General features: G+C 52.8%; 7 protein-coding genes, 8 long non-coding RNA genes and 2 other non-coding genes across 81 annotated transcripts; 7 read left to right on the top strand and 10 right to left on the bottom strand.

The window, feature by feature from the left end:
• Positions 1 to 21,862: 21,862 nt before the first annotated feature.
• Positions 21,863 to 26,149, top strand: LOC144336674 (uncharacterized). The gene is made up of 2 exons (XR_013408932.1): positions 21,863 to 21,941; positions 25,680 to 26,149. It is a non-coding gene; the product is annotated as an uncharacterized LOC144336674 (long non-coding RNA).
• Positions 25,988 to 27,230, bottom strand: TIMM29 (translocase of inner mitochondrial membrane 29). Its single transcript, NM_001194256.3, is given in 2 exon segments — positions 25,988 to 26,981; positions 27,058 to 27,230. Coding segments are annotated over 2 exon segments (783 nt in total). The 5' UTR covers positions 27,152 to 27,230; the 3' UTR covers positions 25,988 to 26,292.
• A 117-nt stretch (positions 27,231 to 27,347) lies between these two features.
• On the top strand, positions 27,348 to 32,564 carry YIPF2 (Yip1 domain family member 2). 4 transcript variants are annotated; one of them, XM_077977431.1, is made up of 10 exons: positions 27,348 to 27,389; positions 27,533 to 27,593; positions 28,016 to 28,176; positions 28,259 to 28,342; positions 30,049 to 30,136; positions 30,547 to 30,663; positions 30,737 to 30,903; positions 31,059 to 31,241; positions 31,342 to 31,477; positions 31,575 to 32,564. In XM_077977431.1, the coding sequence occupies exons 2-9, from the start codon at positions 27,563 to 27,565 to the stop codon at positions 31,456 to 31,458; spliced, it is 948 nt and encodes a 315-aa protein (XP_077833557.1). In that variant the 5' UTR covers positions 27,348 to 27,389; positions 27,533 to 27,562; the 3' UTR covers positions 31,459 to 31,477; positions 31,575 to 32,564. The 4 variants fall into 4 exon arrangements, with proteins under 4 accessions (XP_077833557.1, XP_014978382.3, XP_077833558.1 ...); XM_015122896.3 differs by having other exon boundaries at positions 27,348 to 27,462; XM_077977432.1 differs by lacking the exon at positions 30,547 to 30,663 and having other exon boundaries at positions 27,348 to 27,462.
• On the bottom strand, positions 31,985 to 84,703 carry CARM1 (coactivator associated arginine methyltransferase 1). 2 transcript variants are annotated; one of them, XM_028839834.2, is made up of 16 exons: positions 84,352 to 84,703; positions 50,300 to 50,425; positions 46,675 to 46,781; positions 45,611 to 45,715; positions 43,096 to 43,206; positions 41,716 to 41,893; positions 39,320 to 39,410; positions 39,042 to 39,123; positions 35,032 to 35,117; positions 34,759 to 34,848; positions 34,179 to 34,316; positions 34,004 to 34,093; positions 33,803 to 33,915; positions 33,621 to 33,698; positions 33,305 to 33,373; positions 31,985 to 33,137 (listed from the first exon to the last, which is right to left on the bottom strand). In XM_028839834.2, the coding sequence occupies exons 1-16, from the start codon at positions 84,569 to 84,571 to the stop codon at positions 32,995 to 32,997; spliced, it is 1,827 nt and encodes a 608-aa protein (XP_028695667.1). In that variant the 5' UTR covers positions 84,572 to 84,703; the 3' UTR covers positions 31,985 to 32,994. The 2 variants fall into 2 exon arrangements, with proteins under 2 accessions (XP_028695667.1, XP_028695668.1); XM_028839835.2 differs by lacking the exon at positions 33,305 to 33,373.
• LOC144336667 (uncharacterized) lies at positions 58,333 to 68,369 on the bottom strand. Its single transcript, XR_013408925.1, has 3 exons — positions 67,118 to 68,369; positions 63,567 to 63,843; positions 58,333 to 58,398 (listed from the first exon to the last, which is right to left on the bottom strand). It is a non-coding gene; the product is annotated as an uncharacterized LOC144336667 (long non-coding RNA).
• A 2,262-nt stretch (positions 84,704 to 86,965) lies between the features above and the next one.
• On the bottom strand, positions 86,966 to 122,881 carry C19H19orf38 (chromosome 19 C19orf38 homolog). Of its 10 annotated transcripts, XM_077977436.1 has the most exons (9): positions 122,769 to 122,877; positions 110,240 to 110,364; positions 109,710 to 109,977; positions 107,387 to 107,695; positions 100,648 to 100,740; positions 98,178 to 98,205; positions 96,697 to 96,740; positions 93,736 to 93,773; positions 86,966 to 87,521 (listed from the first exon to the last, which is right to left on the bottom strand). In XM_077977436.1, the coding sequence occupies exons 3-9, from the start codon at positions 109,942 to 109,944 to the stop codon at positions 87,372 to 87,374; spliced, it is 897 nt and encodes a 298-aa protein (XP_077833562.1). In that variant the 5' UTR covers positions 109,945 to 109,977; positions 110,240 to 110,364; positions 122,769 to 122,877; the 3' UTR covers positions 86,966 to 87,371. The 10 variants fall into 10 exon arrangements, with proteins under 10 accessions (XP_077833562.1, XP_077833563.1, XP_014978378.2 ...); XM_077977437.1 differs by lacking the exon at positions 110,240 to 110,364 and having other exon boundaries at positions 109,710 to 109,809; positions 122,769 to 122,881; XM_015122892.3 differs by lacking the exon at positions 110,240 to 110,364 and having other exon boundaries at positions 122,769 to 122,870.
• A 355-nt stretch (positions 122,882 to 123,236) lies between these two features.
• On the top strand, positions 123,237 to 127,077 carry TMED1 (transmembrane p24 trafficking protein 1). 3 transcript variants are annotated; one of them, XR_013408658.1, is made up of 5 exons: positions 123,332 to 123,535; positions 124,189 to 124,286; positions 124,423 to 124,674; positions 125,554 to 125,721; positions 126,302 to 127,074. XR_013408658.1 is itself a non-coding variant. In NM_001194250.2 (4 exon segments), coding segments are annotated over 4 exon segments (684 nt in total). In that variant the 5' UTR covers positions 123,237 to 123,352; the 3' UTR covers positions 126,521 to 127,077.
• Positions 127,078 to 127,617: 540 nt separating this feature from the next.
• On the bottom strand, positions 127,618 to 238,208 carry DNM2 (dynamin 2). 50 transcript variants are annotated; one of them, XM_077976443.1, is made up of 22 exons: positions 237,871 to 238,194; positions 192,692 to 192,765; positions 179,854 to 180,003; positions 176,657 to 176,860; positions 175,356 to 175,454; positions 171,503 to 171,663; positions 167,751 to 167,893; positions 160,960 to 161,095; positions 159,439 to 159,506; positions 158,679 to 158,817; positions 156,319 to 156,405; positions 152,690 to 152,760; positions 148,743 to 148,794; positions 147,259 to 147,270; positions 143,488 to 143,601; positions 136,143 to 136,252; positions 132,648 to 132,759; positions 131,808 to 131,831; positions 131,329 to 131,481; positions 130,290 to 130,522; positions 129,120 to 129,395; positions 127,618 to 128,539 (listed from the first exon to the last, which is right to left on the bottom strand). In XM_077976443.1, exons 1-22 carry the CDS (start codon positions 238,029 to 238,031, stop codon positions 128,473 to 128,475), a joined length of 2,646 nt encoding a protein of 881 aa, XP_077832569.1. In that variant the 5' UTR covers positions 238,032 to 238,194; the 3' UTR covers positions 127,618 to 128,472.
• Positions 138,708 to 138,778, top strand: MIR199A-2 (microRNA mir-199a-2). Its single transcript, NR_032443.1, has one exon. It is a non-coding gene; the product is annotated as a microRNA mir-199a-2 (primary transcript).
• On the top strand, positions 175,072 to 192,465 carry LOC144336654 (uncharacterized). Its single transcript, XR_013408911.1, has 2 exons — positions 175,072 to 177,257; positions 191,614 to 192,465. It is a non-coding gene; the product is annotated as an uncharacterized LOC144336654 (long non-coding RNA).
• LOC144336664 (uncharacterized) lies at positions 185,108 to 191,837 on the bottom strand. The gene is made up of 4 exons (XR_013408922.1): positions 191,778 to 191,837; positions 187,828 to 189,257; positions 185,869 to 187,761; positions 185,108 to 185,525 (listed from the first exon to the last, which is right to left on the bottom strand). It is a non-coding gene; the product is annotated as an uncharacterized LOC144336664 (long non-coding RNA).
• LOC144336677 (uncharacterized) lies at positions 202,502 to 206,141 on the bottom strand. The gene is made up of 2 exons (XR_013408935.1): positions 205,805 to 206,141; positions 202,502 to 205,193 (listed from the first exon to the last, which is right to left on the bottom strand). It is a non-coding gene; the product is annotated as an uncharacterized LOC144336677 (long non-coding RNA).
• Positions 209,023 to 211,011, top strand: LOC144336678 (uncharacterized). Its single transcript, XR_013408936.1, has 2 exons — positions 209,023 to 209,144; positions 209,856 to 211,011. It is a non-coding gene; the product is annotated as an uncharacterized LOC144336678 (long non-coding RNA).
• On the bottom strand, positions 222,769 to 226,114 carry LOC144336670 (uncharacterized). The gene is made up of 3 exons (XR_013408928.1): positions 226,052 to 226,114; positions 225,360 to 225,737; positions 222,769 to 224,870 (listed from the first exon to the last, which is right to left on the bottom strand). It is a non-coding gene; the product is annotated as an uncharacterized LOC144336670 (long non-coding RNA).
• Positions 226,344 to 229,230, top strand: LOC144336652 (uncharacterized). Its single transcript, XR_013408909.1, has 2 exons — positions 226,344 to 227,858; positions 228,510 to 229,230. It is a non-coding gene; the product is annotated as an uncharacterized LOC144336652 (long non-coding RNA).
• On the bottom strand, positions 237,771 to 237,870 carry MIR638 (microRNA mir-638). Its single transcript, NR_032660.1, is given in 1 exon segment — positions 237,771 to 237,870. It is a non-coding gene; the product is annotated as a microRNA mir-638 (primary transcript).
• Positions 238,209 to 243,413: 5,205 nt separating the features above from the next.
• On the bottom strand, positions 243,414 to 255,392 carry QTRT1 (queuine tRNA-ribosyltransferase catalytic subunit 1). Its single transcript, XM_028839809.2, has 10 exons — positions 255,131 to 255,392; positions 254,823 to 254,891; positions 254,586 to 254,724; positions 249,206 to 249,284; positions 248,971 to 249,086; positions 244,489 to 244,627; positions 244,153 to 244,228; positions 243,914 to 244,023; positions 243,741 to 243,828; positions 243,414 to 243,663 (listed from the first exon to the last, which is right to left on the bottom strand). The coding sequence occupies exons 1-10, from the start codon at positions 255,371 to 255,373 to the stop codon at positions 243,511 to 243,513; spliced, it is 1,212 nt and encodes a 403-aa protein (XP_028695642.2). The 5' UTR covers positions 255,374 to 255,392; the 3' UTR covers positions 243,414 to 243,510.
• Positions 255,393 to 258,390: the final 2,998 nt, after the last annotated feature.

The following is a 258,390-nucleotide window of genomic DNA, read 5'->3' as shown; positions in this document are numbered from 1 at the left end:
TATGAGAATTGCTTGAACCCAGGAGGCAGAAGCTACAGTGAGCTGAGATCGTGCCGCTGAACTCCATCCAGCCTGGGCAACAGAACGAGACTCTGTCTCAAAAAAAAAAAAAAAAAAAAAAAAAAAAGCCAGGCGCGGTGGCTCAAGCCTGTAATCCCAGCACTTTGGGAGGCCGAGATGGGCGGATCACGAGGTCAGGAGATTGGGACCATCCTGGCTAACACGGTGAAACCCCGTCTCTACTAAAAAATACAAAAAACTAGCCGGGCGAGGTGGCGGGCGCCTGTTGTCCCAGCTACTCGGGAAGCTGAGGCAGGAGAATGGCGTAAACCCAGGAGGCAGAGCTTGCAGTGAGGGGCTATTATTAAAAATAAAATAAGGCCAGGCATGGTGGCTCACATCTGTAATCTCAGCACTTTGGGAGGCCCAGGTAGGGGGATCACTTGAGCCTAGGAGTTCAAGACCAGCCTGGGCAACAGAGCAAGACCTCGTGTCAACTAAAAATAAAAAATTGGTCTGGGCACAATGGCTCACCCCTGTAATCCCAGCAGTTTGGGAGGCTGAGGTGAGCAGATCACTTGAGGCCAGGCTGGCCAACATAGTGAAACCCCGTCTCTACCAAAAATACCCCATCTCAACAACAACAACAACAACAAAAATCAAAAAGTTAGCCAGGTGTGGTTGTGCATGCCGGTAGTCCCAACTACTCAGGAAGCTGAGGCACCAAAATCGATTGAACATGGGTGGCAGAGGTTGCAGAGAGCCAAGGTCATGCCACTGCCCTCCAGCCTGGATAATGGAGTGTCACCCTGTCTCAAAGAAAAGGGAAACTTTATGTAATGTGTATTTTACCACAATTTTTTTCTCTCTTTTTTTTTTTTTTTTTGGCATAGGTTCTCACTCTGTTGCCCAAGCTGGAGTGTTGTGGTGTCATCATGGCTTACTGAAGCCTCAACCTCCCAGGGGTCAGGTGATCCTCCTACTTCAGCCTCCCACTACAGGTTGGTGCCAGCACACCCAGCTAATTTTTGTAATTTTTTTTGGAGAGATAGGGTCTCGCTCTGTTGCCCAGGCTGGTCTCAAACTCCTTGGCTCAAGTTGTCCTCCTGCTTTGGCCTCCCAAAGTGCTAGGATTACAGACATGAGCCACCACACCCAGCCATTTTTTTCTCTTTTTTGAGACGGAGTCTCGCTCTGTCCCCCAGGCTGAAGTGCAGTGGTGCGATCTCAGATCACTGCAAGCTCTACCTCCTGGGTTCACGCCATTCTCCTGCCTCAGCCTCCCAAGTAGCTGGGACTACAGGCGCCCGCCACCACGCCCAGCTAACTTTTTTTTGTATTTTTAGTAGAGACAGGGTTTCACTGTGTTAGCCAGGATGGTCTCAATCTCATAACCTCATGATCCGCCCACCTCGGCCTCCCAAAGTGCTGGGATTACAGGCGTGAACCAGCGTGCCTGGCCTTTTTTTTTTTTTTTTTTTTTTTTTTGAGATGGAGTCTCACTCTGTTGCCCAGGCTCGAGTGCAGTGGTACGAGCTCGGCTCACTGCAACCTCCATCTCCTGGGTTCAAGCGATTCTTCTGCCTCAGCCTCCTGAGTAGCTGGGATTACAGGTGCATGCCACGGTGCCAGAGCTTTTTCTTTTCTTTTCTTTTTTTTTTTTTTTGAGATGGAGTCTCGCTCTTTCCCAGGCTGGAGTGCAGTGGCGTGATCTCGGCTCACTGCAAGCTCCGCCTCCTGGGTTTACGCCATTCTCCTGCCTCAGCCTCTGGAGTAGCTGGGACTACAGGCACCCGCCACCTCGCCTGGCTAGTTTTTTGTATTTTTTAGTAGAGACGGGGTTTCACCGTGTTAGCCAGGATGGTCTCAATCTCCTGACCTCGTGATCCGCCCGTCTCGGCCTCCCAAAATGCTGGGATTACAGGCTTGAGCCACCCTGCCTGGCCTTTTTTTTTTTTTTTTTTTTTTTTTTTAGAAGAGACAAGGTTTCACCATGTTGGCCAGGCTGATCTCCAACTCCTGACCTCAGGTGATCCGCCTGCCTCAGCCTCCCAAAGTGCTGGGATTATAGGCATGAGCCACCATGTCCGACTTTACCACAATATTGTTGTTGTTTTTTGAGACAGAGTCTCGCTCTGTCGCCCAGGCTGCAGTGCAGTGTCGAGATCTTGGCTCACTGCAACCTCCATCTCTCAGGTTCAAGCGATTCTCCTGCCTCAGCCTCCTGAGTAGCTGGGATTATAGGCACATGCCACCACACCAAGATAATTTTTGTATTTTTATTAGAGATGGGGTTTCACCATGTTGGTCAGGCTGGTCTGAAACTCCTGACCTCAGGTGATCCACCTGCCTCACCCTCCCAAAGTACTGGGATTTCAGGTGTGAGCCACCGCACCCGGCCTGCACAATTTTTAAAAAGTCATAAACAGCGGCCGGGCACGGTGGCTCAAGCCTGTAATCCCAGCACTTTGGGAGGCCGAGACGGGCGGATCACTAGGTCAGGAGATCGAGACCATCCTGGCTAACACGGTGAAACCCCGTCTCTACTAAAAAATACAAAAAACTAGCCGGGCGAGGTGGCGGGCGCCTGTAGTCCCAGCTACTCAGGAGGCTGAGACAGGAGAATGGCCTGAACCCGGGAGGCGGAGCTTGCAGTGAGCTGAGATCCGGCCACTGCACTCCAGCCTGGGCGACAGAGCGAGACTCCGTCTCAAAAAAAAAAAAAAAAAAAAAAAAAGTCATAAACAGCAATACTCCAGGCTACCCAACTATCCACCGCTGAGCCCTGCCTAGGTCCTTGTGATCAGTTTCAGGTGCAGGCTGAGAGATGTGAGAAATCTTCAAATGAAAAGAATCAGCCCCAGGTAACTGAGAATTGACTGCTGATCCAGTCGCCCTGGGAAATTCAAGAGACTGATTTCATCTGATTAAGAGCATGGCTTCTGGGCCAGGTGTGGGGGTTCAAGCCTATAATCCCAGAACTTTGGGAGGCTGAGGCGGGCAGATCACTGGAGGTTAGGAGTGTGAGACCAGCCTGGCCAACATGGTGAAATCTGGTCTCTGCTAAAAATACAGAAATTAGCCAGGCGTGGTGTTAGGGTGCCTGTATTCCCTGCTACTGAGGAGGCTGAGGCACAAGAATCGCTTGAACCCAGGAGGTGGAGGTTGCAGTGAGCCGAGATCACACCATGGCACTCCAGCCTGGGCAAGAGTGAGATTGTGTCTCAAAAAGAAAAAGAAAAAAAAAAAAAATTATGGCTTCTGTATTCCTGGGCTATTTCCAAAGCGAGGGGATGCGGAGGTGCTTGCCATGTACTCACATCATCAGACCTTCTGAGATTAGTTTTGTGTTCCATGTGACAGAATGGAATTAGGAAGGCACCAGGCGGCAGTGAGTCAGCCAGCAGGCAGGGGAATTACTGCCAAGAGGCCTCACTTGGAAGAAAAGCTGTTCTTTTGGCGGCGCCAAAGCTGGTTTTCCTTTTTTTTTTTTTGAGACAGTTTTTTGCTCTTGTTGCCCAGGCCGCAATGCAATGGCGCCATCTCGGCTCACCACAACCTCTGCCTCCTGGGTTCAAATGATTCTCCTGTCTCAGCCTCCCAAGTAGCTGGGATTACAGGCGTATGCCACCATGCCTGGCTAATTATTATTATTATTATTAATTTTTTTTTTTTCTGAGACAGAGTCTCCCTCTGTCGCCCAGCCTGGAGTGCAGTGGCGCGATCTCAGCTCACTACAAGCTCTGCCTCCCAGGTTCACTGCATTCTCCTGCCTCAGCCTCCTGAGTAGCTGGGACTACAGGCGCCTGCCACCTCGCCTGGCTAATTTGTTGTATTTTTAGTAGAGACGGGGTTTCACTGAGTTAGCCAGGATGGTCTCCATCTCCTGACTGCGTGATCCGCCCGCCTTGACCTCCCAAAGTGCTGGGATTGAGTTACCGCGCCTAGCCAACGCCCGGCTAAATTCTTGTATTTTGGATAGAGATGGGGGGTTCATCATATTGGTCAAGGCTGGTTTCGAACTCCTGACTTCAGGTGATTCACCCACCTTGGCCTTCCAAAGTGCTGGGATTACAGGTGTGAGCCACCACGCCTGGCCTAAATTTTTTTTTATTTTTTGAGACAGAGTCTTGCTCTTGTAGCCCAGGCTGGAGTACAATGGCACAATCTTGGATCACTGAAACATTTGCTTCCCAGGTTCAAGCAATTCTCCTGCCTTAGCCTCCTAAGTAGCTGGGGTTACAGGTGCGCGCCACCGTGCCTGGCTAATTTTTGTATTTTAGTAGAGATTGGGTTTCACAATGTTGGCCAGGCTGGTCTCAAACTCCTGGCCTCAACTGAGCCACCTCAGCCTCCCAAAGTGCTGGGATTACAGGCGTAAGCCACTGCGCCTGGCCAAAAAACTAAAATAAAAATTTTTGAAAAGGCCGGGCACAGTAGCTCACTCCTGTAATTCCAGCACTTTGGGAGGCCAAGGCAGGCGGATCACCTGAGGACAAGAGTTCGAGACCAGATTGGCCGATATGGTGAAACCCTGTCTCTACTAATACAAAAATTAGCTGAGCATGATGACATGTCCTTGTAGTTCTAGCTACTCAGAAGGCTGAGGCAGGAGAATTGCTTCAGCCTGGAGGTGGAGGTTGCAGTGAACCGAGATCGCATCCATGAACTTTTGCCTGCGCAACAGAGCAAGACTCTGTCTCAAAAAAAAAAAAAGAAAGCCAGGTGTGGTGGCTCATATCTGTAATTACAACAATTTGGAAAGCCAAGGCAGGAGGACTGCTTGAGTACAGGAGTTCCAGACCAGCCTAGAAAACATGGCAATATCCTATCGCTATAAAACAATAAAAAAAATTGTCGCCAGGCACAGTGGCTCATGCCTGTAATCCCAGCACTTTGGGAGGCCGAGGCAGGTGGATCACTTGAGGTCGGGAGTTTGTGACCAGCATGACCAACATGGAGAAACCCCATCTCTACTAAAAATACAAAATTAGCTGGTCGTGGTGGTGCATGCCTGTAATCCCAGCTACTCAGCAGGCTGAGGCAAGAGAATCGCTTGAATCCGGGAAGTGGAGGTTGCGGTGAGCCGAGATCGCGCCATTGCACTGCAGCCTGGGCAACAAGAGTGAAACTCTGTCTCAAAACAAAAAACAAAAAACAAAAAAACCAAATTTGCTAGGCATGGTGGCACATGCCTGTAATCCTAAATACTGGGGAGGCCGAGGTGGGAGGCTCACTTAGGTCCAGGAGGTCAAAGCTGCAGTGAGCTATGATTGCTCTACTGCACTCCAGCCTGGGTGACAGAGGAAGACCCTGTCTCAAAAAATTTAAAAAAAAAAAGGAAAATCACTGATAAATAATCTTCTACTGCTAAAGGCTTTATTTGAATTGCAATGGAAAATACTGAGAACACAGAGAGTGTTAAGTAACTATCTGTCAATGTTGATAATCTTGATCTCAACACAATTTTCCAGTTTATTTGCTCCAGAATTTGGAGGAAAAGAAGGCTTTATATTTGAAAGACAGTCATGTGGAATCAAGTTTCATAACCAAGGAGCTGCTACCAAAAATATTTCGTTTCTAGGCCAGGTGCAGTGGCTCACACCTGTAATCCCAGCACTTTGGGAGGCTGAGGCAAGTGGATCACTAGATCAAGAGAGCAAGACTATCCTGGCCAGCATGATGAAATGCTGTCTCTACTAAAAATATGTAAAAAATTAGCCGGGCGTGCCGGGCGCGGTGGCTCACGCCTATAATTCCAGCACTTTGGGAGTCCGAGGCAGGTGGATCACGAGGTCAGAAGATTGAGACCACCCTGGCTAACACGGTGAAAGCCTGTCTCTATAAAAATACAAAAAATTAGCTGGGCGTGGTGGCGGGTGCCTGTAGTCCCAGCTACTCGGGAGGCTGAGGCAGAAGAATCACTTGAACCCGGGAGGCGGAGCTTGCAGTGAGCCGAGATCACGCCACTGCACTCCAGCCTGGCAACAGAGTGAGACTCCGTCTCAGAAAAATAAAATAAAATAAAATAATGTGGTTTCTATCTGAAAGTAGCTCTGCAGCCCTGTGACTCTAATGTAGTACTGACTGTGTCTGATCTGGTGGATCCATGTCCCTGGGCACTTCCTGCTGTTGAGTTTGAGTCCCTCCCTCCCTCCCTCCCTTCCTTCCTTCCTTCCTTCTTTTTCTTTCTCTCTCTCTCTTTCTTTTTTTTTTTTTTTTTGATGGAGTCTCGCTCTGTTGCCAGGCTGGAGTGCAGTGGCATGATCTTGGCTCACTGCAACCTCTGCCTCCTGGGTGCAAGCGATTCTCCTGCCTCAGCCTCCCGAGTAGCTGGGATTACAGGTGCCGCCACCACACCCGGCTAATTTTGTATTTTTAGTAGATTCAGGGTTTCTCCATGTTGGTGAGGCTGGTCTTGAACTCCTGACCTCAAGTGATCTGCAAGCCTCGGCCTCCAAAAGTGCTGGGATTACAGGCATGAGTCACCCTGCCCCACCTTTTTTTCTTGTTCTTTTTTTTTTTTTTTTTTTTTTTTAGATAGAGTCTGGCTCTGTCACCCAGGCTAGAGTGCATTGGTGCAATTTCGGCTCACTGCAATCTCCATCTCCGAGGTCCAAGCGATTCTCCTGCCTAAACCTCCTGAGTAGCTGGAATTACAGGCGCCTGCCATTAAGCCTGGCTAATTTTTTCTATTTTTATTTTTATTTTTTTCTTTTGAGACAGAGTTTCGCTCTTATTGCCCAGGCTGGAGTTCAATGGCACGATCTTGGCTCACCACAACCTCTGCCTCCCAGGATCAAGCAATTCTCCTACCTCAGCCTCCCAAGTAACGGGGATTTCAGGCATGCGCCACCATGCCTGGCTAAAATTGTTTGTATTTTTGGTAGAGATGGGGCTTCTCCATGTTGGTCAGGCTATTCTCAAACTCCCAACCTCAGGTAATCCTCCTACCTCGACCTCCTAAAGTGCTAAGATTACAGGCGTCAGCCACCCCACCTGGCCTAATTTTTTGTATTTTTAGTAGAGACAGGTTTTCACTATGTTGACCAGGCTGGTCTCGAACTCCTGACCTCGTGATCTGCCCACCTTGGCCTCCCAAAGTCCTGGGATTACAGGCATGAGCCACTGCGTCCGGCTTTTTTTTTTTTTTTTTTTTTTTTGAGACTGAGTCTGGCTCTGTCGCCCAGGCTGGAGTGCAGTGGCGCCATCTCGGCTCACTGCAAGCTCTGCTTCCCGGGTTCATGCCATTCTCCTGCCTCAGTCTCCCCAGCAGCTGGGACTATAGGCGTCCACCACCACGCCTGGCTAACTTTTTGTATTTTTAGTAGAGATGGTGTTTCACCATGTTAGCCAGGATGGTCTTGATCTCCTGACCTCATGATCTGCCCACCTCGGCCTCCCAAAGTGCTGGGATTACAGGCGTGAGCCACTGTGCCTGGCCTTTTTTTTTTTTTTTTTTTTTTTTTTTATGTAGGGTCTCACTCTTTCACCCACACTGGAGTGCAGTGGTGTGATCTCATCTCACTGCAACCTCTGCCTCACAGGCTCCAGCGATTCTCGTGCCTCAGCCTCCAGAGTAGCTGGGATTACAGTTGCCAGTCACCCCGCCTGACTAATTTTTTTTTATTTTTTTAGACGGAGTCTCTCTCTCTTGCCAGACTGGAGTGCAGTGGTGTGATCTTGGCTCACTGCAACCTCCATCTCCCAGGTTCAAGCAATTCTCCTGCCTCAGCCTCCTGAGTAGCTGGGACTACAGGTGCGTGCCACTATGCCTGGCTAATTTTTTGTATTTTTAGTAGAGATGGGGTTTCACCGTGTTAGCCAGGATGGTCTCAATCTCCTGACCTTATGACCCGCCTGCCTCGGCCTCCCGAAGTGCTGGGATTACAGGCGTGAGCCACCATGCTTGGCCTAATTTTTGTAATTTTAGTAGAGACAAGGTGTCACCATGTTGGCCAGGCTGGTCTCGAACTGCTGACCTCAGGTGATCCTTATATCTATACCTTGGCCTTCCAAAGTGGTAGGATTACAGGTGTGAGTCACCAGGCCTGGCCAGTACTGGAATGTTAATGACAATTTTTTTTTTTAAATTTTCTTTTTCTCTTTTTCATGACGGAGTCTCATTCTGTCACCCAGGCTGGAGTGCAGTGGCTCATTGCAACTTCTGTGTCTCAGGTTCAAGTGGTTCTCCTGCCTCAGCCTCCCAAGTAGGGGGGTTTATTCGGCGGTCCCCCCCACACCATACCTGGCTAATTTTTGTATTTTTAGTAGAGACGGGGTTTTGCCATGTTGGCCAGGTTGGTGTCAAATTCCTGACCTCAGGTAATCTGCCTGCCTCAGCCTCCCAAAGTACTGGGATTAGAGGCGTGAGTCATTGTGTCCAGCCTTTTTTCTTAATTTTCTTGTAGAGCGGGGTCTCAGTATGCTGTCCAGGCTGGTCTCAAATTCCTCAGCTTAAGTGATCCTCCTGCCTCAGACTCTCAAAGTGCTGAGATGACAGGCCTGAGCCACCATGGCTGGCCAAATATTTTAATTTCGAATGATGAAGATTTTTGTTTGTTTGATTGAATATCTGATAGCAAACCAGGTTGTGTAGTCTGCCCTCCTCCTGAGAACTAAAAGAGCTATTCCAGGAAGTTTAATTTTGGCATTATAGGCATTTTGGCTTAGTTGCTTCTTGGTTGAGGGGGATTTCCAGTACATGGTAGAATGTTTAGCAGCTCATTAGATCCCAGTAACACCCTTCCTCCAGTTCTGACAACTAGAAATGTCTCCAGGTATTGTGAAATATTTCCAGGGAGGTCAAAATTTCCCCTGCTTGGGAACCAGTGGAGAAAACAAAACATTTAATTAATTAATTAATTTATTTATTTATTTATTGAGACAGAGTCTCGCTCTATTGCCCAGGCTGGAGTGCAGTGGCGCCATCTTGGCTCACTGCAAGCTCTGCCTCCCAGGTTCACGCCATTCTCTTGCCTCAGCCTCCTGAGTAGCTGGGACTACAGGCGTCCACCACCGTGCCCGGCTAATTTTTTGTATTTTTAGTAGAGACGGGGTTTCACAGTGTTGGCCAGGATGGTCTCGATCTCCTGACCTTGTGATCCGCCCACCTCGGCCTCCCAAAGTGCTGGGATTACAGGCGTGAGCCACCGTGCCAGGCCAAAACATTTAATTTAATATATATTTAATATATTTTTCTTTTTTTGTGGCTTTTTTTTTTTTTTGAGACGGAGTCTTGTTCTGTTGCCCAGGCTGGAGTGCAATGGCGGATCTGCAGTCCATCCTAGGTGACAGAGCAAATCTCAGAGAAATGCTTTCTCTTTTTTTGTTTGAGACAGAGTTTCACTCTGTTGCCCAGGCTGGAGTGCAGTGGCGTGATCTTGGTTCACTGCAAGCTCTGCCTCCCGAGTTCACCCCATTCTCCTGCCTCAGCCTCCCGAGTAGCTGGGACTACAGGCGCCGACCACCACACCCAGCTAATTTTTTGTTGTATTTTTAGTAGAGGCAGGGTTTCACTGTGTTAGGCAGGATGGTCTCGATCTCCTGACCTTGTGATCCACCTGCCTCGGCCTCCCAAAGTGCTGGGATTACAGGCGTGAACCACTGTGCCTGGCCTCTACCTCTTCTTTTTGTTTTTTTTTTTTTTTGAGACAAAGTCTTGCTCTGTCGCACAGGATGGTGTCAAAATCCTGGGCCCAAGTGATCCTCCTGCCTTGGCCTCCAAAAGTGCTGGGATTACAGGAATGAGCCACAGCATCTAGCCTTGCTGTTCTCATGGGTGTGACATGTTATCTCTCCCTCTTTTTTTCTCTTTTCTTTTTTTGAGATAGGGTCTCACCCTGTCACCCAGGCTGGAGTGCAGTGGCGCGGTCTCAGCTCACTGCAACCTCCGCCTCCTGGGTTCATGCCATTCTCCTGCCTCAGCCTCCCAAGTAGCTGGGATTACAGGCATGTGCCACCATGCCCAGCTAATTTTTGTATTTTTGGTAGAGATGGGGTTTCACCATGTTCGCCAGACTGGTTGCAAACTCTTTATATCAATTTGAAGTTCAAGGATCCCCAAGACCCTATTTAGGGTTGATAATTTGCTAGAAAGACTCACAGAATTCATTGGAAGCTCTTGGTGCTCACAGTTATGGTTTACTACAGGGAAAGCTACAGATGGGAATCGGCCACGGGAAGAGGCTCACAAGGTAGCAACTAGGATGATTCCAGATGCAGTTTCCAGTAGTCCCCTCTATGGAGCTGTGGAAGCATGAACTCTTCTTGGCAATGATGTGTGATAACATACATGACTCCATACTCACACTCATTGCCAGCCACAGATGCTCACCTTAGCCTTGGTGTTCAGAGTTATATGGGGCTCATCATGTGTACAAATAATGGATTGATTGACTGGCTATAGGTTGATCTCAATCTCCATGTCAACCGATACCACATGACCTAATTTCCCTATCCTAAACACATTGTCTTCCTCCCTCCCTCTTTCCGTCTCTCTCTCTCTCTCTCTCTCTCTCTCTTTCTTTTTGACAGGGTCTCATTCTGTTACTCTCAGGCTGGAGTGCAGTGTCATGATCTCATCTCACTGCAACCTCTGCTTCCCAGGTTCAAGCCGTTCTCATGCCTTAGCCTCCCAAGTAGCTGGGATTACAGGCATGAACCACCACACCCAGCTAAATGTTTGTGTGTGTTTTTTAAGTAGAGATGGGATTTTGTCACGTTGGCCAGGCTGGTCTCAAACTCCTGACCTCAGGTAATCTACCACCTTGGCTTCCCAAAGTGCTGGGATTACAGGTGTGAGCCACTGCGCCCAGCTCCTGCATTTTATTTCTTTATTCTTTTTTTTTTTTTTTTTTTTTTGAGACAGAGTCTCGCTTTGTCGCCCAGGCTGGAGTGCAGTGGCCGGATCTCAGCTCACTGCAAGCTCCGCCTCCCGGGTTTACGCCATTCTCCCGCCTCAGCCTCCGGAGTAGCTGGGACTACAGGCGCCCGCCACCTCGCCCGGCTAGTTTTTTGTATTTTTAGTAGAGACGGGATTTCGCCGTGTTAGCCAGGATGATCTCTATCTCCTGACCTCGAGATCCGCCCGTCTCGGCCTCCCAAAGTGCTGGGATTACAGGCTTGAGCCACCGCGCCCGGCATTCCTTTTTTTTTGAGACGAAGTCTGGCTCTGTCACCTAGGCTGGGATGTGTAGCGGTGCAATCTCGGCTCACTGCAACCTCTGCCTTTTGAATTCAACTGATTCTCCTGCCTCAGCCTCCCAAGTAACTGGGATTACAGGCGTGTGCCACCATACCCCGCTAATTTTTTTGTTTTTGTTTTTGTTTTCTGAGATGGAGCTGGAGTGCAGTGGCACGATCTCGGCTCACTGCAAGCTCCGCCTCCCAGGTTCACGCCTTTCTCCTGCCTCAGCCTCCTGAGTAGCTGGGACTACAGGCACCTGCCACCATGGCCGGCTCATTTTTGCTATTTTTTTTTTTTTTTTTTTTTTTTAGTAGAGACGGGGTTTTACTGTGTTAGGCAGGATGGTCTCGATCTCCTGACCTCATTATCCTCCCGCCTTGGCCTCCCAAAGTGCTGGGATTACAGGCATGAGCCACCGCACCCAACCAACTTTTTTGTATTTTTTTTTTTTTTTTTGAGACAGAGTCTTGCTCTGTCACCCAGGCTGGAGTGCAGTTCCCGGATCTCGGCTCACTGCAAGCTCCGCCTCCTGGGTTCACGCCATTCTCCTGCCTCAGCCTCCCGAGTAGCTGGGACTACAGGCACCCGCCACCTCGCCCGGCTAGTTTTTTGTAATTTTTAGTAGAGACGGGGTTTCACCGTGTTAGCCAGGATGGTCTCGATCTCCTGACCTCGTGATCCGCCCGTCTCAGCCTCCCAAAGTGCTGGGATTACAGGCTTGAGCCACCGTGCCCGGCCAACTTTTTTGTATTTTTAGTAGAGACGAGGTTTTGCTGTGTTGGCCAGGCTGGTCTCAAACTCCTGACCTTAGGTGATCAGCCCGCCCCGGCCTCCCAAAGTGCTGGGATTACAGGCATGAGCCACTGTGCCCGGCCCCTGCATTTTATTTCAATGGAAGAATGTCTAACTTAATTTTCCCACAAATGGTTTCGAGATCAACTCTCACTCAGGGCAACCACCAGATCAGGCCTCTGCAAGGAACCACAGATTAGTGCAGCTGGGAAATGGGTAACGCCCACCTGATAGAGAAAGGCGGTTCTTGCTCCCTCTAGTGTTCACCACACACTACAGATGTCCTGCTGTTCCCCTGTAAGGCGACCAGTAATACCTACCACGTCAGCTTTGAAATGACCAAGATGTCACTAAGTAGGTGGGTGAATAAACTAACTGGGGTCCATGCAGACAATGGAATATATTCCATGAGATAATATATTACACTAGAAAAGAACTAGCTGCTCAGAAGGCTGAGGTTGGAGGATCACTTGAGCCCAGGGGTTTGAGACAAGTCTGAGACTACATCTCTATGGGGAAAAAAAAAATTAGCTGGGAGTGGTGGCACATGCCTGTAGTCCCAGCTATTCAGAAGGCTGAGGCAGGAGAATTGCTTGAACCCGGCAGGCGGAGGTTGCGTGAGCCGAGATTGCGCCACTGCACTCCAGTCTGGTGACAGAGAGAGACTCCATGTCAAAAAAAAAAAAAAAAAATAGTCCAGGCGCGGTGGCTCACGCCTGTAATTTCAGCACTTTGGGAGGCTGAGGCGGGCGGATCACGAGGTCAGGAGATATAGACCATCCTGGCTAACACGGTGAAACTCCGTCTCTACTAAAAACACAAAATATTAGCCGAGCGTGGTGGCAGGCGCCTGTAGTCCCAGATACTAGGGAGGCTGAGGCAGGAGAATGGCCTGAATCCAGGAGGCAGAGCTTGCAATGAGCGGAGATCGCACCCCTGCACTCCAGCCTGGGCAACAGAGCAAGACTCCGTATCACAAAAAAAAAAAAAAAAAAAAAAGCTCCACAGGTAGCTACCCTGTGTTCACTTTATCTTATGGAAAGTGACAATTTACTGGGCGCCAGATGAATACATAATTGACTATCCCCCTACCTGCTCCTTTTCTGTAGGAATAGGTGAATTACATGTGGATACATTGGGGATACATTACATATATGGATTATGTTACATGTGGATACACTAGTCTCCCATTTGCCCTCCAGCCCACTTTTCCCCTTTAAATACCGAAGCCTTCAAAATAAGTTGTGAAGAAAGACAGATTATGGCCGGGCGCGGTGGCCACTGCACTCCAGCCTGGGCTGGGCGACAGAGCGAGACTCCGTCTCAAAAAAAAAAAAAAAAAAGAAAGACAGATTATGAACTATTTCTGTGATTCTGTGTTTTTTCTCTTTCTTTTATTTTCTTTCCTTCCTTTCCCTCCTTCCCTGCCCCACTTCTTCCTCCCTCCCTCCCTCTCTCTCTGTTGATCTCTTTCTTTCTCTCCCTCTGTTGCCCAGGCTGGAGTGCAGTGGTGCGCAGCAATTCTCCTGCCTAAGCCTCCTTAGTAGCTGGGATTACAGGCACCCGCCACCACGACTGGCTAATTTTTGTATTTTTAGTAGAGATGGGGTTTCACCATGTTGGCCAGGCTGGTCTCAAACTCCTGACCTCGGGTTATCTGCTTGCCTTGGCCTCCCAATATGCTGGGATTACAGGCATAAACTACTGCACCTGGCCCTGTGTTTATTTCTTCCAGGCATGTCCTAAACCTTGGCAAAATGAATTTCTTTTTTTTTTTTTTTTGAGACGGAGTCACCACACCCAGCCATTTTTTTCTCTTTTTTGAGACGGAGTCTCGCTCTGTCGCCCAGGCTGGAGTGCAGTGGCTGATCTCAGCTCACTGCAAGCTCCGCCTCCCGGGTTCACGCCATTCTCCTGCCTCAGCCTCCCGAGTAGCTGGGACTACAGGCGCCCGCCACCTCGCCCGGCTAATTTTTTTTGCATTTTTTAGTAGAGATGGGGTTAGCCAGGATGGTCTCGATCTCCTGACCTCGTGATCCGCCCATCTCGGCCTCCCAAAGTGCTGGGATTACAGGCTTGAGCCACCGCACCCGGCCGGCAAAATGAATTTCTAATTTGATGGAGACCTGTCTCAGATACTTCAGATACTATTCATTTTCAAATAATGAATAGCTATTCATAATCATTGCTTTGGGACAGGCGCGGTGGCTCACACCTGTAATTGGCCGGGCTCAGGCCTGTAATCCCAGCACCTTGGGAGGCCGAGGCAGGCAGATCACGAGGTCAAGAGATCGAGGCCATCCTCCTGGCCAACATGCTGAAACTCTGTCTCTGCTAAAAATACAAAAATTAGCTGGGTGTGGTGGCATGCACCTCTAGTCCCAGCTACTTGGGAGGCTGAGGCAGGAGAATCGCTTGAACCTGGGAGGTGGAGTTTGCAGTGAGCCAAGATTGTGCCACTGCACTCCATCCTGGCAACAGAGCGAGGGTCCATCTCAAAAAGAAAAGAAAAGAAACAGAAAAAAAATTGTCGCTGTGGCCTGCCACAACATGGAAAAGGAACACAGCATCCTTGTGGCTGCCCTGAGGGAAACCTCAAAAGGCAAGTCCAGGATGTCTTCTATGGATGGCTGTGAATTCCCCAGAAAATCCTTCTGGTAGGACATGGTTGTGAACCAATGTTCTCTGAAAAGGAATTTGGAGGGAATAGATTGTATTCTAGTCAACAGTTTGTAAACTGAAGAGACACAGCGTTTAGTGTAAAATGAAGGTGCATTCCAGAGAACAAAGGGAGGGTTCAGGTTTTTTGTGTGTGTGTGTGAGACGGAGTCTGCTCTGCCACCCAGGCTGGAGTGCAGTGGTGCAATCTGAGCTCACTGCAACCTCTGCCTCCTGGGTTCAAGCAATTCTCCTGCCTTAGCCTCCGGAGGGTTCAGATTTTATAGCAAAAATTCCAGTCCAGGTTCCCAATCAAGTCTGTTTATGTAAATGAGGGAGTCAAACTTGCCTACTTCTGATTGGTCGACACATCTGAGTTCTGACTGATTGGTCCAGGAGACCTCTGAATGTCCAAAAGTTAAAACAGAGTTGTGAGTTTTGGGGCAACTCAGAATACATGTGTGACCTCTATTCAGCAAATGGTTGCTTGCGTCTATTTAAAATTGAGCCCACTCTGCCACTCCAGATCCATCTTGAAGGACTGGCTTTTTCAGGTTTATATTTGTTCACCTGGTGAATCAGTAACAGCATCTGTGAGATGCCTGTGGCTCACCAGCTACAAATAAGATTGCAAGAACAAAAGAACTAGCTTCTTTGCACAACCATTAATGAAACGATTGACCTGGGCACCCATCAAAAGTGAAAATCAGGCCAGGCACAGTGGCTCACGCCTGTAATCCCAGCACTTTGGGAGGATGAGGCGGGTGGATTACTTGAGGTCAGGAGTTCGAGACCAGCCTGGCCAACATGGTGAAACCCTGTCTCTACTAAAAATACAAAAATTAGGCCGGGCGCGGTGGCTCAAGCCTGTAATCCCAGCACTTTGGGAGGCCGAGGCGGGCGGATCACAAGGTCAGGAGATCGAGACCACAGTGAAACCCCGTCTCTACTAAAAATACAAAAAATTAGCCGGGCGCGGTGGCGGGCGCCTGTAGTCCTAGCTACTCAGGAGGCTGAGGCAGGAGAATGGCGTGAACCCAGGAGGCGGAGCTTGCAGTGAGCCGAGATCGCGCCACTGCACTCCAGCCTGGGCAACAGCGTGAGACTCCGTCTCAAAAAAAAAAAAAAAAAAAAAAAAAAAAAAAAAAAATTAGCCGGGTGTGGTGGCAGGTGTCTGTAATGTAATCCCTGCTACTCAGGAGGCTGAGGCAAGAGAATCACTTGAACTCAGGATGGAGAGATTGTACTGAGCTGAGATCATGCCACCGTACTCCAGCCTGGGTGACAGAGTGAGACTCTGTCTCAAAAAAAAAAAAAAAGTGGTTTTCTGCAACACATCAAAAGTGTATGCATAGGGGGCACTCTTCTGGGTTAAAAGAGACTTAAGAGGCAGGGAGCAGTGTCTCACGCCTGTAATCCCAGTACTTTGGGAGGCCAATGCGGGTGGATCACGAGGTCAGGAGATCGAAACCATCCTGCCTAACATGGTGAAACTCCATCTCTACTAAAAATACAAAAAAAAAAATTAGCCCGGCGTGGTAGCGGGCGCCTGGAGTCCCAGCTACTCGGGAGGCTGAGGCAGGAGAATGGCGTGAACCCGGGAGGCGGGCGGCGCATGCAGTGAGCCGAGATCACACCACTGCACTCCAGCATAGGCGACAGAGCCAGACTCCGTCTTTTTTTTCTTTTTTTTTGAGATAGAGTCTCTGTCTCCCAGGCTGGAGTGCAGTGGCCCGATCTCGGCTCACTACAACCTCCGCCTCCCAGGTTCAAGCGATTCTCCTGCCTCAGCCTCCCGAGTAGCTGGGACAACAGGCATCTGCCACCACTCCTGGCTAATTTTTGTATTTTTAGTAGAGATGGGGTTTCACCATATTGGCCAGGCTGGTCTCGAACTCCTGACCTTGTGATCCGCCCGCCTTGGCCTCCCAAAGTGCTGGGATTATAGGTGTGAGCCACTGCGCCCAGCCCAGACTCCGTCTTAAAAAAAAAAAAAAAAAAAAAAAAAGAGACCTCAGGTTGGGCGCAGTGGCTCACACCTGCAATCCCAGCACTTTGGGAGGCCAAGGAGGGAGGATCACCTGAGGTCAGGAGTTCGAGACCAGCCTGGCCAACCTGACAAAACCCCGTCTCTACTGCAAATACAAAAATTAGCCGGGTGTGGTGGTGGGCGCCTGTAATCTCAGCTACTCAAAAGGTTGAGGCAGGGAGAATCACTTGAACCCAGGAGGCGCAGGATGCAATGAGCTGAGATTGTGCCACTGTACTCCAGTCTGCACGACAGAGTGAGACTCCATCTTAAAAAAAAGGAGATACTGAAAAGTCACAACAACCAAATACAATATGTAGACTTTGTTTGGATCATGAATGAAACAAACCAAGTGTAAAAGGACACTTGAGATCCGCAGGGAAATGCAATATCAGATGATACCGCATACTAATTGTGGACTTTGAGAGGTGTGACAATGCTAGTGTCATATAAGAAAATGAAATTATAGGACGGATGTGGTGGCTCACGCCTGTAATCCCAGCACTTTGAGAGGCCAAAGGTGGCAGATAACCTGAGGTCAGGAGTTCGAGACCAGCCTGACCAATATGGTGAAACCCCCGTCTCTACTAAAAATACAAAAATTAGCTGGGCGTGGTGGCGGGCACCTGTAGTCCCAACTACTCAGGAGGCTGAGACAGGAGAATTGCTTGAACCCGGGAGGCGGAGGTTGCAGTGAGCCGAGATCACACCACTGCACTCCAGCCTGGGCGACAGAACAAGAATCTGTATCAAAAACAAAATAAAATAAAAGAAAATAAAAGAAAGGAAAATAAAGAAAATGAAATTATAGGGGTAAGATGACAGGATGTCTGAGATTTTCTTTAAACTACTTTGGTGGTCAACGGTCATGTTTGGGACCAAAAAAAAAAAAGAACTTCTATTGGCTGGGTGTGGTGGTTCACGTTTATAATCCCACCACTTTGCGAACATTGCTTGAGGCCAGGAGTTCAAGATCAGCGTAGTCAACTGCAGCCTCAACTTTTCCAGCTCAGGTGATCCTCCCACCTCAGCCTCCCAAGTAGCTGGGACTACGGGCACCACCACATCTGGCTAGTTTTTATATTTTTTCGTAGAGACAGAGTCTCACTATGTTGTCCAGACTGGTCTCGAACTTCTAGGCTCAAGTAATCTGCCCCTCTCAGCCTCATGAAGTGCTGGGATTACAGGTGTAAGCCCAGCTTATCTTACACATATTGTCTCATGTCTCATGTCTCCCTAAAATGTATAAAAGTGAACTATGCCCCAACCACCTTGGGCACATGTTCTCAGGATCTCCTGAGGGCTGTGTCACAGGCCATTGGTTACTCATATTTGGTTCAGAATAAGTATCTCCAAATATTTTCAGAGTCTGGGCCGGGTGCAGTGGCTCACGCCTGTAATCCCAGCACTTTGGGAGGCCGAGGTGGGTGGATCAGCTGAGGTTGGAAGTTTGAGAGCAGCCTCACCAACATGGAGAAACCCCATCTCTACTAAAAATACAAAACATTAGCCAGGTACAATGGCACATGCCTGTAATCCTAGCTACTTGGGAGGCTGAGGCAGGGGAATCGTTTGAACAACAAGAGCAAAACTTCGTCTCAAAAAACAAAACAAAACAAAAATTTAGAGTCTGAATCTTTTTGTGAACATAACTAGGTAAAGGTGCAGGTTCCAGAGATGAAGGGGGCCCCTCCCTGGGGCCTTGACTTCTGCCATCATCTATCCAATTCCAAGGCGCAGTAAACAGGTGCAAGTAGAAGCTGCAAGACCTCCACTTGCTGCTGAACCTGCGGTGAGCCATTCCCACGGGACTAAGTAAGGCAGGGCGGAGCCAGCCACGTTCTGTCTCCGAACTAAGTCTCTGATGCCCTCTGCTGGTCTTTCTAATCACAACCGTGGGAAACATTTTTTTTTTTTTTTTTAAGAGGGAGTCTTGCTCTGTCTCCCAGGCTGGTATGCAATGGCACCGTCTTGGCTCACTGCAACCTCCACCTCCCAGGTTCAAGTGATTATCCTGCCTCAGCCTCCTGAATAGCAGGGATTACAGGCACCCACCACCATGCCCAGCTATTTTTTTATATTTTCATTTTTTTTATTTTTTTTATTTTTTATTTTATTTTTTTTTTGAGACGGAGTCTCGCTCTGTGGCCCAGGCTGGAGTGCAGTGGCGCGATCTCAGCTCACTGCAAGCTCCGCCTCCCAGGTTCACGCCATTCTCCTGCCTCAGCCTCCCGAGTAGCTGGGACTACAGGCGCCCGCCAACTCGCCCGGCTAGTTTTTTTGTATTTTTTAGTAGAGACGGGGTTTCACTGTGTTAGCCAGGATGGTCTCGATCTCCTGACCTCGTGATCCGCCCGTCTCGGCCTCCCAAAGTGCTGGGATTACAGGCTTGAGCCACCGCGCCCGGCCTATTTTTTTATATTTTTAGTAAAGACAGGGTTTTGTCATGTTGGTCAGGCTGGTCTTGAACTCCTGACCTCACGTGATCCTCCAGCCTCGGCCTCCCAAAGTGCTGGGATTACAGGCATGAGTCACCATGCTTGGCCAAAAGATACTTTTCAAAGGACATGCTGGAGGACAACTCCTGGGCTAGGCTGGAAAGCAGAAATAATTAAAGCTAACCAAGAATATTTTATTTCTTTGGGAGGCTGAGGCAGGATAATCACTTGAGCCCAGGAGTTTGAGATCAGCCTTGGCAACATAGTGAGATCTCATCTCTACAAATAACTTAAAAAATTAGCCGGTGTGGTGGTGAGTGTCTGTGGCCCCAGCAGCTTGGGAGGCTGAGGTGGGAGGATTGCTTGAATGCAAGAGGTCGATGCTGCCATGAGCCGTTACTGCACTCCAGCCTGCGTGACACAGCGAAACCCTATCTCCAGATCATGCCCCCCCAGCCCCCACCTTTTTTCAGGGGAGAACTTGGGTCAGGTGCAGTGATGCCCACCTGTAATCCAGCACTCTGGGAGGCCAAGGTGGGATCATTTGAGCTCAGGAGTTTGAGAACAGCCTGGGCGACAAAGAGAAACCCCATCTCTACAAAAACATACACAAAAGTTAGCTGGGCATGGTGGCTCCCACCTGTAGTCTCCGCTACTTGGGAGCCTGAGGTGGGTGGACAGCTTGAATCTAAGGAGGTCGAGGTTGCAGTGAGCCGAGATTGCACCACCGCACTCCACCCTGGGCAAGAGAGTGAGACCGTCTCAGAAAACAAGGTGTGGGCCGGGTGCGGTGGCTCAAGCCTGTAATCCCAGCACTTTGGGAGGCCGAGACGGGCGGATCACGAGGTCAGGAGATCGAGACCATCCTGGCTAACACGGTGAAACCCCGTCTCTACTAAAAAATACAAAAATCTAGCCGGGCGAGGTGGCAGGCGCCTGTAGTCCCAGCTACTCGGGAGGCTGAGGCAGGAGAATGGCGTGAACCTGGGAGGCAGAGTTTGCAGTGAGCTGAGATCCGGACACTGTACTCCAGCCTGGGCGACAGAGCGAGACTCTGTCTCAAAACAAAAAAAAGAGACAAGGAGCTCCAAAGCAAGGAAGTATAAAAGCTGAGTTCCAAACCCTGGCTTTAAAGCCCACTTATCCCTCCTGTCCTCTGCCTTACACCAGAGCATGAGCTGAAGTACAGTAAGACTCTCCTCTGGGAAAGGCTGACCCTGGGACCAAAGCCAAGACACAAAGCCTTCAGGCTGCCCAAGCTCCACAATTCCTACCAACAGAGCCGACCACTGCCCTCAGCTTCACAGCTCCCAGCAGCTTCAGATGATCTTCCTGGAACACACCCTGGCGAGAAGTGGAAAGTAGCATTTAATAACTGACTCAAGCAATGATGGTGTGGACCGTTTCCGATACTTCTGATCAGTGAGAAACAAGTGTCTTTGATGACAATACATTTTAAAACCCTTCCCTGAAGTTGGCTAATGTCTAACAGAGGGCAGATTTGGGGCCAGAGATTTTTGGAATGTAATGGTGTAGGGATAGCATTTAGTTAGTATCATTTCAATGTCTTTTGTTTCCTTTCTTTTTTGGGGGCTAGAGGGGAGACAGGGTCTCACTCTGTGGCCCAGGATGAAGTGCAGCGGCATGACCAAGCTCATTGCAGCCTCAAACTCCTGGGCTTAAGGGATCCTCTCACCTCAGCATCATAAGTAGCTGGGACCACAGGCACGCGCCGTCTCACCTGGCTTTTTAAATTATTATTTATTTATTTATTGAGACGGAGTTTTGATCTTGTTGCCCAGGCTGGAGTGCAATGGCATGATCTCAGCTCACTCCCGAGTAGCTGGGATTACAGGCGCCTGCCACCATGCCAATTTTTTGTATTTTTAATAGACACAGGGTTTCACCATGTTGGCCAGACTGGTCTTGAACTCTTAACTTCAGGTGATCCATCCGCCTCGGCCTCCCAAAGTGCTGGGATTACAGATATGAGCCACAGCACCTGGCCTATTTTTAGTACAGATGAGGTCTTGCTATGTTATCCAGGCCATGTCTTTTGCTTTCATTGCATTTCTTTTTTATATATTTTTCTTTTTTCTTTTTTTTTTGAGACGGAGTTTTGTTCTTGTTCCCCTGGCTGGAGTGCAATGGCGTGAGCTCAGCTCACTGCAACCTCCCGGGTTCAAGCAATTCTCCTGCCTCAGCCTCCTGAGTGGCTAGAATTACAGGCATGTGCCACCACGCCCGGCTAATTTTGTGCTTTTAGTAGAGACGGGGTTTCTCCACGTTGCTCAGGCTGGTCTCGAACTCCCGACCTCAGGTGATCTGCCCACCTCGGCCTCCCAAAGTGCTGGGCATGAGCCACTGCACCCAGCCTACATATGTATTTCTATATCCAATTATTATTTATGGCAAGTGATAGCAGTATTTAACAATTTCTGAGAAGAATTATCAGGATCAAAGATAGTCCACAAGTTTGAGGATTAAGTCACAGTTGGGAGTTACAGTTTGAATCTTGGTTCTGCCACAGCCTTGGAAAAATAAATTTTCTGAACCTCAGCTTTTCCTCTGTAATGCAAAGTGAGATGCTGACTTAAATTAATACCTGTTGGACCCACTCATTATGAATGCAAGGGTCAAATGCCAAAACTTGAAAGTAGCAAACACACAAAAACAAGTATCACAACAAAGATAATTGTTTTATCACCTGGCTTTATTAACTTGCCACAGGCCACTGAAGTAGCATCACTCCCTTAATACTTCAGTTTTATGTTATTTCTTTTTTTTTTTTTTTTTTTGTGAAGGAGTCACATTCGGTTGCCTAGACTGGAATGCAGTGGCGTGATCTTGGCTCACTGTAACCTCCGCCTCCCAGGTTCAAGTTTCTCCTGCCTCAGCCTCCCGAGTAGCTGGGATTACAGGCACGCACCACCATGCCCAGCTAATTTTTGTTAGACGGGGTTTCACCATGTTGGCCAGGATGGTCTCGAGTTCTTGACCTTGTGATCCACCTGTCTCGGCCTCCCAAAGTGTTGGGATCATAGGCGTGGGCCACCGAACCCAGCCTTATTTTTTCTTTATTAATTTTTTTTGAGACAGGGGCTTGCTCTGTTACCCAGGCTGGAGTGCAGTGGTGCAATCTCAGCTCACTGCGGCCTGAAACTCCCGGGCTCAAGCAATTCTTCCACCTCAGCCTCCTGAGTAGTTGTTAGTACAGGTGTGTACCACCATACCCAGCTAATTTGTGTGTATTTTGTAGAGACAGGGTTTCACCATGTCGCCTAGGCTGGTCTCAAAATTTCTGGACTCAAGCGATCATCCCACTTCAGCCTCCCAAAGTGTTGGAGTTACAGGCATGAGCCATGCGCCAGCCATAAATTACACTTAAAAAAGAAAAGAAAAGTATTGGCTCAGTGCAGTGGCTCACGCCTGTAATCCCAGCACTTTGGGAGGCCGAGCTGGGAGGATCACTTGAGGTCAGGAGTTTGAGACCAGCCTGGCCAACATGGTGAAACCCCATCTCTACTAAAAATACAAAAATTAGCTGGGCATCATGGCACATGCCTGTAATCCGAGCTACCCAGGAGGCTGAGGCAAGAGAATAGCTTGAACCCAGGAGGCAGAGGTTGCAGTGAGCCGAAATCGTGCCACTGCACTCTAGCCTGGGTGTCAGAGTGAGACTCTGTCTCAACAACAAAAAAAATACAATTTACCATAACCTAGCTAAGTACCAGCTGTGTACACTAACTTATTTCTTTTCACAGAATCCTGTGTTTCAGGGTTACTGAAGTACAACATAACCGGAATCTATGATTCCATATAGATTTCCAGACCAGAAAATGCTTTATCCTTCCAAGCCACCTCCAGTAACTTATAATACTCATCTGGTAAAACCAGGTTGTTTTTGCAAGAAACTTCCCTGTAACATCCCAATAGTCACGACACTGTCAATTCCCCGGTTTTGTATTTTTTTATTTTTTATTTTTATTTATTTATTTTTTTTGAGACGGAGTCTCGCTCTGTCACCCAGGCTGGAGTGCAGTGGCCGGATCTCAGCTCACTGCAAGCTCCGCCTCCCGGGTTCACGCCATTCTCCTGCCTCAGCCTCCCCAGTAGCTGGGACTACAGGCGCCTGCCACCTTGCCCAGCTAAGTTTTTGTATTTTTAGTAGAGACGGGGTTTCACTGTGTTAGCCAGGATGGTCTCAATCTCCTGACCTCGTGATCCGCCCGTCTCGGCCTCTCAAAGTGCTAGGATTACAGGCTTGAGCCACTGCGCCCGGCCGGTTTTGTATTTTTAATAGGGATGAGGGTCGGGCGTGGTGGCTCACGTCTGTAATCCCAGCACTTTGGGAGGCTGAGGTGGGCAGATCACCTGAGGTCAGGAGTTTGAGACCAGCCTGACCATTGTGATGAAATCCCATCTCTACTAAAAAATACGAAAATTAGCCAGGCATGGTGGCATGAGCCTGTAATCCCAGCTACTCAGGAGGCTGAGACAGGAGAATTGCTTGAACCCAGGAAGCGGTGGTTGGGGTGAGCCGAGATCGTGCCATTGCACTCCAGCCTGGGCAACAAGAGCAAAACTCTGTCTCCAAAAAACCAGTCTCTATTATTTTTCCAATTTTCTTTAAGACTATATTTAGGCCGGGCGCGGTGGCTCAAGCCTGTAATCCCAGCACTTTGGGAGGCCGAGACGGGCGGATCACGAGGTCGGGAGATCGAGACCATCCTGGCTAACACGGTGAAACCCCGTCTCTACTAAAAAAACACAAAAAACTAGCCGGGCGAGGTGGTGAGCGCCTGTAGTCCCAGCTACTCGGGAGGCTGAGGCAGGAGAATGGCGTGAACCCGGGAGGCGGAGCTTGCAGTGAGCTGAGATCCGGCCACTGCACTCCAGCCTGGGCGACAGAGCGAGACTCCGTCTCAAAAAAAAAAAAAAAAAAAAAAAGACTATATTTAAAAATAAAAACTTTAAAAAAATGAAAATGTTATTTTATTTATTTTTTTGAGACGGAGTCTCACTCTTGTCACCCAGGCTGGAGTGCAGTGGTGCAATCTCGGCTCACTGCAAGCTCTACCTCCCAGATTCACGCCATTCTCCTGCCTCAGCCTCCTGAGTAGCTGGGACTACAGGCGCCCACCACCATGCCCGGCTAATTTTTTGAATTTTTAGTAGAGATGGGGTTTCACCATGCTAGCCAGGATGGTCTCGATCTCCTGATGTCGTGATTCACCTGCCTAGGCCTCCCAAAGTGCTGGGATTACAGGCTTGAGCCACCGTGCCCAGCCACTTATTTTACTTTTTGAGACAAAGAGTTTCACTCTGTTGTCCAGGCTGGAGTGCAGTGGCACCATCATGGCTCAATGCAGCATTGAACTCCCAGGCTCAGGTGATCCTCCCACCTCAGCCTTCCAACTAGCTGGGACTACAGACGTGGTCCACTATGTCTGGCTAATTTTTCTATGTATATATATTTTCAATTCTCATTCAACACCTTTGGTAAATTTTTGTATTTTTTGTAGAGACGGGGTTTCACCATATTGCCCAGGCTGGTCCTAGGCTCAAGTGATTCGCCTGCTTTACCCTTCCAAATATTTTAGTTTTTGAGAAAGGTCTCACTATGTTGCCTAAACTGGTCTTGAACTCCTGATCTCAAGCAATCCTCCTACCTCAGCCTCCCAAAGAGCTGGGAATGGCAAAAATGTTACTTATCAAAATGAAAGGCCGGGTGTGGTGGTTCACTCCTATAATCTCAGCACTTTGGGAGTGCGAGGCAGGCGGATCACCTGAGGTCAGGAGTTCAAGACCAGCCTGGCCAACACAGTGAAACCCCATCTCTACTAAAAATACAATTTGCCGGGCATGTGAGCACATGCCTGTAATCCCAGTTACTCCAGAGGCTGAGGCAGGAGAATCGCTTGAACCTGGGAGGCAGAGGTTGCAGTGAGCCGAGATGGCGCCACTGCACTCCAGCCGGGGAGACAGAGCAAGACCCTGTCTCAAAAAAACAAAAACAGGCCGGGCGCGGTGGCTCAAGCCTGTAATCCCAGCACTTTGGGAGGCCGAGACGGGCGGATCACGAGGTCAGGAGATCGAGACCATCTTGGCTAACACGGTGAAACCCTGTCTCTACTAAAAAATACAAAAAACTAGCCGGGCGAGGTGGCGGGCGCCTGTAGTCCCAGCTACTCGGGAGGCTGAGGCAGGAGAATGGTGTAAACCCGGGAGGCGGAGCTTGCAGTGAGCCGAGATCGGGCCACTGCACTCCAGCCTGGGTGACAGAGCCAGACTCCGTCTCAAAAAAAAAAAAAAAAAGGCCGGGCGCGGTGGCTCACGCCTGTAATCCCAGCACTTTGGAAGGCCGAGGCGGGCGGATCACAAGGTCAGGAGATCGAGACCATGGTGAAACCCCGTCTCTACTAAAAATAGAAAAAAAAATTAGCCGGGCGCAGTGGCGGGCGCCTGTAGTCCCAGCTACTCGGGAGGCTGAGGCCGGAGAATGGCGGGAACCCGGGAGGCGGAGCTTGCAGTGAGCCGAGATGGCGCCACTGCACTCCAGCCTGGGCGACAGGGTGAGACTCCGTCTCAAAAAAAAAAAAAAAAAAAAAAAAAAAAGGAAAACAAAACAAAACGAAAGAGAACAGATCACAGAATAAAAACATTTCAGCTCAAATTTTATTTAGTTAATTATTATTCTTTTTTTGTAGCGTCGGAGTCTTGCTATGTTACTCGGGCTGGCCTCAAGCGATCCTCTTGCCTCAATTTGGAAAATGCTGGGATTACAGACGTGCATCACCACGCCAGGCCACAACCCAAACTTTAAAAAGAGAATCTAAGTGGTCTTAGAAGAGTTTGCAAGTCACCTGACCACTGTGGTACCTCCTTAAGGAGGGCCTCTGAGGCCCAATGAAAAAGGCTTATATAAAAGGCTCATGACCAGCTCTGCCAGTGATGAACATGTGTCAAGTCGTTCTGCTGTCCCAACTCCTGGACCAAGGTGGCTCGGAATTAGCTTCAGCTAATAAAGAACAAAGACGGGGGGCAGAAAGGCTCCCCAAACTTGCGCAAATCCAGTGAGAAAACACTTTGCACATCATCTGTCTCAGTTGTTCTGCAGGTGAGGCACACTCACAGCTGCACTACCCCAGGCAAGCAGTTTGCCAGGACTCGGGGGCCTCCGGGTTTCATCTCGGGGCCTCCGCCTGCACCAGCGAGTGGGCCTGGCTCAGGGCGAGCCTGTCCTTTTTTTCCTTCTGCAAGACCTGCTCCTCCCACAGCGCCTGGTCCACCTGATCGTCGGTGAGCACGACAGGCTTGTACTTCTCATCGAAGAGCCGCTCGTTGGTCTCGGAATGCAGCTGCTGGGGCCCGACCACCCGCAAATGCGCCGGCAGGTGCAGGAATTCGTCGTCGTTGATGTCGCAGTCGCGCATCCGGGCCCCCAGCACCCACCAGCGACCCACGAAGCCCACGTCCAGGACCCGGCCGGGGAAGTCGGTCCAGCGGGGCTGCAGGTAGCGGCAGCGCGCCTGGTAGAGGCTGGCCTGGGCGTCGAAGGGCGCCTCGTACACCAGGGAGCAGAGCCCTAGGTTGACGTGGCGCAGGCGGCCACGGCCCCGCAGCCAGAGCAGCCGCTGCACGAAGGCTTCGGACTCGCGGTTGCGGGTGGCCGGCGCCAGCAGCAGGAGGGTCCCCGACGCCTCCAGCAGCGCCTCCTCGAAAGCACCCTCGCTAGGCGCCAGCGTGAAGCAGGCCGCCGCGCCGCCCAGCAGCCCCACATACACGGCCGCGCGCCCCGGCCGGGCACTAGCCTCCGCCGCCGCGTCCCTGCAGGCCTCGGCGTAGTCCCGGAACAGCGCGCGGGCCCAGGACCCTGAGGGGAGAGGAGCGCGGTAAGAGTGATCTGGCAGCGGCGGCCACTCACCCTGCCGCCTTCCGCCGCTACTCACCCAGCCGCGCCCACACTCCCGGCTTCGCCGCTGCAGCGTCGCCCGCCTCTGCGCGGCGCCGGGACCAAAATCTCCTCAGAGCCGCCGCGGCCATCCTCTTCCGTCTTGGGGGTCCTTGCTCCGGAAAGAAACTCTTGATACCCGAAGTTAAAAGCCCGGGAGGCGCTTCTGCGCAAGCGCCAACTTTACCGGAAGTGGCTTCCCAGCGGGAAAGGATAGAAAGAGGACCGGCGCCGGATGTTGCTGTCCGGTCCGAGTCGGGTAGATTCTGACGGGTAGGCCAGCTGCGCAGTCGCAGAGAGCCCCAGCCACGCCGGCCCAGGTGGCCTCCGGTGAGGAGGGCGGAGCGCACCTGTGGCGACGGGGCGACGAGTTCAAGCTTCCGTGGGTGCAGCTGGCCGCCAGGTAGGGCTGGGGGCCGAGGGACCGGCGTGCGGGCGTGGGGGGAGCGTGCCTGACCGGTCTCTGTCCTCAGCGAGGGATGCGGAGACGCCCCTGAACGACCATGGCATCGGCTGACGAGCTGACCTTCCACGGTGAGTGCGGCCCCGACGAGGCCGGATCTCCTACTCCCGCCCCTTGCCAGAACCTACCCCCCATGCGGCTTCCAACTTCTCTACCCCGAACCCTAGGCGGCTGTGAACCCTGACCCAGGAGGGAGACCCATCCCTGACCCGAACCCCGCCCCCACCCTGAACTCAGACCTCAAACCCGAGCCTCATGTCTCCAGACCCTGACCCCATCCCAGGGCCAACCCTAAGTTGCAGTTCCACTTTAGGAGGAAGGGAACAGACGCCCTCCGGATGCCTCCAAACTGAGGAAGTTGGGCCCCCCACCTTGGGGGAGATCAGTGGCTTAGCAGAGCCTCCGCTCCCAGATGAGCATTGACTTGGCTGGAGCCCAGTCGAATTCTTTCCACCCCTCAAGCGTGCGTGTGTCCCATGTCCCTGCTCCACAGAATTCGAGGAGGCCACTAATCTTCTGGCTGAGACCCCAGATGCAGCCACAACCAGCAGAAGTGATCAGCTGACCCCACAAGGGCACGTGGCTGTGGCCGTGGGCTCAGGTGGCAGCTATGGAGCCGAGGATGAGGTGGAGGAGGAGAGTGACAAGGCCGCGGTGAGTCCCTGTGTCCTGCCTCTGTGCAGCTCCCAGCTGATCCACGCTGTCGGGGCAGGCGCTGAATGCCCGCAATGTGCAGCTCCTGCAGGAGAAGCAGCAGCAGCAGCCCGGATTCTGGACCTTCAGCTACTATCAGAGCTTCTTTGACGTGGACACCTCACAGGTCAGGCCTGGGGAGGCAGGTGAGGTGGGGCTCAGAGTTATGCTCAGGGTTCAGCCACACTTTCCCTGGGCAGGGTGCTGGTGATGGCGAGTGCGGGTGAAGGAACTGTGGTGCTCTCAAAGGGTTATGGTGGGACTGGTTATGGATCGGGACTGTAGGAACACAGGGGACACACACAATCTCGTGGGTTAGAGGAAGACCTCGTGGAGGACGTGAGGAATTGGCTGAAACCTAAAGGAGAAGGAACGCTTCCTGGGGAATGGGGGAGGGGAGCTGAAGTATGTTCCAGGCAAAGGGAACAGCATATGCAGAAGATCAAAGATGGGCTGGGGGCAGTAGCTCCCCGCCTGTAATTCCAGCACTTCGGGGGACTGAGGTGGGCAGATCACCTGAGCTCAGGAGTTCAAGACCAGCCTGGCTAACATGGTGAAACCCCATCTCTACTAAAAATACAACAAAATCAGCCAGGCTTGGTGTTGAGGCCCTGTAATCTCAGCTACTCTGGAGGCTGAGGCAGGAGAATCGCTTGAACCTGCGAGGCAGAGGTTGCAGTGAGCCGAGATCACGCCAGTGCACTCCAGCCTGGGCAAAAAGAGTGAGACTCTGTCTCAAAATAAATAAATAAATAAAATAAAAATACAAAAATTAGACCGGGCGTGGTGGCTCATACCTGTAATCCCAGCACTTTGAGAGGCCAAGGCAGGCAGATCACGAGGTCAAGAGATCGAGACCATCCTGGCTAACACGGTGAAACCCCGTCTCTACTAAAAATACAAACAAATTAGGGTGTGGGTGCAGGCGCCTGTAGTCCCAGCTACTTGGGAGGCTGAGGCAGGAGAATGGCGTGAACTCGGGAGGCGGAGCTTGCAGTGAGCCAAGATGGCGCCACTGCACTCCAGCCTGGGCGACAGAGTGAGACTCTGTCTCAAAAAACCAAACCAAAACAAAACAAAACAAAAATACTAAAATTAGCCAGGTGCAGTGGTTGGGCACCTGTAATCCTAGCACTTTGGGAGGCCGAAGTGGTGGATCACTTGAGGTCAGGAGTTGGAGACCAGCCTGGCCAACATGGTGAAACCCCATCTCTACTAAAAATACAAAAATTAGCCAGGCATGGTGGCGCATGGCCTGTAGTCCCAGCTACTCAGGAGGCTGAGGCATGAGAATCGCTTGAATCTGGGAGGCGGAGGTGGCAGTGAGCCAAGATCATGCCACCGCATTCCAGCTGGGAGGACAGAGTGACACTCCATCTCAAAAAGAAAAAGGGGGCTGGGGCTGGGCGCAGTGGCTCACGCCTGTAATCCCAGCACTTTGGGAGGCTGAGGTGGGCATATTACCTGAGGTCAGGAGTTTGAGACCAGCCTGGTCAACATGGCAAAACCCTGTCTCTACTAAAAATACAAAAATTAGTCGGGCGTGGTGGCACACGCCTGTAATTCCAGCTACCCAGGTGGCTGAGCCAGGAGAGTTGCTTGAGCCCAGGAGGCAGAGGTTGCAGTGAGCAGAGATCGTGTCACTGCACTCTATCCAGCCTGGCCGACAGAGTGAGACTCTGTCTAAAAAAAGAAAAAAAAAAGAGGGAAAGGCTGAGTTCTTTCAGGTGGGGCATGGAGACAGGAGGGTGGAGGTCAGCAGGGAAGGAGCCTCTCAGGACAAGGGAGAAGCTCCTGGCAGGCCTCCATCCTTGACCTCGGCCTTGCCCCCAGGTCCTGAACCGGATCAAAGGCTCACTGCTGCCCCGGCCTGGCCACAACTTTGTGCGGCACCATCTGCGGAATCGGCCAGATCTGTATGGTGAGTGAGGTACATTTGGTTCCTTGATGGATCACTCAACAAATGTGGCCTGAGTTGCAGACACCAGTGTACAGCTGAGGACAAATCAGTCACTCAGAGAGTGTGACTTACCTGCTGTTCAGGGAGACAGACATGAAGGACTGCAGAGGGTGGCGGGTAGAGAGCATATAGGAGGAGCGGCCTTGCTGTTTTGCAGGGTGCAGCAGGGCAGGCCTCCCTGAGCAGGGTGAGGGAATGAGCCTTGTTGGCAACGGGAGGGGTAGGGGAGACCTAGGAAAAGAGGGTTCCAGAAACAGCATAAGCTTCATGGCAGGAACTTGCATGAACTGCAGGGCGGCATTACCACTGGAGTAAATGAGCTGCAGGGAGATCACAGGTGGGGGGACTCTGACTGTGCCCCCCATCCTCAGGCCCCTTCTGGATCTGTGCCACGTTGGCCTTCGTCTTGGCTGTCACTGGCAACCTGACGCTAGTGCTGGCCCAGAGGAGAGACCCCTCCATCCACTACAGCCCCCAGTTCCACAAGGGTAAGCAGGCGGGCAGGACCGATGCCTGGCAGGGCCCCGGGGGGCAGGGGGTGACTGCTCACCTTGCCCCCAGTGACCGTGGCAGGCATCAGCATCTACTGCTACGCGTGGCTGGTGCCCCTGGCCCTGTGGGGTTTTCTGCGGTGGCGCAAGGGTGTCCGGGAGCGCATGGGGCCCTACACCTTCCTGGAGACCGTGTGCGTCTACGGCTACTCCCTCTTTGTCTTCATCCCCATGGTGGTGAGTGTGGCCTGGCGCGGAGTGGGTGGCGGCTGTGTGGGGACACTGGCATGGTCACCTGCTGCCTCACTCCCATGGTGGTGAGGGTGGCCTGGTGCGGAGTGGGTGGTGGCTGTGGGGACTGGCATGGTCACCTGCCGCCGTGTTGCTCCCAGGTCCTGTGGCTCATCCCTGTGCCTTGGCTGCAGTGGCTTTTTGGGGCACTGGCCCTGGGCCTGTCGGCCACCGGGCTGGTATTCACCCTCTGGCCTGTGGTCCGTGAGGACACTAGGCTGGTGGCCATGGTGCTGCTGTCTGCGGTTGTGCTGCTCCATGCACTCCTGGCCGTGGGCTGTAAGGTACAGGTCTGGGGTGGCCACAGGTGTACCTCAGGTGGGGCTGAGGGGCTGGGGGGGGGTGTGCGCTGGCCCTGCCTCTGACCCCAGGGGTCTTGTGCAGTTGTACTTCTTCCAGTCGCTGCCTCCGGAGAAGGTGGCTCCTCCACCCCAAATCACATCTCTGCCCTCAAACATCCCGCTGCCCCCTACCCTGCCTCAGTCCATGGCCCCCTCCTAGAAAGGCCCGGGTCCCACAGGTAAGGACTGTTTCCAGCTGGGCTAAGGGGGCTGCCCTCCCACCCCCAGTCAAGGTAAGAGGTTCTGGGGACACTCCCAGACAATTCTTTCTTTCAGGCAACACCTAAGTGGACCAACCCCTCTGCCTGTCCTGCCCCCCAGATGATGACTGAAGGCTCCCTTGACACCTTGAGATGACTCTGCTACTTTCCAGACTTTTCTTACAAAGCAAACACTTTTATTTTCTATGCAAAGGTGATTCAGAGAATTTATATAAAGGCGGGAGAGGGGCAGCCGAGCAGGGAGCTTTGGGACAGGGCTGGGGCTCCCATATCCCCCTGGGCCACCTGCTTTCCCTCCCATGGCTCCCCTGGAACAGGAGAGCGAGCCAAGGGGGCGCCCCAGCCTGGACAGCACCCGCTCCTGCCTGGGTGCACATATGGCGGGCCTGGGTCCGGGCCTGAGCTCCAGCATCTGAGTTTGGGGGTGTCAGAAACAGGGGAGCAGAAGGAGAAGAAAACTGCCTGTGCTGTAACACGTTTCCTTGTTTATTTTTTCTTTTTCTTTTTTTTTTTTCTGGAGGGAGAGGTCCCTGCAAGGTCCCTTCCCAGGCAGGGGAGGGACGGAAATGCCGTCACAGTAGTAGGGACTGGAGCGTCTACAAGGATGGAGGGGAGCTACTCAGGCCTAACATTAGCTACAAGGAAAAAGGACGCCTTCCGTGACAGATCTTTGAGGTGTCTGTGTCTGCCCCAAGTGGCCGGCAGTGGCCTTTCCTCCGGGCCCAAGGCCTGCAGCCACCTGCTCTAACTCTGGGTGGGGGGAGCTGGGGGGACTGCAGGGGCTCGGGGACAGGACAGCAGCAAGAGGCAGGGGCCGAGGACGGAGGCCTTCCCGACAGTGGGGTGGGTTGTACATTCAAGTGTGAGGTGAACCCTTTGGTGGGGAGGGGGCCCCTGAAGCCTCAGCGGGGCCACCCCTCCCTGCGGCGCCTCTTGAGTCTAGGGGGAGGGGCTGCTGGCTCGGCCCGGCCGGCCTGGCTTCACAGAGGGTCTGCGGATTGACACTGGTTCTTTTCGTAAAAAAATAAAATTAAAAAAAGCAGCATGTCACGTCCGTTGTGACCAAGGCCTGGTCGTCGAAGGGGAGGCCCCGCCTGGCCAGGCTACCTTCCCACTGGAGACAGGCAGGGGAACAGGTGCTAAGGGACCTGGCAGGCAGGGCTGGCAGGCCCCATGGCGCCTGTTCCAACAGATGACAATCCCAGGTCAGGGTGGAGCGGGCAGGAGGGGGACGAGGGCTCCCACGACATGATTTTGTGTAAAATATGGCAGCGACACACGCTCAGGGCTAGGAGGTGGGGGTTAGGGTGGGGATGGCGGCAACATCGTGTAAAAAAGTGTCCCAGTTCCCATAGCAAAGAGGGCTGTGACCGGGTGTTCGGGCTTCTCCAGTACAAGGGGGAAAGCCGCCCGGCGGGGGGGCGGGCGGGGACATCATTTGGTTTCCTGGTGCTGTCAGTCCGCGGGGCAGGCCCCTAGCTCCCGTAGTGCATGGTGTTGGTCGGGATGGACATGGGCGACGCCATGGAGATGGCAGGGCCGCCCATGGTGAACTGGCTGTTGACTGCATAGTGGGCACTGGTGCCGCCACCACCGCTGCCCTGGGCGCCGGAGGACCCTGTGGGGCAGGCGATGGCAGTGAGGGGCTGCCCTGGCCCACCCAGCCCCCAGGCAGAGTCACAGAGAGGAAGGGCAGGCAAGAGGGCAGGCGGGCGGCCGGACAGAGGATGGCGACTCACACGCTAGCTCGGCCCCCACGGGCCCTGCCCCCGCCACCCTCATTACCTTGGACAATCCCCGTGCTCATTATGGAGCCCATCCGGGAGTGGGTGTGATTGACAATCCCCGTGTTGGCTGCGCAGCAAGAGGGAGGAAAGAAGGAAGGGAGACGGCGTCACCGCCCCCAGCCACCCAGCCCATGCGCAGCAGCAGGCTGCAGAGCGAGGCAGAGAGGACGGAGGGCCTCGGCCGAGAGCCCCCTGGAAGAGGAAAAGGCGAAAGGACCAAGCACAGGCCGACCCTGGTTGCCACAGGCCCTTCCCGGCCTCTGGGCAGTCCTGGGCATGGCTCTCTGCTGACCCTGGCCCTGGGGGACACTCACCTAAAGGAATCAGGTTGTTGTGGCCCACGCTGGAGCCACTGGCAATAACACTGCTCAGGTCGTAGGCGGTCGGCATCCCTGTGCCCAGAGAGGGGAGACGTCAGGGCTGGAGGCAGAGGGGCCAGGCCTGCAGTGAGGGCGGCCTCCCGGGTTGGCTGGGCATTGGGGCGTGCCCTGCTCACCTGCCACGGCCATCCCGCTGCTGAGGTTGTAGGTGCTGCCTGTGTTCCACATGTTTTCCGAGGGAGATGTGTAGTGGGAGCCGGGTGGGGGTGAGGGTGTCGTGCCCGTGTATCTGTGGCAGAGACAGAGCCATGGGCAGGGGCAAGGGGGCTGCAGGGCCGGGGCGCCCCCACCCCGTGCAGGTAGGGTGCCCCTCCTACCTGAAGAAGGGGTTTTTTAGATCCAGGAGGTTACTGGACTTAGAGCCGGTCTGGTCCACCTGGGCCACAATACTGATGTCGTAGCTCTGTCTGTGGAGAGGGTGCAGGCCGCGGCGTGAGTGGCTGGGAAGATGGACCCCTGCCCCCCACCACCAGCCCCAGGGAGCAGTCACACCTCTTGTTGGCAATAAGCAGACATGTCCCTGAGAGCGTGTCCCCTGCCTTGGCGAACAGTGGTGACTGGAACAGGCACCGCACCTGGTACCAGTGAGTCAGGGGCTCTGTCGGGGCTGTGGACAGCCACACGGTCATTCTGTGGAGCAGGGACAGGCACACACTTGACTGGGCCAGCGCCATCACTGGAGCCACCACCTTGTATGCCTTGAGTCCTCCCCAAGCACCTGCCCCCTCTGCCAGGGACCCCCGGGACGGGCTGGCCCCCAGGCATTCCCAGACACATACATGAGCAGGCATACATGTACACACGAGGGACCTGCAGCCACGAGATCCCTGCTCACCCTGACATGTGCCAAGAGACAGACACAGGCCCATGAGGGACAGACACTGGGAACACAGGACACACAGGACACACACACACCCCACCCACAACAGTCTCTTGCTCTGAGACAGGCTCTCACTCCCATTGGAAGGGATGGTGGAACCTGGAGCCACGTTCCACCCTCCCAGTCAGGTTGCAGCTGCAGGAAGCCCTGGGAGTGGGGAGGAGGCAGCACAGGCTGCTCTGCGGCACTCACATGGAGCCGATGAAAGCAACGTCAAACCAGAAAGCCAGGCCATGGACCAGCCCTGAATGCAGCATGTGGAATTTGAATGGGATTTCTATCCTGGAAGGCAAAGGGCAGTGGCTGCTGGGGAAGCCAGACAGGCGCTGCCAAGAGAGAAGAGGGGGTGCCAGGTGCAGAGGCCCGGGGCCCCCGCCCACCACCTGCCCTGGGACGGCAGGATGTCAGTGGCCCTGACCTTCGGCCTGAGGCAGGCCTGGGAGGATGGAGTGTGGGTGCCGGTACCTGTGCAAATCTCCTTCTTTGGCTTCTAAGAAGTTCACCGTGTACTTGACAGACTTGGCCATCAGGATCCGGATGTCAAATGTGTCCTGGGAGAGACAACAGGTGTGACCTGGCATCTGGTGCCAAGGCCGACATGGAAGGGGAGAGCCCTGCCCCTCCCCCTAGGTCTGGCCACGGCTTCTAGGCTGTGCAGCTAAAACTAGCTTGCTCTTCTCAGACACGCTGCAAGAAGGGTGAACTGGCACAACGCCACCAAGGGCAATTAGGTGATAGCTCTCAAAATGACAAGTGTTTATCCACATAAAAGATTTGGCACTACAGGAATTTAACCTCTAGATACATGAATACATCAACAAACTTACATGTATAATTACAGATTGTCCGTGGTAGCGACACACTGGAAACCATCTAATTAAACCAATGATGGCTCACCCATCAAAGACCATGCAGACGTGAGAATGAAGAGGCTCTTTATGAACAGATGGGGAAAGATCTCCAAGCTAAATCATTAAGCAAGTTAACCGAAAAAAGCAAGTTAAAGAACTAAGTGCTAGGCGGATGTGGAATTGCATGCCTGTAACTCCAGCTACTCAGGAGGCTGAGGCAGGAGGATTGCTTAAGCCCAAGACTGAATCAAGCCTGGGAAACACAGGGAGACCCTGTCTCTTAAAAACATCATCAACAACACTGTTGCTGCTGTCCACTCCCAGCGATGTTTATATCTGACTAACACACCTGCCATGAACTATGTCAACCGGATAAAATATAAAAAAAGAATAAACCAGTTGTTGGAAGCACTGGTGACCAACCAGAGCAGCCAGGACTTTGGGGATCAAGCTCCTGGAAAGGAGGGAAGTGCCGTTTCTGGAGGGAGCCCTTTCTGGCCTCTGCCTTTCTCCATGGGGAGGGCAGAAAACGGCCACCTCGACCTTTCAGCAGCTTCCCTGGGTGGGGAAAGCAAAATGGGAGCTCTAGGTTACCAAGGCAGCTTGGACTCAAGGGGCTGTGATGTCAAAGCAAAGGGAAATAAGTGCAGGAGGGCAGGGTGGGTGGTGCACACTCAGTGCACTTGTGAAATTGGCCAACTCCTGAGCTTCAAGTGGGGCAGGGCATCAGAGGCTAAGACACCAAGCAGAAAGCTGCTAATAAGAGGCTTAAGGCCAGGTGCAGTGGCTTACGCCTATAATCCGAGCACTTTGGGAGGCCGAGGTGGGCGGATCACCTGAGGTCAGGAGTTCAAGACTAGCCTGGGTAACACAGTAAGGCCCCACATCTACAAAAAAATAAATTGGCTGGGCATGGTGGCACACTCCTATAGTCCCAGCTACTTGGGAGGCTGAGGCAGGAGGATCACTTGTATCTGGGAGGTCGAGGATGAAATAAGCCATGAAGTGATTGAGCCACTGTACTCCAGCCTGGGGAACGGAGTGAGACCCTGTTTCAAAAAACAACAATAAAACCTAACGGGTGGTTCAGCAGCATATTGGTAATGAGGCTAACCACTGGGCTTGCATTAAGAGTACTGAGGGCTGTACCCTGAAGCAGCCACTTCTCAAACTGTGGTCCCTTCCAAGGCACCCTCATAATAATACAAAATTTTCATAATACCACCAAAATATTTCCTGCTTTTTTCACTCATTCACTCCCCAGTGATATCACAAAAGACTGAACACACTGGGCATGGTGGCTCATGCCTGTGATCCCAGCACTTTGGGAGGCTGAGGTGGGTGGATCACCTGAGGTTAGGAATTCAAGACCAGCCTGGCCAACATGGTCCAAACCCCATCTCTACTAAAATTACAAAAATTAGGCGGGTGTGGTGGTGCATGCCTGTAGTCCCAGCTACTCATGAGGCTTAAGCGAGAGAATTGCTTGAACCCTGGAGGCGGAGGTTGCAGTGAGCCAAGATTGCGCCACTGCACGCACCAGCCTGGGTGAAAGAGCTAGACTCTGTCTCAAAAAAAAAAAAAAAAATATGGGGGGCAGGGCTGGGTGTGGTGGCTCACGTCTATAATCCCAGCATTTTGGGAGGCCAAGGCAGGCGGATCACCTAAGGTCAGGAGTTTCAGACCAGCCTGGCCAACATAGCAAAACCCCATCTCTACTAAAATTACAAAAAATTAGCTGGGAGTGGTGGCAAGTGCCTGTAATCCCAGCTACTCAAGAGGCTGAGAATTGCTTGAGCCCGGGAAGTGGAGGTTGCAGTGAGCTGAGATCATGCCACAGCACTCCAGCCTGGGCAACAGAGCAAGATTCCGTCTCAAAAAAAAAAAAAAAAAAAAAAAGGATGGAAAAGACAGAAAAGAGTATAAGAATCATCTGAGATATGGTGAAAAGTTCCACTGTACATATAATCGGAATCCCAGAAGGAGAAAGAGAATGGGGCAGAGGTAGTGTTTAAAGAGATATTATCCAAGATTGTCCAAGAGTTTCCCAAAACAAATGAAAAACATCAAAAGCAGGGGGAAAACAGAATAAACGGAACTTTTTTTTTTTATTTTGAGACAGAGTCTCACTCTGTTACCCAGGCTGGAGTGCAGTGGCCCGATCTTGGCTCACTGCAAGCTCTACCTCCCGGGTTCACACCATTCTCCTGCTTCAGCCTCCCAAATAGCTGGGACTACAGGCGTCCCCACCACGCCTGACTAATTTGTTTTGTTATTTTTAGTAGAGACGGGGTTTCACCCTGTTAGCCAGAATGGTCTCGATCTCCTGACCTCATGATCCACCTGCCTCGGCCTCCCAAAATGTTGGGATTACAGGCATGAGCCATCACGCCCGGCCCAGAACTTATTTTTTTAAAGGAAGGCAAAAAAGTAAAGAAACAGGTCAGATTAATAGAAAAATAAAAGATCATAGATTTATACCCACACAAGTTTATTAAATGTAAATGGTCTAAATATTCTAAAAGACAAAAATGTTCAATCTTGTTTAAAAAAAAAAACTCAAGACCCAATTGTAGGCCGGGCGCGGTGGCTCAAGCCTGTAATCCCAGCACTTTGGGAGGCCGAGACGGGCGGATCACGAGGTCGGGAGATCGAGACCATCCTGGCTAACATGGTGAAACCCCGTCTCTACTAAAAAAATACAAAAAACTAGCCGGGCGAGGTGGCGGGCGCCTGTAGTCCCAGCTACTCGGGAGGCTGAGGCAGGAGAATGGCGTGAACCCGGGAGGCGGAGCTTGCAGTGAGCTGAGATCCGGCCACTGCACTCCAGCCTGGGCGACAGAGTAAGACTCTGTCTCAAAAAAAAAAAAAAAAAAAAAAAAAAAACCCAATTGTATGCTACTTACAAAAAATAAATCTTTTTTTTTTTTCTTTTTTTGAGACGGAGTCTCGTTCTGTCGCCCAGGCTGGAGTGCAGTGGCGTGATATCGGCTCACTGCAACCTCTGCCTCGCGGGTTCATGCCATTCTCCTGCCTCAGCCTCCCTAGTAGCTGGGACTACAGGCGCCCGCCACCACGCCCGGCTAATTTTTTGTATTTTTAGTAGAGACGGGGTTTCACCGTGGTCTCGATCTCCTAACCTTGTGATCTGCCCACCTCGGCCTCCCAAAGTGCTGGGATTACAGGCGTGAGCCACCATGCCCAGCTTTTTTTTCCTTTTGATTTGTGAATCATGGATGTATCAAAAATCTCAAGTAAAATCAATCAATAAATCACATCAGCTCACCAAGGATAAATTCATCTAGTAACGGTTCTTTTTTGTTTTTACTATTTTAATGTTAAAACTAGTGATGGTGTCTGTGTGTTGCCCAGGCTGATCTTGAACTCCTGAGCCTAAATGCCCCTCCTGCCTTAGCCTCATCTAATAATGGTCCGCATGTATTGCATGTTTGCTGTATGCTAAGTGTCTACATGCATTGACATTTTTGGCCCAAATCTTTGTGAGAGAGCTCTGTGCAGGGCAGAGGAGAGGGCTCAGAGAGGGGTCGTAGCTTCCTGAGGGCTGCACAGCTGCAGAGCAATGGCAAGTGATCACTGCAGCAGTGCCCTGGAGGCCCTACTCACCACCACAGGCTGCCGGAAATACTCATCCACCGCGGCGCCTCGGAGGGCCGACAGGTCCACTCCATGGAACGATGGCTGGTACCTGTGGACAGGCCCCAGCCCCACAGCAAAGTCAAGGCTGCAGAAGAGGCAGGTGGGGTAGCCCTGCCTTCTCTCCCAGTCAGCCCTCATCTAGCCTAAGTCTTTCAGAAAAAGAGGAGTGGGGGCCCCCGGGGGAGCTGGGCTGTCCCTGACAAGGCAGGCTGTGGGGCCCAGGCGGGACACCAGGGCACACTCACCAGAAGTTGGCCTTGGTGAACTGCTCCATGTAGAGCTGCTCATCCGTGAAGGGTGCAAGGTGGACGTCACCAATGGTAGGAAACATGTTTCCTGGGAGTGGGGCAGGGAGGGGTGCCGGTGTCAGGTGACGCATCCCACAGTGCCTGGCAGAGCTATCAAAGGACATCAAGACCCCCAACCCTGGGTGCTCCCAGCCTGTCATCCATTCGTTCCTGCATTCCTGTGACAGCAGCACCGAGCGCCTATTCTGATGAGTGTTTCATCACCACCACGGGCACTTGACCTGCACTAGCTTATGGATTCCACCTGAGACTGGGAGGCCGGTGGCTCATCTTTATGTCCCATTACTAGGCCTGGGAGCTGTGAGGGACCTGCTAGAGCCTCACAGGGAAGCGGGCAGTGCCCAGGATGCGGCCAGGCGCTGCCTCTCAGGCCCTGCCGCCTGTGCACGTATGCAGCTGGGAAAGCAAAGCAAAGTTGCTCTGGACAGAGGGAGGGTGGGCCCCGGGCTACCCCAGCACCACTGGGGACCTCAGTTGAGGCCAAGAGCCGGTGGGGGAAGCTGAATCCACACCATCAGGGCTGCCTAGGTTCTGGCACAGGCACCCAGCCGGCAGGGTGGGCCACTTGGCCTGCCTGGTCTGGGCACACAGACTGAGAGGGAAGGGCAGGGCCTCCCTCTGTGACTCAAGGGCAGACGCATGAGTCAGGGCCAGCAGCAGGGAGGGCCAGGGCCCCACAGCCCCGCCTGCCCAAAGGAGCACCTGGCCTCCAGATGTGGGCCCCCCAGCCTGGCAAGCCGGGGGAGGAGGTCCTGAGGTATCAGTGGGACTCTGCTTCCTCCTTACGCCTCCAGGCTGTACCCGAGGCGAGAGCTTCGGGGCTGCAGCTGCTGGAATGGGGAGGGAGATGCACATGCTGCGGCTTCTGCCCTGGGGGACCTGGGGGCACCATGGGAAGTGAGCCAGCCTGGAAGGAACCTCTGGCTCCTGCTGACCAGGAGCATGTGACTGGGAGAGGGGAGGACTGCCTTTAACCCCTGGAGCACCCCCCCAACAGGCTCGGCCTCCCCCGTCCCCACAAGCTGGCTGCTGGGCCGTGGGGGGTGCATGCAGCTGCCCACAGAGCCTGACTCCCGTCTGGCCTCACATCCCGTCAGAAGGGGCCCCCTCTGCTGGGGCTGTCTCCACCCCCACCCCCACTATCAGGGCAGAAGGGGAGGAGAGTGGGGCCCACAGCCCCTGGAGCAGCCTTGCCTCCCATACTCACACCGGAGACATGGGACATAGCTGTGGGACACCACTTCCCACCTCCAGGAGCACAGCCAGCCAGGACCCTAGGGCCTGGATCCAGGGAGGGCCAGATGGAAGCTTTCCCCCGCCCCTGCCTGCACAGGCCCTACCAGCCTGCTGCTGCCCACGCTCCATCCCACGGCTGCTACCCTGGCTGGGGACCTGTCCCCTGCCACACACACACACAGCTGCTTGCCTGTACAGAAATGCTCAGACACGCATGTACCTAGCATGAGAAGAGCCACAGACACATGCCTCAGGCGTCAGGGCTGCAGAGACCCCAAGACAGATGGGCAGAGAGAAACAGTCACGTAGGCCAGGCACAGTGGCTCACACCTGTAATCCCAGCAGTCTGGGAGGCTGAGGCAGGCGGATCACCTGAGGTCAGGAGTTTGTGACCAGCCTGACCAACATGGTGAAACCCCGTCTCTCCTAAAAATCCAAAACTTAGCCAGGCATGGTGGTACATGCCTGTAATCCCAGCTACTCAGGAGGCTGAAGCATGAAAATCGCTTGAACTGGGGAGGTGGAGGTTGCAGTGCACCACTGCACTCCAGCCTGGGCAACAAAAGTGAAACTCTGTCTCAAAAAAAAGAAACAGTCACCCAGTGACCAGAGGCCATACCCAGAGGCATGGATGGGAAGTGACAGATGGGCTTGCCAGACAGCTACCTCACCTCCTCACACATGTACACCCGCAGCCACACCCCTGCATTTGTACACATGCTCGACCCCCCAACGCCTGGACTGTGAGGAGAACAGGGCTTGGTGGGGAACTGCTGATCACAGAACCTGTCCCAATCCCCACTCGCAGCCACAGGCTGTCCTGCAGGAGCAGGACATGGGATGGCAGAGGTGCCAGGAGCTCCTCCGTACCCTGTGCGGGCGGGTGGGCAGCTGGGTGTCTGGCCATGTTTGGGGCCCGGGACTCCAGAAGCCACAGCTGGCTGGAGTGGGGCTGGGGTGGGAGTGTGGGGAAAACCCAGGCTTCCCTGAACCCTGGGCCACCGACAGCAAGCAGGGAGCTGAAGCACTGACGGCCTGGCTCTGCGGCAGCCAGGAGCTCCACCGAGGGGCCCGGCCTGTGTACCCGCAATGCTCACCGCTGGGCTTCAGGTACTTCTTGGCGTGGAGGTAGCTCTCCAGCATGCGCTCGTTGAAGAGCATGTAGCCCATGGGCTCCGAGATGATGATGTCCACCTGCTCGGGGAGCGACACCTCCTCCACCTTGCCCGGGATGACCACGATGCGGTCTGTCAGGTTGTTACTCTTCACCAAGACCTGCAGGCAGGCAGCGCCATGTGGGCTTCCCTGCGTCTTCCTGCCGTGGGGCCCTCCCTAGACCACCTCTCAAAGGACAGCCTCCACCTGCACATGGCCATCGGGCCCCCCTCTGCCTCCTTCGCTGGTGCCCCAACCATGGCTGCGATTGGCCATAGCCTGTTAAGAGCTCACTGTGGGCCAGGCACGGCGCCTCACGCCTGCAATCCCAGCAGTTTGGGAGGCCGAGGCAGGCAGATTGCTTGAGCTCATAAGTTGGGAGACTAGTCTGGCCAACATGGCAAAACCCTGTCTCTACTAAAAATACCAAAAAAAAAAAAAAAAATTGAGACAGATTCTCACTCTGTTGTCCAGGCTGGAGGTAGTGGCGCCATCTCGGCTCACTGCAACCTCTGCCTCCCAGATTCTAGCGATTCTCCCACCTCAGCCTCCCGAGTGGCTGGGACTACAGGCACCCACCGCCATGCCCGGCTAATTCTTTGTATTTTTAGTAGAGACGGGGTTTCGCCATGTTGGTCAGGCTGGTCTCAAACTCCTGACCTCAGATGATCCGCCCGCCTAAGCCTCCCAAAGTGGTAGGATTAGAGGACAGCAGCGTCGGCCATGTGAAGACCTGGAAGGAGTCTGAATGTCACTACGGACACAATGCAGCTAAAGCAACAGCGGCACGGCTGGGCATGGGGGTGCTCTGCAGCTGCAAGACAGAGCAAGGATGGCCCCTCCATGACCCAGGTGACCCCAGATCCATGGGAGAGGTAGAGCAGGGTCAGGAAGGTGCAGCCTCTGCTGGTGTGAGAGGACGCTCACGTCTACAGCCACGGAACAGCTTTGCTCAGACTTTATGGCCGTAGCTCCTCTCTCGTGATGGGGCTAGGGGGTGGGAGCAGGGGTCGGTGAGGACAGCACGCTGTTTGCTCTTTTTTAGCTTTTACATTTTGAACTTTGTGAATGAAGGTTTCAGTGCAAAAAAAAAAAAAAGAAAACAGGGAAATGACCTGTGCCCCTGACTGCCGGTCATGAGGGGAAATCATCCCAGGCCCTGAAGCCCCTCCCTGCAATGACTGTTTTGGGGACAACAAAGAGATCAAAGCACAGAAGTAACGTCCCTAGCCTCCTGGGGGTTCCCAGGCTTCTCTAGGCTGGGGCGGGAATGGCACTCATGGGTGAGGATGAGGCTGGGTGGGCACCAGCGGGCCACTGACCTCGGCGTGCTGGGCCATGGTGCTGGCCTCCACCGCGTAGATTTTCCGTGCTCCAGCTTGGGCGGCAAAAAACGACAGGATCCCGGAGCCACAGCCAACGTCAAGAACGATCTAAGGGAGGAGTGGGAGGTGAGAGCAAGACACAGGAGGTGATGGTGATCGGGAGGTGACAGTGATCATAAGGGATGTGCAAGTTATGAGGCGTCAACACCTGGGTCGGTCTTCACTCTCAGTGTTTGCCCTTTATGGACTGTTGGTCAAAATGAAGCGAGAACTCAAGATGAGCCATGGGCCAGTCCTCTGGCAGAAGCCCTGGGGAAGCTCCCGCTCGGCCCCAACCTGGGGCCTGCAGGCCTCCGGATCGTCTGGGGCGAGAGGCATGGGCCTCCCCTGGAAGCTCACTGCCAGTTGAAGAGCATTTTTCCAGGGCCTGCATCTGCAGTTTTAGCATGGAGGAAAGGGCCCGAGGCATCGGCGGCAGCGTCTCCCAGTTCCATGCTGACTCGTGGTGCCTGGAGAAGCAGCCTGTCTTGGCTGGGGTAGGTGAGCCGCCCAAGCCCCGGGGCCAGCTGGGTTCCCCGCAGGGCTACTGGCCCCTGTTATGGTCACTCATGGCAGAGTCCAGGCCAGGGTCTGGGAGAACACACCACCTGTTCTGGATTTGTGGGATTGCTTCCACACAAGCAGACCAAGGGCAGACATTCCTGGTGGTGACAGGCATGAGCTTTTGAAGGACAAATGTTCTGGGCACGGTGAGTGCCTGTAAGGGAAGCTGGTGTCAGGTGGGAAGGCCTCAGGGTACCGCTCAGAGCTCCAGATGAATCAGAAAATGAATCTCCATCCTCAGGGAGCGGGAAGGGACTTCACCAATAGAGGATGCCCTTCCCAGACCTCAGCGGCCAGGAGGAGGCTCGGGATGACCCAGCCGGGGCCGACACTCCTCCTGTGTCAGGACAACCCCTCCCTGGGGCCCAGGGCCTGCCATCCTCTGGGATGGTAAGCGATGCTAGGGGGGCATGACCCAGATGCTGGATGAGGAAGATCCACGTGGAGAGATCCCCAAAATACTCGGAGGAAAAAAACAGGCTCCCATTTGATTCAAAAGAGAAAACAGGCTGGATGCGGCGGCTCACGCCCGTAATCTCAGCACTTTGGGAGGCTGAGGTGGACGAACTGCTTGAGGCCAGAAGTTTGAGACCAGCCTGGGCAACATGGCAGAACCCCATCTCAACTAAAAATACAAAAATCAGCCAGGCATGGTGGCATATGACTGTAATCCCAGCTACTTGGGTGGCTGAGGCACAAGAACTGCTTGAACCCAGGAGGTGGAGGCTGCAGTGAGCTGAGATTGTGCCACTGCACTACAGCCTGGGGGACAGAGTGATAATCTGTCTCAAAAAAACCCCAAAAAACAGAAAGAGAAAACGAAAACTGAGTAAGCCGGGTGCGGTGGCTCATGCCTGTAATCCAAGCATTTTGGGAGGATGAGGTGGGCGGATCACGAGGTCAAGAGATCGAGACCATCCTGGCCACCATGGTGAAACCCCGTCTCTACCAAAAACTCAAAAATTAGCTGGGCATGGTGGTAGGCGCCTGTAGTCCCAGCTACTCAGGTGGCTGAGGCAGGAGAATCGCTTGAACCTGGGAGGCAGAGATTGCAGTGAGCCAAAATTATACCACTGCACTCCAGCCTGGGCAACAGAGCAAGACTCCATCTCAAAAAAAAAATAGACACTAAAAACTCTGGTAAATGGGATGAGAAGGGATTACATTTCTACCTCAAGTGATCCATCTGCCTCAGCCTCCCAAAGTGCTGGGATTTACAGGCATGAACCACCGTGCCTGGCCGATTTCTACTTTTGAATACAGATGCTCTGTTCTGCTCTCTCTCTTTAATCATGAGTGCACGTTATTTGGTGATATTAAAAAGCTTATTTATTAATTTTGTTCTTGAGGCAGGGTCTCATGCTGGGGCTTAGCCTGGAGAGCAGTGCCCCAATCACAGCTCACTGCAGTTTCAACCTCGTGGGCTCAAATGATCCTCCTGCCTTGGCCTCCCAAAGTGCTAGGATCACAGACAGGTGTGAGCTACTCTGCCCAGCTCAATAAAATAATTGTAAAATATACGCTGATGTCTGCATAGGGAAAAATCTGGAAGAAGAGACCTCATACTGAGGGGCAGCAGCTGTCTCGGAGAGAACTGATAGAGGCCTCTCAAGTCTATAATGTACATGCTGTGTTGAGTTTATATATTAAATGCATTTGTTTTTCTTTTTTGTTTTTTTTTAAGAGACAAGAGTCTCGCTCTGTGGCCCAGGCTGGAGCGCAGTGGTGCAATCATAGCTTACTGAAGCCTCAAACTCCTGGGCTGAAGCGATCCTCCTGCCTCAGCCTCCACAGTAGCTGGGATAAATGCATTTCTAATCTGAGATTTTTGAAGATAAAATCAATGAGCAAAGAAAAAAAAAAAAAAAAGGCAGAAGCAGAGAGGTGGGCACGTGCATGGGCCGCTCACCTTGTCCTTGAAGTCAGTGTGGTTTTGCAGGATGGCGCGCTGGTAGGTGCCTGTCCGCACGTAGTCCTGCATCATGTTCTGCTGCTGGGACAGGTAGCCATAAAACTGGAACAGAGACACACCAATGGCACGGGGCACATGGTGGCACGAGGCAGTCAAGGCCCTGGCCAGCCCTGTGATAGAGGAAGGGGCCATCTTAGGCACGAACCTCCCTCAGGAGGCCATGCACCCTCTGCCTGGGCCCCACTAGCAGCTCCAGGAGAGGGAGCAGGAGGCCGGAGGGCAGCCCCCAGGAGGACACCACCACTATCACTGCAGCCGACGGCAACAGCTGGATGCTGCCTGGACCTGGAAGCCACCCAGGGGAACTCAATATTTGCCACAGGCAGGCTTCTGGCATCGGGGGCCACCTGCCCCATCTTGAGGGCCCCAAAGGAGAAGAGAAGCGGATCGAACAGAGCCCTAGAACTCAGAGCGCCAGGCAGGTGAGGTGTGGTGTCTCTCTGTAAGACAACGGGCGATCGGGAGGCAGCGTGGCACCTGGGCAGGGGCACAGGCTTTGGCATCAGGCAGACCTGGCTTCCCATCTCGGCTCTGTTGCATAATAGCTGTGTGACTTGGAGCAAGTCACTTAACCTCTCTGAGCCTCAGTTTTCTCATCTGTAAAATGGGGACAATAATAGCACTTACCTCCTAGCGTTGTTGGGAGGGTCCAAGTGCTTCTGTGCACGTGACAGCGCTTAGACCAGGGCCTGGCATGCAGGGAGCGCTCAGGGCATTGCAACTGCTCTACCGTTATTCACAACGCCTGTGGCCCTGAGCTCCACCTGTGCTCAGATCCTTCCAGCAACCCTCTCAGGCAGGCACCTGCATCTCCGCTTCACAGATGAGGAAACTGAGGCCCAGCCAGCGGAGGAAACCTGCCCAAGGCTACATGGCCAGTAAGGGACAGAGCCAGGACGGGAACTTGGGTGGGCCTTCCCTGTGCTGCGTGGCCTCCTGCGGGCGGGTGGCAGGGGGGCTGCCGGGGGGAGGCGGCCTGGCTGAGGGCAAGTGTAACCCACCTGGAAGTACTGCACAGCGGAAGACTCCTCCGTCCGCTCGCTGAACACGGACCGCTCCAGGGTGTGGCCCCGGCAGGTTTTCAGGATGTTGTAGAAGGAACAGAAATCTGGAACAGGGAAGCCAAGTCACTGGGGGGCGGTCAGCAACCTGGCATATGGCCATCTGGGAGGGAAGGTTCTGGATGGCCACATGTCCTGATGTTTCTCCCTTGAACATATAGGGCTGGTGATTTCTCTTCCCCGAAAAACAATTTTCCAAGTTTAAAGAAAAGATGAAGGGGCCGGGCGCGGTGGCTCAAGCCTGTAATCCCAGCACTTTGGGAGGCCGAGACGGGTGGATCACGAGGTCAGGAGATCGAGACCATCCTGGTGAACACAGTGAAACCCCGTCTCTACTAAAACTACAAAAAAACTAGCCGGGCGAGGTGGCGGGCGCCTGTGGTCCCAGCTACTCGGGAGGCTGAGGCAGGAGAATGGCGTGAACCCGGGAGGCGGAGCTTGCAGTGAGCTGAGATCAGGCCACTGCACTCCAGCCTGGGCGACAGAGCGAGACTCCGTCTCAAAAAAAAAAAAAAAAAAAAAAAAAAAAGAAAAGATGAAGGGCAGCCATGCCTGCACCCTGGTGACTGACATGAGAAGAGGACAGGTATCCTGCACGTGGGGCTGGTGTCTGGTGGGAGTGGGCCTGGGGATTCCTCACCAAAGGGCAGCTTGGTGAAGCTCTCTCAAGCACACGCCCACTGGCCTGGGAGTCGAAGCTCTGGCAGATAAGCCCAAGTCCACCCAGAAGCTCAGGGCAGCATCTGTGTGGGGGCAGCAGACACTGCAATGTCCAGTAAAAGGGGACTAGACTAGACAAACCCCAGGGGCACAGAAAAGCACAGCAGAGGCCAGGTGCAGTGGCTCACGCCTGTAATCCCAGCACTTTGGGAGGCTGAGGTGGGCAGATCAGTTGTCAGGGTTTTGAGACCAGCCTGGGCAACATAACAAGACCCTGCCACGTTAAAAAACAAAAACAAAAACAAAAACAAGAAACAGAAAAGAGAAGCAAGGCAGATAATCACCAATCACTACCCTTCCCTGAGATGCAACGGTATGTGGCCCTTTAGAACAGGCTCTATCTATTTGGCTGGGCACAGTGGTTCTCAACTGTAATCCCAGGACATTGGGAGGCTGAGGCGGGTGGACTACTTGAGCCCAGGAGTTTAAGAGGCCACCCGGGGCAATATAGCAAGACCCTGTCTCTGCAAGAAATAATGAGCCAGGCATGGTGGCTCATGCCTGTAATCCTAGCACTTTGAGAGGCTGAGGCGAGTGGATCACTTGACGTCAGGAGTTCGAGACCAGCCTGGCCAACATGGTAAAACCCTGTCTCCACTTAAAATACAGAAATTAGCCAGGGGTGGTGGCGGGTGCCTGTAAACCCAGCTACTCAGTAGGCTGAGGTGGGAGAATCGCTTGAACCTGGGAGGTGGAGGTTGCAGTGAGCCAAGATCGCGCCACTGCACTCCAGCCTCGGCAACGGAGTGAGACTCTGTCTCAAAACTAAACTAAACTAAACTAAAATACAAGCTACATTTATTAACAGAATGACAGCCACTAAATTATATCAAGTAAAAAACAAAACAATATTTAAAAGACAATCTCTTTAAAAATTAAAAGACACGGCAGGGTATGGTTGCTCACGCATGTAATCCTAACACTTTGGGAGGCCGAGGTAGGCGGATTACCTGAGGTCAGGAGTTCAAGACCAGCCTGGTCAACATGGTGAAACCCCCCCATCTCTACTAAAAATATAAAAAACTAGCCGGGTACAGTGGCACGTGCCTGTAATCCCAGCTACTCGGGGGGCTGAGGCAGGAGAATCGCTTGAACCTGGGAGACGGTGGTTGCAGTGAGCCGAGATCATGCCACTGCACTCCAGCCTGGGCGACAGAGCGAGACTCCATCTCAAAAAACAGTAAAAGACACAGTTCGGGATGAGCAAGTTCTGGAGATGGGTGTTAGTGATAGTTGCACAACAATGTGAATGTGCTGCTTGCTACCAAACTACACACTTTAAAAGGGTTAAAATGACCAAATTTTGTTATGTAGATTTTAGCACAACTTTTAAAAACTGACAGAACTGAAATAAAAAATATTAAAATACAAAGTCTTAAGAATGGAAACGGCTGGGTGTGGTGGCTCATGCCTCTAATCCCAGCACTTTGGGAGGCTGAGGCAGGTGGACCACTTGAGGTCAGGAGTTTGAGACCAGCCTGGGCAACATGAAAAGACTCCATGTCAGCCAGGCGCGGTGGCTCACGCCTGTAATCCCAGCACTTTGGGAGGCCGAGGCGGGCGGATCACGAGGTCAGGAGATCGAGATCATCCTGGCTAACACAGTGAAACCCCGTCTCTATTAAAAATACAAAAAATTAGCCGGGCGTGGCAGTGGGCACCTGTAGTCCCAGCTACGCAGGAGGCTGAAACAGGAGAATGGCATGAACCTGGGAGGCGGAGCTTGCAGTGAGCCGAGATTGCGCCACTGCACTCCAGCCTGGGCAACAGAGCAAGACTCCATCTCAAAAAAAAAAAAAAAAAGAAAGAAAGAAAAATTCTATGTCTGCTATAGTAAAAATACAAAAATTAGCCAGGCGTGGTGGCACACACATGTAGTTCCAGCTACTCGGGAGGCTGAGGCATGAGAATTGCTTGAACTCCGGGCACTTCAGCCTGGGCACAGAGTGACATTCTTTCTCCAAAAAAAAAAAAAAAAAAATGGCCGGGTGCAGTGGCTCACATTTGTAATCCCAGCACTTTGGAAGGCTGAGGCGGGCGGCTCACTTGAAGCCAGGAGTTCGAGACCAGTCTGGGCAACACAGTGAAAACCCATCTCTACAAAAAATTAGCCAGGCGTGGCAGCTTCACACAGGTGGCCCTGAGGGCTCAGACTGCCTGAGGTACATCTGGGTCATTGCACAGCCTCCTTGAGACAAGGGGGAGGCTGGCAGTGGCTATGGGCAGGCAGCCTCCCCACCTCCAGCTGTCCCTGCACCAGCCCGTGTCAATCACTGGGCTCACTTCACCTCTCTGGTAAATCAAGCCTGAGGCGGGACCTTCAGACCGTCTCCAGCCCTGGGCATCCTCGACACCTCTACTGCCACTCCGGCTGCATCCACCTGGGGTTCTCCCATCCCTAGTCAGGAATCTTGTGTCTCCCTGTGCCCCCAAGGTGGGTCCGGTTAGGCCCCTCTGGTAGCTTCTCTGTGCCCTGAGCAAACTCTTCCTGCCCCTATGACCTCGTCTCACTCCATCCCCTAAACTTCAGTCACAGCTGGCCCAGGCTGGCCACTGCCAGAAGGACTGGGCCCAGGTGGTCAGGATGGGCTTCTTGGAGGTGGGGACATAAAAGCCAAGCCCCACAAGACGCGAAGGAGCTGGTGAGGGAGGGTCTGGGATCCAGCGTCTCCCCAGGCAGTGGAGTGTCCTCTGGACATATCTGCATGTGGGAATGCGGTTTGGAGGGCAGCGGAGCATTCTCAACGATGCATGGGCCGCTCCTTAGCCAGGCTCCATGCCCCTGCCCACCAGGGCTCTGGGCGCTCTGGGCTGGTGTCACTGGAGTGGAAGCAGGGGCACGTACCGTTGGGTGTGGCGAACTGGATGAGGACGCTGTTGCAGCCCAGGGTGATGATGAAGGACTGCTTGCCCACGCGGCTACACTCTGTCTCTCGGGACACCGAGCACTTAAAGACACACACATCTTCATCTATGAGAGAAGATAGGCTGGCGTGAGCAGTACAGCCCTGTCGGCTGCCTTCTTTTGATCCCGGGTCCCTGACGCCCTCCTGCTGCCTGCCGTTGGTGCCCCCAGATTCTTCCAGAGTGCCACAAAACCACCCTGGCAGCAATGCCGGGTGCGCTGCCTGCCCAGCCCACACTGAGGACAAGGGAGCGGCTGATCAGACAGCAGGGATACAGTCTGTGTCCTCAGGATGACCAGGGCTGAGACAGGGAGACGGTGAACGCTGAGGTGGGCAGACAGGGCCACCAGGCACGGTGCCAACCCACAGGGCCTCAGAGCTGGAGCTGCCTCTGCTCCACTCGGCTGAGCCCTTCTGTTCTTGGATGGGTGCAGTGCAGTGACTGCATGGGGCCAGTGTAGCCAGACCACCGGGTTCACACCCCACCCATGCCATTTGTTCACTGTGACACAGGCAGGTCCCTCAGCCTCTCTGGAACTCGGGTTCTCACCGTCAGATGGGGCTAATGGCAGGGCAGTTGTCTAGTGAATCATGACACTGTCTCCCTGTACCCATCATGATAGCTGTTACTAGTCATTCATTCCACAAACCTGTGGTCACTCCACTCCAGCCAAATGGTGAAACTTAGCGATGCCAGGAACGGGCCGGCCCAATCAGGCACTGTGCCCCTGCCTGCCACACTACAGTGGGACAGGTGCATCATCTGTAGTATTCTTGGCAAAAATGTTTGACCTAGTCCCATCTTCAAGGGACAACAGAAAACGACAGGTTGTTGGGCAGGCTACAGGACAACCAGGCTGGTCTCCTCAAACAGGCCAGTGTCAGGAAAGACCAAAACGGTGGGAGCTATTCCAGAGTACAGGAGACAAGAAAGGGGGGAGTGCCCAATGCGATGCAAAGTGGGACCCTGGGCTGAAGCCGCAAGAAAAATGTTTTAAAAAGTTATAAAGGACAACTGGGGAGACCGGACCCACACCTCTAATCCCAGCACTTTGGGAGGCCAAGGCAGGAGGATCACTTGAACCCAGGAGTTGGAGATCAGACTGGGCAGCATAGCAAGACCCTGTCTACAAAAAAATTTTAAAATTAGGCAAGCGTGGTGGCGTGTGCCTGTTGTCTTAGGGACTCAGGAGGCCGAGATGGAAGGATCACTTGAGCCTGGGAGGTTGAGACTGCAATGAGCCATGACTGTGCCACTGCATTCCAGCCTGGGTGACAGAGCAAGACCCTGTCTCAAAAAAATAAATAAAGGACAACTGGGGAGCCGGACAGAGTAGCCCCCACCTGTGGTCCCAGCTACTTGGGAGGCTGAGGTGGGAGGATTGCTTGAGCCCAGGAGGTTGAGGCTGCAGTGAGCTATGATGATGCCATGGTACTCTATCTAGTCTAGGCAACAGAAGTGAGATCCTACTTAAAAAAAAAAAAAAAAAAAAAAGACAACTAGGAAAATGTGAGTGTGGAATACATATGCCATAATTTTAAGTTACTTGGATGTGACAATGGCATTGCGGTTTTGTAGAGAAATGCCTTTGTTCTTAGAAAACATATGTGGAAGGATTTATGGCAAATTCCCATGACATCAGCAGCTTGCTTTTCAATAGCCCATCACAACAACAACGTGAGTGCAAATGTGGCAAAAGTGTTCCCAATCACCCTGAATAGCCAAAACAATCTTGAAAAAGAATGAAGCTGGAGGATTCCCATGTCTCAATTTCAAATTTTACTATGAAGGTACAGTAATGTAAACAGTGTAGTGGTACTGGCAAAAGAATGGAGACACAGATCAATGGAACAGAATCAGAGTCCAGAAATAAACCCTTACACTTATCCTCAATTGATTTTTGACAAAGATTCCAAGAACATTCAATGGGGAAAGAATAGTGCCTTCAATAAACACTGCTAAGAAAACTGGATAACCACAGAGAAAAGAATGAAGTTAAACTCCTACCTCACACCATAGACAAATAAAACAGAACTCAAATGGAGCAATGACCTAAACATAAGAGCTAAAACTAGAAAACTCTTAGGAGAACTATTTGCAAATCATCTATTGCTAAGTATTTAGTGTCCAGAATATATAAAAAAACTCTTTTAGGGTCAGGCCTGGTGGCTAACACCTGTAATCCCAGCATTGTGGGAGGCGGGCAGATCACTAGAACCCAGGAGTTTAAGACCAGCCTGGGCAACATGGTGAAATCCTGTCTCTACTAAAAATATATACATATTAAGTCAGGTGTAGTGGCGTGTGCCTATAGTCCCAACTACTTGGGAGGCTGAGGTGGGAGAATCACCTGAGCCCAGGAAGTTGACACTGCAGCGAGCGGAGATGGCAACACTGCACTCTGGACTGGGTGACAAGAATAAGACCCTGTCTCAAAAAAAAAAAAAAAAAAAGGTTGGGCACGGTGGCTCACACCTGTAATCCCAGCACTTTGGGAGGCCAAGGTGGGTGGATCACAAGGTCAGGAGATTGAGATCATCCTGGCTAACACGGTGAAATCCTGTCTCTACTAAAAATACAAAAAAAAAATAAAATAAAATAAAATAAAATAAAATTGGCTGGGCACGGTGGCTTATGCCTGTAATCCCAGCACTTTGGGAGGTCAAGGCAGGCGGATCACGAGATCGAGACCATCCTGGCTAACATGGTGAAACCCTGTCTCTACTAAAAATACAAAAAATTAGCTGGGTGTGGTGCGGGTGCCTGTAGTCCCAGCTACTCGGGAGGCTGAGGCAGGAGAATCACTTGAACCTGGGAGGCGGAGCTTGCAGTGAGCCGAGAGCACGCCACTGCACTCCAGTCTGGGTGACAAAGCGAGACTCTGTCTCAAAACAAACAAACAAAAAAGCAAAAACAAACAAAAAATTAGCCAGGCATGGTGGCAGGCACCTGTAGTCCCAGTTACTCAGAAGGCTGAGGCAGGAGAATGGCATGAACCCAAGAGGTGGAGCTTGCAGTGAGCGAAGATCACGCCACTGCACTGCAGCCTGGGCAACAGAGCAAGACTCCATCTCAAAAAAATAAAAATAAAAATAAAAATAAAACAACAATTTTTTTTTTTTTGAGACGGAGTCTTACTCTGTCACCTAGGCTGGAGTGCTGTTGCCGGATCTCTCTCAGCTCACTGCAAGCTCCGCCTCCCGGGTTTACGCCATTCTCCTGCCTCAGCCTCCCGAGTAGCTGGGACTACAGGCATCCGCCACCTCGCCCGGCTAGTTTTTTTTTTTGTATTTTTTTAGTGGAGACGGGGTTTCACCGTGTGAGCCAGGATGGTCTCGATCTCCTGACCTCGTGATCCGCCCGTCTCGGCCTCCCAAAGTGCTGGGATTAAAGGCTTGAGCCACCGTGCCCAGCCACAACAATTATTTTTTATCTCATTTTATTATGTTTTTATTTTTTGAGATGGAGTCTCACTCCATTGCCCAGCCTGGAGTGCAGTGGCACAATCTTGGCTTGCTGTGACCTCTGCCTCCCAGATTCTAGGGATTCTCCTGCTTCAGCCTCCCGAGTAGTGGGGGAACTACAGGTGTGCGCCACCACATCCAGCTTATTTTTGTACGGTCAGGCTGGTCTCGAGCTCCTGAGCTCAAGTGATCTGTCTGCCTCAGCATCCCAAGGTGCTGGGATTACAGAGGTGAGCCACTGTGCCTGGCCTAAATATTTTTTTGAGACAGATTCTTGATCTGTTACCCAGGCTGGAGTGCAGCAGCACTATCTTGGCTCACTGCAACCTCCGCCTCCTGAGTAGCTGGGTTCAAGCGATTCTTGTGCCTCAGCCTCCTGAGTAGCTGGGATTACAGACATGCATCATCACACCCACTAATTTTTGTATTTTTGGTAGAGATGGGGTTTTGTCGTGTTGGCCAGGCTGGTCTTGAAGTCCTAGCCTCATGTGATCTGTCCGCCTTGGCATCTCAAACTGCTGGGATTACAGGCATGAGCCACTGGGCTGGGCCAAGAACTTTTTTAACTCAACAACAAAGAGATAGCCAGGGCTGGGCACAGGCTCATGCCTGTAATCCCAGCACTTTGGGAGGCCAAGACGGGAGGATAACTTGAGGCCAGGAGTTCAACCTCAGTTCAACATAGCAAGACCCCATATCTACAAAAAAAATAAAATTAGCTGGGCATGGTGGTGCATGCCTGAGATCCCAGCTACGCAGGAGGCTGAGATGGAAGGATTGCTGGAGCCTGGGAGCTCAAGGCTGCAGTGAGCTATGATTCTGCCTGTGAACAGCCACTGCACTCCGGCCTGGGCAACATAGCAAGACTCCATCTCTTTAAAAAAGCAAAAACAAATGCCAGGTGCGGTGGCTCACGCCTGTAAACCCAGTACTTTGGGAAGCCTAGGCAGGCAGTTTATGAGGTCAGGAGATCGAGACCATCCTGGCTAACATGGTGAAACCCCATCTCTACTAAAAATACAAAAAAATTAGCCGGGCGTGGAGGCGTGCGCCTGTAGTCCCAGTTGCTGGGGAGACTGAGGCAGGAGAATGGCGTGAACCCAGGAGGCGGAGCTGGCAGTGAGCTGAGATCGCACTACTGCACTCCAGCTTGGGTGACAGAGCAAGACTTCATCTCAAAACAAACAAACAAACAAACAAACAAACAAACAGCTGGCCAAGCGCAGTGGCTCATGCTTGTAATCCCAGCACTTTAGAAGGCAGAGGCAGGCAGATCATCTGAGGTCAGGAGCTCAAGACCAGCATGGCCAACATGGAGAAACGCCATCTCTACTGAAAACACAAAAATTAGCCAGACGTGATGGCGCGTGCCTGTAGTCCCAGCTACTCAGGAGGCTGAGGCAGACAGAATTGCTTGAATCAGGGAGGTGGAGGTTGCAGTGAGCTGAGATAGCACCACTGCACTTTAGCTTGGGCAACAGAGCAAAGACTCCGTTTCAAAAAAAAAAAAAAAAAAGGCACGGTGGCTCACGCCTGTAATCCCAGCACTTTGGGAGGCCGAGGCGGGCGGATCACGAGGTCAGGAGATCAAGACTATCCTGGCTAATACAGTGAAACCCCGTCTCTACTAAAAATAAAAAAAATTAGCCAGGGGTGGTGGCAGGCGCCTGTAGTGCCAGCTACTCGGAAGGTTGAGGCAGGAGAATGGCGTGAACCCGGGAGGCAGAGCTTGTAGTGAGCCGAGATCGTGCCACTGCACTCCAGCCTGGGCAACAGAGCAGGACTCCCTCTCAAAACAAAAACAAAAGCAAAACAAAACAAAACAAAACCAACAGATGGGCTGGGCGCGGTGGCTCAAGCCTGTAATCCCAGCACTTTGGGAGGCCGAGGCGGGTGGATCACGAGGTCAGGAGATCGAGACCATCCTGGCTAACATGGTGAAACCCCGTCTCTACTAAAAATACAAAAAAAAAAACTAGCCGGGCGTGGTGGCGGGCGCTTGTAGTCCCAGCTACTCGGAGGCTGAGGCGGTAGAATGGCGTGAACCCGGGAGGCGGAGCTTGCAGTGAGCCCAGATCGCGCCACTGCACTCCAGCCTGGGCGACACAGCAAGACGCCGTCTCAAAAAAAAAAAAAAAAAAAACCCAACAGATACTCGTATGCAAGCATTCATAGCAGTACTTATTCACGACAGACAAAAGATAGAAATACAACCCAAATGCCCATAAACTGACAAACAGATAAAACACGGTTTATTATAAAATGAAACATTATTCAGCCATAAAAATAAAGGAAGCACTGAGCCATGCTATAACATGAATGAATATCAGAAACATCACACCGAAAGAAGCCAGACACAAATGATTCTATTTGTATGAAATATTCACAGAAGGCACGGTGCTGGTGGCTGAGAGGTAGGAGAAGGCAGGAATGGGGAGCAACTGCTTAACGGATGTGGGGTCTCCTTTTGGGGTGATGACAATATTTTGGGAGTAGACAGAGGCGATTGTTATGCAACATTGTAAAAGAGTTGATTTCATGTTATAAAATAACAGCTCTTGACCTCCCAGGCTCAAGTCATCCTCCCACCTCAGCCTCCCGGGTAGCTGGAACCTCACGCGCATGTCACCACCCCTGACTAATTTTGTTTATTTTTTTGTAGAGATGAGGTTCTTACTATGTTGCCCAGGCTGGTCTGAAACTCCTGGGATTCATGTGATCCTCCCACCTTGGCCTCCAAAGTGTTGGGATTACAGGTGTGATTTTGCTTCAATAGAAAAAGAAAAATGGGCCAGTGTGGTAGCTCACGCCTATAATTCCAGCACTTTGGGAGGTGGGCAGATCACTTGAACCCAGGAGTTTGAGACACGCCTGTCCAACATGGCAAAACCCCGTCTCCACTAAAAATACAAAAATTATAAGGCATGGTGGTGGGTGCCTATAATCCCAGCTACTCAGGAGGCTGAGGCAGGAGAATTGCCCTGGGAGGCGGAGGTTGCAGTGAGCCGAGATGGCACCACTTCACTCCAGCCTTGGGCGACAGAGCAAGACTCCGTCTCAAAAAAAAAAAAAAAAGAAAAAAGAAAAAGAAAAAGAAAAAGAAAACTTCCTAACTGACAAGTCCAGGTATGAGGGCCTGCAGATGAGACACCTGCAGGGCAGCTCCCCGGCCACACCCAGCCAGTCCTGCCAGACTCTCTCGCCAGGTGCCGCCCTCCTGAGACGGCAGGGCATGGGGGAACCTCCTGAGCCTCTGCCAGGAGGAGGGTGTCAGCAGGCCACTGCCCCAGACTCACAGCCTCACCACACCCACAGGGGCCCCAAGAGAAGGTGCTCCCAGCTGTAAGTGGGTCCCAGGAAGGCACATCCAACCTTGGCAAGGCGCCCACGTTCACACCCGTCCTGGGGCAGGAGATAAGTGTCGATCTGTTGGCCATGCCTGGGCGACAGCAAGTGGGCGCAGGGAGGCCTGTTTACCAAGCAGCCTGGCAACCCAACCAGTTGCCTGAGGCGCCCCTCTCTGACCTGGCGCCGGGCAGGCAACTACAGGACCTGTGGCCAAGTGAAGCCTGGCTGTGCCCAGCCAGGGCTGGGGCTGGGCTTGGGCCAAAGACGCCGGGGCTGAGGGCAAGTGGATCGCTTCATCACAGCAGCAGCTGCTGAAGCCCACGGAGCCAGCAGCTTCTCAAAGTCACAGCTCTTCCCCAGGTTAGTCTCTGGCACACAGAAGACACCTGGGAAATACTGACAAACCAAAAAAAAAAAGAAAAGAAAAAAGAAAAACAACAAGCTAGACCATGTTCCTCCCTTTGTTGGGGAGACACCCGAGCTTCTGAGCTCTGTGCCCATCATTCCTCATGGCTGTCCCCGCCTTGGGCCCCCCCTCAACAGACATACTCAGCCCTCTAGTCCCTACATGGGCCAGGCCCCAGGCCTCTGCACATGCCGTTCCCACTTTCTCCCTTCCTCTCCCCTCCCTCTGCTACTATGGGCCCAGCGGGCCATTGCACACCTGGCCCAGGGTCACCTGTGAGCAGACAGAGAATGCACAGCCTGTCTCCTGGCTCGCGAACAGCACCCCAGGAGGAGGGCAGGAGGGAGCCTTGGGGCCCGGGACGCACAGGCGTCTGGATCCAGCAGTGGCGATTCAGTGCCCACCACAGATGCAGCTCTGCCCATGGGAAACTCACTGTGGCATCCTCTAAAGGCCAGTAACCACCTCCCAAAGCAGCCATTCTGCTGGGGAGGAGCAGTATGGGAACCGGGGAAGGGGGCAGGACCCCAGGATTCAGAAAGGCCCTCTGTGTTGGCCTCTAGAGACTAATCCAAAAAGCACCACTGTGGCCGCATCAGCCGGCGCACGTTGGGGACTGTGTGCACGTGGCCAGGAGAGGTAGGGGACAGGCTGCAGGGCTAGCAGGCAAGGGTGACCAAAAAGCAGACTCTGGAGCCAGGAGGCTGTGGTGACTTCAGGCCAATTGAGGCTAGGCCACAGCTGGGGTATGTGTTTTTTTTTTTTTTTTTTGAGAAGACATCTCACTCTGTCGCCCAGGCTGGAGTGCAATGGCACAATCTCAGCTTGCCACAACCTCCATCTCTCAGGTTCCAGTGATTCTCCTGCCTCAGCCTCCCGAGTAGCTGGGATTACAGGCGTGCACCACCACACCCGGCTAATTTTTGTATTTTTAGTAGAGACAGGATTTCACCATGTTGACCAGGCTGATCTCGAACTCCTGATCTCAGGTGATTCACCCACCTCGTCCTCCCAAAGTGCAGAGATCACAGGTGTCAGCCACCGTGCCTGGCCCAGAGCTAGGATTTTTTTACCCTGCAGTAAAAGGAACGGGACTGGGATCTTCTGGTGGAGTCTCCAATGGGGAACGTGAAGAACACGAACCTGGACTGAGTGTTACGCTTTGGCCACCCCTGGACCCACCCTGCGGCTACTCGCTGGCCTGCCACGCTTACTTGGCCCTGATGAAGCTGTGGGGCCAAGGGAGGAGGGGCTGGAATTGCAGGGAAGGGGGTAGAAAAACTGCCCCATCTTTGAGGCAGCCTTTCTTGCTCCCCAGGAAGCAGCCCCCCACCATGTGAATCCAGGTCACAAACCCCCAGTTGCCATGAGCCAGGCCTGCCCACACCCTGCGGAGGCTGGGATGTCACATGATGTAAGAGTGACAACACTCTAAGGGCCAGGCTCTGTTCCAGTGCCTTATGTCTAACCCGTTTCCTCTTCTCATCACCCCTGGGAGTATCTACTCTCACTATGCCCTTATTTGCTCAGAGAGGTTAAGTATCTCGCTGAAGGTCACACAGCAAGAGTGGCCGAGGTGACTGGCACTGGCATCCCCATTCCTCACCAATGCACCAGCCGACATCTCTGCGCTTCCTAGAGCAGGGTTTGGCTGACTTTCTGTGTAAAGGACCAGACAGTAAATATTGTGTGCTTCCTGGGGAATCTGATCTCTGCTACAATGATTCTATTCTGCCTTGCAGCAGACAATATGTAAACAAATGAGCATGGCTGTGTGCCCATAAAGCTTTATTTGCAAAACCCAGCAGGATTACAAGTGCAGAGCAGAGGCTGGATCCTCAGCGTCCTCGCCACCCACTTCCTTATTTGCTCACCAGGCAGTGGGCAATGGAGACACGCTCCCCATCCTAGAGGCGGTGAGGACAGCCGAGTGGCAGACTGACAGGGATCCCCAGGCGGTGGACTCTGTAGGTGGCACCTGACTCAGCCTGGGAAGGAGACTGGGGACAGATCTGCCAGTGAGGGGAAGAGCACAGGGAAGACAGGGAAACAGGGGTGGCAAAGACAGTGTGCAGTGAGCCCTGGGATGTTGCTGGGACAGACCCCCGTGCAAGGTGGGTTGATGTGGGTAGGGGCACTGTGGAGGGACCGCAAGAGGCCCCAATGGATTGGTGGCTCAGCTCTGGGCAGCACTGGGAGGGACCTTGCGCAGGGTGGGGAGAGACCCACCGCCACACAGGATGAGGCAGGAGCCAAGGGCTATGGCTGGCCAGGCAGGAGGCAATGGGGGTGAGGAAGAGGGCAGCTCTTGGGGGAGCAGCTGCTGTTCCCCACCTGCCTTAAGAGTCAGCACCCTGTTGGCCGGGCGCGGTGGCTCACGCCTGTAATCCCAGCACTTTGGGAGGCCGAGGCGGGCGGATCACAAGGTCAGGAGATCGAGACCACGGTGAAACCCCGTCTCTACTAAAAATACAAAAAATTAGCCGGGCGCGGTTGTGGGCGCCTGTAGTCCCAGCTACTCGGGAGGCTGAGGCAGGAGAATGGCGTGAACCCGGGAGGCGGAGCTTGCAGTGAGCCGAGATCGCGCCACTGCACTCCAGCCTGGGCGACAGAGCAAGACTCCGTCTCAAAAAAAAAAAAAAAAAAGAGTCAGCACCCTGCACATCCCCTCCTTATTGGCCTCCCAGGGCAGCACAATCTGGGGGACTCTAAGGTACAACGACTCCCTAGCCCCAGACTTGAAAAAAATGCACTAGAGAATGGTGGGCGGGGCAGCAGCAGCTCCACGGCAGCCCTGGGTCCCACCCAGCATGCAGGAGGGTCTTGGAAGAACAGGGAGACGTCGCTCAAAGGTCTCACTGAGCAGATGGTCCCGGGGGACGTACCATGCCTCAGTCATCTCCCAGTCCACCCTTCAAGCCGCACAGTGTCTAACACAACCCGCCTGCTGTGCTCTTGCCTCACACTGCCCCATGGTTCCCCAGCACCTTCTGGAACCAGCCCTCTGCCAGTGTCCGCAGTCTCACTGCTGCCCCCTGGGTCACTCCAGCCAAACCTTGCTGGCCTTCAACACTCCCTCCCGGTCAAGATCATGGGCAGAGGTTCTCTCTGGCCTCTGATGATCCTTAGAGATCACCCGCCCGCCTTCCCCTGCTTCCCTGTCACCTCCTCCTAGAGGTCCTCCAGCATTTTCCAGACAAGCCCTCATTGCCTGGCAGCTCCTTATTTAATGCCTATCCGACAGCCCCACAAAGCACAGATGCAGGGCTCTGGGCATGACCCACACAGTACCTAGCACACAAGGGGCACTCATGGGTACCAACCAGAATGCCCTCCACGGGATAGGGGTAGGGGAGGCCCAGCCTCTTCCCTAAGCACAGGGGGCAGTGGGTGCAGGGGTCCAGGTGTCTAGGTCAGAATGCTAGCCTGCCCTCACCGTGAGCACGGCCTTGACTGGGGAAGTGGATTCACCATGCAGAGATGTTTAGCATCAGGTGGCCACACAGCAGCACTGTCTATTCACCTCCTGCCCCTCCCCCTTGCTTCCAGAAAGCAATGGAACAAGCAGGGGATCCTTGGGCCCCTGAGGCTCGTTAGACCTGGGTCAGGGGGACCTGGAGTCCCTTAGAACTTCCCATCCCTAGGCTGGGCACAGTGGTTTGCACCTGTAATCCCAGCACTTTGGGAGGCCAAGCCACGTGGATCGCTTGAGGCTAGGAGTTTGAGACTACTCCGGCCAACATGGTGAAACCTCATCTGTACCAAAAATACAAAAATCAGCCAGGAGTGGTGGTGGGCGCCTGTAATCCCAGCTACTTGGGAGGCTGAGGCAGGAGAATAATCTGAACCTGGGAGGCGGAGGTTGCAGTGAGCAGAAATCATGCCACTGCACTCCAGCCTGGGTGACAGAGCAAGACTCTCTCTTTTTTTTTTTTTTTGAGACGGAGTCTCGCTGTGTCTCCCAGGCTGGAGTGCAGTGGCGTGATCTTGGCTCACTGCAAGCTCCACCTCCCGGGTTCACGCCATTCTCCCGCCTCAGCCTCCCAAGTAGCTGAGACTACAGGTGCCCGCCACCACGCCCGGCTAGTTTTTTGTATTTTTAGTAGAGACGGGGTTTCACCATGTTAGCCAGGATAGTCTCGATCTCCTGACCTCGTGATCCACCCGCCTCGGCCTCCCAAAGTGCTGGGATTACAGGCTTGAGCCACCGCGCCCGGCCAACTCTCTCAAAAAGAAAAAAAAAAAAAGAGAACCTCCCATGCCATCGTGACATCAGGGCCACATCTTTGGCAGACAGAGAACAAGGAGGCCAGCTGGGAACAGTGGCTCATGCCTGTAATCCTAACACTTTGGAAAGCCGAGGCGGGAGGATCACTTGAGCCCAGGAGTTTGAGATCAGCCTGGGCAACATAGTGAGACCCCATCTCCTACAAATAATAATAAAAAAATAAGCTGAGCATGGTGGTGTGCACCTGTAGTCCCAACCATGTGAGAAGCTGCAGAAGGAAAATTCCCTGAGCCTGGGAGGTCAAGGCTGCAGTGAGCTGAGATTGTGCCACTGTACTCCAGCCTGGGCGACAGAGTGAGACCCTATTTCAAGAAAAAAAAAAAAAAAAAGAGAGAGAGAGAGAAAAAAAAACACAAGGAGGTGGAGGGCAAGAAGAAAAGCAGCAGCACCAGCTGGGGGGAGAAAGGCCACATTTCAAGCTCTTGCATCTCCAGGGGGAACACAACTATAGCCACCAAATGGAGGCATAATTAAAGCTATTTATCTCAGCAGACCTGGGGCGGGGGAGTAGCTGGTGGCTGTAGAAGCCGTCATCCAAATGGTACATCTTTTATTAAATCGCCTCCTGCTGCTAAAGATGACATGGGCTCTTCACCTTCCAGAGGAAAATATTCCCGATCAAAGGAGGAGAGTTAGGTAAAAAGAGGGAGACCCCCCGCCCCTCCGCGGCCAACTCCCATCCCACAGGCACAGAAAAAGACATGCTTTCCGAAGCCCACTCGGCTGGCATCTCTTTGCTCAGCCTGCTCCGCCCGGACCACACGCAGGCACAGAGGACCTGGCGGTGAACCAGAGAGCCACCCCCGGCCCTCCCATGATGGGAGTCCACAGTGGGAGGCAGACAGCACCCAGCAGGGCAGTGAGGAGACGGACAACAGAAACTGGCAGTAAGTGCTGAAAGGAGGGAAAGCACGGGAGCTGATGCACGCGGACCGGGCCCAATTCAGATTCCAGGCAGACTGGGGAGGAGGCAACACCTGAGCCAGGCCCCACTGCCCTGGCGGCGGTGACCTTGTTTCCACACTGTGGGCACCAGAAGCTTCCCCCAGTCCTGTGTGGCTTGGCGCCAATGTGCCCAAGAGGCAGCAGAGATGACCCAGCAGGGAGGGACTGAAAGGATAAAGGATGGGCTTTGGCATCAAGGAGGACATGGGTTTATCAGGGAGGGGCTGGGTTCAGGGCCGAACCCTCTGTTCTCCAGCCCTGACCTCGGCTTCCTCATCTATCCAACGGCCACCCTGACACATCCCAAAAGGGTGAGGTGACATAACCCATGTGGAGGGCCTGGCAGCCCGGCCCCAGGGCACCATCCTGGAACTTCACTAGGTCAGAGCCCATGTGCAGCAGAGCCCCGCAGGGCTTGGATCCCCTGAACTAGCAGCTGCCTTCACCCCTGGCCTCAGGAGCCCCATCTATAAAATGGGCACAATGGCCGGGCGCGGTGGCTCACGCCTGTAATCCCAGCCCTTTGGGAGGCCAAGTCAGGCAACTCACAAGGTCAGGAGATCAAGACCATCCTGGCTAACACGGTGAAACCCCATCTCTACTAAAAATACAAAAAAATTGGCTGGGCATGGTGGCGGGCACCTGTAGCTACTCAGGAGGCTGAGGCAGGAGAATCGCTTGAACCAAGAAGGCAGAGGTTGCAGTGAGCAGAGATTGTGCCATAGCACTCCAGCCTGTGCAACAAAAGCAAAACTCTGCCTCAAAAAATAAAATAAAATAGGCACAAAATAGGAATGAAAACTCCTCCCTGCAGTGAGGATTCCCAGGTAATGGAGGGAGCGGTAGGTGTTAAGTACTTCATAAACAAGAGCAGCTGCTGTTACCATCATCAGCAACAGATCAATGCCAGCTTCGGAAGAGAATCCCAAACCCCAGAACCCTAACCCGGCCTGGCCTCCCTCTCCTGCGGTAACCTGAGTCGGATCCTCCAATGTCGTCCGGAATCCCAAACCCCAGAACCCTAACCTGGCCTGGCCTCCCTTTCCTGCCGTAACCTGAGTCGGATCCTCCGATGTCGTCCTTGGAGAAGCTCTGGAGCAGTTGTTCCATGGTGCTGCCCAGCCCCGGGTATCTGAGGACCATGAGGTCACCCTGGGCTTCTCTGGCCCAACCCTGGCCTCTGGGCGAATCCCAACCCTGCTCCAGCACTGGAGCTGGGTGTCCAGGAGCCCTGCAGCCATGGCTCTGAACAGGCACTGCCTCAGCACATCAGAGCTATGTCTGAGCAACCGATCAAAAACTTCCGGCCCCGAAATCCCTTTGCAGGGCCTTATGTATGCTACAAGCTGTACTTGCAGAGATATACCTAGATCTGAATGCGCCCAAAGCAGAAAACCGAAATATCCACGGATTAATGAAAGAATGAGTAAACGAAGATACGGGAAATTAAAAGAAATCGATTTCCATCTGTACACACTGACGTGTTAAATGACCAAGCCACGAGGTAAAGGACAGACAGAGTGGTGTAAAACCTATGCACCACAGGTGTAGAGATGGGCGGGGAAGGGACAGAGGGAGGAGCGGCTGTGCACTCTGCATTCATGGGGCTTGTCTGGAAACACAATAAAGTGACTTCAGTGCTGCCTCTGGGAAGCAAGTCATACTTTTCAATCCGCACCCTCCTCTGCCATTGTGTGAACGTGCATAACGTGAAGCCCAGCAGGTCCGAGGAGAGATTTATGCATGCATGCTTGTATGTGCCTGAGAAACCAAAGGTCACGGGCAGTGCGGAGGAAAGGAGAGACTGACTTTTCATGTTACACCCTCCTGAGTGGTTTGAATTTCTCCCTTGTACATGAAAGATAGCCAGACAAAAGGCAATGGCGAAGGCTGGGGGCAGGAGAGCCGGCGTCTACGCACGTTGTCTGGGCCCCTCCCTAGAGTGGACAGGCCGGACGGGGGACCACCCCCGCAACATCCTTTTGGACGCTGCTGGCTGGGGGAGGGGAGCGGGAACAGGCCCTGAGCCTCTTCTGTGACCCAGCTGGAGGCTGGCGGACAGCCCTGCTTTCCTCAGCTTGGAATCTCCCAGAGCAAGCCCTGCACCCACCCCGCAGCCCTCAGTGGGTGTGATGGAGGTGGGGCGGTCAGCCCAAGGGCAGCGGGGCTCCCTGACCTGCATTCCAGTAAGGGAGGCTTCCCAAACGAGCCAGGAGCAGTAAGATTCAGGTTTGAACCTGAGCTCTGCCACCTGAAAGCAAGGGACCATCACCTCCCGACACCTCAGCTTTAGCGTCTAGAAAAATAAAACAACATGTGCTTCAGTGGGGAGCCATGAGGACGAATCCACCCATGCCTGGCCCAAGACCCATGGGCACACAGTAGTGTGGCATTGGCACAAAACACCAGTCTTGGTCCCTGTGTCCCCAGAGTGCTCCGGTTCAAGGCAAAGGGTCAAGAGAAGGAGTCATGGAGACAGTTCTGGACTAAAGGCCATGTCAGGCCCAGAACAGGTGTCTGGCCCTGTCCCCCAGGTGGCCACCCCGGGACCCAACCCATCTGGCACGTGGCTGACAGAGAATCAGCTTCACATGCTGCTTGGGAACACTCCTCATTTTTGGTCTCCCTCTGTCACCCAGGCTGGAGTGCAATGGCCTGCCCAGTCACAGCACACTGCAGCCTCGACCTCCTGCGCTCAAGAAGCAATCCACCCACCTCCACCTCCTAAGCAGCTGGGACTTCAGGTAGAATAGAGCTATACCAGGGGAAAAAAAAAATACATATATATATATGTGTGTGTGTGTATATATATGTGTATGTGTGTATGCATAGGTATACATATGTGTATATATGCATGTATGTATATATGCATGTATGTGTACATATGTGTGTGTGTATATATGTGTATACATACATAAATAAAACAAAGTAGCTGGGACCACAGGTATGTACTACCACACAAAACTAATTTTTAGGCTGGGTGCAGTGGCTCACACCTGTAATCCCTACACTTCGGGAACATCTGAGGCCAGGAGTTCGAGATCAGCCTGGCCAACATGGAGAAACCCTGTCTCTACTAAAAATACAAAAAAAAATTAGCCAGGCGTGGTGGCGCACACCTGTAGTCCCAGCTACTCGGGAGGCTGAGGTGGAAGAATCCCTTGAACTGGGGAGGCAGAGCTTGCACCAAGCCGAGATTGTGCCACTGCACTCCAGCCTAGGCTACAGAGCGAGACTCTGTCTCAAAAAAAAAATTCTGAAATTGTGCAGTGACAACACGCTGGGAGGCGTGTGGGCAGGGTTAAGAGGCGGCCACCTAGGGGAGAGAGGTGTCTACGGGTGTCCTGTTGGCATCTCAGGTAGGCCAAGGCCTCCATGGTGCCCCCAAGCACTATTTGGGGCAGCTGCCCTTTCTCCCTGCCCTGGGCTGCCAGGTCAGATCTCAGGAGATGGAGCACTCAATGTGCGCCCCATCTAGGTGGGCTCTGGAGAAAGCCCCCTGAACTGAGGACACCCAAACCTCATAAATCACCGTGGAGATTATTGAGTCAAAGGCCTGGGGGGCACTCAGTAGGGGGATCCCTCTAAAGGCTGGTCCCCAAGCTCCACCTTCAGGGGCTGACAGCTTCCCCCTGTAGTCCTGGCCTGCAGGCGACAGTCCCTTCTGTTGCGGGGTGTGTGAAGGGCTACCCCAGGAATAGAAGGCCAAGACAAAGAAAGAGCTTGGCTTTTCTGAAAAAGACACAGGGCACCCCCTTCATTGGGAGCTATTACATGCAAATGTCTCCGGCATCCATGCTAATCAGCTGCCACTGCCGGGGCTTTGTGCACTACAAAAGAGACAGCAGATGTGAGCTGGGGTTCCACAGCCCCAGAAAGCGCAGGAGCTTAGCGGATAATTATGAAAAGCACGGGGTTGTTTGGGGGGGTCACAGTGCAAAGCCACAAAACCGGCCTGCACCAGTCCCCTTGCTCCACACGCTGTCTGCTGGGCCAGCTCACCCAGTCTTTCTTCTCCCGTGGGCCAAGACTTTGAAGCTGTGATTTATGGAGCCCCAGGAAGCACTCCTAGGTGTTGGCTATGCAAGGCCTTGGTTAGTGCTCAAACCACCCTCCAGGTTGACCTTAGTCCTATTTTTAAGAGGGGAAACCAAGGAACAAAGCGATGACAGGCTCCAGGTGGCTCAGCTGGGGACCCAGACGCTGGTCCAAAGACAGCCAAACTCCATCCCAGTCTCCGCAGAGTCCAGTCGGGAGGTACTGGGGGCCAGGCTCAGGGGACCAGGTTCCACCTGTGCTGTGGGCCTGGGCAATGCCAAGCCAGGCTAGTTGACCCCTGATCCTCACCACTACAAGGAGGCAATGGAGCCTGCTGCCTGGCGCTAAAAAGGGTCCGTCACATTGTGACACTTGGCAGGAGCTGGGCCGCAGCTCTCTACGGGGACTAGGCCAGCAGGAGAAGCCCTTTGCAGAGAGGACACCCACAGTGGCCTGGAAGGTAGGGTTGAATGAGGCGTGTCATGGAGCAGCAAGAAAACCCCAGGTTGCTGAGGGGGATCGTCTCCCAGAGCGACTGGGACCCTCCACACCCTGGCTTTCATTGTCAAGGACAGAGAGCTCAGTGCAGCAAGCTGGGCTGCCGCCTGCCTTCAGGCGGGTCAAAGGGCCTCACCCAGAGGAGGGGGTGCAGGCGGGCGCTCCAGAGAGGCTGGGGCAGAGGCAGCCTCCAGTGGAGGAAATTGCAGTTGGGTCACGGAGAAGCTGCCCTGGGCTGAGGCCCACTTGAAGTCCCTGCCTAGCGCACATCTTGAAAGAGTCTGAGTCAGAGCACGCTGGCACATGCCTGTAATCCCAGTGCTTTGGGAGGCCGAGGCAGAGAGATGACTTGGGACCACAAGTTCGAGACCAGACTGGGTGACAAAGCGAGACCCCGTTTCTACAAAAAGTAAAAGATTAAAAAAAATAAAGAATAAGGAAAGGTTTTGACCATCAGCCAGAGAAACAGGATGTCCTGGGCCACAAAGCTGCAGGAAGGGCCTCTGCCAGGCCCCAGGGCGTCCAGGAGCCCTTCTGGCCCCACGGAGGCTCAGAGAACAGTATGTTTGGGTTAGGAGGCCACCTTCGGCCCCAGGACCTGCAGGCTGCTTCACCAGATGTGATTCCAGATGTGGCACAGCCGAGGGGGCAGACACTACCGACGCCACAAAGAAATCAGACACAAGGCAGCAACCGGGGCAGACGGGAGACTGGCTTTGGTGAGCTCTGGAAGAGGTCACCATGGCCAACACGGTGATACAGGACAAGGACCAGGAGCAGGGGTGAGCCTTGGACAGGCACTTCCTCCATGGCCTTGCGCTGCCCTGTGGAGGAGTCAGAGACTGGGAAAAGTGGCAGGAGGGGCTGCAGGGCTGATGGCCAAGTGAAAGGCTCAGGGCCAAACCGGGGTTCACATCCCAACTCGGCCACCAAAATTTTAGTGCCTCAGTTTCCTCTTATAAAAATTAGGGAGTGAGCTGGGCATGGTGGCGCCCCCCTGGAGTCCCAGCTCCTCGGGACACTGAGGCAGGAGGATCATTTGAAGCCAGGAGTTTGAGACCAGCCTGGGCAAAATATTGTGACCCCATATATATATTTTTTTCTTTTTCTTTCTTTCTTTTTTTTTTTTTTGAGATGGAATCTCATTCTATCACCCAGGCTGGAGTGCAGTGGAGCGATCTTGGCTCACTGCAACCTCCGCCGCCCGGGTTTAAGTGATTCTCCTACCTCAGACTCCCGAGTAGCTGGGATTACAGGTGCCTGCCACTGCACCTGGCTAAATTTTTTTTTTTTTTTTTTTGAGACGGAGTCTCGCTTTGTCGCCCAGGCTGGAGTGCAGTGGCCGGATCTCAGCTCACTGCAAGCTCCGCCTCCCGGGTTTACGCCATTCTCCTGCCTCAGCCTCCCGAGTAGCTGGGACTACAGGCGCCCACCACCTCGCCTGGCTAGTTTTTTGTATTTTTAGTAGAGACAGGGTTTCACCATATTAGCCAGGATGGTCTCGATCTCCTGACCTCGTGATCCGCCCGTCTCGGCCTCCCAAAGTGCTGGGATTACAGGCTTGAGCCACCGCGCCCGGCCATTTTTTTGTATTTTTTTAGTAGAGATGGGGTTTCACCATCTTGGCCAGGCTGGTCTTGAACTCCCAACCTTGTGATCCACCTGCCTCGGCCTCCCACAGTGCTGGAATTACAGGTGTGAGCCATTGCGCCCGGCCCTCATCTCTTAAAAAAAAAAAAAAAAAAAAAAAGATTTAAAAAAAAGATAAAAGATAAAAATGAGGGAGTGGGCGGGGCATGGTGACTCATGTCTGTAATCCCAGCACTTTAGGTGGTCGAGGTGGGAGGACTGCGTGAGCCCAGGAGTTGGAGAGCATCCTAGGCAACATAGTGAGACCCCATCTCTACAAGAAATACCAAAATTAGGCCGGGCACAGTGGCTCACGCCTGTAATCCCAGCTACAGGCTGGGAGGCTGAGGTGGGCGGATCACCTGAGGTCAGGAATTCGAAATCAGACCGACCAACATGGAAAAACCCCATCTCTACTAAAAATACAAAATTAGCCGGGCGTCGTGGTGCATGCCTGTAATCCCAGCTACTGGGAAGGCTGAGGCAGGAGAATCACTTGAACCCAGGAGGCGGAGGTGGTGGTGAGCCGAGATGGCACCATTGCACTCCAGCCTGGGCAACAAGAGTGAAACTCCATCTCAAAAAAAAAAAAAAAAAAAAAAAAAAATTAGCCAGGTGTGGGGGCACCTGCAGTCCCAGATACTCAGGAGGCTGAGGTAGGAGGATCAACTGAGCCTGGGAGGTTGAGGTTGCAGTGAGCTGTGTTCACACCACTGCACTCCAGCCTGGGCAACACAGCAAGACCCTGTCTGAAAAAAAAAAAAAAGAAAGAAAGGAAAGAAAGGAAGGAAAGAAAGAGAGAGAGACAGAGAGAAATAAATAAATAAATAAATAAATGAATGAATGAGGGAGTGAGCTGTAGCTGCTGCGGCTCCCTGTGGGGGGCTGTCCTGATAGCAAAACCAGTCAGTGAACATGAAGCTCCTGGAACCAGCCCTGCCTGGCTTGTCACTCGTGCTCAGCAAACGTTAGCTATGGTAGTGCCTGGCAGCACCAATAAGCAGGACTTGGAGTGTGTGAGGGGGACTGAGAACCGAGCATCCCATCACCCCCTATCTAGGGGCTCCAGGGCTCAGAGGCAGAGCCAGGCTCCTTCGGAGGGTCCCTCAAGGGCACAGGATGGAAATCTGGAAGCTCCAGCCTATCTTTGCCTTCCTGTCCTGTTCAAGGAAGAATGTGGCAAATTCTCTGGAATGTCCCTCCTCAGTCTGCACGAGGACCCCCAGTCTTTGATTATTTATTCAAATGCCCCCAGCCCAGGATGGGTAACAAGAGCATCCCGCTTTCATGAGAGCACTGATTGGCCAGGGGCAGTCCTCGCCAGAGGAGCACCCATGCCCCCACCGCCAGGCAGGTTTTCTATACGTAAAACCACTATGCTTGCACATGTGTAACACATCCGGCAAAATGAACCCCCGGCTCCGAGAACACAATTAGCGGGAGAAAGACCTGCCAACGACTTAAAGAAAAACAGCTCAGACCCGCGCCTGCCAAGGCTAATGAATAGCTTTAAAGAGACCGACAAAAAGGAAGAATAAAAGGGGGTTCTCCTGGCAGGGGTCGGGGGGCACAGAGACCCCCAAACAAGTCTGGACCTGTTTACAAGAATGCCCCACCTGGCAGCAGGGGACAAACGATGAGAGGAACAGACAGGGAAAGAGGGGCTGTCCCACTGAACAAAACCTACCCAGAGGGGAACAAGTTCCATGTCTGGCTTTGGGTGGTGGTGACGTGAGTGTCCATAATTGTCAGAAGCCTCAAACAGAACAACTAAGGCCTGGGCGTCTGTGTGTACTGACTAAACAATGATTAAAATAAATAAGCGGCCGGGCGTGGTGGCTCACGTCTGTAATCCCAGCACTTTGGGAGGCCGAGGCGGGTGGATCATCTGAGGTCAGGAGTTTGAGACCAGCCTGGCCAACATGGTGAAACCCCATCTCTACTAAAAATCCAAAAATTAGGCGGGCGTGGTGGCACGTGTCTGTGATCCCAGCTACTTGGGAGGCTCAGGCAGGAGAATCACTTGAACCTGGGAGGCGGAGGTTGCAGTGAGCCAAGATCACGCTACTGCACTCCAGCCTGGGGGACAGAGCAAGACTCTGTCTCAAAAAAAAAATAATAATAAAAATAAAACAATAAAATAAAGAAGTGATGCAGAGAATCTATACCAGAGGAGACACAGGAGGGGCCCAGAATCTCCAGACCCAACTCCTTCAGTCCTGGGTTAGGCCTGTTCTCCATTTCCTTCATGTAACTGTTTTTCAGTGAACAAAAGGCAGGTACAGGGTGAGGGGGGCAATTACGGACTCCAGATTCCTCAACCAAAAGTCACAGCCGTGTAGTGTCAAAGCGGCAGGTTAGGCTGGGCACAGTGACTCAGGCCTGTAATCCTAGATCTTTGGGAGGCCAAAGAGGGGAGGATTGCTTATGTCCAGGAGTTTGAGACCAGCCTGGACAACATACTGAGACCCCATCTCTACATTTTATTTTTTTGGATGGAGTTTTGCTCTTGTTGCCCAGGCTGGAGTGCAATGGCGTGATCTCGGGTCACCACAACCTCCATCTCCTGGGTTCAAGAGATTCTCCTGCCTCAGCCTCCCGAGTAGCTGGGATTATAGGCACATGCCACCATACCCAGCTAATTTTTGTATTTTTAGTAGAGGCAGGGGTTTCACCATGTTGGCCAGGCTGGTCTTGAACTCCTGACCTCAAGGGATTCACCTGCCTCAGCCTCCCAAAGTGCTGGGATTATAGGTGTGAGCCACCACACTCAGCCAATTTTTTAAAAAAATTAGCCAGCCGTGGTGGCGCATACTTGTAGCCCCAGCTACTCGGGAGGCTAAGGCAGGAGGATTGCTTAAGCCCAGGATTTAAAGGCTAACAGTGAGCTATGATTACATCAGTGCACTCCAGCCTGGGGAACACAGCGAGACCCTGTCTCTTAAACCAGACAAAAAAGTGGCAGGGCAGGCACCGTGGATTTTCTGGGCAGATCTGGAGGCTGCTGAGAGTCCACCCTGCACGACTCTTGAGACTGAATTGTGAAGCTCCCCAAGCAGGTCACTAGAGTGAGATCAGGAAGCAGATCCGCAAGGTGCCGGAGAAGGCCCCTGGGACAGATAAACCACATGGGGGAAAGGGACTCCTCCTCAATCACTGGGACGAGGGGGTCTCGGGCAGGAGCCCCAAGGCTAGTCTGTGTCCTATCTACCCCAACAGCTGGCCGCCCTGGGATACATCTTCTCTTCCAAGCCACATAGAAGGCTTAGGAGACCAAGGATTCACCTATGTTGGGTATGGGCCAATCCTCAAAATCCCCCTCCATTTAACGGGAGAAAACTGAAGGAAGAACCAGTTTCTTGGACAAGGTCGCAAGGTCACGCCAAGGTGAGGCTCCCATGTATGCTAATCAGGACCGCCTGCAGCCTCTAACCCAGAGAGTGCCGGGCAGCCAGGGACCGCACTTCAGCCAGGAAAGGCAGAGAGCAGCAGGGCTGACCACAGAGACCCTGCAGGCCCCTGGGTCCTCCACCTTTGCAGCTCACCTCTCTCTGACCAGGCCAACCTCTCCCCTACCTCTCCTTAGCTGCCATTCTCTTCAATTTTTCCCTGGGCCACTTCCCCAGCAGAGATGGGGTTCTCTGTCTGCCTTCTCTCTGCTCCCCAAGACTGAGGTCGGGCATGGTGGCTCATGTCTGTAATCCCAGCACTTTGGGAGGCCAAGACAGGCGTATCCACTTGAGGTCAGGAGTTCGAGGCTAGCCTGGCTAACATGGTGAAACCCCGTCTCTACTAAAAACACAAAAATTAGCCGGGCATGGTGTCACACGCCTGTAGTCCCAGCAACTCGGGAGGCTGAGGCACGAGAATCGCTTGAACCCAGGAGGCGGAGGTTGCAGGGAGCAGAAATTGGTCCACTAGGCTGGCCGCGGTGGCTCATGCCTGTGATCCCAGCGCTTTGGGAGGCCGAGGAGGGTGGATCACAAGGTCAGGAGATCGAGACCATCCTGGCTAACATAGGGAAACCCTGTCTCTATTAAAAATACAAAAAAATTAACTGGGCGTGGTGGCAGGCAACTGTAGTCCCAGCTATTCGGGAGGCTGAGGCAAGAGAATGGCGTGAACCCTGGAGGCGGAGTTTGCAGTGAGCCGAGATTGCACCACCACACTCCAGCCTGGACGACAGAGCGAGACTCCATCTCAAAAAAAAGGAAAAAAAAAAAAAAGACTGAGAGTGCGCTGGAGACTGGGGTGCTGTGTCTGACTTGGGCACACACAGTCCAGGCAGATGTCTACTCTGGCTTTTCACGGGGGAAGCCACTCACCGAATCCTCCCACCAATAAGGAAGCTGGGGTTCAGGGACACTGAGGCATTTGCCCATGATTGCCCTGCCAGGAAAGCACAGCGGGCTGGAGCACGGCTGGAGCCCAGCCTCCATCACAGGCGTCCCTTGCCTCCCCATCCCCCTCACTGCGTGCCCTTGGCCATGCCAGGCCCACAAGTTCATTCCCAGAGCAGGTCTTCCCTCCTGCAGTGCCAGACGCTATTTTAAGCACTTTACTTCTATCAGCTCAGCACTCACAGCAACCCTCTGAGGTAGACTGTCAAGATCCACAACTGACAGCCAAGGAAACTGAGGCACAAAGTGGTCATCGGGATGCTAAGGAGTGGGTCAGGACTTGCCAGCTGGCCCCTGCTAGTGCTCTTACCACAAGCACCACCCTGCCCTCAGCCTCCCTCTAAGCAGAGCCCCTCCTCCAGCATCCTGGAGTCCCTCCGCTCACTTTAAGTGATTGCTGATTTAGCGCTCCTCATGCAATGTCCCCAGGCCCGCAAATGTGGGACCTTGTGTTTATCTTGGGTGTCACCACATTCCCGGGCTCCTAAAACAGTAACTGGTGCACAGCAGATGCTCGGTGAATTTCTGCTGACCATTTAAAGCTGGCTGGATGGGAGCTACCATGCTATGGAGACCAGCGAGTCCACTTTCGCTGCATGTTTCTGGCTGAATAACTGAAAGGGTGGGTCTCAGTGGGCTGGGAAAGGTCGCCGTCCCCCCTGCTCTCTCTGCAGCTCCACTGTCACCTCACCTAAGACCTGCCATCTGGCTGGCCCCTCCCCCACCCCAGCCCTCCAGGAGGCTGCTCTCTGAGGTCACCTGTGACCTCCTGATCAGAAATCCAGTGACCGCCCCTTGGCTCCCACTCTGACCCCTCACAGCATCTGACCTTGCTGACCTCTCCTTCCTGCCCTTTCAAAGCTTCTCACCTGTCCCCAGAGAGGTGTCCCGGCCCTGCACAGAAAGTCCCCCAATCCCTTACCAGCCGGGGCAGTCTTCACTCCCTAATATGGTGCTGTCCTCCAGGGACTGGTATCCTTTCTCAGTCACAGATCCCTCTGAGAAGCTGACTGCAACCAGGGAAGGTTCTGCGCAGAAAAATGTGCAGAGAATCCACAGCTACACCATGGTCAGTTTAGAGCGCTTACTTGGGGCCAGGCACTCAGGGCAAAGCTTTTCTTTTTTTTCTTCTTTTTTTTTTTTGAGACGGAGTCTCGCTCAGTTGCCCAGGCTGGAATGCAGTGGCCGGATCTCAGCTCACTGCAAGCTCCGCCTCCCGGGTTCACGCCATTCTCCCGCCTCAGCCTCCTGAGTAGCTGGGACTACAGGCGCCCGCCGCCACGCCCGGCTAATTTTTTGTGTTTTTAGTAGAGACGGGGTTTCACCGTGTTAGCCAGGATGGTCTCGATCTCCTGACCTCGTGATCCACCCGCCTCGGCCTCCCAAAGTGCTGGGATTATGGGCGTGAGCCACCGCGCCCGGCCCTTTTTCTTCCTTTTTATATATCATAAGTCAACAAGCAAGCAGCAATTTTTTTTAGAGACAAGGCCTTGCTCTGTTTCCGGGGATGGAGTGCAGTGGTGCGATTATGGCTCACTGTAGCCTCAAGCTCCTGGGCTCAAGCAATCCTCCTGCCTCAGTCTCTGGAGTAGCTGGGACTACAGGCATGTGCTACCATGCTGGCTAAAGTTTCTTAAATTATTTTTTAAGAGATACAGTTTCACTGTGTTGCCCCGGCTGGTGGTAAATTCCTGGACTCAAACCACCCTCCTGCCTCAGCCTCCCAAAGTCTGGGATTACAGGCACGAGCCTCTGTGCCCAACTGGGGTGAAGCATTTTACATGTGTTTCCTCCCCTCCACGGAAACCTCCAGGGAGGTGCCACTGTCACCCCCTTTCAGGGAGGGAAAGTGAAGCTCAGAGGCTCATGCCACCGATTCTTGTCCTTTTACCCCTTTGCAAAACTGTGTCCAATTGTGAAGGGCTCATGGGACCTCCCCCAGGGGCCACCCACAGACCAGATTAAGAATCTGAGCTCTGGAGCCGCAGGTACCATGACTCACAGCTGTAATCCCAGCTTTCTGGGGGCCAAGGTAGGAGAATCGCTTGAGCCCAGGAGTTTCACATCAGCCTGAGCAACATAGTGACACCCTGTCTCTACAAAAAAAAAAAAAAAAAAAATTAGCCAGGCACGGTGATGCGCGCCTGTGGTCCCAGCCTGTAGAGAGGCTGAGAGTGGGAGAATCCCTTGAGGCTGGGTGTTCAAGGCTGCAGTGAGCTATGATCGTGTGACTGCACTCCAGCCTGGATGACACAGCAAGACCCTGTCTCAAAAGAAGAAGAAGAAAAAAATGCTAGCTCTGAGCTGACGGAACTGATGGAAGCCCCTCCCAGCCTCAACTCACCACCTCGAGCAGCCAGGTGTGCCCTCCATCCTGCCCCTGCTTACGTGGCTGCCTCCCCGGATGTCTCTGCAAACTCACCACCTCCCAGGTTCTCCGGCAGACCTTAGAAGCAGAGCAGGTTTCCGCAGAAAGGAGACACAGCTGCCACAGATCTTCCTGAGCCTCTCCACCTGCTAAATCCAACTGGCTCTGAGGTGTGTGAGGCCTGGCATCTCAAAGTCATCAGCAAGTTCACACCACACTCCAGCTTCTGTTGAAAGGCCTTGCCCTCCCATCTCATCCAGACCCCCCACACAGAGGGCCAGCGCGTGGTGACCAGGAGCTGCTCACAGCACTGGCCACTTTCCATTAAGATTTCACCTGAGGCCGGGCGCAGTGGCTCATGCTGGTAATCCCAGGACTTTGGGAGGCCAAGGCGGGCGGATCACTTAAGTTCAAGACCAGCCTGGCCAAAAGGGTGAGACCCCCGTGTCTACTAAAAATACAAAAATTATCTGGGTGTGGTTGCACGCACTTGTAATCCTAGCTACTCGGGAGTCTGAGGCAGGAGAATGGTTTGAACCTGGGGGGCTAGAGGTTGCAGTGAGACGAGACTGAGCCACTGCACTCCAGCCTGGGTGACAGGGTGGGAATCCATCTCCAAAAAAAAAAAACAAAAAAATCCTCGATTTAGACCCAGCCCTGTTTCTACTTATAGCCCCTACACTCCTCACAGGGGACCCTGTGCTCCAAGCCAGGTGGCTGTCTCCAGCCCTGGCCCACTCGAGCACCTCTCCATAACCTCTCCAGAAACGTCCTTCCCAACATTCTGGCCAGGTCCAGATCCTACCCACTGTGGCCAAGGTGACTCCCTGTATGTTCTCCCTTTGTCCATGGAAACTGGAACCCTAAATTCAGCTGAGCACATGGCCGCTCAGACGGAAAACTACATTTCCCAGGATCCCTTGCAACTGGCAGTGGTCATGTGACTACATTCTAGCCAACAAAATGAAAGCAGAACCACCTTGCATCAGCTACCGGGAACCTTTCTTAAACACCTGGATGTGACCTTTGCACCCTTTCTCCTTTGTCCCTTCCTGTGTCCTGCTGTCTGGAAGCCAGGGTGTAATGGCAGGACTCCAGCAGCTATGCTGAAACATGAGGACAAGACCTCACCTTAAGAATGGTGGAGGATGGCCCGGGGCAGTGGCCTGTAATCCTAGCACTTTGGGAAGCCGAGGCGGGTGGACTGCCTGAGGTCAGGAGTTTGAGAACAGCCTGGCCAACATGGCGATACCCTGTCTCTACTAAAAATACAAAAATTAGCCAGGCGTGGTGGCACATGCCTGTAGTCCCAGCTACCTGGGTGGCGGAGGCAGGAGAATCGCTTGAACTCGGGAGGCAGAGGTTGCAGTGAGCCGAGATCGTGCCACTGCACTGCAGCCTGGGTGACACAGCGAGACACCACCTTAAAAAAAAAAAAAAAAAAAAAAAGTGGAGGACCTGGATCTGGGAACTTCCAAGAGCCCAGGAGACTCTGGCACCTGCCAATCTTCACACTTTAGCATGAGACCACAGAAAATAAAATGTCATCGTGTTTAAGCCTTTGCTACTTTGGGTCTTTGTGGTGAACAGATAAACGGAATCCTGATCACCTTTCCAGTCACTGACCCACTTATATATGCAGTTCAGGTGGGCATCCAGTCGCCCTGAATGCCAAAGCCATCTCTGCTGCCTGCCAACCACATCACTTTGGCCAGTCAAGTTCTTTCATTTCTGTTTTTCCACTAGTAAAATGGGGTTGGCGTCTCTGACCTCGCAGAACTCTTTTTGTTATAAGTGGTAACATACAGTAAGCGCCACAACTGGCACAAGGGGCTCACACAGTTCAGAAGTGTGCTCTATTCGGCCTGAGCGAGTGGGACCCTTTGCACCCTAAACAAAGGATGCTCTGGTTTCTCTTTTGGTTGGGGCCAAGCTCCCCACAGACCCCAACTCCTGCCTGCCTCATTCATTTAACCCAGGGGGCTACAAGCTTTCCCTGCCTTGGGCCAGTGAGTAAATATTTCAGGTTTTGCAGAACACTGTGGTCTCAATTGAATATCGTTGTTTGTGGATTGGGTTTTAGTTTTTTTTTCCCCAAATCAATCTCTTAAAAAACGTAAACGCCTTTCTTAGCTTTGTATAAAAATAGGCCACACCGGGCACAGTGGTTCGTGACTATAATCCCAGCTACTTCTGAGGCTCAGGCAGGAGGAGGATGGTTTGAGGTCAGGGGTTCAGGGCCAGCCTGGGAAACACAGCAAGACCCTGTCTTAATTTAGCCAATTAAGGCAATTGCTTAAATTAGCCAAGGGTGGTGGCATGTGCTTGTAGTCCCAGCTACTTGGGAGGCTGAGGCCAGAGGATCACTTGAGCCCAGGAGTCAGAGGCTGCAGTGAGCTACTAAAATACAAAAAATTAGCCGGGCATGGCAGCATGCGCCTGTAATCCCAGCTAATCGGGAGGCTGAGACAGGAGAATCGCTTGAACCTGGGAGGCAGAGGTTGCAGTGAGCCGAGATCGTGCCACTGCATTCCAGCCTGGGCGACAGAGCAAGACTCCATCTCAAAATAAATAAATAAATAAATAAATACAGGCTGGGAGTGGTGGCTCGCACCTGTAATCCCATCCCAGCATTTGGGGAGGCTGAGGCAGGCAGATTACTTGAGGTCAGGAGTTTGAGGCCAGCCTGGCCAAGATGGTGAAACCCCATCTCTACTAAAAATACAAAAATTAGCCAGGCGTGGTGGCACAGGCTTGTAATCCCAGCTACTCAGGAGGCTGAGGCATGAGAATCGTTTGGACCTGGGAGGTGGAGGTTACAGTGAGCCAAGACCATGCCATTGCACTCCAGCCTGGGCAACACAGTGAGACTCTGTCTCAATAATAAAATACAAACACAGATTAAAAATGGGCCGCAGGCTCAATTTGGCCTATAGGCCTAATTTACACCACTGCCCTTTCCCTAGCTGCCCCCAAGGTCAAGCATTTTGAGTCAGCACAAGTTTATGTACAGTCTGGTACATGGTAAATGCTCAATAAATGACAATATCCATTAGCAACATGCAGGCACTACTGAAACACAAATGCCTTTCTGGGGTTACTAACTTTCTCTGTCCCCCAGCTGCCAGGGGGATCCCAGGAGTGTAACCAAAGGAAGTCACAAGGGCCCCCGGTTCAGTGACAGCAGGCCATTCTTCACCTTCTTTGGACAAAGGGTTTTTCTCTGAACTTTCCACCCCCTGGCAGCCCCCCACAAACTGAAGTTGACCCCTGACAGAGCCCAGGCTGCTGTGTAAGCTTCTTAGCCAAGGGGATGGGAGAGTCCTGAGAACCGGCCACACTGACTCGTGCTGACCAAGAAAGAAAACTAACACAGTCATTTCCAGAAAGAGCGCCACGGGGCTGGGGAAGCGAGAGTTTGTTCTGTTCTCTTTCCCGGCACCCCTCCCTGAGAAACTGCCTCCTTTCCAAGGGAGGGCAGCCTATGCCCAGGAACTCCAGAGGCCATGCCAAAGCTTCCTGAAGCCCAGGAAGAACACGCCAAAGGGCCTCCCCCTCTGCCCAGGGAAAATGGCCTGGTGTTGGTAGCTGCCATTTGGCCAATCTCATGGACGTAGGCCAGGGTGACTTCAGATGGCAAGAAGGGCTGGGTAGGGTAACTGTTCACTACAGAGTGACTGATACAGACCCTTCTGCAGCTGTCATCCTTCCCCTGGAGGGTGCAGACATCAAGGAACGGGGCTGGAAGTCCTCCTCGTCACATGCCTCTCCTGGACCTCCTATGTTAGGTACAGGAGTCCCTCCCATGGCCGGTGAGCCAAGACAGTGGGGCAGCCCTGGAGCATACGGGGCTCCTTCTAGAAAAGCTAGCTCATTCCCATGCCACACCAATGAACACTGCTGTCAGTAACATGGACACAAATGTTTATTGGCTAGGCGCAGTGGCTCACGTCTGTAATCCCAGCACTTTGGGAGGCCAAGGCAGGAGGACTGCTTGAGCCCAGGAGTTCAAGACCAGCTTGGGCAAAATAGTGAGACCCCCATCGCTAGAAGAAACTTAAAAATCAACCATGCGTGAGGCTGGTGGCAGTGGCTCACGCCTGTAATCCCAGAACTTTGGGAGGCCGAGGTGGGCGGATCACCTGAGGTCAGGAGTTCGAGACCAGCCTGACCAACATGGAGAAACCCTGTCTCTACTAAAAATACAAAAAAAATTAACTGGGCATGGTGGTGCATGCCTCTAATTCCTGTAATCCCAGGACTTTGGGAGGCCAAGGCAGGTGAATCACTCGAATCTGGGAGGTGGAGGTTGCAGTGAGCCGAGATCGCGCCACTGCACCCCAGCCTGGGCAACAAGAGCAAAATTCCATCTCAAAAAAAAAGAAAAAAGAAAAAGAAAAAAGAAAAAAGACAGACATCCAAGTTGTAACCCCTGGAATCTGTGAAGGTGACCTTATTAGGAAATAGGGTCTTTGCAGATAAGGATCTTGAGATGAGATCATCCTAGATATAAGTGGGCCCTAAATCCAATCCCCAGCGTCCTTATAAGAAAAGAACAGCTGGGGCCGGGCGCAGTGGCTCACGCCTGTAATCCCAGCACTCTGGGAGGCCAAGGTGGGCGGATCACGAGGTCAGGAGATCAAGACCATCCTGGCTAACATGGTGAAATGCCCTCTCTACTAAAAATACAAAGAATTAGCCGGGCGTGGTGGCGGGCGCCTGTAGTCCCAGCTACTCAGGAGACTGAGGCAGGAGAATGGTGTGAACCCAGGAGATAAGGCTTGCAGTGAGCCGAGATCGCGCCACTGCATTCCAGCCTGGGCAACAGAGCCAGACTCCGTCTCAAAAAAAGAAAAAAAAAAGAAAAGAAAAGAACAGCTGAGGTGGGAGGATCACTTGAGCCTAGGAGTTCGAGACCAGCCTATAACAGAGTGAGACTCCATCTCACTTAAAAAGAAAAAGGGCCGGGCACGGTGGCTCACGCCTGTAATCCCAGCACTTTGAGAGGCCGAGGTGGGTGGATCACGAGGTCAGGAGATCGAGACCATCCTGGCTAACACGGTGAAACCCCGTTTCTACTAAAAATACAAAAAATTAGCTGGGCGTGGTGGCGGGCACCCGTGGTCCCAGCTACTTGGGAGGCTGAGGCAGGAGAATGATGTGAACCCGGGAGGCAGAGCTTGCAGTGAGCCAAGGTCGCACCACTGCACTCCAGCCTGGGTGACAGAGTAAGATTCCGTCTCAAAAAAAAAAAAAAAAGGCCGGGCGCGGTGGCTCAAGCCTGTAATCCCAGCACTTTGGGAGGCCGAGATGGGCGGATCACGAGGTCAGGAGATCGAGACCATCCTGGCTGACACGGTGAAACCCTGTCTCTACTAAAAAATACAAAAAACTAGCCGGGCGAGGTGGCGGGCGCCTGTAGTCCCAGCTACTCGGGAGGCTGAGGCAGGAGAATGGCGTGAACCCGGGAGGCGGAGCTTGCAGTGAGCTGAGATCCGGCCACTGCACTCCAGCCTGGGTGGCAGAGCGAGACTCCGTCTCAAAAAAAAAAAAAAAAGGAAAGAAGAGGACACAAGACACAGGAGTGAAGATACAGGCAGAGACTGGAGTTTTTCTGAAGGATATCAAGCAACAGTTGGAGCCACTGGAATCTGGAAGACGCAAGGATTTTCCCGTAGAACCTCCCCAGGGAGTGTGGCCCTGCCAGTACCGTGATTTCAGACTTCTGGACATGAACTGAGAGACTCCATTCCTGTTGTCTTAAACCATAAATTTGACATAATTTGTTATGGCAGCCATGGGAAATTAATACACCCAGCACTGATCACCTCCAACTCCAGAACCCATGCTTTTTTTTTTTTTTTTTTTTTTTTGAGACAGGATCTCGCTCTGTCACCCAGGCTGACATGCAATGGTGCGATCTCAGTTCACTGTAACCTCTGCTTCCCTGGTTCAAGTGATCCTCCCACCTCAGCCTCTGGAGTAGCTGGGACCACAGGCGCAGGCACCAGCACATCTGGCCAATTTTTGTATTTTTAGTAGAGATGAGGTTTTGCCATGTTGGCCAAGCTGCTCAATCTCTTGACCTCAAGTGATTCGCCTGCGTCAACCTCTCAAAGTGCTGGGATTATAGGTGTGAGCCACCATGCCTGGCCAAGAACCCATGCTTTTTATCTCCATGCCAATGTTACTTAAGGATAAAGAGGGGCAGTGCGGTGGCTGACGCCTGTAATTCCAGGACTATGGGAGGCCAAGGAGGGAGGATCATTTGAGCCCAGGAGTTTGATACCGGCCTGGCCAACACAGTGAAAACCCTTTCTCTACAAAAAATACAAAAGATTAGCTGGTTGTGGCACACGCCTATGGTCCCAGCTATTGGGGAGGCTGAGGTATGAGGATCACTTGAGCCCTGGAGGTCAAGGCTGCAGTGAGCTGAGACTGTACCACAGCACTCCAGTCTTAGCAATGGAGTGAGGCCCTGTCTCAAAAAAAAAAAAAAAAAAAAAAAAGAAAGAAAGAAAAAAAAGGAAAAAGTGGGAAAAAAAATTCTTTCAGACCCCTAAAGATATATCATCTGGGACTGAGGATCTCTGAGGAATGTGGACTTTCTCCTTTTTATGAATGTTTCCGGTCAGGTGGGGTGGCTCACACCTGTAATCCCAGCATTCTGGGAGGCAGGAAGATCACTTGAGCTCAGAAGTTGGAGAGCAGCCTGGGCAACACAGTGACATAGCGAAACCTTGTCTCTAATAACAAAAAATGTTTCAGTTACCAATTACCTCTCAAAGAGAAGTGCTGTCTTAATAACAAATAATACTTTCAAGAGTATCAACAAAACAAAAACAAAAACACAAACACAAACACTAAATGTTACTCCAAGAGTAAGATGATAAGAACATCTCGCTATGTTGCCAATACATCTATAAAACCAAAATTGTTCCTAAAAAAAATTTTTTTTTTGAGACGGAGTCTTGCTCTGTCTCCCAGGCTGGAGTGCAATGGCATGATCTCAGCTCATTGCAACCTCCGCCTCCCAGGTTCAAGTGATTCTCCTGCCTCTGCCTCCCAAGTAGCTGGGACTACATGCCACTATGCCTGGCTAAGTTTTGTATTTTTAGTAGAGACGGGGTTTCACCATGTTGGCCAAGCTGGTCTCGAACTCCTGACCTCAAGTGATCCTCCCACCGTAGCTTCCCAAAGTGCTGAGCCACCGCGCCTGGTCCTAAAAACATTTTTTAAAGGTTTATTTAAAAATGATAGCCAACTCTCCCGGAACTCCTTTGAGGCTAAGCCCCGGGACCCTAGTTTTAGAAACGCTGCACCACTTTGCTCTGTTCAGGACAGAGTTGGCTACCAATGCTTGCCCAGTGAATAGGTTTTGCTTATGATCTGGGGTTCTGCTGAGCTGAGTGTCTGCCTAGAACTCTGAAATACCCTCCTTCCCTCTTCTCATCTGGGTCAAGAAGACCCAGGCTCTGCCCCAGCAAAAAGGGACGGCACCCTCGGGTGGCAGACACAACTCCTTTAGTCCACGTTTTCAAAGTCGAGGTGCAGGGAAAACCCAGTGTGAACGGACTGCTCCTCGGGCTTTCCTTTAATCGGGCTGTTCCCAAAGTGGCAAAAAATTCACACAGGACCCAAGCCAGCTAGAGGCCTCCTGAGGGGTTCCCCGGGGCATCAGTGCAAGAAGCCCCGAGAGACAAAGCCAAATGACACAGAGTAGCAAAATGTGAACGAGGAATCAAAGAAAACAGATAAGAAAAGGAGTAACAAGAAGAATGAACTACAAAGACTGGGAGCGGGGGTGGGGGGTGCTGGCAAACACATTTGTGATTTTCTTTCCCCCATAGTGAAATGTCAGTTTTGAAAGCAGCTTCGGAAAATGTAACCAGCTTCTCACATCCCCCAAAAGAAGACGGGAGGAGGCTGTTACCCCTTGCTTCGAAGCCCGGCATCAGGAAGGGGCCCGTCCCGTCCACGTTTCCACGAGGAGCTCATCCTGCGTCTCCCACCGTCCTCGCATAGGCCCTCTCCTCAGGTCCCTAAGTTTCCCACTCAGGGGTCCTGAACACCACGCCTCGCACAGCGGTGGAACTCGGTCCTCCCGGGCGCCACAGACCAGCGAACACTTTCCGACCGTCCTGAGCTATCCAGGGGGTCCCCAGAGGGATCCCGGGCCGCCCACGCCCCACCCTCCTCCCTGCAGAGGCGGCCACACCCGCCCCCGAGACACCCACCTCTCCCGCACCCCGGGCCTCCCTCCCCCACGCTTAAGCCCCCCACGCCTGGCGTCCTCCAAATTCCCCTTCCACTCAGAGCCCCCCACTTCCTGCCCACCCATCCCTCCCAAATCTCTGGCCCCTCACTCCCCATTTCGCGCTTCCCTGCTCACTCTGGGCACCTCGCCCCTCCAGCCACCAAGCACGCCCTCTTTTCTCTGTCCCCTGGCACCGGCCCTCCACGCTCCCTCCCTGCGGGCCACCGGCTCGGCCCCAGGGACCCCACGCCAGGCCCCCGCGCTCAGGGCCCCTCCCCGCCGGCCCCCGCCCCGGGCCGGCCTCGTGCGCAGCCCCGGCCCTGCGCCCGCCCCGGGGCCCCGTACTCACGGCTGTAGAGGGCGATGCCCGCCGCGTCCGGGCCAGCGCGCACCTCGAGGCGCAGCGCCTGCTGCTCCGCGTGCCGCTGGATCTCGCCGTTCGCGTCGCCGATGGTGAGGAGGCGGGCGCCGGGGAACACCGACACGGCCGCGCAGGGCCCCGCGCCGCCCGGGACCGCCGACCCCGCGCCGCCCGCGCCCGGCCCCACCGCCGCCGCCGCCGCTGCCATCTTAGATCCGGCTCCAGGCCCCGCCGCCGCCGCCGCTGCGCCCGGGCCCAGGCCGCCGCCGCTGCCGCCGCCGCTACCGCCGCCGCTGCCGCCGCCGCCGTGCAGGCCGAGGCCGAGGCCGAGCCGGGCAGCGCCGCCTGCCGGCCACGCGCCGCCTCACCGCCGCCGCTGCCGCCGCCACCGCCACCGTCGCCGCGACCCGGCCCCGTGGCGCAGCGCCCCCTGCTGGCCGCCCTCGGTGCGGGGAGCTAGTGAGCGAGCGAGAGGGCGCCCCGTGGGGCGGGACCGGCCTCGCCCCGCCCCGCGAGAACGGTCGCCGCTTTGTGAGGTGGCTCCACCGCCCGGGAACTGCGGGGCGGGAGGGTACGTCGGGGGCGGTGCTCGGGCGCGAGGACACGCCCCTCGGAAGACTGGGCCCCGCCCCCAGGCTGGCGCCTCATTAACGGCTGCTTTCGATTGAGGCTGTGCTGGAATGGCGGGGGCGGTGCTCGGTCGCGCGAACACGCCCTGGGCCCCGCCCCGCAGGAGCAGCCGCGCTTCGTGATGCGGCTTCCCTGCCCCGACATGGACACGCCCCTGAGACCGGGCCCCGCCCCTCGCGCCCTCTCGGCTTTGTGAGGCAGCCCGCAGGGAGGCGGGGCCCAGCCGCGACGAGGCCCCGCCCCCGTACCTGTCCGCGCCCTCCCACCCGGACTCGCTTTGTCAGGCGCCCCGCTCTGGGGACGGGCGGGGGAAAAGGCGTGGCCAGCGCCCGGGACACGCCCCCACCCCTTGGCCCCAACCTCTTACCCCGGCCCCGCGCACCGACCATTTCCGATGAGCCCTGGCCTCCAGGCGCAACCTGAGCCGGGTTGAAAGGACACCTCCCCGACACTCGACCGATCCTCCTCCCTTCCCCATCATCTCTGCCCACACTCCCTTCTTAATCCTTAATGTTTGTCTCCTTTCGCACAAGATATCCTTTGACCTCCTCCCCTCTGAGCCCCTCCTCCAACATTGCTGAGTCCCGCCGGGCCAGGCGCAGGGCCCCTCTCCCACCACACGAACCCGTCTTCTCTCCGCATCCCCCTTCATTTTGGGTGACTCCATCCCTTTTGGGCTTGGGCCACTTCCCAGCCCCAGCTTTAACTCTTCCCTAGACCTCATTTACGCCTCATTCTTTTTTTCTTTTTTTGAGACGGAGTCTCGCTCTGTCGCCCAGGCTGCAATGCAATGGCTCCATCTCGGCTCACTGCAACGTCCACCTCCTGGGTTCCAGTGATTCTCCTGCCTCAGCCTCCCGAGTAGCTGGTACTACAGGCATTTTTTAATTTTTAGTAGCGACGCCCAGCAATTTTTTAATTTTTAGTAGAGACGGGGTTTCACCATGTTGGTCAGGCTGGTCTTCAACTCCTGACTTCAGGTGATCTGCCCGTCTCGGCCTCCCAAAGTGCTGAGACTACAAGCATGAGCCACTGTGCACGGCCCCTTTTGTTTTTTTTTTGGTTTTGTTTTTTTTTTTTGTTTTTTGAGACGGAGTCTTGCTCTGTCGCCCAGGCTGGAGTGCAGTGGCCGGATCTCAGCTCACTGCAAGCTCTGCCTCCCGGGTTTATGCCATTCTCCTGCCTCGGCCTCCCGAGTAGCTGGGACTACAGGCGCCCGCCACCTTGCCCGGCTAGTTTTTTTGTATTTTTTTTTTTTTTTTTTTTTGAGACAGAGTCTCGCTGTGTCGCCCAGGCTGGAGTGCAGTGGCCGGATCTCAGCTCACCGTAAGCCCCACCTCCCGGGTTTACGCCATTCTCCTGCCTCAGCCTCCCGAGTAGCCGGGACTACAGGCGCCCGCCACCTCGCCCGGCTAGTTTTTTGTATTTATTAGTAGAGACGGGGTTTCACCGTGTTAGCCAGGATGGTCTCGATCTCCTGACCTCGTGATCCGCCCGTCTCGGCCTCCCAAAGTGCTGGGATTACAGGCTTGAGCCACCGCGCCCGGCCCCCCTTTTGTTTTTTGAGACAGGGTCTCACTGTGTTGCCCAAGCTGGAGTGCAGTGGTGCCATCACAGCTTACTGCAGCCTCGACCCCCTGGGCTCAAGCAATCCTCCCGCCTCGGCCTCCCAAAGTGCTGGAATTATAGGTGTGAGCCACTGCGAGGGGCCCTCATTCTCCTTCATGTCCCTCCACCCCTACGCCCTTGTCATTCCACCTCCTAAACCCTCTAATCCAAGTACTGTTGCAGAGACCCCGGCATGGCACTGCTGCACTCCCCACACCCCTAGGAGCTTCCGCATACACCACCCTGACTGCCCCTGAGAGATGCTTCAAATTTGGTGAATTCAGGCATGCCTCACCCCCCAGCCATCCAACCATGGGATCCAGAGGTCCCCAGCTTGAAGGATTCCACTCCATAGAGGCCTGGAAACACCTTGACCCGTGTTATAATTAATAACTTAAGCAAGCCAGCAGGCAGACACACAACACACCCAAGGGCACCCTATGCTCAAAAACCCAGCAGGGAAGGGAGGAATTCCAGGGGTGTGCAGAGACCTGAGACCTCTTATGGCCCAGCTGGGGGACAAGAAGGGGTCCTGACATCTTCTCTGGTGGTCCTGAGGAGCTGAAGGTCGAGAGGGGAACTTCCTGTTGTCTGTCCAGTGCCAGGCCCATGCCTGTGTTCCCTTTCCCACTCCTCTGTGATGAAAATCCCCTTCCTTTCCTCTGTGCAATTCCCTGAGAAAGCAGCCGACAGAACCCCCCTAGAAGTAGCTGGAAGGACCTCAGGTCCCCGAATGCCTGGAGACAGGAGGGGGCCCCCAGACCTCAGCCTCACTGGCAGGCCCGGAAAGTGCTGAATTCCGGGATCTCAGGCAAGGAGGACGTAGAAGTGGGTCTCTTCCGGGTCCTGGAGTTGCTGGGGGTGGCAGTGGTGCCTGAGTGATCATCCAAGGTGGCCAGGTCTTCTTCTGGCATCGTTTTCTTTGTCAATGGAAGAAGAAACACAGAAGTGGGTGATTTGGGGTTTCAGGATCTAGGGTTTCTCCATATTCTGAGCCTGAGACTCTGCCCAGCAGGTCTCCTCTCATCCTGCCTCCACCCACACCCACCTGTCCTGGTCTTCCCTTCTCCTGCCTTCCTCTCTGCTAAATTGGGGACCAGAGAGCCTGGATTCAAACCCCAGTTCCATCACTTTATAGCAGTGTAACCTCAGTTGTGTGGCTTAACCTCTCTATACCTCAGTTTCCCCTTCTGCAAAATGGGGAGAATGCTAGTACCCACCACTTCCTAGCGATTCTCCTGCCTAAGCCTCCCAAGTAGCTGGGATTACAGGCATGTGCCACCATGCCCAGCTAAGGGCTGCTATGAGGCTTAAAAGAGTAAAACAGATAAAGCAAATGGCACATCATAAGCTCTTCTTTGCTAAGTGAACACAACTGTTTTTTTTGTTTTGTTTTTTTTTTTTTTTTTGAGACGGAGTCTCGCTGTGTCGCCCAGGCTGGAGTGCAGTGGCCGGATCTCAGCTCACTGCAAGCTCTGCCTCCCGGGTTTTTACGCCATTCTCCTGCCTCAGCCTCCCGAGTAGCCGGGACTACAGGCGCCCGCCACCTCGCCCGGCTAGTTTTTTTTTTTGTATTTTTTTAGTAGAGACGGGGTTTCATCGTGTTAGCCAGGATGGTCTCGAACTCCTGACCTCGTGATCCGCCCGTCTCGGCCTCCCAAAGTGCTGGGATTACAGGCTTGAGCCACCCCGCCCGGCTAAACACAACTGTTAATATTATCTCCTCTGTTGGGCGCGGTGGCTCAGGCCTGTAATCCTAGCACTTTGGGAGACCGAGGCGGTGGATCACCTGAGGTCAGGAGTTCGAGACCAGCCTGGCCAACACGGTGAAACCCTCTCAGAAAAATATAAAAATTAGCTGGGTGTGGTGGTATAGGCCTGTAATCCCAGCTACTCGGGAGGCTGAGGCAGGAGAATCACTTGAACGTGGGAGGTGAAGGGTGCAGTGAGCCGAGATCCTGGCACTCCACTCCAGCCTGGGGAACAGAGTGAGACGTTGTCTCAAAAAATAAATAAATAAAAAATGAATAATATTGGCCTGGCGCAGTGGCTCACGCCTGTAATCCTAGCACTTTGGGAGGCCGAGGCAGGAGAATGGCGTGAACCCGGGAGGCGGAGCTTGCAGTGAGCTGAGATCACGCCTCTGCACTCCAGCCTGGGTGACAGAGCGAGACTCTGTCTCAAAAAAAAAAAAAAAATAATAATAATAATAATAATAAAAATAAAAAATAAATAAGGCCAGGCACGGTGGCTCATGCCTGTAATCCCAGCACTTTGGGAGGCCAAGGTGGGCGGATCACAAAGTCAGGAGTTCGAGACCAGCCTGGCCAACGTAGTGAAACCCCGTCTCTACTAAAAATACAAAAAATTAGCCGGGTGTAGTGGCGAGCACCTGTAGTCCCAGCTACTCAGAAGGCTGAGGCAGGAGAATGGCTTGAATCCGGGAGGCGGAGGTTGCAGTGAGCTGAGATCACACTATTGCACTCCAGCCTGGGTGACAGAACGAGACTCCGTCTCAAAAAAAACAAATAAATAAAAAATAAAAATAAAATAAAATAAATAAATAATATTATCTCCTCTTCCCTTCCCATTTTGGGCAAAACATTCCTCAAAAGTCTACCACCTCTTCTGCCTTGGAGGTTTCTGACTCTGATCCTAGTTAAGGAGAGATGAACTTCTAGAACTGAAGCTACTCAGTTGACATCAGTCTGGGGATTCCACCCACAGTCCTATTCCTCCCAAGCTGGGTGACCCTAGGCCCATTATCAGCCTCAATGTCCTTGTTTGTAAAAAGAAAATAGTGGATCCCACCTGAAAGGGTGTTACAAAGTTGCATATCAGACACCCTCAGCAAGGTAATGGGGAAAGCTAGAGACAGGTCAGCTGCTGCCTTATCATTTCAGCCAACAACAAAGCTGTATAAGGCTTCAAAAGGAAACCAGAGTGAAAGCAGAGATTCCAAAAGAAATCTGCATACTCATGGTCATGGCAGGGTTCTGCACACTAGCCAAAAGGTGGAAACAACCCAAGTGTCCGTCAACAAAACTTGGTGCATCCATACAATAGAATACGATTCCTTTTTAAAGGAAGAACAGGCCGGCAAATCCCAGCACTTTGGGAGGTCGAGGCGGGAGGATTACCTGAGGTCAGGAGTTCGAGACCAGCCTGGCCAACATGGTGAAACCCCGTCTCTACTAAAAATACAAAAATTAACCGGGCATGGTGGCAGGCGCCTGTAATCCCAGCTACTCGGGAGGTTGAGGCAGGAGAATCGCTTGAGCCTGGGAGGCGGAGGTTGCGGTGAGTCAAGATCATACCACTGCACTCCAGTCTGGGCAACAGAGTGAGAACCGTGTCTCAAAAAAAAAAAAAAAAAAAAAAAAAGAACTTTTTTTTTTTTTTTTCAGATGGAGTTTCACTCTTGAACCCAGGAGGCAGAGGTTGCAGCAAGCCAAGAGCACACCACTGCACTCCAACCTGGGCAACAAAGTGAAACTGTATGTTAAAAAAAAGACATCCCAGCACTTTGGGAGGCCAATGCAGGTAGATCATTTGAGGTCAGGAATTCAAGACTAGCCTGACAAACATGGTGAAACCCCATTTCTACTAAAAATACAAAAGAAAAAAATTAGCTGGGCGTGCTGGTGCTCGCTTGTAATCCCAGCCACTTGGGAGGCTGAGGCAGGAGAATCGCTTGAACCCAGGAGGTTGAGGTTGCAGTGAGCCAAGATGACGCCACTACACTCCAGCCTGGCTACAGAGCGAGAGTCCGTCTCAAAAAAAAAAAAAAAAAAAATTTAGCCAGGCATGGTGGCAGGTGCCTATAATCCCAGCTACTTGGGAGGCTGAGGCAGGAGAACCACTTGAACCCAGGAGGTTGCAGTGAGCCGAGATCATGCCACCCTTTACTCCAGTCTGGACAAAAGAACAAACTCTATCTCAAAAAATTAATAAATAAAATAAAATTTAAAAATAAAAATAGGCTGGGTGCGGTGGCTCAAGCCTGTAATCCCAGCACTTTGGGAGGCCGAGACGGGCGGATCATGAGGTCAGGAGATCGAGACCATCCTGGCGAACACAGTGAAACCCCGTCTCTACTAAAAAAATACAAAAAACTAGCCGGGTGAGGTGGCGGGCGCCTGTAGTCCCAGCTACTTGGGAGGCTGAGGCAGGAGAATGGCGTAAACCTGGGAGGCGGAGCTTGCAGTGAGCTGAGATCCAGCCACAGCACTCCAGCCTGGGCGACAGAGCAAGACTCCGTCTCAACAACAACAAAAAATAAATAAAAAATAAAAATAAAAATAAGAAAAATAAATAAAAAGAAGAAAAATAAATAAATAAATAAAAATAAATTAGCCGGGCATGGTGGTGGATGCCTGTGGTCCCAGCTACTCAGGAGGCTGAGGCTGGAGGATCTTTTGAGCCCAGGTGATCAAGGCTGCAGTGAGCTATGATGGTGCCACCGCGCACTGCAGCCTGGGAGACAGGGCAAGACCCTGTCTCAAAAAAAAATTGGCAGGGGTGGTAGGTGAAGGTACAGATCCACCTCTGCGTGTGTTTGCCACATGCAGCTGCTAACAGTGGTTACCTGCATGTCTGCAGAAAGGAATACCAATGGATGAAGAAGTGTGACTTAGTAAGAAAACTTTATTGTATATTTTGACAGGTGAATGTTTTTCATACTGACATTTTTTGTTTGTTTGAGACAAAGTCTTGCTCTGTCACCCAGGCTGGAGTGCAATGATGCAATAATAGCTCACTGCAGACTCAACCTCCCAGGCTCAAGCAATCTTCCCACCTCAGCCTCTTAAAGTGATGGGATTACAGGCATGAGCCACCACGCCTCGTCCTTAAGAAAAAAACAAAAAACAAGTAAAAAACAAATAAAAGGCTGGGCACGGTTGCTCACGCCTGTAATCCCAGCACTTTGGGAGACCAAGGCAGGTGGATCGCCTGAGGTCGGGAGTTGGAGACCAGGCTGGCCAACATGGTGAAAAACCATCCCTACTAAAAATACAAAAATTAGCCAGGCGTGGTGGGGGGCACCTGTAATCCCAGCTACTCAGGAAGTGGAGGCAGGAGAATCGCTTGAATCCAGGAGGCGGAGGTTGCAGTGAACCGAGATCATGCCACTGCCCTCCAGCCTGGGTGACAGAGCAAGACTCCATCTCAAAAAACAAACAAACAAACAAAAATAAATAAATAAAAACTACCTCAAAAAGTGGGGAGAGGGGGCATCACCAGGCTGGTATTCTGCGCAGTGTGGATTCTCATGGAAACATTTAAATCGAGCCCTGCCTGCCGGGTTTTTCTTATGGCCTCAGGATTTATTCTGGAAGCAAAGACCTCAGAGGGCTGCACGGGCCCATGCCAAGCCCCCTTCCTTCCTGCCATCTGTATCCCGGGCACTCCTAGTCTATCTCTAGAACTGACCTCTCTCCGGAACTGCAGACTCCCCTCTCCATCTGCTCCCAGGCCGTGGACGACTCTACGCTTCTGACCCTCCAAGCCTCGCCCTCCTTGGCCTCCCTCTTCTCCTTTGGCCCCCTCATCAAAAACGAGCTCTGTGCTTTCTCTCCCCTAACCTGCATCTGATCACTTCTTCGAACTCCACTGCCAACATTTTGGGCCAAACCACCCACCCCTTGGTGCACCCTTGGCCCTGCTCTTCAGTCTCCAGGCTCCTGCCTTCCCCTGATCCCTGCTTTCCCCAAATCTGTCCTCCCTGCAGAAGCCACCAGAGGGCGCCTGTATGCACCTGAATCCGGTCCCCTCCCTCCTATACTGGGAACCCTCCCAGGCTCCCAGCTCAATAGCGGTCAAGTCAAAGCTCCCCATGGGGTCCCCTCCGACTCCTCGCTCCACCCCAGCTTCCTGGGCTGTGCCAAAAATGTGTCCTCAGCCTGGATCAATCATCCCCAATCTTCCCCACCTCCTGCTTGTCACCCATCTCAGACTTTCCTGATCTCCTGTCTAAAGCAGCTTCTGCAGCCAGCCAGCATGGTGACTCACGCCTGTAATCCCAGCACTTTGAGAGGCCGAGGCGGGTGGATCACCTGAGGTCAAGAGTTTGAGACCAGCCTGGCCAGCATGGTGAAACCCCGTCGCTACTAAAAATACAAAAATCAGCTGAGTGTGGTAGCACGTTCTTGTGATCCCAGCTACCTGGGAGGCTGAGGCATGAGAATCACTTGAACCCGGGATTCGGGAGTTGTGTGAGCCAAGATCATGCCACTACGCTCCAGCCTGGGCAACAGAGCTAGACTCCGTCTCAAAAAAATAAAAAAAAATTCCTCCCCTCTGCTTTTGGGGGATATTGTTCCCCAACGTCACACAGTGTCAGAGCTGAGATTTAAACCTGGGTCTGTGGGACTCTCTGCACAGCTACATTTTGGGGTAATCTTGGCATTTTTACTTTTTTATTTTTATTTGTTTCTTTGTTTGAAATGGAGTTTTGCTCTTGTAGTCCAGGCTGGAGTGCAATGGCTCAAACTTGGCTCACTGCTACCTCCACCTCCTGGGTCCAAGTGATTCTCCTGTCTCAGCCTCCCAAGTAGCTGAGATTACAAGCATGCACCACCACGCCTGGCTAATTTTTTGTATTTAGCAGAGATGAGGTTTCACGATATTGGTCAGGCTGGTCTCAAACTCCTGACCCGCCCACCTTGGCCTTCCAAAGTGCTGGGATTACAGGCGTGAGCCACCATGCCCAGCAACTTCATTTTCTTTATACCCAGAGGGGACTGATCACAGCATGCATCAGATTGTCACAAGTCTCCATGAATAACCTCAGAGAGGCCACCAGGTCACCCGGAGTCCTCTGTCACCATTCTGAGGGGCAGTAAAGACTGAGACCAAAGGCAGCACTGACCAGGCCAGGACATACCCCCAAGAGGCCTGCCTGTGGCCACACAACAGCCTGACGTCACCACCTTCAATCCCCACACCCCCTGGGATTTTTCAGAGCCAACGCTTGGCTCACCAAGTCCCTGTTTAGTGATTCTGGGCTTTTCTTTGCCCCCCGCAGCTTAGAAACAGCAGGTCAACTTAGCCTCGTGGTGCCCCTTGAGCCCGCCCCATTCTCCAGGTAGGACGGTCAGCAGAAAACTGGTTCCAAGAAAAAGAACCACTCACCCCAGAGACGGTAAACAGGGAGTTATCGAAGGACATGTCTGAAACAGAAAGAGAAAGAAAACCCAGGACTGGGGACCAGTTGTAACTTCCCTGCTCCCTGCCATCCCCGCCCACAGGGAAGCAATTGGGGTCCATCTCCCAGCATCCTCTATGGCGCCCTTTCAACCCATTCTGCATGGTGAACTGTTCACAGCTACAAACGGAACCGAGTCCTTCTACACACAGCCTTCCTAGGGGGGATCTCACTGCCCTGGGGAAAATGGGAATCTTATCTCAGGCCTTCCAGAAGGAGCACCTGCCAGCTCCTCCTCCTCCCCAGGCTCTCCTCCAATTGCTCCATCACCTATTTTTTTGTTTTTTCTCGTTTTTGAGAAGGAGTCTCACTCTGTTGCCCAGGCTGGAGTGCAATGGCGCAATCTTGGCTCACTGCAATTTCTGCCTCCTGGGTTCAAATGATTGTCCTGCCTCAGCATCCTAATAGCTGGGATTACAGGCATGCACCACTACACTCAGCTAATTTTTATATTTTTAGTAGAGATTGGGATTCACCATGTTGGCCAGGCTGGTCTCGAACTCCTGGCCCCAAGAGATCTGCCTGCCTCGGCCTCCCAAAGTGCTGGGATTAGAGGCGGGAGTCACTGCACCTGGCCTCCATCACCCATTCTTGTAGGTCTCTGCTTAAACATCACTTCTAGCCAGGTGAGGTGGTTCACGGCTGTAATTCCAATGCTTTGGAAGGCCAAGGAGGGAGGATCACTTGAGCCCAGGAGTTCAAGACCAGCCTAGGCAACACAATTCTTTGTCTCTAGAAAAAAAAAATTTAAAAAGTAGCTGAATGTGGTGGTGTGTACCTGTGGTCCCAGCTACTCAGGAGGCTGAGAGGGGAGGATCACTTCAGCCTAGGAGGTCAAGGCTGCAGTGAGCTATGATTGAGCCACTGTGCTCTTGTCTGGGTGACAGAGCAAGACTCTGTCTCAAAAACAAAGACAAAAACAACAAAAAACAGGGCTGGGCGCGATGGCTCATGCCTGTAACTGCCTGTAATCTCAGCACTTTGGGAAGCTGAGGTGGGTAGATACCTGAGGTCATGAGTTCGAGACCAGCCAGGCCAACATGGTGACACCCTACCTCTACTAAAAATACAAAAATTAGCTGGGCATGGTGGCTCACGCTTGTAATCCCAGCTACTCGAGAGGCTGGGGCAGGAAAATCGCTTGAACCCGGGAGGCAGAGGTTACAGTGAGCTGAGATCAGGCCACTGCACTCCAACCTGGGCAACACAGCTAGACTGTGCCTCAAAAAAAAAAAAAAAAGGAGGCCAGGCGCAGTGGCTCACGCCTGTAATCCCAGCACTTTGGGAGGCCGAGGCGGGTGGATCACCTGAGGTCGGGAGTTCGAGACCAGCCTGACCAACATGGAGAAACCCCGTCTCTACTAAAAATACAAAAATTAGCTGGGCGTGGTGGCGCATGCCTATAATCCCAGCTACTAGGGAGGCTGAGGCAGGAGAATTGCTTGATCCTGGGAGGCGGAGGTTGTGGTGAGCCGAGATTGTGCCATTGCACTCCAGCCTGGGCAACAAGAGTGAAACTCCGCCTCAAAAAAAAAAAAGCAAAGCATCACTTCCTCAGGGGACCACCTGCCTTATCCCAGACACAGTCTGGTGCTACCACAGGCTGTTCCCCATTGGAGAATGGGCTTGTGCACAGAGCGCACATCTGTCTTGGTTATAAAAGGACCCTCCCAGACCTCAGCACACAGGAAGTGCTCAATAAATGTGTGTGTCAGACCAGGAATGAAATACAGAGAATACATTTCTCTGCTTGGGGTGCCTTCAAGAGAACATCCTACATGACAGACTGGCTGCCTCTCACCCCCTTGGGGAAGCTGGCAGAATGACATGCTCTGGAAGGCAAGTGTGGCCCCGGAGTCCCCGAGATAGACACGGTCCTTTCCCCATGGAGCTGGCTGTCCAGCAGAGGAAATGAGTATTAAATATGCAAGCACCCAATGGTCACTTAATTGTTTCATTTTTGTTTCTTTCTTCCTTTTTTTGAGGTTCTTTTTTTTTTTTTTTTTCGAGATGGAGTCTCGCTGTGTCTCCCAGGCTGGAGTGCAGTGGCGTGATCTCGTCTCACTGCAAACTCTGCCTCCTGGGTTCACTCCATTCTCCTGCCTCAGCCTCCCAAGTAGCTGAGACTACAGGCGCCCGCCACCACGCCCGGCTAGTTTTTTTTTTGTATTTTTAGTAGAGACGGGGTTTCACCATGTTAGCCAGGATAGTCTCGATCTCCTGACCTCGTGATCCACCCTCCTCGGCCTCCCAAAGTGCTGGGATTACAGGCTTGAGCCACCGCGCCCGGCCCATTTTTGTTTCTTTCTTCCTTTTTTTGAGGCAGAGTCTTGCTCTGTCACCAGGCTGGAGTGCAGTGGTGCCATCTTGGCTCACTGCAACCTCTGCCTCCTGGGTTCAAGCGATTCTCTTGTCTCAGCCTCCCAAGCAGCTGGGATTACAGGCACGCGCCACCACGCCCAGCTAATTTTCGTATTTTTAGTAGAGACAGGGTTTCACCACGTTGGCCAGGATGGTGTCGATCTCCTGACCTTGTGATCCGCCTGCCTCGGCATCCCAAAGTGTTGGGATTACAGGCGTGAGCCACCGCACCAGGCCACCTAATTGTATTTCTACCAAGGGGTAAGAAGAATGGTCGGTCCTGGGGTCCTGTAAGTAGCAGGCACAGACCCTGTCTAGGGAGTCAGGGAAGGCTTCCCAGAAGAGGTGACCTTTAGGTTAAGTTAAAGGAGAGAAGGTGAGAACCCAGGGGAAGAGGTGGTGAGGGTGTGTTTTGACCCTAAAGGGAACAAGCAGTCACAGAAATTTGAGTGGCGTGTGATGAGGTCTGATGGCATTTGGAGGTGTAATCCTTTCCCCACCGGAGTCAGGAGTGTGGAGGCACAGACCTGGGCTGTTGAAGTTAATCTGGGCCCAGCAGGATTCTCGATCTCTGCAAAGGAATTCAGGAGAAAGTGACAGGGACCAGGGTTGCCCCTTGAGTCAGGAGGCTTGATTGGGAAAGCTCTAGCCCCAAACCACAACCATAACATAGCCTTTGCTCCCCACCCACTGACCGATGGGTCTTCCTCACAGAAAAGCAGTAACATCCTGATTTCTGGAGCTGTCACACTGTAGGACAGCCCCTCGGCCGGGGAAAGAAAAAAAACATGGAAATTCTCTTGGGCCAGGTGCGGGGGCTCACACCTGTAATCCCAGCACTTTGGGAGGCCGAGGCGGGGGATCACTTGAGGTCAGGAGTTCAAGACCAGCCTGGACAACATGGTGAAACCCCATCTCTACTAAAAAATACAAAAATTAGCCAGGTGTGGTGGTGCATGCCTGTAGTCCCAGCTACTCCAGAGTCTGAGGCAGGAGAATCTCTTGAACCCGGGAGGCGGAGGTTGCAGTGAGCTGAGATTGCGCCACTGCACTCCAGTCTGGGCGACAGAGTGAGACTCCGTCTAAAAAAAAAAATACATATATATATTCTTCTGGGTAGGAGGTCCACAGCCAGGTGAAGCTGGGATTCAATCTCCAGAGCAGGTCTTTACCACCAGGCAGCAGGATGTCTCCCCACTCTCAGAGGAGAGAAACTAAGGCCAGGGCCAGTTAGGACATCCTGGCGCCCAGGAACCTGGGCCATTGCCTACAGTGCAATTGGGCATCGCACAACCCCAGGGGCATTTTTTTTTTTTTTTTTTTTTTTTTTGAGACGGAGTCTCGCTCTGTCACCCAGGCTGGAGTGCAGTGGCACCATCTCCACCCACTGCAAGCTCCGCCTCCTGGGTTCACGCCATTCTCCTGCCTCAGCCTCCCGTGTAGCTGGGACTACAGGCGCCGGCTACCACGTCTGGCTAATTTTTGTATTTTTAGTAAAGACGGAGTTTCACTGTATTAGCCAGGATGGTCTCGATCTCCTGACCTCGTGATCCGCCCGTCTCGGCCTCCCAAAGTGCTGGGATTACAGGCGTGAGTCACGGCGCCCGGCCACCCAGGGGCATTCTTTAGAAACTGCTTGTGGGTATCTAGAGTGATTGTGACCATTTTCTGGCAGCTGGGGGTAAAGGGGTATGGGGAAGGGCCTTTCCCTCGGCAAACTGCTCGCTCTGTGACTCAGCGCTGAGCCTCAGTCCTCTCTTCTGTAAAACAGGGCTATTCATAGTGCCTGTTTCCAGGGCTGCCATAAGGATAAGGAGCTCCAGCTTCAGAGAGTCCTAGCACAGTCCTCCAGCACACAGGAGGCACTTAATAAATGGCACCTGTTTCCATTATGCAGCATGCCCACCAGGAGGCGCTGTTTGTGGGGGGGCATGGAGTGCCCACCCCGCCAGGGAAGTGTCCTTCTATCCCCAAACCTCCCTCTGTGGGTCTCCAAGGATGATCTCACCTTTTCTTCTGTAAATTTTTGAGTTTAACTGGAACAAAAAAGAAATGAGCATGTGTTAAGATTTTGGTCCTAACCGTATCCGGCAATTTCTGTTTTTTTTTTTTTTTTTTTCTTAAGACAGAGTCTCACTTTGTCACCCAGGCTGGAGTGCAGTGGCTCAATCTTGGCTCACTGCAACCTCTGCCTCCTGGATTTAAGCGATTCTCCTGCCTCAGCCTCCCGAGTAGCTGGGATTACAAGTGCGCACCACCAGGCCCAGCTATTTTTGTATTTTAGTAGAGGTTTCGTCATTTTGGCCAGACTCGTCTCGAACTCCTGACCTCGAGTGATCCACCCGCCTCGGCCTTCCAAAGTGCTGGGATTACAGGCATGAGCCACCCCGCCTGGCCTGGAAGGCCTCAGATTTTTGTTTGTTTTTTGTTTTGTTTTTCGAGATGGAGTCTCGTTCTGTTGCCCAAGCTGGAGTGCAGTGGTGTGATCTCGACTCACTGCAACCTCCGCCTCCTGGGTTCAAGCAATTCTTCTGCCTCAGCCTCCCATGTAGCTGGGACTACAGGTACACATCACCACGCTTGGCTAATTTTTGTGTTTTCAGTAGAGATGGGGTTTCACCATATTGCCCAGGCTGGTCTCAAACTCCTGACCTTGTGATCTGCCCACCTTGGCCTCCCAAAGTGCTGGGCCATCCTGGACAACATGGTGAAACCCTGTCTCCACTAAAAATACAAAAGTTAGCTGGGTGTGGTGGCACGCACCTGTAGTCCCAGCTACTCGGGAAGCTGAGGCATGAGAATCGCTTGAACCTACGAGGCGGAGGTTGCAGTGAGCCAAGATCGTGCCACTGCACTCCAGCCTGGCAATAGAGCAAGTGAGTCGAGATCACCTCACTGCACTCAAGCCTGGGTTACAGGGTGAGACTCCATCTCAAAATACACACACACACACACACACACACACACACACACACATAATTTGGCTGGGCATGCTGGCACATGCCTGTAATCCCAGCATTTTGGGAGGCTGAAGCAGGAGGATCACTTGAGCCCAGGAGTTCAAGACCAACCTGGGCAACATAGCAAGACCCTATCTCAACAACAAAAAAAATTTTTTTTTTGAGACGGAGTTTTGCTCGTTACCCAGGCTGGAGTGCAACGGCACAATCTTAGCTCACCACAACTGCCACGTCCTGGGTTCAAGTGATTCTCCTGCCTCAGCCTCCCGAGTAGCTGGGATTACAGGCATGCGCCACCACGCCCAACTAATTTTGTATTTTTAGTGGAGACAGGGTTTCTCCATGTTGGTCAGGCTGGTATTGAACTCCCAACCTCAGGTGATCTGCCCGCCTTGGTCTCCCAAAGTGCTGGGATTACAGGCGTGAACCACCACACCCAGTCAACAAAAAATATTTTTAAAAAATTAGCTGGGTATGGTAGTGTGCGCCTGTGGTCCCAGAACTTTTGGGAGGCTGAGGTGGGAGGATTGCTTGAACCCAGGAGTTACCCAGCCTGGGCAACATAGCAAGACCCTGTCTTAAAAAAAATAAAATAGGCCGGGCGCGGTGGCTCACGCCTGTAATCCCAGCACTTTGGAAGGCCGAGGCGGGCAGATCACAAGGTCAGGAGATTGAGACCATGGTGAAACCCCGTCTCTACTAAAAAAATAGAAAAAATTAGCCGGGCGCAGTGGCGGGCGCCTGTAGTCCCAGCTACTCGGGAGGCTGAGGCCGGAGAATGGCGTGAACCCGGGAGGTGGAGCTTGTAGTGAGCCGAGATTGCGCCACTGCACTCCAGCCTGGGCGACAGAGCGAGACTCCATCTCAAAAAAAAATAAATAAATAAAAAATAAAATAAAATAAAATAAATAATTAGCTGCGTGTGGTGGCACACACCTGTGGTCCCAGCTACTTTGGAGGCTGAGGCAGGAGAACTGCTTGAGCCCAGGAGGTCAAAGATGCAGCGAGCTATGATCCTGCCATTGCACTCCAGCCTGGGTGACAGAGTGAGTCTCCAAATACAAAACTTTTAGGCCAGGGACTGTGGCTCACGCCTGTAATCCCAACACTTTGGGAGGCCGAGGCGGGCGGATCACCTGAGGTCAGGAGTTCAAGACCAGCTCGGGAAACATGGCAAAACCCCATCTCTACTAAAAATACAAACATTGGCCAAGCATGGTAGTGCACACCTGTAATCCCAGCTACTTGAGAGGCTGAGGCAGGAGAATCGCTTGAACCTCGAAGGCGGAGGTTGCAGTGAGCCGAGATCGCACCACTGCACTCCAGCCTGGGCAACAGAGCGAGACTCTGCCTGAGAAGAAAAATAATAAATAAATAAATATTTTTAAAAGGGGTGTGATGAACAAATTATTGAACCTGAAAACAAAACGGTGTGAGTTGTGAGTGTAAGCACATTTTCAGGTTCCAGAAGTTGTCAACTGGCAACTTGTGTGCCAGGCTTTCTTTGCATGCTGTTACCTCTTCTGACCACCAGGACAACAGCCACCAGCCCAGCGAGGAGGAAGACGGCACCAGCCAGGCTCAGGGAGAGCACCAAGATCCAAGTGGGCACTGGAGGAAAATCAGAAAAGAGAGTGGGCAGGTCAGTACCATCTCTCCAGGTAACCTTTGAGTAGCCAGCCCTTACCCCATAACCCCCAACCAAAGAACATGAATGCAGATGGACCCAAGAGACTTAGCCAACTTTGTGTCTGGCCAATTAGCATATCCCTCACTCCTGGCTATTATGATTGGTTCAGGATGAGCACGTAACCCAAGTGAAGCCAATGAGAGCTAAGTCTGGGACTTTGGAGGTACCACTGGGAAAAGAGTTTTACTCCTCTGCCTAGCGTTGCATAGGATAGATATCTTAAGCCAGGAGCGGTGATTCATGCATGTAATCCCAACATTGTGGGAGCCTAAGGCAGGTAGATTACTTGAGGCCAGGAGCTCAAGACCAGTCTAGCCACAGGGAAATTCTGTCTATATTAAAAACATAAAGGCCAGGCGCGGTGGCTCAAGCCTGTAATCCCAGCACTTTGGGAGGCCAAGACGGGCGGATCATGAGGTCAGGATATCGAGACCATCCTGGCTAACACGGTGAAACCTCGTCTCTACTAAAAAATACAAAAAATTAGCCAGGCGAGGTGGCAGGCGCCTATAGTCCCAGCTACTCGGGAGGCTGAGGCAGGAGAATGGCGTGAACCCAGGAGGCGGAGCTTGCAGTGAGCTGAGATCCGGCCACTGCACTCCAGCCTGGGCGACTGAGCGAGACTCCGTCTCAAAAAAATAAAATAAAATAAAATAAATAAAAAATAAAAAATAAAAACATAAATAATTGGCCAGGCGCGGTGGCTCTCGCCTGTAATCCCCGCACTTTGGGAGGCCAAGGCGGGTGGATCACAAAGTCAGGAGATTGAGACCATTCTGGCTAACACTGAATCCCCGTCTCTAATAAAAATACAAAAAATTAGCCAGGCATGCTGGCATGTGCCTGTAGTCCCACTTACTCAGGAGGCTGAGGCAGGAGAATTGCTTGAACTCAGGAGGCAGAGGTTGCAGTGAGCTGAGATCGTGCCACTGCACTCCAGCCTGGGTGACAGAGCAAGACTCCGTCTCGAAAACAAACAAAACAAAACAAAACAAAAACAACAAAACCCCACAAATAATTAGCCAGGTGTGGTGCACGCCTATAATTCCAGGTACTTGGGAGGCTGAGGTACAAGAATAGCTTGAACCCAGGAGGTGGAGGCTGCAGTGAGCTGAGATCGTGCCACTGCACTCCAGCCTGGGTGACATAGAGAGAACCCGCCCTGTCTGAAGAAACAAACAAAAAAAGAGATGGCTGGGCACGGTGGCTCATGCCTGTAATCCCAGCACTTTGGGAGGCTGAGGAGGGTGGATCACCTGAGGTCAGGAGTTCGACATCAACCTGGCCAACACAGTGAAACCCCGTCTCTACTAAAAATACAAAAATTAGCCGGGCGTGGTGGCAAGTGCCTGTGTTGAACCTGAAAGGCGGAGGCTGCAGTGAGTCGAGATTGCACCACTGCCTTCCAGTCCGAGTGACAGAGCCAGAATCGGTCTCAAAAAAAAAAAAAGGAGAGAATATATATCTGAAGCTTCAGGGCACAATTTTGTCACCGTGAGGGGGAGAAACAACCTGAGAATAAGACAGAAGAGGAGCTGAGAAGGCAAATGCTTTCCGTCATTTTTCAGCGCCTGGATCCAGCCACATCTGAAGTCAGCCATGTTAACTGACTTCAGCTCAGTGAACCAACAAATCCCCTCTTGTTGGTAGAGCCAGTGTGAGTCAGGTTTTTATTACTTGCAGTCTGGGTGCCAGTGGCCAGATGACATCCACCCCCAGCCCAACGGTAGACCCTGAGATCCACCCAGAAGCTAGTCACACAGGCATGGGAGTGGCAGTTCCAGAGTCACCTTCTCAGCACAGGACTTGGCTTCCCCTTCCTGGAGAAAGAGGAGATGCCCCGACCCCAAGGGAGGTGAGGAGCTAAGCCAGGAGGGGGAAGAAGACAGACGCTTGGTGTTCTCACAATGTCAGCCTTGTTCATTGATTCACCTGGGGCAGAAGGGGTGTTGTCAGCTCCCAACTCCAAGACCACAAGGCCAAGGTGAGAGAAGGAGACCTTTGATAGAGGAGCCCGAGGCCGGGAAGGACAGAGAACTGCTCTGTCATAGCTGCGTGTTGGCCTCCGCTGGCAACAAGATTCTTTTCTGCAGTGAAAAAGTTCTTTTTTTTTTTTTTCTTTTTTTTTTGAGACGGAGTCTGCTCTGTCGCCCAGGCTGGAGTGCAGTGGCGCGATCTCGGCTCACTGCAAGCTCCGCCCCCCGGGTTCACGCCATTCTCCTGCCTCAGCCTCCCGAGTAGCTGGGACTACAGGCGCCCGCCACCACGCCCCGCTAATTTTTTGTATTTTTTTTTAGTAGAGACGGGATTTCACGGTGTTAGCCAGGATGGTCTCGATCTCCTGACCTTGTGATCCACCCGCCTCGGCCTCCCAAAGTGCTGGGATTACAGGCTTGAGCCACCGCGCCCGGCCGAAAAAGTTCTTTTTAAAAGTTTTTTGGGCCAGGCGTGGTGGGGCTCATGCCTGTAATCCCAGCACTTTGGGAGGCCGACATGGGCAGATCACTTGAGGTCAGGAGTTCAAGACCACCCTGGCCAACATGGTGAAACCCCATCTCTACTAAAAAATACAAAAATTAGCAGGGTGGTTGGCGCCTGTAGTCCCAGCTACTCGGGAGGCTGAGGCAGGAGAATCGCTTGAGCCTGGGAGGCAGAGGTTGCAGTGAGCCGAGATCGGGCCATTGCACTTCAGCCTGGGCAACAGAGTGACACTCTGTGTCAGACATTAAAAAAAAAAAAATGTTTTTATAGACAGGGTCTCCGTCTGTCACCCAGGCTGGAGTGCAGTGGTGGGATCATGGCTCACAATATCCTCTACCTCCCCGGCTTAAGTGATCCACCTGCCTCAGCCTACCGGCACATGCCATCAGGCCCTGCTAATTAAGAAAAAAAAAAAAATTAGCCGGACACGGTAGCTCACGCCTGTAATCTCAGCACCTTGGGAGGCCGAGGTGGGTGGATCACCAGATCAGGAGATCAAGATCATCCTGGCTAACACTGTGAAACCCCTACTTAAAAAAAAAAAAAAAAAAAAAATACAAAAAATTAGCCGGGCATGGTGGCTCACGCCTGTAATTCCAGCACTTTGTGAGGCCAAGGAGGCTGGATCACCTGAGGTCAGGAGTTTGAGACCAGCCTGGCCAACATGGTGAAACCCCATCTCTACTAAAATACAAAAATTAGCTGGGCATGGTGGCACACGCCTGTAATCCCAGCTACTAGAGAGCCTGAGGCAGAATTGCTTGAACCTCGGAGGTAGAGGCTGCAGTGAGCCAGGATCACACCACTGCACTGCAGCCTGGGCGACAGAGTGAGACTCCGTCTCCAAAAAAATAAAAATAAAAAAATTGGCCGGAGCCAGGCGTGCAGTGGCTCATGTAATTCCAGTATTTTAGGAGGCTGAGTGGCAGGATCACTTGAGCCCAGGAGTTTGAGACTAACCTGGGCAACATAGTGAGTCCCTGTCTTTACAAAAAATAGAAATATTAGCCAAGCATGGTGGTGCAAGGCTGTAGTCCCAGCTACTAGGGAGACTGAGAAGGGAGGATTGATTGAGCCCAGGAAGTGGAGGCTGCAGTGAGCTGTGATTGCGCCACTGCACTCTAGCCTGGTCAACAATGCAAGACCCCTATCTAAAAAAAAATTAATTTTTTTTTTTTTGTAGAGACAGGGTCTCACTATGTTGCCCAGGCTGATCTTGAACTCCTTGGCTAAAAGAATCCTCCCGCCTCAGCCTCTCAAAGTCCTGGGCTTACAGGCGTGGGTCACTGCACCCGGCCAGGAAAGTTCTGACTGATGGTAACACAGAAGGCTATCGAGGGCTCCTCCCTCCTGCTTCTTGACCCATAACCCATGCCCAGCCTCCTCACTCAGAGATCAGAAAAGGACATCAGCCCTGCTGGGGTTCCCGTCTCACTCGGGTAAAAAGCTAAAATCCTTGCTGTGGTCTACCAGGCCCCCCACGATCCTCCTGGTGAACTCCCTGCCCCGCCTCTCCCTATTTTCTTCCTTGTTCACCATCCTTCAGCCATACTGGGCTCCTCAGACACACCAGGGAAGCTTCAGCCTCGTGGCCTTTGCACAGCCTGTATCCTCTGCCTGCAACATGTGCCCCAGATATCCACGTGGTTGGCTCCTCCTCATCATTCAGTTCTTTGCTCAAATGCCACCTCCTCAGAGAGGGCTTCCCTGATTGCAATACTCTACTTCAGAGTCCAGAGGGCTGACCATTAGAACATTGGGCCAGTCGCCCTACTCTACTTCAAATAATGACATCCTCACCCAGGTGGATTTTATCTGGTGCCCTGCTGGCAGGTTGAATATATGTCGGATTTCATGTTTATCATCTGTCCTCATCTGCCTGGAATGTCAGCTGCAGGAGGGCAAGACCAAGGACAGTTCCTGGTGCACAGTAAGTGTCCAGAAGCCTTATGTGGCTCATGCTGGGCATAGTGACTCACATCTGTAATCCCAGCTACTCTGGAGGCTGAGGTGGGAGGATCACTTGAGGTTAAGAGTTCAAGACTAGCCTGGTCAACATCTTTTTTTTTTTTGGAGACAGAATCTTGCTCTGTCGCCCATGCTGGAGTGCAATGGCACTGTCTTGGCTCACTGTAACCTGTGCCTTCCAGGTTCAAATGATCCTCCTGCCTCAGCATCCCAAGCCGCTGGGATTATACACGCACACCACCATGCCCAGCTAATTTCTGTATTTTCAGTAGAGATAGGGTTTCACCACGTTGGTCAGGCTGGTCTTCAGCTCTGACCTCAGGTGATCCACCTACCTCAGCGTCCTAAAGTATTGGGATTACAAGCATGAGCCACCATGTCCAGATTAGAGGGGAAAAAGATGGATGAGATGGTTAAGTGGTTTTCACCATGTTTTCCTCTTTTTTATTTTTATTTTTTGAGACATAGTCTTGCTCTGTTTCCCAGGCTGGAGTGCAGTGGAGTGATCTCGGCTCACTGCAGACTCCACCTCCCAGGTTCAAGTGATTCTCCTGCCTCAGCCTTCTGAGTAACTGGGACTACAGGCAGGAGCCACCATGCCCAGTTAGTTTTTGTATTTTTAGTAGACAGGGTTTCACCATGTTGGCCAGGATGGGCTCAATCTCTTGACCTCGTGATCCACCTGCCTCAGCCTCCCAAAGCGCTGGGATTTCAGGTGTGAAACCGCGCCCAGCCTTTTGTCTCTCCTTCTAAGAGAACTCCTGGGAATGAGACAGGGTGACAGCAGTGGGATGTTTGGAAACCCACGCCCAAGACATGTCCGGCCCTGGTCAACATTTTGAGACCCTCATCTCTTTTTTTTTTTTTGAGACGGAGCCTCGCTCTGCCGCCCAGGCTGGAGTGCAATGGCCGGATCTCAGCTCACTGCAAGCTCCGCCTCCCGGGTTCACGCCATTCTCCTGCCTCAGCCTCCCGAGCAGCTGGGACTACAGGCGCCCGCCACCACGCCCGGCTAGTTTTTTGTATTTTTAAAGTAGAGACGGGGTTTCACCGTGTCAGCCAGGATGGTCTCGATCTCCTGACCTCGTGATCCGCCCGTCTCGGCCGCCCAAAGTGCTGGGATTACAGGCTTGAGCCACCGCGCCCGGCCGAGACCCTCATCTCTAAAATAATTTTTTTTTAATTAGCTGGGCATGGTGATGCACACCTGTAGTCCCAGCTACTTAGGAGGCTGAGGTGGGAGGATCACTTGAGGACAGGAATTTGAGGATGAAGTGAGCTATGATTGTGCCATTGCCCTCTAGTCTGGACAACCTTGTCTCATTTAAAAAAAAAAAAAAGCCAGGTGCAGTGGCTCATGCCTGTAATTCCAGTACTTTGGGAGGCCGAGGCAGGAAGATCATGAGGTCAGGAGTTCGAGACTGGCCTGGCCAACATGGTGAACCCCGTCTTTCCTAAAAATACAAAAATTAGCCGGGCATGGTGGCACACACCTGTAATCCCAGCTACTCGGGAGGCTGAGGCAGGAGTCTTGCTTGAACCAGGAGGTGGAGGCTGCAGTGAGCCAAGATCATGCCATTGCACTCTAGCCTGGGCAACAAGAGCAAAACTCCGTCTCGGGGGGGAAAAAAAAAGTATGTGGCCAAGAGGGGAAGTAATGTAGGTCACGGAGGTGTAATTCATGGTTTTTGGAAGGCAATGGCATCCCAGACTAGCTACCCGTTACATGTGTATAAGCTGTACCTCCTGTGCCTCAGTTTCCTTATCTGCAAAATGGGAAGAATCACAGCAACAATTTTGGTACCATGAGGGAGATGGGCTACCTGACAATAAGACAGAGAACAATGTGGAGCGGAGATGGGGCAAATGGTTCCTGACAGCTTTCAGCACCTGGATCTAGCCATACCTGAAGTTGACCCTGTGAGCTGACTTCAGCTCAGTGAACCAACAAATCCCCTTTTGGGCTGGCTGAGAAGATGGAAAAGGGAAAGGCGAGTAAGTCCTGGCAGGGTGTAAGCCTGGCTTTTTCTGGGAAGGTCTCTGAGGCAACAGTACATATGAGAGGTCTGTGTGGGAAAATGAAGCCCCTGGCAGTGAGATCCCATAGAATGGCCTTACCTGGAAAGGAGACGTTCACGGGCTCGCTGAGGTCTGACAGCTGGGGCTGGCTGAGCTCGCCTAACACTCCATACTGGCAGTGGAAGGGTTCCCCTGAAGCCTCGCTGCTGCTGCCATTCAGGTTAAATGTCACCCCGCGCTGGTCTCCGTGGGCCTGCAGGATCTGGACCACCTGCCCCCCTCGATACAGTGTGAAATTCGCCCCCAGGAAGTTCCCAGGGGCCATGCATGCGATGTGGATGGGGTCCTCTTGGTTGCTTGGGTGCGGGGGCACCAGCCGGATGGACGGTCGTGGGATCGCCAAGGAGCCTGCGATGCAGACGGTAAGGTGGGTGGGTGCGTGGTGAGAGTGGAGGCTGACCTGGCTTTGTGGCCTCCGGCAAGTAGATCACCCTCCCTCGGCCTTGTGTTTTCTGTGAGTCGGGAGGCTAGTGACCCTACCCCACACTGCCTGGCACATGGTGACGGCTCCCCGTAGTTGAATTAATTTTCATTTTTCTTTTTTTTTTTTGAGACGGAGTCTCACTCAGTCGCCCAGGCTGGAGTGCAGTGGCGCGATCTCGGCTCACTGCAAGCTCCACCTCCCGGGTTCACGCCATTCTCCTGCCTCAGCCTCCTGAGTAGCTAGGACTACAGGCGCCCGCCGCCATGCCCGGCTAAGTTTTTGTATTTTTAGTAGAGACGGGGTTTCACCGTGTTAGCCAGGACGGTCTCGATCTCCTGATCTCGTGATCCGCCCGCCTCGGCCTCCCAAAGTGCTGGGATTACAGGTGTGAGCCACCGCATTTTTCATTTTCCTTTGAGTCGGAGTCTTACTCTGCCACCAGGATGGAATGCACTAGCGTGATCTTGGCTCACTGCAGCCTCCACCTCCCGGATTCAAGTGATCCTCCAGCCTCCCAGGTAGCTATGATTACAGGCATGTGGCACTACGTCTGGCCAATTTTTATATTTTTAGTAGAGATGGGGTTTCACGATATTGGCCAGGCTGGTCTCGAACTCCTGACCTCATGAGATCTGCCCACCTTGGCCTCCCAAAGTGCTGGGATTACAGGCGTGAGCTACCATTGCCTGGCCATCAATTTTCAGTAATAGCATTGGTTATTACACAGCAGCACAACTATACCCTTATTACTTTATTTTTATTTAATTTATTTACTATCTATTTATTTAGAGACAAAATATTGCTTTGTTGCGCAGGCTGGAGTACAGTGGCCTCAGCCTCCTGAGTACCTGGGACTACGTGCCACCACGCCCGGCTAATTTTTATAATTTTAGTAGAGACGGGGTTTCACCATGTTGGCCAGGCTGGTGAACCTGGCTAGCTAATTTTGCTTATTTTGTATAGAGATGGGACCTCACTATGTTGCCCAGATCCTCACCTCAAGCAATCCTCCCACCTTGGCCTCCCATGAGCTGAGTCCTGAGTGGTGAGGAAGGACCCATTTGGAGAGCTGGGGAAGGGCATTCCAGCAGAGGGAACAGCATAGGCAAAGGTCCAGGGGATGGAAGGGGCATGGGGGTGTTTAAGGAGGAGCAAACGCCGGATGCAGTGGCTCATGACTGTAATCCCAGCACTTTGGGAGGCCAAGGTGGGAGGATTGCTTGAGCCCAGGAATTTGTGACTAGCCTGGGGAACACAGTGAGATCCTGTCTCTATCTAAAAATAAAAATTAAAATTAAAAAACGAGCAGCAAGGAGGCTATCATGGCAGGAGGGAGGAGGTGAGTGAGGGGGGTGGCAGGAGCGGGAGGGGATGAGTGATGGGGAGGGCAGGAGGAGGAAGGGCAGAGGACTTTTATCTTCTTTTCCAGGCTGGGGTGAGGAATATGGATTTTGGAGCACAGCTTCCTGCAGGATGAAGTTTCCTGGGGACCCATCTCTCTCCTGACTGCCCACAGGCTTCTGAACAGAGTGTCTGGCCAGGTTGAGGTCTACATAAACCCTCCCTCGTCCAGCCTTCAACCCCCACCCACCCCTGCCACACTGATATCCCCCTAGGTAGACCCTCCTCCTGCCCCAGCACTCAAGGAGCCTTCGGAGACCAAGCGGGGCTGAGTCATGGGGTGTGGGCACAGTTGACTCCAGAGGGGTGATATTTCTGATATTCGTAAACTTGGGGGTGATGAGGAGCCTAACAAAAAAAAAGCAACACTGCTGGAGAATTTCCAAGGCTCATGGGCAAACCCATCTGCCCAGGGCTCAGCCTCCTCGATGCCCTCGAACGGCAGCCCCTGAACTGGTTTCTGCCCCCAGAGCGGCAAGGTGGACAGGGGAAGGGGGGAAAGGCGTGGGGGATCTGAAAGGGGGGCTTCAGACTCACCAGCTGCAAGAAGCAAGATGGTCCAGGGCATCTCTCCCCCGCGTTTGGCTGGGAAATCCGGCAGAGGCCAGAGGGGCCCAAGGCTCCCTGCCAACTCCTCCTGTGAGGCCAGATCGGGGAAAGGAGAACCAGGGCTGATTCTCAAGCTGAGAGTTTCCTCACTGGCAGGAAGTTGCACACACAGGCTTGAGCACTGAAAGGGACTCTCTCCTCTCCCCACCCCTTCCCCAAACATACATCAGACCCGGGCACCTCTCTGGCTGCTGATCTGCAGATTAGAGGAGAAAAAATGGATGAGATGGTTAGGTGGTTTTCACCATTTTTTCCTTTTTTTTTAATTTTTATTTTTGAGACAGAGTCTTGCTCTGTTGCCCAGGCTGGAGTGCAGTGGAGCAATCTCGGCTCAACGCAGACTCTGCCTCCCAGGTTCAAGCGATTCTCCTGCCTCAGCCTCCTGAGTAGCTGGGACTACAGGCAGGAGCCACCATGCCCAGCTAATTTTTGTATTTTTAGTAGAGACAGGGTTTCACCATGTTGGCCAGGATGGTCTCGATCTCTTGACCTCGTGATCCGCCTGCCTCAGCCTCCGAAAGTACTGGGATTTCAGGAGAGAGCCACCGTGCCCAGCCTTTTGTCTCTCCTTCTAAGAGAACTCCTGGGAATGAGACAGGGTGACAGCAGTGGGATGTTTGGAAACCCACACCCAAGACACAAACCATAGCCTAACCAGCGCCAACATTTAAACAAATACGGACAGGAGTGGGAGGACATGGTGGTTAGGGCTTGGCCTCTGCGACCTCAGGCACAGCTTACCTCCTTTGAGCCTTCAGTATACTGTTCTGCAGAATGGGGCTAAGAGTAGTAGACATTAGGCCAGACACGGTGGCTCACGCCTGTAATCCCAACACTTTGGGAGGCCGAGGTGGGCAGATCACCTGAGGTCAGGAGGTCAAGACCAGCCTAACATGGTGAAACCCCGTCTCTACTAAATACAAAAAATTAGCCGGGCATGGTGGCACACACCTGTAATCCCAGCTACTTGGGAGGCTGAGGCAGGAAAATTGCTTGAACCCAGGAGGTGGAGGCTGTGGTGAGCTGAGATTGCATCACTGCACTCCAGCCTGGGCAACAAGAGTGAAACTCCATCTCAAAAAAAAAAAAAAAAAAAAGAGTAGTGGACATTAGATTCAAAGAACTTGTAGTAGGAAATGCAATGCCTAGTGGGTAGTGAGTGCTCACGAGGTAAAGTTACAGGGAGGAAAAAGGCTCAGAAGTTTGATTAGCCAGGTGAAAGGGAATTCCAGTTCCAGATCAGTTCTGGATATAGTTTGTGATAGAGTTCACAGGATAAACTGCCTCCTGTTTACAGCACAGAAACTTCCAAGTTTCTCTTACTACTGGGTTTGCATTTATCTTTTTAAACATTTCTGTTCAAGCCAATCGGGTTTGCTTGGGGGTTTGGACCCAAGAAGGACATGGTGTGTGGTCATCAAACACCAAAATGCATCATTAGAGTGAACTTTTTTCTTTGGCCACAGAAAGTCATTCCAACCTTAGGGCCTTTGCACACACTATTTCCCTGGCTTGGAACACAATTCTATCAACCTGGTCAAATCCTGCTTCTCCCTCAGATCTCAGTTTAAATATCACTTCTGGGAAAACTTTCAAGGCCCCTCTGGACTTAGAATAATCCCCCAGGTAAATTCTTCCACAGTGCTCTGTAATATTCCTTTATTGCAATTGTCATGCTTGTATCTTCAAGGAATTTGTTCATCTAAGTTGTCAAATGTATTGGTGTAACATTGTTCTTATCCCCTTACTATCCTTTTAATGTCTGTAGGGTCTGTAGTAATGTTCTTTCTTTCATTCCTGACAACAAAAATTAGTGAAGTCTCCTTGTCTCTTATTGGTCTTGCTAGGAGCTAATCATTGTTACTGATCTTTTCAAAGTGCCACAGTTTCGCTTTGTGGTTTCACTTTCTATTTTCTATTTTATTGCCTTTTGACTTGATTTTATTCTTTTCTTTTTTCTGGTTACCTTACGTTCAATTGGCTCTTCTTTTCCTAGCTCATGTTTTGTTTTTAATTTGTTTTTATTTTCATTTTTTTTTTGAGACGGGAGTCTTGCTCTGTCACCCAGGCTGGAGTGCAGTGGCACAATCTCGGCTCACTGCAACCTCCGCCTCCTGGGTTCACGCCATTCTCCTACCTCAGCCTCCCGAGTAGCTGGGACGATAGGCGCTCGCCACTACACCCGGCTAATTTTTTGTATTCTTTAATAGAGATGGGGTTTCACTGTGTTAGCCAGGATGGTCTCAATCTCCTGACCTCGTAATCCGCCTGCCTCGGCCTCCTAAAGTGCTGGGATTACAGGCGTGAGCCACCACACCCGGCCTGTTTTTAATTTAAACTTCACCTGCAGAAATTTGTATTAATACCTTCTTAAGATGGATGCTTATATAAACTCTTTTTATTTAAAAATAATTTTTTTTGAGACAGGGTCTTGCTCTATTGCCCAGGCTACAGAGCAGCAGCATGATCATGACACACTGCAGTCTCAACCTGCTGGGCTCAAGAGATCATCCCATCTCAGCCTCCTGAGTAGCTGGGACTACAGGTGTCCACCACCACACCTGGCTAATTAAAAAAATATATTTGTAGAGACAGGTCCCATTATGTTACCCAGCCTGATCTTGAACTCCTGGGCTCAAGCAATCCTCCTGCCGCAGCCTCCCAAAGTGTGGGATTACAGGCAGCTCATTAACTTTAAACCTTTATCTTTTTTTTTTTTTTTTTTAAATGGAGTCTCGCTCTGTCACCCAGGCTGGAGTGCAGTGGCCAGATCTCAGAGCACTGCAAGCTCCGCCTCCCGGGTTCACACCATTCTCCTGCCTCAACCTCCTGAGTAGCTGGGACAACAGGCGCCTGCCACCATGCCTGGCTAATTTTTTGCATTTTTAGTAGAGACTATGCTTTTCTAATTGGTTTTCTACACTGTTGTGCCCACCTTTGAGTGGTGTCTTCACTTTAACCTTTTGTGCACACTCACGATCCAATCAGCACACATTCTCCACATTCTGAGTCCATACAAAGCCCTAGACCCAGCAACACTGAAAGAGAAACCACACCCCCACATCTCCTCTTCGCTGAGAGCTGTTCTGTCGCCCAAAAAAATTCTCCTCCCATCAGCCAGGCGTGGTGGCTCACACCTGTAATCCCGGCACTTTGGGAGGCCAAGGAAGGTGGATCATGAGGTCAGGAAATCGAGACCATCCTGGCTAACATGGTAAAAACCTATCTCTACTAAAAAAAATACAAAAAATTAGCTGGGCATGGTGGCAGGCACCTGTAGTCCCAGCTACTCGGGAGGCTGAGGCAGGAGAATGATGTGAACCCGGGAGGTGGAGCTTGCAGTGAGCCGAGATAGTGCCACTGCACTCCAGCCTGGGTGACAGCAAGACTCTATCTCAAAAAAAAAAAAAAAAATTCTGCTCTCATCCTCACCCTTCAATTGTCAGCATCTCCTCATTCTTCTTGGATGCAGGACAAGAGCTTGAGAACTGCTGAATGTAGGTACAAACTATAACACAGGTGGGCTGAGTGGACAGGGTGCCTCCAGTGTCAGGCCCCCACAGGTGGTTGGGGGCATTGCCGGCCATAGATGTCCCCGGTTGGCAAAGTGGCTGAGAAACATCCTGAGTCAATATGGTGCAGGAATCTACAACCTGGAATTCTGGTTTTTGTTTTTTTTTTGAGACAGGGTTTCTCTCTGTTGCACAGGCTGGAGTGCAGTAGGGCAATCATGGCTCACTGAAGCCTCAACTTCCTGGGTTCAAGTGATCCTCCTACATCAGGTTCCTGTGTTGCTGGGACTACAGGCATGTGCCACCATGCCCAGCTAATTAAAAAAATTTTTTTGTAGAGATGGGATCTCACTACGCTGCCCAGCCTAGTCGGGAACTCCTGGGCTCAAGAGATCCTCCCAACTTGGTCGCCCAAAGTGCTGGGATTACAGGTATGAGCCACTCCACCTGGCTTTGACAGTGTCTGTGTTATTAACTGTCAGAGGCTCAGTAAATATTTGGTGAATAATTAGGGAGGAGAGTTTTTGGTTTTGTTTACTCAAGGGACATAAATCGCCCATTCAGACCCCAGAGGCCCGTGAGAATGGTGGAGTGGGGAGCTCTGGGCACCTGTCCTTGCGTAGAAACATTGAAAAAACATACAAAAATTAGCTGGGCATGGGTGGTGGGCACCTGTAATCTCAGCTACTTGGGAGGCTAAGGCAGAAAATTGCTTGAACCCAGGACGCAGAAGTTGCAGTGAGCCGGGATTGTGCCACTGCACTCCAGCCTGGGCAACAGAGAGAGACTCTGTCTCGGAAAAAAAAAAAAAAGAACAGAACAGAAAAGAAAAGAAAAAACAGGGTGGGAAAACCTGTCAGAATCAACTTTATCTGAGCTCTAGTATTAAGTAAAAGCTACTGGAGACCATTGTTTCAGACTAAGTTTCTGCACTGAGCCCCAACAGAGAAGACTAAAAATCAAAAAGGAGTCACTTCTGCTAAAGTTCTACATCACCAAACTGAAACTGAGCTGTTTTCTGACCTTCCTCATGACTGTTGCTGGATTCTAGAGTCTATGATCACAAATAAGGCCAATTGAGATCTTTAACCGAATTAGTTGTAATTTAGTTGTAATTCTGTCCTTTGACACTAGAAAATCAAGGTTGTTTTTGTTTTTGTTTTGAGAGGGAATCTTGCTCTGTCACCCAGGCCGGAGTGCAATGGCACGATCTCGGCTTACTTCAACCTCCACCTCTAGGATTCAGGTGATTCTCCTGTCTCAGCCTCCCAAGTAGCTGGGATTACAGGCGTGCGCCACCGCACCTGACTAATTTTTGTATTTTTAGTAGAGACGGGGTTTCATCATGTTGGCCAGGCAGGTCTCGAACTCCTGACCTCAGGTTATCTGCCCTCCTCGGCCTCCCAAGATGCTGGGATTACAGGCATGAGCCCCCACGCCCAGCCAGAAAATCCAGGTTTGTGCCAAACAAGCGAACACTCAATTGAGAAAAAGGCACCTGGAATATGGGAGGAAAGCTCCGGGGTGTTTTTACCTGCCTTTGACCCATGTCTTTCGCCAGCACTGCAGAAGCCTTGAAGACAGCAGCCTATGTTCCCAGTCCTGGTTCCTGTGGAACCAGGGGGTAGCAGAGCAGCCCCCATTCGCAAAGAAGTCATGTGTCACATGACATTCCTATCAGTGATGGGTCACATACACAATGCTGCTCTCATGGGTGACCTTACCATAGTTTTACTGTATTATTCTATGTTTAGATACACAAATACATTGTTACAGTTACCTACAAAATTCAGTACAGGAACATGCTATACAGGTTTGAATCATAGAAACAACAGGCCATGCCTTATAGCCTAAAAAATATATATAATATATATAAATTTATAAATACAATATATGCAATATATATTTATAATTATATATGATATATACTATATATATATATGAATATATATATGAGAGACAGGGTCTCACTCTGTCACCCAGGCTGGAGTGCTGTGGTGTGATCACCACACCACAGTGCTGTGGTACAGCCAGGACCTCCTGGGATCAGGCGATCCTCCCACCTCAGCCTCCTAAGTAATTGGGACTACAGGCGCACACCACCATACCCGGCTAATTTCTGTAGTTTTTGTAGTCTCGTGTTTTTGCCATGTTGCCTAGGCTGTTCTCAACTCCTGGACGGAAGCGATCTGCCGGCCTCAGCCTCCCAAAATGGTGGGATTGCAAGCATGAGCCACCAAGCCCAGCCACCGGTTTTTTTGTTGTCATTTTTTTTTTTTTTTGAGACGGAGTCTAGCTCTGTCGCCCAGGCTGGAGTGCAGTAGCCGGATCTCAGCTCACTGCAGGCTCCGCCTCCCGGGTTTAAGCCGTTCTCCTGCCTCAGCCTCCCGAGTAGCTGGGACTACAGGCGCCCGCCACCTCGCCCGGCTAGTTTTTTGTACGTTTTAGCAGAAACGGGGTTTCACCATGTTAGCCAGGATGGTCTCGATCTCCTGACCTCGTGATCTGCCCGTCTCGGCCTCCCAAAGTGCTGGGATTACAGGCTTGAGCCACCGCGCCCGGCCTATGTTGTTATTTTTGAGATGGAGTTTCACTCTTGTTGCCCAGGCTGGAGTACAATGGCCGAGATCGTGCCCTCCACCTCTCAGGTTCAAGTGATTGTCCTGCCTCAGCCTTCCGGAGTAGCTGGGATTACAGGCATGCATCACCACGCCCAGCTAATTTTGTATTTTTAGTAGAGGTGGGGTTACTCCATGTTGGTCAGGCTGGTCTCAAACTCTCGACCTTGGGTGATCCGCCCACCTCAGCCTCCCAAAGTGCTGGGATTACAGGCATAAGCCACAGTGCCTGGCCTTTTTTTTTTTCTTTCTTTTTTTACAGTATCCCCATTGGTAAGCCAGGCATGACTATATTGCATTGGTCTGTTCTAATATGTCCAGAAGCTACAGAAGGATTGACTCAAGGCGTCTGTCTTCAACTCAGAATGTGTTCCTTGTAAACACTGTAGAGGGAAGGAAGAACCCACACCCACCTGGAACAAAAAATTGCGATGGAAGAAAACCACAGATGCACCAAAGCCTGGGTGGAAAGCTGCGGAGAATGTTTCTGTGGCCAATGAGAGCCTTCTAAAGTACCCATATATACTGAAGAATTTATTTATTTAATAATTCTGAAATGGAGTCTTGCTCTGTTGCCCAGGCTGGAATGCAGTGGCACGATCTCAGCTCACTCCAACCTCCACCTCCTGGGTTCAAGCAATTCTCCCGCCTCAGCCTCCTGAGTAGCTGGGACTACAGACACGTGCCACCACGCCCAGCTAATTTTTGCATTTTTAGTAGAGACAGGGTTTCACCATGTTTGCCAGGCTGGTCTCGAACTCCTGACCTCAGGTGATCCGCCTGCCTCAGCCTCCCAAAATGCTGGGATTACAGGCATGAGCCACCGTGTCTGGCTTATACCAAAGAATTTAGAAAGCAATGTGCATGCCCCTCAAAGTCCCTAAACTGTCACCTCTGGCTGATCTCTAGGCTTAGCATGAGCAGGAAGTAAAGGCTGAGGTGGAGTTGTTAGCATCCTGTTTAAGCCCTGGAGTATCCCTTCATAGATCTGCAGACACTGGGAGAGGGCATATTTAATTAATTATTTTTCGAGACAGAGTCTTGGTCTGTTGCCCAGGCTGGAGTGTAATGGCACAATCTCAGCTCACTGCAACCTTCGCCTCCAGGGTTCAAGCGATTCTCCTGCCTCAGCCTCCCGAGTAGCTGGGGCTACAGGCACGCACCACTATGCCCAGCTATAATTTTTGTTTTTTTTTTTTCTTTTTTTTTTGAGATGGACTCTCACCCCATAGCCCAGGCTGGAATGCAGTGGTGCGATCTCGGCTCACTGCAAGCTCTGCCTCCTGGGTTCACACCATTCTCCTGCTTCAGCCTCCCAAATAACTGGGACTACAAGTATGTGCCACCATGCCCAGCTAATTTTTTTGTATTTTTAATAGTGACGGGATTTCACTGTGTTAGCCAGGATGGTTTTGATCTCCTGACCTCATGATCCGTCCACCTCGACCTCCCAATGTGCTGAGATTACAGGTGTGAGCCACCGCACCCAACCAATCTTTTTATTTCTAGTAGAGATGGGGTTTCACCATGTTGGCCAGGCTGGTCTCAAACTCCTGACCTCAAGTGATCCGCCCACCTTGGCTTCCCAAAGTGCTGGGATTACAGGCGTGAGCCACTGCGCCTGGTGAGAGGGTATTTTTTCGTGTGTGTTTATGAAACAGGGTCTCACTGTCACCCAGGCTGGAGTGTAGTGGGCCAATCATGGTTCACTGCAGCCTTGAACTCCTGAACTCAAGCGAGCCTCTCACCTCTGCCTCCTGAGTAGCTAGGACTACAGGTGCACGCCACTGCAACTGGCTAATTTTTCATTACTTTGTAAAGATGGTGGTGGGAGAGGGAGAGTCTATGTCGCCAAGGCCGGTCTCAAACTCCTTGGCTCAAGCGATCCTCTTGCTTCAGCCTCCCAAAGTGCTGGGATTACAAGCATGAGCGCCCAGCCAGAGAAGTTTTTTGTTTCACTTTTCTATCTTTTCCTCTCTGTAATATGTATTAAGAAAACCTCCTACAACAAAAAGACAACCCAATTTTTAAATGGGCAAAATATATGAATGGATATCTTTCCAAAGAAGATATACATATACATATGACCAAGAAGCAGATAAAAAGATGCTCAACCTAGGCCGGGCGTGGTGGCTCACACCTGTAATCCCAGCACTTTGGGAGCCGAGATGGGCGGATCACGAGGTCAGGAGATTGAGACCATCCTGGCTAACACGGTGAAACCCCATCTCTTCTAAATATACAAAAAATTGGCCGGGTATGGTGGCGGGCGCCTGTAGTCCCAGCTACTCGGGAGGCAGAGCTTACAGTGAGCCAAGATCATGCCACTGCACTCCAGCCTGGGCGACAGAGCAAGACTTTGTTTCAAAAAAAAAAAAAAAAGAGGCTTAACCTTACTAGTCATTTGGGAGATGCGCATACACTAGTTTGGCTATAATAAAAAAACAAAAACAAAACAAAACAGAGCCAGGCACAGTGGCCCACGTCTGTAATCCCAGCACTTTAGGAGGCTGAGGTGGGTAGATCACTTGAGGTCAGGAGTTCGAGACCAGCTTGGCCAGCATGGCAAAAATCTGTCTCTAGGCTGGGCACAATGGCTCATGCCTGCAATCTCAGCACTTTGGGAGGCTTATGAAGGCAGATCACAAGGTTAAGAGATTGAGAACATCCTGGCCAACATGGTGAAACTCTGTCTCTACTAAAAATACAAAAATTAGCTGGGTGTGGTGGCGCATGCCCACAGTCCCAGCTACTCAGGAGGCTGAGGCAGAAGAATCACTTGAACCTGGGAGGCAGAGGTTGCAGTGAGCCAAGATTGCACCACCACACTCCAGCCTGGCAATAGAGCAAGACTCCGTCTCAAAAAAACAAAAACAAAACCTGTCTCTATTATAAATACAAAAATTAGCTGGGCGTGGTGGTACATGCCTGTAATCCCAGCTACTTGGGAGGTTGAGGCAGGAGAATCGCTTGAACCTGGGAGATGGAGATTGCAGTTACTGCACTCCCGCCAAACTGATGAAGACTCTGTCTCAAAAACAAAACACAACAAAACAAAAACAAAATGGAAAATAACAAGTGTTGGTGAGGATGTGGAGAAACTGGAACCCTCATACAAGGTTGGTGGGAATGGAAGACAGCACAGCCACTCTGAAAAACTTTGGTTGTTCCTCAAAAAATTAAACATAGACATACCATAGGATCAAGCAATTCCACTGCAAGATCTATTCCCCAAATAACTGAATGCAGGTAATCAAATACACATACATACATGTTAACAGCAGCTGTACTCACAATAGCTAAAAGCTTGAAATAACCCTACTGTCCATCAGTAATGAATGGCTGAAGAAATTGTGAGGCCAGGCACAGTGACTCACAACTGTAATCTCAGTGTTTTGGGCACTGAGGCAGGAGAATCACTTAAGCCCAGGAGTTAAAGACCAGCCTGGGTAACAGGGAGACCTCTTGTCTCCAGAGAAAAATAATTAGCCACATGTGGTGGCGTGCACCTGTAGTTCCAGCTACTTGGGAGGCTGAGGTGGATCACTTGAGCCTGGGAAGTGGAGGGAGCTGTGATCACACCACTGCCCTCCAGCTTGAGTGACATAGCGAGACTGTCTCAACAAAAAAAAGAAGGAAAGAAAAATCAATTGTGGTATGTGCATACAATAGAATACTACTCAGCCATAAAAAGGACCATACATGGTCTAACCCTAGAAACATGCCAAGTAAAAGAAGTTCAATACAAATGGTGACACATTGTCTGCTTCTATTCATATGAAATATCCAGAACAGGCAAATCCCTAGAGGCCAAAAGTACATGGCTGGTTGCCAGAGATTGGGGGCAAAGTGGAATGAGGAGTTCACACAGGAGACTAGAAAGAAATTATTTAGGCAAACAGTGAGGGCAAATAATCCTCAGCAGAGTTTCTTTTTTTTTTTTTTTTTTTTTGAGACGGAATCTCACTCTATCGCCCAGGCTGGAGTGCAGTGGCGTGATCTTGGCTCACTGCAAGATCTGCCTCCCGGGTTCACGCCATTCTCCTGCCTCAGCCTCCCGTGTAGCTGGGACTACAGGTGCCCGCCACCACGCCAGGCTAATTTCTTTTCGTACTTTTAGTAGAGATGGTGTTTTACCGTGTTAGCCAGGATGGCTATGATCTCCTGACCTTGTGATCCACCCGCCTCGGCCTCCCAAAGTGCTGGGATTACAGGCGTGAAGAATTTCTTAATTCTAACAGAAAGTAGCCCCCTAAATAATTTCTTTTCTAATAAAGAGCAGCCTGGAAACTCGAGCTGCAAACATAGATAAGGAAGCTGGAAGCTTGCACGTGGGAATGCTGGTAGCTGCACCAACAGAAAAGGGGTACCTGGGAGCCAGGCATATCCAACACGGAGGCTCCATCTCCCCGTTTTTGCTACCACGTATACAGGAACTAAGAAATGGGCAACATGGGGCTGGGCAAGGTGGCTCACATCAGTAATCCCAGCACTTTGGGAGGCAGAGGTGGGCAGATCACCTGAGGTCAGGAGTCGAGACCAGCCTGGCCAAGTGGTGAAATCCTGTCTCTACTAAAAATACAAAAAATTAGTCGGGCATGCTGGCAGGCGCCTGTAATCCCAGCTACTTGGGAGGCTGAGGCAGGAGAAACCCTTGAACCCAGGAGGCGGAGGTTGCAGTGAGCCTAAATCACGCCATTGCACTACAGCCTGGGTGACAGGGCGAGACTGTCTCAAAAAAAAAAAAAAAAAAAAAAGAAAAGAAAAGAAAAGAAATGAGCAATGTGGCACAGCTCAGGTAGAGATTCCAGCTGCATAATGAAAGATTAGCAGATACCAGAAATTTGCACCCTATGCAAACGGCACACCTATTCTAACCAGTTTTTCAGCCCCTATGTAAATCAGGCTCTGCCTCCTCACCAGCTCATCTATAAAACCTCTGCATTTTGCTGTGGACCAGCAACCATTTTTCTGGGACCCCTCTCTGTAGCAGAGAGTTATTTTCGCCATTGCCTATTAAACTTTCGTTCTCAACCTCACTCTTTGTGTGTCCCGGTCCTTGTTCTCCACAGCTGTGAGACAACAAACCTTGGCTGTGACTCAAGACAACGAGGCCGTTTCAGAATCACTGCTTAATGGGTACAGGGATCCTTACTGGGCTGATGAAAATGGAACTACACAGAAGTCACTAGACAACATTGGAATGTACTAAATGCCACTGAATTGCTAATTTTAAAATAGTTATTTTTATTTTTTTGACACGGAGTCTTGCTGTGTCGCCCAGGCAGGAGTGCAGTGGCGTGATCTTGGCTCACCTCAAGCTGCACCTCCCGTGTTCACACCATTCTCCTGCCTCAGCCTCCTGAGTACCTGGGACTACAGACGCCTGCCACCATGCCCAGCTAATTTTTTGTATTTTTGGTAGAGACGGGGTTTCATCATGTCAACCAGGATGGTCTTGATCTCCTGACCTTGTGATCCGCCTGCCTCAGCCTCCCAAAGTGTTGAGATTATAGGCGTGAGCCACCACACCCGGCCTTAAAATGGTTAATTTTATGCAATGTGAATTTTACTGTATTTTTAAAATATCAATTTTAGTAATCCCAACAGTTTGGGAGGGTGAGGCAGGTGGATGGCTTGAGTCCAAGAGTCTGAGACCAGCCCGGGCAACATAGGGACATCTCATCTCTACAAAAAATTAGGCATGTGGTCCGAGCTACTCAGGAGGTTGAGCCGGGAGAATCACTTGAGCCCAGGAGGTCGAGATTGCAGTAAGCCATGATGGCCTCACTACTTTCTAGTCTGGGTAACAGAGCAAGACCCTGTCTTAAAAAAAAAAAAATTCGGCTGGGCGCAGTGGCTCACCCCTGTAATCCCAGCACTTTGGGAGGCCAAGGTGGACGGATCACAATGTCAGAAGATTGAGACCATCCTGGCTAACACGGTGAAACCCCATCTCTACTAAAAATGCAAAATTTAGCCGGGTGTGGTGACACGTGCCTGTAGTCTCAGCTACTCGGAAGACTGGGGCAGGAGAACCCAGGAGGTGGAAGCTGTAGTGAGTCGAGATCACACCACTGCACTCTAGCCTGGGCAGCAGAGGGAGACTCCGTCTCAAAAGAAAAAAAAAAAGGAATCATCCATTCTCCACTATTATTTCAAATTGTCCAAGCAGTGAGTGTAAATGACAGAAAAACTTGGAGTGAAAAGGAATACCAAACTGACATTACAAAGAGCTACTTCCCCAAATTTTCCAAATGCAGGAAAGTGCTGACAATAGCCAGCTGTATTTGAGGGGTCTTTGTCATCACCTGCCAACCTTTTCAGGGTTTATCTTTGAAGACTAAACATTTCCGTGTACACAGTTTATGTTTAGATGGGAACCAAATAACAGATTATTATTTACTAAGGGCCTGTGATATGCCACGCACTGTGGAGGTAAGCACTCAACAAGCATTTCACTTATCCTTAAGACAGCTCAGTAGGGTAGACCTATTATCCTCATTTTGCAGAAGAGGAAACTGACGCTCAACAGAGGGACTGCCTCAAGTAATGGGTGGGGCAGGAGCTGAAATGTAGCTCCCAGTTCGACGCCACGTTCGACGCCTGAGGCAATGTGGGAGAATCGCAAGGTGGCTCCCAGTCCCACACTCTCCTCACCTCTTCCTACCTGGGCTGTGGTTTTTCTGACCCGAGTCTACTGTAATGGCTCTGTTTACCTGCTGGCCCTTGAGGTGCATGGTGTGGCCACACCCCTCCACTGTCTATAAGCCAGGAAAGTGCTAAATATGAACCAAGCCTCATGTCAATTCTCGCAGCCAGACTATAGGGTGGTCGTTCCATCACTCCCGACTTACGAGGAAACTGATACGCTGATGCTTCTAAGGCTCTAAAGGCGTCGAACCTGGAGCCACGCTCCCAGGGCAAGCAAAACACGACGCCACAGGTTATCTCCGCCCCGCCCCCCAGCTGAGCCTTTTTATACGCGAGCCCTACGGGTCGCGTACAGGGCCACACCTAGTCCCTATTTTTGGGTCCACTCCACCCCGTGGATCCCGCCAAAGGTTGTCTCGCGCGGCGCACTGTGGGAAAACCGCGGGGAGGTGCCTAAAGCGGACCTTGCCGCCTCTAACTTTAGTTGTCTTAGCTACTGCCTACAAAAGATGCGCCATTGTGGCACTTATTTTTGTAATTTTCCTCCACCAGCGGCCGAGACGAGAGCCGAAGCCTTTGAAAAAAATATTCCTAGACGGTTGTGTTTCCGGGCGCATCACGCATTCATTCGGGCAGCCTGTCTCTCTGGAGGGGTCCTTCACTCCTGGCACCTCTGGTTACGGACAACGTACAGAAGCGACTGCCAATGAGCTCCGCTGAGTAGGACAGGGGCAGGGCTAGCGCTTAAAGGAGCCGCGACCCCTTTGCAGACCAGAGGGTGACCCGGATGATGGCGGCCGGCGCGGCCTTAGCCCTGGCCTTGTGGCTACTAATGCCACCAGTGGGGGTGGGAGGGGCGGGGCCCCCGCCAATCCAGGACGGTGAGTTCACGTTCCTGTTGCCGGCGGGGAGGAAGCAGTGTTTCTACCAGTCCGCGCCGGCCAACGCAAGCCTCGAGACCGAATACCAGGTAGAGGGTCGCGAGCTGGGCAGCCAGCGGAGTCAGGGAGAGGGGGCGTGGCCAAGCGGCCGGGGCGAGGCGCGCTTTAGGAGGAAGGGGGAGGAGTCCGTGCTTGGGAGCGCGGGGGCGGAGCTAGCAAGAGATGGACAGATGGGGCGGGGACGGTGTGTGGGAGCGGAAGGGGAGGGAGTAATAAGGCGGGGCTAGAGTGAGAGATGGAGTGGGCGGGGCCAACCGTAAGTATAGGGAGCCTCTGAGGACAGGATTCTCGCTGGTGGGCGTGGCGATAGTGCTGATAGGTCGACTATGGGGACGTTGCCGACACAGGCCTTTCTTGGGAGTTAGACTAAGGAAAAAGGCTGGGCCTATCCTCTTTCGGAGGCGGAGCCAAGCGGGGGCGTGGTCAGGTAAACTTCCATTAAGTACTTTTGATAGGTGCGTGGTCAGCTGAAAGTATGGACCCCAAGCTGTCATATCAATGAGGGTAGAGGCAAGGGGCGCAGCCATTGGGACAGGTGGGGGCGGGACCGGTTGTGGGTGTGCCACCGTTCAGGTAAGCCCTTGGTGGTCTGTACTGATCAGTGTTGGTTCAGCAGTAGCCCTCTTTGGCAGGCGCCCTTGGCCTACCGCTAGCCCTTCACCCACTCTTACCTGTCCCCCAGGTGATCGGAGGTGCGGGGCTGGACGTGGACTTCACGCTGGAGAGCCCTCAGGGCGTGCTGTTGGTCAGCGAGTCCCGCAAGGCTGATGGGGTACACACGTGAGTTCAGTCCTGATGCCTTCCTGGGTTCAGTTACAGCCCTGCCCCTCCCAGGCGGCCTCAGGTTACCGCCCTGACTGCCCCAGAGTCGGCTGGCCGGCCACCCTGGTTCATGTTTGTGTGTCTGTCTGCCCAGCGTGGAGCCAACGGAGGCCGGGGACTACAAGCTGTGCTTTGACAACTCCTTCAGCACCATCTCCGAGAAGCTGGTGTTCTTTGAATTGATCTTTGACAGCCTCCAGGATGACGAGGAGGTCGAAGGATGGGCAGAGGCTGTGGAGCCCGAGGAGATGCTGGATGTTAAAATGGAGGACATCAAGGTGTGTCCAGGGTGCACTGAGGCCACTCCTTCCAGATCTCTAGGATTCATCTGGGGCACCCCCCTTGGGCTGACCTAGCCTCCCCTCCGAAGTTGTGCCCCCAACCGAATTATAGTAACAGTAGCAGCTCTTAAAATAAGTAGTTCATTTCAGGCCGGGCATGGTGGCTCACGCCTGTAATCCCAGCACTTTGGGAGGCTGAGGTGGGTGGATCACCTGAGGTCAGGAGTTCGAGACCAGCCTGGCCAACATGGTGAAACCCCATCTCTACTAAAAATACAAAAATTAGCTGGGTGTGGTGGCGCACGCCTGTAACCCCAGCTACTCAGGAGGCTGAGGCAGGAGAATCACTTGAACTCAGGAGGTGGAGGTTGCAGTGAGTTGAGATCATGCCACTGCACTCCAGCCTGGGCAATAAGAGCGAAACTCCGTCTCAAAAAAAAAAAAAAGGTAGTTCATTTCTAGGTGTAAACCCTGGTGTAAAGGTTTAAGGAACTCGTATCATAAATACCTTCATACCGTAAAACTCTATAACCACCTTGTGAAGTAGACCCCGTGCTCACATCATCCCTATTTTACAGGTGGGAAAAGTGAGATACAGGATGGCTGAGCAACTCATGGCCACACAGATCAACTAGCAGAGTTGGTATTGAACCCACGCTGGTTTCAGCAACTATTCTCTTAACCACAAGCAAATATGTTCTGTACATTTATTAGTATTTTAATTAACGACTTCTTTATTTTCAAACAGATCTCTCTTGGTCACCCAGGCTGGATTGCAGTGGCACGATCTCAGCTCACTGCAACCTCTGCCTCCCAGGTTCAAGCAGTTCTCCTGCCTCAGCCTCTCCAGTAGCTGCACTACCACGCCTGACTAATTTTTGTGTTTTTAGTAGAGACAGGGTTTCACCATGTTGGCCAGACTGGTCTCAAACTCCTGACCTCAGGGGATCTGTCCACCTTGGCCTCCCAAAGTTCTGGGACTACAGGTGTGAGCTACGGCGAGGCAAGGTCTTGCTGTGTCACTCAGGCTGGAGTGCAGTGGTGTGATCATAGCCCATCGCAGCCTCAAACTCCTGGGCTCAAGCAGTCCTGCCACCTCAGTGGGACTACAGGTGTGCACCACCATGCCTAATTTTTTGTTTTCTGTAGAGACGAGGTTTCACCATGCTGGCCAGGGTGGTCTTGAACTCCTGAGTTTAAATGATCCTCCTGTCTTGGTCTGTGCTTGCATTACACATGTAATCTTGCCTCAGCCTCCTGAATAGCTGGGATTAGTTGTGCATCACCACCCCTGGCTAATTTTTTGTAGAGATGGGGTTTTGCTATGTAGCCCAGGCTGGTCTCAAACTCCTGGGCTCAAGCGATCCTCCCACCTCAACCTTCCAAAGTGCTGGGATTACAGGCATGAGCCACCATGCTCGTCCTTGTGCATTTATTTAGGCATTAAATTTTCACGGCAGCTTGGAAGCTTATAGAAGAGGAAACAGGCTCAGATAGGTTAATTAAGTTGCTCACGGTCACACAGCCAGTGAGTGGCAGGGCGAGGATTTGAACTTAGCCTGAACAAGTTTGTGTTTGCGGCTGTACCTTCCTGGGCTAATACAGCCTCCCTCCATATCTCCCGGTTGTTTTGGTCTCTGGTTCCCGATGGGCGGAGGGACGCCTGACCCTTCCCCTCCCTCTGCCCTGCAGGAGTCCATTGAGACCATGCGGACCCGGCTGGAGCGAAGCATCCAGATGCTGACGCTACTTCGGGCCTTCGAGGCACGTGACCGCAACCTGCAAGAGGGCAACTTGGAGCGGGTCAACTTCTGGTCAGCTGTCAACGTGGCGGTGCTGCTGTTGGTGGCCGTGCTGCAGGTCTGCACACTCAAGCGCTTCTTCCAGGACAAGCGCCCGGTGCCCACGTAGCCCCTGCCACGGAAGGAAGAACGGGACGAAGGAGGGGCAGCGGGGTGTTTGCGTATGAGACTTGGGGGTCCCTCCCCATTTTAGTTTCCTGCCAAAATGGGAGTGTGCAGTCGGGGCCTGTGGTCTGGCCCTGTGAGTCTCCTTCCGTCCTCAGTGGGCAGGGAACACCTCTGGCTTGCAGAAGGGACGGCTCAGCGGCTGCACCGACGGTCCTGGAAATCTCACATGGTGGGCACTGCAGCGTTGGAACGTGAGCCTCAGATTTCCTGGCCCCTCTACTGTAAATGTGCCTTAGCCTAAGCCTTCCATCCTGTGTTACCGTTGCCTGGTGCGGGGCAGGGCCTAACAAGGAAACCTGGGCCCTCCGAGCCAGGCTGAGGTCTGGTAACAGAATGCCAGGAAGGGGGCCTGGAAGACCACCTGCCCCGGCCCCTCTTCCTGCAGGGGCCCCACACAGGCATGAGGGACGGCCTGGCCAAAGTCTAGGCAGAAGCCTCCTGGAACAAAGGGTGGTGTGGCCTGGGCATCGGAGTCAATAAATTATGGTCAGAAAATCACAGAGCCTGCTGACTGGGGCTCAGGGACACCAGCTAGGACAGACCGGCCCGCGAAGGGGGCAGCCAGACAGGCGGGAGGGGCCTCCCATGAAGCTCAGAAGAAAGGTCTGGCGGGAGCCGATGGAGGGGGTCGCCTGGCACAAGAGAAAAATCAGAAAGCAAAGTTTAACTGAGTCCCAGGTGGGCCACGAGGCCTGGGCTTCCCCAAGAGAGGGTGAGAGAAGCAGGGCCTGAGGGTAGGAAGTGGGTGGAGCACTGGGGTCCCGGCTTCACCAGGCAGCAGCCAGGCCTGTGCACGTGGGGGTGTGTGGGGGATCAGAGAACATCTGCTCCCACTCCTCCCGTGCTAAGGAAAGTAAAAGCTCTCGCCTGTATCCAGTGGCTTCCTCTGAAAGGCGACACCGAGGAAAGCAGAGCCCTCAGGGAGGTGTGAGGTGCTTATGTTTGCAGGGACCTGGGCGTCCTTATGGGAGGCCTGATGGGGGAGGTGGCGCCCACGTCCCCAGCCCGAACACTAACACAAGAGGCCCACACAGCAGCCACCAGCAGCGTCTTCCCTTTATTTTAGTTTATTAATAGGATACAGAGTGCAGGCACTTACAGTGGTCAAACCGAGCGAGGAGTGGGTGAGGTCTGCTCAGAGAGAGGCTGCCCGGGGCCCACCCCATCAGGGAGGCATGGGTGGGAGCTGAGAGGCCCCCAAGGCCCCCCACCACCACCACCCACATAGCCCAAGCCCAGCCACCCTGGGGGACCCAGGAGGAGGAGGAGAGAGGAGTAGGGCAAGGCCGGCCCGGGCCAACGGCTCCGGGCCTAGCAAAGGCACCTCTGGCAGCCGAGGCTGGGCCGGGCTCAGGCTGCGTGGTTAATATGGCCAGGAAGGACTATGCACACCTCAGGCCTGGCAGCCGGGCACTACTGAGCCCACTGGGCCAGGCTTGCCGCTGGGGAGCTCCTGCTAATGAGAAGTTGATATACCCCTGCACCCCAGCAAGGCCTGGGGACATAGGCGCCCTTGGTGCCCCCAATTCTAGAAGGCCTGCCCTACGTGGGCCTTCCCAGCCCGAGAAGACCCTGGCAGAGTCCTCCCAAGGCTGGACCCCTCATTCAGGATGGCGTCAAGGGTTCAGATCCCCCTCTGCCACCCTGAGACTCCATCCCCCAAAGTGCATCACCCCAGCGCCCCCTGCCTGGAGCTCCAGGGCCCCTTTGCGCAGTGCGGTGTCCAGCCAGGCATGGGGGCCGGCCCTGGACCGGGTCCAGCGTTAAGGAAGAGGCCAGGGCTGCCCACTGGGAGCCTGGTCCCGGCATAGGGGCGGCAGAGGGCCCCAGACCACCGAAGCTCCGGCGCCGCGGGTGCGTGAGGCCCCCCCGAGAGCACGCCCCCCTCGAGGCCTAGTCGAGCAGGGATGGCTCGGCTGGGCGGATTATGGTGGGCCGGCTGGGCGCAGCAGGGGGTCTTCTGCTGCAAAGAGAAGAAAGACAGGTGGGGAGGGGGAGACGGCAGTGAGGCCATGAGCAGGAGGCAGGCCTGGGTTGAGGACCCAGCCCCCACCCACACACCACCCCACGGTGTTCACCAGACTGACCTCCGCAAGCCACCAAGGCGTTGGGGAGGAGTGCCAAACCCAGGCATCGACTCGCCTGCTGTTTGACCCTCGGGGAGGCCCTTGCCCTCCCTGGGCCTCAGCTTCCCCACTGGAGAAGTGGGGAGAATAAAGCCTGGCCCACGGGGTAGACTGAGGCAGGCAGGGGTAGGAAGGAGAGGGAGGTAAACAGTGGGAGGAGGTGCCCAGCGTGAGGGTTTCACAGCTGCCTCGTGGCGCACCCCAGTGGGCAGAGGGCAAGCTGGAGGCTACTCTGAGACACTGAACAAGCCTCTTGACCTATCTGGGCCTGTTTTCCTGTGAGCCAAACAGGGATGAGGGCGATTCCTGCACTCCAGCAGCTGGGCCCGTGGTGAGAGCTCACTTGGAGGAAGTAAGACAGGAGAAACCCCAGGGTGCAGGCAGTTGGGGTGGAGGGCAGAGGGTCAGCCTTACCTGGGTACTCCTGGGGGGATCCCTGGGGGGATCCGAACTGGCCGAGATGGGATCTGAGGTGGGGCTGGGAAGAGGTCATTGTTGGCAAACACGCTCTGGGGTCCAGGCCGGGATGGGATTGGGGGCGCCGAGAAGGAGGCTGCTGCCCCCACGGGCACAGGAATCAGGGGGGGCCCTGGAGTGGGGCCCCTCACCGCTGGGGGCCGGCCGGGGGGGTGTATGCTGGACACCGGTCGGCGCTGTGGAGTGGGGCTGTGAGGAAGGAGAGGCTGTGAGCTACAGATACAGATGGAGTAGGAGCTCCCGCCATGCCACTGTGGCTGCCAGAACTTGAGGTGGGGGCTGGCTGGGGGGGACAGTGCAGGTGCAGTGGGATCCTCCCACCCCAACCTGAGCGCTAGTCCCACCTTCCCTTGCCCTCGGCCCCCAAGGACTCCGGTTGCCCTCTGACCTCATCCCCACAGCCCCCACACGGCCAGACACTTCACACTCACAGGGCCCCCTCAGGTCTTGGGCCTGGGATCCACCCTCACAGACAAAGACACTTCCAGAGTCCTCCAGATCAAGCCCTAATGCCTCCAGGGGCCGTGGAACCTGCAAGCCCTGTCCAGACACCCAGGTTCCCTCCTGGGCCTCAGCACCTGCTGCCTGCAGGCCTGGGTACGATGTCCTCCCCCTAGGGAACGCCATGGTTCCCCAAGGGCTCTGCAGGGCGGCCCCCTCTGAGGTTCCCTGCCCGACAGCCTCAATGGACAACTCAGGGGCGGCGGCAGCTCTGGCCACGCCTTGCGTTTGCCCCTCCAGAGCCTCCCATCTGCCGTACTCTGTGATTGAGGAGGCTCGTCTCTCTCCTGTGGCTGCTGCCCCTCCAGCCTCTTACCCCGGCTTCCATTTGGGCTGTGCCGAGGGAAGGCACCCGCAGAGGCAGGCAGGGTATTCATTCACAAGGTCCTGCCCTAGAGCTGCGGGGCTGGCTGGCCCCCATACCCTTTCTCTCCCTCCTCCGGCTGCAGCAGGGCAGCAGCTCCCACAGTGCCCAGCCCTGGGTGCCACCCCTTCTGCCCACCCTTGGGTTGCGTCCTGTTTCCTGCCAGGACCCTGCAGGACACACAGGAAGGCCAGGAACCTGCGGGCTGAATGCTTGAGGGCAGGGGAACCAGGATTCCGGACCTGTGGCTGCTGGCGCTCTGGAGCCAGGTGTCGTCGACGGGCGGGGGTACGGGCGTGGACACGGTGCTGGTGCTGATGTCGCCGATGATGTTGAGCGCCTCCTTGAGGGCATGGTACATGCGCAGCATGTCGTCCCGCCGCTGCGCCTGGTCGGCCGACTCCTCCATGAGGCTGCTCTGGTCCGCTGAGGAGTATAGGTAGGCCAGAAGCTCGTGGTGGATGAAGGCCTTCGTCTGTGGGCAGGGGTTGGGGAGGGTCAGGCTTGCACATCACCCCAACCCACAACCCACAGTGATTGCTGGAAAAACGTCTCCCACAGGGCGGGGCCACCCCCAGACGTTTTTGCAATTCTCCTGCCTCAGCCTCCCGAGTAGCTGGGACCACAGGTGCGTGACACCATGCTTGGCTAATTTTTGTAATTTTTGTAGAGATGGGGTTTCACCATGTGGCCCAGGCTGATTATGAGATTCTTATTCAACTTACTTCTACTATCTTGCCTCTTCTATTGATATCTTTTCTCCTGTTTAGCTTATTTATTTATTTCCTTAACCTTGGCAGAATAATCCTGTTATATCTTTTTTTTTTTTTTAAGACGGAGTCTCGCTCTGTTGCCCAGGCTGGAGTGCAGTGGCATGATCTCAGCTCACTGCAACCTCTGCCTCCCGGGTTCATGCCATTCTCCTGCCTCAGCCTCCCAAGCAGCTGGGACCACAGGCACCTGCCACCACGCCCAGCTAATTTTTTTTGTATTTTTAGTAGAGACGGGGTTTTACCGTGTTAGCCAGGATGGTCTCGATCTCCTGACCTCATGATCCGCCCGCCTCAGCCTCCCAAAGTGCTGGGATGACAGGCGTGACCTACCGCGCCCGGCCTCGTTTTTGTATTTTTAGTAGAGGTGGGGTTTCACCATTTTGGCCAGGCTGGTCTTGAACTCCTGACCTCAAGTGATCCGCCCACCTTGGCCTCCCAAAGTGCTGGGATTACAGGCCTGAGCCACCGCACTCAGCTGCCTCCTTCTCATTTTTAGTTCACCACTCACATTGTTGATCATGAGGTGCATGATGGTCTTTGGCATGAGGTCGCGGATGGACTTGTTGATAATGGCCACGTATGAGTCCACCAGGTTGCGAATGGTCTCCACCTGCCGCTCCAGTTGGGGGTCCATGGAGAAGGTGTTCTCCTGGGCCCCGTCCTCGTTTTCTGCCTGCAAGCGGGAGGGGAGGTGCTGAGGGGTGACTATGGCCTGGGGCAAGTCCTGGTTCTCTGGAAACCATCTGCCCTATTGTCCCACCAATAACTGACCCCAGGCTGGCCCCTGACAGCCCCACTGGTACCAGGTAGGCCTGCCTGCCCCGGGCCAGAGCTGCCCAAACAATGGGGTGACACTGGCTGATGCTGGGGTGGATCCCCTCACCTGGGCATTGGAACATCGTTTTTTTTGTTTTTTTTTGACACGGTCTTGCTATGTCACCCAGGCTGCAGTGCAGTGGCACAAACACGGCTCACCGCAGCCTCAACCTCCTGGGTACAGCTCAAGTGATCCTCCCACCTCAGCCCCCTGGAGTAGATGGGATTACAGGGGTGCGTCACCACGCCTGCGTATGTTTGTATTTTTTGGAGAGACAGGGTTTTGCAACATTGCCCAGGCTGTTCTCAAACTCCTGGGTTCAAAGGATCTGCCCGCATCGCTTCCCAAAGTGTTGGGATTACAGGTGTGAGCCATCACACCCAACCTTAGGACATTTTATTTTATTTTTGAGATGGAGTCTCGCTCTGTCGCCCAGGCTGGAGTGCAATAGCATGATCTCAGCTCAATGCAACCTCCACCTCTAGGTTTAAGCGATCTCCTGACTCAGCCTCCCGAGTAACTGGAATTACAGGCATGTGCCACCATGCCCGGCTACTTTTTGTAGTTTTAGTAGAGACGGGGTTTCACCATGTTGGCCAGGCTGGTCTCGAACTCCTGAGCTCAAATGATCTGCCTGCCTCAGCCTTCCAAAGCGCTGGGATTACAGGCGCGAACTATCCAGCGCGCCCGGCAAGACATTTTAATATTGGGGCCAAGGGTGGCCATGTTCACTCCACCTCAGGATGGAGGGGAAAAGAGAGGAGAACAAAGAAGGCGGTACCCCATCCCCTGCGTGCCCTGGTCACTGGCTTCCGTGAGGGAACATTCTGGGCCCTGATGACAAAGTATCTCCAAGTTCTCCTTTGCTTGCTCAAGTGGGCATCTGCTACATGATTTCAGAGGCTCCTGGCTAACATGACCTGAAAATGACCTGTCCTGGGGAAAGCCAGCTCTGCTTCCTCTCCCAGGTGGGGGCCGCTGGGCCGCCGCTGCGCAGGGCGGCTCCTCACCTGGTCCTTCTCAGGGTAGACGCCGGCTCGGAGGAACGAGGCCTTCCAGCTGTCCACGTCCTCCTGGGAGTCACAGGCCAGCTCGATCTGCCGCAGGTCCTTGTAGACGTTTCTGCGGGGGGAGGGAGAGGAGCAGGCTTGACCCTGCCATGGGTCTGGCAGACCACCGGGAGGAGTGGGCTCTAGGGGTCTTTCTGACTGATCAGGAACCCAAACCCAACCCAGGCTTCACCCGGTCATGCCGAGGGATCATGGTGAGTGATGCCTACGCAGAAGATCACTGTGCACTAGCTCGGCAGGTGTCTGTGTTTCTTTATTTCTGTTGGATTAGCTGACTCTTCTCTTTTCCTGGGCCCCCAGAAGTAGGCATGTGACCCTTGACACCCACTGTAGCTGGGAAGCTCCCACTGGGGCATTTTCAGGAAAGCCCAGAGCAGCACTGTCCACCAGAAATTTATTATTATTATTATTATTATTATTATTTTTGAGATGGAGTTTCACTCTTGTTGCCCAGGCTGGAGTGCAATGGCGCAATCTTGGCACACCGCAACCTCCACCTTTCAGGTTCAAGGGATTCTCCTGCCTCAGCCTCCCAAGTACCTGGGATTACAGGCATGCGCCACCACACCTGGCTAATTTTTATATTTTTAGTAGAGACAGGGTTTCTCCATGTTGATCAGGCTGGTCTCGAATTCCTGACCTCAGGTGTTTTGCCTACCTCGGCCTCCCAAAGTGCTGGGATTACAGGCATGAGCCACTTCGCCCGGCTGTGAGTTTTTTTAAAAAAAATTTTGGCCGGGCACAGGGGCTCACGCCTGTAATCCCAACACTTTGGGAGGCCGAGGCAGGAGGATCAACTGAGGTCAGAAGTTTGAGACCAGCCTGGCCAACATGGTGAAACCCCGTCAATACTAAAATAAAAAAAATTAGCCGGGAGTGGTGACGCATTCCTGTAGTCCCAGCTGCTCGGGAGGCTGAGGCAGAAGAATCACTTAAACCTGGGAGGTAGAGGTTGTAGTGAGCCGAGATTGTGCCACCGTCTCCAGCCTGGGTGACAGAGTGAGACTTCGTGTCAAAACAAAACAAAAAAATTTTTGTAAAGGTTAGGCATGGTGGCTCACACCTGTAATTCTTGCACTTTGGGAGGCTGAGACAGGGGGATTGCTTGAGCTCAGGAGCTGGAGACCAGCCTGAGCAACACAGAAAGATCCCCATATCTACAGAAAATACAAAAATTAGCTGGGCATGGTGGCGTGCACCTGTAGCCCCAGCTACTTGGGAGGCTGAAGTGGGAGGATCACTTAAGCATGGGAGGTGGAGGCTGCAATGAGCTGAGATCACGCCACTGCACTCCAGCCTGGGTGACAGAGCAAGACTCCGTCTCAAAAAAAAAAAAAAAAAAAAAAAAAAAAAGAACCAGGGTCTCAAAGCTGGGAGATAAATGGAATGGATGCTAAACAATGCTTGCAGATGGTGGTCTATAGGCCAGGCCCCGTGCCACATGCCATGCATGTTTTCCTGTCCCACATGCAGGTGTGGTTGAGACAGCCAAGCTGCCCCCAAAGCCTTTAAGTGAGACTTGGGTTTGTGGTCAGCAAGTGGCTGCCCTGAACGACCTCTGGATGGGGTTGTGTGGGGAGAGGCATGCCCTTGTAGCTCCTCCTGTCTTCCTTTCTGCTGCTGCCTGGAACATCATCACAATGGCCGGAGCCTGGGCAGCCATTTTGGGCAAAGAAGTAGCAGTCAGGGTTTTGGGCCAGGCATGGTGGCTCATGCCTGTCATCCCAGCACTTTGGGAGGCCGAGGTGGGTGGATCACTTGAGGTCGGGAGTTTGAGACCAGCTTGACCAATATGGAGAAACTCTGTCTCTACTAAAAATAAAAAATTATCCAGGCATGGTGGTGGATGCCTGTAATCCCAGCTACTCGGGAGGCTGAGGCAGGAGAATCGCTTGAACCCAGGAGGCAGAGGTTGCAGTGAGCTGAGATCGCACCATTGCACTCCAGCCTGGGCAACAAGAGCGAAACTCTGTTTCAAAAAAAAAAAGAGTCAGGATTTCGTGGCAGGACTGTCCTACCGCAGAGCTCGGGTTCTGCACACCAGGTGGAATCCTGAGGAACATGCAGGGCCTGGATCCGGATCCCTGTGGAGCTGCTCCACTTTGCCTGGGATACTAAAGTCTGGACTCGATTTACATAAAAACCCATCAACCATCTATCTTGTTTTTGCAGCTATTACTCTGGGTTTCCTGAACCTGCTCTTAAAAGATGTATCAGGTAATATCGTCACCCTCCCTGTAGAGGAGGCACACGGCTCAGGGACCTGGGACAGCTGCCAGGTGCCATACGGCCAGGGGCAAGCCTAGAAGAGCTATGAAGGTTTTCAGGGCCAGCTAGTGGACAAATGGGTCTCAGAGCTTTAGGCCAGCCAGAGCAAAGCAGGAGGGAACCAGGAGACTCAGCTGGAGTTGGTGGGTGTAGCCTAGCAGTAGGCAAGGAGGTGCTGGGGCCAGCAGGGAGGATGTCAGTGCCTGCCTGCGGGTCTCAGGGTACCACCGGGCCTTTGCTGACAGCTAAGCCCTGACTCAGGTGGGCCCTGCTTCCTGGATGAATGCGATTGTGTTGAGCATGGGAGGAGCCCTCCCGCCAGCCGGGTCTCTTCCTGAGAGCAGTGTCCCTGCTAAAGTCTCCAGCCACTGCTTCATGGGACAGATGTACTGTGAGCTTCCTGGGGCCTCCCATTCTCCAGCTTCACTCTCCTGGGAGCTCATCTGGTTTCATCCCTTGAAATACTGTCTACACAATGGTGACTGCCTAGTTCACATCCCAGACTGGAGCTCGTTCCTGGACGTCACACTCCTCGATCTATCCAGGTGCCTGCCTGATGCGCCCTCTCCCTTGGATTGGACTAAATGGAGCTCTTGGCTGTCTCCAGGTCTACCCCGCCGCTGCCTTCCTCACCTCGGCCAATGGCAGCAGCCAGGCAGTGCCGGAGCTCAGGCCCAGGTACTCAGGGTCACCATCGGTGTCTTTCTCTCTCATATCCATGCCCACCAGGGCTCTGCCTGACTCTTCTACCCAGAATCTGCACCCTTCTTCCCTATGGGGTGTGGCCCCATCATCGCCCACTTGGACGAGGCAGTGGCCTTTGCCCTGGTCCCTGGTCTCCCACCCTCTCATACTGTTTCCCTCTCAGCCACCAGAGGGCGACTGCAAGCACCTGAGCCAGGTCCTGGTTACCCTGTGCTCAGAACTCTCCATGTTCCCACCTGACTTGGACCCTGCCTTCATCCTCGTCTCTGCCCAGAGAAGTCACCTCTGACCCAGCACCGGAAGCATCCCTGGCATTTGCTGTTTCTCACCCGACTCCCTTTCTAGAAGGTCGGTCCCAAGGGCAGGGGCTGCTGACAGCCAGGTGCTCAGTGAAGGCTGTGGAGTGTGAATGAGGCCGTTGGTCTTCACCCCGAGCCCTCCCCGGGACCCTGGGGCCCTCACCTCTGCTCCGTGTTGAAGATGGCGAACACGTGCTTGTTGGACATGAAGCCCTTCTCCACGTCACGTATCTTGAGGTTGTCCAGAGGCAGCATGTACTTCTTCTCTTTCTCCTGAGGGTGGACGGGAAAGTCACCCTGTGCTGTCCACGTGACAACTCAGGATGCCCCAGGCCAGAGAGTGCAGCGTGCGCCACCACCGGCCCTAGGGGCTTCTCAATGCTGCTGGTCGCTGCTGTGGATGAGCCCATCTGCCAGCCCCTCCCCGTCCGTCACTCTGTCCCAGCCACGCTGCCCTCCATGATGCTCCCTGAGTATCCCAGGTGGGTTCCTACCCCGGGGCCTTTGGACGACCCAGGCCACTGCCTGATCCAGACACCTGCATGGCTCCCTCCTGCCCTAACTCCACCCGCACCTTCCCCACTTCCACCCTCCTTTCCCCGCACACAACACATCACGTATTCTGCACTTGTTGACCTAGGTGCCCGACTGCCTGTGCTTATTGACCTAGATGGCTGACTGCCACTGGACTGACTCAGTTTCTCCTGTTGAGTTCACTGCTGACATGTGGCTGACTGCATGCGCAACCAAACCACCCCTCGCCTTGCGTGGAGTGAGTGGAACTTTTATCTGGGCTCCATCTTTGAAACGAGCCTAGGAGTGAGTTACCTCTGTGATGCCATTTTACAGAGGTGAAGACTGAGGCAGAGAGGAGCAGGGCTGAGATTTCAACCTTGGCCGCTTTAGGACATCTCAGGGCTGGATAGCTGACGCCTGGGCCAGGTGCTGCAGAAGTCTTAGTCCCTTTTTTTATTATTATCATTATCATTATTTTAATAGAGATGGGGTCTCACTGTGTTGCCCAGGCTGGTCTTAAACTCCTGGGTTCAAGCAAGCCTCTCGAAGTGCTGGGATTACAGGTGTGCGCCACCACACCTGGCCCTATCACTTGCTTTCGAAGGTTGGCCCTGTTCAGGAAGCACCAAACAAGTGCCGGGCATGGCTGCCCAAAATGCTAGGGGGCAGCTCAGAGGAGCTGGGCCCCTCAGCCAGGGGCAAGGGTCACGGAGTCACGGAGTCTGGGGATAGCACCCTGGAGCCCCATGCTCACCCAGTGACATGTGTGCCCACCCGCCACAGCAGCAGCTCTTGGGGACCCATGCCATGCACTGCTTCATCTCAGTTCATGGATCCCTCCCAGCTCAGAAAGGGAAGCTGGCTGCCCAAGGCCACATAGCAGGCAGTGCAAGCCACAGCAGGACTTCAGAGGCCAGGTCCCTGTGACCCAAAGCCCAGTCCTCTCCACAGTGCCCCTGGCCTTTCTTCTCCCTGGGCCATCTCTGGAAACTCCTCTCATGTCCCCTCGCTGTGCTGCCCCAGCACAAAGCCTAACCTGCCTGCCGCCTCCAAGTTTAAGAGCAGCCACAGTGACTGTGGAGAAGGCGGCTGGGGCTCCCTGGCAAGTGGGGGCCGGCTGGGAGTGTCAGGACTTTGCAAGGGAAGCCAGGATGAAGCAGTGGGCTTGGCACATGGGCTCAGTCTCAAGGCGTTAGGAGCTCAGCATGGTTGAGGTGATGCCAGCCCTGCCCTTTCCTGGCCGTGTGCCCTTAGGCAAGCCACTTCCACCATCCCCCCATCTGCACCTCGGTTTCCTCATCTGTCCAAGGAGGACGGAGGAGCTCGGTGCCCGCTGCAGAGCTGGTGCCCATGAGCACCCGGGATTTTCTTTGGTTGCTCTTGTGAGTGGCTCCAGAATTAGCCTTCTAGGCAAGGAAGAAGCAGGGCAGAGCATAGGAAGAGGGGCCCAGCAGCCGTGGAGGGAGCAGAGCGTAGAAGAGCGGCCCGGTGGCCATGGAGGGAGGGACGCCGCTGCAGACCCAAGGGAGGGAGGGTGTTGAAGAAGGCCTGTACCCCCCATCCCAGGCAAGGCTGGGTAACACAGGGCCTGAGTCCCTCCTGCCTCTCGGGGAAGAGTTTTGGGGGCTTTAGAAGGGGCCAGGAGAGGGGGCTCTGCAGAAGCCCTGCCCCCCACCCGGACGTTTGCCCAAGGGCCTTTGCTGTCCTGACTCTATCGTGTCATGCAGCCGGAAGCTTCCGTCCAGCGGGGCCAAGTAACTGAGTCACAGGCCGTTCCAGCTAACGCCACATCTGGAACTGTTTACAGTGCGATTCTGCCCAGAAAGCAGTGGCCGCCTTCCTGGGGCTGCCGGCACGCACACTCGCGCACACACACACGCGCGCGCGCGCGCACACACACACACAGAGGCATGTGTGCGCCCCTCCTCCCCACCCCCGACCCCCAGAGAGTCAGACTTTCTCCTGAGCCCAGAAGCCACGATCCCAAACCCTGCCTCCTGCCTCCGCCTCCCCCACTCTTTAGGATTTCCTGAAAACCCAGAACTTTCTCCAGATGCAAGCCGGCCCCAGCCTTGCCACGTCAGAGGGGACAGAGCGGATCGTCTCGGGAGGAGTGGTGGTTTCCCTGGCTGCTCAGAGGTGCTCAGGCGCGGCCTGGCCTGGTGGCTCCGGCGTCTGCCTGGGGGGTGCTGCGGGATGGACAGCCGGCCTCGCCAACCCAGTGTTCAGACTACCTGTTCAGGAGGCTCTCAACGTGTACAGTAGTCTGCACATTGGTTAGGCTGGGCTTGGGTGAGCGGCGCGTCGAGACAGGCCCCCCAAACTCGCCGGCAGGTGAGTGTCATTTTCCACCACCCCGTTTCCCACTGCGGTGAAGCCTGACATAGAAGATTCGAGGGCCTGGGTGGGAGAAGAGGTGCTGGGGAAAGGCAGAGGGAGCCCTGAGGCCGGCCGAGGGGTTGGGGGCCCTGGCCCTATCAGTCCGCCATCCCCACCCCATGGCTATAAACGTCTTCTCGTTTAATCTTTAAATAAAGAGATACCGATGTCTTGCGTCCCACTGAGGCATCTAAGAGGGTGGCCTGATCCTCAGGGGTGGCTGCCACATGTGTGACTCCAAGGGTCCCTGCTGGGATCCTAACTTGGGTGGTGGTAGGGGACACGTTCCATGGCTACCCCCTCCTGACTAGAGCCTGCTTTGTGTCTGGGGCGCACACAGTGCCCCTTTCACAGGTCGGCTGTTTCTCATTACGGCCGGTGCCCGGCCCTTCTCCCACCGCTGCTCCAGACTCCAATCTGGGGCTCCACAGGAGGGTCGGGGGCTCTGGCTTTCAACCCTGAGATGAGGAAAACACGAAGGGCCCCTCATGTGAGAGAAGAGATCTGACAACCAGACTTGCAGTGCTGCCAGGCAGAGAGCCGGCAGGGTAAGGTTCAGGCCCAGAGGCTCCTCCAGGGCTCGCCGCCCCAGGCCTGGCACTCCCACCCAGGGGACCCTGGAAGGTCCCCACAGCCCTAAACTGAAAGGCAGGGGACCAGCTCTCAGCCGGCCCGACAGCCCACACGCCACAGCGCAGGCTGCTTTCTGACTGCAAGGAGGAAAGAGGGGAGGAAAGTGAAGGGCACCCCACCCCACCCCGGCCATTTTGAGGAGCCATCCGATCCGGACACGTGAGTTCCTAGAGGAGCGTGAGGCAGGGGAGAAGACTGCAGACCACGCCTGGCCCCACACTCCTCCCACATCCCAACCCCATGAGGTTCGCTGGATCTGAGGTTCTGGAAGGTTCCACAGGGACCCCAGAAATGCTTGCATGGTGGCTCAGCAGACTCCACCACCCTGGGTTAAGAAATAGCACCCCAGAGTCCCGCAGAGGCCTCAGGGCTCCTGAGGCTTCCGGAACATTCCAGAGATGAGCGTCTGGCCTCGTGTGGAGTGGGATGACCCTTTCACCCCAGCGCCCTCGGTCAAGGGGACATCAGGCCTGGGCTGGGCGGAGGTGTCTGGATGTCGGGCTGGGGTGTCCCTCAGGTCAGGGAGCATGGGCCTGCAGACGTGCACCGGAGAAGCGTCCACCCCAGAGGGGACCCTCCCCCGCTCCCCGACGTGGGGCAAGTCACTGCTCAGACCCTTAGACGGGGGTGACCACAGAGCCACCCAAATGGCAAGCGTGAGGGTTTCCTCACGGGGAGCAGGGTTCTCCTCAGGTGTGGCCTCAGTGGGCTCTTAGCCAATGAGCCCAGCACAGAGCAGGGGTTCACAGCCACGAGGCCCTCCTCTCTTTGCTCCTCCCTGGGGCCAGCCGGGGCCCTCCAACCTGCCTTCTCTCTAAGCCTGGAACTTCCAAGCCAAGTCCTGCCTGTCCTGGGGCTGAAGTGGCTGCCAGCAAGCCCCCAGTCGGGGGTACTCCCACAGGGCATTCCCTCAAACCCAAGGGGAAGACAGCCAGGCAGGGTGGCTCCAGGGGACTCAGGCAACCCCAGCCTCTCCACTGAGGTTGCCTGGACTAAGCTGGTGGCTGTGCCATCCCAGGGACCATGGGGACTGGCCAGCTGGCCCTGCACCTGACACAGCCTCCAGCTCCTCCTCTGTGAACTAGGAGTAGGTGGGTAGGTTCCCTCCTACAGAGAGGAGCTGGGAGGACTTGATACTGGTAGCCACCAGGACAAAACCTGGGACACATGCGGTGAGCCAAGCACAGTGCTGGGCTCAAGTACCAGAACTCCCCCACCGGCTCCTGCAGTCCAGAGGGGACAGGCCACAGTCCTGTGGGGAGACGAGACACGAAGGGTTGATGCCACTCAATCGATATCCTGGTGAATTCTGGGTGTCAAGCCCCAGCTGTCATGCTCAGAAACAACCAATATCCACTTCCTTCTTAGAAAGTGCTAGAACTATTAGCTGGACTCACAGTTCCCACACACAGAGGCCCTTCTTTCCCTTCTTCGGGCTGCTAGAAGCTACATGGTGATGGGCATGGGGCAGCCATTTTAAACTATGAAGGGAGCCCTGTGTTAAGGTGGCAACAGGAGAGGCAGAGCCAGGCCCTGGACAGCCTCGCAGCACAGGATCACCAAGCTCACTGAGACGTGAGCAAGAAAGAGACTTTATCTCTTTAAGTGCCTTCGTTTTGGGCCTCTATTACAGACGCAAATCCACTGCCCACGTAACACAGCCATGGCTCACAGGACAGTCTGCAGTCTTCTCCCGGAGCACCGGGACACTGAGAGAAACACAGCTCCCTTTGCCAGGGACTCTTGAAAGCCAACCTGGACCTCATCAGAGCAGCAACAAGCTGTCACACAGAAGTGGCTTCCCTTCCAGGCCACTAAGCCATGGTTACGTCAGGAGAATTAGGCAAGAAATGGGTTGATCAGGGCCATAAAAAAGAATGAGATCCTGTCATTTGCAGCCACATGAATGGAACTGGAAGCCATTATGTGAAGTGAAATAAGCCAGGCACAAAAAGACAAATCTTGCATGTTGTCATTCATATGTGGGAGGTAAAAAAAGGTAGAAGAGGGGATCTCACAGAGGTGGAGAGTAGAAGGATAAATACTAGAGGCTGGGAAAGGTAGGGATAGGTAAGGGGTAAAGAGAGGTGGGCTAATGGGTACAAACATACAGTTGGAGAAAAGGCATTAACTTCTATTGTTCAACAGCAGAGTAGGGTGACGGCAGTTAAGACTATAGTTAACAATTGTCTGGTGTTTTTTTTTTTTTTTTTTTTTTTTTTGAGATAGAGTTTCATTCTTGTTGCCCAGGCTGGAGTGCAATAACACAATCTCGGCTCACCGCAATCTGTGCCTCCCGGGTTCAAGCGATTCTCCCACCTCAGCTTCCCAAGTAGCTGGGATTACTGGTATGTGCCACCACGCCAGGCTAATTTTGAATTTTTAGTAGAGATGGGGTTTCTCCATGTTGGTCAGGCTGGTCTCGAACTCCTGACCTCAGGTGATCCACCCGCCTTGGCCTCCCAAAGTGCTGGGATTAAAGGCGTGAGCCACCACGCCCAGCCTATTTTTTTTTTTTTTTTTTTTTTTGAGACGGAGTCTCTCACTGTCACCCAGGCTGGAGTGCAGTGGTGCGATCACAGCTCACTACAGCCTCCATCTCCTGGGCTCAAGTGACTGACCCTCCCACTTCAGTCTCTTGGGTAGCTGGGACTACAAGAATTCGCCACCATGCCCAGCTAATTTTTTTTGAGTTTTAAGAGACAGGGTAATGCTATGTTGCTCAAACTGGTCTTGAACGCCTGAACTCAGGCCATCCTCCCACCTCGGCCTCCCAAAGTGCTGGGATTATAGGCCTGAGGCACCGTGCCCGGCCTTGTATATTTCATAGTAGTTAGAAGAGAGGACCTGAACTGTTCTGAACACAGGGAAATGAGGAATTCCAAAGTGACAGACGCCACAAACAGCCTGCCGTGAGCACTACGTACTCTGTGCATCTAATAAAACATCAGAGGGACCCCATAAATATGTCAAACATTATGTATCTTTTTTTTACACAGGACAATCAGGAGGGATGCTGGGTCAGCATGGAGAGCAGGGGCCGGTCGGCAGTGTCCTTGCTCGAGGCCTGCCCCCTCACTCGCAGTGAACGAGTCCCTCCCATGACTCAGCACTCAACACTGCTCCCTGCAGTCACCATCACCCAGGGGCCTCTCCACTTCCTTCCCATAATGACGAGCATGTGGGGATCGTTCTGCACACTGTGGCCAAGCACCGCACAGTGGGCAGGGACCATTCTAGCCCACTTCGCAGATAGAAAAACCGAGGCCCAGAGAGGCAAAGGGCCTGACTGAGCCTGTAAGTGATGGAGCCCCTGGAGGCTGGTTGCATGCCTGAGCCCCTGACCCTTAGGCATGGTCTCTTCTCTTGAGCACGGGGCAGTCGCAGTGGCACTGGAGGCCAGGGCCTGTTTCTAGCCTGCCAGTGACTCTGTTACCCGCCATATCCCTTTTGCACTCTAGGAGCTGGCCCCATGGGGGCCAGTTACAATGTGAGTCTTTTGGCACACAGTGGCTGCTCTCCAGCCCTGGGTTATGGTTGTGTTTTGTTTGTTTGCTTGCTTGCTTGAGACGGAGTCTCGCTCTGTTGCCCAGGCTAGAGTGCAATGGCACAATCTCGGCTCACTGCAACCTCTGCCTCCTGGGTTCAAGCGATTCTCCTGCCTCAGCCTCCTGAGTAGCTGCAATTACAGGCACGTGCCACCACTCCTGGCTAATTTTTGTATTTTTAGTAGAGACAGGGTTTCATCATGTTGGTCAGGCTGATCTCGAACTCCTGACCTCGTGATCTGCCTGCCTTGGCCTCCCAAAGTGCTGGGATTATAAGCAGGAGCCACTGTGCGCGGTGGGTTATGGTCCTAGTGGTGACTCTGGGGCCGAGTGGCGCAGTGACTGAATGAGTTCTGCCCAGAGGGAGCGCCCACCCGCTCTTCCCTGGCTGCCCCACCTCCCCCAGCAGCCCTGCTCCCACCTGCTACTCACCTCCTCATCCTTGTACCAGGACAGCGACTCTGCAGTCAGCACAAACCAGTACTCCTTGGAGCCCCCCTTCATCAGGCTGATGTTGTTGATGGTCAACCAGCCCCTGCGGATCACCTGGGGGGAAGCGCGCAGCTTAGAGGAGAACCTCGCTCCGAGCCCCAGCCATCCCCCAGCGCAGCAGCCACGCCCACAGCTCAGTGGGAAGCCAGGGACTGCGATAGACACCTCCAGCCCCGAAGCCCAGGAAACCCAGTTCCACCCTGTGCCAAGCATGTCCAGCTGGAAACCAACATGGGGTGCCACCTGGGCAGGTGGGCAGATTCACTGGGTCAGGGGCTGATGGGGGACAGAGTCACGGAGGCCTGACGGAAAGGGGTCCACAGGAGGAGTCCCTGGGGCTTGTGTGTGGGGTTGTGGCAAATGAAATGTGACATCTGAGGAACTGCAATTGTTTGCGTGAGATAAGCTTCCAAGGGTGGCATCCACACAGAGGGCTAGGGTCAAAGGTGTGAGCCCAGGGGCCCTCTCCAAGCACACTGAAGGAGCGCGGCTCATGTCCCAAGCTGGCTGCAAGCCTGGTGGTCGTCCTTTTTACTGACACATCAGGGTTCTGGGCTGGGAGACCCCATGGATGGGGATCGTGTGGCTGTAGGTGTCATCTGAGTGGGGGTCAGAACCCAGGCCTGTTCAGGGACTCACCTGACAGCTAACGGCAGGCAGCCTGGGGGCTGTGCTCCCACGCTCCCTGGCCGCTGGAGGCATGTGTGGGCCAGAGCTCCCCACCCCCCTCAGGACAGGGGCCCTGGGAACTGCGGGAAGCACACAGAGGCACGCACAGGGCGGCCTGGGACCCAGGCACTGACAGACTTGGCCAAGCTACAAAGGGTGGGCTGAGCGTGGCCACGGACAGCTGCGAAGGGCTAGCGTGCGCCCCCTGGGGCAGGGCATGGCACGACAGGAGTGCCAGAGATGGGGTCTCCAGGAATCTGTCTGGGGCCCAGATGCTGTCCTAGTCAGGGGCAGTCCTCTGGAGGGGCTTCACCCGGACTACCCCGACCCACCCCAGGCCTGTCATTCTGAACAGGGCCACCAGCCCACAGTTCCGGTGGCTCCTTGGTGGCTGGATGTGAGTGCTAAGCCCCAGGTGGCCATGAAGACAGAGGTGGCTAAAGAGTACCCAGGGACCCCTGAACCATGCAGAAGTCACTGCCCAGGCTGGGGACAGCATGAGATGCCACCGGGTGCCCCTTGTTAAGGCCAAGGGTACGGACTTCTCCCTCCGTGGGATGAGCAGACAGGACTCTCACAGTTGTTTGGAGCAGGCAGTGACCCCTGGCATCTGGCCATTCACAGGCTGCCTGGTGGTGGGTGAGGGGGCTGAGGCCAGCAGCCCCTGTGAGGTCACAGCATCCCCTCTGGGAGTGCAGTGACGAGCTCTTCCTGGTCTGCCCAGGAGGTCCTGGTGTTAGCATCAGGCCTGGCATTCTGGGAATGCCGCCATTCACCCGGGGGAGCGGGGTGGGTGCACTGCCTTGTCTCAGTCCAGGGCTGGGCACAGAACGAGTGCTTAGTAGGTCCTGGTTCCGTGACTGAATGACAACCAGGTGAGGGAAAACAGGGAGACAGGCTGTCAGCGCTCCCCCAGAGAAATGTGAGGCCTCCATACTCCTAGGCCTGGCCTGGATCCCAAGGAGAGGGATGTGCCCACGCACCCCTCAGTGGCCTGGCTCTCCTGCCTCCAGCCGGGCTTAGTGTTGCTCAGAGCTGGAGGACAAGGCCCATGCTACGCTTTGGGGTACATGGCCACAGGGCCAGGGCACTGATCGGGGCCATGCTGGGGATGGCACACCGAGCCTCGGGGCAGGAGGTCTGGCAGAAGCCCTGAGGTGCCCTTCTCCACATGGGTTCAGAGACAAAATCTCACCCCAGGGAGCTGCAAGCTGTGGGTGGCGAACACAGGCACCGTCAGCCATCCACAACTTGTGACCCAGAGAAAAGGGAGGGGCCAGGCCTCAGCAGAAAGTCAGGTTTGCATCCAAGGGACACATCCCAATGGGACTGGGCTTAGAAGAAAGTGGGGGTGGGAGAGACAGAAGAGGCTGCAGGCCGTCGCGGGCTGGGGTGCACAGTGACAGGCAGGCAGGCACATGGGGCGGCATGGGCGGCAGGGCAGGCAGGGGGTGGCAGAGCAGGGATCCCCTGGCAGGCTGCTCCAGCCTCTTTCCTGGGTGAGGGTCCTGCCCCGAGTCTCCCGGGGAAACCACAGCTGGGAGACCCAGAGGCCACGGCCACACTCATGACAGGGCTGGGCTATGTGGCCTCTGGTAGGAAAAGAGGAACACCTAACCTCTTGGGGTGCAAGGGAGAAGCAGGTTCCTGGCCTTGGCCTGTCAAATTCAAGGGGACTGGGGGAAATACGTGAGGAACCTGAAAACCACAAGCCTAAGGCCAAATGATTCCTCCCGTCACTGCCCCCACCCATGGCCGTATCTGCACCACCCAGGCCCTGGGAGTAGCAAGGCCCTGGCATAAGATCGGCTCAGCTACAAGAAAGACCCTGGGATTGCCAGAAGATCCCTGCTAGAGGGCAGTGGCAGGGATGACCAGTGCCTTGGTGGCTGGCAGTGGGAGAATGTCCAGCAAAAGTGAGCCCCTGCTAGGACTGGAGGCCCAGACTGTGCTGTCCAAGTGTGAGAGCCGGGCTGAGGCCAGCTGCCTAGAGGCGAGCTCCTTGAACTGGGCTCAGCTCTCAGATATGAGTAGCAGGCTGCTTCCCACTGGGCTGGGCTGGACTGGGTCTCACGCCCATCTTACGCCCCACACTGAGCCCCAGCTGAGGGCTGTGCACAAAGGAAGGAGGTGTTACCCACAGCAGGGACGGACAGCAAATATGATTCATCTTGGGGGCCATGTCAATCGACTGGTACGAGATACCTGGAGCACTGTGGTGAGAATTCTGAGCGTGGCAGGAAACGGTGCTAGGATCAATTAGTGTTGCCTGTTACAGGCAAAGGATAGGAGAAAGGTATAAGTGCAACAGAAGAGTCTCATCAGTTTATCCAGAGGACAAGAGGCAGCATCTAGGAAAGGGGCTCCTGATTGACTAGTCATGCCTGCCATGCGTAGAGAAGAGGGTATCATATGGGGAAAAAAACAATACCTTGATAACTTAGCCACATCTGCTATAGAACAGGAATGCTGGCAAGTTTATTTGGAAAGAATGCCAGGATTGATTAGCAATGTCTGCCATGGGCATGTGCTAGAGGAGCGGCATAAGGCAAAGAATGCTGTATCAACTAGCCATGTCTGCCATGGGCACAAGAGGGGAAGATTTCTGCCATGTGGAAAAATATGCTCTGATCCATGAGTGACATCTGCATAGGAGAGAGGAGGAGGAGGGGCAGTGCCAAGAATGAATTCTGGTCTGGCTTAAGCGAGATCTTCCACAGTCAGGGATATGAGGGGAGGCAGGGGCAGTGTGTAAGTATTTGCCATCCCTGACCTACAGGAAACCAGGAAAACCTGCCAGGAACTGGCTGCAGGAGTGTGCCTTCAAGGGTGGCGGTTCAGTTAGTGCCTGTGTGAGTCAACTTAAACCCAGGGCAACGTGCAGTCCAGCGCCGGCTGTGGCATGGGGTTTCTAGGTTAGCTTGATTTTTAGTATTTTTGTTATTTGGAGGGGATGGGGAACAGGGAATGTTAAGGGGTGGGTGGGGTCTCCATCACCACTAGATTCTCTAACGTTTGCTACCACACTAAGCATGTACTTACCAGGATCTCCCCCTTTGAATATGCAAAGTTAGGGTTGTGGGTGAATCAGGGAAGAGCAGGCAGAGGAAAAGAGATGGAAGGGACGTGAAGGGGACAAAGAAAAAGCAGGAAAAGCACAAAAACAGGAGAAGAGAAGATCAGGGGAAAAAACAGCAAAAGAAAAAAATTACATGCTATTAATCATATTCATGGTGTTAATATTTAATTCATTATCATCTCAAGAAACAAAAAAGCAACAACATATGTATTACCTACAGCAAGCGCAAAAATAAATCATGCAATGGTTACGTTCCTCCTTCCAGTAGGCTCTATGATCGTGCAAGGTACATGGCGGAGTCCCCGCCCCCACCCCTGCCCAGTGGGGAGAAGGGAGGGACATAGGCGAAATTTTGCAAAGATTATGGGTTTCCTTTTTTTTCTTTTTTTTGAGATGGAGTCTCGCTCGGCCGCCCAGGCCAGATTGCAGTGGTGTGATCTCGGCTCACCATAACCACCATCTCCTGGGTTCAAGTGAATCTCCTGTCTCAGTCTACTGAGTAGCTGGGATTACAGGCACCCACCATCATGCCTGGCTAATTTTTTGTATTTTAGTAGAGATGGGATATCACCATGTTGGCCAGGCTGGTCTCTAACTCTTTTTTTTTTTTTTTTTTTTTTTGTGAGATGGAATCTCACTCTGTTTTCCAGGCTGGAGCGCAGTGGCACAATCTCGGCTCACTGCAAGCTCTGCCTCCTGGGTTCACGCCATTCTCCTGCCTCATCCTCCCGAGTAGCTGCGACTACAGGCGCCCGCCACCACGCCCAGCTAATTTTTGTATTTTTAGTAGAGATGGGGTTTTGCCATGTTAGCCAGGCTGGTCTCAAACTCCTGAGCTCAGGCAATCCACCCGCCTTGGCCTCCTAAAGTGCTGGAATTACAGGTGTGAGCCATTGTGCCCGGCCTATTATTAATTTTTAAGACGAGGTTGCATTGTATTGCCCTGGATGGTCATGAACTGCTGGGCTCAAGTAATCCTCCTGCCTTGGCCTCCTAAGTAGCTGGGGTGATAGGCATGAGCCACCACAACCAGCTCATTTTTAAATATTATTTGTAGAGACAGGGTCTTTCTGTGTTGCCCAGGCTGGTCTCAAACTCCTAGCCTCAAGTGATCCTCCCACCTCAGCCTCCCAACATGCTGGCATTACAGGCGTGAACTACCATGCCCAGCCAAGAGTCAAGTTCTAACCCTGGCCTTGGATAGCACATACAGTCTTTTGGGTGGGTAAAATGTGCCCACTAGGCCCTGCCAGAGTGTCGGCTCTTAGACCATCTCCCAGAAGTGTCTATTCCTAAGTGGCCTCCAGAGGCCGAGAGAGCAGATGGCCTGGTACTGAGGCTGTGGGGGCGCTTTCCACAGGCCGAGCTCCATCCCTGGGGCTGGGCTGTCATTTAGTGTCCTCCCACCCCCCAGGGTAGAGTGGCAGGCTGCAGAGGGGTGTGCTACCTGATTGGGGATGGCTCTCTTCTTGTTCAGCTGCGTGCTCCTCTGCTGGGCACTGAAATCAAAGAACAGACAGGGTTCATGTGGACAGGATGCTGAGGGGGAAGAAGGGCAAGAGGCGCATGTGGCCATTCTCTCCCTGGGGACCAAGTGAGCAGGCAGAGGCAGAGGCAGAGGCAGAGAGAAGCCCCCTGCACACAAGGAGCTGCACAAGGGCAACGGCCTGGGCACACGGAACAAGAAAATGTATCTGGTTCGATTGAGGCTTCTTAGGCCCTCAGCTCAGCCGACTTACTAAAGTGTTGGTTACTTCCAGATGTCACTAGGATCCCGGAGTTTCTAAGAGGAATTGTGAGAAGGTGTTGCCTAAGATGACTGCAGTGGCGCAATCACAGCTCACTGCAGCCTTGACCTCCCGGGCTCATGTAACTCCCCTGCCTCAGTCTCCCGGGTAGCTGGAACCAAAGGTGCACACCACCAGGCTCAGCTAATTTTTGATTTTTTATAGAGATGAGATTTCGCTATGTTGCCCAGGCTGGTCTTAAATTCCTAGACTCAAGGGATCCACCTGGCTCCACCTCCCAAAGTGCTGGGATTACTGGCATGAGCCACTGCGCCCGGCCCTTCTTCCTACTCTTCTCATGATTTGATCCCAACACCAGCCTGTAAGTGGCTCTAACCACAGAGCCATCCAGTCCTCGACATCAGAGTGTGGGACAGCTGCTGGCCATGAAACGGCACGTATCTTGCACGACTCCTGACCCAAATTTAGAGGACATCCAAGGTCTACAGGGTGTGTTTCTATAAGGTTCCTATGCAGCCACAATCCCAGATCTCTTTTCTTCTTTATCCATCCTCCTTCCTGGCTAGTTCATGCCAGCATAGACAAAACCCACTATATTTTATATGTGGACACCTACTCCACCACCTTACGGTTCCAGTATATTTTCTACTCTGACAATCATATGATCACTTGCAAACAACATACATCTCCTGTTACTTATCCAACACATTTTCTTTTCTTTTCTTATTGCTTTGGCTGAAACTTTCAGAACAATATGGAAAAGCAAATCAGCTTGGTCACTTTCCTTTCCTGACTACCTTGGGGGTTTTGTTTTAGAGTGCAAGTTGGCTGTAGGATAAGGGAGAAAGTAGGCTTCTGTTTCTAGATCAGAAAAGGCTGGAAAACTAAGAACTGGAAAACTAAGAACAAAGGCAGAATTTTATCCAATGTTATCCCCAACATTCAATAAGTTTATTATAGGGCTGCTCATCTGGGCTGTTTATTATTTATTTTTGAGACAGAGTCTCACTCTGTCACCCAGGCTGGAGAGCCCTGGTGTGATCGTGACTCACTACCTTGACTTCCCAGGCTCAGGTCATTCTCCCACTTCAACCTCCTGAGTAGCTGAGATTACGCACCACCATCACGCCCAGTTAATTTTTGTATTTTTTTATAGAGACAGGGTTTCACCATGTTGCCCAGGCTGGTCTCAAACTCCTGGGCTCCAGCGATCCACTCACCTTGGCCTCCTGCAAAGTGCTGGGATTACAGGCATGAGCCACTGCGCCAGGCCTGGGCCCTGTTTATAATATTTTATTTGGAGGGTAATGGGAAGTCCAGAACATCCAAGCACAAGAAGGATTTTGATCAGCAGCATCTGAAGGAGGTGGCACTGAGCTGAGCCAACCTTCACAGTGATGGCTGGGTGACAAGTGATGCCCCAGAGGTGATTTTCCTAAGGGCCTCCTGGCTCCCACCCTTGCCAGGGCTCCCTCAAATAGCGGCCCACAAGGTGGCCCCTCTCCTGAGCCTGGACCTAATCGGAAGCATCCTGGTGTCTTGGGGGAAAATCCAGAATCCTCCCCTGGACCTGCAGGGCCCTCCTGATAACAGGGCCTGGCCTCTGGCTCTCTTACCTCCCCCTGCCTGGCCTTGTAGCCGTCCTTCCCTAGGTTCAATTCTCTGGGGTGCCCCCTGCATCACCTGACTTCTTCAGGAAGATCTCTCCAGGCCACATCCCTGGCTCCCCTTTCCCACAGCCTATCCCCTACCCTCTCTTCCTGCTCTCATCGTCCTTGTGACACTTTGCTTAGAGACTCCACCTCCCCAGCCTGCAGGCTCTGAAACAGCAGGGGCTACAGCTGGTGCGGTCAAGGTCCTGGCCCGGAGGCCCAACGCTGGCCCTGGCTCTTCAGCACCCCATAGCTCTTCAGCGGGCCCCGGGGACGTCCCACCCAGGGCTGGGGCCACCCGGCCAGGGCGTACCCGTTCACACACCAGGGCAAAGGCACACAGCAGGCAATACCCACCAGGTCACCAGCTGCTCAGTATAGTAACAGCTGGGGTAAGTGGGAAGGCCCAGGAATCCAGAGGAAAGAGTGGAGTGGCCAAAGGAAAAACAGGAGAGATTGTGAGAAGGAACTGTGGATGAAGTGCGAGAAGCAGAGACATCAAGGTGAGGAAAACAGCAGCAAACCAAAGATGGGGACCAGCGCTGTGAGCCCATACACACCTGTCAGCCGGGAGCACAGGGCTGGGGGCTGCCTCCCACAGGCAGGGGAGGCCCAGTCAGGGCCCTCAGCTCATCTCTAGGAGGGGTTCTGATGAGGCCCTCATTCCTTTCTTTTTTTTTTTTTTTTTTTTTTTTTTTTTGAGATGGAGTCTCGCTCTGCCACCCAGGCTGGAGTGCAGTGGCCGGATCTCAGCTCACTGCAAGCTCCGCCTCCCGGGTTCACGCCATTCTCCTGCCTCAGCCTCCCGAGTAGCTGGGATTACAGGCGCCCACCACCACGCCCGGCTAATTTTCTTGTATTTTTAGTAGAGACGGGGTTTCGCCGTGTTAGCCAGGATGGTCTCGATCTCCTGACCTTGTGATCCGCCCGTCTCGGCCTCCCAAAGTGCTGGGATTACAGGCTTGAGCCACCGCGCCCGGCCGCCCTCATTCCTTTCTTTGCCTTCCTCCTTTCTCCCCACCTACCTGGTGCCCAGCACAGAACAGGTCCTCAATCAGCTTTGTCAGGTGCACCAATAAACGTTCTATCCGGTAGCCACATAGCCTGAGATTTGGCTCTAGAGGCCCTCCCCTAGGAAGCCTGCCTGGCCCGTCAAGGCAAGGCCCAACAGCCGCCCTCTGGACCTCGACAGGCCCCGCACGGCCCCACCCAGCACACTACGCTGTAACGGCCTGTGTCCCTGTTGGTTCCCTGCATGGGGCCTTCCTCTGAGGGTGGGGAGCTGGGTGTGGGTTTGCCCACTGCTCTGTCACAGGGCCTCACGAGAGGGCATACCAGCGGCACCATCCAGCCCGCCTCAGGCAGGAAGGCCTGCGTGAGCCTCCCCAACCATCTGAGTGAGGCCCAGGCGCGCCGAGGGACTGAAGGAATCGGCGGGTGATGCCTGAGACCACTAGCACTGATAGCGACATCCTGCTGAAATCAGAGCTCCCCGATCTGGGCCCTCATCTAGGTGCCATGGAAAGTTCTGGTTTAAATCTACAGTGTACGCCTTGAAGCGAGGGAGACCCCAGGCAGCAGTTCCCAAAGAGCAGCTTCTGGAGCCCTGAGCCCACGAGATGCTGTCCATGAAGGGGCAGAGTCTGCGAAAAGCTGCCCACTGGTCGCTAAAGGCTCTGACAAGTCCTGTGGGAGAGGGGGTGCAGCAGCTGGCTGGCTTCGCCCTCTCCCTGCCGGTCTGACCATAGCACTGCCCTCTCCCGAAACTAACCACAGGGATGCCCCACAGAAGGCGCGTTGGTTTGGGACAGTGGACCACTATCAGCCCAGGAGAGTGTCCAGATATTCTCAGGTGGCTCTGCCTTCACCCCAGGACCCCCGATAGAGACTGTGTGACCCCCGCCCTCTCAGAGAATCCCAACTCGATCACCTCCTTGGATCTAAGAGTAAGGACTGGTGCCGCCCGACCAGCCACTGTCTCCAAAAGTACCTACTTGGCAAACCCGATGAAGTCCTCGTGGTTCGTGTTGATGTAGGACTGTTCAATGTCGATCAGCAGAAGAATCTGGGGGAAAGTGGGGGTCACTGTGAGTACAGGGCCGAGCCTGGTAAGCGGGGGTGGTGACAGGAGCATTTCCTGGTCTTGCCAGCAGAGAAGGCGTGCGAACTAGGAGGCTTCCCAGACAGAACAGGGGGCTGGTGTCGCACTCCCCACACCCTCACAGGCAAGAAAGCCTGGACAACAGAGCACAGCCAGGCAGCCCGATGGGCCAGTCACAGGCAGGGCCACTGTCCCCAAGGTCTGGAGTTCTGATTGAGCCACTAACTGGCCATGTGACCCTGGGCCTCACGTTACTGACCTGTGGAATAGGGTGACAGGAGGCCCAACTGCCAAGGGTTTAATAATGTGCAGTCTTTTTTTTTTTTTTTTTTTCTTCGAGACTCACTCTGTCGCCTAAGCTGGAGTGCAGTGGCATGATCTGGGCTCACTGTAACCTCCGCCTCCTGGGTTCAAGCGATTCTCCTGCCTCAGCCTCCCAAGTGACTGGGATTACAGGCGCCTACCATCATGCCCAGCTAATTGTTGCATTATTGGTAGAGACAGGGTTTCATTGACTTGGCCAGGCTGGTCTCGAACTCCTGACCTCATGATCTGCCCGCCTTGGCCTCTCAAAGTGCTGGGATTACAAGCGTGAGCCACTGCGCCTGGTTTTTTTTTTTTTTTTTTTTTTTTTTGAGAAAAGAACTTACTGTGTCTCCCAGGCTGGAGTGTAGTAGAACAATCATAGCCTCAAACGCCTGGGCTGAAGCAACACCCCTGCCTCAGCCTCCCAAGATGCTGGGGCCGCAGGCATGTGCCACCACACCTGGCTGATTTTCCTTTTTTTTTTTTTTGTAGAGGCAGGGTCTGACTATGTTGCCCAGACTGGTCCTGAACTCCTAGGCTCAAGTGATCCTCCTGCCTCGGCCTCCCAAAGTGCTGGGATTACAAGAGTGAGCCATTGCAAGCCACTGCCTTATAAAATCTCTTTTTCTTTTTCGGAGACAGAGTCTTGTTGTGTCACCCAGGCTGGAGTGCAATGGTGCAATCTCGGCTCACTGCAACCTCCGCCTCCTGGGTTCAAGCAATTCTCCTGCCTCAGCCTCCCGAGTAGTTGGGACTACAGGCACACACCACACCACCCGGCTAATTTTTTGTATTTTAGTAGAGACGGGTTTTCACCATGTTGCCCAGGTTGGTCTCGAACTCCTGAGCTCAGGCAATCCGCCCACCTTGGCCTCCCAAAGTGCTAGGATTACAGGCGTGAGTCACCGTGCCCGCCCTGTAAAGTCTTTAGCGCCTGGCGTGTTCAAAGTGCTGCATTAAAACTGCGAAGCTAATTTGGCCAACTATGAACACTAAAATAAAACACACACGTGTGTGCACACATGCACACACACACATACTTAAGCTAGAAAGGTAAAGTCTCAGGTAAAGAGCAGGGCTTGCGAGTCCACAGCACTTGCTGAAACTCTCCCTCCCTCATGTTTCTTGTCCTTTGCCCAGGATGAAGTTGGTCTATGGGAACCATGGATCCAGGCAGCTCACTGGCTTGGCTCCCATTCACAACAGGCCAGGCTGCTGGGGAGAAGGGGCTCGGATGCTCCTCACTGGACTCCCCTGGCCCTGGGCCAGTCACTTCCCCTCACTGCACCTTCAAGTTTCCGAAAATAAAGTAGGGCAAGGCACCCGGACTTGTCGGCCCACTGGAAAATGCCAGGGTGCTCCGTCTGTGGGAGCAAGCGTGGCTGGTTTAATAAGGCCTGAGTCCCCTCAACCCAGCGCTCTCAGATCCGGCCCGGGAGCATGGCAGGTGAGCACCAGGGGCTGTGGAAGGGCCAGCAGCATTCTCACTAACAGTAACAACAAAAAGAATCAGACTCTTCCAGACTTTTGGTACAATTTCCAAGCTACAGCAGCTCTGAGGCATAGGCGCACCGGTGCCCTGAGGGAGCAATTGGCCAAATCAAAACTGGGCGCCTCTCTGCAGGACGAATGAGCTGATTTCATCCCCATCAACGGCAAGCGGAGAAGGACCATTTTAAACATGGTGACATTACAAGCAAGTGCTTAATTAAGCTCTGGTTTCAACAAACAGTTGTAAAAAGAACACAGAGGACAACTGAGAGAAAGTGACTCAAAACAGATCCGGAAGCGGCGGCTCACACCTGTCATCCTAGCACTTTGGGGGGCCGAGGCAGGCGGATCACTTGAGGTCGGGAGTTCAAGACCAGCCTGGCCAACATGGCAAAATCCCATCTCTACTAAAAATACAAAAATTATCCAAGCGTGATGGCTCACTCCTGTAATCCCAGCTACTTGGGAAGCTGAGGCTGCAGAAGAGTGTAAGGATGGCCCAGTGCTTAGTGGGTGACAGTCTCAGCTGCAAGGGGGGGCAGAGACTTCCGGTGTGTGCTTGCAAGCCTTTGCAAGAAAGTGTTAAATGCTGAAACAGAAAAAGCAGGCTGGGTGTGGTAGCTCATGCCTATAATCCCAGCACTTTGGGAGGCTGAGGCGGGCAGATTGCCTGAGGTCAGGAGTTCAAGACCAGCCTGGCCAACATGGTGAAAATCTGTCTCTACTAAAAATACAAAAATTAGGTGGGTGTAGTGGCATAGGCCTGTAGTCCTGGCTACTTGGGAGGCTGAGGCATGAGAATCGCTTGAACCTGGGAAGTGGAGGTGGCAGTGAGTCGAGATCGTGCCACTGCACCCTAGCCTGGACGACAGAGCAAAACTCTGTCTCAAAAAAAAAAAAAAAAAACCAAAAAACGAAAACACACACACACACACACACCCCCCACACAAAAAGCATCCCAAACACCCTCCAGCAGGCAAGTGGAGGCCCATGCTATGCTCCATCCATTCCCTGGAAGACTGCTTAGTGATCAAGGCAGCAAACTGCAGATACAACAAACAACAGGCTTGGCTCCCAAATGCACGACGCCGAGGGGAGGGAGGGAGGGAGGGAAGAAGGGAGGCAGGAAGGGAGTCAAGAGTCAATGGGCCTCACACTGTGGGAGTCCACTGGAAAGACTACAGGATAGGGAGCGGACTGGTGGTGGCCAGGGCCTGGGGATTTCCTTTGCTGCTTCTTTTTTTTAAAGAGACAGGGTCTCGCTCTTTCTCCCAGGCTGGAGAGCAATGGCACAACCATAACTTACTGAAGCCTTGATCTTGTGGGCTCAAGGGATCCTTCCACCTCAGCCTCCCAAGGAGCTGGGACCACAGGCATGTGCCACCACGCCTGGCTAATTTTTTTATGTTTTTGTAGAGACAAGGTCTTGCTGTGTTGCCCAGGTTGGTCTCGAACTCCTGGGCTCAAGCAATCCTCCTGCCTGAGGCTCCCTAAGTGCTGGATTATAGGCGTGAGTTACTACACCCAGTCTGGCCTGTGGGTTTTTGAGGGGTTGACTACAAAGAGGCATAGGGACAGGGATTTTAGGAGGTGATAGAACTGCTCCATATCTTGATTGAGGTGAGGGTTACTTTGCCATATGCAGCTGTCAGCACGCACGGAACAGTACACTTGACATTTACTGCATGTAAATTATACCCAATAAAGAAGACAAAAGGCCAGTACCTGGTCCTTGGTTCTCCCCTCCCGTTCCCGGATGTAAGTGGTGACGATTCGCTCTGTCTCCTCTCGTAACCGGGGGTAGGAACTGAGCTGGGGGAACAAGCAGAGTGGCCGCGTTGGCGGGGTCCTCGTGGCACGGGAAGCAACACGAACCACACAGGTGAAAAATGTGGAGGGGGGTGGGGAATGAGATATGAGGGGGCCCACCGAGCCCACACCTTGCTCCTGGCCCCCAGTGAGTCCAGCTGGGAGCTAAGAGCGGAAGAGTGGGGGCGCTGTGGACCGGAGAGAGCAGGAGAGCAGAGCTGCTTTTCCAGCCAGCGGCCAGGAGGCAGGAGGCGGCATGAAAGCAGAAAAGCAGGGACGTGTTTGCCACCCAGGGCTTCAGGGCACCCCCCTCCTGCCCAGCACTGGGTGACAGCAGGAACCCTGAAGGGCCTCGCCAGCATGAGTGAGTAGCGTCTGCTCTAGAATGGTAAGGGGGGGCATCTGGGCCATCAGCCTCGGTGGGAACTCCTTGCAGAGAACTACTCCTGATCGCTGTATCTGTGGCACCCACTCCCCAAATGCACCCACCTCCCCAGGCTTCATCTGCAGAACCAACTTAACCAGACCTCATGCACGGGGGAGTGCCATCTTCTGCAGTCTGGGTCAAGCCCATGAGTTGGGGAAAATGGAAAGGTTACTCTCAGGTGGCCTAGACCATGAGAACACGCAGGGCTACACTGATGATGTGTTTCCTGTGTTTTGCTGTTTTGGTGCTGGCTGGGAAACCCCTTTCTCTAGGGGTTCCAGGAAAGGGCACTGCTTAGTAAATGCGATGCGTTTGGCACCATCAAAGGCTGACTGCCCCCACGGGCAGCCACAATGCGTGTGCGATGCCACTGCCCCCATTCCATCTGCCAATGCAACGTGGCGACATCTCAAAGTGACAACTGGTAGGGGGAAGGGGGTTCCTGCCGAGGCTGAATTTTCCAGATGCTCGGGTTGAGGCTAACACATGGAGGGGGAGGAAGGGGATAAATGCGGAGGTGAGAACGAAACCTGTTACCTTCTCGGCACACTTTTTAATGACCGTGGCCAGCTCTGAGACCACGAGATCAACACACTTCAAACTCGGCTCTTTGAGTTTTACAATCTGTTTTTTCACAATGGCTTCAAAGGCCATGTCGGGGGTGAAGAGCCCCGTCCTGGGTCATGCGGAGGGCAGGACGAGGCAGAAAGACACCCAGGGACAGTGCAGGCCACACACGCAGGACAGGAGACAGAGAGAAGAGAAGAAACGAGAGTCATCTGATTAGTCCATGCATGGGGGAGCCTGCGCCCGCATTTGCCCCGGAAGCTGCTTCGGATCAAAGAGGTCTGGGGTTTGGGGGTGTGGGCTCGGTCTGGGGTATAGTTACAGAAGGGCCACGGGGGGTTGTCATTGCACAGCCAGCCAGCCAAGGTGTGCGGAGGCCTCTAACGTTCATGTCCATGACACCTGGCTCTAGGATGAGTATTTTCCAACCTGTTTGGGCTGTTTTCCCCCTCCCTTTTCTAATCGAAGAAGCTTAAGCAGCAAATGTGGGCTTTTCCAGACTGAGAACAGAGGGGCTCAAGCAGAGATTCCCTGGCAACCCGGAGCGCTGGGGACACTGTGGTCGCGCAAGCACAGACTGCCCACTGGGAGGCATTTCAGCTGCTTGGCCAAAGCATGCTGCCCTGGGAACCAGGCCCGCGGCGTTGGAGCGGGTTGGGGGAGCCCGGCGTGTCCTGCCGAATGGAGGCAGTGGCTCATCGAGGGCGCATAGAGGCACTGTGACTGAGTGGATCCAAAAATGGGCTGCCCCTGGGGGACAGCATGGGGTGCAGGGTGTGGCAGGGGCACTTAGGAGCCCAGCTGGCTCTCATTATGTCGCTGGCATTCGGGCCTTTCCCGGAGCTGAGGGACAGAGAAGTCGGTGGCTTCAGGGAAATCTGCGAATGCCGGGCATTGGTCAAGAAGGGGCGACAGCCAGGGAGCTTCAAGGAGCTCAGCCTCCAGCAGTTGACGCGGGGGGTCCCTCTCTGCTTCCCAGGAGGCAGCAAAGCAACAGCCCAGTGAAACCCCAATTTCATCAGACACATGCTAGGCTTGGTATCAGGGTCCCAGGGACAACTGTGCATCTATCTGGCCAGTCCAGGAGGCCTGGCATTCCCTGTTGGGCCCAGGCCGACATGCTCCTGTCCCAGCCTCTGGGGAGAGGCCAAGTTCACGGACACGAAGCGATATGGGGAGAAAAGGCACCAGTGGGGGCCGATGAGGCGCTGGGAGCCTGATACCAAACCCCCGTACCCCCGTTTCCACAAGGTCAGGAGTCACCCTGCCAAGGGAGCAATACCTTACTGGTACACTGCCTAACTGTATTGATTAGCTCCTGGATAACCAGGTCGACACATTTCAGACAGGGCTCTTTCAGCTTGACGACCTGCTTTTTCACAATGGCCTCGAATGCCAAGTCCGGGGTGAAAAGCCCAGTCCTGAAACCATCCAGACCCGGGGGCAAGGGAGATAAGTCAGAGAGAAACAAAGCATGGTCAGCAATTTCATCGGCCCTGGCCGGGTCCCCAACAAGGAACGAAGGTTGCGTCACGTGTGGGGCCGGACGCCTGAGTCCACTGCCCGGAAACCCTCAGGGTGACCCGAGGACCCCACGGCGATGGAAGGGCAGACACCTGCAGCGACTACCTTTGTTAGAATAAGGAGGGGACCCAAGAGGCTCACAAGGAACCCGTGATGGGGACTCATGCTGGCTTCCCGAAACCCTGATTCAGTGCCGCCCCGCCCCTCCCCAGGCACACCTGCAGTGAGCTTTCTTAGTTTAGCATGAGGTTCACACCAACCGACTGGGCAGGAACCAAGCCCTATTTGATCAGGAGCCACAGACAGCCCTGAAGCCTGCGACAGACGCAGGACTGAGACACATCCACCCTCACGTGCCCTTGGAGACCCACAGGGAGGGGCTCACAGCTACTGAAAACCATGCAAGAGCCCTCTTAAGGCCTAACGATTAGGGGCTCAGAGGTTTGGACGACCCAGTTAGCTGGGGGGTGGCATCGCGGAGAGGAAGGGACAGTGGTGACTCTCCTCGTGGAACTTGCCTGACTCCATGGATGTTCTTAATGGCGTAGCTGATCTCCCGTCGTAAGTCCTTCTCGTCAAACTCCATCTGAGAAGAGAAACCAAGCACATGCATGGAGGTACCTGGGACGCCCCCATGGCAGGCGTGCATCTGGGGAACATTCTCTCCCACGTGCAGCTGTATTCACAAGGCGGAATATTTAACTCGTCAGAATTTTACAAAAAAATTGAAAACTGGCCAGATACAGTGGCTCACACCTGTAATCTTTGGGAGGCCAAGGCAGGCAGATGGCTTGAGCCCAGGAGTTTGAGACCAGCCTGGGCAACATAGTGAGACCCCATCTCTACTAAAAATACAAAAATTGGCCAGGTGGACTGGTGCACGTCTATAGTCCCAGCTACTTGGGAGGCTGAGGTGGGAGGATCATCCGAGCCCAGGAGGTCGAAGCTACAGTGAACTGTGATTGCACCACTGTACTCCAGCCTGGGTGGAAGAGCAAGACCCTGTCTCAAAAAAAATAAAAACAAACAAATTAATTAAAACCCAGTTTCAGAAAGCCTGACATGAAACCAACACTCTCATTATATTGGTGGGAATATAAATTCATGTGAACTTAGATTTTTCAGACTATCAGTATGCACTACCACACCTGTTTTTTTCTTTTTTTTTTTGAAATAGCGTCTGGCTCCGTCACTGAGGCTGGAGTGTGGTGGTGCGATCTTGGCTCACTGCTGTATCCTCTGCCTCCTGGGCTCAAGTGATTCTCCTACCTCAGCCTCCCAAGAAGCTGGGACTACAGGCATACGCCACCACATCTGGATAATTTTTGTATTTTTAGTAGAGATGAGGTTTCACCATGTTGCCCAGGTTGGTCTTGAACTCCTGGGCTCAAGTGATCAGCCCCCCTTGGCCTCCCACAGATTACAGGTGTGAGCCACTGCATTTGGTCTTGCTCCTCTGATTTTAAAAACTGTTTTTTTTTTTAAATAAAAAAAATAAAAAAAAAATGTTATGTGCTTATTGTAAACAGTATAAAACTTCAAGCAAATCATAAAAAAAAAAAAAAAAAAGAGGAAAAAGTCCTAAATCCTAGCACCCAGGGCTGACATTTTTGCAAACATCCTCGCAAATACAAAGAAACACTTGTAGACATCCGTGTTCAGTTTCATACATAAAGATGTTGTATGTATCAGCTGAGTGCTATACTGCACATGCTGGCTCCAATGCCTATGTTTTTCCTTTCTTCAATGACATGCTAGGGCCATCTTCTCATGTAAATTTATCTGTATTTTCTATGTATTTTGCAAAGAATGTACATTGGCTTTTGTCAGAGGAAAAACACAGGGGTTTTCATATTGTTCTACCCCAAACCTCAAAGCTTAGTGTTGGGAAAGGAAGGCCATGGGGCATCTCATCCAGGCCACACCCTGCCCACCACAGGTTCAGGCCTAGAGGTAGGAGCTTGAGACCTTATTGCCTGGGAGGAGGCCTGGCTGGAGACCAGCAGGAGGGTGCCTGACCCAGCCCCCGGGGGCGCTACCTTCACCAGCTCAAATGGGAACCGCTCGTGGAAGATGCGATTGATTCGGGCGCCCCCGGAGAGCTCCAGTGTGTCCACCTGATCTCCTGAGCCCTCGATCCTCTTCTCAAAATCCACCCCAAACTGCTGGACCATCCTATAAGGAAAAGGAAAAAGCAAGCATCAAAGCAGAGGTTTCCACACTGCTCTGGAATGATGTTCCAAGTCAAGCCAAGGTTTACTGTTCTTTTACCATTCTTCAGCAGCAAAATGTCTTCTGTCTATGTTAAAACAAATAAACCAAATTCAAGAGCTCCCAATGGCAAATGCTGGCTACAAGTCAGGCTCAAGCTAAGCTTGTTTCGATTATTCACCCATTCAATCAAAGAAGGCCCACTTATTCCTCTCACTTTGCAGAAGACAGGAGAGTTGAGGAGTCAAAGCTCAGCACCTCTGCCCTGATTTGCAGGATGCAACTTGATTTGCAGGATGCTGGGAAGGAAAGGTAGCCACTTCCGCACAATTCAGGTACTTCTGCAGGTTCCTGCCACTTCCCAGCCTGCTGGGCTTGGTCCTACCCCACTGATGGGATGTAAGGCCTTGGACAGGACTTTGTCCCTCTAAGCCTCGATTCCTCATCTCCAAAATGGATTGAGGGTAACAACATCTACCTCCTTCGTGGGGACTGAAGATGTTTCTAGATCTCATTACCTCCAAGAAGTCACTGATCCTAAAATGCACTGTTATTTTGTGTGTCCGCAAAAAAAGAAAAAATGCTGCCACGAATAGTGATTCTGCAGACACCTGGTTTCACACAAGTTAAAATGCTTTCTTGGCCGAGTGCGGTGGCCCACGCCTGTAATACTAGCACTTTAGGATGCTGAGGTGAGAAGGTGAGAGGAGGGCTTTAGTTTGGGAGTTTGAGACCACCCTGGGCAACATAGTAAGACCTCATTTTATTAAAAACAAACAACCAACCAACCAAACAAAAAACGCTGGACACGGTGGCTCACGCCTACAATACCAGCACTTTGGGAGGCTGAGGCAGGCAGATCACCTGAGCCCAGGAGTTTGAGACCAGCCTGGACAACATGGCAAAACCTCATCTCTACTGAAAATACAAAAACGAGCCGGGTGTGGTTGTGCATGCCTCTAGTCCTGGTTAACTGAGAGGCTGAGGCAGGGGAACTGCTTGAACCTGGGCGGCGGAGGATGCAGTGAGCCAAGATTGTACCACTGCACTCCAGCCTGGGCGAGACAGAGTGAAACACTGTCTCAAAAAAAGGAAAAAAAAAAAAAAAAAAGAAAACTTTTCTTGGTAAATTGCTTAGACCGGGCCTGGCCCTTAAAAAGAGTCGGCCGGGCGCGGTGGCTCAAGCCTGTAATCCCAGCACTTTGGGAGGCCGAGACGGGCGGATCACGAGGTCTGGAGATCGAGACCATCCTGGCGAACACGGTGAAACCCCGTCTCTACTAAAAAAATACAAAAAACTAGCCGGGCGAGGTGGCGGGCGCCTGTAGTCCCAGCTACACAGGAGGCTGAGGCAGGAGAATGGCGTAAACCCGGGAGGCGGAGCTTGCAGTGAGCTGAGATCCGGCCACTGCGCTCCAGCCCCGGCGACAGAGCGAGACTCCGTCTCAAAAAAAAAAAAAAAAAAGAGTCTCTCAGCATTGCTTATTGGCACCGTGAATAGTATAAAAGTAAGATGATCTTGTTCGCGTTTTAGTTTTCCTAAGCATTCCTAATTGCTCTCCCTAGTGTACTGGGCTGTCTCCCCTCATCAGTTTCACCCCCGAAATTCATGATCTATTGAAGTACCTGGAGACTTGCCCCTAAAGGGGAGCTGCTCAATGGTGACCACTGCCAGGGCCACCAAGGCTGGGCTGCCAAAGAAAGGGGGTCTCCCTTCATACCCCAAGTGGGAGAGGCAAGCACAAGCTGCCCAGATTCCCAAAATCTCTTTCCTCACATGAAGCAAAGGGTGCACACATTTAATTTCCTTCCAGGACACACACGAAGGCCTACATTAATGCTTCACCCGGAATGGGGAATTTGTTTTTGTTTGCGTTTTTTTGAGATGGAGTCTCGCTCTATCGCCCAGGCTGGAGTGCAGTGGCACAATCTCAGCTCACTGCAACCTCTGCCTCCTGGGTTCGAGCGATTCTCCCGCCTCAGCCTCCCCAGTAGCTGGGATTGCATGTGCCCGCCACCACGCCCAGCTGATTTTTGTGTTTTTAGGATGAATGGGGTTTTGGCATGTTGGCCAGGCTGGTCTCAGTCTCCTGACCTCAAGTGATCTGCCCGTCCTGGCCTCCCAAAGTGCTGGGATTACAAGCGTGAGCCACCGCACCTGGCCTGGAATGGAGAATTTGAATTGTGGACCAAACCAGGACCAAGGTCGGCAAAGGTACAGCACTCAACTAATGACAGACAACAGACTGGGGAGGGGTTTGGGCAAGGATGGAGACTCTGGAGACCTGCTCTCAGCCACAGGGGACAAAGCACACCTGGGCACCAGCCTCCTGGGGGCCCTGGAGGTGATTTACGGGCCCAACCCTTGCTGCACAATCAGAGTATTCTGGACAATTGTGACTGGCTGGTCGGTGTCCCATGGAATTCGGGTTTAATCCTGCCCCCCTGTATCTCGGAATGTGCTCTTAGTAACATAGTGAGACTTTGTCTCTACAAAAATAGAAAAATTAGCCAGGCATGGTGGCGCACACCTGTATTATTCCCAGCTACTCAGGAGACTGTGGTGGGAGGATCACCTGAGCCCAAGTGGTGAGCCAGGATTGCACCACTGCACTCTAGCCTGGGCAACAAGGCAAGACCGTTTCAAAAACAAACACATGAGGGCCGGGCATGGTAGCTCATGCCTACAATCCCAGCACTTAGGGAGGCCGAGGTGGGCAGATCACCTGAGGTCAGGAGTTCGACACCAGCCTGGCCAACACGGTGAAACCCCTGTCTCTACTAAAAATACAAAAATTCGCTGGGCATGGTGGCGCATGCCTGTAATCCCAGCTACTCAGGAGGCTGAGACAGGATAATTGCTTGAACCCGGGAGGTTGCAGTGAGCTGAGATTATGCCACTGAGCTTCAGCCTGGGTGACAGAGCGAGACTCCATCTCAGGAAAAAACAACAACAAAAAACCACCAAATACATAAATAAAATAAAATGAAAAAATCAATTTTAAACACGTACGTACGTTCCTTAACCCCTCTGCTGGGGTCTTTGCCCTGCAGGAATCCTCGCCTGTACAGTCACAGATGAACTTACAAGCATCTGTTAATGCAAAAAAAAACAAGCAAACCCCTGGGTGTCCCCTATGGGCATTGAGATACATGAACAGTCTGTGGGCTGCGCCAGGCAGAGACAGAAGGCTCCAGGCTTTGCTTTAACAAGAAGAGAAAAGCCAAGTGCAGAATTTAGGGGCTGGGGGACGTCTATTACCGTAATTCCCGTTCTGTTGTAAGGCGCGAACCGAGAAAGACCGCCCATGTCTGCATGAGGACCTTGGACCCCTGAGATAAAATGCTAAATCGAGATAACAGTGGCGCTTCTCCATGGTGATGTCAAAACTACCTGGGCAGGGAGGGCCCTGCAAGGCACTGGTTACAAATGACGTAACGTGCTAAGCCCCAGGGGACAGGCACTGTTTGTGACGGGCATTCCCTGGCCCACTCCTGCCACAGGCTTAACAAATAGCATTTAACTTTATTTATTTACTTATTTATTTTTGAGATGGAGTCTCGCTCTGTCTGCTCGGGCTGGAGCGCAGTGGTGTGATCTTGGCTCACTGCAACCTCTGCCTCCCAGGTTCAAGTGATCGTCCTGCCTTAGCCTCCCAAGTAGCTGGGACTACAACCGCCCACCACCACACCTTGTTAATTTTTGCATTTTTTTCATAGAGACAGGGTTTTACCATGTTGGTCAGGGTGGTCTTGAACTCCCGACCTCAATTGATCCACCCACTTAGGCCTCTCAAAGTGCTGGGAATACAGGTGTGAACCATCATGCCTAGCCTAATTTTTTTTTTTTTTAAATTTCATAGGGACAGGATCTCACTTTGTTGCTCAGGCTGGTCTAAACTCCTGGCTTCAAGCAATCCTCCTGCCTTGGCATCCCCACGTGCTGGGATTACAGGCACCTTGTAATCTGCCAGTTTGTCCCCATGGCCATGTGAGATGACAGCTGCTATGACCCTCACTTTAGAGGTGTAGAAAATGAGGCTCAGAGAGGTCTGGTCACCTGCCTGTGGTCACCCAGCAGGCCCAGGTCCTCCCTCAGGCTGAACCCTCCACAACAACACTTCCTTCAGTCCAGTAGGCTGAATCCTGTGGTTTTGGTTTTGGTTTTTTTTTTTTGAGACGGAGTCTTGCTCTGTCACCCAGGCTGGAGTGCAGTGGCACGATCTCGGCTCACTGCAACATCTACCTCCCGGGTTCAAGCAATTCTCCTGCCTCAGCCTCCCGAGTAGCTAGAATTACAGGGATGCACCACCATGCCCGGCTATGAATCTCCTCTTGAAGCCTGCAAAGGGCCACTATCTGCTGTGTCAAGGATGTCTGAGCATAAAAGCACTCTGGTCCCTGAGCCCACGACCATGTACTGCTGCCTGGTGCGGGGCGGGGGGGGATGCCAGGGCTGTGATGGCCAGAGCAGGCAGTGTCCTCCTGCTGTCCCTGTGGGAAGTGCCTTGTGCATGGTACCGTCTGCAGTATGAGCTACCCAGGAGTCCCTGTCACCTGCTCTGGTCCAGCTGTTCCAGTGCCTCAGGGACCCTTACAGGCCCAAAGCCAAAAGGTCAGAGGCAGAAGAGTCCCTGAGTGAGAATTTGGGATTGTGGGGGCACACCTGCTCCCAAACCTCACAGCTAGGCAGCTGCACCAACCAAGTCACGGGGCGGATCTTAAAAGCCCAAGCCGGAGAGGGACCTAACCCAAGGTCTGACTCCTACCCTCTCTCCCATGTCTCTTCTCCCACCGCAGCCAGGGGAGCCTGTGAGCACCTGAGTCAGCCCTGACCCTCCTGCGCTCAGAACTGTCCATGGCTCCCACCTCACTCACAGCAAAAGCCAGTGTCCTCCATGAGGTCCCACAAGGCCCTGCACAGCTGCTCCTTTACCTCCTCCCCCTCCCCTCACTCACTCCATCCAGCCACACGGTCCTCCTCTGACATGCCCGACCCAGTCCTGCCCCAGGGCCTGTGCACTGGCCAGGCTTCATCCCACATGGCTCCCTCCCTCACCTGCTTCAGGTCTTCGCCTGACACTCAACTTGTTCTTGTTTTTTTTGAGACAGAGGCTTACTCTGTTGCCCAGGCTGATGTGCAGTGATGTGTTCTCAGCTCACTGAAACCTCTGCCTCTTGGGTTCAAGTGATTCTCCTGCCTCAGTCTCCCAAGTAGCTGGGATTACAGGAGAATGCCACCATGCCCGGCCAATTTTTGTATTTTCAGAAGAGACAGGGTTTCACCACGTTGGCCAAGCTGGTCTTGAACTCCAGACCTCAAGTGATCCTCTCGCCTCAGCCTCACAAAACGTTGGGATTACATTACATGCCTGGCCAACGCTCACTTTCTTTTTTTTTTTTGGAGATGGAGTCTTGCCCTATCACCCAGGCTGGAGTGCAATGGCGTGATCTCGGCTCACTGCAACCTCCGCTCCCGGGTTCAAGTAATTCTCCTGCCTCAGCCTCCTGAGTAGCTAGGATTACAGGCATGCACCACCATGCCTGGCTAATTTTGCAATTTTATTTATTTATTTATTTTGAGACGGAGTCTCGCTCTGTCGCCCAGGCTGGAGTGCAGTGGCGGGATCTCGGCTCACTGCAAGCTCCGCCTCCCGGGTTCACACCATTCTCCTGCCTCAGCCTCCCGAGTAGCTGGGACTACAGGCGCCCACCACCACGCCCAGCTAATTTTTTTGTATTTTTAGTAGAGACGGGGTTTCACCGTGTTAGCCAGGATGGTCTCGATCTCCTGACCTTGTGATCCGCCCGCCTCAGCCTCCCAAAGTGCTGGGATTACAGGCGTGAGCCACGGCGCCCGGCCTATTTATTTATTTTTGAGACGGAGTCTTGCTCTGATGCCCAGGCTGGAGTACAATGGCGCAATCTCGGCTCACTGCAAGCTCCACCTCCTGGGTTCATGCCATTCTCCTGCCTCAGCCTCCCGAGTAGCTGGGACCACAGGCGCCCACCATCACGCTCAGCTAATTTTTTGTAATTTTTTTACCACGTTAGCCAGGATGGTCTCGATCTCCTGACCTTGTGATCCGCCCACCTTGCCCTCCCAAAGTGCTGGGATTACAGGCGTGAGCCACCGTGCCTGGCCTAATTTTGCAATTTTAGTAGAGATGGGGTTTCACCATGTTGATCAGGCTGGTCTCGAACTCCTGACCTCAGGTGATCCACCCACCTTGGCCTCCCAAAGTGCTGGGATTACAGGCATGAGCCACTGCACCTGGCCGGCCAATGCTCCCCTTCTAAAGAAGGCTGTTCCCGACGACTCCCACGCTAGCACCACTTTCATAATTTAACACACTATACATTTTCTTTCTTATTTTTTGTCCCATTCATCCCACTTCCCCCGCTTCTGAGCACTCCAGGGGGCAGGGATGGACACCTGTCCCGTCCACTGGGGCGACTGCCGTGCTTAGGATGGAGCCTGGCACGCAGAATGCTTGCAGCGAGTGTCTGCTGAATGAATGAGTGGACGAGTGATGAGTGGTGCCCAGTCTAGGGGGCCCCGTGGCGGATGGAAGGCAGGAGCCAGGCTGGTGGTGGGGGCGGGTGCCAGGGTACGTACTGCAGCAGGGCTTTGGTTTTGCGGGTAGGGTCGTCGGGCCGGAAGTTCTTGTACTCCTCCACCTCCTTCTCCAGGGACAGTAGCTGGCTCTGTAGTTTGCTACGCAGGGCTGGCAGCGACTCCCGGATGTGGTTGGTCAGTTGCTGCAGGAGAGAGGTCAGAGATCAGAAAGGGTGGCATGGGCAGGGGACCAGTGGGTAGCAGGCATACTCCCCCCACCAAGGGCCAACACCAGGGTGCCACTATGAGGCCAGCACACCACACAGCCTTGAGACAGCAACAGATATATCAAGCCACAGATACACTCGTGTCTGGGAAAGGAGACGGTACGGAGCTGCTCATGAGTGTAAGAGGCTACAAACAGCCCGTGGGGCTGACATCAGGCACTGGGCATATCAACGCCTTGGGGACATGCAAATACTTGCAAGGACAGTCCATCCAGACCACAGAACATGGGCGCCAATGAACACACATGGGGACAGGCCCTACAAACTAAGACGGAAAGATCTCCCCTGAAAAGCAGCAGAACGCACTTAAGATGACCTCCCTGGCTGCATCTGCATCTACAGAGAGAAGCAAGAAAGATTCAAAATAGACAAACGTGGGCCAGGCACGGTGGCACACACCTGTAATCCCAGCACTCTGGGAGGCTGAGGCAGAAGCATCACTTAAGATCAAGAGTTTGAGACCAGCCTGGCCAACACAATGAAACCCTGTTTCTACCAAAAAATACAAAAATTATCTGGGTGTGGTGGTGGGCACCTGTAGTCTCAGCTACTCGGGAGGCTGAGAAAGAACTCAGGAGGTGGAGGTTGCAGTGGGCCGAGATCACACCATGGTACTCTATCTAGCCTGGGTGACAGAGCAAGACTGTCAAAAAAAAAATTTCTTTTTAATTTAAAAATTTAAAAGAAAAGAAAAAGAAAAACAAAGCTATAAAATCAGCCTATACTTGAAAAGTGTAAAGCAGAGTTCTGCCATCTGTCCCACAATAGAGAAGAATTTAGAAAGTGTTCATCAAGGCTGGGTGCAGTGGCTCACACCTGTAATCCCAGCACTTGGGGAGGCTGAGACAGATCACTCGAGGATAGGAGTTTGAGATCAACCCAGGCAATATGGTGAGACCTTCTCTCTACCAAAAATAAAAACCTTTTAAAACTTAGCTGAGTGTGGCAGTACACGCCTATAGTCCCAGCTACTCAGGAGGCTAAGGCAAAAGGATCGCTTGAGTACAGGAGGCTGAGGATGCAATGAGCTGTGTTTGTGTCACTGCAATCCAGCCTGGACAACAGAGTAAAATGCATCAGAAAGCCTGGATAACAGAGAAAAATCATCAAAAAGGCCGGGCATGGGCCGGGGGTGGTGGCTCACGCCTGTTATCCCAGCACTTTGGGAGGCCAAGGCAGGCAGATCACGAGGTCAGGAGATCGAGACCATCCTGGCTAACGTGGTGAAACCCTGTCTCCACTAAAAATACAAAAAAAAAAAAAAAAAAAAAAAAATTAGCCGGGCATGGTGGCAGGTGACTATAGTCCCAGCTATTCAGGAGGCTGAGGCAGGAGAATGGCGTGAACCCGGGAGGCGGAGCTTGCAGTGAGCTGAGATTGCGCCACTGCACTCCAGCCTGGGAGAGAGGGAGACTCCATCTTGGGGCGGGGGGTGAGAAATAAAAAAGGCCAGGCTGGGTACAGTGGCTCATGCCTGTAATTCCAGCACTTTGGGAGTCTGAGGCGGGCGGATCACCTGAGATCAAGAGATGGAGACCAGCCTGGCAAATGTGATGAAACCCTGTCTCTGCTAAAAATACAAAAGTTAGTTAAGTGTGGTGGCGCACACCTGTAATCCCAGCTACTTGGGAGGCTGAGGCACGAGAATCACTTGAACCTGGGAGGTGGAGGTTGGAGTGAGCTGAGATCACACCACTGCACTCCAGCCCGGGCAACACAGTGAGGCTCTATCTCAAAAAAAAAAAAAAAATTCATCAAAAAAATAAAAATAAAATAAAAAGTGTCCAGTGAGCTAGAAAAGAGGCATGAAGGAACCTCACATCTATGGCATGGAGCCAGTGGGGTACCCCAAAGATCTCCTTGACCAGGGATCCCTGCCCTGCAGCCCCGGCCATGGACCCCCGTCTGTGTGGGCTGCCTAGAAAGGCAGGGAGCTACGCTGGCCTTCCCTTGGTCTCTGACAGGATACTACTGCACTGAAGCCGTGAGCAAATGGAGAGGAAGGGGCACTGCTGCTCTGGGAAGCACCCCACGCGAAAGGAGGCTGAGCCCCCTCCAGGCTCCCTGGTGGCCACCTGGGCTTTTCGCTGCTGGCTCTCAGGAGGACCCAGCCAGCTGTGGAGTTTTACTTCCCTTCCTCTCCCTACTCCCGTTTGCAGGCAGACCCCAGCTTCCTCTCCTGGTGGGCCCCTCCCTCTAGACACTGACTTCCCTCTTTGCTCTCCTGAGCTGCCTTCTTTGGGTGGCTCTTTTCCCGGTCCCCGCCCCTACTGGATTCTTGATCGTGCATTTCTCTGGTGGTTTGTTTGGTGTCAGTCTCCCTCATTAGAATTATGCCTTCCACAAGGACAGGAACCTGCTCTCGTGTGGACACTGCGTGCCCCGATATGTGCGTGAAAAGATGACTCCTGGAGTGCTGCTGAGGCCCTGCTGCCATCCTGGAAGGTGCTGGAAAACAGCACAGAGGAACATCTTGCCCCTGCTACCACGCACTGGCCCACTGTATAGCTTTTAATACCATTTCTGTTTATGCACCCTGTGAATATATTACTTATAAGAAGAGAACGATAGGCCAGGCACGGTGGCTCATGCTTGTAATCTCAACACTTCGGGAAGCTGACGCAGGTGGATCACTTGAGCTCAGGAGTTTGAGACCAGCCTGGCCAACATGGTGAAACTCCATCTCTACTAAAAATACAAAAATTAGCCGGGTGTGGTGGCACATGCCTGTAATCCCAGCTACTCAGGAGGCTGAGGCAGGAGAATCGCTTGAACCTGGGAGGTGGAGGTTGGAGTGAGCCAAGATCATGCCACTGCACTCTAGCTTAGGTGATGGAGTGAGACTCCGTCTCCCCCCCAAAAAAAAAAAATAATAATAATAATAAATAAAAACGTTATAAACCCCGTCACCAATACCACGCAATGCATACAATCTTCTGGGTAAATGACTGAATAATTACAATGGTAATTAAAATATTGGTAATAACAGCGATGGTTGTAATAGTAGCAGCACCAAGTCACTGAACATCTGCTTTTCACCAGACCCTAAATCAAGTACATTGCTTTTATTTAGTTATTTAATTTTTTGAAACAGGGTCTCACTCTATTGCCCAGGCTGGAATGCAGTGGCATGAACATAGCTCACTGAAGTCTTGATTTTCCAGGCTCAAGTGATCCTCCTGCCTCAGCCTCCTGAGTACCTGGGACTACAGGCATATGCCACCATGCTTAGCTATTTTTTTCTATTTTTCCTAGAGATAGGATCTCCATATGTTGCCCAGACTGGTCTCGAACTCCTAGGCTCAAGTGATCCTCCTGCCTTGGCCTCCCAAAGTGCTGGGATTACAGGCATGAGCCACTGCACCTGGCCAAGTACATTTATTACAGCACAAATAAATGTGGACTGAACCTATTTTGCTAAAACAACTGCTGCTCTAGCCTGAAACAAGTGCCAGTGAGGACTGCAGCTATTGTGCAGTGCACAGCCTACGCCACTGCACACTACTCTGCAAACCCTTGCAGTACCTGATTCAGCGTCTTCTGCAGATGTGGTGTGCCCATGCGGTCAGCCATGTGCCGGTAGGCCGGGTGGGAGAGGAAGAACTTCCTCTCAGCTGCCAGCGCTGCACGGATGTCCTTCTTGCCCTCAATATCCTTCTGGCTGCGGTTCACCACGCCAATGTAGCCTGTGGGGAGAGGCAGTCAGGGCAGGGGCAAAGCTAGGTGAGCCAAGTGTACCTGGCATGGAGATGGGCAAGATTCAAGTATAGAGATGTATCCTGTCCCACAAGGCACTCACAGACTATGTCATAACATGTTACTCGGAAACAACACAGAGGATGCGAATGCACATGGCAGCTGCGAAGAGGAACGTTAAGTATTTGGAGGAAGGAGGGATCACATCCAGCCTGTGTGTGCAGGGACAGAAAAAAGCTTTGGGGCGGATGAAATCTACAAGCTGAGATTCAAAGACAGGTAAGAAAAAAAATCTCGGCCGGGCACGGTGGCTCAAGTCTGTAATCCCATCATTTTGGGAGGCCGAGGCGGGTGGATCATGAGGTAAGGAGTCCGAGGCCACCTGGCCAGCATGGTGAAACCCCATCTCTACTAAAAATACAAAAAATTAGCCATGCATGGTGGCGCCTGACTATAGTCCCAGGGACTCGGGAGGCTGACGTAGGAGAATTGCTTGAACCCAGCAGGTGGAGGTTGCGGTGAGCCAAGATCATGCAACTGCACTCTAGCCTGGGCGACAGAGCAAGACTCTGAATAAAAAAAAAAAAAAAAAATCTCAAGGCCAGGTGCAGTGGCTCACACCTGTAATTCCAACACTTCAGGAGGCTGAGGTGGGTGGAACACTTGAGCCCAAGAGTTCGAGACCAGCCTGGGTAACATGGCAAAACCCCATCTCTACAAAAATATACAAAAATTAGCGAGGCGTGGTAGCACATGTGTATAGTCCCAGCTACCTGGGAGGCTGAGATGGCAGGATCACCTGAGCCTGGGAGTTCGAGGTTGCAGCAAGCTGTAATTACCCCACTACACTCCAGCCTGGGAAACAGAGCAAGGCATTGTCTCAAAAGAACAAAGAGAAATAACATATTAAAAACAAGAGCAATAGGGAACAGCTAAAATCCACTATCAAACAAGTATATTTTAAACAGTTGGGTACATCAGAGTATTCATGTCCAGAGAGATCAGTGGAACCGAAAGAAAAGTCCAAAACTATACCGAGAAGGAGGTAGAACTGAAAGTTAACACTTCAACGTATGGAGGAGAAAAGCTGGATAATTCAATGCATGCTGTTGTAAAGAATCCTAGTGGAATGCCTGTCATTCCACTCCTGGCTAGGTTTTTGTTTCGTAGGTTTTTTTTTTTTTTTTTTTTTTTTGAGACAGAGTTTTACTCTCATTGCTCAGGTTGGAGTGCAGTGGCGCAATCTCAGCTCACTGCAACCTCCGCCTCCTGAGTAGCTGGGATTACAGGCGTGTGTCACCACACTCAGCTAATTTTTTTTTTTTCCAGTAGAGACGGGGTTTCACCATGTTGGCCATGCTGGTCTCAAACTCCTGACTTCATGATCTGCCAGCCATGGCCTCCTAAAGTGCTGGAATTACAGGTGTGAGCCACTGCGCCTGGCCTATGCTCCATTTTCTTTGCAGTGGGGTTGTGCATCTTTTCTCTTGAGAAGGGGAGAGGTGCCTGTCATCTATCCTGTAAGGTCTTGTGAGATGTGACTGCTCTTCATCCTCTCCAGATCTCTCTCAGATCCAAGAGGGAGGAGGGAAATGGAGACATGCCAAGGTGAGGTCACAGTAGGAGACCCAAGATCTGAACCTAGATCCCTGTGAAGACAAAATCACCATCACCTGTGTGACAGCACGAAGACGGAAACAGCAGGGGCCAGCAAAAGGCATCTAGCTTGGATTTGGGTTGATTTACTTATTTAAGAGATGGAGTCTCGCCCTGTTGCCCATTCTGCATTGCAGTGGCACAATCATAGCTTACTATAGCTTTGAACTCCTGGGCTCAAGCCATCCTCCCAACTCAGTCTCCTGAGTAGCCGGGAGTACAGGCACATGTACCATCACACACGGATGATATTTTCTTTTTTTTTGAGACAGAGTCTCACTTTGTCACCCAGGCTGGAGTACAGTGGCGCAATCTCAGCTCACTACAACCTCCGCCTCCCAGGTTCAAGCGATTCTCATGTCTCAGCCTCTCTAGTAGCTGGGATTACAGGTGTGCACCACCACACCCGGCTAATTCTTTTTTGTATTTTTAGTAGAGACAGGGTTTCATCATGTTGGTCAGGCTGGCCTCAAACTCCGGACCTCAGGTGATCCACCCGCCTTGGTCTCCCAAAGTGCTGGGTTTACAGGCATGAGCCACTGTGCCAAGCCTGTATGATTTTTCAAGAGAGAGATGGGGTCTTGCTGTGTTGCCCAGGCTGGTCTCAAACTCTGGGCCTCAAGCCATCCTCCCAACTGTGCTTTCCAAAGTCCTGGGGTTACAGGCATGAGCCACCACGCCTAGCCTGGGTTCCCGTAAAGCAGCAGGAGTTGGGAGTCATTAGTACGCCAGGAAAAAGGGTCCAGTGGGAGGGCTTCTGAAGCCTGAGGTCACAAACCAGGAGCAGGCCTACAAGTCAGCTGAGAGTGGAAGCGCCTTCGTTCTTGGAAACAGGACGCAAGGCAGAGAAGGGCAGCTGTGGACATCAGTGAGTCAGGAGGAAGGGGAAGAGGCCCATATCACCAAATCCTCAGCCCAGCTAGTACCCACAGACCCCGAAGCCCCTTAGGATCCAAGGTGGAGCCTAACAGTATCCAAGAGCAGCTGGGTCGGGGTGGCTGTAGTAGGGTGTGGGGTTGGGTAGGGTCTGCTTTCCTCTTTAGCACCAGCAAATCCTCCCCAAACCTTAGCCAGTCACAGATTCACTTCTCAGCCCCGGATCTTCACAGTCAAACAGGGTTTTGAATTTAGCCCTGACCACATTCTCCTGGGATCCAGGGTCACCTCACCACTCAATGTCTCAGCAGTGCTGGGGGATGGTGGTAACCAAGGTCTGAACTTTTCCCCACATCTATCTCAGACACCAAGGTGGAAAACCCAGGAGTAAAAGAAATGGTCTAAGTGACTGTGGCTAAGCATGAAGGGAAAGGCCGGAGATGCTCGCAGCTTAGAGTAGATCCCAGAGGGCAGGAATGGTTTTTAAAAAACACAAAACAAGGCCGGGCACAGTGGCTCATGCCTTTAATCCCAGCACTTTGGGAGGCCGAGGCAGGTGGATCACATGAGGTCAGGAGTTCGAGGCCAGCCTGGTCAACATGGCGAAACCCCGTCTCTACTAAAAACACAAAAATTAGCTGGGTGTGGTGGCGAGTGCCTGTAATCCCAGCTACTCAGGAGGTGGAGGTTGCAGTGAGCTGAGATTGCGCCCCTGTACTCCAGCCTGGGTGACAAGGCAAAAACTCCATCTCAAAAAAAAAAAAAAAAAAGGAAAAGGAAAGGAGATGTTATAATAGAAAGTAATTTTAAAAATTAATTACAGTTATAAACCCTGGGGAGCCGGGAGCTGCGGAAGATTCACGAGTGGCTGTCTGGGGGAAGTGTGGCTGCGGGTGAGTTTAGTTTCCTCTTTCTATACACTTGTTTTCTAATGTTCCAGAAACCAGCAGGTGTTAACTGTGCACTTGAAAAATGAACGCATACAAATCAGAAGAAAAAGATACATATGCTCAAAGGGAAAAGAAAGAAGGAGTTACGGTGAAATGGAGAAGCAGTGACTTCCAGGCAGGCAGAGAACAGGTGCCAGGGTTTCAGTAACGATAAGGACCCCACCCATCCTCCTGCTTCCCCAGTCCCCGCAAAGCCACACCTCTTCTCAACGGGAGCAACTTGTTCTCCAAGACGTCCCTGGCATCGGTGCCCTCGTCCATCAGGTCAAGCTTGGTGATGACACCGATGGTCCGCAGGCCTGAAAGAGCCCAGAGGTCAGAGGTCAGAGGTCAGAGGCTGCCACCAGGAAAGAGCGTCGGCAGCTGCAGGCCACCTGGGGTCCATTCGGCCGTGAAACTTCCAGGTCACATCACCTGGGAAAGCCAGAACATCACAGGCCTGGACCCCAGTTTCTCACATGTTGAATGAAGATGGTCACAGCCCTGATCTCACAGAGAGGTCATAAGGGTGAGCCTGGCAATGGCAAATACTCAACAAATGCTGGCCTTTATTGTCACTTGTGTTATTAAGGACAACCTCTGCTGCTGCAGGCTTCGGGAAACCTCATGGAAACATGATTCCTGGGCCAGATTTTGATGCTGGACTCTCCAAGTGGCAGCAAAGTCCCAAGGTAACATTTGAGCCTGACGCGACTTTTTCCAGGGCCACCTCTTGCCTGAATGGCTAAAATCCCACTCTGGAAACCATCCCGTCCAATCCCACCTCTCCACAAGTCATTCCAGAGTCAAGGATGTCCTCCTAGCAAAGCCTCACCTCTGCAGGTCAACCGCCCCCACGGGGGCTGCGGCCTGGCTCTGTGCTGACCGTGTGTGTTTTATGTGTGGCATGTGCATGAGACACTGGGGACAGATGGAAGTCAGAGTGAAGATCTCTGGTGGGTGCCAACTTGGGCATCAAGGGGGCCACAGCTGTGCCCTCCCTGGGGCCCCTTCCTGTTCACATTCTGCAGTGAGGGTTCAGTAGAGGGATCTGACTAGAGGGGCCCCGGGGCGTCAACCCGAAGGGAAAGAGATGATCTCGCCATGCAAAGACCAGACGTTTAACAGTCCTCACATCAGCTATCCGGGTTAGGACTGAAGTTCCCATTCTGACTAAGAGGGGACCGTGTCTCAGGGAGCAGAGTAACAGCTAGACGGGACCTGAGGTCGCATTTGGGCCATGGAGTGCTGGACCCTTCCTTCAGCCCCAGGCTAGCTTCCCACCCTGGCAACATGGGCACTGCCATGTCCAAGGAGGACTGTCCAACTGCCACACAGTGACTTCCCAGGGGATGCCCACCAGCACTGCTGGTTCTCGGAGAAGTGCCGTGTTCCAGGAGGCCTTTTCCTAAAGTGGCCATGTATCGAAGAGAACGCCAGTGACTTGAAACCAAGGATGCTGGGCATGTCCCATGCTCAAGGCACCTGGAAGAGGGGACTGCTGCCCTGGGTTCAGGGTTACCTTGGGGATCGACCTCCTTGGCCAGCTTGAGGGCGTCGGAATTGGCCAGGTCCATGTTGGCAGGCGTGACGGCCAGAATGAGGCTGCTCTCCCGGCTGATGAACTGTAGGATCATGTCCTTGATCTGGTACTCGATGTCTGGAGGCTGGTCGCCCACGGGCACCTTGGTGATACCCGGGAGGTCGATGAGGGTCAAGTTCAACACTGGGAGGGAAACCAGAGGGAAAGGCACTCAGAGCCAGGAAAGGGGAGGCACAAACAGGCCCGCAGCCACCCAGCTGACTACCAAAGTTCCTGCACAGGGCTCAGACCTGAGGATGCCGCCTGACACTCCACCTGAACCACACCTTGGATCCAGTAACTCCCCTCCTAGGATCCCATCCTACAGATACCCTCTACCTACTCCATTTCAATGATGCAGTTCTAAATCAGGACAGTTCAGACTGGAATAGATCTAAAGGACTCAGTAAATTTCGGCCCATCCATTCAGCCAATACCAAAGAACCATTATGGACAAACACATGAGGCTGGGCGCGGTGGGTCATGTCTGTAATCCCAGCATTTTGGGATGCTGAGGTGGGTTGATCACTTGAGGCCAGGAGTTCGAGACCAGCCTGGCCAACATGGCAAAACCCCATCTGTACTAAATACACAAAAATTAGCCGGGCGTGGTAGCACACACCTGTACTCCCAGCTACTTGGGAGGCTGAGGCATGAGAATCACTTGAACCCAGAAGGTGGAGGTTGCAGTGAGCTGAGACCGTACCACTGCACTCCAGCCTGTGCGACAGAGCAAGACTGTCTCAAAAAACAAAATCAAAAGACAAATGGATGAGGTCGGGCATGGTGGCTCATGCCTATAATCCCAGCACTTTGGGAGGCCATGATGGGTAGATCGCTTGAGCTCAGAAGTTCGAAACCAGCCTGGGCAAGTTGGTGAAACCCTATCTCTACCAAAAATGTAAAAAATTAGCCTGGCACAAAGGTGTGCATCTGTTGTCCCAACTACTCAGGAGACTAAGGCGGGAGGATCGCCTGAGCCCAGAAGGAGAAGAAGTGAGCCAAGATCACACCACTGTACTCCAGCTTGGCCAACAATGTGAAACTCTGTCTCAAAAAAAAAAAGAATAAAGAAACATTCTGAGAGGCATACCAAAAAAAAAAAAAAAAAGCATAGGCTGGGCGCGGTGGCTCACACCTGTAATCCCAGCACTTTGGGAGGCCGAGGAGGGTGGATCACCTGAGGTCGGGAGTTCGAGACCAGCCTGACCAACATGGAGAAACCCTGTCTCTACTAAAAATACAAAATTGGCTGGGTGTGGTGGCGCATGTCTATAATCCCAGCTACCTGGGGGGCTGAGGCAGGAGAATCACTTGAGCCCGGGAGATGGAGGTTGCAGTGAGCTGAGATTGTGCCATTGCACTCCAGCCTGGGCAATAAGAGTGAAACTCCATCTCAAAAAAAGCATAAATGATTTTTATGTTATGCTAACAATTTAAGGAAAAGGAATGATAAACACATACACAATATATACATAGATACAATCACAATTCCTTACATATGTTTTTTGCTTACACTTTTTTTTTTTTTAAGATACAGGGTCTTGCTATGTTACCCAGGTAGAGTGCAGTAGCTATTCACAGATGTGATCATAGCTCACTGCAACCTCGACCTCCTGGGCCCACACGACCCTCCTGACTCAGCCTTTCAGGTAGCTTGAATGACAGGTGCGTGAAACCATACCCAGCTCAGGTTTGCATTGTCATCTGAAGAACCTAAAATATGTGTGCAAAACTGGTTGACAAGGTAGGTTTTTGCGATATACCTTTCCGTAATTTTTGAATTCTGAGCCACATGCAGGCATCATTTATTGAAAAACAAATTTTAAAACTTACAAGGAACCCATAGTGGTAGCAATCTGTGCCTCCGGGCCAGAGGATGTCTATGGCCTGGGGCTGCTGTTTGAATGCAGAGTTTTAAAATCAGGATATCTGGCCGGGCAAGGTGGCTCCCAGCACTTTGGAAGGTGGATACAGGCGGATCACCTGAGGTTGGGAGTTCGAGACCAGCCTGGCCAACATGGCGAAACCCCATCTCTACTAAAAATACAAAAAGTAGCTGGGTGGGCTGGGCGTGGTGGCTCACACCAGCAATCCTAGCACTTTGGGAGTCTGAGGTGGGCGGATTGCCTGAGCTCAGGAGTTCAAGACCAGCCTGGGCAACATGGTGAAACCTCGTGTCTACTAAAAATACCAAAAAAAAAAAAAAAAAAAAATTAGCGAGGCAGGGTGGTACACACTTGTAATCCCAGCTACTCGGGAGGCTGAGGCCAGAGAATCGCTTGAACCCGGGAGGTGAAGGTTGCATTGAGCGGACATCGCACCACTACACTCCAGCCTGGATGACAGAGTGAGACTCTGTCTCCAAAAAAAAAAAAAAAAAAAAATTGGCCGGATGCGGTGGCTCAAGTCTATAATCCCAGCATTTTGGGAGGCCAAGGTGGGCAGATCACAAGGTCAGGAGTTCGAGACAAGCGTGGCCAATATGGTGAAATCCCATCTCTACTAAAAATACAAAAAATTAGCCAGGCGTGGCGGCAGTCACCACTAGTCCCAGCTATTTGGGAGGCTGAGGCAGGAGAGTAGCTTGAACCTGGGAGGCAGAGGCTGCAGTGAGCTGAGATCATGCCACTGTAGTCCATCCAGTCTGGGTGACAGAGCGAGACTCCATCTCAAAAAAAAAAAATTAGCTGGGTGCAGTGACGCATGCCTGTAATCCCAGCTACTTGGGAGGCTGAGGCACAAGAACTGCTCGAACCTGGGAGGTGGAAGTTGCAGCAAACAGAGATCACGCCACTGCACCCCGGCCTGGGCAACAGAGCAAGACTCTGTCTCAAAAGAAAAAAAAAATCAGGATATTTTACAGAAGTCTGGTTCTGGTCTCTCTTGAGGCAGCAGGAGATCTGGCTGCCTTGAGGCAAGTGGTGGCTGCCCTTGGTAAAAGGGGGAAACAGCTGCAATCACCCACCTCTCCCAAACAACTTCACGCTGAGACAGAGGTCTGGGTACTACATACCTCGCACAAGTGGGAAGATACAGATCGGGGGGCTATATGTGTGTGAATATCAGCTGTTTGTGAATGGGCGACATGAACGACCATAAACAGTCAGTGATGGGTCCCCACCCGTGCTGCCTACCGTGTGGCGAGTAGACTCGAAGGTTGATGGGCACTGGGGAGATGCCTTTGTTGGTCCCCGTCACCCTGTCGGTCTCTGCTTCAATCTCCTGCCGGACTTCATCAAAATCTGTAAACTTTTTGGACTTGCAGTGCAAAAACTCGGCATATTCTGGAAAGGTAAGAGAGATGCTGAAAATGAGAAAGAGCCGTGGGCAGGGCGCGCATGGGCGGTGGGGAGAATGCTTTGTTGAATGAAAGTAAGGACCCAGGCCCGGCGCGGTGGCTCACGCCTATAATCCCAGCACTTTGGGAGGCGGAAGCGGGCAGATCACGCGGTCAGGAGACTCAGACCACCCTGGCTAACATGGTGAAACCCCGCCTCTACTAAAAATACAAAAAATTAGCCGGGCGTGGTGGCACACGCCTGTAGTCCCACCTACTCAGGAGGCTGAGGCAGGATAATTGCTTGAATCCGGGAGGTGGAGGTTGCAGTGAGCCGAAATCACACCACTGCACTCCAGCCTGGGCGACAGAGCGAGACTCCGTCTCAAAAATTAACAAACAAACAAACAAACAAAACCAATAAAATAAAATAAAATAAAAAAGAAAATAATGACCCAGTCATTGTCACTCTAGGAATTTAGGAGTGAGAGATTCATTCTCATGACAAGTGTCTTGGGGCAGGCAGGGGTTCCTACAGACTAAATAGACTGAGCCCCTTTCCAGATCCTGACGATTATATTCCCATGTGGCACTTTGCAAACTATTAATATACATCACGACATATTATGAATCCCAAAAAAAAACAAAAAAATCAACAGGTAGACATGACCAATGACCAAAGTTTCTTTGGTTTCTTTGTTTTGTTTTTTACAGGCAGGATCTCGCTGTGTCACCCAGGCTGGCATGCAGTGGTGTGATCACAGATCGCTGCAGCCTTGAACTCCTGGGCTCAAGCAATCCCCCTGCCTCAGCCTCCTAAAGCACTGGGATTACAGGCCTGTACCACCATGCCCAGCCATTTATTTGTTGATTGATTGATGAACAGAAGAGGAAGTGCCAGGATACATCACCCAGAGAGGGTGAGTCCATTTGATGAAGGTGATGCTGCAGAGCCTCCCTTGCTGTGGGTCCCAGTCAAGGGAGTTCGATGCCTAAGTCCTTGTGGGATCATGGTCCACCAGCACATTCCAGCTCCACAAAATCCCCAGGGGTATTTCCCATGGCACTCACTTCTCCTTCTTCCCCAAGGAGCCCACAAGGTATAGGGAAGGGGCACCCCCGCCGACCCCTCAGAGCTGGTCTTGAGTCTTTCCTTCTCCCACCGGCTATTCAAGAGGGTCCCCTACCTAGACACAAACTCCCCAGGAGAAATGCTTTCTGGGCATAACCCTGAGTGCATGTAAGACCTGGGGGTAACTGAAAGCCACAGCGAGACTGAGATGAAGGGGCACAAGATAAGTAACTGACAAGCAGTGTGGGTCTCGCCAGGAAACCAGAGAAATCCAGTCCCAAATCACAGATTCAGGACAAAGCAAATATAAAGCATGTTCATCACGGAAGGTGGCTGCCGAGCACACAGGTGTCCACTGTACAAAGCCTTGACGTTTCCAGATGTTCGAATTTTCAGAGTAAAATGTTGGGGAGGGGAAATCCCCAAAGCTCAGAGATCACAGCTACTGTAGTGATGCTAAAAATAAGGGGGAAACGGCTGGGCACAGTGGCTCACGCCTATTATCCAGCACTGTGGGAGGCCGAGGAGGGTGGATCACTCGAGCCCAGGAGTTCAAGACCGGCCTGGGTGACACAGTGAGACCCCGTCTCTACAAAAATGTAAAAAATTAGCCAGGCATGTTGGCGTGCACCTGTAGTGCCAGCTACTTGGGAGGCTGATATGGTCTGGCTCTGTGTCCCCACCCAAATCTCATCTTTAGCTCCCATAATTCCCTCGTGTTGTGGGAGGGACCCAGCAAGAGATTACTGAATCATGGGGGCGGGGCTTTCCTGTGCTATTCTAGTGAGAGCAAATAAGTCTCACGAGATCTGATGGTTTTAAAAATGGGAGTTTCCCTGCAGAAGCTCTCTCACTCTCTTTGTCGGCTGTCATCCACATAAGATGGGACTTGTTCCTCCTTGCCTTCCGCTGTGATCGTGAGGCTTCCCCAGTCCAGCTGTGTGGAACTGTAACTCCACTAAACCTCTTCATTTTATAAATTGTCCAGTCTCAAATATGTCTTTATTAGCAGTGTGAAAATGGACTAATATGAGGCTGAGGTGGGAGGATTGTTTGAGCCCAGGAGCTGGAGGTTGCAGTGAGCTATGATCTATGACCGCACCGCTGCATTCCAGCCTGGGCGACAGAGCAAGACACTGTCTGAAAAAGAGAAAAAAAGAAAGGGGTAATAAGTCACACTGGCAAAGAGGTCAGAGACCTGACCCGCCACAGAGATGCAAAGATGTGCACTGCCCTGTCGTTTTTAACAGTAAAAAAACGAAAATGGTGTCAATGTCCACCAGGAGGAGACCTGGCAACATGAACAACACAGCCATGCCATAAACTGCCTGAAGCAAAGGCAAAAAGGGAGATGAACGCCCAGCCAGGTCTAGAATCTTCAAGGCAGAAAGAAGAGTGTGAGGAGGTTCACCGTTCCATCATGGCTACCAAAGAAACTACGGTGCTCTGGCCAGGCCCTGCGTGTGGTCCCATAGTACCTCACAAGTCCCCTGAGAGGTAGGCATCTCTGAGATCCCTATTTCAAAGATGAAAAAACAGGCCCAGAGAGGTTAAGGGCCTTGGGCCAAGTTCCGTGATGGAGCTGGGACTTGGAACTCAGAAATTCTGGCTCCAGGTAGGGGCTCCCAAGCCAGACAGCCTTTGTGAGGCCACCGGAAGGATCTTCACCTCTCTGAACGTCTCTGCAGGGTCAGGCGGAGACTCAGTGGGCTCCGATGACTGAGGACCGTGTCCGGCACAGACACTGGCCACCAGATCAGGGGCAATGAGGACGTCTGCTGGAGGATTCAGGATCCCCACCCCCACCCCCAGCCCTGCTATCAGCTGACCCGGTTGCCAAGGACAGTTACACTCCAGCCTTCTGGAGGGACAAGGGGAAACACTCAGCCGCTCTTCCTGTAGCAGCCACTAAAAATGGAACAGCTCCCAACCCCCCACAGCAAATCTCAGTTCTCTTCTGGCTCCAGGACCCCAGCTCAGCCCCGAAAGAGACCATCTCCTTTCAAAGAGTGCAGGGGCACATGGCAAGGAAGATGGGCTGGTGGCAAGGACACACGCCCTCTCCCCAGCAGGCCTCTGCGCCGCCAAGTGTGGTGTCCACAAAGCCCAGCCCCACCTCCTCCTACTCCCGGGCCTGCCTGGCTACCACCGCTCCCGGGAGGACCTCCCTGAGTGGGGCATCTTGGTCCCTTCCTCATCAGAGCCAGCTCACTTTGGATTTTATTGATGGGACCAGGACCTGCGGCTGCAGCACCCCAGAGCCCAGCATGTGGAGGCAGCACGCTGTGTGCAGTAATGAGCTCAGTCTGTAGCCAGAGGCCTGCCCAGGTCTCAGTCTACTGGTCTATAAAATGTACATCATAACAGGCTGTGTGAGGACTCAGAGTCAACACCTGCACAGGAAGAGCAGAGCCAGCACAGTTACGGTCTGAGCAGCTGGTGGGCAGAAGGCCCCAAGGAATGATGCGGCAAAGAGAGCACCAGGGGCAGTGGGCGCCATCCTTCCCCCAGCACACACAGGCAGGAGCCCAGAGAGGGCAAGCTACTCTCTCAAGTCACACAGGATCCCCACCTCCTGCAGGTCTCTCTCCCCACAGCAACTGCTCCACCCAGCCCCCTCCTCCCCTGCCTTCGTTTCCCCATAACACTTACTACCATCTGACACAGGGCAAGAAGTCTAATATAGAGAGCTTTGCCTTGAATGTCCATGCCACCAGGGAAGGGACACCCATCTGCCTTGGTCATTGCTGTGTCCCCAAGGGCACAGGCATGCGTGTTAGGTGGGAAAACGGAGGTTCTGCCTGCCCAGCTGCCACAGGCTTCAGGGGACATTTACAACCTCTCCTTCCCGCCAGCAAGCTGAATCTAGGTGTCTGACCTGCACAAGGTTCCCCTGGAACCTCAGGCCATCCTCGAATGCAGCGACCAGAAAACGAGCCCGGGAAGGACCACCTGCCTGACCCAAGTCTGCGTGGTCAGGGGCAGCCCCGAGATGGGGCTGGAACCAGGCGGCCAGACCCACACGCTGGGCTTTGGAGCACAGCACCTTCCCCGGTTGTCACATGCAGGCTGGGAACCAGCCGGGGATCAGAGAAGGCAGGGGCTGTTCTTTGTGATCTCTCCTCCTAGGTCCTTCTGCTGTCGGCCAACCCCTCCATGTGGGTGAGGATATGGACAGCCGGTGCCAGAAAACCAGGGTTTCTTCCCTAGTGGGTCAGTGAGCAACAGAACCACACCAGAAAAAAAGGCCCAGGCACCGACCAGGTCCACCCCCGCTGCCTGCCTTTCTTCACAGGGCTCCTTGGCACGGTGGAAGTAAATGCTGAATGCCAGGTCAACAGAGGTTTTTTGTTTGTTTGTTTGTTTTGAGACTGAGTCTTACTCTGTCACTGAAGCTGGAGTGCAGTGGTGCAGTCTCGGCTCACTGCAACCTCTGCCTCCCAGGTTCAAGTTATTCTTGTACCTCAGCCTCCCAAGTAACTGGGATTATAGGCACATGCCACCACGCCCGGCTAATTTGTATATTTTTAGTAAAGACAAGGTTTCACCATGTTGGCCAGGCTGGTCCCGAACTCTAGACCTCAGGTGATCTGCCCACCGTGGCCTCCCAAAGTGCTCGGATTACAGGCATGAGCCATCATGCCCAGCCCAATAGAGGTTTACAAGCTTCCACCAGGCTGAGCGCAGTGGCCCATGCCTGTAACTCCAGCACTTTGGGAGGCTGAAGTAGGAGAATCATTGGAGGCCAGCCTGGGCAACATAGCAAGATCCGACATCTACAAAAAAATTTAAAAATTAGCTGGGCGTGGTGGCACAAGCCTGTAGTTCCAGCTACCTGGGTGGCTGAGGTGGGAGGATTGCTTGAGCTCAGGAGGTTGAAGCTGCAGTAAGCTGTGATCACACCACTGCACTCCAGCCTGGATGACAAAGGCAGACGGGAGATCCTGTCTCAAAACAACGACAAAAAGAGAAATAGAGCGGAGGGCCTAGCCTGGGGCTCTGGTGTGCTGCACGTGCTCAAGTGCTAGAGATGAGATGATTTTTTTTTTTTTTTTTTTTTTTTTTAACAATCTACTGGCCCAAAGAATCAGTCAGAGGCCTTAACACTGAGTTCCCTGTCAACTTGTCCACGGCAACCGAGGCCCAGCCACCAAGCCATTGAACCAGCCCTGGCTCTGCCTGTCCTGGTCCCTGCCATCAAGCTGCACCCCACAGCCACCCTCCTCAGACAGGGCATTTCCATACCAAAGCCTGTTCCTCCAGTTCCTCGGCAAACTGCAAAGCATTTTGACAGCTCCACACACACCCCCACTGTCACCCGGCACCCTGAGCCAGGAAGGCTCCCTGGGAGGAGGGTCAGCCCGGGCCCCCTCTGAGAGGTTCACAGCTGGCATGTGATCAGGCCCTGGGGACTCCGAGGGACCCAGCCTGGTGCACAGTGGGAATAAAGGATTAAACTGGGCAGTCCTAGCCGGGCGCGGTGGCTCAAGCCTGTAATCCCAGCACTTTGGGAGGCCGAGACGGGCGGATCACGAGGTCAGGAGATCGAGACCATCCTGGCTAACACGGTGAAACCCCGTCTCTACTAAAAAATACAAAAAAACTAGCCGGGCGAAGTGGCGGGCGCCTGTGGTCCCAGCTACTCGGGAGGCTGAGGCAGGAGAATGGCGTAAACCCGGGAGGTGGAGCTTGCAGTGAGCTGAGATCCGGCCACTGCACTCCAGCCTGGGCGACAGAGCCAGACTCAGTCTCAAAAAAAAAAAAATAATAAAAAAAAAAAAATAAAAAAAAAAAATAAACTGGGCAGTCGTCCCGCAATGACACTGCCAAGGCCAGGGAGTCAGCCGTCCTCGCCCACCGCAGGGCCTCCTAACTATGGGCCCACTGGTTGTACTTGGGGGTTTTTCCAGAGAGGTTCTGCCTCCCTCCAAGCCTGTGTCCTGCTACTGAAGCTGGAGCTCTGAGACAGCGGGGACTTCGTGTGAACCACGGTTCCCCCTAGCATCTTGTATACAGCAGCTGCTTAACTAAAATCCGTGAAAAAAGAATCTGCGCTCTAACCTAGGAGGACGTCACTCCCAGGAACCCCCAACTGGGGCCCCACTGTGCTAAACAGCCAATCCCCTGCACCTCAGGCCCTTTGAGAAGGTGTCAAGGGAGCCACAAGTGCAAGCTGCCACCTTCTCAGGGTCAGGGGGCCTGCGACATGAAGAAGCAGCCCCTTGCCAGAGGCCACAGTCACCTCTGGCCTGGTGACCCTGGAGGTCTTTGGAGCCTCCTGTTTCAAAGGAGCTTGTGGAGCCCCAGAGTGACCGATGGCCCTTGGTCAGAGGATGGCCCTCCCTGTCTTCAAAGCACAGCGGTCACGTGCCCGCTGGCACTGCTTAAGAATTTTGAAACGCCCAGGTCCAGCTGGGAAGACCTGCCTTCAACCCGACAGACAAGACAGCAGGGTTTGGGGAGGTGAGGAGAGGGAGCGAGGGAGGTGAGGAGAGGGAGCGAGGGAGGAGAGTTTTCGGGGTGCCTCGTGGCTTCACAGCCTAGCGACGCCCAGCTCTGGGTTCCTACCCTTCTCTCGGCACCTCAGTTTCCCCAAAATGCAATGACACAGAACCCAGTGCCGGGGCTCCCATACAACTGCGATCAAATCCCACCGGGAGCACACAGGCGGCTCAGAGGTTAGTCTCAGGGAACCTGCAGGGGCTGAGCTAGGGTCCCAGTGCTTTGCACACTGGGGCTCTGCCCTGATCTTCTCACTATTCCCCCAGCAAAGAACACAATGACCAGGCTGGCCCTGAAGGCAAGGAGAGGAGATCTGCCTTTCCCAAACCTGGCGTTGGCAGGCGTGACCGGGAGGAACAACTTGGGAATCAGCCACCATCAGGAGACCCTAGCTACCACGCCAGCAGGCAGGATCCAGTCATGCAGGACTTCCAGAGCCTTCAGCAGATCAAGAAGTGGGCCCAGCACACAGCACTTCCCATGCCCATTTAGCCCTCGAGTTCTCTCTAATCCGAGACAATACGCAAACATCTCCCGGTCCAGGACGCATTGTCGCTGGGAAGGTGACAGCCTGAGCAGGCATCCCAGCCAGGCCTGGCCTGACGCACACCAGCTTGATTAACTCTCCAGATACAAGGCTGCAGATGGAATGGCAGAGTGATGGGTCGGGCTCACCAGGGAAGGAGCTTGGAAGAGTAACCCCCATCACTTCCCACCCACTAGGCAAGAAGGGGCACAGCACCAGCCCTTTGAGCTCGCTCACTCAGCCCGTGCCTGCGGAGCACCCGCTCGGTGCCAGGTCCTGTGCTGGGCAGAGCCGATCGGCTTGCCTGCCCTTGTGTGCTGGCGCAGAGAGAGACCATTAAGAAAAAACAAGAACAGGATAACTCGTGCTGCCGGGGAAGGAAGGCGGCAAGTGACCAGGTGGGGGTGAGCAGCAGAGACACTGGCACGTAGGGGACAGGGCGTTCCAGGCGGGCAGCACAGTGAGCACAGAGGCCCAGCAGTGGGAACCAGCAAGCTGGGCCTGAGAATCAGGAGGGAGATGGATGGCGGCAGTGGCTGGGGACCAGGAGGAGGTGAGGTCCCAGAGACTGGCAAGGGCCACAAGGCCTTGAGAAGGAGGCTCGATTTGCTTCTGAGGCCAGTGGGAAGCCCTGGAGCCAGGTCCTGACATCTCTTCCCTGGTTCCTGTGAGCACACTAAAGGCCAGTTCAAGGCCAAGGGCGGTGGGAGGGGTGGCTCACAGGGCCTCACTGTGCACATTCCACACAGGAACAGTCCCGGGCACCTAGAGTTTACAGGGCTGCTTCCCAATGGCACCTACGGGCCACCAAACTTCCTGGTGGCTATGGTCTTAGTAATGTTTAAACTTCTATGGCTAGAAGTTATGGTTCACTGCAGACGGTTGGAATGAGGGCAAGCTGGGCCACACCAGGCATCGCGGGAACCAGAGGGGAACATGGGCCGCGCCGCAGGGGCCCTGTCTTTGGACATCAGGCCTCACAAAGAGACAGCCACACCACAGCCAATGGGGTGCCATGGCCACGACGGCAGTGCCGCCATCACCCCCACTTTATAGATGAAGCCACCAAGGCACAGAAAGGGAAGTCACTTTACCAAGTCCCGGGCCAGTAAAGGGTGGCAGCCTGGCTCTGAGTTTGGTCACAGAGAGCCAGCTTCCAATCCCTAGGAACCACATGGTCTGGTGCATACCCCACAAGGCCCCGCCAGCCCAGCAATCACCAATGCCTGCAATGTGTTCATTTTCCTCTCCTGTTAGTAGGGCGTTCTACCTCCCACCCACCTCCCCCAGCCGGGGTGCCTATGCTGCTTAATGCCTCGCCTGGAAGATAGTCTGGACTGCCTGGCATCTGCCAGCACCACCAGGGCCAGGCCCCCATCGCCTCTTGCCTGGCGCCATGCCAGCCTCCCTGCCACTCCCTATCCCCACTCCCTGCTTGCATTCTGGTCCCTGACTGTCCCTCCTGAACATGGCGGCCAGTGGTCTCCCCACATCATGCATGCCACCCCAGCTCCCACTACCCAAATCCTCAACATGCCTGCCAGTCCCAGTCCCTCCTGCCTTCTGGCCCCTCCCCAGCCTCACTGCCTCCCCTCACCACTTTGCTAATGCTGTTTCCCTACCTAGAATGTTCTCTCTGGGTCCCCAATCCCAAGGTGAATCCAACAGACACTCACAGGCTGGGGCTTGGGGGCTGGGGCCACGCCAGGTGCTCACACTGCCTCCCTGGAGATCAGCTAAGGCCTAGCACCGAGTGGGCACCTACTTGGAGCAATAAGAGACTGGAGCCTGGCCGGGCGCAGGGGCTCACCCCTGTCATCCCAGCATTTTGGGAGGCTGAGATGGGAGGATCACTTGAGCCCAGGAGTTCAAGACCAGCCTGGTCAATATAGCAAGACTTCATCTCAATTTAAAAATCTGCCAGGCGCAGTAGCTCATGCCTGCAATCTCAGCCCTTTGGGAGGCCAAGGTGGGCAGATCACTTGAGGCCAGGAGTTCAAGACCAGCCTGGCCAATGTGGTAAAACCCCGTCTCTACTAAAAATACAAAAATTAGCCAGGCTGGGTGGCATGTGCCTATAGTCCCAGCTATTTGGGAAGCTGAGGCAGAAGAATTGCTTGAACCTGGGAAGTGGAGGCTGCAGTGAGCCAAGATCGTGCCACTGCACCCCAGCCTGGGCCACAGAGCAGGACCTTGTCTCAAACAAACAAACAAAAAACGGAGAGTGAGACTGAAAATGCCATGATCAGGCGGGGCTGAGGGGTGCAAGCTGGGAGGCAGGAAAGAACCCCACCCATGTGGGACACCCCTGGAACTCTCTTTTGAATCAGCCCAACAGGATGCAACTATGTATCCACCTCTACCACAGCTGCCACACCCACCCCCCACCTGCCCCCACCCCTTCCAGCACCTACTCCTGGCCTCCTCCAGGGCACGGGCCTCAGCACTGGCCCCTGTGGTCCCTTTTCCACCAACAGCCACAGGGACCTGGTCAAGTCACACCTTGGCCTAAGGCCACATTCCCCCAAGAGTTGGCTTAAGGGTGGGTTTTTTTTTTTTTTTTTTGTTCAGACAGAGTGGCCGGATCTCAGCTCACTGCAAGCTCCGCCTCCCGGGTTCACGCCATTCTCCTGCCTCAGCCTCCCGAGTAGCTGGGACTAAAGATGCCCGCCACCTCGCCCGGCTAGGTTTTTGTATTTTTTAGTAGAGACAATGTTCCCATGTGCCCTAAGGCAAGTGGTCAGGAAGCCTCGGCCCCCTCCTCTGTAAGGTGGGGACAGACATCAGGAACCCATCATCGTTCATCTGGGTCAGGCACTGGGCAGGTCTGCGCTCTGTGCTCCCTCCTGGCCAAGGCTCTCTGCCTGCTTCTCTCCCCTCTGCCCCGACATGTATTAAATAACGTGTTCTTCAAGGTTAACAAGGTGGTGTTATTGTCATCACTGTCCAGACAGGAAATACAGTGGCGGTCCCTCCCTAGAAGCCGGGTTGGGAACCTGGGCAGTCTCCGCTCCAAGCCTAAACCAAGCAGGGCAGGCTCTCCCAGTGGTGTGGCCAGGAACTAGCAGCATCACCAGGGACTCATTAAAAATGTAGTTTGCAGCCGGGCCTGGTGGCTCACGCCTATAATCCCACACTTTGGTGGGCAGATCACTTGAGCTCAGGAGTTCCAGACCAGCCTGGCCAACATAGTGAAACTCCGTCTTTACTAAAAACACAAAAAATTAGCCAGGCGTGGTAGCTCGCGCTGTAGTCCCAACTGCTCAGGAGGCTGAGGCACAAGAATCGCTTGAACCTGGAAGGCGGAGGTTGCAGTGAGCCGAGATCACCCGCCACTGTACTCCAGCTTGGGTGACAGAGTGAGACTCCGTCTCAAAAAAATATACACATAAATAAAATAATAAAATAAAATAAAATAAAAATGCAGTTTGCACATCTGACCCCCATCCTGCTCAATGGGAAACAGAAAACTACCAAGACTGATCTCCACAGTGACTTTCAGGACTCTGGGGTTGCCCATTCCTGGCACAGCTGATTGAACGCCTGAACCCAGAGGTGGCAGCCCATTGGCCCATCGGTGGCATACAAAATGGCAGAGCTCATAAAGAGGAGGTGGCGGGCCAATCGGCTGCTGTCTCTCACTGGAGCTACACCTTCTCGCCAGGTTGGGCGGGACCAGAGGATGAAATGAGGAGGCTTGGGAGGCCAAGCTGAGAGCCAGCGTTGAGGTCAGATGTGCCTGGATGCAAGCCCCAGATCTGGGGCCCGCTGGAAAGGCAGGCAACCTGGCTAAACCTCAGTTTCCCCATCTGTAGAATGGGTGTGTGTATGTCAGCTGCCTTCCCAGTGTGAGAGTGTTTAAAAGGGCCACAAGGAGACATCAACACAAACTGAGTGTTGAACGCCCAACACTCTAGCCCAAGATCCTTCCCAAGGAGGCCCGAGGGGGTTTACAGCTGGGATATACACCCACCTCACGTCAGCCTCGGGTAGGAAGAATAGAAATACACTGAGACCAGGGAGGGAAAGAACAGGAAAAAATCCACACATAGGTCATACTATATTCAACAGGCTGGGTCTCCCTAAAAGTCAAAGTCTGATGAAAAAGCAATGGTGCCTGGGCACGGTGGCTCACGCCTGTAATCCCAGCACTTTGGGAGCCCCAGGCGGGTGGATCATGAGGTCAAGAGATCAAGACCAGCCTGACCAACATGGTGAAACCCCATCTCTACCAAAAATACAAAAATTAGCCGGACATGGTGGCACGCACCTGTAGTCCCTGCTACTCGGGAGGCTGAGGCAGGAGAATCGCTTGAACCCAGGAGGCAGAGGTTGCAGTGAGCCGAGATCATGCCACTGCATTCCAGCCTGGTGACAGAGCGAGACTTCGTCTCAAAATAAATAAATAAATACATGAAATAAAAAATAAAAAGCAGTGGTGGAGGGCTGGCACGATGGCTCATGCCTATAATCCCAGCACTGTGGGAGGCTCAGGCAGGACAATTGCTTGAGGCCAGGAGTTCAAGACCTGCCTGGGTAACATACTGAGACTCTCATCTCTACAAAAAAAAAATTAGCTGGGTATAGTGGTGTGTGCACCTGTAGTCCTAGCTACCCAAGAGGCTGAGGCAGGAGGATTGCTTGGGCCCAGGAGATCGAGGCTGCAGTGAGCTATGACTACACCACTGCACAGCCTGGGGAACAGAGTGAGATGCTGTCTCTTTAAAAAAAAAAAAAAAGTGATTATGGGGAGGCTGCTTTAGTGAAAAGTGAAGAAGAGATAACAAAAGAGTATAGGATGGGATTGAGTAGAGCAGCTATAACACCAGTCAGATATCTGGGGGACAACTGGTGACATGCTGAGTAGGGACTGGGACGTGGGTGCCATGCAGGAATGACTCCTTCTCTGGGGTATGATTCTGGGACTGTGTAGGCAGGTGTCTTTATTGCACGGGGAGGTGCACTGGGGCGTGAAGGACGGATGTGTCACCATGTCTGCTACTGACTTTGAAAGCGTTCAGCAAAATCGGTTTATCTATGACATATGGAAAGCACACATGGGGCCGGTGCGGGGGCTCACGCCTGTAATGCCAGCACTTTGAAAGGCCGAGGTGGGAGGATCACTTGAGGTCAGGAGTTTAAGACCAGCCTGGCCAACACGGTGAAACTCTGTCTCTACTAAAAATACAAAAAAATTAGCCAGTCATGGTGGCGGACGCCTGTAATCCCAGCTACTTGGGAGGCTGAGGCGGAAGAATCGCTGGAACCCAGGAGGCGGAGGCTGCAGTGAGCCGAGATCGCATCACTGTACTCCAGCCTGGGTGACAGAGTAAGACTCTGTCTAAAAAAAAAAAAAAAAAAAAAAGAAAGCACACATGGCACCTGGAATGGCATTCTGGTCACAGCTGAGGGCTTGCAGTGTGGGTGTGTAAGTGTTCACTGAGCCGTTTTTCAACTTCCTCACACATGTGGACCATGTGAATTCAATGTCCAATGACAGGCCAGGACCCAAGTTCCACCCTCTGCCCCCAGTTCCTCCTGGCCACCACACATCCATATCCACTTCCTGCTGAACCTCAGGCCACCCCACCTTACCTGTTTTCGAGAAGATGAGCTGCAGAATGAGAGGCCGCCGGGTGACGATTCCTGAACCGCGGGGGAGGAAGTCCCTGTGAGGGGGGAAAGGGACAGAAATTACTCACGCGTCCGGATTGAGGGGCAGGAAGTGTGACCACATGTGGTGGAGCAACTCTGTCTTGCAATTTGGGTGACCTCAGCAAAGGCACCAACCTCGGCTGGGCCCTGGGGAATGCTCTGGTCTTGGAGAGTCCTGAGGTCTGAAGAGCTCAGGAGGGTCTGCATGGAATGTCATGGTGACCAGAACCCTTTCCCTCTGGCAGGCTGTGCCCCACCCCTAGCACTCCCAGGGGGCCCATTCCCTGGTATGTATTTGTTACATTTCCCCCATACCCAGGAGATCAACACACTTCCTATATGTTTTAAATCAACACGATGCCACATGCATATGGGTAAAATACAAGGAAAGTTATTGAAGACAAAATACGATGTGTTTCATGTCCAGAAAAGTCACATCTACAGAAGCAGGAGACGGAACAGTAGATACCTGGATGTGGGAACAGGGGGTGACTGCCAATGGAGGGGAAGGAGCTTTCTGGGGTGATGAAAATGTTCCACATGTGGACTAAGGTGATGTTTACTAAAATTAAATGTAAAAGCCTGGACAAGACAGTAAGACCCCATCTCTATAAAAACTAAACTAAACTAAACTAAAATTAGCTGGGTGTGGTGGCCCATACCCGTGGTCCCAGCTACTAGAGAGGATGAGAGAGGAGGATGGCATGAGTCCAGGAGACTGAGGTTGTACTGAGCCACGACTGCACTACTGAACTCTAGCCTGGGCAATAGAATGAGACTCTGTGTGAAGGGAAAAAAAAAAAAAAAAAAACAAGGGCTGTAAAATGATTAAAGACCATTAATTCTGAAATAGATCAATTTCGTGGAATGTAAATTACCACTCAATAGAGCGGTTTTTTTTTTTTTTTTTTTTTGAGACGAAGTCTCGCTCTGCCGCCCAGGCTGGAGTGCAGTGGCCGGATCTCAGCTCACTGCAAGCTCCGCCTCCTGGGTTCACGCCATTCTCCTGCCTCAGCCTCCCGAGTAGCTGGGACTACAGGCGCCCGCCACCTCGCCCGGCTAGTTTTTTGTATTTTTTAGTAGAGACGGGGTTTCACCGTGTTAGCCAGGATGGTCTTGATCTCCTGACCTCGTGACCGCCCATCTTGGTCTCCCAAAGTGCTGGGATTACAGGCGTGAGCCACTGCGCCCGGCTCAATAGAGCTGTTTAAGAAAAATACATATCCTGGCCGGGTGCAGTGGCTCACGCCTGTAATCCCAGCACTTTGGGGAGGTCGAGGTGGGTGGATCACTTGAGGTCAGGAGTTCGAGACCAGCCTGGCCAACATGGCAAAACCCCGTCTCTACTAAAAATACAAAAATTATCCAAGTGTGGTGGCACGCCCCTGTAATCCCAGCTACTCAGGAGGCTGAGGCAGAAGAATCGCTTGAACCCGGGAGGTGGAGGTTGCAGTGAGCTGAGATCATGCCACTGCACTCCAGCCTGGGCAACAGAGCAAGACTCCATCAAGGAAAGAAGGGAAGGGACAGACGGGAGGGAGGGAAGGAGGGAGGGAGGAAGGGGGAGGAAAGAAGGAAGGAAGGAAGGAAGGACGGACAGACGGACGGACGGAAAGGACGGACGGACGGACGGAACGAAGGAAGGAAGGAAGGAAGGAAGGGTGGATGGATGGATCAATTCCATGTCTTTCACAATGGAAAAGACTCAGGCACAACCGCCCCAGAAGACATAGGGAGTAGCCTGCACCAACTGACCGTGACTACACCAGGATTCCAGCAAGGAGGAAGACAGGAAGACATCCTGTACACTCAGAAAGGAAAACGAAAGCTTCCCAGTGAGCACTGAAGTAGAAACAGTAGGCTCGGGGTACATTAAAAGGCTCAAAAGGAAATTCTGTTGTTTCATACAAAATGGTGAAAGGTTCTAGGCACAGGGAATTTTTCTTTTCTTTTTTTTTTCTTTTTTTTTTGAGATAGAGCTTCGCTCTTGTTGCCCAGGTTGGAGTGCAGTGGTTCAATCTCAGCTCACTGCAACCTCTGCCTCTCGGGTTCAAGCGATTCTCCTGCCTTAGCCTCCCAAGTAGCTGGGATTACAGGAATGCATTACCATGCCTGGCTAATTTTTTGTATTTTTAGTAGAGACAGGGTTTCACTGTGTTGGCCAGGCTGGTCTCAAACTCGCCCTCAGGTGATCTGCCCACCTTGGCCTCCCAAAGTGCTCGGTTTACAGGAGTGAGCCACCGCACCTGGCCGACACAGGGAATTTCAAACAGGTTCTGCACCTCGATGAACGTCTGGATTGTTGAAAATTTGTACAGATGCCGAGCGCGGTGGCTCACGCCTGTAATCCCAGCACTTTGGGAGGCCGAGGCGGGCGGAGCACAAGGTCAGGAGATCGAGACCACGGTGAAACCCCGTTTCTACTAAAAATACAAAAAATTAGCCGGGCGCGGTGGCGGGCGCCTGTAGTCCCAGCTACTCAGGAGGCTGAGGCAGGAGAATGGCGTGAACCCAGGAGGCGGAGCTTGCAGTGAGCCGAGATTGCGTCACTGCACTCCAGCCTGGGCGACAGAGCGAGACTCTGTCTCAAAAAAAAAAAAAGAAAAAAAAAAAAGAAAATTTGTACAGGACACAGGGCAATTGGTATGGTACAGCTGTGTCCTGTATGGAACGAGACAGACAGCATCCTGGGTCCCCGAGCGAGTGCCACTAGCACTACAGCCATTCCCGGCGGCAGGTGGCCCTACCCATGCTGGGAACCCCTGATGGGGGTGCTGGAGGCTTCCAGGAGACCTGTTTCTCAGCTGGGGCTGGGCACTGGAAATTCCTGGGAATGTACTACCCAGTGGGTGGAGTCGGGGGGAGATGTGCTCTTGCCACACACCCTGAACGATGGGTTCCAGCCTGTCAGTCAGGAGGCTGTCCCACCACTTCTGCAGCGCCTCCTCTGGCTGGGTGCAGACACAGCAGTGACTATACAAGTCAGCCCACGCCCTCAGGGGGCTTGCAGCCTGGACTGCATGAAAAAAGGGATCTTCATGGGCAACAGGGCTATGAAGGCCCCCACGGGGGTGCTGCTGGCAGAGCAGGGCTGAAGTCTTAGAAGCAGCCTCCAGTGGTCAGTGCTGGGGGGCTGGGGGTAGCGGTGCTGGGGATTACGAGGAGGAGGCTGGTCATCCCTGTCAGAGCAAGGCCACCAGCTGGGATTTAGGGATGGATTACAATAAATGTAAGCTTTAGCCAGATTATTAACAAATGTAAGCTTTTAAAACCCTTCTCTGGCTGATGCAGGGGAGAGGGCAGGAGCAAGAGGCAGGTGGGGGTGACAGCTGTGGTTCAGGTGAGTGACAACAGGGGTGAGACCAGGGAGATGGCAGACAGGGGCACGGAGGGCAGTGGACAGGCCCTAGGCAGATTCCAGGGTGGTTTGGGAGGTGGATGGTCACAACCTGAGGGCAGGCTGGATGGAGAAGAGCCAGGAGGGTGGGAGGAGGCAAGACAGAGGGGAGCACCCTGCAGACACTTGCAAGGCCCTGGGGGACGGGCTCTGGCATCTGCATCCTGTCTCTGCAGCCACAGGCAGCACAGTCAGCTCTCCAGGCCTGGGATGCTACGGGGTCCTCCAGCCGCACTCCTGAGGATGACAAAGAGCCCAAGGGCCCTGCCAGCCAAGCACTAGGCCTGTCACACCACGTGCCCCAGTTCACACTGATGCCTAAGCTGTACTCCCCTTCCATCAGCCTCCCATTCGGCTGATGACGAGCCTGAGGCACAAAGAGGATACGAGATTTGGACAATGTCACAGCTCATGGCTTGCATGAGGAATGAACCTTTCTCACTGGCTCCTGAGCACTTGGGCGGTGCTGGTGACACTGGTGCCAACATTCTGACCGGGTGGGTGCAAGGAAGACACACTGCAGGGGTAAGAGGAGCTAGGGACTGGGATAATTGGAGAGGGTTCTCTGAGCAGGGGACTGAGGGAGCAAGCTATATCAATCGGGAGGCGGAGTGAGCAGAGCGAGGGAAACAGCGAGGGGGCTCCCCCATACAGGTGACAGAGCCCAAAGTCACCTCTTAGCATGGCCCCTTGTCTCCCCTTCACAGTAGTCACAGACACCAGGCTGTCCCAGGGGATTAATCCTATGAACACTACATGTAGCCTTGGCACTGGCCCTCCCAGAGCTCCAGGCCACCTAGTTCACAGATAGTAACCTGAGAGGCAGGGACACTTGGTATCTTGCACATCAGAGATGCAGCATCTCAGGTCGGGCATGATGGCTCACGCCTATAATCCCAGCACTTTGGGAGGCCGAGGTGGGTGGATCACCTGAGGTCAGGAGTTTGAGACCAGCCTGGCCAACATGGTGAAACCCTGCCTCTACTTAAGATATAAAGATTAACTGGGCATGGTGGTGCACGCCTGTAGTCCCAGCTACTCGGGAGGCTAAGACACAAGAATGGCTTGAACCCGGCAGGTGGAGGTTACAGTGAGCCGAGATCGCACCACTGCACTCCAGCCTGGGTGATACAGTGAGACTCCATCTCAAAACAGAAACAAAAACGATACAAAATACAAAACAAAACAAAACAAAATTTTAAAAAAACCCTAGCTAGATGTGGTGGTGGGCGCCTGTAATCGCAACCACTTGGGAGGCTGAGGCAGGAGAACAGTTTGAACCCAGAAGGCAGAGGCTGCAATGAGCCGAGATCGTGCCACTGCACTCCAGCCTGGGGGACAGAGTGACTCAGTCTCAAAAAAACAGAAAAAGACAAATGCAGCATCTCAGAAACCATGCGGTGCTGGCTAAACACTGAATCACCAGCAGCGGCAGTGACAGCACGTGCCCCTCACAACGGTGCCACTGCTCCATCTTTTCAATGACTATTTTTGAAGTGTGCAAATGGAAGATATCAATGATAAAATAACACAGGGGCAGCCTGTAATGCAATCACAGACATCCTGTCTGCTTAGTGTGTCTGACGTTCATTCCTTTTCATGGTTGAATCTGTCCATTGCACTGACATTGCACTGATGGACTACAGTTTGCTCGTCCATTCACCATTGGATGGCAATCCGGGGTCTTCCTAGCTTGAATTTATTACAAATAAAGCTGTTCTGAACATTCTCATATGCGCCTTTTGTAGGCACATGTCCTTGTTTCTCTTGCTGAGTCATAGGGTGGACTTGAACTTGAACCGGCAAAGCTAGTCTCTGGAGATAGAAATCAGGGTAATGGTTCCCTTTCGGGAAATGGACTAGAAGGGGCATGAGGGACTGTCTGACACCATGAAGAAGACTTGCATCTTGATCTAGCCAGTGGGTACCAAAGTACAATCACTTATTAGAAAATCAAAACTTGGAGCACTGGCTCACACCTGTAATCCCAGCACTCTGGGGGGCCAAGGTGGGTGGATCACTTGAGGTCAGGAGTTCGAGACCAGCCTGGGCAACATAACAAGCCCCTGTCTCTACAAAAAGCAAAAAGTAATTCGCTGCAGATGGTGGCATTCCCCTGTAGTGTCAGCTACTCGGGAGGCTGAGGCAGGAGAATCACTTGAGCCCAGGAGACTGAGGCTGCAGTGAGCCATGATTTTGCCATTGCACTCCAGCCTGGGCAACAGAGGGAGACTCTGTCTCAAAAAAAAAAAAAAAGAAAAGAAAAGAAGAAGAAGAAGAAGAAAAGAAAATCAAGGTATATGTTTAAGATGCATGCGATTGGCCGGGTGTAGTTTTTGGGAGGCTGACGCGGGCGGATTATCGAGGTCAGCAGATCAAGACCATCCTGGCCAACATGGTGAAATCCTGTCTCTGCTAAAATACAAAAAATTAGCCAGGCGAAGTGGCGGGTGCCTGTAGTCTCAGCTACTCAGGAGGCTGAGGCAGGAGAATCACTTGAACCTGGGAGGCAGAGGTTGCAGCGAGCCGAGATCGCGCCCCTGCCCTCCAGCCTGGCAACAGAGCAAGACTCTGTCTCTCAAATATATATATATATATATATTTATGCAATTTACTATATCTAACTGAAATCTCAGAAAAAGGTCACAAGTCGAGGAGAACATGTCTGTGAAGATTCAGACACAAAAGTACAGGGTAGACAAATTTGCCCACGGAATTGTTATAATCCTGTTAGTTTCTCAATGAGATGAAAAATTCAGATCTCAAAGAATTTTAAAGCCCAGCAACAGGGGACTAGTTAAATATAAATTACATTCAACCTAAATTACATTCAACCTATATTTTCAAAAAGAAAACATAGATTTTCAATCAGCTTATATATAAGACATATGGCTGGGCATAATGGCTCACACTTGTAATCCCAACACTTTCAGAGGCCGAGGTCGGTGGATCATTTGAGGTCAGGAGTTCGAGACCTACTTGGCTAACATGGTGAAACCCTGTCTCTACTAAAAATACAAAAATTAGCCGGGCATGGTGGTGGGCGCCTTTAATGCCAGCTATTCGGGAGGCTGACAGCAGTATCGCTTGAACTCGGGAGGCAGAGGTTGGAGTGAGCCAAGATCGCGCCACTGCACCAACCTGGGCAACAAAAAGCTAAAATCCGTCTCAAAAAAAAAAACAAAACAAAATAAAATAAAAAAAGTATATTTATATATAAATTATGGCCTATCCATGCCGCAATGCAGCAATAGACACACAAAAAGAAAAAGCCTGTCCTTTCTAGACATGTAACTCCCTTCTGAGTGTACTAAGTGAGAAAAGAAGAAAAGGTTGGTACTGATCGGTTTTACTGAAGAAAGAAAAGGAAAGGAAGAAGAGAAGGAAAGGGGAAGGGGAACGGGGAGGGGGCAAGGAAAAGGGGAAGGGGAAGGGGAAGGGAAGAGGTACAGAAGAAAGTCTGTACTTTGTGATGAAGACAACCAAAGAGAAACAAAACAGGACCCGGGGCGGCTGGGGCCTGGTGGGGCAGGAGCCACGGCATATTCTCTGACATCTTTGAATTCCGCATCATACGCACGCATTACTGAGTTCAAAACATTAGAGTAGCTAATAGCTATTCAACACTGACTCTGTGCCAAGCAAGGCATTGAGAACTTTTCATGGATTATTAACCTTTTTGTTTTCTTTTGTTTTGTTTTTAAATAGAGACAGGGTCTCACTCTGTTGCCCTGGCTGGAGTGCAGTGGTAAGGTCACGGCTCACTACAGCCTCCAACTCTAGGGCTCAAGCAATCCTCCCGTCTCAGCCTCCCAAGTAGCTGGGATCATAGGCACCCACCACCACCTTAAGTGTTTTGTTTGTTTGTTTGTTTGCTTTTAAGAGACAGAGTCTCACTGTGTCACCCAGGCTGGAGTGCAATGGAGTCCAAAAGTGCTGGGATTACCGACGTGAGCTACCACACCAGGCCACTTTCATTTTTTTGTAGAGGCAAGGTCTCACTATGTTGTCCAGGCTGGTCTTGAAATCCCTACAATGACCCCACTGCACCTGCCTATTAACCCATTTAATCATGACAAGATCCATTAAAATGGGTCTGCTGGCTCCATTTTACAGATACAAATGAGGCCCAGAGGGTGGGGGCCTGCCCAGGGTCACACAGCATCTGGGGGTGGCATGAAAATGGACTGAAGCCACAGGGCCTGAGATCTCTAACCACCAGGGCACCTGGCCTTCTGAGCGAACACATCTTAGGCGGACCCTCCAGTAACTTGCAGCTAGGGCCCGGCTTTGAACCTCTGGTGTTTGCCTGTGCTGTCCTGTGACTCTGCTTTGGTTGTGTCTGAGGCGCCAGGCACCATGAGGACAATGGTGATGCTCCGGACGCCACCAGTGCCCAGCACAGACAAGGGACAATCACAGCTTCAGAACACAGGACGGGAGTGACGCCCAAGAGAACACAGAGAGCTGTGGGCACACGCAGGAGAAGGCGACTTTCTGGGCCTGGGGTATTGGTAGTGTGGGATATGATGAGGTTTCTCTTCAAATAGCCTGATCAGTGTTTTCATTCATAGTACCCCCCACCACTCTGTTTTGCCTTTTTCCTTTCTGCCTTTGTTAGATGCACAGGCACGCCCCAGTACCAGGCGTTATCAGCACCAGCTCACATTCCTTCCCCTATTTAAAAAGAAGACTAACTTTCTTGCTCACTACAGACACCTCTTCCTCTTCCCTCTCTCTTTTATGTGCCCGCCTTATCTAAAAACACTCAAACGTTTAGCCAACCAAAATTAGTTGAGATGGGGAAAGGGTACAGGGGCAGGACTTGCATCAGGAATAAAGGCTCTCGTGCCCCTTTTATCAGGTGCGCTCTCATGGCGACTGGCCAAGGAGAAGCACCCCTCTGTGCAGAAGTAAAATTGCTTTGCTAAAAATCCTTTGTTCTAGTGTTCAATTTCCTTACAATTTTGAGCGTTCTTCTTAACAGTTCTAAGTCAGGCGCAGGAGGGCACAGCCTGGGCGACGGAGACGCAGCTCTCAGGGGAGAGTTTGAGGACAGGGCAGGGCAGGCGCAGAGGGCCTCGCATGCCAGGCTGAGGGTGCCAGGAGCCCTGGGACTCATCCGATTTTGCTTCTAGAAGTTCCCAGACTGCTGCATCAAAGGGCAGCAACGTTCGTCCTCGGCCTGGACTGCCTCCAAAACGAGCCCCCCAGAAATCTCCTAGGAGCTTGGTGAGGAAGGGCCTGGCCCTACAGGTTTTCTGGGACACAGCAGCAGGAGTACTTGGAACCTTCCAGAAACCGCCTCCCAAGCAGCTCTGCCGGGAACACCGACCGGCCACTTAGCGGGAAGTGACTTTCCAGCCCCCGTCATCTACTTCCTCCTCCCTGATCCCATCCGCATTCTGAGAGTAGTGAAAGCTGCCCACTGCTCTCCTCTCCCTTCGCTGCTGCTACAGTGCCCTCTGTGCCCCCAGGCTGCCCTGCGTTCCAGTCCCTGTGTGACCCTGGATGGGCTTCCTGGCCTCTCTGGTCTAGGTTTCCCGGTCACTAAGACAGGGTGACCTTGCCAAGCTCACAATGATCCCACTCGAATGACATTTCCTCAGGGACTTCTCTCACCCCCATCCATAACGCTGTCCCCTCCTCCCTCCATGCCTCATTTTTCTCTATAGAGCTAACATACACGCTAAATGTCACTTAGCTGCGTTTTGTTCTGGCTCACGCACAGACCCCACACCCCCATCTCAGCTCCCCAAGGCAGGATCCTCCAACATTGTGTTCCAAAGCATAGAGTAGGGCTGGCACACAGGAGATAGACAATGAAGTATTTTATTAACTTTTTTTTTTTTTCTTTTTGAGATGGAGTCTTGCTCTGTCACCCAAGCTGGAGTACAGTGGTGCAATCTCAGCTTACTTCTGCCTCAGCCCCCCAAGCAGCTGGGATTACAGGCGCCCACCACCACAGCTGCCTAATTTCTTTGTATTTTTAGTAGAGATGGGCTTTTGCCATTTTGGCCAGGCTGGTCTCGAACTCCTGGCCTCAGGTGATTCGCCTGTCTCAGCCTCTCAAAGTGCTGGGATTACAGGCGTGAACCACTGCACCCAGCCTTGTTTATTTTAGAGGTAGGGTCTCACTCTGTGCCCAGGCTGGATCAGCAGCACAATCACAGCTTACTGCAGCCTCAAACTCCAGGGTACAAGCAAACCTCAGTCTTGGCCTCCTGAGTAGCTATGACTACAGGCATGTCCCGCCACACTTGGCTAATTTGTTTTTTAGAGATGGGGTCTTCCTACATTGCCCAGTCTGGAGTGCAGTGCCACAATCACACCTCACTGCAGCCTTGAACTCCTGGACCCTAGTGATCCTCCCACCTCAGCCTCTCAAGTACCTAGGAGTGCAGGAACACACCACCATGCTGGCTAATTTTTTTTATTTTTTGCAGAGACAGGGTCTTGCTATGCTGCCCAGGCTGGTCTCAAACTTCTGGCCTCACACAATCTTCCCGCATCGGCCTCCCAAAGCACCGGGATTACAGGTGTGAGCCACTGCACCTAGCCTAGTACTACTGTATCATTTCAGTACCTGGCTTCCTATCCATGGGCCCAGGCCGGGCCCCAGGGTCCTGGCCCATCCTCCCACCTTCCCCAGTGACCTTTCTAAAACGAAGATCCTGCCTCCAAGCCTCTCTCTTGCAGAAGCCAAGTGACCGGTCCTAGCCCATTCTGTCCAGTCCTAGTCCCAATGCTGACCAGGTTCCCCAGCCCCGCCCCCTGCACCTGCCTCCTCTGAGTTCTCTCTGGCACTGCTGGCCTTCAAGCCTTTGAAGTGGCTGTTCCCTCTGCCAGGAAACCCTCCCATAGGCCCTGCCTACCTGGCCATGGGCAGGTGTGATGGCTTGCTGCCCTCCCTCCCAAATACACACCCGTTCCCACTCCCAGCAAAATGGCCTCTGATGGAGGTGTAGTCCTGTAACACGCCAAGACTTCTGCACCTGGCCTGGTCACTGCTAGATCCCCAGCACCTAGAACAGTGCCTGCCAGACGGCGGGTGCTCATTAAGTGTCTGCTGAATGGGCAGGAAGAATCCAGACTGTGGAGCCAGGCAGCCTGGGTTCAAAGTCTAGCTCTGTCCCTCCTGAGCTGTGTGGCCCTGGACAGGTCTCCACCCATCTCTGGGCACTGACTTGGCCATTCATGAAATGGGAGGACACTTCCTGTCTGCCAAAGAGGGCCTAGCCACCTGCTTGGCTTGGCTCAAGTCACTTCACCCCACCAGAGCGAGTTTCTGAGCTCTAAAGTGGGCCACCTCTCCCTGGAAGGGGATAAGGGCTCCAGGAAGGTGATAGGGGACAGGCAGGGAAGGGTGCAGCTGGGAGGTAGCACCCAGCAGCGATGGGAGAGGTGCCAGGTTGAGTCCAGCAGATCAGAAGCCCAGGCTGTTTATTTACTGTCTTTTGAACAAACCACAAGGCCCCACCAGGCGCCTTTTGACTTCCAGCCCCCCATGAGGGTGGGGACGGCTACGTGCAGGAACGATGCAGGCTCAAACCCAGAGCCTTCCCATGGGAGGGAGAATCAACAGATAAGCCCACAGAGGGTGAGTCAGCAGTGTGGCCCAGAGCCAGTGCCCCAGGGCCAGCCACCCCTCACCTGTGCAGCCTGGCACTGGCAGGGCCTGGCCAGGACCCTGGGCTGGGATCCCTTCCTTGTCACCATATGCTCGGCATAGTCTCTTTGAGCCTGAATGTGGCTGGGAGGGCTCACGTAACACCACGGCCAGCCCTCAGCATGGCGCTGGCCACAGGAAGAGCCTTCGGCAGGAGCCCGCACTCCAGGGCCCGTTCCCACCCTGGCTTCTTCTCTCAGGACTCTGGTAAGAACCATACAAGGAACGCTGGCTGCCCAATAGGCTGCCTCTAACCCCATCTCAGGCAACATAGCAGCAAATCCTCTGACAACCCCAGAGGGGTTGGAAGTCACAAGGATACTGGACGGGTAGACTGAGGTTCAGTCTCAGGACTTGTCCAGGACGCTCAGCAAGGGAGGAGCAGAGCCAGGACTCGAACATGGGTGGGCCACCAATGAGGCAGACCCGCAGTCACTCGCACCCACCTTGGGGGCTTCTCTGTGGCTCTGCTGGAGAAGTGGGGCTCCATGCCCAGCCTCCTCTGCCCACCCCGGTCCCTGCCTCATCTTTCCAACCATAGCCATTGGTCACCCAGCAAGGACGCCAAGCCTTACAGTGCCCGGCCCACACGGTGTCCTCAGGTAGGCGCCACTGCATCCCTGAGGTCACCCCAAAGGGCAGGAAGGGGACGCACCCCTCACGAGGCTGCAAACCTGGGGCTCCCCCTGGCCTTCATCCACCCACTTTGTCCAGCCGGGAGTCCTGCTGGCTTCACCTCCACATCAGGCCTGATTCTGCTCAATTCCCTCCACGTCCAAGGCCGTCAGCGTGTCCCACTGTCACCTGCACCAGTGCAGTCGCGCCCTTGGTCCCCACAATCTGCCTCCCACAAAGCAGTCACAAGGTGCCTGTGCACACCATGTCACTATAAACTCCTTTGTGAAGAGCCCTCCCTGGGCTCCCGCTTCACTTGGAATAAAAGCCAAACTTTTCCCTGCAGCCCCCCAGGCCCTGCCCGACCTGTCCTGTCACCTTCCTGTCCTCACCTTCCCCCTGCTCTGTCTTGCTGGCTTTGCTCCAACCACATACGCCTCCTCCATGTTCCACAAACACACCAGGCACTGTCCTGCCCCAGGGCCTTTGCCCTGGCTGTTCCCTCAGCCTGGAACCTTCTTCCTGCAGCATTCACAGAGCAGGTGGGCAGCTCCCAGCGAACTGCACCCTCCCTCCCACCGCCATAGGAAGCTGTTCCCGTTCTTTCACACATCAACCTGCTCAACGCTCAGTGCCACTCACAACTGGCATCTTCTGGGTTCCTGACGTGTTCACCCAGCTGCAGTCTGTCCCTGCCCCCACCTCAACATCCTATTAGAGTGGTAGCCTCATGCGGGCAGGGTCCCATATCGGCCCCTTCTCTGCTCTCTCCCCAGTACCCACACACACCCAGGCAGGAGGCAGATGACCAATGCTTGCAGAACAAGGGGCCAAATCTGCCATTTTACAGATGAGGAGACTTCTCGGCTTCCACAATCCACTCCTGGCCTCACTCCTCCTCAACATTCCCAGCCCAGGGGCCCCTCCCTGCTCAGGAATCCTGCAGCTCCCAGCTCGAGGCTCGCCCTTGGCACTCAAGCCGTGGCATCACCTGCTCCCTGGTCTCATCCAAGGGACACGCCAGGCTGGGAGCAAAAGCAGGAGGTGACCTGTGGCAATTTGTGATCGTGGCTCTGGGGACTCTCCAGGCCCAGGCTGGAATCCAGTATTTCCTTTCTGGACAAGATGGGCAGATCGGGTAACCTCTGTGCCTCAGTTTTCCAATCTGGTATGTGGGAATGATGCCACCTGCCTCAGAGAGGAGGTGGGTTTGTGAAGCTCTTACTATGGTACCCAAAAGAGAACATTCACCCCATCCAATCGAAGTAAAACACAGTCTGAGCACTGTGGTTCACGCCTATAATACCAGCACCTTGGCAGGCAATCTCTTGAGCCCAAGAGTTTGAAACCAGCCTGGGCAACATGATGAGACTCTGTCTCTACTATTTAAAAAAAAAAAAAAAAATTGGTGGTTGCGGTGGCTCATGACTGTAATCCCAGCACTTTGAGGGGCCAAGGCGGGCAGATCACCCGAGGTCAGGAATTTGAAACCAGCTTGGCCAACATGGCGAAACCCCGTCTCTACTAAAAATACAAAAATTAGCCAGGTATGGTGGTGGGCGCCTGTAATCCCAGCTACTCTGGAGGCCGAGGCAGGGAGAATAGCTTGAATCCAGGAGGCAGAGGTTGCAGTGAGCTGAGATCGGGCCATTGCACTCCAGCCTGGGTGACAGAGCGAGACTCTGTCTCAAAAAAAAAAAAAAAAAAAGCCGGATGCAGTGGCTTGTGCCTATAATCCCAGCACTTTTGGAGGCCAAGGTGGGCGGGTCACCTGAGGTCAGCAGTTTGAGACCAGCCTGACCAACATGGAGAAACCCCGTCTCTACTAAAAATACAAAATTAGTCGGGTGTGGTGGCACCTGTAATCTCAGCTACTCGGGAGGCTGAGGCCGGAGAATCGTTGGAACCCGGGAGGCAGAGTTGCAGTGAGCCAAGATCGCACCATTGCACTCCAGTCTGGGCAATAAGAGCGAAACTCCATCTCAAAAAAAAAAAAAAAGGAAAACTCGATATAACATAAGAACATGACCCTCCTCTGCTCATAACCTTTGGCGGTTCCCAAGTGCTCCCCATGGCCCTGTCACCTCCATGCCCTCCTCCCCACCACCCCCTCACTCCTCCCTCCAGCCACACTGGTGGTCAAGAAACAGCAAAAAGGCAGGGCGTGGTGGCTCACACCTGTAATCCCAGCACTTTGGGAGGCCAAGGCGGGTGGATCACAAGGTCAAGAGATCAAGACCATCCTGGCCAACACAGTGAAACCCCGTCTCTACTAAAAATACAAAAACTAGCCGGGCGTGTTGGTGGGCGCCTGTAGTCCCAGTTACTCAGGAGGCTGAGGCAGGAGAATGGCGTGAACCCGGGAGGTGGAGCTTGCAGTGAGCCGAGATCGCGCCACTGCACTCCAGCCTGGGCGACAGGGCGAGACTCCGTCTCAAAAATAAATAAATAAATAAAATAAAATAAAAAGAAACAGCAAGGAGGCCAGACATTCCTGTCGCAGGGCCTTTGCACATGCTGGCCTCCTGCTTGGAAAGATCATCTCATCTCCTCCAAGTATTTCCACAATCCTGGCTACCTCCGGTCACCAAGGACTCAACTCAGATGTCACCTCCTCAGAGAGGTCTGTCCCCTGCTGATGCCCACCTCCCCTTCATGTTGCCCTGTTTTCCTTCTAAACACAGCAGTGCCCACTAGCTGGCACTTTTCTGGTTTATTTGCACCTTTTTTTTCAGAGACAGGATCTCACTCTGTCATCCAGGCTGGAGTGCAGTGATGCAATCATAGCTTATTGCAGCCTCAAACTCCTGGGCTGAAGCGATCCTCCTACCTCGGCCTCCTGAGTAGCTGGGACTACAGGCACTTGCCACCACGCCCAGCTAATTTTTTTTATTTGTGTTTTTCTGTAGTGATGTGCTGCCTAGGCGATCCTCCCACCTCAGCCTCCCAAAGCCCTGGGATTTCAGGCGTGCCCGGCCTAATTGTTTATTTATCTAACAGTCCCAACTAGAATATCAATACCTCGAGGGCAGGGGTCTTAAGCACCCTTTCCCCAGCACCCAAAAACATATAGTGCAGTGGTTTGGCAAGGACAGCCGACTCCCTGAGGGCAGTCCTTTGTGGAATGAAAACCGATAATGACCCAAATGTCCACTGGCAGTGAACCGGCTAAATCAATCTTGGGAGCTAGTCCAGGGAGCAATGCAGATTGCAGTGCTCAAGGTCGAGTGCGATGCACGGACCGGATTACACATGGAGGATGATGTCCTCCACTTTGGGTTTTTTTCCTGCACATCCCCATTTCCTGTGTATGGACAGCAGGCTTGGGGTCATGTGAGGTGTGCAAATGGAAAACTTGCTGTTTTATAGTCTCCAACGTGATCTGAATGTCAGGCTTTTATAACTTTTTTATAACTGTGATTGCAGGCCAGTGTTGACCTTGTAACTTTCAGCAGTACTGAGAAACCCCAAAGAAACTGGCTGGCCCGGCAGCATTTTCAAGAGTGATGGGGAAACTGCTCAAATGTGGGGCCCTGGAGCTCGCAACTCCACCCTCCTAGGGGTATCCTCAGTGTCATCCTAACTGCTCACCACTGCAGGGGGTGGCCTGAGTCCCCCACAGCCGGTGCGTGCCAGCTGTGGGACCTTGTTAGCAAAGTCTCTCCCAGCTTGCAACAGGTGTCCTGCTCTGTAAAACGGGGTGTGGTGAAGACTGGAGAAGACAGTTCCAGCTGCCAGGGCAACGTGAACGCTCGCTGTGTCTGAAGCCCCTACAGGGTGATCAGCCATGTACGGATTTCCAGCTCTGTACACCCTGAGGGCCCAAGTGAACTAGATGCAGGCAGCTGGCCACCACCCACAGTATGCATTCCACAGCCAGCTTCCTGGAGCCCCTTCCTTCCAGGGGAGTAGGTAGTGACCGCCAGGCAAACACGTACCAGTTCCCTCCACCCTTGAGACTCTCCCAGAGTGATTCCGAGTCAGGCCACAAGGAACTATCCAGGCAGACCCAGGCAACAATGTCACATGTGACAGGAACAGCCCCACCCCACTTCTTGGGAGTCTCTGTCCCACCCCCACAGCCCATCTCTCAGCAGATCCTGCCTTGGACATCCAGACCCATACCCTCCTCCTCTGTTTCGCCCTAATGTCCTGAGGCCCAGTCTCCCATCTCAGGGCAAAGCCTCCCACTAGGCTCCCTGCCCCTACCCCTGTCCCATAGGCTTGGAAAACTGCATGTCAGACCACGCTGTGTGCCTGATTTTTAAAGAATTTTTTTTTTGGCCGGGCGCGGTGGCTCAAGCCTGTAATCCCAGCACTTTGGGAGGCCAAGGCGGGTGGATCACGAGGTCAGGAGATCGAGACCATCCTGGCTAACATGGTGAAACCCCGTCTCTACTAAAAATACAAAAAACTAGCCGGGCGTGGTGGCGGGCGCCTGTAGTCCCAGCTACTCGGAGGCTGAGGCGGGAGAATGGCGTGAACCCGGGAGGCGGAGCTTGCAGTGAGCCGAGATCGCGCCACTGCACTCCAGCCTGGGCGACACAGCGAGACTCCGTCTCAAAAAAAAAAAAAAAAAAAAAAAAAGAATTTTTTTTTTTGTTCTAGACAGAGTCTCACTGTCATCCCAGATAAAGTGTAGTAGCACGATCTTGGCTCACTGCAACCTCTGCCTCCCGGGCTCAAGTGATTCTCCTGCCTCAGCCTCCTGAGTAGCTGGGACTACAGGCGTGCACTACCACATCCAGCTAATTTTTGTTTGTTTGTGGTTTTTTTTCTTTTTTTTTTTTTTGGAAATAGAGTCTCATTCTGTCGCCCAGGTTGGAGGGCAATGGCGTGATCTTGGCTCACTGCAACCTCCGCCTCCCGGGTTTAAGCAATTCTCCTGCCTCAGCCTCCCAAGTAGCTGGGACTACAGGCACATGCCGCCACACCCGTCTAATTTTTGTATTTTTAGTAGAGACGGGGTTTCGCCAGGCTGGTCTCCAACTCATGGCCTCAGATGATTCGCCTGCCTCAACCTCACAAACTGCTGGGATTACAGGTGTGAGCCACCGCGCCTGGCCGCACGATCTTTTTTCTCAACCGAGCACCTGCGCTTCCTTCCTACCCCTCGGGGACCCCAGCTAGAGCGTCAGCTCCACAGGACAGGGATCTCGTCTGTTCTGTTCACTGCCCTGCCTCCAGCACACTATCTGGCACACAGCAGGTGTTCAGCAAATACTTGAAAAGAGGCTGGCATCACGGTCGGGAGTGGTGGCTCACACCTGTAATCCTAGCACTTTAGGAGACCATGGCAGGCGGACCACCTGAGCTCAGCAGTTCAAGACCAGCCTGGGCAACATGATGAAACCTCATCTCTACAAAAAATTAGCTGGGTGTGGTGGCACACGCCTGTGGTCCCAACTACTTGAGAGGCTGAGGTGGGAGGATCACTTGAGCCCAGGAGGTTGAGACTGCAGTCAGCAGAGACTGAGCCACTACACCACACCTGCATGACAGAGGGAGACTCTTTTAAGGAAGGAAGGAAGGAAGGAAGGAAGGAAGGAAGGAAGGAGGGAAGGAGGGAGGGAGGGAGGGAGGGAGGGAGGGAGGGAGGGAAAGAGGGAAGGAAGGAAGGAAGGAAGGAAGGAAGGAAGGAGGGAGGGAGGGAGGGAGGGAGGGAGGGAAGGAAGGAAAGACAGACAAGCTAGCATCTCCAGGACACGGCACCAAGCTCCAGGCTTGGTGGAGGGCCTTCTTCCATCTTCACAGGGCTCTGGCCAACCCTGTTTTGTAGATGGGGAAACTGAGGCTAGGGAGATTAAGTCATCCAGTCTATTGGCACACAGCTAAGAGCAGCCCTCCTGACCAATGAGGCACCAATCCAACCCGCGTCCAATCCCCATCTGCCAGGCACCATCCCAGTCACCACACAGCACTTCCAGGGGCACACAAGGAAAGGAAACCCTGAACTCCAGAGACAGGAGGGCCAGGCTCAGCTTCCTCACAGGGACAACTGAGCAAGATCACTGGGTGAAGGCTCTGCAGTCTGGCACCTCAGCCACAGGCTCACGGCAGAAACTGAATGAGGGCTGCCACTTCCCCAGCCCTCGGTTTCTCTATGAAATGGGGATAACAGCACCCACACTATGGGGTTGTCAGCAGGACAAACCCAGGGTCTAGCACGCATAAGGCCCTATTCCACAGGACTAGTTCACGAGGGTGATGGGACTGGGAGGGAAGGATGTCAATGCCTGGCACCACAACAGGCACGGACCCTTCTTCTTGGCACCCCTGCGAAGAGCCTTGGCACAGCCTTTCCTGGTGGGCCTGGCAACATCTCTCTAAATCCGCTTCTGATGCAGCATGGCCCTCCCTTGCAGGGTATCCACCCTGAGCACAGCAGACACGCAAGCCTGGGGACCCCCAAGCCTTTGGCAGGAGGGGAAAAACTAGAAATAACCTAAAAATTCAAGTGGGAAAGTGATCGGTGTTAGTGGGAGTAGGCTGGACCCAGGAGTACTTGCAGCTATAAAAAAGCACAGGAGCCGGGCGCGGTGGCTCACGCCTGTAACCCCAGCACTTTGGGAGGCCGAGACGGGCGGATCACGAGGTCAGGAGATCGAGACCATCTTGGCTAACACAGTGAAACCCCGTCTCTACTCAAAAAATACAAAAATTAGCCGGGCGTGGTGGCGGGCGCCTGTAGTCCCAGCTACACGGGAGGCTGAGGCAGGAGAATGGCGTGAACCTGGGAGGCGGAGCTTGCAGTGAGTGGAGATCGCGCCACTGCACTCCAGCCTGGGCGACAGAGCGAGACTCTGTCTCAAAAAAAAAAAAAAAAAAAAAAAAAAAGCACAGGACTCTCTCATGATGCTGCAGTCAAGCAAAAACAAAGAAAGAAAAAAACAAAGAAGGAAGGCCGGGCGCGGTGGCTCACGCCTGTAATCCCAGCACTTTGGGAGGCCGAGGCGGGCGGATCACAAGGTCAGGAGATCGAGACCACGGTGAAACCCCGTCTCTACTAAAAATACAAAAAATTAGCCGGGCGCGGTGGCGGGCGCCTGTAGTCCCAGCTACTCAGGAGGCTGAGGCAGGAGAATGGCGTAAACCCAGGAGGCGGAGCTTGCAGTGAGCCGAGATCGCGCCACTGCACTCCAGCCTGGGCGACAGAGCGAGACTCCGTCTCAAAAAACAAACAAACAAACAAAAAAAAAAAAAAAAAAAAAAACAAGGAAAAGAAAGAAGGGGAGCGGTCAGGAGGCTAGGGCAGGAGAATGGGGTGAACCCGGGAGGCGGAGCTTGAACCCGGGAGGCGGAGCTTGCCATGAGCCGAGATTACGCTACTGCATTCCAGCCTGGGCGACAAAAAAAAAAAAAAGAAACAAACAAACAAAGAAGGGGAGAGGAAAGAGAAAAAAAAGGAAAAAAAGTGAAAATAGAAAAAGGAAAAGGAAAGAAAAGAAAGGAAAAGAAAAAGGGAGGGAAGGAGGAAGGAAAAGAGGAAGGTAGAGAGGAAGCGAGGGAGGAGGGAAAAAGCACAGGACAAAAGAAATATTGGCCAATTTGGGGCTGAGCACAGTGGCTCATGCCTGTAATCCCAACACTTTGGGAGGCTAAGATGAGAGGATCACTTGAGCCCAAGAGTTCTAGGCCAGCCCGGTCAATATAGTGATACCCTGCCTCTAGAAAAAAATACAAAAATTAGCCGGGTGTGGCGCACACCTGTGGTCCCAGCTACTCAGGAGGCAGAGGTGGGAGGATCATGTGAGCCCAGGAGACAGAAGCTACAGTGAGCTACGATCATGCCACCACGTCCCAACCTGGGAGACAGAGCAAGATCGTGTCTCAAAAAAAAAAAAAAAAAAAAAGAAAGTTGGAGACTTCAATACCCCACTTTCAATAATGGATGGATATCAGCATTGGTATCAGGCAAGAAAAACAATAATAATGGATGGAACAACCAAATAAAAGATAACAAGGAAATAGAAAATATGAAACTAACAAGACCTGACAGATGTGTACAGAACTCTCCACCCAAGAGTAAAATACACATTCTTATCATGTGCACATGGAACATTCTCCAGGATAGACCATATTTGAGGCCAAGCCATAAAACATGACTCAGTAATTTTAAAGAGATTGAAATCATACAAAGTAGTTCCTCCAACCACAGTGAAACAAAGTGAGAAATGAATACAAGAAAGACATTTTGAGAAATTCACAAACGCACAGAATTAGCCAGGCATGGTGGTGCGTGCCTGTAACCCCAGGTACTCAGGAGGCTGAGACAGGAGAATCGCTTAAACCTGGGAGGTGGAGGTTGCAGTGAGCCGAGATCACGCCATTGCACTCCAGCCTGGGCAACAAGAGCAAGACTCCATCTCAAAAAAAAAAAAAAAAAAAAGGGCCGAGCACGGTGTCTCATGCCTATAATCCCAGCACTTTGGGAGGCTGAGATGGGCGGATCACAAGGTCAGGATATTAAGACCATCCTGGCTAACACGGTGAAACCCCGTCTCTACTAAAAATACCAAAAAAATTAGCCAGCATGGTGGCGGGCGCCTGTAGTCCCAGCTACTGAGGAGGCTGAGGCAGGAGAATGGCGTGAACCCGGGAGGCGGAGCTTGCAGTGAGCCGAGATCGCGCCACTGCACTCCAGCCTGGGTGACAGAGCAAGCCTCTGTCTCAAAAAAAAGAGATTTCAAATACTTTCAGATTTCAACAATCTTCCACTGCAAGAACATTGGAAAAGGAGGGTAAACCAAATCCAAAGAGGAAAGAAGGAAATACTTAGAGAAGAAATAGAGACTAAAAAACTGGAGAGAGAAAGTTAACACCACCACAATTTGCTTTTTGACTAAATCAACTAGGTGTGACTGACACACCTTTAGCTAGACTAACCAGGAGAAAAAGAGAGAAGACTCAAATTACGAAAATCAGGAATCAAGAGGGGACATCACTACCAATCTTACAGAAATAACAAAGATGATAAGGGAATACTATTCCAACAAATTAAATACACCCTAGCTGAAATGGACAAATTCCTAGAAAGACCCAAATTACTGAAACTGACTCAAGAAGACATAGAAAATCTCAACTGACGTATAAGAAATTCAATTAGTATTAAAAAAAAGTCCCACAAAGAAAAGCCCAGGCCCAGGTGGCTTCATTGGTGATTTTTTTTTTTTTGAGAGAGAGTCTCGTTCTGTTGCCCAGGCTGGAGTGCAGTGGAGTGATCTCGGTTCACTGTAACCTTGCCTCCCAGGTTCAAGAGATTCTCATGCCTCGGCCACCCAGGGCAGCTGGGATTACAGGTATGTGCCTCCACACCCAGCTAATTTTTGTTATTTTTAGTAGAGAAGGGGTTTCACCATGTTGGGCAGGCTGGTCTCCAACGCCTGGCCTCAAGTGATCTGCCTGCCTCAGCCTCCCAAAGTGCTGGGATGACAGGCGTGAGCCACTGCAACCGGCCAGCATGGATGAATCTTGAAAACATCATGCTAAATAAACAAAGCCACACACAAAAGGCCACGTACTGTAAGATTCCATTTCTAGGAAATATCCAAAATTGGCAAATGCACAGACAAAAAGGACATGAGTGGCTTCCAGGAGCTGGGGGAGGGAGAAACTGCTTCATAGGTATGGGTTTAGGGGAAATGAAAGTGCTCTGAAATCCGATAGTGGTGCTGGTTACACAACTGTGAATACATTAAGATCCACTGAATTTTTTTTTTTTTTTTTTTTTGAGACAGAGTCTTGCTCTGTCCCCCGGCTGGAGTGCAGTGGCGCGATCTCGGCTCACTGCAAGCTCCGCCTCCCGGGTTCCTGCCATTCTCCTGCCTCAGCCTCCCAAGTAGCTGGGACTACAGGCACCCGCCACCGCGCCCGGCTAATTTTTTGTATTTTTTGTAGAGACGGCGTTTCACCGTGGTCTCGATCTCCTGACCTTGTGATCCGCCCGCCTCGGCCTCCCAAAGTGCTGGGATTACAGGCGTGAGCCACCGCGCCCGGCCTGAATTTTTTTTTTTTAATATTTTATTTATATTTCAAAAGGATTAGGTATTATGGTATGTGAATTATATTTCAGTAAAAATATTTCAGGAAAATAAAACAATATAGGAGCTCCCCATGTCCCCATGGAAGAAAGAACAAGGGAACAGGTCCTTCTTTTTCTTTTTTTTTTTTTTTTGAGACAAGAGTCTTGCTCTGTCTCCCAGGCTGGAGTGCAGTGGCACAATCTCGGCTCACTCACTGCAAGCTCCACCTCGCAGGTTCACGCCATTCTCAAGCCTCAGCCTCCCGAATAACTGGGACTACAGGTGCCCGCCACTACGCCCGACTAATTTTTGATATTTTTAGTGGAGATGGGGTTTTACTGTGTTAGCCAGGATGGTCTTGATCTCTTGACCTTATGATCTGCCTGCCTCAGCCTCCCAAAGTGCTAGGATTACAGGCATCAGCCCAGCCTTTTTTTTCTTTTTTTTTCCCCCGCGATGGAGTTTTGCTCTTGTTGCCCAGGCTGGAGTGCAATGGGGCAATCTCAGCTCACAGCAACCTCTGCCTCCCAGATTCAGGCAATTCTCCTGCCTCAGCCTCCCAAGTAGCTGAGATTACAGGCACCCACCACCATGCCCAGCTAACTTTTTTTGTATTTTTAGTAGAGATGGGGTTTTGCCACGTTGGCCAGGATGGTCTTGAACTCCTGACCTCAGGTGATCCACCTGCTTCAGCCTCCCAAAGTGCTGGGATCACAGGCGTGAGCCCCCACACCGGGCCAGGTCCTTCTTAAAGAGTAACAACTGCTGGCATCCCCAGGAAGGGCCCGGCCTCCAACTGTGGCCAGTCCTCATTCCGCCCTCCTGTGGCCCTGCCTCCCCTGGTTTCTTGGTTTTGTCTGTTTTTGTCAATATGAGGTCTCACTGTATTGCCCAGGCTGGTATCAAATTCCTGGACTCAAGCAATCCTCCGACCTCAGCCTCCCAAAGTGCTGGGACTACGGGTGTGAACCACCATGCCCTGCCACCTCGTGCCCTCTGATCCTGATGTTAATGAAAGTCTCCACTTCCTATTTATTTATTTTGAGATGGAGTCTCACTCTGTTACCCAAGCTGGAGTACAGTGGCGTGATCTTGGCTCACTGCAACCTCCACCTCCCAACCTCAGGTGATCCACCCACCTTGGCCTCCCAAAGTGCTGGGATTACAGGCATAAGCCACTGTGCCCGGCCTACTTCTTTCTGTTGTATGAGACTAATGCTTGTCTCCTCTGCTGGGCCTAACTCCTCTTGGTGGCAACTGGGCCTGTTTGACTCCAGATGGGTGGCAGCTCAGGTCAGAGCCTGGCACAGAGCAGGCTCAGCAGACATTGCTGAGTGAGTCCTGCTCAGTGATTGACAAGTACATCAATGAGTGCATCCAGAGAGGAAGATGGGTGTCCCAATCACCTATCCCATGACAGGCACTGTGCAAGCGACTGGGCCACAGCCAGGGGCACGGCCCTACCATCAGGCACTCCCCTTCCAGTCGGGGGAGACAGAACAAGAAATCAGACAAATAGGCTGGGCATGGTGGCTCACACCTGTAATCCCAGCACTTTGGGAGGCCAAGGCTGGCAGATCACCTGAGGTCAGGAGTTCGAGATCATCCTGGCCAACATAGTGAAACCTCGTCTCTACTAAAAATACAAAAATATATGGTCATGTTGACGTGCACCTGTAATCCCAGCTACTTGGGAGGCTGAGACAGGAGAATCGCTTGAACCCGGAAAGCGGAGGTTGTAGTGAGCCGAGATCGCCACTCCACTCCAGCCTGGGAGACACAGCAAGACTCCAGCTCAAAAAAAAAAAAAAGAAACCAAACAAATAGGTGGAACAATGACAGGAATGACAAGTGGTTCCAAGAAAAATTAAGCAGGGAAGGGGACAGAGAGAACAGGGTGGGGCGTTTGAGCAGAGTGGCCAGGGGGAGAGCCTTTTGAGAAGGAGGCTTTTAAGCAAGGCCTTAGAGTGCTGATGAAATGAGCCATAGGGTTATCTAGGGGGAAGGGCAGTGCAGGTAGTGGAAGCAGCATGTGAAAAGGCCCTGAGGTGGGACAGCACCTCACCTGCTTGAGAACATCATGGAGCCTCAGGGAAGACTTCATTTTTACCCTGAGGGAACTGAGGGCCAGGGAGAATTCCAAGTAGAGGAAGGATATAGGGTCTCCCTCTGTCTCCCAGGCTGGAGTGCAGTGACAGGATCACAGCTCACTCCAGCCTCGAATTCCTGGGCTCAAGCAATCCTCCCACCTCAGCCTCCTGAGTAGCTAGGACTGTAAGTATGCACCATCACGCCTGGCCAAATTTTTTTTTTTTTTTTTGAGACAGAGTCTTGCTCTGTCGCCCAGGATGGAGTGCGGTGGCACAATTTCGACTCACTGCAACCTCTGCCTCCTGGGTTCCAGTGATTCTCCTGCCTCAGCCTCCTGAGTGGCTGGGATTACAGGCGCGTGCCACCACGCCAGCTAATTTTTTGTATTATTAGTAAAAACAGGGTTTCACCATGTTGGTCAGGCGGGTCTCGAATTCCTGACCTTGTGATCCACCCACCTCGGCCTCCCAAAGTGCTGGGATTACAGGCGTGAGCCACTGCGCCCAGCTGTGCCTGGCTGATTTTTAAATGTTTTGTAGAGACAGGGGTCTCGCTATGTTGCCCAGGCTGGTCTCGTACTCCTGGGCTCAAGGGATCCTTCCACCTCAGCCTGCCAAAGTGCTGGGATTACAGCATAAGCTTTGGCGCCCAGCTAGGAAGGATATTCTTAACAGGCTCCCTCTGCCCACTGTAGGGAGAACAGCCTGGGGGTGAGGACAAGGTTAAAGGTGCAAGACTGAGGAGGCAGAAACTGTGCAGGTCCTGGGGGAGTAGTGACAGTGGATGAAATAATACACAGTTATAAAAACTAATACCCGGCCGGGCGCGGTGGCTCAAGCCTGTAATCCCAGCACTTTGGGAGGCCGAGACGGGCGGATCACGAGGTCAGGAGATCGAGACCATCCTGGCTAACACAGTGAAACCCCGTCTCTACTAAAAATACAAAAACTAGCCGGGCGCGGTGGCGGGCGCCTGTAGTCCCAGCTACTCGGGAGGCTGAGGCAGGAGAATGGCGTGAACCCGGGAGGCAGAGCTTGCAGTGAGCTGAGATCCGGCCACTGCACTCCAGCCTGGGTGACAGAGCGAGACTCCGTCTCAAAAAAAAAAAAAAAAAACAAAAAAAAACTAATACCAGCCGGGCGCGGTGGCTCACGCCTGTCATCCCAATACCACTTACACACCAGCCTGGGTGCCAAAGAGGGACTTTGTCTGACAAAAAAAAAAAAAAAAAAAAAAAAAAATACCACAGCTTTTCACGTACTGATACACAATGATCTTTTCTATGAATCAACAAGCTGATTCTAAAATATATATGCGGAGGCAAAGGAACTAGACTAGACCAAACAATTTTGAGAAACAAGAACAAAGAGGACTCACATGGCCTGATTTCAAGTCTTACTATAAAGCTCCAGCAATAAAGAAATGAGTGGGTGTGGTGGCTCACGCCTCTAACGCCAGCACTGTGGAAGGCTGAGGCAGGAGCATCACAAGCCCAGGAGTTTGAAACCAGCCTAGGCAACATTGTGACACCCCATCTCTATTTTTTTTTTCTTTTTCTTTTTTTTTTTTTTTTGAGACAGAGTCTCACTCTGACACCCAGGCTAGAGTGCAACAGCATGATCTTGGCTCACTGCAACCTCCGCCTCCCAGGTTCAAGTGATTCTCCTGCCTCAGCCTCCCAAGTAGCTGGGATTACAGGCACCTGCCACCATGCCCGGCTAAATTTTTTTGTATTTTTAGTAGAGACGGAGTTTCCCCATGTTGGCCAGGCTGGTTTCAAACTCCTGACCTCAAGCGATCCACCTGCCTCCCCATCCCAAAGTGTTAGGATTATAGGCGTGAGCCACTGTGCCCAGCCCCCATCTCTACGTAAAAAGAGAAGAAAGAAATGTGGTTTTGGCCAAAGGACAGAACCATACATCAACGTCAGAGAATAGACAGTTCAGGATGGACCCACACAAATATGGCCGACTAATTCCAGACAAAAGCAACTTTAGGGAGAAAGGATGGTCTTTTCAATAGTGCCAGAAAAGGCCAGGCACAGTGGTTCATGCCTGTAATCCCAGCACTTCGGCAGCCAGAGGCAAGAGGATTATTACATGAGCCCAGGAGTTTGAGACTAGCCTGAGCAACACAGCGAGATCCCATATCTTAAAAAAGAAAAAAAACAATTAGCCGGGCGTGGTAGTGGGCGCTTGTAGTCTTAGCTGCTCAGGAAGCTGAGGCAGGAGAATTGCTTGAACCCGGAAGGTGGAGGTTGCAGTGAGCCAAGATCACACCACTGCACTCCAGCCTAGATGACAGAGCGAGACTACCTCCAAAAAATAAAAATAAAAATAAAATTCTCCATGACCCCAAAGGATAGAGTATGAAAAGAAGAAAACTAGTAACTGTCCAGTGGGGAAACCTAGCAAGCCTACCTCAGCCAAGAGATCAAGGTCAGCATCACCAGTTATCACTGTCAATAATTTATCAGTCTTGGTATCATATACTCCTGATAAGATTCACAGAAGAGAGAGGCACCTCACCAATGACCTTCTTCCCCAAAACTCACAACCCCAGGCTAACCATAAGGAAACACCAGATAAGCCCTCATTGAGGGACATTCCATGACCTACCGAAGTCATAAAAAACAAGGAAGGGCTGAGTTGCTTCCCAGACCAGAAAAAAGCTTAAGGAGATCTGACAACTAAATGTAATGTCGGGTCCTAAGACAGGAAAAGGGGTCATTTTCTTTGTTTTTTGTTTTGTTTTGTTTTTGGTTTTTGGTTTTTTTGGTGGTTGTTTTTTTTTTGAGACGGAGTCCGGCTCCTTGCCCAAGCTAGAGTGCAGTGGAGTGATCTCGGCTCACTGCAAGCTCCGCCTCCCGGGTTTACGCCATTCTCCTGCCTCAGCCTCCTGAGTAGCTGGGACTACAGGCGCCCGCCACCGCACCCAGCTAATTTTTTGTATTTTTAGTAGAGACGGGGTTTCACCGTGGTCTCGATCTCCTGACCTTGTGATCCGCCAGCCTCGGCTTCCCAAAGTGCTGGGATTACAGGTGTGAGCCACCGAGCCCGGCGCATTTTCTTTGAAAAATAAAATCTCTCACTATATATACTTCCAGAGAGCAAGACCCCCATCTTGACAAAAAATTTTTTAAAAAAATTAGTCTCATATGAGAAAAATTGAAGAAATCTATATATTCTGGCTTTGGGTTTTTTGTTTTGTTTTGGTTTGTTTGTTTTTTGAGACAGGGTCTGGCTCTGTTGCCCGGGCTGGTGTGCAATGGCACAGCCATCACTCACTGCAGCCTCGACCTCCAGGGCTCAAGTGATCCTTCTGCCTCAGCCTCCAGAGAAGCTGGGACTCCAGGCGAGCACCACTAGGCCAAGCAAATTTTTTTTTTTTTTTTTTTGACACATGAAGTCTCACCATATTGCCCAGGCTGGTCTAAAACTCCTGGGCTCAAGCAATCCAGCCTCCCAAAGTGCTGGGATTACAGGTGTGAGCCACTGTACCTGGCCTCACTTTCCTTTTTTTCTTTTTTTGAGACAGAGTCCCACTTTGTCACCCAGGCTGGAGTGCAGGGGCTTGATCTCGGCTCACTGCAACCTTGGCCTCTCAGATTCAAGCAATTCTCCTACCTCAGCCTCCCGAGTGACTGGGACTACAGGTGTATACGACCACACTCAGACAATTTTTTGTAGATATCGGGTTTTGATATGTTGGCTAGGCTGGTCTCAAACTCCTGGCCTCAAGTCATCTGCCCACCTTGGCCTCCCAAAGTGCTGGGATTACAGGCATGAGCCACCACAACTGGCCAGGCCTCACTTAATAGTAGTATACCAAGGTTAATTTCATTCGTTCATTTTTTTTTTTTTTTTTTTTAAGATGGAGTCCTGTTTTGTTGTCCAGGCTGAAGTAGAGTGGCATGATCTCAGCTCACTGCAGCCTCCACCTCCCGGGTTTAAGCGGTTCTCCTGCCTCAGCCTCCCAAATAGCTGGGACTACAGGCACATGCCACCACACCTGGCTAATTTTTTGTATTTTTAGTAGAGATGGGATTTTGCTATGTTGGCCAGGCTGGTCTTGAACTCCTGACCTCAGGTGATCCACCTGCCTCGGCCTCCCAGAGTGCTAGGATTACACGCATGAGCCACCATGTCCGGCTTCATTCATTTATTTTTAGAGAAGAGGTTAGGTTCCCTAGGCTGAGCTTTAACTCCTGGACTCAAGCAATCCCCCCCGCCTCAGCCTCCTGAGTAGCTAGGTTAATTTCTTGGTTGTTGGCCGGGCGCGGTGGCTCACGCCTGTAATCCCAGCACTTTGGGAGGCCGAGGCGGGCGGATCACAAGGTCAGGAGATCGAGACCACGGTGAAACTCCGTCTCTACTAAAAATTACAAAAAATTAGCCGGGCGCGGTTGTGGGCGCCTGTAGTCCCAGCTACTCAGGAGGCTGAGGCAGGAGAATGGCGTGAACCCGGGAGGCGGAGCTTGCAGTGAGCCGAGATCGCGCCACTGCACTCCAGCCTGGGCTGGGCGACAGAGCGAGACTCCGTCTCAAAAAAAAAAAAAAAAAAAAAAAAAAAATTTCTTGGTTGTAAGAAATGTAAAATTATGGCCGGGCGCGGTGGCTCAAGCCTGTAATCCCAGCACTTTGGGAGGCCGAGACGGGCGGATCACGAGGTCGGGAGATCGAGACCATCCTGGCTAACATGGTGAAACCCCGTCTCTACTAAAAAATACAAAAAACTAGCCGGGCGAGGTGGCGGGCGCCTGTAGTCCCAGCTACTCGGGAGGCTGAGGCAGGAGAATGGCGGGAACCCGGGGGGCGGAGCTTGCAGTGAGCTGAGATCCGGCCACTGCACTCCAGCCTGGGCGGCAGAGCGAGACTCCGTCTCAAAAAAAAAAAAAAAAAAAAGAAATGTAAAATTAGACGACACTGATGAAGGATGTACAGGAGCTCTCTGTATTATCTTTGTACTTTCTGTAAATTTGAAACTTATTTATCTTCTCTAAATCTAAAATTATTTCTAGGCAGGGCGTTGTGGCTCGTGCTTACAATCCCAACACGTTGAGAGGCTGAGGCAGGCAGATTACCTGAGCTCAGGAGTTCAAGACCAACTAGGCAACATGGCGAAACCCTGTCTCTACCGAAAATACAAAAAATTAGCCGGCCATTGTGGTGCACACCTGTGGTCCCAGCTACTTGGGAGGCTGTGGCGGGAGGATCGTTTGAGCCTGGGATGGGGAGGTTGCAGTGAGCCGACATCACGCCACTGCACTCCAACCTGGGGAAAGAGTGGGACCCCGTTTCCGGCCGGGCGCGGTGGCTCACGCCTGTAATCCCAGCACTTTGGGAGGCCGAGGCGGGCGGATCACAAGGTCAGGAGATCGAGACCACGGTGAAACCCCGTCTCTACTAAAAATACAAAAAAATAGCCGGGCGAGGTGGCGGGCGCCTGTAGTCCCAGCTACTCAGGAGGCTGAGGCAGGAGAATGGCGTAAACCCAGGAGGCGGAGCTTGCAGTGAGCCGAGATCACGCCACTGCACTCCAGCCTGGGCGACAGAGCGAGACTCCGTCTCAAAAAAAAAAAAAAAAAGAGTGGGACCCCGTTTCCAAAAAAAAAAATTATTCCAAAATAAAAAGTGTATTAAAAACAAAACAGCCCAGGCGTGGTGGCTCACACCTGTAATCCCAGCACTTGGGGAGGCCAAGGCAGGCGAATCACTCAAGGTCAGGAGTTCAAGACTAGCCTGGCCAACATGGTGAAACCCCATCTCTACTAAAAATAAAAAAAATTAGCCAGGCATGGTGTAGATGCCTGTAATCCCAGCTACTCGGGAGGCTGAGGCAGGAGAATCGCTTGAACCCAGGAGGCGAGGTTGCAGTGAGCCGAGATCGCACCATTGCACTCCAGCTTGGAGGACAAGAGTAAGACTTGGTCTCAAAAAAAAAAAAAAAAAAAAAAAAAGAGAAAACAAAAGCCAAACACCCTTGGAGGCACTAAATATAGCAGGGACTTGGTGCAAGACTGTCACATTCTGTTGAGACTTTGGACTGTGGAGCGGGAGTGTTTGTTGCTAGACTTACAGGCTCACTGGTTGGATGAGTAGGGGGTAGTCACACCTAGAAATATTAAAAAAAAAAAAAAATCTGGCAAGAGCCACACACTGCTAGAGGTTGTTCCCCTGCAAAGGATAGCCTTACTCTGTGCAATTCCAGACAGGGTGAACTGTTTTGTTTTTTGTGTGTTTTTTTTTTTTTTTACAACGAGTAAACAGTTGAATAACTCCTTTAACAGAAAAGAGTTTAAAAATCAAGCTGGTGCAGGCCGAGTGTGGTGGCTCATGCCTGTAATCCCAGCACTCTGGGAGGCCGAGGCGGGTGGATCACCTGAGGTCAGGAGTTCAAGACCAGCCTGGCTATGGTGAAAATCCGTCTCTACTAAAAATACAAAAAATTAGCCAGGCGTGGTGGTGCGCACCTATAATCCTAGCTACTCGGGAGGCTGAGGCAGGAGAATCGCTTGAACCCAGGAGACGGAGGTTGCAGTGAGCCGAGATTGCACCACTGCACTCCAGCCTGGGCAACAAGAGTGAAACTCTGTCTCAAAAAAAATAAATAAATAAAATCAAGGCTATGCATCAATTTTCACCCAGTGCTAGGAACACATTCCAGGTGGGGCCTTCCCACCTCAGAAAGCAGCCTGCCCTGAGCTTCCCAAGCACTCTGTGTCAGGCCACCAGGGCAGGCACTGCAGACGTTGGGCTTCCGTCTGACTGGCTTCCGCCCAGACGACGGGGAACTCAGTGTTGCAAGACAGAGAGATACATCAACCCAAACCACAGGAAGTCTTCCTCAAGCTGAGCCAGTGGCTTGTGGCCTCTCTCAGTCACTGTCCCCTAATGTTGATGTAGAAAAGAACAAGCTGGGGGCCAGGCACGGTGGCTCACGCCTGTAATCCCAGCACTTTGGGAGGCCGAGGCAGGTGGATCACCTGAGGCCAGGAGTTCGAGACCAGCCTGGCCAAGATGGTGAAACCCCATCTCTACTAAAAATACAAAAAATTAGCCAGGCATGGTGATGCACACCTGTAATCCCAGCTACTCAGGAGGCTGAGGCAGAAGAATCGCTTGAACCCGGGAGGTGGAGGTTGCAGTGAGCTGAGATCATACCATTGTACTCCAGCCTGGGCAACACGGCAAGACTCCGTCTCAAAAAAAAGAAAAAAAAGAAAAAAAGAAAAGAACCTGGAAAGGCAGGTTCCTGGTGGCTGCAGGATCCTGGTGGCTGCAGGATCCTGGCTGCGCAGCCAGCTGGGAGGCCTCCCGGGGGTGGAGGCTGCGACCCTCTAGAAGGACCCTGTGTATCCATACAAAAGACAGAGGTCTCATGGCCAGGACAGCTGTGTCCCTCCCTGATCCGCCCTGGGGGCTTCCCCCAGGGCTGGCCTGGTTGTGCCAGGGCGTATCACCCGGCAGGCGGGGTCACCCTGGCTGGGGCTGCTCCTGCCCGCTTGACTGGCCTGCCAGGATCGCAGCCCTAAAAGGCTCTCATCACTGCGAAAGTGTGTCACAGGGCAGGCTCCAAGTAGCTTGCTCCTCCTTCGTCTGGGCGTGGAGGTGTCACCAGGGCCTGGGACAGCGCTGCTGGCCTCTTGTGTACCGCCCCATATGTCTGCAATGGGAGTGGGTTCAGATTTATTCAAAGGAAGTCTCTTGTAACAGAAAGAGCAGTGGTGCTTGCCCCTACCAGGGCCACTGAGCAGCCAGGCAGGAAGCAAAAGTCAGAGGGGGCACCCTGCGGGTTGCCATACAGGGCCTTACACCCTGGAAGGGATGCTGCCGGCCCCACCTTACAGCCCTCAAAGCCAACCCAGAGAGACACCCACGCTGCCCAGCCTCAGGGTCTCAGCCTATTACTGTTATTACTCTTTGTAAAGACAGAGCAAATCTCCACTTGCCACCCTCCTCCAAAGGAAGATGTCCTTGCTTCAGGGTCCCGGCATCCCCAGGCAGGCTGTGAGTCTCCAAAACCAAGACCCAGGGCTGTCCTCTGCCTAGCCCCCTCCGTGACTGTGCACTGAAATTCACTCAATTCTGGTTTTTAGCTATATATATATTTTTTTCAGACAGGGTCTTGCTGTGTCACCCACGCTGGAGTACAATGGCGCAATCTGGGCTCACTGCAACTTCCACCGCTACCCCAGCTCAAGGGATCCTCGCACCTCGGCCTTCCGAGTAGCTGGGAGTACAGGCATATATCACCATGCCCGCTAATTTTTGTATTTTTGGTAGAGACGAGGTCTCATCATGTTGCCCAGGCTGGTTCAAACTCCTGAGCTCAAGCCATGTTGCCTCAGCCTCCCATAGTGCTGGGATTACAGGCGTGAGTCACCACTTCCGGTCTTTAGCTACTTTCATTCAACAAATATATGCACATGGCTGGGTGAAGTGGTTCATGTCTGCAATCCCAGCACTTTGGGGGGCCAACGTGAAAGGATCGCATGAGCCCAGGAGTTTGAGACCAGCCTTGGCAACATAAAGAAACCCCATCTGTACAAAATATTATAAACATTAGTTGGGCATGGTGGCATGTGGTTTTTGTCCCAGGTACTCAGGAGCCTGAGGCAGGAGGATGGCTTGAACCCAGGATGTTGAGGCAGTGAGCTATGACTGTGCCATTGCACTCCAGCCTGGGTGACAGAGTAAGACCTGTTTCAAAAAAAAAAAAAAAAAGCACCACCCATAATAGTGCCACGTATTCTCTATAGGTACCAGCATGTACCTAAGTACAGAAGCACCAGAGGGGTCTGGCTAGATACACCCTGAAGTGACCATGGTGCTCCCAGGCGGAGCTGGAGGAAGGGATGGGCTGGGCAGTGTGCTCTTCCTCACCTGTAATGGTTTCCCTTTTCCCAAGAACACTATCTCCACGCTCTACTTGTGTAATTCAAATTTAGAAAAGTCGGCATTCCACGGGCAGCGTCCAAACTCTCATGTGCCTACTGGTCCTTTGCAGTCTGCAGTGGGCACTCAGCTGGTCGGGCCTCTGCACCTGCTGTTTCCCTGGCTTTCGATGCTGTTCCCCCAAGTCCTGGCGGGGCTATTCCACTGCAGGACACCCATCCCAACAAGCCCCACGTGAAGCAGCCCCCTAGTCATTCCCCCACCCAATGCAGTACAGGACAAACCGCTTCTCACGCTTCAGAATATTTTTTTTTTTTTTTTTTTTTTTGAGACAGAGTCTTGCTCTGTCGCCCAGGCTGGGGTGCAGTGGCCGGATCTCAGCTCACTGCAAGCTCCGCCTCCCGGGTTTAGACCATTCTCCTGCCTCAGCCTCCCGAGTAGCTGGGACTACAGGCGCCCGCCACCTCGCCCGGCTAGTTTTTTGTATTTTTTATTAGAGACGGGGTTTCACGGTGTTAGCCAGGATGGTCTCGATCTCCTGACCTCGTGATCCGCCCGTCTCGGCCTCCCAAAGTGCTGGGATTATAGGCTTGAGCCACCGCGCCCGGCCAGAATATTTTTGTTTGTGTTTTTTTTGAGATGGAGCTTCGCTCTTGTTGCCCAGGCTGGAGGGCAGTGGCGTGATCTCGGCTCACTGCAACCTCTGCCTCCCGGGTTCAAGAGATTCTCCTACCTCAGCCTCCTGAGTAGCTGGCATTACAGGCGCCCGCCACCACGCTCGGCTAATTTTTTGTATTTTTAGTAGAGACAGGGTTTCATCATGTTGGCCAGGCTGGTCTCAAACTCCCACCTCAGCCTCCCAAAGTGTTGGGATTACAGGTGTGAGCCACCATGTACAGCCTTTTTTTTTTTTTTTTTTTTTTGTCACCAGGTCTTGCTGTTACCCAGGCTGGAGCGCAGTGATGCAATCATAGCTCAATGTAACCGTGAATTCCTGAGCTCAGGAGATCCTCCCACCTCAGCCTGCTAAGTAGCTGGGACAAGAGACACGTACCACCCTGCTCAGCTAATTTTTGTATTTTGGTAGAGATGGGGTTTCGCCATGCTGGTCAGGCTGGTCTCAGACTCCTGGCTTCAAGTGATCTGCCCGCCTTGGCCTCCCAAAGTGCTGGAATTACAGGCGTGAGCCCCTGCGCCTGCCCCAGAATGTTCTTGCTCATTTAACTGTTCACCTGTCCTGTCCGTACCAGTCCCTGTTGGTTCCCCATCAACTGGTGTAGAGTGGTTGCTACTTACAACACGCCGGTTGGACACACAACCAACAACCTCGATGCATCCCCAAAGCCACAAGTTGCTCGCTCCCTCTGTAATCTCGGCCCAGCCCTCAGATACAAATGCCATGGTATTCACCATAGCCCTGCTCTCAAGAGCCAGGCCCACACCTTCCCACCCCTGAGGCCCCCAGATGTTTGGCTCTAGAGGACCCACATCCAGTTCAATTTCCAGCTCCTGTGTCCTCCCCACTGTGTGACTTCAGGCCAGTCTCCCTCTCTGGCCTCAGTTTCTCTACCTATAAAGCAGGGATGCTAAGAGCAGCAGCTGCCACCCCTGGGCAGAGAGGACACTGGTCAGATTTTGCACATGTAGCACATGGTGATTCTCCATAAACATTGGCTCTTAAATGTCCAACAGCAGATGAAACTGAAACAGTCATCCAGCTCCTGGTTCAAGCTACGGGTGACGCCACAGGGGAAAATTTCCCACCGCCCAGCAGGGACCTAGTTACCAACATTCACAGAAACCCAAAATGCACCCGGAAACAGGCGTCTTTCCTCTCTTTGCAGTCCTGCTTCAGACGCAGGACCACATTTTCCCTTTATTCAGATTGCAGCTAATGCCCTATAAATATCTCATTATTGGCTTGGATTTTTCCAAAGCTTTAACACAATAAGGGCTTAATTACAGCATGTAGTTGGCAACCCCAGTAAATTACGGTTTACATGATGTTCTCACTTTTTTTCAGCAGTCGAGGAGCCTATAATTTCAGCATTTTCATTCAAATCGGGCAGAAGTTTGCCAGATGTGGCTCTGAGCCAAATACAAATGCTGAGAGAGAGCGAGAGCGAGACAGGGTTCCATTCAAAGGCCAGCCTCTACCCCCTAAGCCAACTCTGAATACTCTAAATCTAATCTAGGCCGGGTGCCATGGCTCATGCCTGTAATCCCAGCACTTTGGGAAGCTGAGGCAAGAGAATCACTTGAGCCCAGGGGTTTGAGACTAGCCTGGGCAAAAAATAACGAGACCCCACCTCTACAAAAAATTTATTAAAATTAGCTGGGGGCAGTGGCGCACACCTGTGGTCCCAGCTACTTGGGAGGTTGAAGTGGGAAGATCACTTGAGCCCGGGAAGTTGAGGTTGCTGTGAGCTATGATCAAGCCACTGTATTTCAGCCTGGGCAACAGAGTGAGACCCCGTCTTGAAAAGAAAAGAAAAGAAAAGAGAAAGGGAAAAAAAAAAAGAAAAGAAAACCTCCTCTCTAAATCTAGAACTGTCCCCAAGGCCATCTTCCGTCCACAACCAGAAACAATCCACGTTATTGCCAGGGGATTTCAATGTTATGAACCTATCAAGGGCCGTTATCCCTCAATAAGTAGCTCTGAGAAAGCACTTGGACAGCCTAGAGCGAACCTTTGGAGAAATCTATCTTCCTGATTATAAACCTAATCCCCAAACCAGCAAAAACAGACCAAGAATCACATGGGGAGACAATTCACATGTGGGGTTAGGGCAGAGTATGTCTTTCCGGTCTTTTCACTGAGCAAATACAAACAATTGTTTTAAACAAGACAGGATCCCACAGCCCATTTCATCTGGTACCTAACAGGTCTTGTGCAGCTTTCTGGGTCACTAAAGATTCTTCTAGATCCCTGTGAGTAGCGAGTTGATAGTCGGTTGTCTGGACAAGCTTATCTGGCCAAATCCTCTATCATTGGGCTTTTTTTTTTTTTTTTTTTTTTTTTTTTTTGAGACAGTCTCGCTCTGTTGCCTAGGCTGGAGTGCAGCAGCGCAATCTTGGCTCACCGCAACCTCCATCCCCCAGGTTCAAGCAATTCTCCTGCCTCAGCCTCCCGAATAGCTGGGATTACAGGTGCCTGCCACCACGCCCAGCTAATTTTTGTATTCTTAGTAGAGATGAGGTTTCACCATGTTGGCCAGGCTGGTCTCGGACTCCTGACCTCAAGTCATCCGATGCTGGGCATTTTTTCTCCCAATTTCTCACCACCATACACAAAATGGGTGTACATAACTCTCACAGCCAATTATTTGTTTGCAGCCATGATTCCCACTTAGAAAGGAACCAGGAACAACCTCTGGTCGATATTTCAGGATCTGGGGAACAGGGCGTGCCTGCGTGTCCCGGTCCTGGCTCTATCCCCAGAGCTAGAACACTGCCTGCACTGATAAGCGCTCCATTTATATCAACAGAGTAATGATGAGTTCCTTCTCTTTAAGGAAAAAGAAACTAAGGCCAGGTTCGGTGGCTCACACCTGTAATCCCACCACTTTGGGAGGACAAGGCAGGAGGATTGCTTGGGCCCAGTAGTTTGACACCAGATTGAGCAACAAATTAAGACCCTGTCTCTGCAAAACAAAAACAAAAAAAAATTTTTTCTTTTTTTTTTTTGAGACAGAGTCTCACTCTATCTCCAAGCTGGAGTGCAGTGGCGCGATTTTGGCTCGCTGCAACCTCCGCCTCCTGGGTTCAAGCGATTCTCCTGCCTCAGCCTCCCGAGCAGCTGGGACTACAGGTGAGCGCCACCACGCTCTGCTAATTTTTGGAGTTTTAGTAGTGACAGGGTTCCACCATGTTGGCCAGGATGGTCTCGATCTTCTGACTTCGTGATCTGCCCGCCTCGGCCTCTCAAAGTGCTGGGATTACAGGCGTGAGCCACCACGCCTGATCAGAGGGGGTACATTTTAAATAGGGAAATTGGTGACATTTGAGCAGAGCCTTGAAGGAGGCAACGAAGCAACCTCTGGAGACTGGGGAAGAGAATCCAGTGCAAAGGTCCTGATGTGGGAGGATGCCCGGAGGCCAGTTTAGCAGCCAGTGGAGGGAGATCAGATCTGGGAGGTATTAGGGTGGAACCAGGACTCTAGGAACACTGGGGGCAAGGGAGGCCGTCTGAGCAGAGGGAAGGAAAGCTAGTGGCGCTGCTACTGTCCCTCTGGACCTGGTCAAGCTGAGGGCTCTCTCCTTGGATTTCCAGCTTTAACTCAATTTTCTCAGTGAGCAGACTCCAAAGGCATGTAGGTACCCCGTGCCATTTTTCTTTTAATAAGAAGCAGCTATGCTGGGGATACTAGCATTTCCAGCTGCGTTTTTATTTGGGCTTTGGTGATGTGTCCCTCCAGGGAGAAGTGGACGAGCCGCGGGGACACTGCCTGTGCCTCAGTGGGTGCCGCACCCGTGCACATCGGATGCCCGTTGGCTCCTGTCCCTGACAGATGGAGGGGCACGTGATGTGCTCCTTGGGCTGATTTATCGCTTTAACGGATCTTATTAGTTTAGAGTCACCTGGAAATGACGTCTTCTGTTTCCAGTGACTTTCCTTTTGGATAAAGACAAATTGCTTCTTGAAAAGGCCACACATGGCCGGGCGCGGTGGCTCACACCTGTAATCCCAGCATTTTGGGAGGCTGAGGCAGGCAGACCACAAGGCTGGGAGTTAGAGACCAGCATGGCCAACATAGTGAATCCCTATCTCTACTAAAAATACAAAAATTAGCCGGGTGTGGTGGCGCATGCCTTTAGTCCCAGCTACCTGGGAGGCTGAGGCAGGAGAATCACTTGAACCCAGGAGGCGGAGTTTGCAGTAAGCGGAGATCACGCCACTGTACTCCAGCCTGGGGGACAGAGTGAGACTCTGTCCCAAAAAAGAAAAAAGGACCATGCAAGGCTCGGTCAGGGGGTCTGCAGTGCTGGGCCTGCTGGAATTGGTACAGTCCAGAGGCATCTTTGGGAATATGCAAGGCTTGCTGCTGCCACACACTAAAAGAGTGACCTCACTTGTCTGGGCCTCAGTTTCCTCATGTGAAAAATGGGAACATGGTGGTCTCTGCCTCCTGGGAGTGGACTGAGAATCACACAGCAAATCATTGTGAAACAGGCAGCATTTGTGATCTCGCGGGTTGGCTCTTGTCTCCTTTTATCTGGGATCAGGACTCTGATGACAGTTGTAGGTTTCTTTTCTCTTGCTCTGTCCCCCAGACTGGAGTACAGTGGCATAATCATGGCTCACTGCAGCCTCCAACTCCTGGGCTCAAGTGATCCTCTCACCTGAGTCTCCTGAGTAGCTGGGACCACAGGCGTGAGCCACCACACCCTGCTAATTACAAAAATATTTTTCAGCAGGGCACGGTGGCTCACACCTGTATCCCAACACTTTGGGAGGCCGAGGCGGGTGGATCACGAGGTCAGGAGATGGAGACCATCCTGGCTAACACGGTGAAACCCCGTCTCTACTAAAAATACAAAAAAATTAGCTGGGCATGGTGGCGGGCGCCTGTAGTCCCAGCTACTCAGGAGGCTGAGGCAGGAGAATGGCATGAACCCGGGAGGCAGAGCTTGCAGTGAGCCGAGATCGCACCACTGCACTCCAGCCTGAGAGACAGAGCGAGACTCTGTCTCAAAAATAATAAAAAAATAAAATAAAATAAAATAAAATGTACCCCCTCCAACTGTGATCTCTCCCTCATCCTGCTCCCTGATCCTTTTTTCCATCATACTTATCACCTTCAACTATGTTTCTCCTTTTTTTTTTTTTGAGAGGGAGTCTCGCTGTGTCACCCAGGCTGGAGTGCAGTGGACGGATCTCAGCTCACTGCAAGCTCCGCCTCCCAGGTTCACTCCATTCTCCTGCCTCAGCCTCCCGAGTAGCTGGGACTACAGGCGCCCGCCACCTTGCCCGGCTAATTTTTTTGTATTTTTACTAGAGACAAGGTTTCACCATGTTAGCCACGATGGTCTCGATCTTCTGACCTTGTGATCCGCCCGCCTCGGCCTCCCAAAGTGCTGGGATTACAGGCATGAGCCACCGCATCCAGCAATTTTTTTTTTTTTTTTTTTTGAGACGAGGTCTCGCTCTTTTGCCCAGGCTGGAAGACAGTAGCATGATCAGAGCTCACTGCGGCCTTTAAATCCCAGGCTCAATCCATCCTCTGGCCTCAGCCTCCTGAGTAGCTGGGACTACAGGTGTCACCATGCCCAGCTAATGTTTTTTAATTTTTGTAGAGACGAGGTCTTACTATGTTGCCCAGGCTAGTCTCCAACGACTGGGCTCAAGTGATCCTCCCGACTGGATCCCAAAGAGCTGAGATTGTGGGCCTCAGCCACTGAGCAGCCCATGTTTCTCCTTTATCTGCTTCCTGCTGAAAGGCCAGCTCCTCCAGGGCAGGAGTTCTGGTAACTTGCTCAGGGCCATGTCCAGGCACACAGCAAAAGTGCTCAGGAAACATTTTTCAATGAAGAAACAACCCCTAATGTTGTAAGCACTTCTTTCTTCTATGCCAAGCACTCCAAACTGTCTCACTTAATCCCTATTCAAGAAAGGGAAAGAAGTGCTATTATAATTCGTATTTTAAAGAAGAGGGGGCTTGGCGCTGTGGCTTAACGCCTGTAGTCCCAACACTTTGGGAGGCCAAGGCAGGAAGATCACTTGAGGTCAGGAGTTTCGGACCAGCCTGGCCAACATGGGGAAACCTCACCCCTATTAAAAATACAAAAATTGGCCGGGCGCGGTGGCTCAAGCCTGTAATCCCAGCACTTTGGGAGGCCGAGGCGGGTGGATCACGAGGTCAGGAGATCGAGACTATCCTGGCTAACATGGTGAAACCCCGTCTCTACTAAAAAAAATACAAAAAACTAGCCGGGCGTGGTGGCGGGCGCCTGTAGTCCCAGCTACTTGGGAGGCTGAGGCGGGAGAACGGCGTGAACCTGGGAGGCGGAGCTTGCAGTGAGCCGAGATCACGCCACTGCACTCCAGCCTGGGAGACACAGCGAGACTCCGTCTCAAAAAAAAAAAAAAAAATACAAAATTGGCCGGGCGCGGTGGCTCACGCCTGTAATGCCAGCACTTTGGGAGGCCGAGGCGGGTGGATCACGAGGTCAGGAGATCGAGACCATCCTGGCTAACACGGTGAAACCCCGTCTCTACAAAAAATACAAAAAATTAGCTGGGCGTGGTGGCAGGTAGTCCCAGACACTTGGGAGGCTGAGGCAGGAGAATGGCACGAACCCAGGAGGCGGAGCTTGCAGTGAGCCGAGATCACGCCACTGCACTCCAACCTGGGCAACAGAGCAAGACTCAGTCTCAAAAAGAAAACAAAACAAAACAAAAACAAAAATTAATAGGGCACAGTGGCTCACGCCTATAATCCCAGCATTTTGGCAGACCAAGGCAGGCAGATCACCTGAGGTCGGGAGTTCGAGACCAGCCTGACCAACATGGAAAAACCCCACCTGTACTAAAAATACAAAACTAGTCGGGTGTGGTGGCTCATGCCTGTAATCCCAGCTACTCAGGAGGCTGAGGCAGGAGAATGGCTTGAAACTGGGAAGGGAGGTTGCAGTAAGCCAAGATCACACCATTGCACTCCAGCCTGAGCAACAAGAGTAAACTCCATCTCAAAAAAAATTTAAAAAAATTAGCTAGGTGTGGTGGCTCATGACTGTAGTCCCAGCTACTCAGGAGGCTGAGGCAGGAGAATCGCTTGAACTCAGGAGGCGAGACTGCAGTGAGCTGAGATCGCACCATTGCACTCCAGCCTGGGCAACAAAGCCAGACTCTGTCTCAAAAAAAAAATAAATAAAAGAAAGAAAGGGAAAGAAGCGCTATAATAACTTGTATTTTAACAAAGGGGAGACTGGGCGCAGTGGCTCACACCTGTAATGCCAGCACCTTGGGAGACTAATGCAGGAGGCTCATTTTGACGCCAGGAGGTCAAGACCAGCCTGGGCAACACAGCAAGGCCCTGTATCTCCAAAAAATGAAAAATTAGCCAAGCGTGGTGGCACATGCCTGTAGTCCTAGCTACTTAGGAGGCTGGGAGGTAGGAGAATCGCTTGAGCCCAGGAAGTCAAGGCTGCAGTGAGCAGAGATCGTGCCACTGCACTCTAGCCTGGGCCACGGTGTAAGACCCTATCTCAAAAAATAAAAACAGGCCGGGCGCGGTGGCTCAAGCCTGTAATCCCAGCACTTTGGGAGGCCGAGACGGGCGGATCATGAGGTCAGGAGATCGAGACCATCTTGGCTAACACAGTGAAACCCCGTCTCTACTAAAAAATACAAAAAACTAGCCGGGCAAGGTGGCGGGTGCCTGTAGTCCCAGCTACTCAGGAGGCTGAGGCAGGAGAATGGCGCAAACCCGGGAGGCGGAGCTTGCAGTGAGCTGAGATCCGGCCACTGCACTCCAGCCTGGGCGACAGCGCGAGACTCCGTCTCAAAAAAAAAAAAAATTCAAAAAATAAAAATAAAGTGGAGGGACTGAGTCCCCTGCCCAAGGTTTCACACGTATGCAATGACTGGCACCAGGTGACTTTACCTGCCCTGTGAGTTGAAACAGATCAATCAGATCTGTCAGCAGCCCTATTTCCTAGCTGAGGAAACTGAGGCTCGCAGAGGTAAATCTCACAGGACCAGGCCCATCCTATGCAATTGGAGCTGGAGGCCTCGGCCTCTTCCTGCCCTTCTCTGGCTCAGGTGTGGTGGCTCGTGACTGTAGTCCCAGCTACTCGGGAGGCTTGGGTGGGGGAATGCCTGAGGCCTTCTCTCTGGCCAGCCCCTGAGGCTAAATGACAAGGGTCCCTCCTTTCTCCTTAGGGTCAAAGTTCTATCTGCTGGTGCAGGGCAGACAAGCCAGGGGTCTCAAACTCAAAGGTTCTAGGGTCAGGAGGCTCCAAGCAAATACGAACTAGGCCTGGGTAAGTGCTAGGGAGTAGTGGGGACTGTGGCAGCTGGAGTGGCCACTCTTAGTCTTATGGGACAGTGACTGCTGCTTCTGAAATCGAAGTCATTAGTGCCACAAAGGTCAAAGGCTCAGCAAGGCCAGGTAATACTGATTACAACAACAGCAACCATGCCTATAAGACCCATGCACTCGACATGCATCACCCATCCAGGCCCCAGGGTACCAGTTACCACCCTCAGCTTACGGAAAAGGAATCTGAGGCCCAGAACACCAAATCCACGTGGCCGAGTCGCACAGCCAAACGTGGTGGAACCAGGCCTTAGGCCCACAGCTTGTGCACCACAACTCCAAACTCTATAGATCTGAGTGTCTCAGCACCACAAGAAATCCAGATATTGACTAGAAATCTAACATTGGAAAACCTTATTAAAAACAAAAGCTACGCAGGTAAAACAAAAGACCCAGCAGGCAGGCCTTGGCCCTCAGAGCCAGTGATCTGGACCTCCAGCTACAGGGCTGAACTAACTGGGCTGTTCCCACTCGGACCACATCCTTAGAAAATCCAGGCTCGGCGCAATGGCTCACACCTGTAACCCTAGTGCTTTTAGAGGCAGAGGCGGGAGGATCGCTTGAGCCTAGGAGTTCGAGGCTGCAGTGAGCTAGGACTGCACCCCTCCACTCCAACCTCGGCAACAAAGAGAGACCCTATCTCTTACCAAAAAAAAAAAAAAAAAAAAAAGGTAAGCCTTGTTTGAGCCCGTCATACCCAAAGAGAAGCCTTTTTTTATGCCGCCCTCATAAGGCTTAAGTGTGTAACATGAAAGCACTTTCATTCTGGTTAGCTTTTGTCACTGACAGCAAAGGAACCAGCCAGATAAACAACAACAGCCCTATCCATGTAGACCTACTATGTGCCAGGCACTGCATTAGGTAAGCACTTCCTTTTCTTTTCTTTTTTTTGAAACAGGATCTGGTTCTGTCACCCAGGCTGGAGGGTAATGGTGCGATCACAGCTCACTGCAGTCTGGACATCCTGGGCTCAAGCAATCCTCCCAGGGCCAGCCTCGTGAGTTGCTTGGACTACAGGTGTGGGACTACTACCCTACCTGGCTACTTGTTTTATTTTTTGTAGAATGGTGTCTTGTCATGTTACCCAGGCTGGTCTTGAACTCCTGGGGCCCGACCTGGTGGCTCACGCCTGTAATCCCAGCACTTTGGGAGGCCAAGGCGAGAGGATCACTTGAGGTAAGGAGTTCGAGACCAGCCTGGCCAACATGGTGAAACCCCGTCTCTACTAAAAATACAAAAATTAGTTGGGCATGGTAGTGGACGCCTGTAATCCCAGCTACTCGGGAGGCTGAGGCAGGAGAATCGCCTGAATCTGGGAGGCAGAGGTTGCAGTGAGCCAAGATCATGCCACTGCACTCCAGCCTGGGAGACAGAGCGAGACTCTGTCTCAAAAAAAAAAAAAAAAAAAAAAAAACTTGTTTAGGAGTGTCAACCAAGACTTAGACCAAGACAACCTGTGCAAGGTCACAAGGCATGTGAAAGAGACAGAGCTTTGCAAACACTGTGGTAAGACAGAAGGCAATGAGCCAGAGACAAGGTAGCAAAGGAGGAAATTCGTGCTGCTGGGAGGAAAGCCCCAAGGCTCTGGGATAGCAGACACAAGGCTTTACGCCAGCCTGGTGGCCTTGGGTGAACACAGTTCCTTCTAAGCCTCCCAGCTCAGCTAACGTGGGGATGGTAACACAGCCTCCACCCCACTCCTTACTTGGGATTCAAGATGTTGAATCAAGAAAAACATTATCCCTTGACACTGATAAAAACAATAACAGGCCGGGCGCGGTGGCTCAAGCCTGTAATCCCAGCACTTTGGGAGGCCGAGACGGGCGGATCACGAGGTCAGGAGATCGAGAGACGATCCCGGCTAACACGGTGAAACCCCGTCTCTACTAAAAAATACAAAAAAATAGCCGGGCGAGGTGGCGGGCGCCTGTAGTCCCAGCTACTTGGGAGGCTGAGGCAGGAGAATGGCGTAAACCCGGGAGGCGGAGCTTGCAGTGAGCTGAGATCCGGCCACTGCACTCCAGCCTGGGTGACAGAGCAAGACTCCGTCTCAAAAAAAAAAAAAAAAAAAAAAAACAATAACAATGACAATAATGACAGGAGGAGGATGTTATCATTTGGCAGCCACACCACTACAAATGAGTAGTTCCTGGAATGGAGAAGTGGCCGCCCATCTGGGAGACAAGAAAGGCAAGAGGGGTTGGTGGGAGGGAGAGGTGGCTGCACGGGCTGTTCTCATTCATTTGCTTCCTGAATCCTGGAAACAGCCCAGAGAGTGGAGTCTGCCCACTGGACAGATGGGCACACCGCGGCTTCTCAGGGCTGTCCAGAGAAGGCTACATCCCAGGGCTAGCCACTGAGGCCTGGTCACGCGAGAAGACCCTTCCCAGGCTCCAAAGGAGGGCCCCCAATTGGCAGGCTGTAGCTGGGAGGCGGGCCCTGTGTTCTAGCACCCTGAAAGGAATCCTGAAGTAAGGTACCCCCAGGGTCCTCCTTCTAGCTGACAGGGGAAGTAGGGTTCAAACCTCATCCTTCAGCTGTATTCTCCCCTCTACCCTCCTGCCACCCACTTCCAGAGGCGCTGGGCCAGACACTCAGGGGTAGTCATGCGCAGAACAGGAGATGGCCAGACAGACAGAAGAATGACGGAAGAGAGGACCAGCTCTAGGCAGGGACTAAGCTCTAAGAGTCAGCCTGAGAGAATCAAACAGGGTCCCCTAGGAGTCAGCTAGCCAGTCAGACAGTGGAGGCCAGCTGGTGTCACCCAACAGAGGGACTGCTCAGTGTTAAAGTCTGTGAGGGGCACGGATGGGCGGCCAGACAGCAGAGGTCACCCTTTACAGCTAGCCAGACAGCAGGGGGCTGCCAGGTGGGACTGGACAGATGGACAACCAAATGGTTGTGGCAGGGAGGCTTGCCCAGGACAGAGAGACAGCCAACCAGATGGCGGGGGCAGCTCCAGATACAAGAACAAGCCAGCCAGACCGCAGGGGTCGCCCCAGTAGATATCTAGATGGCCGGTTTCACCTCTGATAAACAGCCCGAAAGAGCAGAAGAGGGATCTACCCCAGACCCACGGGCAACCAGACGGCAGAGTTCACCCACGAAAGCTGGGACCAGATGGACCGCAGGATTCCAGCACACCTCCGGTCCTACGGCCCCCCGGCCCATGACGCCGCCCCTGGGGCCCAGGCCCGCTCCCGAGCCCCTGCAGGGAGTCCTCTGCCCAGGGCGTCCCACAGGGCCCGCCTCCCCGACCCCGTCCGGTTCCCCGCCGCCGGCACGCAAGCGCCGCAGTTACGCCGGCGGCGCAGGGAGCGCCATTCCCGGTCCGCCCTCCGCGCCCTAGGCCGCCGCCCGCCCGCGATCCCTGCCGCGCCCGCTTACCGGCCCACGAAGTTCTCCAGCACCGAGCTCTTGCCGGCGCTCTGGCCGCCCACCACAGCGATCTGCGGCAGGTCCAGGTGGCAGCTCTGGCCGATGGAGCTGAAGGCGTCCTGCAGCTTGTTGACCAGCGGGATCAGCTCTTCCATCCCGCGGTTGCCCATGGCGCCGGCGGCCCCCGGCCCGAGCGCCCTGCGCTCCCCGCCGCCGCCGACCCTCAACGACCTGGCCCCGCGGCGTCTGTAGCCGTTGCTCTCCGCCCGCCCGGGCCTCGGCAAGACGCCCGCTCCCGGCTCGGCCTCACGGTCGCCGCCTCATCCGGTTCTCAGGCTACACCCGACCCAAGCGACCTCCCGCCCCGGCCCCAGGGCTGCGCACAAATCACTCGCGCCGCACGCGATTGGCCTGCTGCGCCGCCACTCGGGCACACTAGCCAATAAAAACGAGGCACAAGCCAATGGTTGAGTAAACCTTCCCCCTGAGGACCGTCTTGCTGGTTTATTGGACAAAAGAACCGTCACTGTTGTGCAAAAGCCAATAGCGGCAGAAAGCAAGTTGTCAAGAGAGGAAGGAGGTGTTTCAGAAAAATGCACTTTGGCTCCGCCCATTGGCGAGGTTACACCATCTTATTGGCAGGCAGACGTGCCAGTCGACAATGTGGACCAATGATGTTAGGGATTGAGCTACTACCTAGTTCCCTAAGAATTTCCCATTGGTTCATATAAATATCACTTCGTTGCTCCAGCCAACCAGGCAAAAGAGGGCGGGGTGTAACATCCGAATCTTCACTATGATTGAGAACCATATCTGTCAATCAGAAAAACTCGCGTTCTTCCCCTGTGATTGTTGGATATCTGCAACAGTCTTCTGAAGTACAGGATAGGTGCCACCGTACTCGCTCAAGGGCGACACCTCGTGGTGGGATCCGATGTCTCGATTTTTGAGTTTCCTGGCTCTGGGGAAAACTACAAGTCCCAGAACGCATCTCAGTGCCCAGACTGCAAACCAACTCTGGGACCAGGGTCCCAATGCACTCTGTAAATGGGTAAGGCCAAGTCATTGCTTCCCAGAGACAGAACGCAGTAAAATCACTCCTCCTCCACGCCTTTGCAAATACTGTGCCCTTTCTGCTCACGCCCGATCTTGACGCCGCTAACGCTCCAAAGTTTTTTCCCCGGCTTCTTCAACTTTAGCAGAGCATGAATCTTTTTTTTTCTCTTTTTGAGACGGGGTTTCACTCTGTCACCCAGGCTAGAGTGCAGTGGCGCGATCTTGGCTCACTGCAACCTCTGCCTCCCCAGTTCAAGCAATTCTCCTGCCTCAGCCTCCCGAATAGCTGGGATTACAGGTGCACGCCACCACACCCAGCTAATTTTGTATTTTTAGTAGACAGAAAGGGTTTCACCCTATTGGCCAGGCTGGTCTCGAACGCCTGGCCTCAAGTGATCTGCCCATCTTGGCCTCCCAAAGTGTTGGGATTACAGGCGTGAGTCACCGCGTCTAGCCAATGAATCTTCCTTTCCTAGAGACTGGGTCTTGCTCTGTTGCCCAGGCTGGAGTGCAGTAGTGGACTCATAGCTCAATTCAACAAGCACTTGGGCTCAAACGATCCTCCCGCCTCAGCGTCCCAAGTAGCTGGAACCACAGGCATGCCCTGAGTCAACTATGCCCAGCTAATTATTTTTATTTTATTTTTTATAGAGACAGGGTCTTGCTGTGTTGTCCAGGCTGGTCTCAAACTCCTGGGCCCAAACGACTGTCACAGACCAGCCTCCCAAAAGTGCTGGGATTACAGGTGTGAACCCCCCAACTGGCTTTGGATCTTTTTGAACACCCACTAAAACTCAACGAATCCTCTCCCCGTGAAAAGATACGCTATTTTGTAGGCAAAATTGGGGTTCTGGGAACTGGAACTCCTGACAATGGACAGAGGCAAATAGGATTTGAAGTGTTTTGATCCCTCTGGAGACAAACAGGATTTGCATTGTTTTGATCCCTCTGGAGACAAATAGGCCAGAGACCAGGAAACCCAGTGAGGAAGCAGGAGCAGGTAAGTGCTCTGACCTGAGGCAGCACAAGAAGTTGGAGAAAGAGGAGGAGAGTGGTTCATGGCATTTGCCTGTTTTGTGACCCAAAACCCCAGGTCTCAAAGAAATAGACAAAAAGGGCCAGGTGCAGTGGCTCATGCCTGTAATCCTAGCACTTTGGGAGGCTGAGGCGGGTAGATCGCCTGAGGTCAGGTGTTTGAAACCAGCTTGGCTAATATGGTGAAACCCCGTTTCTACTAAAAATACAAAAAATTAGCCAGGCGTGGTGGTGCGTGCCTGTAATCCCAGCTACTCCAGAGGCTGAGGCAGGAGAATCGCTTGAACACAGGAGGTGGAAGTTGCGGTGAGCCGAGATCGCACCACTGCACTCCAGCCTGGGCAACAAGAGCAAAATTCCGTCTCAAAAACAAATAAACAAACAAACAAAAAACGTTGAGGAAACTCTTCATGTACTGAAGTATAAATAATATGAGATATACTAAGACGAAAAAACAAGCAAGGTACAGAATTGTGTGTGAAGGATGCTGACATGCATGAAAACCATATGTACACATGGAAAATTGCTGGAAAATACACAAACTGATAAAAGCAGTTGCACTTTTGATGTGATTTGAATTGTGGATTATATACATGTATTACTTTTTCACTTTTTTTTTTTTTTGAAACAAGAGTCTTGCTCTATTGCCCAGGCTGGAGTGCAGTGATGCAATCTCAGTTTACTGCAACCTCTGCCTCCCAGGTTCAGATGATTCTCCTGCCTCAGCCTCTCAAGTAGCTGGGACTACAGGTGCATGCCACCATACTGGCCAATTTTTGTGTTTTTAGTAGAGACGGGGTTTCACCATGTTGGCCAGGCAGGTCTCAAACTCCTAACCTCAGATGATCCACCCTCTTGGCCTCCCACAGTGCTGGGATTGCAGGTGTGAGCCACTGCGCTTGGACTTTTTTTTCTTTTCTTTTTTTTTTTTTTTTTTTTTTGAGACAGAGTCTCGCTCTGTCACCCAGGCTGGAGTGCAGTGGCCGGATCTCAGCTCACTGCGAGCTCCGCCTCCCGGGTTCACGCCATTCTCCTGCCTCAGCCTCCCGAGTAGCTGGGACTACAGGCGCCTGCCACCTCGCCCGGCTAAGTTTTTTTATTTTTAGTAGAGACGGGGTTTCACTGTGTTACCCAGGATGGTCTCGATCTCCTGACCTCGTGATCCGCCCGTCTCGGCCTCCCAAAGTGCTGGGATTACAGGCTTGAGCCACCGCGCCCGGCCTTCTTTTCTTTTTTTGAGATGGAGTCTTGCTCTGTCACCCAGGCTAGAGTACAGTAGTGCGATCTCGGCTCACTGCAACCTCTGAGTCCTGGCTTCAAGAGATTTTCCTGCCTCAGCCTCCAGAGTAGCTGGGATTACAGGCATGTGCCATCACGCCCAGCTACTTTTTGTATTTTTAGTAGAGATGGGGTTTCACCATGTTGGCCAGGCTGGTCTTGAACTCCTGACCTCATGATCTGCCCTCCTTGGCCTCCCAAAATGCTGGGATTATAGGTGTGAGCCACCACGCCCGACCTTTTTTTTTTTTTTTTTTTTTTTTGAGATGGAGTCTCGCTGTCTCTCAGGGTGGAGTGCAGTGGTGCAATCTTGGCTCACTGCAACATCCATGTCCTGGGTTCAAGTGATTCTCCTGCCTCAGCCTCCAGAGTAGCTAGGACTACAAGCACGTGCTGCCACACCCAGCAAATTTTTGTATTTTTAGTAGAGATGGGATTTCACTGTGTTGGCCAGGCTGGTCTCAAACTCCTTGACCTCAAGTGATCCGCCCGCCCGATTGGCCTCCCAAAGTGCTGGGATTATAGGTGTAAGCCACTGCGCCTGGCCTACTTTTTCCATTTCAAAAACTTCATTTTTGAAGAGCACTGGTTTTTGTTTTTGAGACACAGTCTCACTCTGTTGCCCAGCCTGGAGTGCAGTGGTGCAATTGCGGCTCATTACAGCCTCAACCTCCTGAGCTTCAGCGATCCTCCCACCTCAGCTTCCTCAGTAGCTGGGAACACAGATGCACACCACCTGTATTTTTTGTAAAGATGGAGTTTTGTCATGTTGCCCGGGGGCTGGTGAAGATCACTAGTTCTGTAACTGATCATATCTGGCTTAGATCCTGGACCTGTTTATCTACTGATTACCATGGTCTGAATGTCTATAGACCAGCCCCTACCCGCTCACCCACCACACCAAGATTAATATGTGGAAACATAATTCCCCAACATGATGGTAACTGGAGGTGGGGCCTTTGGAAGGCGATTAGGTGATTAGGTGAATGGGATTTGTGCCCTTATGTATTTTTTTTCTTTTCACAAACCTGCTGAGTGTCTCAGTGTGCTCTTATAAAAGAGACCCCAGAGAGCTGCCTTCCGCTACGTGAGATTAGAGAAAAGATCGCCATCTAGGAAGTTTGCCCTCAACAGACACTGAATCTGCTGGTACCTTGATCTTGAATTTCCCAGCCTCTAGAACTGTGATAAATCAATTTCTGTTGTTTATAGCCACCCAGTTGATGGTATTTTGTTATATATAGCAGCCAGAACGGACCAAGAAAGTGACAGTGACCATGTAACTTCATTCCTCTGCACCTCAGTGTCCTCCTCTGTAAAATGGAATACGACTGACTGTACATGCAACATTAAGTTGCAAGAATAATCAACTTGATGATTATAGACCTGGCATGGCGGCTCCAGATCGAGGCTACAGTGAGCCATGTTTGAACCAATGCACTCCAGCCTGGATGACAAAGCGAGACAGTCTCAAAAAAAAAAAAAAAAAAAAGAGGCTGGGCACTGTGGTTCACGCCTGTAATCACGCTTTGGGAGGCCGAGGCAGGCAGATCACTTGAGGTCAGGAGTTTAAGACCAGTCTGGCCAACATGGTGAAATCCCATCTCTATTAAAAATACAAAAATTAGCTGGGCATGGTGGCACACGCCTGTAGTCTCAGCTACTGGGGAGGCTGAGGCAGGAGAATCATTTGAACCTGGGAGGCAGAGGTTGCAGTGAGCAGAGATCCCACCACGGCACTCCAGCCTGGGTGACAGAGCGAGACTCAGTCTCAGAAAAAAAAAAAAAAAGGAAAAAAAAAAATAAGAGATTAAGCCTCATATCTATGAGTCAGACTAGGAGTGTATGCCTTAAAGTCAAGATACCATTTCTTTGATGGTGATGATCTTGGGCAAGTTCCCTCCCTTCTCTGGGCCTGCTTCCTCAGCTGCAAAAAAGGAGAGGCCAACAGTACCTCCCTCCAAGGTGGTTGGGGGGCCTGGGCCCCAGGAAGCAGGTGGCAGCTCTCACTCTAGGGGCACGCCCCACACGCTGGGCACTGGCAGGTGGTTTCCAGCTATCCGCTGCTGCCACAGTGATGTGTTATGATTGGTGACAAGGGGAGATATTCCACTGCAGTGACGCTCAGACCGAGAAGGGGACCCAGAGAGGCCACCTCCCCAAAAAGACACAGACACACTCTGTAAGTTACAATAAAAAAAAAACCTTCCAAAAAGAAATCCTCCAATATCTTCCGGCCCCTCCCTCCCTCCCTCTCTCCCTCCCTCTCCCAATGCCAGGTCAGCCCAGTGTGATTCCCACAGAGGCCAGAGCATCGGTGGCCCAGGTGGGACAGAGGGTGGGATCCCCGTACATGGTGCCCATGAAGTCCCGCACGAAGTCCGGAAAGCGCTTCTCCACAATGCTGGTGCGGACGGCGCTCATGAGCTGCAGCTGCGGGGAGGGGCGGTCAGCGTGGGGCATATGCACCTAGGACACCCCCACCCGCCCTGCCCCAGGCGCTGGCTCACCTGGTAGGCGATATTATGGACCGTGAGGTGGTGCAGTGCGGCCGTGTTGTCGCTGTGCAGCAGTGCGTGCAGGAAGGCGCGGCTGTGCCTGTCGAGCGGCAGGGGACAGCTCAGCACAGCCGGGCCCTGTCCCCTCCATGCCCTGCCCCAGCTCCCAGTACCATCCTGCCTACTTTTGGCACGTGGGGCAGGTGCACTCCGGGTTTATGGGGCCGAAGTCCTTCTCGAACACCTTCCTTCTCAACTGCAGGTTCCCAGTAGGCACCAGGGCAGAGCCAAAGCGCTGCGGGAAAGGAAGAGCGGGAAAGGGGGTCACCCAGGGCTTCATTCTCCCCATCCCCCCAACCCCTAACTTTGCCTCCCTAGTCCCCCACCCATCTCCCACCCTGACCTCCTTCTGCCAGAGCCTCACCGCTGTCCGTGTGGGGAAGACGCAGTCGAACATGTCACATCCAAGAGCCACGCAGACTACCAGATCAGTGGCATAGCTGGGGTTGCAGCCATGGCGGGAGGGGGCAAAGAACCTCAGGGGCTTCCCAGGACCCCTCCCAACCCTCACACTGCCCCAGACCGGGCCATATTCCCTCAGAATGGGACATATTCCCCAAGGGACAGCCATGTCTTCCTAGTCTCCTCAGATCAGAGCTGTGTCCGTTTCCCCCAAATGCCACCCCCCCAAGCAGGGCAGGGGGTCCCCAGGAATCCACTCCCCACAGGTAGGTCTCCGGCTCCCCTATCCACAACATACCCGACCCCCATCAGATATCGGGGCTTGTCCTTTGGCAGCCGAGAGGTGCTCAGCGCCACCATCCGCCAGAACTGCGACTTGCTCTCACCCCCACTCAGGCCCCCGATGGCGAAGCCAGGCACGTCCCGCTTGGTCATCTCTGAGGGTACAGGGTAAAGTGAGGGCTACAGAAGAGGAAATGTGCCTGGTCTACAATCCCAGAACAGACCCTGCCCAGACTTCCAGAGTCGCTCAGGGAGACAGTCAGAGAGACAGACAGACAGACAGATAGAGGCAGAGGCAGAGACGGAGACAGAGATGGAGAGGGAGATGGAGGAGAGGGTCCATCAGTCTGTCTGTCTGTCTAGGGGCTGGGACTGCTGCTGATCTCAGCTAACATTTATTGAGTGCCTGCTGTATGCAAGACCCTTTTCTTCAGTCCTCAGAAGAGGCACAGCCCACAGTCCCTCAGCTAAAACTGTTGGAAGCAGTGTGTTTCGGAATTTGGAATTTTCCGGATTTGAGAACAGTAAATGTCCCACATGCTGAGTAACAACAGCTGTCAGGTCAGGCGCAGTGGCTCACACCTGTAATCTCAGCACTGTGGGAGGCCGAGGCAAGCAGATCACTTGAAGTCTGGTGTTCAAGACCAATCTGGCCAACATGGTGAAACCCTGCCTCTACTAAAAACACGAGAAGTAGCCAGGCATGGTGGTGCATGCCTGTGGTCCCAGTTACTCAGAAGGCTGAGGCAGGAGAATCGCTTGAACCTGGGAGGCGGAGGTTGCAGTGAGCCAAGATCTCGCCACTGCACTCCAGCCTGGGCAACAGAGCGAGATTCTGTCTCAAAAAAGAAAGAAAGAAAAAGGACCAGGTGCAGTGGCTCACGCCTGTAATCCCAGCACTTTGGGAGGCCAAGGCAGGCAGATTAGAAGGTCAGGAGTTCGAAAGCAGGCTGACCAAGGTGGTGAAACCCTATCTCTACTAAAATATAAAAATTAGCTGGGCATGGCCGGGCACGGTGGCTCACGCCTGTAATCCCAGCACTTTGGGAGGCCAAGGAGGGCAGATCACGAGGTCAGGAGATCAAGACCGTTCTGGCTCACACGGTGAAACCCCATCTCTACTAAAAACACAAAAAATTAGCCAGGCATGGTCGCGGGCACCTGTAGTCCCAGCTACTCAGGAGGCTGACGCAGGAGAATGGTGTGAACCCGGGAGGCGGAGCTCGCAGTGAGCCAAGATCGCGCCACTGCACTCCAGCCAGGGCGACAGCGAAACTCCATCTCAAAAAAAAAAAAAAAAAAAAAAATTAGTCCAGCGTGGTGATGGGTACCTGTAGTCCCAGCTACGCAGGAGACTGAGGCAGGATAATCGCTTGAACCCGGGAGGCAGAGGTTGCGGTGAGCTGACATCACCCCACTGCACTCCAGCCTGGGCGACAGAGCGAGATTCCATCTCAAAAATAAAACAAAACAACAACAAAAAAACACCCCCAAAAAACACCCAATAGCCTGTCATCAAACACTGTAATATTTGTGCAACAAGATATGTGAAGACTTGGTGGGGGAAGGGGAGTGAGAGCATTAGGACAAATACATAACACATGCAGGGCTTAAAACCTAGATGACCACCATGGCACATATACAGCTATGTAACAAACCTGCACGTTCTGTACATGTATTCCAGAACTTAAATTTTTTTTTTTTTTTGAGACAGAGTCTCGCTCTGTTGCCCAGGCTGGAGTGCAGTGGCCGGATCTCAGCTCACTGCAAGCTCCGCCTCCCAGGTTTACGTCATTCTCCTGCCTCAGCCTCCTGAGTAGCTGGGACTACAGGCGCCCGCCACCTCGCCCGGCAACTTTTTTGTATTTTTTAGTACAGACGGGGTTTCACCGTGTTAGCCAGGATGGTCTCGATCTCCTGACCTCGTGATCCACCCGTCTCGGCCTCCCAAAGTGCTGGGATTACAGGCTTGAGCCACCGCACCCGGCCTTTTTTTTTTTTTTTTTTTGAGATGGAGTTTTACTCTTGTTGCCCAGGCTGGAGTGCAGTGGCGTGATCTTGGCTCACTTCAACCTTCGCCTCCCGGATTCACGTGATTCTCCTGCCTCAGCCCCCTGAGTAGCTGGGATTACAGTAGCCTGCCACCATGCGCGGCTAATTTTCTGTATTTTTAATAGAGACAGGGTTCCGCCATGTTGGGCAGGTTGGTCTCGAACTTCTGACCTCAGGGGATCCGCCCACCTCGGCCTCCCAAAATGCTGGGATTACAGGCATGAGCCACCACACCCGGCCAAAGTAAAATTTTAAAAATAAAAATAGGCTGGGAGCGTGGCTCACGTCTGTAATCCTAGCACTTTGGGAGGCCACAGCGGGTGGATCATGAGGTCAGTAGTTAGAGACCAGTCTGGCCAACATGGTGAAACCCTGTCTCTACTAAAAATACAAAAATTAGCCAGGCATGGTGGTGGGTGCCTGTAATCCCAGCTACTCGGGAGGCTGAAGCAGGAGAATCGCTTGAAACCAGAAGGCAGAGGTTGCAGTGAGCCGAGATGGCGCCACTGCACTCCAGCGTAGACAACAAGAACGAAATTCCATCTTGAAAAGTAAAAAATAGGCCGGGCGCGGTGGCTCAAGCCTGTAATCCCAGCACTTTGGGAGGCTGAGACGGGCGGATCACGAGGTCAGGAGATCAAGACCATCCTGGCTAACACGGTGAAACCCTGTCCCTACTAAAAAATACAAAAAACTGGCCGGGCGAGGTGATGTGCGCCTGTAGTCCCAGCTACTCAGAAGGCTGAGGCAGGAGAATGATGTGAACCCGGGAGGCAGAGCTCGCAGTGAGCTGAGATCCGGCCACTGCACTCCAGCCTGGGCGACAGAGCGAGACTCCATCTCAAAAACAAAAGGAAAAAATAAATAAAAATAAAAATATGTGAAGACTTATAACAACTGGGATAAAAAATGAGAGATCCAGGTTAGCGATGCAATGAGTTGCAAATTTTTTAGGGCATTCTAAGTTTTTTCTTTTTTCTTTTTTTTTCTGAGACAGGGTCTCACTGTGTTGCCCAGACTGCAGTACAGTGGTGTCATCATAGCTCACTGCAGCCACCAACCTCTGGGCTCAAGTGATCCTCCCTCCTCAGCCTCCCAAGTATCTAGGATCACAGGCATGCACTCCCATGCTTGCGTGCTAATTTTCTTTTTTTCTTTTTTTTTTTGAGACAGATTCTTGCCCTGTCGCCCAGGCTGGAGTGCAGTGACATGATCTCAGCTCACTGTAACCTCCACCTCCTGGGTTCAAGCTCTCAGCCTCCTGAGTAGCTAGGATTACAGGTACCCAGCACCATGCCTGGCGAATTTTTGTATTTTTAGTAGAGACGGGGTTTCACCATGCTGGTCAGGTTGGTCTCGAACTCCTGGCCTCGTGATCTGCCCGCCTTGGCCTCAAAGTACTGGGATTACAGGCGTGAGCCAGCGCACCTGGCCCAATTCTCTTTTTTTAGAGACAGGATCTCGCTATGTCGCCCAGACTGGTCTCAAACACCTGGCCGCAAGCAATCCGCTTGCCATGGCCTCCTAAAGTGCTGGGATTCCAGTGTGAGCTATGGCACCAGGCCAATGTTCTGGATTTTAGACTTTCGCTCTGAGGACCTGGATGACAGAGAAGGGGCTGCAGAATTGTACTATTGTTCAACTTGCCTGAAACAAGAAGAAACTGGGGCCTGCAGGGCTTAAACCACTAGTCCAAGGCCACATATGCCAAAGGCTGGATTCAAACCTGGGTCTGGCCTCCAGGCCAGACTGCACTCCAGCTCACTGCACTCCAGCATGAGCAACAGAGTAAGACCCTGTCTCAAAAATAAATAAATAGGACGGGCACGGTGGCTCACGCCTGTAATCCCAGCACTTTGGGAAGCCAAGGTGGGTGGATCACAAAGTCAGGAGTTTGAGACCAGCCTGGCCAATATGGTGAAACCCCGTCTCTACTAAAAATACAAAAATTAGCCGGGCGTGGTGGCAGGCGCCTGTAGTCCCAGCTACTCAGGAGGCTGGGGCAGGAGAATGGCGTAAACCCGGGAGGCGGAGGTTGCAGTGAGCCGAGATCGCGCCACTGCACTCCAGCCTGGGCGACAGTGGAAGACTCCATCTTAAAAAAAAAAAAAAGGAAAATAAATAAATAAATAAATAGGCTGGGTGAGGTAGCTCATGACTATAATCCCAGCACTTTGGGAGGTCGAGGAGGGTGCATCACCTGAGACTCCATCTCAAAAATAAAACGAAAACAAACAAACAAAAAAACCAGAAGACTATTAACTACTGGAATCACGGCCATTCTCTCAATACATTCTACTGCACATGGCCTGAGAGCCTTCGCTTCGGCTATTTTTTCTAGCACAGTGCCCTTCCACCCATTAGCAATCCAGTTCCACCATGTGCCAAGCCCATGTGGGGACCTCCTCGATGGCCAAGCCCTGGGTCTGCCAGCGCACGGCTCTACCTTCAAGGCAGGTGGCCCGGAGATCTGCGTCCAGCCCACCCTGGATAATGGCGAAGAGGTTCTGCTTGTCCGGCTGCTGATGGGCTGCAATGCACCGGTCCAGCCAGCGGATTGACCTGCAACAGGGCCCCAGTCACAAGCCCCAGGGGCCTGGTGAGGGGGTAGGAGACAAGGCTACAGGGACCAGGATCCCCTCCCCCCACACATCCCCCACATGCACACAGCATGTACACACCTGTACATGGCCTCCTCCACACGTGGCCCAGTCACGGTGCTGCTGACCACGTCATCCAGCTGCATGATGATGTCCGAGCCTGATGGTGAGATGGGGGCAACATCACTGGGAAAGCCCGAAGTGCTTGGGGAAAGCCTCCTATCACATGGGTTCAAGTTGGACTTCCCCAAGAGCATCCCCCCATTCCCCGTCTTGCTAACTCCCACGTGGCTTTCCCAGTCTGTTCATACAACAGCCAGAAGGAGCTTTACAAAATGTGCCTTTGGTCCTGTCTCTCCCCAGCTTAAAATCCTATCCTGTCACACAAAATAAAATCCTAAAATGTACAAAGGGGGCCGGGCGCGGTGGCTCAAGCCTGTAATCCCAGCACTTTGGGAGGCCGAGACGGGCGAATCACGAGGTCAGGAGATCGAGACCATCCTGGCTAACACGGTGAAACCCCGTCTCTAATAAAAAATACAAAAAAAAAAAAAAAAACTAGCCGGGCGAGGTGGCGGGCGCCTGTAGTCCCAGCTACTCGGGAGGCTGAGGCAGGAGAATGGCGTAAACCCGGGAGGCGGAGCTTGCAGTGAGCTGAGATCCGGCCACTGCACTCCAGCCTGGGAGACAGAGCGAAACTCCGCCTCAAAAAAAAAAAAAAAAAAATGTACAAAGGGATTCCTTGCTATGTGGCGTGCCACAGCAAGACCAGGAAACCAAACTTCCATCAGCAGGGCTCTGCTGGCTGGGCGCGGTGACTAGGCCTATAATCCCAGCAATTGGGACACCGAGGCAGGCAGACTATCTGAGGTCAGCAGTTCAAGACCAGCCTGGCCAACATGGTGAAACCCCATCTCTCCTAAAAACACAAGAATCAGCCAGGTGTGATGGCGCGGGCCTGTAGTCCCAGGGCTTGGAAGGCAGAGACAGGAGAATTGCGTGAATCTGGGAGACGGAGGTTGTAGTGAGCCAAGACTGTGCCACTGCACTTCAGCCTGGATGACAGATCAAGGCTGTGTCCAAAAAAAAAAAAAAAAAAAAAGATTAAAAAAAAAAAGCCAGGTGCAGTGGCTCACGCCTGTCATCCCAGCACTTTGGAAGGCTGACCCAGGTGGATCATTTGAGGTCAGGAGTTCGAGACCAGCCTGGCCAACGTGGTGAAACCCCATCTCTACCAAAAATACAAAAATTAGCAGGACGTGGTGGTGTATGCCTGTAATCCCAGCTACTCAAGAGGCTGAGGCAGGATAATCGCTTGAACCCAGGAGGCGGAGGTTGCAGTGAGCTGAAATCACACCACTGTACTCCAGCCTGGGCAACAGAGCGAGACGCAGTCTCAAAAAGAAAAATAAAATAAAGTGCTAAGATTATAGGCATGAGTCACTGCGCACAGCATAGTGGTTTAGTGACATAAAATGAAACCTGATGACCTATAATCCACACACTTTGGAAGGCCCAGGCAGAAGGATCACTTGAGCCCAGGAGTTCGAGACCGGCCTGGGCAACACAGAGAGACCCTATCTCCATTATTAAGAAAATACTCGGGAGGCTGAGGCAGGAGAATGGAGTAAACCCGGGAGGCGGAGCTTGCAGTGAGCTGAGATCCGGCCACTGCACTCCAGCCTGGGCGACAGAGCGAGACTCCGTCTCAAAAAAAAAAAAAAAAGAAAATAAACAGGCCAGGCACAGTGGCTCAAGCCTGTAATCCCAGCACTTTGGGAGGCCAAGACGGGCAGATCACGAGGTCAGGAGATCAAGACCATCCTGGCTAACACGGTGAAACCCCGTCTCTACTAAAAATACAAAAAACTAGCCGGGCGAGGTGGCGGGCGCCTATAGTCCCAGCTACTCGGGAGGCTGAAGCAGGAGAATGGCGTGAATCCGGGAGGCGGAGCTTGCAGTGAGCCGAGATCCGGCCACTGCACTCCAGCCTGGGTGACACAGCGAGACTCCGTCTCAAAAAAAAGAAAATAAAAGAAAATAAACAGATGAAACAAATTAAAATAAAAAAGAACAGGCCAGGCGTGGTGGCTCGCGCCTGTAATCCCAGCGCTTTGGGAGGCCAAGGTGGGCCAATCACTTGAGATCAGGAGTTCCAGACCACCCTGGCCAACATGGTAAAACTCTGTCTCTATGACAAACACAAAAATTAGCCGGACATGGTGGCGTGCACCTGAAGTCCCAGCTACTCAGGAGGCTGAGGCAGGAGAATTGCTTGAACCCGGGAAGCAGAGGTTGCAATGAGCCGAGATCACGCCACAGTACTCTAGTCTGGGTGACAGCAAGATTCGGTCTCAAAAAAGAAAAAAAGGGGCCAGGCACAGTGGCTCACACCTGTAATTCCAGCACTTTGGGAGGCCAAGGACCAGCCTGGCCAACATGGTGAAACCCCATCTCTACTAAAAATATAAAAACTAGCCGGGTGTGGTGGTGGGCGCCTGTAATCCCAGCTACTCGGGAGGCTGAGGCAGGAGAATTGCTTGAACCCAGAAGACAAAGGCTGCAGCCAACACAGTGCCACTGCACTCCGGCCTTGGCAAAAGAGACTCTGTCTCAAAAAAAAAAAAGAAACAAGAAAAAATGGGCGGGGCGTGGCGGCTCATGCCTGTAATCCCAGCACTTTGAGAGGCCGAGGTGGGTGGATCACGAGGTCAGGAGATCGAGACCATCCTGGCAAACATGGCGAAACCCCATCTCTACTAAAAATACAAAAAAAATTAGCCGGGTGTGGTGGCGGGCACCTGTAGTCCCAGCTACTCGGGAGGCTGAGGCAGGAGAATGGCGTGAACCCAGAAGGCGGAGCTTACAGTTAGCTGAAATGGTGCCACTGCACTCCAGCCTGGGCAACAGAGCAAGACGCCATCTCAAAAAAAAAAAAAAAAAAGAAAGAAAAAATGGGAGCCGGGCGCGTTGGCTCACGCCTGTAATCCCAGCACTTTGGGAGGCCGAGGCGGGCAGATCGCTTGAGGTCAGGATTGAGACCAGCCTGGCCAACATGGTGAAACCCTGTCTCTACTAAAAATACAAAAAACTAGCTGGGCGTGGTGGCGTGCACCTGTAATCCCAGCTACTTAGGGGGCTGAGGAGAATTGCTTGAGGCCAGGAGGCAGAGGTTGCAGTGACCTGAGATTGTGCCACTGTACTCTAGCCAGGGTGACAGAGTGACACTCTGTCTTAAAATAATAACTAAAAAGGCCGGGCGCGGTGGCTCACGCCTGTAATCCCAGCACTTTGGGAGGCCAAGGCGGGCGGATCACAAGGTAGGAGATCGAGACCACGGTGAAACCCCGTCTCTACTAAAAATACAAAAAATTAGCCGGGCGCGCTTGTGGGCGCCTGTAGTCCCAGCTACTCGGGAGGCTGAGCCAGGAGAATGGCCGGAACCCGGGAGGCGGAGCTTGCAGTGAGCCGAGATCGCAACACTGCACTCCAGCCTGGGCGACAGCGGGAGACTCCGTCTCCAAAAAAAATAAAAAAATAAATAAAATAATAATAATTAATAAAAATAAATAAACATAAAAAAATAAACTTACAGGCCAGGCACGGTGGCTCACGCCTGTAATCCCAGCACTTTGGGGGGCCAAGATGGGTAGATCACTTGAGGTCAGGAGTTTGTAACCAGCCTAGTCAACATGGTGAAACCCCATCTCTACAGAAAATACAAAAATTAGCTGGGTGTGGTAGCGGGCACTTGTAATCCCAGCTACTCGGGAGGCTAAGGCAGGAGAATTGCTTGAACCAGGAGGCAGCTGTGGCAGTGAGTCGTGATTGCACCTAGGCCTCCCAAAGTGCTGGGATTACAGGCAAGAGCCACTGCACCCAGCCCGGGGCTTCTTTTCTAATAGGGGCTTTTGTTATAGGGGCGTCAGTCATGAATCTAAGAAGAAAAAATATTTCTTCCTCCCTACAGCATCAATTTATTAGAATGATGAGGGGAAGAGAGGTGTTGACCCTGTGTTGCCGTGGTTCTTTACAAGGTTGAGAAAATGTTAACCGTCTTTATCAAGAAATGGGGATACTGGGCCGGGTGTAGTGGCTCACACCTATAATCCCAGAACTCTGGGAGGCTGAAGCAGGTGAATCACCTGAGGTTAGGAGTTTGAGACCAGCCTGGCCAACATAGTGAAACCCCGTCTCTACGAAAAATACAAAAACTAGCTGGGCATAGTGGCAAGCAGTTGTAATTCCAGCTACTCAGCAGGCTGAGGCAGGAGAATCACTCAAACCCAGGAGGTGGAGGTTGCAGTGAGCAGAGATCACACCATTGCACTCCAGCCTGTGTGACTCTGTCTCAAAAAAAAAAAAAAAAAGGCCCGGCGTGGTGGCTCACGCCTGTAATCCCAGCACTTTGGGAGGCCGAGGCAGGTGGATCACCTGAACTCAGGAGTTCGAGACTAGCCTGACCAACATGGAGAAACCCCATCTCTACTAAAAATACAAAATTAGCCGAGCGTTGTGGCGCACGCCTGTAATCCCAGCTATTTGGGAGGCTGAGTCAGGAGAATCGCTTGAACCTGGGAGGCAGAGGTTGCAGTGAGCCGAGATCGCACCACTGTACTCCAGCCTGGGCAACAAGAGCGAAACTCCTCCTCAAAAAAAAAAAAAAAGGAAGGATATTGAGGATATGGGAGGAGCCTAATGCCTCCCCAATCCTCTTGTTGCCACCATTATTTCAACAGGTATTTGTACAATTAATTTGTTTTTTTTTGTTGTTTTTTTTTTTGAGACAGAGTCTCACTCTGTCGCCTAGGCTGGAGTGCAGTGGCGGGATCTCGGCTCACTGCAAGCTCCGCCTCCCGGGTTCACGCCATTCTCCTGCCTCAGCCTCCCGAGTAGCTGGGACTACAGGCGCCCACAAGCGCGCCCGGCTAATTTTTTGTATTTTTAGTAGAGACGGGGTTTCACCGTGGTCTCGATCTCCTGACCTTGTGATCCGCCCGCCTCGGCCTCCCAAAGTGCTGGGATTACAGGCGTGAGCCACCGCGCCCGGCCAATTTGTTTTTTAAATTTATTTTTTTGGTAGAGACAGGGTCTCCCTGTATTGCCCAAGCTGGTCTCCAACTCCCGGCCTCAAGTGATCTTCCCACCTCAGTTTCCCAAATTGCTGGGATTACAGGCATGAGCTTCTACATCCAGTCTTAATTTGCTGAGAGAAAAATTGCAATAATAATACTTAAGCTACTACATGGCTGGCATGGAGATTTACGACATCATCTCATATGTACTTGTCAACAATTCTACCAAAGACCTGCTACTATTTACCCCCGCTTTGAGTTGGTTCAACTGAAGCTCTGCGAGGAGTGACCTGCTCAAAGCCACACAACACCTAAAGAACAGGCCCTGTGTCACCTTCACCCCCTGACAGACAGGGTAAGGGGGCGGCTCCCCAGGGTCCTCTCACCCAGCGCGTTCTGGATCTGCACGGATTTCTCCGGGCTCAGCAGGGTCTCACTGCCGTCGTAGGGAGAGCGGAAGCGGACGCCCTCCTCCGTCACCTCGGACAGAGACACCAGTGACACCATCTGGAAACCGCCGCTGTCCTAAGGGAAACCCCACCGCAAGGCTGTCAGGGGGTGGAGATGGGGGACCCCTCACTCCAGAGAAGCGCCCTAGGACGCCGGCTCTCTCCTCAGCTCACCGTTAGCAGATTATGTGGCCAATTCATGAAGCCGTGGAGACCGTTGGCTTTCTGGATCAGTTCGGGTCCCTGGGTTGATAGAAGAAAGTGTCAGGTTAGGGATGACAGCGTCCCTGGGGGCCCTTCTTGAGAGACAGAGCTGGCCAGCTTTAGTCCCCGCTGCTCTTTCACGCCCAGCACAAGGCCTGGTCATGGGGGGGCGCTCAATACGGCTGGTCGATTGACTTTGGGAGGAGTGTCCGGGCCTGGAGGACGCTCCATGGCTCCCCACGCCTCGCCGCCTCCCCGCGCGGGCAGAGCCCACCCACCGGCCTTAGACCCAGATGGTAGGTATTGCCCAGGCAGATGCGGCAACCCAGAGCGTCCAGCTGCTCTGTCGTGATGCCCTTCATGGTGGCCTGCGTGCCCACTGGCATGAACACAGGAGTTGCCACTGTCCCATGAGGCAGCCGCAGCTCGCCTGCCCGGGCCCTGGAGCGGCTGCATTCGGCCACCAGCCGCATGATCCGTGGGGCCGACTCCAGGGAAGCCTGGGTGGCTACTCCCGCCATCTTGACTGTCGGGACCACGTGGGCCATACCACACAGTGGGCGGCGCCATGTTGGCTGCTGTCACGTGACAGCGCGACCCCGTTCTGGAGCCCGGGAAAGCGTCGGGGGACCATGGCAACGGATTTGAACCCCTGGTCCTGGCTGGGCGCCCACTTAATTCCTACCCGCAACACGCTAAAGCGAAGAATCAAAATTGCGCTGGGAACGAATCTCATCCCTAGCACTTTCGAGCTACAATCAGAGAATCTCTTAGCCATAATTTTCTCTTGCATAAAATGTGGCGAATTACAGCATCTCGGCATAAAGACGTTTTAAGGATTGAATAAAGATGATGTATAGATCTTTACACAGTGCTTGGCCCAGGCTGCAGTGAGTTATTGGTGGCGCTTTTGTTGCATCTTGTTCATTGCTTTGTACCAAGAGATTAGTACAGGACCGGCCGGGCGCGGTGGCTCAAGCCTGCAATCCCAGCACTTTGGGAGGCCGAGACGGGTGGATCACGAGGTCAGGAGATCGAGACCATCCTGGCTAACACGGTGAAACCCCGTCTCTACTAAGAAATACAAAAAAAAAAAAACTAGCCGGGCGAGGTGGCGGGCGCCTGTAGTCCCAGCTACTTGGGAGGCTGAGGCCGGAGAATGGCGTGAACCCGGGAGGCGGAGCTTGCAGTGAGCTGAGATCCGGCCACTGCACTCCAGCCTGGGCTACAGAGTGAGACTCCGTCTCAAAAAAAAAAAAAAAAAAAAAAAAAGAGATTACTACAGGACCTAGCACATATTAAGGGTTCAGTTAGCATTAGTTTATTCAATAAAAGAAGGAGGCTGGGTGCAGTGGCTCACGCCTGTAATCCCATCAATTTGGGAGGCCAAGGCGGTAAATCAGTTGAGCCCAGAGGTTCGGGACCAGCCTGGGCAAAATAATGAGACTTCGTCTCTACCAACGAAACAAACAAAAAATTTAGCCCGGCACGCTGGCGCCCTCTGTAGTCTGAGCTACTTGGGAGGCTGAAGCAAAAAGATCACTTGAACCCAGGAGACAGATGAGGCCGTGAGCTGTGATCATGCCAGTGCACTACAGCCTGGGCGACACAGTGAGACCTCCTCTCAAAAAATATAAAAATTAAATAAGGAATCCCAGATTTATAGAAGAGGCTAAGGCTCAGAACCTGGCCACAATTATTCTTTCATTCATTCAGTGTATACCTATATATACATACCCGACTAGCGCCAGACTCTATGCAGCAAGGGGAGGAAGGGTCGCAGATTTATTGAGTGGTGGTTGTGTTCCATTTATAATAATAATAAATAAAGCCGGGCACAGTGGTTTTCTCCAATAATCCCAGCATTTTGGGAGGCTGAGGAGGGTGGGTCATTTAAGGCAAGGAGTTTGAGACCAGCCTGGGAAACATAAGAGACCCCTTCTCTACAAAAGTAACAAAATACTAGACCAGAGTAGTGATGTGAGCCTGTAGTCCCAGCTACTTGGGAGGCTGAGACAGGAAGATCACTTAGGCCTGGAAGGTTGAGGCTCATGAGGCTGCAGGGAGCTGTAATCTTGCCACTGCACTCCAGCTTGGGTGACAGAGTGAGACTTTGTCTCAAAAACAAAACAAAACAAAACATAATATATAACTATATAACCCCCGGCAGTCGCAGTGGCTCAAATCTGCATTACCAGCACTTTGAGAGGCCAAGGCAGGAAGTGCACTTAAGGCCAGGAGATTGAGACCAGCTTGAGTAATATAGCGAGACCCCGTCCGTACAAAAAATTTAAAAATTGGCTGGGTGCAGTGGCTCACGCCTGTAATCCCAGCACTTTGGTAGGCCAAAGCAGGCAGATCATAAGGTTAGGAGTTCAAGACCAGCCTGGCCAGCAGGGTGAAACTCTGTCTCTACTAAAAAAACAAAAATTGGCGCCGGGCGCGGTGGCTCACGCCTGTAATCCCAGCACTTTGGGAGGCCGAGGCGGGCGGATCACAAGGTCAGGAGATCGAGACCACGGTGAAACCCCGTCTCTACTAAAAATACAAAAAATTAGCCGGGCGCGGTTGTGGGCGCCTGTAGTCCCAGCTACTCGGGAGGCTGAGGCAGGAGAATGGCGTGAACCCGGGAGGCGGAGCTTGCAGTGAGCCGAGATCGCGCCACTGCACTCCAGCCTGGGCGACAGAGCGAGACTCCGTCTCAAAAAAAAAAAAAAAAAAAAAAAAACAAAAAAAAAAAACAAAAATTGGTTGGGTGTGATGGCGAGTGCCTGTAATCCCAGCTACTCGGGAGGCTGAGATAGGAGAATCACTTGAACCTGGGAGGCCGAGGTTGCAGTGAGTTGAGATTGCACCACTGCACTCCTGCCTAGGTGACAGAGCAAGATTCTGTCTTGAAAAAAAATAAAAATAAAAAATTAACCAGGTGTGGCTGGGTGCAGTGGCTCTCGCCTGTAATCCCAGCACTTTGGAAGGCCAAGGGGGGCAGATCATGAGGTCAGGAGATCAAGAGCATCCTGGCTAACACTGTGAAACCCTGTCTCTACTTAAAAATACAAAAAATTAGCCGGGCGTGGTGGTGGGAGCCTGTAGTCCCAGCTATTTGGGAGGCTGAGGCAGGAGAATGGCATGAACCCCGGAGGTGGAGCTTGCAGTGAGCGGAGATCGCGCCACTGCACTCCAGCCTGGGCGACAGAGTGAGACTCCGTCTAAAAAAAAAAAAAAAAAAATTAACCGGGTGTGGCTGGGTGCAGTAGCTCACACCTGTAATTCCAGCACTTTGGGGGGCCGAGGCGGGCGGATCACATGAGGTTGGGAGTTCAAGACCAGCCTGACCAACATGGAGAAACCCTGTCTCTAGTAAAAATACAAAATTAGCCGGGCATGGTGGCACATGCCTGTAATCCCAGCTACTCGGAAGGCTGAAGCAGGAGAATTGCTTGAACCCAGGAGGCAGAGGTTGCAGTGGGCCACTATCACGCCATTGCACTCCAGTCTGGGTAACAAGAGCAAAACTCCATCTAAAAAAAAAAAAAAT

This window comes from Macaca mulatta, chromosome 19, assembly GCF_049350105.2.
Source record: "Macaca mulatta isolate MMU2019108-1 chromosome 19, T2T-MMU8v2.0, whole genome shotgun sequence".
Taxonomy (NCBI): Eukaryota; Metazoa; Chordata; class Mammalia; order Primates; family Cercopithecidae; genus Macaca; species Macaca mulatta.
This window is presented reverse-complemented; position numbering and strand designations above follow the sequence as displayed.

Bases quoted from the DNA above. Each gene is read 5' to 3' on its own strand.
- YIPF2 (XM_077977431.1), top strand. From the start codon at position 27,563: ATGGCATCGGCTGACGAGCTGACCTTCCACG. The intron at 30,137-30,546 runs GTGAGTGAGGTA...CCCCATCCTCAG, and splicing joins GAATCGGCCAGATCTGTATG to GCCCCTTCTGGATCTGTGCC. The intron at 30,904-31,058 runs GTGAGTGTGGCC...TGTTGCTCCCAG, and splicing joins TTGTCTTCATCCCCATGGTG to GTCCTGTGGCTCATCCCTGT.
- CARM1 (XM_028839834.2), bottom strand. From the start codon at position 84,571: ATGGCAGCGGCGGCGGCGGCGGTGGGGCCGGGCGCGGGCGGCGCGGGG. The intron at 45,716-46,674 runs GTGGGTTACACT...TCTCTGTTCCAG, and splicing joins CCGCTGTGCAGTACTTCCAG to TTTTATGGCTACCTGTCCCA. The intron at 39,124-39,319 runs GTGAGTGTGCCC...GCCTGTCCACAG, and splicing joins TTCACCAAGGCCAACTTCTG to GTACCAGCCATCGTTCCATG.
- C19H19orf38 (XM_077977436.1), bottom strand. From the start codon at position 109,944: ATGTTTGGGGAAGGGGTGGGGAGAGGAGAGAGTCCCTTTCAGTGCTCA. The intron at 96,741-98,177 runs GTGAGATCATCC...ATTCCTTTGCAG, and splicing joins AAAAATTTACAGAAGAAAAG to AGATCGAGAATCCTGCTGGG. The intron at 87,522-93,735 runs GTGAGTGGTTCT...CCATTGACAAAG, and splicing joins CCCTGTTTACCGTCTCTGGG to AAAACGATGCCAGAAGAAGA.
- TMED1 (XM_077976453.1), top strand. From the start codon at position 124,005: ATGAGGGTAGAGGCAAGGGGCGCAGCCATTGGGACAGGTGGGGGCGGG. The intron at 124,080-124,188 runs GTAAGCCCTTGG...CCTGTCCCCCAG, and splicing joins GTGGGTGTGCCACCGTTCAG to GTGATCGGAGGTGCGGGGCT. The intron at 124,287-124,422 runs GTGAGTTCAGTC...CTGTCTGCCCAG, and splicing joins AAGGCTGATGGGGTACACAC to CGTGGAGCCAACGGAGGCCG.
- DNM2 (XM_077976417.1), bottom strand. From the start codon at position 238,031: ATGGGCAACCGCGGGATGGAAGAGCTGATCCCGCTGGTCAACAAGCTG. The intron at 171,664-175,355 runs GTGTGGCTTTGC...CTCTCCCCACAG, and splicing joins GTTGCTCCCGTTGAGAAGAG to GCTACATTGGCGTGGTGAAC. The intron at 156,406-158,678 runs GTATTGCTCCCT...TTGTTCCCCCAG, and splicing joins TTAGGCAGTGTACCAGTAAG to CTCAGTTCCTACCCCCGGTT.
- QTRT1 (XM_028839809.2), bottom strand. From the start codon at position 255,373: ATGGCGGGAGTAGCCACCCAGGCTTCCCTGGAGTCGGCCCCACGGATC. The intron at 249,285-254,585 runs GTGAGAGGACCC...TCTCACCATCAG, and splicing joins GCAGATCCAGAACGCGCTGG to GCTCGGACATCATCATGCAG. The intron at 243,664-243,740 runs GTGAGCCAGCGC...CCCTCCCCGCAG, and splicing joins TCCATAATATCGCCTACCAG to CTGCAGCTCATGAGCGCCGT.